The 286334-nt window shown below is 44.0% G+C and overlaps 8 protein-coding genes and 3 long non-coding RNA genes across 35 annotated transcripts in view; 6 read left to right on the top strand and 5 right to left on the bottom strand.

The window, feature by feature from the left end:
- LOC146766023 (uncharacterized) overlaps window positions 1-3138 on the top strand; it is an 18879-nt gene extending 15741 nt beyond the window's left edge. Inside the window, exon 3 of the long non-coding RNA XR_014958612.1 lies at window positions 3002-3138. This is a non-coding gene — a long non-coding RNA (uncharacterized LOC146766023). The remainder of the gene's footprint in view (window positions 1-3001) is intronic.
- The window catches only part of ATP2A2 (ATPase sarcoplasmic/endoplasmic reticulum Ca2+ transporting 2), a 42539-nt gene extending 12540 nt beyond the window's left edge, over window positions 1-29999 (bottom strand). For 2 of the 3 annotated variants that reach the window (XR_002465638.3, XM_021532727.4), the window contains exons 1-9: window positions 29317-29999; window positions 28243-28260; window positions 28069-28151; window positions 21303-21407; window positions 17694-17832; window positions 7362-7442; window positions 5877-5962; window positions 4479-4943; window positions 2191-2279 (exon numbers count right to left, since the gene is read on the bottom strand). Coding sequence is in view for 2 of the 3 variants with exons in the window: in XM_021532727.4 (XP_021388402.1) it covers window positions 2191-2279; window positions 4479-4943; window positions 5877-5962; window positions 7362-7442; window positions 17694-17832; window positions 21303-21407; window positions 28069-28151; window positions 28243-28260; window positions 29317-29434 (1184 nt within the window). In the remaining variant the exon portion in view is untranslated. The remainder of the gene's footprint in view (window positions 1-2190; window positions 2280-4478; window positions 4944-5876; window positions 5963-7361; window positions 7443-17693; window positions 17833-21302; window positions 21408-28068; window positions 28152-28242; window positions 28261-29316) is intronic. The other variant, XM_021532729.3, reaches the window with a different exon arrangement.
- Window positions 30000-30211: 212 nt separating this feature from the next.
- On the top strand, window positions 30212-44233 carry LOC146766022 (uncharacterized). Of its 2 annotated transcripts, none has more exons than XR_014958615.1 (3): window positions 30212-30548; window positions 34338-34505; window positions 43034-43223. It is a non-coding gene; the product is annotated as an uncharacterized LOC146766022 (long non-coding RNA). The 2 variants fall into 2 exon arrangements; XR_014958616.1 differs by having other exon boundaries at window positions 30418-30548; window positions 43118-44233.
- Window positions 44234-57747: 13514 nt separating this feature from the next.
- On the top strand, window positions 57748-68605 carry LOC146766021 (uncharacterized). The gene is made up of 3 exons (XR_014958613.1): window positions 57748-58621; window positions 65725-65989; window positions 67184-68605. It is a non-coding gene; the product is annotated as an uncharacterized LOC146766021 (long non-coding RNA).
- IFT81 (intraflagellar transport 81) lies at window positions 60028-97445 on the bottom strand. Its single transcript, XM_021532725.4, has 18 exons — window positions 97178-97445; window positions 96197-96300; window positions 94491-94671; window positions 91537-91626; window positions 90434-90499; window positions 90005-90115; window positions 88668-88752; window positions 82379-82542; window positions 80068-80163; window positions 78146-78292; window positions 70713-70862; window positions 69629-69757; window positions 68428-68517; window positions 67410-67496; window positions 66044-66115; window positions 65869-65954; window positions 62311-62356; window positions 60028-61405 (listed from the first exon to the last, which is right to left on the bottom strand). Exons 1-18 carry the CDS (start codon window positions 97319-97321, stop codon window positions 61223-61225), a joined length of 2031 nt encoding a protein of 676 aa, XP_021388400.3. The 5' UTR covers window positions 97322-97445; the 3' UTR covers window positions 60028-61222.
- Window positions 97446-110577: 13132 nt separating this feature from the next.
- P2RX4 (purinergic receptor P2X 4) lies at window positions 110578-117456 on the top strand. Of its 2 annotated transcripts, XM_021532724.4 has the most exons (12): window positions 110578-110741; window positions 111260-111407; window positions 112847-112918; window positions 113013-113085; window positions 113553-113649; window positions 113809-113889; window positions 113976-114117; window positions 114439-114575; window positions 115652-115745; window positions 115830-115895; window positions 115986-116081; window positions 116785-117456. In XM_021532724.4, the coding sequence occupies exons 1-12, from the start codon at window positions 110611-110613 to the stop codon at window positions 116815-116817; spliced, it is 1170 nt and encodes a 389-aa protein (XP_021388399.1). In that variant the 5' UTR covers window positions 110578-110610; the 3' UTR covers window positions 116818-117456. The 2 variants fall into 2 exon arrangements, with proteins under 2 accessions (XP_021388399.1, XP_085448915.1); XM_085592789.1 differs by lacking the exons at window positions 115652-115745; window positions 115830-115895; window positions 115986-116081; window positions 116785-117456 and adding an exon at window positions 115195-115507.
- An 841-nt stretch (window positions 117457-118297) lies between these two features.
- On the bottom strand, window positions 118298-135236 carry CAMKK2 (calcium/calmodulin dependent protein kinase kinase 2). 3 transcript variants are annotated; one of them, XM_021532723.3, is made up of 18 exons: window positions 135056-135236; window positions 130809-130919; window positions 129921-130386; window positions 129112-129159; window positions 128679-128732; window positions 128486-128537; window positions 128263-128396; window positions 127618-127654; window positions 126845-126866; window positions 126481-126569; window positions 126046-126245; window positions 125892-125945; window positions 125363-125436; window positions 124908-124995; window positions 124566-124661; window positions 123887-124015; window positions 121916-122016; window positions 118298-121562 (listed from the first exon to the last, which is right to left on the bottom strand). In XM_021532723.3, exons 3-18 carry the CDS (start codon window positions 130218-130220, stop codon window positions 121490-121492), a joined length of 1551 nt encoding a protein of 516 aa, XP_021388398.1. In that variant the 5' UTR covers window positions 130221-130386; window positions 130809-130919; window positions 135056-135236; the 3' UTR covers window positions 118298-121489. The 3 variants fall into 3 exon arrangements, 2 of the variants coding, with proteins under 2 accessions (XP_021388398.1, XP_085448914.1); XR_014958610.1 differs by having other exon boundaries at window positions 120190-121562; window positions 123887-124034; window positions 135056-135153; XM_085592788.1 differs by lacking the exon at window positions 124566-124661.
- Window positions 135237-137459: 2223 nt separating this feature from the next.
- On the bottom strand, window positions 137460-150293 carry ANAPC5 (anaphase promoting complex subunit 5). Of its 2 annotated transcripts, XM_021532722.3 has the most exons (17): window positions 150084-150293; window positions 149913-149992; window positions 149154-149263; window positions 148558-148753; window positions 147496-147562; window positions 146648-146749; window positions 145380-145570; window positions 144460-144541; window positions 143713-143802; window positions 142637-142818; window positions 142034-142169; window positions 141730-141804; window positions 140810-140931; window positions 139580-139687; window positions 138919-139066; window positions 138169-138331; window positions 137460-137817 (listed from the first exon to the last, which is right to left on the bottom strand). In XM_021532722.3, exons 1-17 carry the CDS (start codon window positions 150285-150287, stop codon window positions 137603-137605), a joined length of 2271 nt encoding a protein of 756 aa, XP_021388397.2. In that variant the 5' UTR covers window positions 150288-150293; the 3' UTR covers window positions 137460-137602. The 2 variants fall into 2 exon arrangements, with proteins under 2 accessions (XP_021388397.2, XP_085448909.1); XM_085592783.1 differs by lacking the exon at window positions 138169-138331.
- Window positions 150294-150412: 119 nt separating this feature from the next.
- RNF34 (ring finger protein 34) lies at window positions 150413-164182 on the top strand. Of its 5 annotated transcripts, none has more exons than XM_085592791.1 (7): window positions 150413-150625; window positions 151326-151402; window positions 158579-158797; window positions 160118-160501; window positions 160823-160876; window positions 161124-161325; window positions 162406-164182. In XM_085592791.1, exons 3-7 carry the CDS (start codon window positions 158594-158596, stop codon window positions 162591-162593), a joined length of 1032 nt encoding a protein of 343 aa, XP_085448917.1. In that variant the 5' UTR covers window positions 150413-150625; window positions 151326-151402; window positions 158579-158593; the 3' UTR covers window positions 162594-164182. The 5 variants fall into 5 exon arrangements, with proteins under 5 accessions (XP_085448917.1, XP_085448916.1, XP_021388392.2 ...); XM_085592790.1 differs by lacking the exons at window positions 150413-150625; window positions 151326-151402 and adding exons at window positions 155338-155373; window positions 156095-156223; XM_021532717.3 differs by lacking the exons at window positions 150413-150625; window positions 151326-151402 and adding an exon at window positions 155338-155373.
- A 178-nt stretch (window positions 164183-164360) lies between these two features.
- KDM2B (lysine demethylase 2B) lies at window positions 164361-270882 on the bottom strand. Of its 11 annotated transcripts, XM_021532709.4 has the most exons (23): window positions 270588-270721; window positions 269643-269733; window positions 269316-269460; window positions 266094-266172; window positions 261972-262018; window positions 246325-246503; window positions 244447-244553; window positions 235877-235970; window positions 234868-235021; window positions 223992-224107; window positions 217646-217772; window positions 209700-210154; window positions 202872-202958; window positions 180635-180859; window positions 177342-177485; window positions 172777-172863; window positions 171879-172148; window positions 168917-169593; window positions 167371-167534; window positions 166787-166948; window positions 166440-166541; window positions 165896-166114; window positions 164361-165621 (listed from the first exon to the last, which is right to left on the bottom strand). In XM_021532709.4, the coding sequence occupies exons 2-23, from the start codon at window positions 269649-269651 to the stop codon at window positions 165440-165442; spliced, it is 3831 nt and encodes a 1276-aa protein (XP_021388384.2). In that variant the 5' UTR covers window positions 269652-269733; window positions 270588-270721; the 3' UTR covers window positions 164361-165439. The 11 variants fall into 11 exon arrangements, with proteins under 11 accessions (XP_021388384.2, XP_085448901.1, XP_077643381.2 ...); XM_085592775.1 differs by lacking the exon at window positions 269643-269733 and having other exon boundaries at window positions 270588-270755; XM_077787255.2 differs by lacking the exon at window positions 269643-269733 and having other exon boundaries at window positions 171879-172139; window positions 270588-270754.
- On the top strand, window positions 269989-285140 carry LOC110471758 (calcium release-activated calcium channel protein 1). 4 transcript variants are annotated; one of them, XM_085592793.1, is made up of 3 exons: window positions 269989-270244; window positions 274805-274914; window positions 284530-285140. In XM_085592793.1, the coding sequence occupies exons 2-3, from the start codon at window positions 274861-274863 to the stop codon at window positions 285094-285096; spliced, it is 621 nt and encodes a 206-aa protein (XP_085448919.1). In that variant the 5' UTR covers window positions 269989-270244; window positions 274805-274860; the 3' UTR covers window positions 285097-285140. The 4 variants fall into 4 exon arrangements, with proteins under 4 accessions (XP_085448919.1, XP_085448918.1, XP_085448920.1 ...); XM_085592794.1 differs by lacking the exon at window positions 269989-270244 and adding an exon at window positions 270864-270891; XM_085592792.1 differs by lacking the exon at window positions 274805-274914 and having other exon boundaries at window positions 270009-270244.
- Window positions 285141-286334: the final 1194 nt, after the last annotated feature.

Here is a 286334-nt window from a genome sequence, read left to right as displayed (position 1 = left end):
CATCCTCTTTACTGCATTTCCATTCACTACAATGCTCATTAGTTATGGACTTGGAACCACAGAAGTTGTTGGGAAGAGCAGGATTGATAAAGGGGAGTTCTGAAGTTTGGATCAGAATCGTGAATGGAATGAGAAGCTCACTGATGACATCACTCCCTGAGTGACAAAAACTCACTTCCTCCAGTGACAGTCGCACAGCAGCCTGGAGAAGGCTCAGTGACGAGCTCAGGAAGGCACTGTTGGAGCCCCTGTTTTTGCAGGGCTTGGAGGGGAGGTCCAAGCAGGGGAGGAGTACTGCTGGATACTTGTGGAGCTCAGCTTCCTTCCTGCTGCATATTCTGCAGCTTTACTGCAATGCATGAAGTGCATGCACTGGGCAGGCATTAAAGCAGATTTGCCTCTTTAGTTTCCTAACAATTGATTTGTATTATATGTCAGCATCCTAAAGCCATGAAAAGTGAAGTTATTTCAGACTAACTCCACGAGAAAAAAAATGCTCTTTTCTACTAGTGAAACACAATAATCAATATCTCGAGGCTTCAGAGAGGGAAGGTACATTTTTCTGAAGTAAAGCACCATTTTGACATCCCAACTAAGAAGCAACTTCTCTGCTTTCACACTTGGAAACAGTGAATTTACTCCTTTTCTGGAATATTCCCAGACTTCTACAGCAAGCACAAGAGAACCAAGACAGTGCTCAATACTGTTGTTTTCCCCTAGCAAAATTACCAAGGCTGAGCTAATATAGAATATCTTTTATTAAAGCTCTGAAGGACTGGGGGAAAAAGGTCTGATGGTGGAAAGATGTGGATCATTACTCTAAGAATTCACAACACAGACGATGACATGTCCCATTATGTAAGCTTTTGTTCAGTTGTGGTACTGCAAACAAATTCCAGTGTTGTGTAACACAGCACGAAAACAAAATGAATCTTAAGGAAACAAGTAAGTTTTTAATGTTGCATTTGGCATATAATCCCACAGCCATAAGCTGTGGCTTTGAAGTCCAGCTCTCACCTCATCCATCCCACCCAAAACTTCCTGTTTTCACCTGTTCTGAAGTCAAAGAACACCAGCATATTAGTGCAAGAACACTTAAAGGTTATGAAACTGAATAGGCTGTGGAAGCCAACAGTATCTGAAGTACCAAGTACCTGTTAGAAATGCTTCATATCTGGAGCAGGTCCTGCTCTGGGCCAGTGCAATGGATTAATTGCCTCTTAACCCCCCCAAACTCCTTTTTCAGTGACAGTCTGCAATCCAAGGTGAAGTCACTTTTAAGTAAGGTGACTGACTTCAAAGCCACAGCTTTAAAAGCTGTCCATAAATGCAGATATAAACCAGGCCCAAGGGCTGGAGTTGAGCTGAGTTTCCCTATGCTCCAGTAAGAGCCTTTCTGTGGCAATTTCCCTCTCTCAGAATCCTTTGTATCCCCGAATGCAGTGAGTTTAACACACTTGTTCACATTCCCTTAACTTCAGTAAGTGAAAACAGCACATTAACAAACATTGCTGTCTGTCTCATTATCCCTCACATCTGTCACCACACTATTTTATTATTTTGTTTATCTGGAGCTCTTGTAAGCCCAGCTAAAGTGCAATAGCTGGGAGTTTTTCAAGGTCTGGAGTCACCTTGTCTAAGCAAATGCTGCCTCCTGAAATGAAAGCATAAGCTTTTGACAGCAATTAGCTTTGAAACAAAAAAGAACTGGGGAATTAAGATTTCCAGCTGCTGGGAACACCAGGGTCTTAACTGCCATGGAAATTAAACAGAGATAATCATTATTGAGATGGGCAAGGAGTCAGAGGCACACGAGTGAAACCGCACAAGGCTGAGATGTTTACAATAACTGAAATTAAATTCTACATCATCCACAGCAGAGTTCTACTCTGCATGTAAAACTGAACTGATAAGGTTATAAAACACATGCAGGACTGATCAAGTAAAAGGAGCTGTAAAAACCCAGTAAAAAGAGGCTTTTCTTCAAGAAGCAGAGTCCTAAAAATTTCTGGTCTTCAGGATGAACCACTTACCTCACTAGTAGAGACTTACAGCTGATGCGTGCATTCTCACTGGCTGACCTTTCACTCATTAACTATCACTATTGAATATAACATATACCCCTTTTCTAGACTAAAGTAATAGTGAATGCATGAACAGACAAATATTTAACCTAAACAAGACACTTACACTTCTCCCATGGGAGCATATGTTGAGCCAGTTACAGTAAATTCATTCAGGGAGCAGCTGTCTCCTTCTACTCTGTCCAGGATAAACATCTGAAATGAGAGAGTTAGAAGTGTTACTACCTTTGAACAATGATTAAAGCAAGAGATTTAAACAGGCCTTAGGCAAGCAGGTACAAGAGGCAAGTTCAGTCTGAATAAACAAACCAGACAAGACCTGATTCTGTGCACTTGGATCCCACATGTGTTTGAATAGCTCCATACACTGAAGCACAAAGTACAGGGAACAGCTCTTCTGCCTACAGAGCTCTTTGGAAAGCAGAGCTGAAAACCACAGGAACTGTGTTACTTCAGCTGGGAAGCCCATTCACACACCACCTGACAAGCCTCACTAGAGCCAAGCTGTTCCTAAACTTCACACCTGTGAATTAATTCTCATGTAACACAAATCATGAATTAGTTCTCTGCTTTGGAATAGTCAAACACAGCTCAGCTGGACACTGTCAATTTCTTCCAAAATCATAATAAAAGCATCTACAAATAGGAGACGCTGAGATCTAAGGGGTGAGGTTTTAGCAAGAGCCAGACTATGGCCACTTTCTCCCAATACCAGCCTTAAATGAAAGTGTTTCCTGTCCTGGTTTCCAGTTATAAGTCACTTTACCACATGGGATACTGGGAGTTTAAACCAATCAGCCAATTCAAGTGCTCTTCTAGCACTGGTGAAAATGGTATTTTCAAATTCAGACACCAATCTGAAGGATTCAGTTCTCTAAGAGATCTGCAAATCAGTCTTTCCTTCGTTTCCTTTCCAGGAGAGCTGCAGGCAGAATCACATGTGAGAGGATAGAGATAAAAACCACAGTGCCTGAAGCTGTCTTACTCTCCGTTGGAGTAGCACTAGAGAAGATAATTTCTCACTAATTGATGGTGTATCCTAATGGAACTTCTGATCCACTGGTTAGCACAAGCCATTTTGTCACATCACATTTTAGCAATATCCTCCTCTCCCCTCACTGTGTGCCCTACATTTTAGACAAGCATCTTCACAAAACACAGCCCAATAAAATAAACTCATTGTTATAGGTATTAAAATTTTGCTATGTATTTGCAAACTTCAATTCACGTTCTTTTGCAGCCCTCAGAGGCTAACAAGGAACCAAGCTCTGCTGGAGAAGATCTAAAACATTTAGCCCTCTAAATAAGGAGCAGAGCATTTTGAGCTTTTAAATAAACACAACTTAAATGATGAGTTAACCAGGGAAGCCTCCTGCTTTTGGCATCTGCAGGATGAAAAAATCCCTGCAAAGACTAGGGCAGTTATGCAACTCTACTGCAAGTAACCTCCTCTGGAATACTGATGAGCAGCTGCTTTGTGTCTCTTAGGTATAAATACTATGATACTTAAGGAAGTACAACAAGTCAACCACCAATTAGGAAGAAAAAGCCATCAATCACATGAGAACAAAGTGCTTAGGGCTTACAAACTTTCACCACTGGTGTGCAGAGCCCAACATGCACACATTTGGAATTCTAACCCAATGTAATGAGGCTCTGGACATTGCATGCTGGAGTTGCTGTGCCACTGAGCATCTAAAGTTATTAAACAGAAGAATTCAGTGTATGGGGGGGAAGGGAGAGGCACAGAACTCCTGCTTACCTAAAAATACACCAACATTGACAATGACCCTGGCAATGCTGGTGACAGGGTCAACTGCACCTCAAGCTGCCAGATTAGTCATTGTTGCACACTGAAAACACTGCAGTGATCCCCATCAGACCAGCAAAGCCACTGAAGGCAAGATAACCAAATAAAGGTGGAATCACCCAGGAGTGAAAACACCTTTGACTACCTAAGTTACTGCAGTAAATCTCCTTTTCTTATACTAAGTTTCTCCACTATTGTTATCTTTCTCAACTGAAGTCAAGTGTTTGACACTTACACACAGCCCGTTCTACAGTGTAACTTTCTAATAAAAGGCATAAATCACACCAAAGAATTGGCAGTAACCTGAAAGGCTCACACGAAAGTCAATGGAAAGCTGCTTACAAACAGTCTTCTGCTCTGTGAGTGTGAGTACAGCTGTTTTTGGCCATGACTAAGTAAGGAAAGAGACAAAAGCCTTCCAGACTACACAGTGGAAAACCAAATTCAAAGTGGAGGCTTATCTCAGGAAAATAAGAGCAGGATTTTGACGAAATGAGAACGCAAAAGAGCTGGGATCAGGAGAATTTGAGCAGTGCTGACTCCCGAGAGTGGCTGAGGAGAACAGGAGCAGCAGTGTGACGTACCCTGCACACGGACATCTGGTTGGTGGTCAGCGTCCCCGTCTTGTCGGAACAGATCACCGAGGTGCAGCCCAGGGTCTCCACGGAGGGGAGGCTCCTCACGATGGCGTTCTTCTTGGCCATCCTGCGTGTCCCCAGCGCCAGGCAGGTGGTGATGACAGCGGGCAGGCCCTCGGGGATGGCGGCCACGGCCAGGGCCACGGCGATTTTGAAGTAGTAGATGGCGCCGCGGATCCAGGAGCCGCCGTGCACGGGGTCGTTGAAGTGGCCAATGTTGATGATCCACACGGCGATGCAGATCAGGGAGATGACTTTGGACAGCTGCTCCCCAAACTCGTCCAGCTTCTGCTGCAGGGGGGTTCTCTCCTGCTCAGTTGCCACCATCTCGTCACGGATTTTCCCGATTTCAGTGTTTACCCCTGTTGCAATAACCACCCCCATGGCCTTACCAGCAGCAATGTTGGTACCCTGAGGTAAAGGAAGAGCAAGGAAAACTTGGAGTCAATCTACAAACAGGTTTTGTGGGCGAGTTTCTTTTGTTTGGTTTTAATTTAACCAAAAAACAAAACAAACAAAAAAAAAAACACCCCTCAAACCAAACCACATCATACAAGTTCAGACTGTGCTTCAGCCAGGATATGGAAAAGAGTGAAGAGGAAGAGGATGACACTGCCTGTGTCTGTAAAGGAACACTCCAGGGTGGAATTTCTGCTCCCAGAACAGGCTCAAAACAAGTCAGTATTGATCTCTCACAAGCACCACAGCCAAACCCAGATGCTGAGCAAGCAGTATGTATTTCAACTGGAATACTGAATGTGTTTTACCTCTCTTTTTCTAATCCAAGTTCTATTTTGTCAGATTTAATGTTACTTGCTATGAGTAACAGATGAGTTCTTTAGGGCTCCCTGTGTGAACATATTTAACATGGAAATTAACAGTAAAATTAAGCTACCTGCCAGCAAAAAATTATTTTCTTATCTGAAATATATTTAATCCTTCCCTTCAAATAAACTTGAACAAACTATTTCATTCCTATACAGAAAGCCAGTTCTCAATTTTAGCTGCACAACACCACAATTTGTGTGGCCTCTTATCACACTGAAGAACTATTACTTTAGAAAATTACAGCAGAAACACTAAAAGTGTGTGTGCTCCACCCTCCAAGATTTCCTTGTGAAGGACAAAAATAATTTTCCTGATAGACTGGTTTCATCTTCCCCTGAGGACAGCTTTTATTAAAAGTTAATTTAGTTCAATGTGTATGGAGACACACATAGATATATACAGAGAACATAGCAAAGTCATGCAGTTTTTGGGGGAAGACCTGAAGTTTTGCACATTTTTTATCAGCTTCAGTGTTATTTTATAAATATTTTGAAAACGTCACAGTAAATTACTTACAGAAAAGAGCATGTTCTTCTTGTCTTGATTTACAGCACGAGGATCAGGCACAGGGTCCGTGTGCTTAATAACAGACACAGATTCACCTAAAATAAAGATTATAGTCTTAAGAAAAGATTTTGTATCTGGAGTCCTGAGGGAATCAAAAAGTTATAATCTTCAGCTCTGAAATTTTTAGGATGTCAAAATTCTTTCCTCAAATGATGTTAATTTAATTGCCTAAGTGAAACAGGAAATATTTCAGTTGGCCAAGAAAACCAAATGTCTGGCTTTCAGCAAAAACTCTGTATCAGTTTCTACAAGCATGTCACATAGGTACAGAAAGGCTCATTTTCTTTAAAAGCAGATGTTCATTGCTACACCAGATTTCACAAGGTGGTGCTCTCAGCTTCAGTCACTGAGCTACAGTACTTTGTGTAAGCTCAAGAGAGTCAAAGTTTCCTCCCTTTAAAAGGATTTTGTTGAGCAGCATCTCAGACTTCAGTCCTGTTTAATCTGACAGGAGACTTAAGCATCAACTTGGGTGAAAACAGCAAAGGCTTCCTTTAAAACAAGAATTCTGTTCCTTAAATAAATAGTCCTTTTTTACAGAATTCTGATGTGCTATTTCTACTTATTCCAGCAGCTTTACAGGCATGGAATGCATCCATTTTCCTATGCTAAACATAAGTAAAGCTTGATCAGTCCTGTGCTATTCAGGAACTGTGGTGAAAAACTCTGAAGCCTGTTTCAAGACAGATTCAAGGATGAAAAATAGGCTTCCTATGAATACTTTACTGTTTTAAAATTCAAAGCTAGTTAACAACAATTTATGCTACCAAAACAGGCAGACAGATCTCCATGTTCCAGTTGAAAGAAAACTGTTGTAGCATGCTTGGTTGATTCCCAGTTTTTTTCCTATATTCAGAAGTGCTGCTACTTTGTTTTGTTTTCAACAAATCTGAAAAGGGCTCTAAAAATAGCTCCTGCATTTGAGGGCTGGTACCAGAAAACACACAAATGTGTGTGCATAGAATTTGAGCAAATAAGGCTTGAGTGCACTGAGTCTTTAGTGGCAGCAGCTTAAAAGCTGCCAGCATTGCAAAAATTGTTCTCTCCTGTTGCAGAAGACATTTAGTAAGATTTACATACTTTCATATTGGAGTGGTGACACGATGTTCAAACCTAGAAGACTCCGTGAACTAGAAGAGAAATCCATATTTTACAAAAAAAAACTTAATTTCCCACAGATTGCTTGTGTCTGTTGGGGAAAGAGGAAGGCCAAAAAAGCATTACAAGACTCAGTAAGAATGTTCATCCCACTAAAGGGAAAACAAAGCCAATGATGAAGCAACACATTCAGCCACTCTACAAGTTACCAGATCTGAAATTTACTGCACTTGAATGCAGAGAACTTCAATAGCTGCAGGCTTGTTTCTAATAACAAATGGTGAAAATGCACTTTCAATTATGCACATAATTACATGAAAGTCACAGAAACTGTACCTGTGAGAATTGACTGGTCTACCCTTAGAGTTGTAGATTTGATAGAAGTAATTCTTATATCAGCAGGAACCTTGTCTCCAACTACAAAGAAATGAGAAGACAAAGTCAGAATTTTGCTATTTGAGACATGACTGACCAAGTGTCCCTTCCCTCCATCAGCCAGAAAAATGACTTTCCAGTAACTGCACAGATGACTGAGATCACCAGCAGCTTATTGCTGCTTTTGTGACTTGCAGTACTCCCACTTTCTGAGTATCCAATACACCTTGGCAATTTAGACTTGCCCCTACCTAACCTCCAAGAAAGAAGCTGTAAATCACTGAATTGTTTTTTTAACCACATAGCCACTTGAAAGCAAAGGGAAAACATTCTCAAGAGCAAGATATCAATTTCAGGAGACATATTTATAAACAATCAAAACCCGTAGCTAAGGTGAATCGAGTTCCCTTTTCAGAACAACGAGTCCTGCAGAGTCTTTTAGCTGTTTTCTCTATGCCCAAAGTGAGTCCTCTGCTCTCCAAAGATCACATTATCCACATCTATTTATTTAGAAAACTAAAAGAAGTTGTATTTTCCTTTTCTTTGGCACCAATTGTGAGAATAACGTGCTTCTGCAAATATGCTCTTGTAATGCAACACTTTGAATTCTGCCAGATGTTTTAGAGTTGGAAGTTAACCTCAGATCAACACAGTAGCTTTATTTTCCAGTAATGCTGCTCTATTAAATAACCACAATCCCTATCCCAGTTACAATTTTCACAGATCTCTGTTGTGTTTATCTTGTCATGCACATTTCTACTTTGCAAAAGAGAATACTGAAGAAAAAAAAATAACCCACAAACAACAAAACATCCATTAACAAGTGCTTGAGACACCCAGGCAGATGATAAAAGTTAACACCACAATCCTAAAAATGGCAGAGTGATAAATCCAGTTGTCAGTTGAGCTCCAGCATCCCTAACACCTCAACATTATCTTCTCCCTTCCTACGTCCTCTTACCCAGCTTTTCTCAGTTTTTAAGAAAAAAACTAAAGTTCTACCATTTTGTGACTACTGCAAATAAATGGCTTCATGCAAATTAACTTGCTAAAGCATATTAATGAGGCACATTTCTGATTCACATGGAGGGGTTCTACATTCTGCATGTCAATATTCCTAATTAACACATGATTGAACACTCCTAATGTAATTTAACACCGCAAGCATTCAAGTGTCAGCTATTTTATTATAAAATAATGCAAAGAAATAAAGAAGGGAGAATAACTAACAAAAGACAATTGATCCTTTCAGTAGGTGGAATCTGTGTCCCCGCAGTGAAATTAAAATAAGCTGCAATTCCTGCAGGAACTGCTTATGCAATCAGCAGCAATAATGCACATTAAGAAATAATATCACAAAAAGCTCTACAGTGGTGACACAGCCTTGTCTCATCCAACCCCTCACACCCTGGAGTGGAAAACTGTGGAACAAAACCCTGAAGAGGAGAATGAAGTGCTACTTCAAACGTTAGGAAAACTTGCACCATGTGACTTCCTGTAAATTCAGAGTAACTCCAACCACTAAAACCAGCACACGTTTGTATAGTTTTGCCTGTGTGTCTTTGTGAGCATGTACATGAAGGGACAAAAATCCAGCTACAAATGTGTCATTATACCATGTGAATACTAATTTAAGCCACAATGCCCTTGAGCAGCAAGAGAAAATAGCCTTAGACAAACGGTGACCTAGGCCAAAAAAGGCAAAACGATTCCATTTGCTCTCCTGGTGTCCTGAGGAGGGTTATTTGCAGACACACAGTAGCAGCTGTTTGCAGATATGGCTGGACAGGCCAAGCCCTCAGAGCAATGTGCTGAGAGCTCTGGCAACCTGCACAAACATCTGCAGAGCACTGCAGAACTACAGGCAGCCACAGCCACCACGTCTGGCAACACTGGTGGAGATGAAGAACATAAAAAGGAGCTGTTAAAAAAACAATCTTAACAGTAAAGTTCACAAGTCTAACCTACTTCTGAACTTCTCCAAGTTGGTCAAACTTAATATTCACAAGATTTAAAATACTTGGAGTGACCCCACTAACAGACTGTTGATATTAACATCAGTATTTCCATGAAAACTACTACTGTTGTTATCAATTGCCTGAATCACCAGAACTGAAATGTTAAATTTAGTATGACAGTGCAGCTTCATAAATTTATCTCAACAATTTAAGATAAGACTCATTATCCACTCACCCTCTCTGACTGGGAAGGCTGTAGTAAAATATTCAAGGCATTTCCAATAGGCAGGAAAGCTGTATTACAGAAACATTTTAAACAGCTCTTTGCAAAATAACAACTACTATGAGACTAAGTCATTTACAGTCTTTAATATACTTTCAAGAGCACAAGTGAAACTGAATTTAAATAGGAAGCTATCCTATGACAGAGATGAACCACAGGAAATTTTCAGTGAGCAGTGTACTACAGATCTCATCTACAAAGAGAAGGCTCTTTTAACACATACTTTAAAACAGGAAAAAAATGGGAGGTTGTTGTTGTTTATTGGGAGGCTTTTTAAAATTCATGTAATTCAGTCCACAGAACCAATGGAAGTAATACCCAAAGCTTGAGAGAAATGAGAAAGTGATTATGTGTTTGTGTTGCTCAGCACAGAGCTGCTACAGTAAACAATATAATTCCATAGTCTGACATCTAAAATAAAAAATCAGTTGCAGAAGTATTTTCATCCATTATTTCAACCCAAGTTTTTAATCCTAAATAGTCCCTTGATTTCCACAACAGCTCTGAAGAAATAAAATAAGCTGCTTTCCAAAGTGCCCAGGTATGTGCTCTGAAACATAATGTAGCCAAATACATAACTACTGATTAAAACAGCCCCACCAGCTACAGCACTGACTGCTGTCTGGAGGAGTGAGAAGGGTTTGGTTTGAACCATTACAGCTTTACCCACAGAATCCTTTTATTCCCACACAGAATTTTAGAACTTTCATGCTGAGCTTCAGCACACAATAAATGAATCTGTGTAAGAACAACTTGGTCGTGACAAGGGGTTAAGAAAGATAAACATCCATTTTATTTAACTGTGCATGAGTCGACACTGAAACAGACAATTTACAATTTCTACTCCTTGGCAGAAACTTTGTTGCAATATGAATTTAAAGTTTATGTCAGTTGCTTTTTCACTGTAAACAGGGATAATTTAGTACTTTCAGATACTGGGTTCTTCAGCCATCTAACCAGCAATGCTACTTTTCAAAGTTCCCACTGATTACACCCAACAGTCCAGCCTTTCTTCTCAAGCTCCCAGCGCTGTGGCAGTGTTATGGGTCAAGTTCCCTCCATGTGGACAATCACTGACAGAGATATTTGATTTTTACACAGTCCAACCCTGCTTCTCCACAGACTTGTCCCAAATTGACTTCAAGTACAGAATGTACTATTAAGCAACCCGAGTCCCAATTTTATCCTTGGCACTGGCCAAGTCCTACAGTGAAGTTATCAACTCATTACCTGGGTGTTTCATTTGAGCACTGATATCCCTTTTAATACTTCACCAGTTTCCAGCATAGCAATAAAATTAAATATTTCATTTCAGAATTCTGTCAGACAATTGTTTGAGGCACTCCCTGGGAGACCTCTACAGCTAAAATACAATATTAATTTTGCAGGCTACGGCAATCTGTGCTTCAAGCAGCCCAGGAAGATGGGCAGAATTGATGGGATGTATATTCTATGAAAAATGAAGGTGGAGGGAACATAACTATTAAAGCTGAGTGGATTTCAGTCCCTTGTATTTTTAGTTACTTCTGGGTACTAACAAAGAACCTTAGACTACAACAAAACCATACTCCTCTTTCAAGTCTCAAATTATTAGACCAGATCTAAATATAGTCTATTGGGATCCATATTCCAGATCTTCTTGTCAAAACTGCTGGTGGCAGAGGGCTCAGGAAGCAATTAACTGTACCCCAAAAGCCAGTATGCTATAGAACAGTCCTCAGAACAAAACTGAGGCTTGAAATGTGTACTTTGAACACCAATATCAGCTCTGTTAACTCTGGCCCCTCACACCCCTGCAGACTTGCTCAGGTTTACAGGCAGGTACATTATAAAAAATTTTGCTTCTTTTTTATGTTAATGTGTTATAATTCCTCTTCTATGCAAAGAAAGCGATCTGTTTGCAGCAAGTCCCTTTTCGTGATCACAGCAAATCAAAGATAATCTCCCTGTAGATATCAGAGGAGCTGTTCATATACAACACGTACCTCACACTTTATTTGTGTTTATCATTAACTAAAGCCAGTGTCACCCTGGATCTGCTATCAGTACACTGAAGGTTGGAACTGGACTTTTGTAATAAAGATTATCAGGACAGCTCCAATTATTCTATAGTTCCTGAAACTGAGTTAAAGCATCCCCAAACCAATGCCAAAACCCACCAAATCTTAAGAATTGAAACAAATAGATTTAAAATAACACATAAGGGATGCTACACGCTTCAATCAACAGAACTGAGAATTTTCTGAGTGTTGAATTGAGTATTTCTGGGGACAATAATATTTAAAGCTCACACCTGAACAGAATGGTTTGCTTTTATTTACAGGTAGAGCTGCTCCAGCAGAACTGTTTTTTTTATTAAACTTCCTTGACACAAGCTCAGCTTAGCTCCTCTTCCCCCCTTGTAGAGAGACAATCCCATCTTCTTATTGTGCTTGATTTCCTTAGACCATCAGAAACGTAATTTTTCTTCTGCAGTAACAGATTTTAAGTAATTAACACTTCCTGAACAGGGCATAATAAAATGGTACCAAAAATCAGCAGCTCTACGAAACAGGAACATAATTGAGTCCATCTATGCTTTCATACAAGGCCAAGAATGTCAAAGTGCCAAAATTAGAAGAGAGATTATGAACCAAATTTTAAGTCTGAGTTTCCACTCCAAACCAGGAAGGTAAAATTTATTTTCCATCGAGACAGAGTACACCAGCAAAAGTCCAACAGTTGTAACCATAGCAGTAAAACAGTACTTGCTTTAACTAACAAGGTGACAGAACAATACATTTAAATTCATTCTTTGCATTAGACAATGTGCATGAAACAGCCTCTATCATTCACTTTCTGCATTCTGGGTAGACAGAAAATATCCCCACAGCTTAGTGTGCAGTGCATGCAAGGTGTGAGTATCCTAACCCAGGAACTGTTCAAGGTAGAGGTTAAAGAAAATTTAAACAACACATAGATATTGCTTTCTTATAAAGGGAAGCCAAAAGGACAGAAGAAGCCTTACTTTCTGGGAGCAAAGTATTTCCAAGTCAAAACTGAGGGTTGAGAGACATGGAGATACTGTGTTAAACAGTACATAAGACTCAAGTTTTTCTTAAACTTCTTTTTTTTCATTCTCTAAAAACAGACTTGTCATTCTCTCTGAAGAGGGCACCAGAACATTAGATAAGATGTGCTGATGGACAGGGACCCTGCTTCCAAGTCTGCACTCATTTCTAAACCACATTTGTCTAGTTTTAGCTTTTAATTAGTGGATCTATTTATACCACTGCCTACTAGATGGAAAACTCTTGTGATCAGCCTACAAAAATATCTAATAGCAGAAAGAATGCACTGGTAAGTTAAGCTTCAACTTAAGCCAGGTCAGGTAGAGAACAACAACTTCTGCACACCAAAGCTGAAGTCCTGTTTCCAAGTTATGCTGCATTTGGGTAACAGAAGGACCAAAAGTCAGAATTCTGGAAGTGTGGCAAAGTTTCAAGTGCAAATTTTCTTTAGGCTTAAAAAAACCCCAAAAAAACCCACAAAAAAGAGCTTCCTTTGCCAGGCTAATACAGCAGTAACTGAACATTATCTTGATGTCCAAGCTTTTTGTTCAGTACTATTTGTCCTTACAATAAAACCCACTCAGTATCAGCTCTGTCAGAATATCAGGTATGTTCTCAATTTTCAAGCAGCTATATCAGAATTAGTTTTGCTATTTTTACCAAACAGTTTGGTAACTCTGAAGGAAAATGCTACAAGAATTGGGGTGGACATTGGAAATGTATTTTGCAATGTTCCAATGTGTGTTAAAAGTGACACAGTTTTAGGCCATGCTCAGAGCTGAACCTCACATAACTCCAGACTCAGTGAAGTATGGAATGGAGTTTGGACTGTATCTGGTTATCCCCAAGCTGCCTCTCATGGGTTGGCCAAAATGTTCACTGAAGCTCACAGACTTATGCACTACTCGTACATGTATTTATTAACCACTGATCTTATTTTTCTCTCTTTTCTGGCTCAAAAGTAGTACTTCAGGAAAAAAAAAAAAAAGGCAAAATATATGCTTTAAAACACAGACCCAACAGTTTGCACCTGGTAAGGAAATACCCACAACATTTGCAGCAAATTCTTTTTCCCCACCAAAAGAAGCTCTCAGCAGTTTGCTTCAGGACAGCCTCCAGCAGTTCTCTGTTCTGGGTTTAAGCTTTCCCCCATCCTTTTCCTTATCTTTTCCAATCTCAAGATTTTCCCAGAAAAAGTAAACCTGCATCTCTAGAACAGAGTCTGAAAACCAAATCCTAGTTGTTAGAAAAGTAACACAGGCACAAGGACCCAGATGTCTGGGAGTAAGAGCTGCAACATCCATGTTTTCAGTGGTACCACCCAAGAGAATCTGGAGCTCTTCACAACCACGTGGGAGTGACATAACCCACATCAAGAATCTTCTTTCCTGACTTTCTTCATCCCAAAATTAAACTTGATTGTAAGGCATCCAAAAGTCTTGAAGTGCTCTGCAGTTGGAATAAAAACCTTCAAAGAAGTTCTTGCCTACTCTGTGCCAGGTATAAAACTAAATTTTCTGGAATATACACTAATTTAAAAGGCAACAGCTTCTGGCAACTCTGTGTATATTTTTAACATGTTGAGTACTTACAGATACAGAAGGAGATGACAAGCACCATCCTTCAGAAATTCAGGAAAAAGAGGAACTACTGTGGCTGCACTTTGGTCATTTACTAACTGCGACTCTTCAACTTTCTTTTATTAAATTACACAAACTCAGATACAGTGTATTTGCTCCAGAAAATTTTAGACCAGAAAATACAGTGGAAGTGAACAAAGATCATTTCTGCTCCCAAATGTGTTTCTATTAAAAAAATACATTATTTACAACCAGTTTATCCCAATTTTTCAGGCTAACTTCATACAAAACTTGTAAGAAGTAGGGCCATGCTATTCTAAATTTCTCTTTCAAATATCACTTTAACCCAGCAAACAAAAAACTAAATCAAAGTGTATCTAATCTATTAAGATAGCCCCTGGTTACAGATTTAGAGTGTACCCTGCAATTAACTCCAGCTTCTACAACAATATGATAATCCATTTAAAGGCAGGCAAACTGAAAAGCCATGTGAGGACAGCATCTGGATGTCTGTCACTTCATCAGTTCTAAGATTCTGTAGCTTAGTAACCATCACACACTACAGCTCAAGCAAATTTAAGGCACATTTTCTAAATCTGTGACCCTAAAATCCCTAAGAGCTCCTGTTCATTGTACAGGACCTTTTCCACCATCTCTGCTGAAGTAAACATGGAGGAAAGTCCTTTAACAAAATGCAGTTAAGAAATTAATATCTGCATGTATCAATAGCAACCTAACAATTCCTACAATGAAGTCATCTCTGTGTCAGACCCACACACAGCTATTTCAAATTAGCAAAGCTGTTACAGCATTAAATACAACTATTTGGCAAGGGACGACTTGTAGAAATTTGTTCACTCTTACTTATCAGCACAAGGGAGAAACCAATCACCTGGTTGTTTATGCCACAGGGTTGAAGGAGATTTGCCTGGACACACAAATGTCATTGGCACTTGGCCAGGAATTCCAGAGCCAGATATGTATCCCAGCATGAAGGGCTCTGTCACTTCCCTACATGGCCATATTTTGCAAACAACATGTCAAAGGCCATCATAGTCCTGCTGCACTTGAGGCACAGCCATGCACAGAGTCTCTCTCACCTCCAAGTCTTGACACCAGTGCTGGGACATGATGCATTTATTTGGCTCTTCTCTACTTGCTCTGTGGCTTTTCTCAGTTAAATTACAATTAAAACTCATCATTGTCTAGCTACAAGAATTTATTATTTCAATGTCAGAAGTTGTGTTACACTGAAGCACTGATTTCTCCATTAAACATCCACGTGACTTATAATCAACTGCAGCTTCAAGTGAACGTAATTTAAGTGTATTGTTTGATCCACAAATTTAAGTGAGTATTTTACCCAGAAAAGTTTCTACAATCCAGCAACAAGCCAGACCACCTATCTTAAAGGACAATCATAAAACTTGGATATTTTTGGGGTTTCTACATGAGCATACTGGCTTAAGCTTGCCCTTATCTTAAAAAAAGATAAATTCTACATAGGCTGAGCTATCATTGTTCTACAAGCAGATATTAATAATGCAATAGTAACCCTATGATAAAGAGGACACTATGCTAGTTAAAGGCAGTCTGGTGTTACAGGCACATTGGTTATTCCCAGTTTGTTTCTCTCCCTCAGACATAGGCTTTTTAAACAGGGTAATTGATTTTATTGGTACTGACAATATACAGCAGGTAAGTAAAAGCCCACACATCCCCCAGGTGTTCTCATACAGAATAAAGGCAAAGCTAAATTTGAAGATAAAAACACAATCTGTGCCCTTCTGAAATGGCAATGACTCAAGGAGAAAGTGTTCTGTGCTCTGTATACATGCCAGAGCACCAAAATCCAGCATTTCCCCTCAGTGATACACCAAACCAGTGCAAAACACACAGTCATCAAGTCCCAGTTCTACCAACTCTGCTTTAAAGTACCAAAAAACACAACCCCAGTGTATTCCCATGATGAAAACTCCTTCCAAAACCACCATTCCATTGCTGACATTTAAAAACAGGATAAGGATTTGACCCAGCCATCTACTGCAGTCTGTAACTGATAGAGTTCTGTTTGCCTCAAAAGGACAAGTCAAACGCAGCAGAAACAACCCCCCTTGCAGAGCACACAGCTCTGGCCATGCAGAGCAGGAGCAGTGAGGCAGAGCACAGTCACTGACAAGGCATCACAGTGCACCCTTCATTTCACTATCACCACTTTGGATTTGGACTTGTAGCTGAACCATCCTGTGCACAAAACAAGGGCTTGAGACAGAAAGTTTCTCAAGGAATGAAAGCTGGGCAGGCAGCCAGCACCAACTTCATTCTGAGTGCACACTCTCTTTGCCTGCTAATTAAAACAGGAGGATAGTTGAGTTTAAGGGTATATATTTATCTCCTCTTGAGACAGCTACCACCTCTAAAATCAAAGTGACACAAGTGCAAAGTAAGTTTGATGTACACCCTGCATTGTTCCCAAAGGAAAAATCACTCTGTTAACAGTCGATAATGACCTACAAAATCTGAACATGTAACACTCCTGACACTCAGCAAGAGCCACCTAGTTTTATCTGGGAAGGAACAGTCAAGCCCAGTTCAGAGAAAATTTATTACTATGGCATTATCACCAAAATTATGGAGTTTTAGCTAGAAGTATATAACCATTCTATTTTTGCACTCCTTCCAGACAAAGACACAGCTTTTAGAGCAAAACTAAGATATTACAAAGCTCTAGGCAAAAGTCCAGGCTTTTAAGACTGGCACTTCAAAAGCCTACCCAGGAGAAACAGGGCGCACTACTCTGCATAGCTTATGTATCTGAGATCTATACAGCGAATTGTCAGAAGCAGCAATAAATAATTGTGGAAGATGAGAAAAAAGTGAAGTCACATGCCAGTCACACTTGCTGAGAGGACAGAAGACATTTGTGAAGAGAAGTTCAAAGGCACTGCTACTACAAGCCCAAGAGCTGGAGAAACACATTCAGATGAAATAACAGACTGTGACCAAAAAAAAAAAAATCTCTGTGCTCCCAAACCCAAGGAAACTGCAGACATTTTAACACCAGGAACAAATATCTATTTTGTGACAGAAAAGCAGACAAACTTTCAGACACTCTTAAACCAGACACTAGAAAACAAAATTTTAAATTTGTGACAAGTGTTAAAACCACAATTCCAATTAAGATGCCTTCAGTTTCAGACCTACCAATTAAACTAAGTGGCAATTTGAAGAACAATCCCCTCCGTACAAATGCACATTTAAGGTAATTACAGATGAACAGGAGCAAGATGGTTCTTAAGAGAAGCATCTGCTTACGAGTGTTTGAAAACTCCCCCCAGGGCCTCAAATCACTAAGACAAAGCCCCACAACAATTTTACATTAATATGCTAATGCCTGTATGCACCACATAAGTGGGTCTTACCTGCCACTTCCACGATATCACCTGGGACAATGTCTCTTGCTTTAATCCTCTGGACACTTTTTCGGTCCTGTCGATACACTTTGCCCATCTCTGGCTCATATTCTTTAAGAGCCTCAATAGCATTTTCAGCATTTCTTTCCTAAAAGACAGCAAAAATATGTAATTTTGAAAGCCTCAAGGAAAATAAGCCTGTCAGATCCAATTTTCCAAAAGCATTATCATATGAATGCTACCAACTCAGCTCAGCTATATTTCTTCATACAGAACATTTTGTCCCCTCCCCTTAGGAGATTGCTGACTGGAAATTATTAGTGTAATTCAGGTGTTTTTGGGCCTTCAGAACACAGAAATTATTTATTTCAACGCTGCAGCATTATCCATCAGGAATCTCCACTGTGTTGTTGCAAGGAGGCCACACAAAGAGTTCCATGTCACATATGGATGCTTTTTGACATTAAAAAAGCACTAATCACAATTAAGATTTGTGGATGTAGGTGTTGGCTGTACTTGGACTGGAGCAGCTTACACTCAGCCTGGAGTGGACCAGCACTGTTGAATTTCATTTACTGACACAAATCAAGGATCAAGTTATGATGAAGCCAACTTATTATCAACTTTATTTCAGTAAATCAAGTCATGCTGAAGTGAAATTAAAGCATACACTAGAAACTTCCCCAGGATCTCCAAACAATTTTCAAACTCTGATTAATCCCCACACAGCAAAACCTTTTGATTTCCACCAACACATCAGCTTTCCTATCTCAGCTGCAGCCCTCTCACTGAGCTCTAGCAGAGATTGGTATCAGTATTGTGATGCCACCTGGATAAAGAACAACTGCAGAAACCAGCAGCTTATCAGTGCTCCTTCTCCAGCTCTTGGAGAAAGAACTTATTTTCCATTTCCCTGCCTATTGACAAGAACAAACGTCACTTAGCCCTGATAATTATAGATAATGGTAGAGTGCACAGAGTTTTTAGAACATCTGCCCTTCAAATATACATCAGCCTTTCCTGATAATAAAAAATTCCTCCTTGCATGTCAAAGCAGAAACAAAACCATCAGAAATTCAAAAGTTGAGGAACTCGCTAGTTCCTTGTAAAAGTGCAGCTGAAAATTACTGTTACCAAAACTACCTTAAGGAAGTAACATTTACATGGCACAACTTAGGGTCTGGCAGGGCAGACAGCAGCAGCACAGAGCCATAAAACTACAAGTAATATCAGCCCCATATTCCACCAGGTGACTTAATTCTGCTCCTCCGCACTAGAACACAAACAGTGCTTTTCTGTGGACTACGTGTCACTGTGAGGCAAAACCTTAAAGTCCCACAAAATTAAGGTTACTTCAACAGAACTTTTTCTTCAAAAAGGAGAAATAAAAATTCAATGTGAATTTTGGCCAGGTAGCCAAGAAGGCCAATGGCACAAGGCTTGGAGCAGAAATAGTGCAGCCACTAAGATCAGAGCTCAGGGGATGGGCACTGCTGAGGTATCTCCAGTTCTGGGGGCAGTTTTGGGCCCCTCTTGACAAGGACATGGAGGGGCTGGAACATGACCATGGAAGGAAACAGAGCTGGGGAAGGATCTGGAGCACCAGGAGCACCTGAGAGAGCTGGGGGGGAACTCAGCCTGGAGAAAAGGAGACTCAGGGGGGGACCTTGTCACTGTTTAGAAAAGCAACAGAACAAGAATAAACATTCAAGTTGCACCAGGAGAAATTCAGAATGGGTATTCGCAGCAATTTCTTCACAGAAATGGTTGTCAAGCATCTAAAACAGGCTGCTCAGGAAAGTGGATGAATCACCATGCCTGCAGGTATCTAAAATGTACATGTGGCCCTCAGGGACACGGTTTCATGGTGGCCTTGGCAGCGCTGGGTTAATAGTGTGACTTGATGATTTTAAAGATCTCCTCCACCCTCAACAATTCCATGATTCAGCTCATGCAGCCAACTCAGAGTGCTAGACTGAGTCTTTTTGCTGCAGTTTGCCTGAAGTTATGGTAGCCAGACTACCCTGCAGGCACTGGAGCGCTGGCAGGTGCTCCTGGGGAAAGGTGCACGTGAGAGGAAAGGCTGAGGGGGCAGAGCTGTGACTCAGTGCTCACATCTGGTACCTGTAGGAACAGATACATTCATGGGTGGAGACTGTGTACTGTGGCTGATTTTCCATGCCCATTAGATCAAGGGAATGACTCACTGCATCTGGGCAGTAACTCTCTTTCACAATGAAGTTCCATCTATATAATATACATAGAGGTATTCTTTGCATACTGCGACATCAGAAAAAAACCCTGATTATTTCCTACAACAGAGGAACAGCTACACAAGAAAAATCCTCAAACTGCACAAACAGCTTTAGCTTCCATGCTTAAAATTAGTACCTGCAGAACTGCAACTCAAGAGTTTTAAGTTAAACATTAACTCTTGCACAATTACTTTATGCAGACTTGAATATAAAATGTCATTTAAGGGGGCAGTGCTGTCACCCCTTGACCAACATTATCTCTTCCCTGCAATCCTGCTCCAGCAGGGTGGGCAGCAAGCTGAGTACTGCTAAAAACTGAATTTTGAGGTACACTCTTCAGCCAGCTCACTTGGGATAGCACAAAGCAGAGCACAGGAACGGGCAGCAATGCCACTCAAGGCCACTTCTTCCAGCAGGCAGGGTCCTCTCTAATATGTTGTAATCTATTAACAAGACTCCTCCTCTTAATTGTTGTTATTTTGACCAGTTTGATGTTTTTTAAAGCATGAAGCCTCATGCACTAAGAGAGCAAGTAATTATACCAAGCTAGCACCCTCCCTTACAAAAAATCCCAACCAAACCAACCAATCATACAAAGAACTTACCATAAAAACCCAAAAACATTTTTTATATGCAGGAAAAAAAACCTCTAACAAAACATCCACTGTCTAAAGTGATCAAATTAGCAAAGTGAAGTGATGTGAACATTTTTGTTTTGGCATCTCATGAAGTGTGATTTTATGTTATGGTACTACTGTCTATATGATTTATAAAAAGGCATCAAATTAATGTCACAGCTGACAGTGTATGAAAAGTTTTATGGTATTTAAATGTTTTCTTTAGAAACTTGTGCCTTTTGACGGACTTTAAATGTACACTTAATAGGTACTATAGTAATTGAATAGGGAGAATTAATACTGTATTAATAATTTACTAAAACACAACAGTTGTCTCAAGAGGAAACAGAAAAGAAACAAGATTACAAGTGCTCCATCCTTTGTTCCTTAGTCAGGAAAAAACCCAAGCAAACCACTCCAATTGTTCTTAGCTTTGCAAGGCCTGATTTATTGCCTGAATTCAGGGCTTTACTCTGGCCTGTCTCGTTCATGTGCTCAGCAGTGTGTGGCCAAACACACTGATGGGCATTTTGCCTTTCTGGCAACACTTCTGAAGCTTTCATTTTACCTTTAAGTCAACACTTTCTGTTGAGAAGCTTTATGGTTTGCTGACTCTCAGGAATCTGAAGTTAGCATTACATCCTACTTGCTTTGTAAGAACACCCAACACTACAGGGTACAGTGCTTCTTCCTAAAACATAAAACCCCAAAACATTTGTGATTTGATGCTGTAAAACTCTGCGTACCTGCCACACTCCCACAATTGCATTGGCTACTAATATGAGTAAAATTACAAAAGGTTCTACAAATGCTGTGATTGTTTCTTCACCTTCTTCAAACCAGGCCAGGACCTGCAAGAGAAACACAGTGATTTAAATTCCTGATTTACACAGACACCTTGCAAACTTTATGCCTGTTAAGTCTCAGCTGCTTAGACTTCAGCAGTTTTGGAAACCCCTCAGTCTACCAAGTCTGTAGCTTTGTAATTCATGAATGAGTTGGCAAAACACAATGGAAAAGGAGAAAGAATCTTTACTAAAGCAGTACAAAGTTCACTTTAGAGGCTGCTCTTCTTTTAAAGGAATAAGCTATTTATCTGGGAAACAATTGCTACTGTTGCTTCAGAAGTGAAAGCAGAAGTTGTGACAATCGTTATGACAATGAAAAAAATTACTTAATTACTGTATAAAACAGGACATAGATTAGTTTGACTGCCTAAAATGCTAAAAACTTGCCAGAATCTGAATTTTAAGCAAGTTAATTGCCTTTACCAGTAACTTAGCCACACAAATGGAAACAGCTTTACAAGTTTTCCGTGAGTAGGTACAAAAACCAATCATCTACTTATTTAAACACAAGTGGTGCCATATTGAAGCATCCAGGTGAATGGTATAGTTATATCTGAAGCTGGATTGTAAACCCAGTAGCTGATAAAACTCAAAATTGGATTTTAAAAGATAAATCAAACTTGAGGACTTGCATATAAGGCTCCACACAGATTTTGTTTTAATTAATTTCTTTTAAAAGTGCACTCCAGCGTTAGGTATCTGTCATTCATTTGAATTGAACGTGTTAGGGTCTCTGCAGAGTGCTGGAGTCACTGATGAAAAGTCAAGTTAACATGACCAGAGAGGAAGAGCATTTTCGTCTACATGTTGAGCAACAGGAAGCCTGGAAAGTGACAGTAAATAGGAACAACGTGTTGAGATAATTAGGGCTGGTAGTCAGGCAACAGCACTCTGAATCACTAGAAGACTGCAGCGAGCAAACTGTTACTAAAGCAAGCCCATGATTCCACCAACATGCTGCTCCGAGCTATTGCTCAATTGTGAGACACTCCAGGATGTCAAAAGGAAGGAGCAGCAGCATGAAAGCCTCAAGCAGAAAACAGACTGTCAAGCAAATCCAAGGCAACAAGAAATTTTTATTACAAAGGGATGAACCTGTAAGATGCGGGTTGTGATTAAAACGACTGCAACATTCCAACTGGTAACACAACACTTCGAGGGTCTGTGTAATCCCCCTGCAGAACAGATTGAGTTGGGATCTCTCCAATCCCTGGAACAGCTCCTGCTCTGTGGGGACAGTGGGACAGGCCCTGCTGTCCCTGCTCAGCCCACACACATCCCTGTGTCACGGGCAGCCTCCCCTCTGCACCAGAGCTGCTGCTGCCCGTGGAGCTACAGCAGAGGCCAAGGGGCATTTCCAGATCTCTCTGTACACAAGGTCACACGCTGCCATCAGAATCTCTTTCCTCCCTCCCGTTCTTTATTGGAATTCTGTAGAGCCCACTCTGCTTCCAAACAAAGCAAATAAATTCAATTATGTCGTGATGTGCTTATCTGAGCAGGCACCTACAAAGTTAACTGGAATAAAACATCTGCTTTACACAATGTTAAACCAGAATCTTTTCTGATTTAAGACCATGTGTGCTGTAAAATAACATTGAGAAAGGCCACAACTTCCAGATGTAAGGAAAAGGAGCTACAAGGACAGCAAGATCCAAGTATGTCAAGGAGACCCAAAATTAAGTTTTCAAGGATCCTTTCTTTCAATAAGCCATTATTTCAAAAAGAGTAGATGAACTCAAATTAGAGATCCTGAGAGTATAAAGCCTGAAGGTTTAAATCTTCACTGCTGGCTTTTTTGGTGAAACTATCAATCTGTGACAAGACTAAAGTGAACTATCTTGTTAACCCTGGAAGCCAGCAATACACATTTCTCGCTCCAGAAGTTTCTACACAATTATTATCACTGGAACAATCCAAGCTCTAGTTCTAGAACAATTTAGTAAACACAGACATAAAATAACCCAATACATTGCAACTTCTTGTTTTTGCTATAGCAGACTACAGCTATATTAACACTTCACTTAGGATATTTGTGATACACAACACATTCTGTAACAGACACCATTTATTATTTGATAGCAGCCTGAAGTAAAAAAACAAAACAAAGGCAAGAAAAACAAAGAGGAAGTAGAACAAGCAATAACAAATATTTAGCTCTGCATTTTCAGTAACAATAGACCATATGTCAAGGCCTGGTAAAGACTAGACAATTTTTGTCCAAGTCACCGAGTCCCTGTCAGAAAGTTTCCACTAGCACACTTTTAAGACCCTAGAGAGTTTTACAGTGAGAGATCTCCTTTTTTATTTCCAATTTCTACTCAGAAGGGCCCCACCATGTTTCAGCCTAATCACTTAAAACTTACATGTAGAATAGCTTCACTTCCAGGTCATTGATCTCCAATGCTCTGGTCAGGCACTACTGTCAATAGGTAAAGTCACCATGTATTTTAAGAAAGAGTAGGAAGAATAAGAAAAGAGTAAGATAATTGCTTAAGAGAAATGCAAGCCTAAAAATATAAGGGAAATAATAGCAAGACATGAAAGCCCCTTATCAACAGCTAACACAAGCAACTTAAAGGACAACTTTAATTCAGCATATCTGCTTCAGGGCTGCCAGAGCTATGGCTTGCAGAGCCTATTTTAAACAAAGCCTAATGGGGTGGACCTGCAAAACTCTGAGGCAAAAGATACACAATGACAGGCAAACAGCACTTTTATTTGTAAAAAGGGGACAGAGGTACAATGCCAAAGTCAGCCAGCAATGAGGTGAGCGCTGATGGAAGCGGCTGAAACAGCACAAGTGCCCTTGCAGCTTTTTCCATTTCTACAAGTGAAGGATCTCTATTGTCAGGGAAGTTATGGAGACAAGTTACCTCAGATGACTATGCATCATTAAGTAATAACAATTGAATTGGAGACTGGGAGTTTGGAGACAGAATTGTGTTGCCCAGCAGGCTGGACCCGCTCACCACTAACAGAGGAAAAGCAAATACTTTGTTGTCAGCAACCAAACAGGGATTTTTGTTTGGTTTTCATTTTGACAACGGAAACGTATCAACTGAGTATCAACTCCTGCTCAGAAACTCCTCTTTCAGTGATTTCTCCTTTCAGTACAAGTTAATTTAAAAGTAAGCAGATGCAAAACTATTTCAGTAGTCCTGTTCCATCCATGTCAGTTATACTGAACACCAGGTAACATTAAAGAAAAACCTCCCAATTTTAGTTTCATAATTCAGGAGAGAATTTTGTCTGCTACACAAAGAGGTCAGAGGAAAAAATCTCAAATACAAACCAACCTCTTGACCACATGTATAAGCGCAAAATTAAGAATTTTACTGAGTTCACAGATTGTAAGCACCCATCAATGTCATGCTGTATTTCTGAAAATAAATATATTATTATAGCAATAAGAGGAAAAAAAGATACCTGTCACCCACAGTTTAATTTTTGCAACATAAAATGGAATCACAATGACTTCTCACATTTTTATCACCCCTACCCTCATGCTAACGAGCAATCTAAGTTTAGCTAAAAGCATGTCAGTGTCACGTTCTTCAGCAACCCTTATCTTGTGCCACACACTCACTGCTGCTGACCTTAACAGGTAGCTTTTGGGGTGATTTCAGGGCAAAGCCTGCAACACTGCTACTGACATATCCTACTTCTCCAAGGGGACCTTTGCTCACCTTTTACCACAAGCTAGGTTGTACTCATGCTAATTCACAGGCTAGTACAATCTCTTGGCTAAAGCACAGCGTATTGTTTTAATCTAAACACAGATATCTAACACTATTAGAAAACATTCTCAGGACATTCACTTCTAAGTCAGCTTAGGAATTAAAGGAATAACCGAGGGGAGGGAATGCTCTTAGGATGCTGTACAAATACTTCAAGTTTTGGTAGTTTATAGCCTACGCTGCACCTTGTAGGAGGAAATCCACTGTGTGATGCAGAGTTAAGACTGCAGAGTTCAGCACACACCACTGCTTAAAGCAGCCACACTTCACCAAGGAATTATTCCACATCAGATGCAGTTCACATTTTGCAACCTGTCAAAATCATTTATACTGCAAAGCAAGCTGCTCTTTTCAGTAAACACTGTAGATGTGAGCACATGCTACACAAGTATCAAGAATTAAAAGCCATGAATACACTCCACAGGTTCATTTCTGCAGAGGCTTCACAGATCCAACAAAAGACCAAGACAAGTCTATGCAGAGATACATTTACTCACCATCAGAAATTATTTATACCGTTTCTCTTCAAAAGCCATACTTAAGGCTTTGACTAACCAGGCACATCCCCTGGAGCAGTTCTGACCTGGAATGTAGGACACAGGATCCACAGCCCACAAACACGCAGCATCTGACCTCGGCAATCAGCCTGGCTGACACAGATTGAGCTGCTGCTCTGAGGTATTTCACTGACACGTACCTGACAGGCAGTGTGGGAGCAGAGGGCACAAAAGGCACTCTGAACACAAGATTTTGTTCTACATCAGAGGGGATGTTTCTGCACAAAACCCAGTGCAGGTTACAGATGTGTGTTGCTGCGCAGGCAGCTCTAATGGCAAGAAACTAATATGATTTATGATTGTAACACAACCACCATAAAAACTCCCTCAACACCGGAAAACCAAAATTATCTATATACTTCGAGATCCTCTCTCTCATACCTCAATCTTAATTTTTCTAAACTGACAATGTGCAGCTGGTCAAGAACACCAGAACTTAGGTGATGTAATTACATCCTATTTTTGCAGTAATGCAATCCTTGTATCAACATATCCAGTGGTGCTTTACAGCTACTACAAAAGTCTGTATTATGCTTTCATCAAGAAAAAGTGTTAAAACCCAAGAAAAACAGATAACATGATCACCGTCTGAGCAAAGAAAACACCAGAAACAAACACAAAGGGGAAGAATTTTTAAAGTACCAAAATTATAATATATCTAGAGGGGTTTTACTTTTCACCAGAGAAACATCCTTACTTCTAACATCAATTTAGTGTGCCTCTGTAGCTCCAAAATAGAAGGCAGAAAAGGCAGGGCAGTAGCCCAAGGTCATGTACCATATCAGCTGAACAGAAGCAGAAAACCCAGATCTATCCCACAGTCCATTAGACTACAGTCTCTTCTTAATTAGATAGAAAAATTAACCATACTGAAAAAAGCAACTGAATTCAGCTACTAGTCAAGTTTTCCAAGAGGACTTAGCAGTGCATGTTCTATGACCTCTGTCAGTCTGGTCTCATACTTACTCAGACTCAGTAATCAAAGCTTGAGTTTGGGAAATCGGATTTTTCACTTACTTGTTTGTAATAAAAACAACTAATTTACTTTGGCATGGAAAGCTAACAAACTTCTGTGCTGTCATTTGTCTCATGAGATGACAGAAACACTCCTGACTTTTCAGGAACAAAAAGACATCCCCTTCTCACCCTCTGTGCGGAAAAGGGGAAAAAAGAAAAAAAAGCTTTTCAATGACTGTTTATTCAATTTTCAATAGCCAGCCTGATTCCCTCTCCAGGAAACAGAGGAGTGAGAGAAGCACATCTGCCTCCATGGTCAGGTCTGATGTCACTGAGGCACTGCTCAGCTGGTACTGGTGGATTACAGAAAGCCAGAGCCCTCTGGAAGGTGTCGGTGTGGGGAGAGCAGATCTCAGCACAGCACAAACTGCAGCACCAGGGCAACCCTTCCCCCACCACACAACAGCTCCAGAGCACATTCTCCTCTGCCCATCCTAATTAGCTTGCCCTTAGCTAAAGAGTCACCACAATTTCCACTCCCCCCAAGAGCTGCAGCATTTACTTTTTTTCAAGTAGTTAATTACAACTCCAGGGCAAAGTCTACTGTAAACTTTTACTCCCTACCTAAACAATTTAAAATTCTGCAAGCTTTTGTTTCTGTTGTCCAGCCTTCACCTTCCTTCTCTGAGTCTTCATTTTCCAGTTTTTCAGCAAGCGCATACCATTTAGACATAATGTGATTGCCTAATCATGCTTTTTTTTTAGGAAAAAAAAAGTTAAAAATGTTCTTGTTCTTTTAGTCCTGCATGCAAAGCAAGATGTCCATTTAATGACTTGACTATCCAAAGGTCAGTTACCAAATTTGGTCAACAATGGTGCCATCACAGCCGTCAACATTCTTGTCACTGTCAAAAGCAACAACTGTCACCTTGCTATTATCAGAAAAGGAAGGCAACTGGAATATTCGCCATGTAGATTCTATTTACAGTTTGCCTTGCATCCAAAAACATCTTCCAACGATTATACATCGAGCTTGATAAAGATTAACCCAAAGGCAAGAAGAATGTCCAGTTAAACGCTTACTTACTCAAGGTTAGTTTTAAAAGCCAACAGCAGCATTGGGAAATCCCACCTCAAAGAAACACACTGGATTGAATGAGAAGCACTTTTTAAAATACCTGTCTGGTGTAGTTATGTACTTATGACTCATGCAATGAAAGACTCCCCAGAATTTTTGTTGGCCAGCACACAGAAACCTCGTCACAAGGAACTAGTTTAAGAGACAGCAATCTTGCATCTATCCAGCAAAAAAGAATAAATTCAGTATGTACAGGTCATATACACTGGAATATGTCTCTCTGCCATACAGAGCCCTAGGAAATAAAAAAAAAAGAAACAAATCATACTTACAAAAGATATGCAAGCGGCCAGCAACAAAATTCTAACAAGTAAGTCTTCAAATTGTTCAATCACAAGCTCGAGTAAGGTTTTTCCTGCAATATGTAACAAAGCCATTGAGTCACGCACATTTACAGAAATGAATTATCAACAAGAATTAGCAGAAGATTTCATAATCATACTCACCTTCCTCTGCCGGCAGCTCTGTCAGTGGAAGATTTTTCCAGGAAGCATGTGAAAGAAAAGAAATCATCGAAGAAACACATTAGAGAATTATCAGGCATCCACACCAGATATTCCTAAATTGCACGCTCAGCTGGGTTGGATTTGACAGACACACTGAAATCCCCACTAAGGCTGCTCTTTTCACCAGCGGGTGTGAATGGGCCTGAGAGTTTTGTATTTTAAGACACATAAAGGTTCGCAGGAAGGTGCCAAGGGTCATAATTCAGCCAAGTCATCACTCCAGCCAGCTGTGGGACTTCTACTGCTCCTGCACACAAAGGGTCAAAGGCTCAAAACGCTCTTCAAATGCTTTCTGACAAAGCTTTTCCTCCACATTCACTTCAAAAAAAAAAAAAAATTTCAGATTCTTTCCTCCATTTTAAGGGTATGTCCTTATTTCTGCTCTCCCCTTTATGTTCCTGCAACTAGATTTAGTAACCCAAGAGTCATAAAAGCAGTGTTAAAGCTAAAAAACCACCTCCACCGTGTCATCTTCTCATAGATTTTCATCTTTACACAACGGCAAGGGAGTTCAGAAGGGACTAAGACAGCCAAGAAGTGAGGATTATAAAAAATCGACTGATTTTGGTGTCCCGACTGGAGAGACTATAAATTAAGGGGCTGAAAGGCGCTAAAAAGCTGGGGAAAATGAAGGTCAAGGCGGGGGGGGTGGGGGAAAAAGAAAAAATAAAAAAAGGCAAATCCTAAACGCCAAAGCGCTTCATTTCAGAATGGAAGAAGGTTTCCCACCGTTACGGTGAAAGGGAACGGGGGTGACACCCTCCTCCCCAGAGCAGCCCTGCGAGCTCGGGATTGAAAGAAACCCACGAGGTGGAGTTCGAGTCAGCCATCTTCTCTCCCTCGCTCCTATTCCGGGTCCTGGAAGAGATGCCGGCTTCGCCAGTGCACACGCGTTAGGCCTCGCACAGGGCCCCGGCAGGGATGAGGGAGAGCAGAGAGGGTGGGGAAGGGAGCAGAGGGGGAACAGGGCGAGCGCCGGCGGCAGCATCCCCGCGGCGGGGCCGCCTCACCTACCGTTGGAGCCCCATTTCTCCTTCAGCTTCTTCACTTGCTCGAGGCTGAGCCCGGTGCTCTCGTTGACGCCGAAATAAGCCAAAACTTCCTCCACAGTCTTTGTGTGCGCGTTCTCCATGGCTGGGGCAGGGAGCAGCAAATGGTGCCGTGCCTCGCCTCTTCCTCCTCCCTCTCCTCCTCCTCAGCGGCGGGGGCGGCGGCGAGACCCCTCCTCAGCCCTCACCACCCCCGTGCTATCACCATACACCCTCTCCCGCAGCACAGGAGCCCGAGCACACCTCTCTCTTTGCGGAGGAGGCCGGGAGGGGCAGGAAACAAATTAAAAAAAAAAAAATAAAAAAAAAAGGGAAAGCTGCCCTTAAAAAAAAAAAAAATTAAAAAATAAAGCCCCCACCCCCCTCCCACCCCTCACGCCTCCGAGGGAGCCGAGCCGCCTCTCCGGCAGGGACGTCGGGCGGGGAGAGCGCGGGCCCCCGGAGCCGCGGTCGCCTCGGCGGGTCCCTGCGGGGATGGGCCGCGTCCAGGTGGCCGAGCGGCCTCTCCGCTCGCCTCAGCGGCTCCGAGCCGCCCCCGGTAACGGAGGGCGATAACGGCGCGGGGGAGAAAAAGCCGCAGCTGCCCCGCTGCCCGCGAAGGGTCAGGATCGCCCCCTTCCTTCCTTCTCTAGCAGCTCGCTCCCCCCCGGCCGGCCCAGGCCGCTGCTGCCGTCACGGCTCGGGCTCCCTCGCGCCCGCCGCTGCCTCCGCTCGCTCCGTTCGCACAGCGGCGGCGGCGGCTCTAATGTAACTCGGGGGCCGCCCGGCGCTCTCTCGCCGCCGCGGCATGTGGACGCCGCTCATTGGCGGGCCGGGGCGCGGGGCGGGCGGGCTGGCGGCCCCGCCCGCGGGGCGGAGGCGATGGCTGCGGCGCTGCCCCTGCGCAGCGCGGTCCCGCTGCCGCCCGTGCTCCAGCCGCGGGCTCGGCGGCGGCTGCGCCTCACGGCGCGGTGGAGCCGCTCCCGCTGCGCATGGGGACAGCCCCCCCCAGTTGCGGTGGCCGCTTTCCCGCCGCTGCTGCCCCGGCGGGAACCGCCCCTGTGCCGGCCCCAGCCCGCCGTGAGGGGGACGGGGCGGCCTGAGGGGAGCTGCCCGCCATTGGGGTCTTGGCGCGGAGCTGCAGCGCGACAGGAGCGCCAGCCGGGCTGTGAGCACTGCCCTCACCCTGTGGTGATAGCAGCCTCATCCAGTGCGGGGGTGAGTGTGGGGTTGGCCCCCGCCTCAGGAGCATCATCCGGTCAAAGGGTAACTGAGGCCGGCGCGCTGTGGCGCGACAGGAGCATCATGCGGTCAGAGTGTGAGGGTGAGACTCCCTGAGGAAGGCCGTGAATTCTCCCTCTCTGGAGACATTCCAAACCCACCTGGCCGCGTTCCTGTGTCACCTTGCCTTGGCAGAGGGTTGGACTGAGTGATCTCAGGGTCCCTTCCAACCCTAAAGGCTGTGATTCTGTGGGGCTGCGCCGGCCTCTGTCGCGACAGGAGCCTCACGCGTGGCGAGTGTGCAGAGGTGAGGGCCGCGTGCCTCGGGGCTGTGGCGGGGTCACTGCCCAGCGGTCGTGCCCTGCTGGCACTGAGCAGTGTCCCCAGCTGCCGATAACGTGAGGGGAAATAACCTGCACGCTGTGGTTTCAGCGCGGCTGTGGGGTGAGGTACCAGCTTTCCTCAGCGCCGTGGCTCGGCCCTGGCACAGGCGCAGGAACTGAGAGAGAGCACAAAAATTGATCCATCCAATCTCACAGTGAACACAAAACAAAGAGAAATCGGTGCCAAGTGACATTAATACACCTGCAACATACACGCACAATGCAGCAAGCAGATCAGCATAAACACCTTTAAAACTTGGTTCCGAGTGATGTTCCTGTGTACATATGCCTGTGCAAATACCAGAGCTGATCCCTACATGTGTGCTGGCTTACATAAATGCAGATCCTACCTACAATCTGCATTTCCACCACTTACAAACCACCCACAGCACCATGCTGTAAGAAACCAATCTGGAAGGACATAGCTTACCTCTGTGCTAGAAAAGGGATGGAGAGGGGACAGCCCATGTAAAATTATGGTGTTCTAGGGTATATGTGACCCTATATCCTTTCTAACTAAAGTGTAACTGCTCAAAAATGCTCCTCTGTGAATGGCCAAGGTCCAAGGAAGGATAACTTGACAGCCTACACTTCACAGGGCAGTTCTGAATGAAAATTTCTGAGCTAGATCTGATGACCTAGTTCAGGTAAGGCAATCATTTATTCCATGCCATGCCCATATTAATTTCATCTTGCTTATCAGCAGGATTAATCAGCATGGCCAAATGTTGCATCAGTACAGTTATGTTGCTTTTCATACCTCACACTACACCTAAACAGACTTAGCCTGTTACAGAGGTGAAGAATGTCAACATGACAGGTGCATATAATTTATACAATTTACTGTAATTTTAAAACCAGTTTTAATAATTTTCTTGATATGGCATGAACCTGTGATGCCACTATCCCCAAAACATGTACATATGCATATGCAACATTAAAAATACATTATTTCCACAGTAATTCCATATGGAATAATGCCAGCTACTTGAATTAAGGTATTTCAATAACAGCTCAATATATCTTTATGAGTAGTTTCTTCCCTTCTACCACATTAATAAAACCTGGATTTTGTATAAGGTTTTTTTGTAAAAATACATTTACCAAGCATTATTTTTTCACACAAGCATATTTACTAGCCTTCATATACAAGTTCACATGTAAAAGACTTGAAAGTCCTGCTTTTCGTTTTCTTGCTATTTTAAAGTATTACAATTAAACATCTGTAACAATTCTCAAAACAAAATGATAATAGAAAGAAACCCAGGTCACATTTCATATTATGTGTTGTATTTCCTATGTCGTTCTTGGTTTCTTTTTTGTGCCTGTTTCCTAAAGGCCTTATGGAACATTATTTTAAGCATACCAGAGGCATGGCACATGCAATTAGATCTTGGCAGAGGGCAGAATAAAGTAGTTACTGTGTTCTTTCTATCCAGCTTGTTAACAGGAGGAAATGGTGCTAGGAAGGCAGAGCCTGAATTCTAGCAAATCCTGGAGAACTCCTGGCATTCTCTGGAGTTCACTAGTTCAGCTACAGTTTGACAGCTCCCATTCGTCGTTTCTCTCTCACCCATTCAGTAGAGAGAACTTGATTCTTCCCCCTTTCTTCCACCCTAGATAAAATCTGGAAAGAACCTGGAAGCACAGTCTTCTGCCTGTGTTTATTTCTGTCACGTGTTCTATTATAGCTCAGTGAATTTTGAGAGAATTACTGAATTAAGGGCTGTTCTACAGTTCTTTCTCTTCCAGGGCAGAATAACCTCTGCATTTCCTTCACAGTCCTTTCCCTGTGCTTCTCTAAAAGTGCAGAACCACTGCTGCTGCTGAGGACTCCTTTGCAGGTGATGCCTTCCAAATCCTGACAGCTACACATTTGAGAAACATTTGCAGATACAATTCATGGTCCAGACAGCACAGTGCAGAAGGAGCTACAAATACCCTTGTAGACACTGCAGCAGAAGCAGTACCTGCTAAATTTGGCATCACTTGAGATCATACCAATTTAGAATTGTGAGTTGAAATCAGTGTTGTTTCCCATCACTCTGCACGGATTCATAAAGCTTTCCATGACATTTGTCTTGTCTCTTAAAGAAGATGGTTATCTAAAGGACATGGTTAGCTAAAGGACATGGTTAGCTAAAGATGGCTATTTTGACCCAAATCAATATGACAGCACCTCAGCTCGGCCTGAAGCAAACAAGCTCATGAAAGCTTCCAGGTGGTGCCAAGAGCTTTACATTCTCAATTTTTAAGAAAGGAAATCAATTAATTTTGCTGCTGCGAAGTTGCAGTTTGTCATTAGAGTGGAACCCCTTAGAGTGGTACGTGGGAAAGAACCACAACAAAATGGGGCAGTTTTGGCCTTGCTGAGATTCCATGCACGTAATGGAAGCGTAGATTCCTACATTTGGCCTATTACCTTTTTTCACTGTAATATATTAAGAAGAAGCAGCCAACACATCAGGCAGCAGCATTAAAACAGTTCCTGTAATGCTTACTAATTGAAGTAAATGGGAATTTGGCCTGAGAGAGGACTGCAGGATGCTTTCCTTCAAATTGCAATAACATTAAGTCATCCCTACTGCTGCAAAGCAGATTCACAGCAGAGTTATTGGTCATAATGTGAATTGTCTCTTGATGTACACAAACACATATGTTTTGTAGCTCAATTTTCAAACAAGATTAATAGTTTTGAGTGGAGCTATACTCAGCATGGAAGAGCACAACATAAAATGCCAGTTGTTGAGCCAAAACACATGGATGCTGACCTGCAATAGGATCTCTTTCAGTGAATGTAGCAAAGTGAGAATATTCTGCTTAATTGTGCCAAATTATGTCATGATTTTTGCAGACTGGCTAATTGCCTAATGGGGCTTATGTTGAGACCACCAAACTCACTGCTCTCATCACCCTGGCTGATTTCAAGTACAAGTCTTCATGAGTGACAAATGGGGGCATTGTTTCTTCCTCCCACTATTTTATTCCTCTGAAATTACAGTTATTAAAATGTTTCAGCCAGTTGAAATCTACTAAGGCATATTAAAATGCTGCAAAAGTGCTGTATCAAAGTGGAAAGGTTTTAAGTCTGCAGTTCTGTCATAGGATAATGCAGTTTAAATATAGTAACTATTTTTTTCCAGTCAGCTTGCTCTTTGAATTCATGGTATTATGTCAAGGGGTTTTTTTTCCCCTCTCTCCCCCTTTAAGAAGCTTATAGCTTAAACAGCAAAATGCAAAAAATACTGAGATGAAACAGTTACACAAACCCAGCAGAGGAATAAGTGATAAAATATGAGTTTGAATGTTGATAATTAAGATAATCTGAGTTTATTCTGAATAATTTTTATTCCTTGGCAATGTGTGTTCCTGTATCAGCAGCAGGTACATTTTACTTCCACAGAGACTGAGAGACTGTGAACACAAAGGACGGGGTTGCTGCTGGGAGATTTCTGGAACTGGATCTCTGTTCCTGCACAAAGAGCTCCTTGCTGCCTTGGAAGTGTAAAGAGGCAGTGAGAGAGAGTCTGATCTCAGTGACAGTAACCATGAGAGATCACAGTTTGGCTTGGTAGGTTTCTTATTTTATTTCTATATCTTATTCATGATCATTTGGTTCCTCTCCGATGACTCCATGGGAGTATTTGCCACAAAAATCTTCATTTCCCTGCTTGGAAAAATCTGTGTATCCCATACTGGTGTCAGTAAGAGATTTTACTGTATGGGAGGGAGAAACATTTTATCAGAACCAACGTCCATCATACATATCTGAAAACATAATTTCTCCTTATTTTGATGGTGAGTCAGTTCCCTGGAAAAGAAATCAGCTGGACTGTTATTTTAAAAAATGCACAGCAACTTTAGAAATAAAGCATTGGTTGGTGCCCACATTATTTGAATTCTTATCTCATCCTGACCTGATTTTTCCATCTAATTATGGTCTAATTCTGATTAATTTGGCAGCTTGCTGCCATTTTTTTTTTTTTCTTGTGTAAATATTCCTTGTAGGCTTCTGGATCTCAGTTTTGCTCTCTGTAGATGGGGCTGGGAGCTTCTAGAGGGCTGCATGGCCAAGCACAATGTTTAGAAAATGGTAGTTTGTTGTTTGTAGGGTGTTACAGAACTGCCCTGTGTTTTCTCTCTAACAAGGTGAGGAATGTCATAGCTGTAATCATGTTGTGTAGTAGTAACCTGCAGGATTCATACTGAGAGTGCACTCAACAGAAAATTGAATTATTTTACTGGTGGTCATGGGCCACCAATACCTGAGCAAAGGAGTTACACAGGCTTTGTACAGTAAGACTGGTTTAAGTGAACCATCTGAACTACTTGGTTTTAAAACTTGATTTTTTTAATCTCTTGACCCTTTCAGAGGCATTAATCAAGGTGTTTGTACAACAATAAATATTTCCCTTTTTCCTGAGTTCTTGCATAGTGTCATGAACAGTCCCACCATGGCACAGGCTTCTGCCATTCCATGTATTTGCTGAATCACAAGGAAAAGTCACACTCTCTCTGACTTTTCAAGATTGAAAGGAAGACATGTAGGTGCACTCCATGTAGGTGAGTAGCAATAATGTAAGAGTGAACAGCTTTTCTTACTCATGGAGATGACTCCATTTTCAGGCATTGTTTGGGACTAATGGCACATGACTACCACTTTTCTCAGACTTCTGACACTTTGTGATATGACACAAGATGTAGTTTCTGTGTTTCTGGTGGAGGATTTCCTCCAAACTCATAGGTAGTTATTAGTAATACAGTGAAGTATGACACTTCAGTTTTCAGACACTGATAAAATTCTTGTATGCCATTAAACCATCTCCTCTATTGGTTATGGGGTATATTAAATAGAATTTCCAAAATTCTGTTTAATATAAAATTCATTTGAGGTATTTATTTTTTCTCTCTGTCTTCTTTTTGTCTTACGAAATAAGACAAAATGAGGGATTGAAACCAAATACTCTTTTTGGTTTACCAGTTAAAGTCTTCCAGTTTGAACCCTCAGAAGTCTGTGTAACCCACAATCCACATGGGTTTTGTTTTTTAAAAGGCAATATTTTTGTGGTAAGATTAGTGGGTACAATTACAATGTGTCTGTCACCTTTCCCTACCTTTCTAAGGTTTTCACAAATGCTTCCTAACATGGGCTATTCAGGAGGAAAAAAAACCTGCTGGACTGCCTTCATCCTCTATTAATGTGACTCTAACCAAACCTGAACATGTTTTTCTTTAGTGGAATAAATGTTATATTGATCTCCTATGCTTCCATTTCCTCACCTCATTTCTACCACTTAATACAATCTATCTAGGTATTTTACAGAAATGACAGGTTTTCAAAGGGGTTTAAGCTCCCAAATTACCTGTGGTAGGTTTTGATCACTCACAGAACAGAAATTACAGTTTATCTGCCAGAACTCAATGCTTCCAATATATGCCATCTGCTTTTTTATGCATAGATTTATTATATGTCAATGATGTTGCATGTGAACTCAAATTATCCTGACCTACAATTCTTGTTCTATTTCAAGGTTTTGGATTTCTAAAAGATTGTTTAACTCCTGGGTGGTTTTTTTTCCCCAGTTCTGTTAGAAAAAGAAAACCTCCCCTGAGTCATATTTTAAAAATACTGTTAAGCTCTTAAAGCTACTTCTGCTCCCATGTCACAAAGCATTATTGAAAATATATTCATTTTTACCACCTACAATTGCTCAGAAGGAGAACTTAAAGAAGTCTTTTCTAGTCTCATATTGAAACTCTGCTGGCAGCATTCTTGTTCCTAGAAGTGAGAGAGCTACAGTGATTTTCCTGCTCTGTGCAGGTTGTGCTTTTTGTCAGAACAATGCTAGTGAGCTTATAATTTGATATTAATGACATTAGCAAACATTATTATTATTATTAGCAATAATAATAGTAGTGCTGATACTGTTTACTGTGACTTGATTAATTATTTGCATTTGCAGCTTCTAATCAAGGGTTTCAAGCATTTTATAAACCTTAAAGAAATGAAAGTTATGTTATAAAATATCCTCGAGAGAACAGGATTGTCATCCCCATTTCACAAAAACAGGAGCTGAGGTTCAAAGTCACAGTCACACAGTCTATGGCAGAACTAGAAATAGAAATGGTCTCCTGGCTCCCAGTCCTCTTTCTTCTCCTGTCACCCTAAATAGTTTCTAGTGTGGTTTTATAAGACATTTATCACATGATTTTCAAAAATTGTGTCCTATTTGTTAAGGAAAAGTAAAAAATAATTTTTAAAAAATATAAAAAGTGATGAAAAAGAGACTATCTAATTTTTGCATGAGGTTGCTGAAACTATTTTAGCCATTTTATGGGAGATGCCATCCAAGCTTCATGAGTTAATCCTGACCATAAGTACACCTAAAATAGATATCTTTGCCTCCAGCTAATCAACAGGCTTACTGCCTAAATAATTTATGTATAACCAACTAGTGGAAACTAGATCTTCTGTGATTTCCCTAGACACATATTCTGCATGTATCATGTATATCCTTGCCTATTTCTGATATTCATTTGAAATTCAGTTGGGACATTTCAGAACACTTTCGTGCTCCAGCTGTATAGCTCTAAGAAAAAGCCAGCTGGAGACATAATACAGGATCTTTGAACTGGGCAAAATGATGTTTAGAATCCAAGTGCATAGTGAATGAAGATTATGACTTTTTCTTAACCAACAATGGATTAAAATTTTGAGAAATACAGTTCTAATTCTAACACTCATTCATGTGAGTAAGGACTTTGTGTCTCTGCCCTACTAATGTTATTTAGTAACAAAATTCAGTTGCTATATAGTGATAAATAAATACATATAAATTTGTAGAGACAAATATATCAGAGGATGATTAAATAAAATTAAAAATTAAAGAATCAAATTTTATTGCTGGAAATGTGAAGAAAATGCAGCACCACACTGTGCTTTTTGGACACATTTGTATAAAGTTGCCTTCAATGGAGTAGTGAAAAGAAGCATTATCAGACATTGTCCTGTCATATCTGACTGCAAATTCTAGAATCTATAGCTGAAATGGAAGGTACAATACAAACTGTCTATGCAGGGCTCGTAGCTTTTATCCAGAATTCCTAACTGGAAAATAAACTCCATGTCTTGTGGATGGCAAGTGCTAAAAGGGGAGCAGTTCTTGCTCCCATCTGCTCTGTGTGCCAGGAACGCTGTGGACTGTTCACTGCTCTTGTTGAGACTTGCTGCAAAACGAGGGCCACGTTGTAGCTTCAGTCAGCCGTGCAGGAGGGGGAGGAGGAGCACCAGGTACTCCAGGAATAATTTAGGTGTGGCAGCCAGAAATTTTGCAGCGCTGGGAGAACACAACCAACATTCTTGCTGCTCCACTACTAGCTGGTGCTGCCTTCACATGGGGAGCTGAGGCAGCACTGAACTGGAACAACACTTGTGGAGCTCTTTGTACCCGTGCAAAGGGAGGGAGAAGCACTGTTGTTCCAAATCACATCATTTTCCATGCACCTCTGCCTCCCCAGTCCAAAAATGCACTTTCCTTCTCACCATGCAGTGTCACCATGCTCCTCTGTCCTGGTGTTGCCTGGGACAGAGTTAATTTTCCTGCCAGTATCTGTTAAGAGTGGTGTGAGTGAGGGGCTGTGTGGTGTTTGGCTGCCTGCTGGGTTAAACCACCTCCTATTCCTGTCTTTGCATATTCCATCTCTGCACACTTGGAATTCCTTCAGGCCTGGGCCTCGGGGCAGTGTGTAGAGTTCATGTACCATTCCCAAATGTGAACTTGATTACCTTGCAGATACAAGAGTCTGCTCATTGCAAATGTCACAGAAAAAAGCTAAGAAGAAAGACAAATGAAAATCTCATTGAGAATGGTGAAGATGTGAATTGTTTCTGGCCTGTGTTCATGCAGCACCTGTTTATGACAGCTGTGGGAAGGGATAAGTGGATTTGCTAATTCATATTTGCTGTGCAGAATTCCCTGGTGCTCTGCAAAGCTGGGAGATCTCCTCTGATTAAAGTGACTTTTAAAGGCAAGCACCACTTGGAAAAAAAAAAGTCTAATCACTGAGCTGTGGGAATCTGGCAGGTTCAAAGCCTGGGGATGCTCATCTTCCATAAGAAAACTTGGACCATTCAGTATTGTGATGTATTGAGACAAATTTTGGGTGGTTTTGTGATACCTGTTAAGGCCTCAAAATACTGGAATTTGGGGCATTTCATAGCCATTTTATGCTGGATGTGCTGCAGCCATGAAGAGCTTCTGTTGTTTTTACATTTCTTTTTGTACAGACATTTTAGCTGATGGGAAAGAGATGTTTTCCATGTGGCATGGGATGTATGCAGCTCATCTCAACTCCTACTAAATGTGATGTCCTTTTTTTTTTTTTTTTTTTTTTTAATCAAACCCCTCATATCCTATCCATTAACAATTTTTGCTTGAAAAACTGTGGTTGCCACTGGAAACCATGACTTGCCAGTTAATCCTTTTGTTTGATCCTGGCTGACACAAGACTGGGTTTTGTTACTCTTTCTGTACATTTTGATTCCTTCTGAATCATCCAAACAAGAGGCCTGAAAGCCATTATACACCAAAGCAGTACCAGTAGTTTATTTTTTACTGTTTTGGCTCAAAGAAGCATCAATTCAATTATTCTGATTAGGAAAGAGGCTCAGTTAAACTCATTCTCATGTCAATTTGATGAGAGGACATTCTTCTTCTCTTAAGTGCAGTGAAATAAAAAGCAGAAATTGAAGGGGGCTTTGGGTTGGGTGTTTTTTTGTTTTTGTTTTGTTTTGAGTTGTTGTTGTTGTTGTTGTTGAAAATACTATAAAAATCTCAGGCTATAAATTCACCATGACAGTGAAAATAAGTGTCAGATTTTGGGGTGGGTTGGCTTTGTGTCAGTCACTCTCTGTACACTGGACCATGTGTTGGCTCCATGAACCTTTTTTACTTTATGCTGCCATAAGCTTTATATGTGTGTCCTCTCAGAAGCTGAATAAATGTCATGTAGGACATTCTGTCCCATCTGTCACAAGTGCTATTGTGTGTCTGGATCCATATTGGATTAGTATTGATGAGAGATCTCAGGTATTCAAAATGTGTATTAAGGAGGATGTATAGAAAGTATAGATATGAAAACAGACCACTTCTGGAAATAGCTGTGTTAAAGCAGTCTGTTCAAGCATATTTGAAGATATGTTTGAAGATAATTCCCTTATTTCAGAGATGTTTAGGAGGGGTTTGACATTTTTATTTGTAATTGTTTATTCTTTTATGTGTAAACCAGCTGTTGTGGCTTTCACATGACTAACTATGCACAGATCTGAGAGAAAAATTCCTAATAAATGCTTCCAGAAAATTCTAGAAAAAGCTGTTCCAGACATAGAAATGCCTCCAAGTCAGCTCCTCCCAGACTAAAAAGAAAGATGCAAGACAGGCAAGAGAGGAATCTCCCTTTTCTGAAGGCGTAGAGTTTCCACATTTAGCTCTGGAGTTTCATGGCCTTCCACCTGCCACTGGGCAGAGTGGTGACCATTTGTTGTCTTGCAGGGCAGTGTAATTTCAGAAAGAAATTCCACTTGAAATGGAGAAAGTGACCATTTTTGTGAGGCGTAGATTCAGTTACTTACATGACAGCTGCTTGCAGAAGTAAGCCAAGCACTTAAGAGAATCATTTTAAAGAGGCAGAAATTCTCAACAAACCACTCAGCCTTCTTTTAGCTGGATTCACACAGAAACAACAAATAATTAATTGAGGCCAAAATGCATGTCGTGCTGAGTTTGCATGAGCTGGAAGGTTTGGAAATAATTAAGAGCAAAACTGTTAATACTCCATTTAAATAGCTGCTGCCTATCTGTCCAGTCTGAAAGCCCAATCTGTTGTGCTCAATCAGCTTTCAGCTGCTACTTGCCAGCAGCCTAATTCCCCAGTCTTGTCTCTGTGCTGTGCTTGTGCATTCCACTACCTGCTAAGTTAAACCCTGCTGTCCTGGTGCTGCATGGAGATTTCCAGTGCTATTCCAACCATCCACACTGGGTCAGAATATATCCCAAACCTGGGGTCTGGGTGTCCACAGCAGCATGCCTGGTTCCAGTGGAGCACCACATGGGGAAAGGGGAGCAGCAGCTGTGTGGTTTAGCTCCCAGGATTAGGGCTGTGCTCATTCAATCCCATTCTCTGGGCATTTATGCAGTTTGGACAAGCTGTTGACCTGCAATATTTCCACCTCTTTTTTAAAGTGATCTAATGCAGAATAAGCTGCTGTTAACCACAGCCACACTGCAGGTGGATAATATTATCTCCATTTTCCTACACATCTTTGCACTTGTGTTGCACGTTCAATACTTTGGCTGATCATTTATATTGCAAGAGGATTAAAAGGAAATTAGTAATTGTACTTCTTATTGATTAGCTTGTGCAAGGTTCTGTGGAAATTGAGAGTGAGGCTACAGGGGAGTGAGTTCTAAAGCTGTGGGGGGGTGTGGAAATACAGTGCAGTGAGAGGTGTTTGCAGCTGAAGAGTCATTTTAAGCCTCAAACCTGTACCACCAGTTCTTTGCTGAGAAATGTGTATGAAAAATGACAAAGTTCATTGCACAGGCATTTGGAAGGAACTAAAGATCAATCCATTGACCTTTGCAGATTAAGTAGTGCATACTGTCATAAGGAAGTGCTATTTGAGCACCAAACAGCAAATGTACACACTTATCCTTCATTAACCCCTCCCTGGAGGCAGTCAGGATTTCCTGATCCCAACGTGGTTTGTGTTCTTGGCATCTGGGGTGTTTCCAGTGGGCACATCAGCTCCCTGCGCCTGTCAGAGGGTGCTTGGTGCTCTGCCTGCCTTTTTGTCCTCAAAGTGTCCCCAGGCAGGAAAGAGGGAAGAAGCCATGGGGTGGGTTTGCAGGTCTGTGCTCGGCTCCTGGGTCCAACAGAGGCCTCAGTGCCTGACTCCGTGTGCTTCAGTTTTCACTGAATTAAATGGGACTCAAATGTTTGCATAATACACAGAGAAACTTCCACTTGAAGGCAGCAGCAAAAAGCTGTTTTGCTGCTTTTGCAGAACATTTCTATTACAGAGAGAAGACATGAATGAAAATGAACCATGTGTATAATTCAATATTTGAGTGCAATAAAAGTTAAATATGTTCTTTTTTTATTTTATAATTTGTTAGGTCATTTATTTAATTTATGGGAAAAAAATTTATAGAAAACATTTTTTTTCCTGGAGGATGAAATACTCTTTTCAAGTAAAAATGAATATGTCATATTCTTATATGACTTGCAAGAAGATGAATTAGTGTGTCTCTTCTTCTCCAGCCTTTCTTCCACTTTTCCAGTTCTACAGGAAGATTATTATCAGATTCATTGTGTTGCTTTTTCTTTATGTGGTTTGTTACATACTGAAATAAATTTGCCACACTCTTGCTAACATAGTGTTTTTAAAACTACTTTTATTTAAAAATTCTTGGCACAACATTACACATTCTCAAAAATTAAATCAGTGAAAAAGAATAAAAATTCTGTTCATCATTCTTAGCATTTGAGCCCGTAATTGTGTGTCAGATGTGGGGAAAAAAAAACTGGAGATCTCCAGAGCCCCTGGACAAGAGAAGTCACTTTACCAGGACATTGAGATAATTTATCTGGGTGACTCAGAAAAAATGCTAGATAAGATTGAAATTTGGAGAGGCTGAGCACAGCCAGTCTCAGCCTTTGGATTATCAAGAATAAATCCAGCAACTGGCATGTGAATATGTTAATGCTGTATATTCTAGCATGGAAACAGGAAACTGTATTTATGAGGCAAAATATATCAGAGATTAATTCAGTTCTATATATAATATATACATTTTACAGATACAAAATCTTTGCCAAAATATGCATAATTTGCAAGTACACTGAAGTTAGAAAATGCCAGAATAAAGGTTGCCTTTCCATGCATATGCCCTGAAGGCATCTTTAATTACAAGATTCCTGGCTTCTTTTTCCTGTTTTTTTTCCTAACACTGAAGTCTTCTAATTTCACTGCATGCTTGATATTGAAGTCCTATTATTTTCTCTTTTAAATAAAGACTAAGGGATGCATTTCCCCAGGTTTAAAAGAAAAACAACATTGGAAAACAACAATATTTCATCCTTCTATCATCATTAGACTGCAAACTCTGTGTGTCATCCCAGGAGCCTCCTGAGTGGATTTCCCTAATGCTGGTGTGGTGCTGGAGCCTGAGCAGTGATCCTGTGTCATGTAACACAAAAATACAGGTGTCAGCAAGATGACTGCAAGGTAAGGCAGCACCTGAGCAGAGTTTTAAATTAGTTATTTATTATTTCTGTCATCATTTTCATTGTAGTCCTTATTGTGCAACCATTTCCAGCCTTGCTTGGAGCAGCCACATGAATTTTCTGTATGCACGGTCACTTCTACCCACGCAAATGAATGTAAAAAGTTGATTTCTGATCTGCTCACGTTTTAAATCTCTTTGCACTCAGTTTGTGCAGCTGTGAGGGACAGCACATAGTGCTACAGCCTGCAAATCCAGGGCCATGTGCTCAGGAGGGTCCCACTTGAAGCTGTTTTTTCCCTCGTGGCTCCTAAGTCAGAGTAGTCACGCTGACAGCACAGAAGTTGATAATGATTTATCACACATCCAGTGCACTGAATAATTATGACTTGTCTGCCTCTTTCTGCTGTGGATTGAAGAGTTTTGATCAATAGTGACAGCATGCAAAGCCTCATAAAATTTGTTCATTTCCTAGAATCTCTTTCCATGCTTTGGTATTTTGTATATATAACCAAGGGGGCAATATTTCAAATCTCTCTCTGTGCACTACAGAAAAGCCCCAAAATTAGTGCTTACCTCTGCTGCTCTGAAAAGGCTGTTCATTCCCAAGTTCCAAATTGTCATAGTCTTAAGAGGAAGGTTGGAAGACTCAGGAGCCTGACTCCAGTGAGAGAGCTTAGAGGTAGAAAAACACCCTACCTGTGAAGACCCATGGTGTGAGAGGGTTAAATACTTATTTTATATTGCTTTTTTAGTTGATTAATTTAAACCAGGACTATACACCTGGTACTGAAACTGCAAACTGAAAGTTCTCTGTGAGATCTGGAAACAGCAACAGGCTTGCTTCCATAAATAATACTGAAAGTTAAACAGTGATTTCACAAGGTCCAGGACGTAGTATAAATAAGAAAGCAGAAATATCCAGGAAATCCTTAGTTAACAAATGTTTTGTTTTAAACATTATATGCTTTTCTTGATCTCTGAAAATCATCTTACAGTAGACACTAAACTGAGAGAAGTAAAAAAGAAAAATTTTCTGACTTGAGCAAGATATTCTGTCACACTGAAAGAAGGGTTTCTTCTGAAGCTTTTCTGTGTGAATCCAAAAGCTCACAAACCTGGTGAAAAGTGAAAAAGCAATTAAATACTCTATTAATGGCACCAAGATTGTGTCAAAAAGTCTCAGATGCCGTGTGCTGACACCGAATATCACAGCATTCAGAGCTGCAGGATATTGGATTAGTGCAATGCTTGGAATTGAACCATCCCAAAGGGGTTTTTAGGCATGTTGGGTCAAATTCAAAAAGAGGGTAACTGCATAGAATTGACTGGATTTATACCCAGAGAAATTTAGTCTTTTTTGTCATGGCCAAAATGTAATGCTCAGGTTAAAACTGGGCTTCTGTATAAAAGTTATGACTCCTGTTTGTAAAGAAATATTTAAAAATGTCATCTAGTTATTTCAGGTAAGCATAGGTACTACTTCAGACCATCAATTCTGCTGTTTTCATTTTTGGCTTCTAGACCAAACTGGATTGCTGAAAAGTGAAAAGGAGGGAAATGAGAGAAGTTCTGTGAAAATTTTTCCACTTACAGTGTACATCACTTGCTGTTTCTATGTCCCCATTGTCCTTAGGCCACCCCATTCTACATTCAGGACCTGTTTCAGTCACAAGTGTTCCTGTTCTGTCTAAAGCATCATCTCTGTCTGGTATTTATTACATAGTCCAGTGGACTGAACGACCTGGGATCAGGACAGATGCCAGAGGAAAATAAGCACAGGCTGAGGCAGCCAAAAACCTGCTGACATTGAGTCATTGAGAAGCTCTGAGGGGTATTGTCCTGCTTTGGTTTGTTTATGCTTTTTTCTATCTATGTGGTTTTTGAAAATCACAAACCCTGCTCTGGAAAATACATATTTTGGCTTTGTACAGGTTTCTAAATTCTGTTCAGCCCACTCAGCAGTATATTAACTTCTGCCACATGATTTGTTTTTTCTCTTACAGCCTCCATGGGAAAAAAGGTGTTGGAACTGTAGTTCTTGTTGTCTGATGTTTAGGTTTATTATTTCTATGTTTGCATGTAAATAAGGGAAAGGGAAAAGTAGCCAAGAGCTCCTGGCAAGTTCAGGAAGCCTGGTGCTTGTATAGAGCTGATGTGAACTGTGGCAGTGGGCAACAATTCTGTATCAAAGGGAAGGATTTTCCTTATCCTGTCTCAGAGCAGTGGGGAGGCATTTCAGCAACCATTACAATAATTTCTGTATCTCAGGAGGCTCAGAGTTGCTGTAGCAACCTTTTGCTAGATAGGAATTTGGCTGGTGAAGCCCCACAGGAATCTGCTCCCACTCTTGCCTAACCTCTCACATCACCAGTCTCAGCTGCCAGGGAGAAGCCCCAGCTGTTAATCAGGCAGGGTAAGGGACCCCTTTCCACAGGTTACTCACAGAACTTTCCCCTCATTCCTGCTTTTTGACATTTTTCCGTGGAGAAGAGCTTTGCTGTGTGTGCAGAGTTCTCTGCCTGAACCTGAACTGTGAAAGTGGTCACAGTAAATTTGGTGCACACAAACAAGCCCTTATTAGTGTACTTGCAGATGTAGACAGTGAAGATGCAAAAGCAGGGAGTGCAGATCGGTGTGGGAAGTTTGACTGGGAGGCAGCAGGAGTTGTGGTGACACAAAAGAAGTATTATAAAGTCACCAAGGGGATCAGGCAGATGGAACAGACTTGAGTAGGAAGGAATACAGACAAGGTCTCCAAAGCCTGTTACTTAGATTTGGATAAAAAATGAAGTGTGAAGTTGGTCAGAGCATGAGGGGATGCATCACTCCTAAACCAGTTCCTTCAGAAGTGTGAAGTAGTTTCTGGAGTAATGAAAGACAGGTTTTTGGCCTTCCAGACTGATGTATGGTTAAAAATAATATTTGGAAGGTTTTATTTATAGATAATTTTCCCCAGTGGTTACACAGAAAAGACAGTCCATGTTTTGGACTCTTGGCTCTTACTTCTAATTCTACAGGTGATTGACATTGTCAAACCATGGGCCTGGGTGCTGCCTGCTGTTGTAACTCTTGGAGGAGGACACAGCATAACTGCTGCTTCCCTTTTATAAATGCTGTAATGGTTGTTACTTTAGAATCAGGACATGTAGGTCCAGTTCCTTCCCTTGTTTCCTGTTCCTACTCCTAGATCTGCTTCTCTAAGTCATTATTAGTCTGCTTAGATGAAAATACCAATCATGGAGCAGGTACCAAAATTAGGGCTAAGTTGAATTAATGTGCTGAGCTGGAGAACTCGGGGGCTGAGGAACCAACCCACACTCCTTTTTGCTAGCTGTGGTGCAGGGCTGCTGCCTCTGAGGAGCAAAAAGTTGAGGAGCTGCAGTGCAAGGCTGTCCAGCAAGGAGCACCAAACTCCAGGCTCTTGCTAAACCAAAGATGCACCAGCTTAACAAAAAAATCCTGAGTCTGTGAGGTTAAACCAGGTTGAATCCCTAAAACTAATGCAAGATTTAACTCTCCCAGATACTATTTTAAGTTGTCCAGGAGGTCACTAAACACAACCAGATGTGAAAAAGATACTTAAAAATATGTTTGATTTGTGTATGTGATGATTCTCACTGGTTTAAAGCTCAGGTAAAGCAAGGCGAATTCCAGGAAAAGAATCTGGTTTGTTTGGGTTTTTTTAAACCAAGTACCTTCCAGTGTGAAGCACTTTTTAATTATGCAGAGAAGGAGAAGATCCCTCCTGGCAGGTTTCTTGGGCTGCAGGGAGCTGTTGGGCCTCAGACAGAAAATGGGCCCATGTATGGTTATAGTCAGAACGTGTCGCTGAGTGGCAGCGAGGAAGGCGAGTGGGCTTTGGAGCGCTGACTGATCTCTGTGCTCTAGCAGAGGAATCAAAACTGAATATGGACTGTGCCCTAGTTAGACTGATTCTAACTACCCAAAGCTGTGTGTCACTCCATGAAATTTGGGCTGCAGCCTGGGCTCTGTTTCGGGGGTGTTGTGTGTATTTTTTTTACTGTATATTTTTAAAAGAGCACCCAGTTCTATGGAATCTATTCCCAGCTAAAGCACACAAGCACAAGAAAGGTCAGAGAGAAGCATCTCTAGCTTTGATAAATAAACAAATCTCTTCTCTGTGGCTGGGATGTTGTATTAATAGCAGTAGATTTGGTTTCGCATTGTGGAGCTCCTCCTGTTTCATTGCTATTGAAGATAAGAGAACACAAAATGTTCTGTCACCCTCCCTATGAGAAAACAAGCCAACAGGCAGAGACTATTATATTTAAAGATATTACTGAGGCAAAGACTCAGAGCACACAAACACCCGGGTTTATATTCAGTAACTACTGGATACCATCACTGGCACACCAGTAACTCAGCCTTAGTTAATGCCTCGCATGAAAGAGTTTGCAAAGACAAAGTCACTGCATGAGAAATAAACTAAAAATAAGGGTTGAGCCTTAAGCAGATGGAAAGGCATAGCCTTAATTTTTTCCCTTTTTCACTTTTCTTAGTGATTCAGTTGCAGCAAAAAATTTAACAGGTCTTTTTTCTTCTTAACCTTCTTAACCCACCAGGCTGCTGCAGTCAGGCTTACTTCAGCTGGTAACCTGGAGTTGTTCCTTCATCACAGGACACCAAAACTGAACAAATTTTTCTAAGCAATTCCTCAAAGGAAGACTTCTTGTGAAATTGTAAAACCCCCTAACTTGGCAGCAAGCATGTGTAAAATAAATTAACAGAGCTGTACCCTAGAGCTTCCCTACACAAGTTCTTTGGGAATAATTAATTCTAAAATTTCATATGTAGAATATTTTACTTGGGAATATGTACCTTCTGGGTGGAAGGCAGACTTTAGCCTAGTGGGTAAGAAGTGTGATGGGAAGAAATGAAGAATTTATCCTTAACTAGTTGACATATATGATACAAAGCATTGCTTCTCTAACACTGGTTACTGTTACATGAGTTAATCCATGCTCAGGGTGTACTTCTTGTCCTTAGTGGCACCATTGCTCCAGTTGGGCATCAGTCCAAGAAGGAGACAGCTTTCTCCTCTACAAATAAGCATCTTCTGTTGGACAGCAGATTGCTGGAGATAAGTAAAAATAAACATGAACCAAATCAGATAATTCTCCTCTCAACAGTAATTTTCCTTGTCCTTGAAATGTCCTCAGCTACAGGTTTATTTGTTTCCCTGATGCTCAGGTAGAGACTGTTCAGAGGGGAGTTATTCTGCATGCAGGAGGCGTTTTGGAAAACTGCACCTCTACATAGGATTCATAAACAAACCAAATGACTCAACAGATAGAAGTTACATGCAGTGAGATTTTTTCCTCTAGGGGTATTTTTAGAGAAAGAAAATAAAAATATTGGCAGAAGATAGACACTGAAATCACCAAAATTGTTCTCTTTCCAGTCTGACCAGTCTGGAATTTAAATTATGTGCTTGGTGTGGCCCCCTGGTAGCAGTCCACCTTTCTGTGTTGTGGCAAAAACAATCTCAGCTGGGGTTAAGATGCTGCTTACATGTATTTGTAAGTGAATATCACTTCCCATCTGCTGCACTAATTGCATTTTACATAAAAAAGGGATTAATTATTTCTTCTAGATCAGCACATATGCAAATTCCTCTAAAAAATTCAAAAGAAATTCTGGGCAGAGACAATGGACTTCTTTGACAGCTACTGATGAGTCTTTAAGATGATTATAAATGTTCAGAGAAAGTAACAATTTCTGTAGTTAGGAATAAAAAAAAAGGTAATTGTTCCATATTGTAGCTTCCTTACCATTTGAGAACAACGCCAAATTTAATTCTGCCATCACAGGAATTTCTGGCTGCGGTACATGTGAGAAAAGATTTCCATTTTGAGCATGAAATTTCTTTTAACTGTGATTTCTGATACAACATATGCGATAGAAATGAGGGGAAAAATCCCTGCAGTTTGTATGAGGGCCTTCTGATCCTTTGGAAGGATTCTGTGTGCCTCGGTGTGTTAGTGCTTGAAAGGATTTAATCCAGATGGTTTTGGAAAGGAATGAGTTTTATTTGTACCTGATACCGATCAGAATTTCTTTTTCAAACAGATTTAAGTGTCATAAGGGCTGTGCTGTGAATAAGGGATTCTGTATAAAATGAAAATCTTTGCATGGAACATTTTTCATTTAATTGCATCATAAGCTGCTAAAATGGAAATATTTATTTTTAAGTGATATCATTGTGGAATTTCAAAGCCACATCTAACCACTACATTTATGTAATGACCACTGAAAAAATAGTGCTGGAAACAGAGTGTATAAATTTGAATTATCCCAAGAATATCAAGAAGTTATTGAAAGGTAAGAGATATTAAACACCCAATATATGAGAATAATAGGGAAATTAATTATTTTATAACTTCAGTATTGATCCATTTTTTTGGCTTTCTAAAAATTAATTTGTATACAGGGTGTGCACAGCTGAACTTCTGGGTAGTGATTTTGGCAGATTGAACCTGATATGAAGGATCTTAAATCTGTTTGAACAGCCTCTGAATTTCCCTTCAAGGTGTAATAAAAGGCAGCAAGCAGCCCCCAATTGCATAAGCAATAATATAATTGCTGTTCTGCTTGGCAAGGTCATCTGATTCCTGATTATATGTTAATGGCAACAAATTAAGATACTTCAAGACAATGAATGTCCAACAACATTATTTTAGTATTCCACGTGCCTGAAAAATTTATCTTTTCTTTCAAGAATGAATCCTGTTCCCTGAAATGCAGCTGGGGAACGAGGGCAGCTCAGGCCACCCCAGGCCTCAGGAGATTGATAGTGTTGGCAGCTGAGGATCTAATTATGGATTATTTGGGTCGGACTCTTTTATCCCAGGTAGGTGTGACTTGATTGACTCAAAAGAGGTTAGTTCATCCAGTGCACAGGGGTTATACTGAGAGCAGGAGTGAATTATTCCCCTAGAAACTGTCATCCTTTTAATCTTAAGGAGAGTCTTAACAATTCCTGTAAGTAGACATCTTGATTTTATATGGCATTTTAATGCATATCTTCATGATATTGCACAAACTGCTGGCAATGAGGTATGTTATTACATTTGCATTAGTTATGTGTGTTTTTAATAAAGCTCAGGATGAAAGCATTTACTCAGAAAAATACTGTTAGGAATGTTTCCTTTACAACTTCTCTCTCAATTTGGCAAAGGCAAAGCCCAAACCAGATTGGCACAGTCTGCAGTCCTAAACTGACCATAAACAAGACACATGGCACTGTTGGGTTTATTGCATATTTTAAATTTTCATTGCTTAAGAGATTGAAAAATATTGTCTACTTTAATTACATAATAACCCACAACTGGATTTCAGTATTTTGATGTTTTCCACAGTTTCTTACATAAGCATTTTTAAAATCTCCCCGTTCTTGTATTTTACCTCATATTACCTATCAACACACAGGACATGTACAGCGTGTCTGGGAGTTATTGTAGCATTAAATAAGAGTTATGAAGTCAGTGTAAATGATGGGGTGCACTAATTAGGGCAGTCTGATTTCCCTTTGTTTGTTCCAAATTCTTGTGGAGGAGCTCAGGAGGGATCTGTCCAAGACATTACATCAGGAAAGAGGCTCAGTCTGATTTATCCATCGTGTAGGCGACACATTTCCAGAACTATATGTTCCACTTTAACAGATGCATACGTTCTCAGAGGGGAGGACAATGAGTTGATGCAGGAAAAAGCATTCCCTGAAAAATCAAAAGCCCAGGTGATCATTCTGTATCTTGGTATTTCATTTTCTGAGACTCACACAGAGGAGAGGAGCACGACCCCGCTGCCAGAGTAACCAGAAGTTATGAGTATTAATTTCCTGCCTTCCCAGCACTGATTGCCTGGTAGGCATTTTTTAAGTGATAAAATTCTGTCTTGTTTTCTGCTGTTTAACTTTGTGATCACTCAACATCCATTAGGGGAGCAGGTTTTGATGAAGGGAAGATTTCACCTTGGCTTGGGAGGTTTTTAATAAAACAGTTGTTACTCTTCTAATTTGTCTTCATACTGTCCCTGAAGCACATTGAGGACAACAGGGACTGCAGTCAGAGATGCAGCTCTGCAAAAGTTGTTTCCTTTGAGGGAGAGGATAGTTTAGGAAGCTCCAGCCCCATGTTCTTCATGTCCTTTTCTCCCAGCTCCTCACCTGCAGCTCTCCACCCCTTCAGTTGTTCTCTAAGTTGTTTTGTGGACATAAACTGTACAACTGAGTTAATAATCATCTTTCACCAAGAGATTGTGATAAGCCTGACTATGCAGCCCCACAGAGTTGTGCCAGCACCACTGAAAAAAAACACTGTCACCATAATTCCAGGCTGGTTTAGACTGAGGTGCCACAGAACACAGAACACAGAAGGGCTGTCCCACCTCTTCCCTTGGGTTTTCCTGACTGTTCCGTGGAATGTGTTGGTATGTGCCAAGGAACAGCTTCAGCTGAAAGCAGAGCTCTCACTACCATTTTACTGGAGGGATCCTTGTTTTGAGGAATCTTTGGCTGAATTTCCACACAGTCTATGCAGTACCCTGCAACTTAAGAAGCTCCATTCAATTTTTATTTTGGCTTCCTTTTAGATTCCAGGTGCGAATTATTGCTGGGGTTAATCTCCTGGAAACCCACATCCTCCTTGCAATCAGGGAGCAACCACTGTGTGTGCAATGAGAGGGCAGGCCTAACCCATGCTCTCTGAATGTTCTTTTCCTCCAGCCAATAATCACCCCCAACTTAATTAGCTAATGTTGTGTTTGGGGATTCAATATTTATGCACCAGGGAAGCCATAACATTGCAAACCTCTCTGTTGAATGCCCTTTTGTAAAAACTGGACGTACCCACGTGAATTGTTTGAAATAAAGATAAATTGCATTAGCACTGTGTGTTTGCAGGTGAAATTGGCTCTGATGCAGCTGCTATATCAAAGAAATTTCCTTTATTATTAAACTCCAGTATTCATGTCTCTCCTTGTGGAATATTATACTGAGCCTGTGATGAGGAATTCATCTGATTCGAAATGAACTTCTCAGTAATGGGCTGTACATGGTATAAGGAGAACATCTTCATCAAGCATTTTGAATTGGTTTAGATTTTTTGTATTGACTAAAGAACATGGGTTTGGTATTTTCCCCCCCACCAAAAGTCTAAATTTTCTCATGACAATTTTGACTTCGTATTCTAAAGTTGTGGGGGTTTGTTAAACAAGCCTTTATTTCCATGAAATTATATGAATATTTAATTATCTTCCTTTCTCTCCACACTGAATTTCTCATGAGGGGAAATATTTTTATTCCCCTGTTGTATATGCTTGTATCAAAAAAAGTTTTTGTTTAAGGCCAAATTTATCAGACTAAATAGGAGCTTTCACCATTGACTGGGTTATTCATTAACTAAGGTTACCCAGGAGTTGTTCTCATATGTAAAAACAAGATTTAGTGCTTAGTGATAAATCTGCTGCTCTTCTCTTTGAGGGGTAATCCAGCCAATTCCAGCACAGTGAGGAGGAGACAGACAAGCAGAAGCAGCAGTTTTGTCCAGAGCTGCCTGGGGCAATAAACCAGAAACCCAAACTCTCCCATCCCTTACCATGCTCCAAGCCAGCCAGTTTTTCTCTGGCAGCTCTTTCATATTCATGCATCTTTACAATTTTTGAAGACAACATTGAACAATATTCCAATAATATAATACAATATTAAAAATAGCTTCATTTCCTCTAATTTCCTCTAAGAAAAAATAGAATTCCCAGTTATTTCAGTGTCAGATTATATAATTAATATTTCAGCTACAGGACAAAGTATTCACTTGTTAAAAACGGAAATGTACAAAGAACAATCCCACAAATTTCAGGTTGTATTCTGGCCTCTAAGTGAGACCCAACCTTGTGTGCACACATGCACACAGGGCTTCTTCTGATCTTATCTCTCTGGCATTACAAAAAAATCTCAGGGTACAAGAAAAATCTCACATTTCATTTTGTTGACTCCATTAGCTCCATGAAGGAGTTGTGGTGCTTTTTATGTTTGAAATTCCTCGTTGCAATATAATTAAAAGCTCCTTCAGGAGTTGGCTTTATCTCTGTCTGTATCATATTTGTTTATTTTTTGTCTGTTCTGACCTTTCCATTACACTTTTCAATGAATTGTCACATCTCAAATGTCCAGAGATTTCACTCCTGAATTGCTTTTCAGGCAGTGGCAGGGTCAGCTGAGGATACTCCAAGTGAGGACACTGAGTCGTGTGCTGGGAAATTCGGTGACGTTTGAAATGTCATTCCTTTGTGCTCCAGCAATCCAAACCTCGGGCTGGATGGGGGCTTGGGGACCTGAACAACAAAATTCAGGATCAGCCTCAGGAGGTTTCACAGGGACATCAGGTTGGGAATCCTGGGTATGCCTTAGACCAGAGCCCAGAGACAGGGACTGGATTCCTACTTTTGTTTCTGTTCAGTTCCAGAGTGGGTTTTTTTAATCCAGAAAATAACATTAATGCAGCAACTTGTTGATCTGGCTATATGGCCAACAGAATTTACTATGACTTTTTTGTCAATTATTTTGAGATTCCGTGGTGGGAGTTGCTGCACCAAATAGTTCATTTTAACCTGATTTGTGGATGTGCCAATGTAGTCACATGGATTCAAAGGATCAGGGTCACTTCTCTTAAGCTGTCCACAAATACTTTACATGACAATGCCACAAAATCAGGAAACTGGATATTCTGGAGTTAGAACTTGAGCCATCAGTCAGAGTCAGAGTGTAACAGAGCTTTAAAAGCGTGCATTGACACGGAGTGTGATGGAATTAATATAAACAATATACTCCCAAGCACATGCCACTTATCCCAGAGAGAGCCCACTGGCATGTCTAGATTTAGTTTCCATGTTAATGCTTGGATTTGATCATTAGGTAACACTGGACAACATTAAAATTAAAGGGAGCAAATCTTGTACAGGATAAATGACAAGAACATTTACTCTGTCAGTTCTCCTTTTGTTTCCAGCAAGGAAACTGCATTATCATTGCCACAAACTAATCCCATTTTGTCCCCGAGTGCAGGTCTGTAGCAGAGCAATACAAATGAATTAAAATATATTGATTGTATAGAAAATTAAGTGCAAACTATTTAACACATCCTAAGTGATTAGATGCAATAAAACCTTGCAGAGACGATTGCACAGCTGGCAAACACAAGTCAGGAGAGAACAATTGGGGGAGAGAGGACCTGGCTCCAGACCTTGGCTTTTCCACTGGGAGCCTGACAAACACCCTTTGTGCTGGAGGGGACAGGTGTCAGCCCCTCCCAGCCCTTCCCACTCCCCATTTAGATTTTACATCAAGTCACTGTGAGCTCTGCCTTGAAATCCCATTTTTCTAAGCAAAGACAAAGGCAAACACCTTTTATTGGCACTGGTTCTAGAGGAGCAAAGGTGTTACATAAAGGGCTGCTGAGATTCTGGATTACACAATATTTTTAAGGGGCATGTGATACATCAGAGACTATTTATATATACATTCAAAAGTAGCTGTTGATTACCCAAACTAATTCTTATCCTAAACAGATCAACACCACCAATAAGGTACAGAAAAACAATTCTGCAGTAGCATAAAATTAAACTGTCTTGTTTGTGGGTACACGAAAGGATTAAAGAGTATAATTTTACTCTCTTAGACCAAATGAATTCCTAAATTGGAAAAGCAGCTCTGTCCAAGGTCGCCTCTGTTGTTTCCAAAAATATCTCGAAACAAACGCAAGAGGGGCACTTTGTTGAGTGTTATCTAGACATATATAGTTTCAATCAAATTCTTCAACAAGTGTCAGAATAAAAGTCAAACATTTGTCTGACACTGCCAAGTCACTGGCAAGTGAATCCCCTCAAAGGTTGAAAATAAATTTGATAGCAGAATTAAGAATTATGGAATGTTTTCTTTAAAGAAAAAGCCACGTTAATTTGGGATTGAATTGTAAACACCTTTTAGGTATTTCATGAAAGGGTTGTCTAATTCTTTCCACAACACTGGGTGAAGTGATACAAGGTTGTGTTCATGACCCCGGGAAAATATTTGTAGTGCTTTTTCCAGTGTATGAGTTCCCTCTTTCCCTCTCTTTGTGTTTTATGATCACCCTTCAATTAAACCAAGAAGCAGAAAAGAACCTTCATGGTATGAGGGTTTAAAGTGGCGCATTTCCTACAGGAATATTGAAGTGCAGCATAGTAAATAAAAACCACAAAAGGAGCAGTAACAGCACAGCAAGAGCCCACTGTGAGTGAGCCACGCTGCAGCTCGCTGTCAGAGCCTGGTCGGGAGCTGTGGGAGACATTTTCTGGAGGAGATTTAATTAATGTCAGGGTGATGCTGGCACTGCCCAATTCCTGGCACTGCCCAATTTCCCTCACTGCCCCAGCAACAGGAACTGCCTCCCTCGCTGCTCCCTGAGCCCACGTGAAGGGAAAACGAAGGAGAGAAACCCTTTTGGGGCAGGAGATGTAACATCAGTGTAAAATACTCGTGGAACAGGTTGTCTGTGGGTGACTTTCAGTGCTCTGATAGTTCTGTTTGCTTTTTAATGTGCTATAAAAACACGGCAGGCTCCAAGCACAGAACGAGCGAGATGGGGACAGTGTTTTATAAATACTTTATAAAACCTCCAAGGTTTCAATGCTGCAGTCCACAGAAAGCTGCTTTAGGGCACTGCATCATTTAAATAGCCGTTGATAAGCAAAATGTATGATTTTAAATGTTTCCATTTTTAGAATCCCGAAGTAATTAATCAGCCCTTCTTGCTCTTGGTAGTTCTTCACTAATGGCTCTAAAACTTCTATGATAACTGCAAAGAAATGCCTAAACTCTGGTTTACTCACCAGAAAATGCTGTGGTATTGTAAACCAAGTAAATTGCTGAATTATTAATTCTTTATAACCTTAAGAGTTTCAATTGCTGTTTAAAAAAGAATAATCCAAGTTTCAAAAAACCAAACATTACCCCCCACACCAAATTTTAACTGCAAAGAATCTTAATGGTTTTTAGGTTTTTATTTAGTATGAACCAGTTGCAAAATGTATAAAGAAACTGGGTGATTGGTTCCTTCATTATTTCCCTTACTTGGTCATTATTTGTATGTGATGTAAATCTTTATGGTTTTGTTGTTTTTGCTCCTAAAGAGCAAAGCATATTTCCTATTCTATTCCAGGAAAAATAAGTAGGGAGAGAGAAACAAATTTATCTTTGATAGCTGGTAAGATCCCATTTTCCATATTCCTGTCAACTGCATTTTTCATGGTATTAGCAAAAAGTGCAGGTTTTATCCTATTTCAAGAGTAGACTTAATTAAGTGCTTATTGTATAAATAAGTGGGTTTAGAACTTGCAATAAAATGTAGAAGCTTAAAAATGACATCTTATTGCGTATTAAGAGACTGAACTGAAGCAGGAAAATAGATATTGGCTTGAGTAGATCCATTTGCAGAAAAAAAACTCCAGCTCCTGGCTTTCAACAAACGCTGGATGTGTGTATCCTAATTAGCAAAAATGGAGTTTTTTCATTACTATGCAGAATGGAATGGCAAAAAAAGGGCAAAAATACATTTTTTAATAATAAATAGAAATAATGCATTTAAATGCAAGGTAAGAAGACAGTTTTAATCAAATGATAAATACTCTAAATATTTCAGCACTGGATTTGTGCAACAGCCTCTCATAAATGTCTACTAAAAATCAAACCACTTTGCTCAAGACTTGTTATTTCAATTGTTTGTGCTGAGAAAATCTTCCACAAACATTTAATTTTTGTTATAAATTAGAGCATGTCCAATGGAACATTGATTTGTGTTGGCTGAAAGGCGTTCTTTTAGATAATTACTGTTATTTTTATTTTCAGTGTGCTATAAATCTGATGATGGGCCCTTTAATTCCTGCTTGTTCTGTCAGGATGAAGAACGGAGCTAAATCCAGCAGACCTTGTTTCAGCAAAACTCCCAATGAAGTCAGGGTTTGTGAAAGTCAGGTTTGTCTCCCAGTTCCTGCTGATTATTTGGGACATTTTTGCTCCCTCTCCAAGTCCCCAGAGCTGCTCACCCAGGGTGACACCAACACGGAAATCAGGGAAATCGATGTGAAAAATGCCCTTTTCACCCACTGCCCTGGGAATAACACGGATTGCCTCGGGTATTTGGAGAGCCCGCTTTAAATTCAGAGAGAATTTAAAGAACTCTTTAAACGAGCTGGAAATAGGTCAGATTCAGATTGTTAGAAAACAACTCCCCATGTGGGTGTTGCCAGACAGGTGGGACCTTGTGATAAAGTTGTTGATTCGTGTAACACTTCCTTACTGCAACGCTGGCCCGGCCCTGGGGTGTCAGTCCCGTTACAGAGCACCGGAGCCAGGCAGCTGAAGGGTTAACGGCGTGCCCTGGGCAGGAACCTCCTGCCGGCAGTGATAACAGCGGGCACTGGGATTTGCCTTTCACATGGGCTCTGGGCAAACAGGGCCAGAGAGAAGCCAGAGCTGCCCCTGTGCCAGCCGGGGTGATGGAGAGGTGTCCCAGCCCCGCTGTGTCACAGCCTTAGCCCAAGGGCGCTCTTCAGGTGACAGCGCTCCGGTCCCCTGTCCTCTGTCAGCCACCATCTGCCTTCCTGCAGAGCCAAAGGGCTCTGCATCCATCCATGGCTCTCTGGGGACAGTCACCAGGAGTGAGCACCCAGCTGCCTCTGGGCAAACACAGAACACTGATCCTAGGTGCGGCTCCTGAACAAGATCTCATATTGATTCCATAGGTAATACAACCATGGACATCCCCAGGCACTGCTGAACACCTCTGCTGCAGCGTGTTCTGCAACTGAGAGCAGCATCACACTGCAGGGAAGTCTTGTCAAGAAACCTCTGGAAATTGGGATATTTAAACACAGTAACATTCATGACTGTGGGCACCTATATGCATGTGACATCCTCAGTAATAATCTCCATCACAGTAAAGAGATGAAAATAAGCAATCCTAGATTTGGGTAGCAAAGGAAATTTTATAGCATCCATTTTAGTTATTATAGTTCAAATGGAAGTGAGATGGTACCTCTAATATAAACCAAATTAATCTGATACCCAGATGGTAAATGGCTGCTCCCACAAAACAGTGGATGTGCTGCTTTGGATGTCTGGAACTATTTCCTCTCTCAGGTCCATGTGGATCTTGCTGTAGCTCCAAGGACAGCTGAAATCAACATCACTAAATCCCCCAAAGCTGCAGAATATTACAGTAGTTTTATAGCTGGGATGCCTCCTCATCCAGTTCTGGATAGGGATAAGGAGAAGTCTTTGGAAACAAAGTGAACTGCTGCTCATGTGACTGCTCAGAGTGGTGCTCCAGCTGGGACAAATTTGGTAAGTGCTGATGCTCCAAATTTACCTTTTTTTTTTTTTTTTTTTTTAATTTTGGCTTTTCCAATAGAAATGCAAGTATTTGGAATATTTAATATTATTAACCAGCCAGGCAATTAAAAATAACAACAAAGTAAAAAATGGAAAAGTTAGCTTTATGTTGCAAGATAGGAAGATAAAACTGTGAAATTCTAAGAATTTTGAATGCTCCTACCAAATCCTGAACTAGGTGGAAAAGCCAGTGAACAGAATCCATTAAAGCTGCATTTATTAAATGTCCACTTGTATAAAAAGCTAAAAATAGTGTTTGAGTTTTTCCAATTTTCCTTTGATAACAGTTATTATGATTTTTTGCTTCAACTCAGAAAGTAATTTTGCTGCTGCTGCTGCAGTGTATAATGTGTGCCCTTTCTTGGTGCAGCACAAATGACAGAGCACTAATCAAATCAGAACAACAATCACGTCATCTTTGAGTAACTAGCAATAAACTGTTTTTATAAGGAAGAAATATGAACTATTTTTAGGGTAACTGAACAGAAAACCAGAAAATGATTGTAATCAGTCTTACTCCACATCATTGCTGTGAATTTCTAAGGCATTGCTTTTTCCCGGGCAGCAGGCTAATCCCTGTCATGCATCTTTGTGTAAATGGCCCAGTCAAATAGGATTTCTAACGTTTGGTTTAAAGTTTTGACTTCCAGTCTATGAAATCCCCTTTCTCCCTGCCCTATCTAGTGACTCTGAACCACAGGCTGATTCCTAAGTAGCCTAAATGTCCATTTTTGGTGATTATCCCACGTTTTCAGCATGTCTCACATCTCCTTGTCTGTGTTATTTTGCTATTTGCTGTCAAGCCTTCAGCGAACGCCTCCGTTGGAAGTCCAGGAATGGGTTTGCCATGGCTCTGCAGCTCTGCAGCCCTGTGCAGGTGCTGTGTGGGAATGATGGCACAGGGCAGGAGGCACAAAGCACCCAGGTGTCTCTGGAGATGGCTGTGCCCATCGCACACAGCCTGGCCTTTCCTGAGCTTCTCCCTGCCAGAGGTTCCTTCCCTGCCTCACTGAATCCTGCAGCAATCAGCTGCTGGAGGCAGGGGGTGGTGGCACAGCTCTACCTGTGCCTGTGCCTTCCTTCCACCCTGTGCCAGGGCACCCTGCTCTTCTCCCTGGCCTGGGAGAGCAGGGTCAGTGTGCAGCTGTTGGGAAAAACTATCTCCAGCTATTTGGCAGTGTGGGAGGGCTGGCATGAGGATGTCCTGGGATCTGAGACCCACTCCTCACACTGTGAGCCCTTTGGAAGCTTCTCAAATAAACGTAATTAAAAAACTCATTTTTACTGTGGCCCAGCCACCAACAATTTCTTTCTTTCACCTAAAAATTGTAAAAAAGAAGAATACCATACAGTCAAAATGTAGTTTTGCCAGCTTTTATTTTAGTCCTGTTAACAAATATATTTAATGCAAAAGCAAACCAGGAACTCTATAATTACCATCCTCTCTGGATATAGAATCCAGCGGAAGATCTGACATAGTTAGGTATCAAAGAAAGCAAAATTACTTTTTTTATATCCTGAAAAAAGACATTCTACTTCAGGCAGGAAAAGCTATAAAAAACCCCACCAACCTATCTAGGAATCCAGTAAGCCAAAGGAGAACAGCAGGAGTTCTGGTCCCACAGAATTATCTCTGTGCTGCTGATCTGTGACGGGGACCAGGAGCTGCTCATCTGAATTGGTGACGTGTGAGGGACACTCTCAGTCCTCACCTCCATCCCTGTGCCCCAGGCTCAGCTCTGGGGCACCTCTGAGGCTGCTCAGGGCTGCACTCCAAGCCAGATGCAAGGAGCCCTGGGCCATGTCTACATCCATGGATAACCTCCAGCCCTGGGATGACCCTCTTGGTGTGTGTAATCCCTTTGGAATTGCACTGTGCAGACAAAACAGCTCAAAACTCCTCCCTGGGGAAAGCTTCAGCCGAGCTCCCTTTACATTTTTACACTCAGGAAATACAAAGGGGGTAAATGTTCAAGGAAAAAAACTTCTGTTAAAAACAACAGCAAAAGATAATGGAAAAAGCTCAGAATCCAAGTGATTGTTCTCCAGGCAATCAGCCGAGCCCAAGCATTCAAGGAAAGAATGGCCAGGAGTGCTGGGGCCAGGCCGACAGTGGCCCCGCTCCTGCTGCCACACTGGGTGGGTAAGGACAATAGGGACAACAGGGCCAAGCCAGGAGGGTCACAGTTATACAATATCAAGTCTCTCAGGCCTTGCAAAAATGTAACCTTATCGATAGAGAACGACAGGCAGAGCAATTACGTGACCCTGCAGAAGGATTTGTTTCCCTTTGATCTCCCTACAAATGCATGCCATTCCTGGCCTCATAAAACATAGATTTATGAGCAGGTTCACCCCAGTGCAGCCCTCCCAACAGCTTCCAATCATGGCACATTGTCATTCAGACACTGGAGCAAAAGATTTCAGAGGGGTTTCTTTGGTCTCTCTGTTTATGCACCAAAACCAAACCATGGACAAAAACTGTAGAATTTATGAAAGCAACAGTACTTAACAAGAGTCTTCCTAATTCATGTGGGTATCAGGAAGAAGAATTCATAACACAAGCCTATCTTTACCTCCTTCCTGAATGATCTGACCAATGGCTGCTTGATTTTGTTGTTTCAGAAAACATTCTCTCTTACATTCCATTAATTTCTCAAAGTCCTGCCACATTTTCATTTGCTTCATATTTGGCCCATGACTTTCCCGTACAATTTTCTGCTTCTCTCGTAGTTTCTGTTAAAAATACAAAAATATCAGATTTCTGCAGCAGCTTTACACCACAAAAGCTGTTACATAAGCAGCTTGGAATGACAGAGATTTTTATATGCTATGGAAATATTGGTTTGTTCATATTGATAACACTCCCTGCAAGTGCAAAAGGCATTAACACCTAGGACTTAGACCTTTCTATGGATTGACAACTATTTCCATGGTTTTTAACTGTCTAGTCTTATCTATTTGAGAACTTATGCTCAATATCTGACATCATTTCCATGCAGAGCTCTTGCAGTATCAAGGTACAATCTGCAATGGATTCATACCATGACACGCTAACACAAAATCAATGTTTTACAATTAAACCCCCTCCTGATTATTAAGAAAGGCAGCCCAGACCTGTAAAAATCACTCAGACTGACTAAGAAAAGGAAATTAATAAATGCTGTTTGGTGTGACTTGCTAAGCCCAGCCTTGTCCCTGCTGATCTGAGCTTCAGACAAGATTAAAACTGGACAACTGCTTTTGTCTGACGCTGCTGATCCCCTGGCCTTTAGCAGCAGTGATAAGGGTGACAGGCTCAGAATTTATTGTCTTCAACAGGTTGCTTTATATACAACAGAAAATCTGAGCTGGCACAGTTCATTATGCCCCTGTTTCAGGGTCTTATCCAAATGGTTTTCAGGGAATGTGCTGTCACATTGAGCTGTTTGCCTATCCCTTACAGCAGCTCATGTTATTCCCTGCAGGAAATCAAGCCCTGAGGAGGGAGCAGGATCCTTTTCCAGGGTATTAATTACCAATGCCAGCAGTGATAGAATTTTCTTTGTAGGCTGCACAATGCTTTTTATAAAAGACTGACCACAGCCCCACAAAAATACAAACTGTACAATGGCTGAGCAAGGTAAAAGCCTCATTCTTACCTTCCCAAGGTTTTCTTGTTCAAGGATTATTCGTGTATACTGTTCTCTAAAGGAAACATAAAATGATTTTATCATGATTTGGTTCTATGTAACAGGACAGAATAATGATGCAAACATGGAAAATGATGGAAGTATTGGGAGGTTCACAAATGAGACAGAAGAGAAAACACAAAGAAACCTTTTTGTTATTGGACAAAATTAATCTTTGCTATGAAGGATCAGATCTCCTTGTCTCAGCTGTGCAGCTGGAAAAAGTGATACTGGCTAAGGTCTCTTACATTTTTGAAGATGGCATGATCACTGCTCCTTCCAGCTTGAGGGCAACAGTGAGACCATACAGATGAGATCCTGATCCTTTTTGTAATTAATTTATCCTGGTGACATCCCGAGGGGAGCCACAGCCTCACTCATACAGGTGTCAGAATTTACTGACCCACAGCCCTTAACTGCTGTGAATGCAGCATTGGAATGAGTGGGAAAGTCCAGGAATGAGGGGGAATGGCATTTCAGCCCAGGCCTGACAAGGCCACTGAGTGCAGTGGCAATGCTGCATGTTCCTCTCCCAGAAAACAGCCCTCACATTTCGGGGCCTAGGCACAGGCTGAGAAGTGTTAATGCTGACATTCAGCATGGAAAGCCCTGGCTGGCCACCTCTGTCTGTACCAGGTGGCCTCATCCCTCTGCCATACCCAAAGCTGACACAACCCCTGACAGTAAAATACACAAAACACAACAGCACAGTCCACAGACAGCACAGAGACTTATATTTAGCTTTTCTGAAATGTGACAATAGAAAAAAAAAAACTTGTGCACTGAGCCACTTGGAAAAAAAGATCAATTATCTTTTGTGTGTAATTATTACATTTTTCTGGTGTGAGAGTCATCTAGTGGAATTCAAAATAACCCAGCTCATTTAAAGAACTTTCCAAAGTGCTCTATTAACTCTATAACCCTAATTGTAACCTCCAAGTACAGAAATCATAATTTCAGGAAAGAAATGTCAGCCTCCACAATGCCAGAGCCTGAAGATTTCCTGGAGTGTGAGAGCAGCTGTGTGGACCCAAAGCACTGTGTTCCCTTAATCCTTCCCCTTCTCCCAAGTACTCCAGGACTTAGACTGGAGAACTTGGGCCTGGGGCCAGCTGGTCCTGCCTCCACAGGAATGGAGCTGGATCACTTTAGGATCTCTTGCTCTTGGACAATTCCAGCCAGAACAGAGCAGAGCTGTGCTGAGGCTGCTCCAGGTGCTGTGCTGTCACACTGATCCCAGCAATCTTCACCCATCTGGAGGTGAAGCTGAAGCTGCATCTTTGTCCTGGCACACAGTACGTGTTCTCACACATTTGGCCTCCAGAACACCCCCTTTTTTTTTTTAAAGTAGAATTTTCAAAGTAATCATCAGAAGGTTTTATGTCTTTTCTAGTAAGTTTTTCTTTACTATTTATAATGATGACTGGAAAGAATGTAACTTAATAACTTTGTTAAAACTCCACAACTTTTTATTTTTAGAAAAGAAAATTAACTTTTCACATTCCTAACAAGTGACTCTACGGAACAGAGAGTTTATATTCAATAAAGAGGGTCTGAATTAAGACATTTTTTGTTCAATACGTTGTCAGGAAAGTGCAATTCTATTTATGGTTCATTTTTATTCTGTTTACATTCCAGCACTTGCTGAAAAATACATTCAGGTTCTAAAGAGATGTCCAGAGAAAAATGTCATCGTCTCATTTTATATTTTGCTAAGATCTCTCTGCTGAACTTTGCTGTAACTCGCTGAAACGAGACAGCTCTGTGACCTCTTAGCAAGGTCAGGACTGTGGCTGGTCCCTGTGGGAGGATCATTTCCACAGTGGGGAAGTGAAACGGGGACAGCACAGAGGGGTAACAGCCTGCTCACATTCCCTCCCCATACCTGGGATTGCATGGCTGGGCTCGTGCTCCATCCCAGCACTGGGCTCTGATGGCTGCTCCGTGTGAATTCCCACATCCTGCATGTCCAATTCCCAAGGATTTGAGTGGAGTGAACCAACCTGAGCTCCCACTCCCTTCTGTCTGACCCTACTGCCTCAGGTCCTCATCTTCATGAATATTCACATCATCACTAAGTTTTTATCTGTTCAGCCTTCTGCTTAATTGTGCTGTTTCATCTTTCCTTCATTAGATAAATGTTTATTTCCTACAGCCTTTCATTATTTTGTGAGATGAGCAAGAGCCCTCTTAGCCTCCATCATCTTTTCTCTCCTCGTCCTCTTCTCCCTCCCCAACGTTTGTAGTTTGGCTTCTTTGCTTACTCTTACTTTCCTACACTCTTTACTACAGTGTTTAAACACTCCCATGCCTCACATCCTTTCAGGTCTCTGTGATGGATTTTACTCTGCTCCTTCCCTTCCTGGTGATCTCTGCCTCCTGTTCTAGACCATGGAGATGCAGCTCCACTGGTACCAGCGCAAGGGGCTTCAGGAAAGGGTCTGATGGATTCTCCAGAGAGAATCCCTGGAGTTTTCTCACTGTCTGACATATTTCCCTATCAATGGCCATAAAACTGAGCAAACACGAATTTTAAAACTGTTTTGATAAATGTTTTCATGACTGGGAAATACTGTGGTGGGAAAGCAAAGACCACCTTGTAAAATTACTGACACCAACTGGATTATTTTGTTGACAACAAGGATCTAGGATTCACTTTTCTGGAAAAGAGAATTTCTATTTCATGCAATATTCTCAAACTTTGAAAAGCTAATTATGAAGAATAAGCCCTGGGTATTTTGACACTTCTACCAACTGGAAATTATTAATGTTTTGGATTTTCCTGATGCTTAATTTTGAAACAGTTTGTTGACTGTTGCCTGAATTTTGTTTCTGCTTTTATGTTGTATTAGAAGATTGAACATACACAAAATTTTCAACAGGATACTTTCACAAAAATATTTAGTTAAGTTTCACTTAGTTAAGTGTAAAAAATCTCTACAACATGGTAACGTTTAGACTTCTTAGCACAGATAATGAATCCGAAATATCTCATTCTCAGAAAACATTTCCATCTTTGGCAGGAAAAATTTCTATTTAAAATAGAAAACTACACCAAAAATAATCAGCAGCTCAATTTATAGTATTTCCTGTTTCTCTTGCTGCCAGTCAAAGGCGAGGGGTCCTGAAAAGAGTCATGGGATGAAGGAAGTGGCTTTTTACTGGAGTCAGTGAAACTGAGGGTAAGGATGGAGGTTCATGGGATGGTGCAGAACCATCCTCAGAGTGTGGGGCTGCCAGTTAAAGCCTGTCCTGGGCTGAGAAAATCCAGTGGGAAGTGCAAACCTCCTGGTATGTCTGACAGAACCTGTATGTTCACAGCAGTATAGGCTGGAATCCAAGATGCTTATTTTTAGATTATTATAGTGATTCTAAATTTATCAGGTGAACTCCTCCGGCCCAAATGCCAATGAGAAAATTCCTGACTTCAGCCTCAGTTTGTGAACCTCCTTCAAGTCACCCCAAGGGGAGAGAGCCCTGCCAAGGGGAGAGAGCCCTGCCAAGGGGAGAGAGCCCTGCCCCGCTCACCGAACCGCCCTGCGCCGCTCCTGCGGGTCTGGGGACACGTAGGCCTTCATTTCCTCCTTGGCACGCTGCAGCTGGATCTCCAGGCTCTGTGAAGAAAGGCATCATTTCAATACATATATGGGTGTGTACATTATAATTGCCATTTCATTTCACAGTGAACAGTTTGTGCTCTCACCCTTTTCATGCAGTTAATGTAACGGTAGTTGCTCTCTTCCTGGGCACACTCCTCAAGCAGCCCCTTCACTTCCTGTGGGAAGAGTAAGATTCCAAAGCACATGGTGACTGCAAGCTCCCAGGAGATGCCCTGTGTTGCCATACAAACCATGAGAGTTTATAATAACAACAATACTAATAATCCTGAACTGATAATTTCTCAAATGTTTATAAAATTTAGGTTTCTCACAAGTCTCTTTTAGAGTGAAAGACAATTGAGTGGTTTTAGATTTGCAGCTTCAGCCACAGACAGAGATGCAAAATGGCTGTTAACAGGTTTTTATTAATGCCTGACTTGTAACAGACACTTCAGCAGCGCTGCCAGGACTCTGCTCCTCAGCACATCTGAAGTGCCAGGCACAGCTGTGAACAAGTATTTCCTGGAACACATCTGCAAAGTGCATGTTAGAAGCTACAGACATGCCAATAGTATGTTAATCACCAATCAATAGTTATATGGAGGACTCTGGACTTAGTGGGTTGCTCCCATCTCTAAATGGTCCATTCCCAAAAAGCCTCATGATCCCAATGGAATTCCTGTACACATTCCAGGCTGCACAGCATTTGCAATTCCAGAGCTCTGTTACTGTGTGATTTCCAGACCATCAGCTGGAAAACTGAATTCTACAGTTCAACTCATGTCCAGCTCAGTCAGTGGATGTGATTGTCACCACGTGGTAGAAAATGACTGAGTTGTCTGCCAAGAAGAAAAGCCTTGATTGCTGTTGTAAAATAGTTCCTTTGGAAGGTTCATTTCATAGCAGGTCCATCTGGTATGAAGGACCCGACAAAGGAACTTTTAGAGCAGGAAAATAGCTGTCTATGTATCCACCCATACTTTAAACTCCCTGTTTACCTTGCAGTATATTCTTCTGAGGGAAAGGCCCTGAGAAACCAAGCCCAGTCAAAATTCACAGGAGTGATGGAGTGAGACAAAACAGGAATACAAGGCAGTCCCATTTAATCAAGTCTCCTCACCACCAGTTTCAGTCATTAATTATCCACTGAATTTGTTGCTAGTGCAGTGAAATTGCTAATGACATATAAAGATTTGTCTTGATCAATTAATCTTTATTTTATGGTCAAACTCTTCCCTATCCAGGGCATTTCTGGCAGACTCACGTCCTTGCTGATCAGAGCTGGATGAAGCACCCTGCGTCCATGTGCTGCTGCTCAGGACCTGTGTGACTGCAGCCACCCCACAGAGCAGCTTCAGGCACGACCTGTGGGTGACACTGACTGGATTTGCACTTTCCTCATGCTGAGGGAGGGCAGGGAAGCACTGCAGCCCAGCATTAATCCAGGAGCAGCAGCCAGCCCCACCTCACCTGCTCCAGCGCCGAGCGATTGGTCTCCAGCCCGGCCGCACAACTGTCATACTGGATTTTCTTCTCATCACATTCTTGAGTTAATTCCTTGGTGAAAAGGGCAAAAGGGCACATCAGTGAATTCTTCCTTTGGCTGGCATGTGACACTCAGCCCCTCACACACCAGCCCCAGCTGCTGGAGTGTGACCCTTGCTGGCACATGGCTGTGGTTACACAGGGAAGCCACCAACCCCCACATTCTGGGATCAGAAAGAAGGAAATTCCCTCTGTTCCCTGCCAGGCTAACAAGGCTGTGTTTGCAAGAAGAAAAAACAAATAATTATAAAAATAGACAGTAGGAAAGGATCAATATAAGTGCTGCCTATGAAAAGCCAGATTTCCACTTGTGCACAATCAACCTTTCTGCTGGATTTCATCTGCTGACACTTTGAATGGAACTATTAAAAGTAGGTTTTCTGGAAATTTCATTGATAGATAAATGCATCAGTTTATTGAATTCCATGGTAATGAGCCAACTTATGGCAGCTATACACCCAAAAGACTTTTTTCCCCCAGCTCTCTATAAAATTTTGAGAACAAATGGACAAATTTATCAGTGCCACAGACAAAAGCAGAAATTAAATCAATGTAGCCAACATTTGGATGAGAAGTTATCTGCAATCCACTCAAAAAGACAGCGTTGGTTGGGATCACCAGTGCTGAAATACAGAAATAGCTTTGCAACTAATCTGAAACAAACTTTGCTTTGGGTTTGAACTATGACTTTTCACATTTTCCCCTGATGTAGTAATTTTTAAAATTGCTGTAAAGGACTGAATTCTGTGCCTGCACTGTCAGCTTTTACAAATCCCAACCTTTAGCACGTTGCTTGCTGCAAACACTGTTGACAAATTCTGCTACTTCCAGCTTTCCCTCAGAGTTGATCATGTCCTTGTAGAGCACTTCGGAGATCTGTAAATTGGATTTATTTGTGGGTTTGACTGGGTGTACACAGAAAGAGAGGAGTGTTTCTACAAACCTGGCAGTTCTGACGCAGCTGCCTCAGCTCTTTGATGACAGGAGCAAGGCTTGCCTTCTTCTCTGCCACCATGGCATTCAGTTTCTTCACCTGAGAAAGGGACAAAATAATATTCGTTAACTCTATAACCCTAATTGTACATTTCTGTAATTAGGAATGTGAAAAGAAAGGGAAGTAAACCAAAATACAGAGAGAAAAAATGTGTGATGAAACCTTAATTATACAACTGAAGTTCAGGCCTAATTAAGAAAGGGGAAAAGCCCATCTGGCAGTGGGGTCATTCCCACAAATGATGCAAATTCTGCTTCCATTGTTCCAACTGAGGACATCCCAGAAAAGTCCAGGGCACTGCCCTCGTGCCAGACACCAAAGAGCTGAAGGAGCAGGGGAGATGAAGGGGGTGCACAGAGGGGGCTCAGAGAAAGGAAGAAATCCTTAAGAAAACAAATACACTTGCATAGGTTAAATAAAGCTTGAAAATGCTAAAACTGAGTCACTTTGATATACTTAGACTGAAAATTCAAATTGCATCCACCTTTCTGTTTGAGAGTAATTCTATTTTAGTTGCACCATTGTATTTGAGAAGTGCCCTAATGAGTTAAAAAGATGCTATTTTGCTTTTTGCTCTCTTATAATATTTTTAAATTAGAAATTCAAGTTCCTTCTTGCTTCTATGGCTATGTGGGCAGGTAAATTAAAACATGACAGTTTCAAGGGCAATTGAAAATCAGGCTATAAAGAAAAAGACAAGAATTTAGCTCTTTAAGCATATTAAGTATCTTTTCAACAAATGCTTAACTCCAGTGATTTACAAACATTTTAGAAAAAGACTCCATTACAGATTCAAACCATTCGTCTTTTTCAAATAATGTGTCAAATAAGAACAAATATGAAACCACTTCTGAAATGACAAAAAAAAAGTTAAAAAATCCCTAAAGTTTCTGAAGGGGAGAAAAGGATTTATTTGTAGGATTTTAAAGAAAAGAAATGCACATTTTAGTAAACTTTGTCAAGATTATCTTTGCAGATGTATTTGTTAAAAATATTTATATACATATATATATATATATATATATATATATATATAAACACAGATTACAGGAAATTTATAAATCCAAACAAAAACATTAAATTGGGTTTTATATCCCAAGGAACTTGATACTCTAAATGAGGAAATGCAGTAATTTAAGACAAAAATCACCATTTCAGACATGTTATCTAATGTCTGGCCTTTCACTTCATCCATTTCACTCTTCACTGCAGAGACTCTTTCCAGCTCCTCCTGGGTGTAGCTGTATCCAGAGATTCCTTTCTTCTCCTCAATTGCTTGCTGCAGACACAAACAATAAATGCTGGATGTGAGTCCATTAACCAAGAAACAGCAAATGCCTTCGTGGAGCCAAATATTGTGAAGAAGTGAAAAGGGTAAGTACTGTAATTAATTTATTTTATTAATCAATGAATTATAATTAATCTAGCTTCCATAAAAGTAGATTTTATCTCGTGCCTGAACAGCAGGACAATAAAAACCCTCTGTACATACAATATTTGGTCATCCAATGCTCAGTGAAGTGAACAGAGAGTTTCCACAGAGCAAAGTGGGCTGGAAGTCAGGCTCTGAAGAAGTTCAATGTGTAAAACCTGTCTGCTTGATCAGAAGATGCAGTAAATTATTTTGTAAAGTATTTTGGTAACGACAATACAGGGATTGGAAGAAAATACCACAGAGTGTTCCTGCATTTGGGATGCTTACAGTTATCCAGAGCAGAAATCCTTCTGTCTTAGGGAAGATTCATCCAGTTTTAAATTTTAACACATTTTCTTCTAAATATTGTGGGGTTAGAATGTTTCCTGCTTGCCTGGTCTTTCTTTAAATACTACTCCTATATATTTTACAGCAGTAACTTGGATCCTATTTGCTGCTGGTCATTCTCTAAGCTCTCACTACATCTATGAATACCAAAAAGTAATGTAAGCATCCAGCCTTGCCTTTAGCAGTAATTAGGAATGTGAAAAGACTGTCAGGGTAACAAGACTGTGTACTAAGTTTTGCCTTAGTCAGTCTAAAAAGAAGCTGCAAACCAGTCCTGATGAACACAAAGTACAGCAGCCTCAGAGTCAAAGCCAAAAATACCTTTTCTACCCCAAAGTCCCCTTCAGCGAGTAAACAGAAATGGAATATTTGCATATTCAATTTTCAACAGAATAAATCCCAGCAGCATCCCTGCGATCCTCGGGCTGTTCCCAGGGCAGGGAGGCGGGGGAGCAGCACAGGCTCAGGTTACCAGCTGCTGCTGGGTGGCTTCGTGGCGCTGCCGCAGGAGCTCCTCCGTCCTCTGCAGGACCCCGCACTCCGCCGTGATTTCCGCTATTTCCTGCCGCTTCTTCTTGTAAAACGTGTTCTTGCTCCGCAGCTTGCTCACGTACCGCTTGAACTGGGGAGAGAGAGCAGAGCTCACTTCACTCCTAGCAAAGCAGGGCCTTACCACAGCGTCAAATGTAATTATCCTCTTGGTCCTGCACATCCAAAATGCAGTGGTTAGAACAGAGGGTTGGAATTCAGGATTCTCAGGGTCTATTTATTTTCAGCTCTGCATTCGTTCACTGAGCGAGATCAAGGAAAACAGCTCCTCTGCTTTCTGTCCCAGCTCACTCATTTGCAGGCCTGAGATCACTCCCTGCTGCTCGCCACCATTTGACAGCTGGAAAAGTAAATATTCCTTGCAAAACGTTATGGGAGTCATGGATAATAAAAACTTAATGCAACAGTAATTAGCACTTGTAACAGAGCCCCAGCCCTGCAGACCAAAACATTGTAACAGACAGCAGCAAAATTGGAAGGGGACATGGGAAAAAATTTTTTTTTTAAATGTTCTCAGTAGTTAAAACTTGTTGTTCTCTTTCCTTGACTCCTGCAGACCAGGATGATATTGCTGGCTAAGTTTTCAAAGCCAGGAAAATAAAAGAGTCCTTGCAGAGAAACAGAGAAATGCAGTATCTATTTCATTCAACATCTAAAGCAATAGAGAATTTATATTTTTATTAAAGACTGAGTACAATGATAAAAATCCTTACAGTCTAACAGCCTTAGCTAATTTTACACCTGGACCTGTGTATGTTCAATTTGTAACACAAGCACCAGGGTTGAAACAACCAGGTAAGATTTTTCTGTGCTTTAATGTTTTCCATTTGTTGTGCAGTCTCAGCTCATATTCTTGGATTTTACATGAGAACTACAAGGTAAATGCCAGTCACAGCTCAAAAAATGCATTCAGATCCAGAGATGGAAAGCAAAATTTATAAGAGTAAATGATGTAAGAACAGGCTTCAGAATGCTCCTGGATGAGGAGGCATTCAGTGTGTGCAGGGAGCACAGACCAGGCAGCCCCAGGAGGAAAATTAATCCCACTCCCACTGATACAGGATTGAAATTCAAACATAAAATAACTTAAATTTCAAAATTTACAATAATTTTTCTTTTTGTGAAATTATCCCTCTCCCTTCTGTGGAATAAACCCAAACCCCTAATGTGAGCAAAGGCTAAGAGCCCCCAGAGTAACTGTATGTTCTATAAAAAGTGTCCTGGGCAAACTGCCCACAATGAAATCAACCCTGTTCATCTGCCATCCTGTGTAATATCTAGGCCAAAGCTGCCTCTCTCTTGCTACGCTCCAGAACTATTTTTAAAGCCAAAAGCTATAAACGTTTTTGGTGAAAGAACAAACCCACAAATTACTCAATGTGCTCTATGCAGATTGGCCTCTGTGAGGCTTTGGGATAACATCCTACATCCTGCTACTACCCAGGACAAGGATACACAAGGTCACCTGAGCCCCTGTCACATTCTCTGCTACATTACTGGCACATTTAATACAGTAGCACCAAATTCATTCCTTTTCGTAGCAAATTTAATCACATCCTCTTCTTTAATACAAAAGACTTCTTTTTTTCTTCTTTAATTGCTTTGACAATACCAAGCTTTCTGTGATTTCCAAGTGATTATAAAAGTAGAGATACAATTTCTCCAACCAGCTGAGGAAAATCTAAGGGAAGCACAGCCATCTGTCTTGATCCTTGGGACATTTCATTTGACCAGTGAAATATAATAAAGAATGAGGTAAAGGATTATATTTAATATGTGACCATACAGAGCTATCAAATCTGAATGATCTTCTGTCAGTGCATCCCAGGATGAAAAGCAAACTACAATTCTCTTCACTTTTAAGGTCTTGAAAATAGCTCAAGTGGGAGGTAGGGTATTTGCATATTCAATTTTCAAAGCATAATGTATTTTACAATGAAAGTCAAAGGATCTTGTTGATTAACGAACCAATTCCACCACTGTTCTATTATTAGCTGATTAACTTAGGACTATATAATACAAATTTCATCAAATGAACTACAAGTTGCTCACAGTGACAACTGAAATCTGTTCCTTTTATGAGGTGGATGCACAACTTCTGGTTTTTTAAAGGAAACTTAACCTTTCACACAGCTTTTATTGCAGCAAACAAGGTAAAACAGATGTAAACAACAGTAGGAAAGTGATAATCTGTGTAGAAAATCAACCAATAATGTGGCAAAATGTTCAAAAGACCTGATTTACTCCAAGGGCAGCAAAGATTAGCCCCTCAAAATCTCACTGACTGAAGGCTCCTTTAGATCTACAGCCAAGTTCTGAGCTGGAGCTCTTAGATTTGACTCTACTTAAATCAGCAGCTTGTAGGGATCTTCCAGCAAAATTAGGCTTCTTCAGCCTAAAAGCTGAGAGTCATTCCATAGGTTTCCAAAAAATAAAAGAAGTAGAAAATGCCAAAAATGTTTTCATCTGTGTGAGCATTGCTCCTGAGGCTTTATACACCTCATGTGTACATGAGAAATCAATGCCACAAAACACTGCATTTTACTGTCGTGAAATTACTGTGGTGAAATTTTCAATAATTGGAATAGTTCACAGAGAAATAACATTGTTGGGCCACATCACTGTCAAGTGAAGTAACCAAAGGAGCAGCAGCATTTTCCCACAGACCAAGGCAACTGCTCCCTGTGTCCAAACTCAGCATGGATCTGCCTGTGCAGTGATGCTCCAGTCAAGGCATGGCCACCAGAAGCTTTTCCTTCTCAAGCACTTGAACACAAGCAGTTATTTCAGCCTCTGAGATTAAATGACTGGATGAGAACCAAGTGCTGGCACTAAGGGAAGCAAACCAGCCTGGAGCCTGTGTCAGCCCAGTCAGAGCCCCTGGAGACACAAAAACCATCCAAGGGAAAGCAAGTAAATATTCTGCCTTTTAACTTGGCTATTTTTACGGGTGACTGTAGCATAACAAGCATGGAATGCAGATTATGGAACACAGTGAATGAAAACAGGACTTTGATTTCTCATATAACACAAGTATACACCATCCCTGGGCAGATTTCCTGGGTTATGCTCCATTTTTATTAGAAGAATCCAGCAATGCATCTACTTTATGCTTTTCCATTTATTAGGCTCTGGAAGAGGTTGGTATCACCAGATTCAGTCTCCCCACACTTCGTGAAGGAATTACCATAACAGTTCTAAATAAAAATCCAGTCAGGGATGTAGAAATGGCTTCTCCAGGGGCATCCAGAGCCTGGCAGGTTATCCCCCTCCAGGAAAGGACATCAGCCTGGTGACCTCTGTGGTCAGAACTAGGACCAGAGCCCAGCTCCCCTTTGCAGCCTTGGCTTTTCACTACAAGCTCCTCACCTCATCTCCATTAACCTCACATTTGCCCCAGGAGACATTTTCACAAGGTTTCTTATTCCAAGATTATAATTAAAGGAGAAAATGGATAAAGCTTGTTTTCTCCAAAGAACAAACCCCAGATAAATTGCTCAATTTGGAGTCAGATTTTTAAAATAATATTTTCTGGATTAATGCAGCAATTTGATTGTTTTATTGTAATCAAAGTATTCTTCATATGAAAATATTACAGAAAATAAAGTGTTAATTGCAAAAAAAGTGGTTTCCTACGAAACACATTACAAGGTTCCAAATAAAAAAAATTAGTTAAGAAAATTATTTGCATAAGCACAATAACTGCAGAAAATCTTGCCTGACTATATTTACTTTCATTAATAACTGAGGAACAGATGTTTTTAATTTCTAACTATACTAATTAATGGGATACAGACTGTCCAAAGTATTAAAATTCAGTTAGGAAAAGTTCCTGAACATAACAGGCTTTCCATATTTTTTTCCTTAGAGGCTCTAAATTCAAGTTAGTACAGCCAGTGTTGGACAGAGTTAATAACTCAGACATAGAAGGATGAACTTCTAAAAGATAAGAGCAGTAGAACCTCAGTCTAATAAAATGAAAGTATCCTACAGCCTGCTCATGGCACAGCTTGGCCAGGAAAACTCTTCCTTAGCATTTTCCAGGAGTGCTTGCTTCTGGTCAGGCAAGAACTATTAAGGCAGTCATAACTAATACTGTGAAACAATCTAAATATTTATAATGAAAACCCATTTTCAGTGCTCAGGGAAGATTCACAGGTCATTGAGATCCAGGATTTATCCATGGCAGGGGGTGCTGAGGGAGTGCTCAGCTCTGGGACATTTCCCTGAATCTCTGCATATTTTTAGTTCAGGTGGCAGGGAACTCCCCAGAGCAAAAATTTGCCAGATTCAGGTGGATCAACTGTTTTTGAGGAAAAGTGGCAAGATCTTTTGTCTTGTTTTCCCAGGGGCAAGTAGGCATGGATGAGCATTTGTATGGAAAAAAGATCAAACTCCTTAAGTAAATGCATGTGCAAACCTCACACACCTGTGAACAACAAAGTGAGAGGATTTCCCATGCCCTGTTCTCAAAACCAGATTAATTCCCAGTCCTGCAGCTTAGCACAGCTCTGAGACAACTCTGAATCCTTGGGAAACTCCGTGTTCTTGGGCCCTGTGCTGAACTCTGGAAAGTACAATGGGTTGTGTAAAGGGCTAAAAATATCCCAGCTTTACCTAGGATCACTTGTAATTGAACCATCCAGCATTCCAAGTGTCAACATGTGATTCCCTAATTTTCAGGATCTGACAGCTGCAGTGAGGAGCTGCCAACTGTGCCCCCTGCTCACTGCACTTTGATTGAAGTACTTAAAAAGACTTCATAACTCCCAAAGACAATTTATTCCTACATTTTTTGTGTTTGATGTAAATGAATTGGTTATTCCCTGCTGTTTCTCCTGAGTTCTATCCAGGTGTACAATCTTTCAAACCCAGTGGAATGCTTTTCATGACCGTGGAAGAAAGCAAAACACCAACACCTAAAAAACGAAGCCAGGCCTGAGCTTTTGGTGAAGAAGGGCTAAAACCACCTCAACTGGAGATCCAAATGCTGCTTTGGGAGCACGAGTTAGGAAGGTGCTGATTCTTCCATTGCCAAGTCTTGAGAGTGCCATGGGATATAATAGGACAGAGCAAAGTGAGACAAAGCAAAGATTGGAAATGCTGGGTATAGGAGAAAAAACAATGCTTTGATTTAACTGTAGCATTTTGATAGGATTAAAAAATCCATTTAAGACAGCAAAGCTATTTGTTAAAACACCCTCTTTCTGCCTTTTTAAAAATGGAGGAACTAAATGTCAAACATGTCACTGGAAGAGGAAAGTGTAAGGAAGCTCTTGGCTGTCAGTGTGAAGTGGAGGTTGGATGGACAAACTCCTCCTGTCCCATGAACTGCAGCACTGACTCACCATCACATTAATCAACACTTCCTTTGCTATTGCCTCAAAGCTGGAGCACTGAACCAGAAAATACAAATCCTACCAGAAACAAACCTGCAGCAGGAGGTTGGCTGGCAGTGAGAAACCCAGACTTTCACTGGGAGGCAGAGCCTGCTCATGCCACTTTTGCTTCATCACCTCTTCCCTGCCAGCCCTGGTTCCTCTCAGCCCTGGCTCCTCACACCCCCACTCTGAGGCAGGACTGGCTCTGTGCATTTGCCATGGACTTGGAGGAGATGCAGAATCTACAGCACCAAGGCCCTGTGCAGCAATTCTGGCTGCAGACATTTACAAAGAATTAAACATCACTGTCTCCACCTTCCAGATGAGGAAACCATGACCTTTGAAACAGAAGTGACCAAAAATCATCAAGAATTCAAATCCTTTCCTAGTCTTTCAGCACAGGAAACACCCTTTTTACTGCTTTGCACGTGTGCCTGTGAGTACCACTGCATTTCACCTGAGGAAGTAATAAACATGAACAGGACATGGATTTATATATTCACTTCCTTGCCAATACACATTTCCTTGCAGAAAATATTTTACAAACCAGGAAATGCTTCTTATGAAAAGACAAAACACTTCTGATTTTAAGCCAGTGGTTTTTTCCAAATTGCTCATTTATCCTTCTCTGTGCAAACTGAAGACTTGAAAATATTTTAAAAATCAAAAGCAGAACATATTTGAACAAAAGGAATGCAGATCATGTCCAAAACAGATCTTGTCCTTTTTCTGTCTTAAGCCACTTCCTTGTGTCAGAGTTAACTTGAGTTTTTCTTTACTAAGCCTTTTACAATGTTATGAGGCTTCCTTCCTACCCAGTTCTCAAATTTCTATGGATCAGTTTCTTGTCTTCTGAAGAATAGGCACAATTATTTCTTACCTTACAGTGCCTGTGCAGATAATGCAAAACATATGCTGCTGTCTTGGTAATACATTCTTGTTGATTAATTAAACATTTCTTTCCATCACATGTCACAAAACACAAATTGTCAGCTTTCTGCCTTAATTTTCACTTAAAAACTTGTCAAAGACTCCAGCAATGTGCCCACTGGAGCTGAAAACCTTGGAGTGGAGAGAAATCTAATGCAGTGGGTTCTTTATTATTGCTACCACGGGAAAGGGTACAGTGTGTGATGGGAAGAGAAACCAACATCTTCATTTTCCACATCTCTGTGCCATTACTCCCACCTGAACTCTTCATCTACACTTTCAGACTCCTTTAAAAGTATCTGATTTTGTGGAGCAGCCACGTCCTATGGGATTAGGAAGGGAGTTCCTTCTCAAAAGGGCGTTCCCTGTATTTAGTAGTATGTAAAAAAAAGGCACAAAAACAAGGAACAGGCAAGCAAGGAGTGTGTGCTTCTGGCTAAATGATGGCAATGCAAAGACAATACATGAGAGAACGATATTAACTCAGAGAATGATGCAGATAAAATTATCTTTAGTTTAGTGACTCTGCCTGTAAGTTCCCTTAGCAGGATTCTTCCCAACTCAAAAAAATTACAGGCTGAAGAAAAGTCAATTTATTTTACTGGCAAACCAATACCAAATTGCAGCTCCCTTATTCTTTGCAAATTTCTGAAGCAGAAAAAGCTGCTTTGAGAAGTTCAGCTGCCAATCTCACTGTGCCTGGGCCACACTGTGCCAGTCACTGTGTCACAGCTGAACCTCAGGAGAGTCTGGGAAATTTGGGTTTTAAGGAAAAATTTTTGTGGGTAATAAATACCACAGGACTAATTGCATCTCTGATAATCACTGGTATTATGCTTTATAATCATACGGACTTTTTATATTATTTATAATCATATTGACCTTTATGGTTAGTTATTCACCATCACACCACTGTGATGATACTGCCATTATTTGGCTGGAATGTTAATCCAACCCAACACTGAGTCCTTGTATAGCTTGCAATGGATTAGGCACAATGTGAATAAGAGAAATTAATCATTTGGAAATAGCTACAAATCCCTACCTCATCCTCAGTCAGGACTTCAGAGCCTCCCAGCTCGTGGGCCTGACTGTTCTTCTGCTCCACCTGCTTCTCCAAGCTGGACATCTCCTCCTTGGCAGCCTGAAGCTCTTCTGCCTTGGCTTCTTTTTTCCGGGAAATTATAGAAGCCTGCAAGATCATTAATGTAAAAATTGCCTGGTTTAATCAGGAGAAAAATGATTTTTAGATAAAATGTATAGCTTATATACAGCAGGTTAAACCACAACCTCATTGAAGTTGGCTGCAGCATCACGACTTTCTCCAGAATGGGTGAGGTTTCCAGCACAGCCTTTTTGTCCAGACTCAAGCTGATGTATTTGACATTTTAGATTTACATTTTTTTCACCTCATTTTTTCGTTTTCATTGAGGAAAAAGGCAGGCATTTTAGCTGCTCCATTTCTTCTGCTTAGTCCCTCTTGGTGAATATGTAAGATATACCAGCATGGCTTAACCGAAAAGTAATCCAAGATTTCACAAATGTCATAATACAGATTTTTATAACTCCAACCTACTCCAACCTACAGAAATATGTTACACTAAAGCAGAACTGAGCCACTAAATCTTGGCAAATAGCTACAAGATGATGAATAAAGCAATAAAGTACAGAAATAGTGTAGATTACAGATTTTTTTTTTTTCGTAGTCTAGAAGATAAAGCACTTAAAAATAATATTTTATACAAGACTGAATATTTAATAATACCTGAGTTTTGACCAGAACAGATTTGGTAATATAAGTATACATTAGTTCAAGGATAAAAATGAAAGCATTTTTCTCTTGCTAAAGTATCCTGTTGAAAAATACTCTAAAATAATACAACACATTCATTTAGATGCAGGTAGAGGAATTTGAGGCATGGCTGGTTTCTTCAAGTGAAAGGAAAAACTTACAACAAAATGAAGCCAAAACACAGCAGCCCTCTCACACTCAGCTGAGAGGACCAGCTTTCTCCCTAAATAAATCTCCAGCAGAATTGTGCTGGGGTGGGAGCTCAGCTCTCTGCTGCACGAGGTGTCTGTGGTGACAAACCAGGGGACAACAGAGATGATTATTTTGTGAAACTGAACCCAGGCCCTGGCAGAAGAAAGCAAAGAGCTCCCCAGGCTCTGAGCTTCCAGCTCCTGAGGTGGACTCTCCTTGGTCCCAGCACATTCCAGAGCAGGATTCTCTCTTAGGAAGAACATCTCTTCCAAAATAAAACGGTGTTTCACTTTGCATTTGTGACTGAACTGCAGTGCATATCTTATCCCCATTTTTTCCCTCTCACTGGTACATTTTACTTAAGCCTTTTGATTTTTCAAGCCATGACCATAAGCATCACACTGAAGATCTTCCATAAAATTAGCAGTGCTGCAAGTAGCCTGGAAAAGGAATCACTCAGGTTCCTGCTTAAGCTCCGAAAATCTCAGAATTCATAAATCCTTTTTATAACTTGGGAATTTACTAAGACTGGACCAGACAGCCTATTTTATAGCAAGATTATTTTACAGCCTCAGGATGAGAAATCAAAGAATTCATTCTTAAGAGATGCAAAGGAGAAAAATGGCATTTGGTCAGACCTAAGGAAGGGACAGAGCTGCAGCAGGCAGCCCCCATGCTGCCTTGTAAGAATCCATCCAGAGCTGGAACTTTACCAAAATAGCTCCTCCAAAATGCCCCTACCAGAACTGCTGTGCTGCAAGGACAACAGTCAAAACATTCACTGACACCACTAAAAGCAAAGTTTGACTCAGCCCTAAACATACATATGTTCAACAGCTCTTTATTCTCCTTCTCACCTCCATTATTATGTATTTCTACTGATGATGCTAGATAAATCAAAAGAAAAAATCAGCATGTAAACCAATCAGAGACTGATTTTTTTTCTCCTATTTCTGCTTAAAACACATTTTATTCCCTCTTACCTGCTGGCGATACATGGAGAATTTACTATCAGTTGGCTCATACGTGATGATCCTTTTCTCAATCAGCTGATTAATTTGTGCATTGACTTCCTCTATCTGCAAGACAGAGTGCAAAATTAAGGAAACAGAGCTTGGTGTCTTTGTCTTCTCCAAGAATTAAATGCTTTGCAATGATGATTTACAATCCAGCCAGTTCTGTTTTTTTGAAACAGAGAAACAGACCCAAAAAGCTCTGTGAGTCATTGAGTACTGGCCAGGAAGAGGCTGTTTTTGGATTTCCAGTTCTGTGCCTTCATGATAAGGCAGAACCATGACGCTGGCCCTGAAAATGAAGTAAACTGGTGCATGTGGAGAGAAAGTGCAATGAGTTGGTACAGAAAAAAAGAAATTGCCACATACTGAGTGAAAAATGTAATTTTATTGATAGGAACTAAAATTCCCTTTCATTCAACCATTTAACAGAAGTTCAAAGGGAAGCAAATAAAGGTTAAGTGATTAAAAATTTCATCAACAATTTGTAAAGTCCCAGACCATCATATTGCAGCCCTGTGGTGCCTTCTCCTCCTGCCACAAGATGCCCTTGGTTGTCTTTAGTCCCAAACTGCTGAGCTTCATTCCAGCCAAAGTTCCTGGAGCTCTCAGCCACACCAGAGTGCAGATTCCAGCCTTCTCAGTGCCACCAGCCATGGAATACACAGCCACAGCAACCTTCCTTCAATTCTCTGCTGCTGCTAAGGGAGCAGTGTAAACATGCTGCAATCCCAGGGAGTCAGACCAGAACACAGGGACAGTGCTGGGCATCACCCTGGAAGCTCTGGGAGCAGCATCCATGTGCTTGGAAAACTGAAAATCTCAAATAAATTGCTCAATAGGACTAAAAGTACTCCACCACCTGGAGGAAAAAAAACCCAACTCTCCAGTGAATTCTATTCTATAAGTAGTAGAACAGGCTTGAATTTGAAAATGGCATAAGAATTCTCTTCTGTGAATAAATTCCTGGGTTTATATTATAAAATGCATGGTGGAAACATGCTTGGTGCACTTCAGTTCCTTTTTAAGGCACTGTGATAATAAAAAGCCAACTAAAAAGGAAAAGCTGCCTAAGGCCATGCTGTGATAACAGCCAAGTGCATGACATGGTTTTATTATCTTTCAAGAAGATACTTCCAAAATATAACAAATCAAAGGTTACATCATGGAGAAAGAGGGAAAACCTTAAAGCTTTTTAAAGTATTGTGATAAACCAAACAACACTTGGAAAAGAAATGTACAAAAAACCAGGGTTCAAGCATGCCTGAAAGACATAACTGCAGCCACAAATATTGTTTTGATTAGATGAACTAATCTAAGAAAGCAGAGGCTGAATCACAGAGCTGGTTTATTATTTCAGCCCTAATCTGCCATTTATTAATGCTGTCATTCTTTAACATGGACACTCTCTTTCCTCATTATCTCTATTTCATGGCAAAGCCTAAGTTGGAAATCCTAGGGGTATTAAACACCAGCTGGTAAGAAACTACTCTTCTTCCCTCTAACACTGGTGTAAATCTTCATCATTATCATCCATAGAAATACTAATAATTAACATTCCTCTAAATTCTTCTAGGAGAATATATTTCATATTTAATCTTTTATCTAGGATTATGCAAATAGGAAAACTTCATTGAGTCAATATATAAATGTACTTGTGTGGCAACAAACCCCTCTGCATGTTCTGGATATATCTGACAAATAAGAGTTTTTCTAAGACTATTTGCTTTTAACTTATGAAAAAGCCTGGAAACATAAATCAAGATTTGATGGCCAAATTTTCTTTGTTCTTAAAAACTAAAGGAAACAATGCAGAGTTCTTCCAAACACTGAGGAGTTCTGAACCATTGCACATGGATTAAGGCATCATCTTGTGAGGATACATCCCTCAGGGAATGCTGTTCCCTCCACAAGCTCTGGATGTGTTGGGATAAACCCCCTTGATGGCAGGGAGAGTTCCAAACAAGTGAAATCTGAAGAAAAATCAGCCCTTTAGTGCTGAATTAACACAATTTCCTCAATAGCAGCTAAGGATATGTTTGGGTTTGGGGTTTGGTTTGGGGTTGGTTTATTCGTGTCTCTTTTGTGGGTATGTAAAAAACACTTTATCAGAGAGTTTGTGCTTAGTGATTGAGACCCCTTTGGTTTTACAGCCAAGGGATGCTGCTCTGGGAATGAAACATTTTCTCTGGGATATGAAGCAGGGATAAGAACATTGCAGAGTCCAGGCAGCTCAGACCATGCTACAGAACACAAATGAAGGGTGACCTTGGTCCCTCACCTCACTTTCCAGTGCAGTAAGATCAGCTTGAGTCATGGCTGGCTCTGCAACCACCTTTTGTAAGAAATACACTGAAGTCTTTTTACTTTCCATCTCTCTGGGTATTTTTTCATTTACCAGGTAGGAATTGAAATTTATCTCCTCTTCTAGTTTCTTCATTAAACCTTAAAAACAAATTAAATCAGTGAGTGTCTATAAAAGCAATGTAGCAGATAATTAAGTTTGATTTCCCCAACACATTAAAGTATTTAGCAGCTGATTACAATAACACCACCATAACATTTGAGTCTTCAGTGCTCAGAGAAAGGAGGAGTTACTTGATTTAAATTTTTAATCTGGATCTCAAACAATACAAAAGGATTTATTATTCACCTATCTTGAACATGTAACTATCAGCTCCTTGAGAGATTGTTCTCATTAATAACAAGTAAACCCCATTTCACAGGAAACTCCAGCTGAGTCAGATACAGAATTCAACACACACTGCTGATATAAACAGCCATTGAACCTTTATCTGTAGAAAAATCTTAATTTGGCCTAGCTCGTTGATAGATTTATTATATCCTTGGAGATTCATGCTTAAAATAAAGCTTTTTTTTTCTGTCTGGCATTTAGAAAGGCCTTAAAATGGGCCAAGTTTAATGTGTGCCTACTTTAAGGGTCCTTTACATTGCTGGAACACAGATTGCCTCCATGTAAAGATTTCTTCTTGAAAGAACAAACATTTAATCTCAGGACAGTTTATAGACTGAAAATGCAGAAAATAACAATCCAAAAGAAAAAAGCAACCCCATTTATAAGCTTTGCTAGAGACCAGCCTGATGCACCTACACCTTACCAGGCTCAGAAGGACTTGGCTTTTTCTAGACAGAGTAATTCAGGCTCCTTAAGAGATCATTTATAAATAAAGCCAAGATAAGAACAATTCACAGATAGAAAAATGAAACAGGATAAAAGGAAACATCTATTTAAATGACACTGCACAGTCTCCACTGACAACAGGCAGTTCAGTGCAGTAATTCCTCAGACAGCTGTGCCAAGGACTACAAGATTCAGAAGCTGCATGTCAGATGAGAGTGGGAATGAGTATTTCAGAGTATTTCTCATGATCTAGGTGATCCAGGACTCTTTTTCAATTTCAAACAACTTCTTATGGTTGGGATTTTGGTTCTCTCCATATTAGGGAGAAGATGGAATTGTGATGAAATGCCAAGGAAAACAAGAAGCTCACAATCTCCATCTCTTTCATTTACTGCACAAGCAGAGAGAAGTTGAGCACAGAGATACAAAAATGCAGCTGATGCTGCTGAAACAGAGATGGGAAAGGATGTAGATGAAAACAGCTTTTGGTTCTCAGGCTAAGAAGCCTGACTGCCAAAGGGAAAGGTCAGAACAAAGTGAAAGAGTCCAGGAAAAGGGGCCCCCGTTTTTCTGCTGCTATTTACCTCTAAATCAGTGTCCTGAGAGATCCTCCTGAGCCCTGCTCCCAGCCCACTCTGACAGGAGAGCTGCCAGAAGGGAAATAAGCCATCAGCTCTTGAGAAAACCTCAAGAACTGGGAGAAAAAACAGGCCCTGGGGAAAGCAGCGTTGCCAACGAAGTCAACACAAACCAAAAGCGAGTGGGAGTTCCTCTTTCCCAGTTTGTTGGTTTCTGTGTTTATGGAAAGCAACACTACCAGAGGACCTTTTCCCTTTTGTGGAGGGGCCATTTATCAAACCAAAGAGCCCCCAGACTGGTTCTGGAGTGGGACAGTGGAGCTCCTCTGCCTCTGGACAAGTGGCACTGCAGCTGCACCCTGGGATACACACTGGGACTTACTGGGGGAGATTTCCCACTTCCTTCCTCCAGAAGAACTGAATTCCAATTTTCCTCAGCCCATGACAAAGCTGGGCAGGAGGGACCACATTTTAATGTCTCCCTAGAAATCTCCCACCTCTGCAAATGCAGCAAAGCTGCTTCCCATGTACCCTGTGAGCTGAATTATCACCTCAGAACTGATTGGAGCACCCCTCCCAGTCTGATATTTATAACCAAGATCTTTGGTGTGGAAATCAATGTTATATCAATTACATTATTCTGATATGAAATAATAATATTTTAATTAAATCAATTTATTGAGGTTTTTAGCAGCAAAGAAATCTGCATATATAACCTACACTTCATTTCTTGTGCTACTCCAGTTTTCTGATAAAAAGGTACATGCTTAAATGATTTGTTGTAGATATGACAAGAAACTCAGCAAAGAACCACAAGAGCTTTGATAAGAACAGAGACCTTTTGACTCCGTGGAGTATAACCTTGATCACAATCTGATTTATTTCTCAAAAAACTTTGGAGCTGCTGCCAAGTCCTGTTGCCCCCTGAGTGGTTCTGTGTTGTGCTGAGTCCTCATGGAGCAACAAAACAAGTTAAAACTTGATTTCTTGGTGGGGAAAGACATGATGTCAACATCCCTCATGAGCAATATAATTTCTTTCCTGAATATATTTTTCCTCCTATACAACTCAACACATGGAGAAGTAACTATCTAAAAGCTACTTTTGCTTCTTAACAGAACCTTAAAAATCAAAACACAGGACAGCTCCTGGTCTGGGTTTTTTTTTTTTTTTTTTCAGTGAAAAGCATTCTTTTGAAATTCCCAGGCTAGAGAGGAAAAAATGCCAGCATACTTCAGGTCTTTCCATTACACATATAAATTCTGTTTTTAATGTTTCAACATTGACTTATGGTTACAAAATCTACACACGTAAGCAGCACAGAAATCTGGCTCTGTGCCCTCAGGTTATTTTAACAAGCTTCTGCCAACCACATATTTACATGTGAAGAGCTATTCAGAGCACTCCTCATGTTTTCCATTCAAATTTTTTTATTATTATTATTATTATAAAGAGAGGGATGGAAGAAAGAGTTTATTCGTGCTTGCTCAGTCATGTAGACGAGAGGCAATTTTCTCTGCACAATTCTGTTAATGGAGCTAAATCTTGATTAACTTTGTGCTCAGAAGCCCACTACAGACTGCCAACTGGGCATCCTGGACCAGAACCATTTGCAACAGGAATTCAGTTTTTAAAGGGGGGGAAAAGAGAGAGGGACACTCATTTCATAGACTCTTTGCCAACAATTTGTTTAATACCACATGGGAAGGCCATGGCCAACTCCAGAACAGACTTACAGCATCAAATCCTTCCCTCCCCTTTCTGCAGCCACACAGACAGGGCTGAAATTATTTCCTCCACAGCTTCCATGAACACTTCTACTTCCCCTCTCTTCAACAGAGGCCTGGGACATGCAGACAATGGCAGATCAATTATCCCTTCCATATATCCTGGAAAAACCAAAAGCTTCCTGAATTTGTGATTCTAAGTTCTGTTTTTTATGTTTATAATTATTATTAGAGCTCTTTGAAACCTCTCTGACCTTTCAGTGCTCTTCTTGAATGTTGAATTTGCCTTGGGCTGCAGGGCTGGATGTGCCAGAGCCAAACCCAGAGGCAAAGAAACTTTCCTGTGGCATTTTCTCCCAGAAATGAAAGCAGGGAAGGCACCTCATCTATGGCACTGGGAGCTCCAGCTCTCCCATTCCCAACCTGACCCACAAATTCTTCTCAGACACTTCTAAGGAAAGAGCCCCACATGCCATAAATACATTGCATGTACATTATTCCTGGAGGAATAGCCTGGAATTTGGCTAGTCCTTAAAATAAATACTGTTGGCACGACCTTGGCTTCCCAAGTGATTGTGGTCACTTGGAATCAAGGGTCTCCTCATTATTCAGTCATTTCCCTCTTTTTATTTCACCAGTGATCCTTTGCTATTTTCTTTCAGAAATCTGGTGTAAATACCAAACAAAAAAAAGCCAAACACCCATTCCATTTCTCTAAACCTTCCACTAAACTCCTTTTAATCCTTTTAACAGAAACCACATTGAATTTTTGCTGCCTTGTTTGTTCAAAATGGGATAGAAGAGTTAATAACCTTAAAAAAATCAACCACAGAAACACAATCAATCTCTCCAACCAGACTTGTAGTCTCATCACAGATATCAAATTATCTTAAAAGTGTTTTACCACAACCTCTTATCGATTGACAGTGGCTTTATAATAAATAAAATAATTTGAAGATGAAATAAAGTTCCACCTAAGCCACTCTCCTTTACCAAATACTTTTATAACTTTAATTGTAATGGGGTCTTGGAGGAGATAATTTAAACTTTGAATTTTAGGAAAAGATCATTGTGTGGAACAGAAAAATATTAATTTTTTATACCAAATAGAATATTTAAGTAATAGGTTCCTAAATTTCTGGTTTTCATCGAGAATGAAATAAAATAGGCATCTGTACAAAGCAATTCCTCTTTAACAAGTATCTTTGAAATTCTCAGTGTTCTAAATCTATTTCTACATATTAAATTAATGAAGTTTATAAATTACACATTTCACTGTTCATCAACAAAATCATTTTAACACATTCTTTTAATCAATATTTTCAAGCTACTCGTTCACTTCATATTTCTGCCAATAAAGTAACCAGTAATGTTCTGCAAAATGGACAGAGACCAAGAATTCAGTGATTTGATTATTTTTGTGGTTTTTTTGGTTTTTTTTTTTTTTTTTTTTTTTTTTTTTTTTTTTTTTTTTTTTTTTGTGTTTTCTGTTTGTTATCAATTTCTGTTTGTGCAGCAGAGCAAAATTATATCAGTCTGGCAGAGTAAGTGTGAGCTGGGTTGTGGTTATTCAGACCAGAGCCCAGTGTTAACAAAAATACTGTTCATATTCAATACAGCAAACACCACAAAAAACCCCTCCAGAATATAGAAATTCATGCTACTTAGTGCTACCAGCAGCAAATCCTTCTCTAGACAAACAATATCCTGAGTAGTGCTGAAGTTATCAAACAGAGCAAGACTGAAGTTAATAAAGAGGGAAGGAATGAAATTAATAAGCAGGGAAGGAGCATTCTGTGAACCAGCAGCAAATGGTTCCACTTCCAGCTCTTTTGTAGAAGTTCATAACATTTAATGATACAATAAAACGTCTTCTAAATATGATGTTTCTAAGAGTTAAAATCCTACCAACCACAAGGCATATTCTCCTGGCACAGCTCAAGAAGGCTGATGCTAATTGCATGCTAATGACACTCATGAATATGTGCTAGTTGCATTCCTTACAGAGTTCCTTTACATTTCTTTAAATATAAAATTAATTATAAAGTGAAGTAATCAAATCCATAAGACAAACAACAAAGCTTCTGCTCATTAGCAACAACTCTGAACATTTCATCTTGTTTAGGAAGTAAAAACACCTGAAGCATTAAAAATGCAAGAAGTTTCCTTTAAAGGGAAGGATCTGACTTCCAGTGAAAATCCAGCTGTTGCACTGTCAGCAGACAAGGCTGATACCAGGAGGCAGCTGAGGTACTAAACTGCAGCCAAAGGGAATCTTCAAAATGAAATAAATTGTGCTACCTTGTAGACCAACAAAGCTTTTAGAATAAATGGAACCTATTCAGTGCACTGTGGTCACCTAATTTCAATTATTAAAAAACCCCACAGTTGGCATTCAGTAATTGCTGCTACAGGCAGTGCCTTTGTATCTGGGGAAAGCAATTACAAAGCTGAGTCCTGAGGTCTTTGTTTGGGCAAAATTTCAACAAAAGTTTTCTTAAGTAATGACTTCAGGCTTTGATTGGGAACATCGAAATACTTTTTGTTTCTTCCCCGGCAAGCAGGACTTAAGATAAGGAAATTAAATATGTTAACTTTATTTTCATCTCAATGATTAAATGACATATTTACTGGCTTTTTATTATGTTACCTTTGCTTCTGTGAACTGAACCCATTGAGTTTCCATTGGCCTTAAAAAAACCCAGGAACTGAAATAGAATTGTTGACACAGCTTTGCTGTATAAACTCTCTGATAGCTACTGCAGAAAAGGAACACTTATAAAATCCAAGTCCCTGTGAGATGGTTCAGATACTCCCTTATTTCCACTTGTGGTTCAGTGGCAGATGAGAATCATTAAAAAATCGAAGTAAAATTATAAAGTAATAACAATGCTATGAGGTGGTGACTGAGGAAAGTCCTTTCAACTCAAAAGAGCTGCCAAAGCAGTTGTGTGATGCAACTGAAATAGTAAATGTTCTTGAAAGAGCAGGACAATGACTTGATTTACTAAATTTAAATTGAGAATTGGTCAGATTCTATCATTTTGCAAGTAATTTATACACCATTCTATGGCATGTCTTGCACCACACTAACCTAGGATGCAACAGAAAAGCCCTACTCACTTTCTGGTTTGGAATCTGCCACCACTTGCTGCATCTCCTTCAGCTGGACCTGGGCTCTCTGCAGCCTCTGCTCTGCATGGAACAACTTTGGAGAGACAATTGGACACACACAGGGTCATTCCTTGGAAATCCATGTGCAAACAACTTAACCAACAGAGCCCCAAAAGAGCCCCAAACACAAAACATGGCAGCTTTAATGTCTGGTGATTTTCTGTTTCACAAGGGAAATGTGCCAGACCAAATTTTCAACATTTGGCTTGGGTTTACTTGATATTCTCTCCTGTTAATTGAGAAGAGTGTTCTTATTCTCCCAAGTGATATTTTTTCTGATGGCAGAAATTCATCCAACAATTTTCAACCAAAAATATGAGTGGCTTGAGCATTACAACAACAACAAAAGGCAGCAGGAATCAGGATTGCAGCAGATAACTCTCCTTATCCTGCAATGCAGCTGAGTTGTCACAGCAATCCACTGTCCATCCACTGCATCCAAGAGCAGTCTGGAAAGCTTCCTGCCAAACAAGCCCCAGCTGATTTGCATTTCTGTGACTTAGAGAGATGTGTAGTAAGAACTGGCATTAACTGGACATCACATTCATTTCAGTCGTGATCTTACTGGGGCTCCAGCAAAGACACAACAGCTTGAGAGGCCACTGATTCCCACTGATCCTACATCCAGACAAAGGCTGCAACAGAAAGAATCTGAGGGCTTTCCTCATTTTAATAGTGTTGAAATTCAGGCTACAGAATTTGGTGAGACAGTGTAACAAAATGGCACTGGATTCTGTTGAAGTATCTTGTTTTGACAACACAGGACAGAAATAAAACCCACCCTTACACCGGGATGTCAGATGCTCCCAGGGTTTCTCAGGACATAATTTTTCCCAAATTCAGGGGCCTAAATCCCAAGGTTGCTCCTGAATACATATTGCCCTCACCCAGGAAAAAAATGAGGTACTTGCTGTGTTGCTCAGCCCCTGAAAACTCTGTGCAGATCACAGAGATAGAAATCAAACCAAGGAAACATTTGCTCACTACTATAAATATGAAGAGTTCCCTTTGGGTGCTCCAGCAGTAAGTCATGGAACATTTCCTGGGAATGCTAAAGGATGATGTCAGTGGGAGATGAGGCAGCCAAGTACCTTCAGTGTGGTGTTCAAAACTTGCAGGGTCAAGCCTCTTCCCATAAAATGTACATAGATCTTTTAAATGGGATTTAATTTTCTGAGGTTGGGAGAAACTCTCCCAACTACTGCTGTTCATGATGTATTTTTAAAATGCACAATTCCCAAACAAACATCAACGACTCTTTAACAGGTATTTTATTATGCCAGTACCTGACTTTTTTGTTCTTGTTTCTGTTGAGCCAGAGATTCTTCTCTCTCTTTCTCTAAGCGAAGCTGTCTTGCTATTTCAAGCATCCGTTGATGATTTTGTACTGTCTCCACCTACAGCAAGCAGATAAATAGTGCATGTTGCTGTCAGATAGCTGAGAAATACATTAAAGAGATCATATGTCTCACAAGCCCACTTAGCACTTCCCTTCCATACACGTTACTACTCAGAAATGACAGCAAAGTACTGGACTCAAGATTCTTAAAAGCTCTGGATCAACGCCTGGGGAGATTCCCTGTAGGTCAATTAGTTACTTGATTCCTTCCTAGACATACAGTGTGTTTATCTTAATCCTTGTTTGCATTCCAAAATCAGAGTTGCAGGCCAAGGATTATGACACTGAAATGTAGGAGTGTTACTTCTCTTATTACCCTCTTCTTAAGGCGCTCTACTCTTTTGGCCAGTTGATCTTTCTCCTCTTCCATTGCACTGATGTCCTAAAAAGCAGGAAAAACAGATAAAGAAATATTAATTTATTCCTCATGTATATTTGATTGGACTAAGTTCTCTTCAAATTAATATGAAAATCAGAATTCTTCCCTGAATAGACGGAGGCGGTTATAATTTTATTGATCTATGATCAAACATCCAGGATTCCAATCTCTCTTCTCTCTTACTTCCCCCACAGTTCCCACTCTCTTTATGCTAACATTCTTCATCTGCATCCTTGCATATTACAGTGAACATTTAAAATAAAAGCAGGTGGATTTATCTAAAATAAAAACAAACAAACAGAAACCACCAAGGAACGAATCAGTATGAATTCAACATCTGATGCAGTCTGACATATGTTCTTAATGTCGCCAGCATTACCCACTTCTTGGCAGACCAATTTGCATGAAGTTGCTTATGAGAGATGTCTGCTGCCACTTTTTGTATTAAAACTGTCTAAAAAGAACTGCTGAAACATGTATCTGATTATTATTATTCTCCTTTAGTTCTATTTTACAACAGCCGGGCTCTGCAGATTGGTAGTTATGAGAAAGGAAAATGAATTCTCCAAATGCAGACCTTAGCTCAACATTTACTTGGCTTCTCTGTGTGTCCACTATAAAGCTGTACACAAGCTCAATTATTTTGCTGAAACAGAGCAAATATCTCTACTTAACACTTGAGCCACATGGGTTCATCATTTCTGTTGACTTAAGCTCTTAATTCATTCAACACCCTCTGGAATTATTAGCTGCTATCAGGAAAGCAAAAGGCTTTGTATCAGTCTGCATTCAGAGGAAATGGAGTTTCAATATTTGGAAATCATGCTGCACAGAGTCTTGGCAGCCTCGTTCCCCAATCTGCTCCAGAAAGTTCAGCTCTAAACACGAGCGAGGACCTTGTGTTTGCCAACAGAGAGCAGTGTCAAGAGGCAGCTGCAGTGCCCACCAGCTCTGGCCTCTACATCTTTCCACAAAGCCATCAAATATGGAACTGACGTGCAAAACACCAACTAAATAAAAAAAATGAGGAGTTTGTTTACCCTTCTTATTTCTGCAGTTGATAAACCAGATATTTTGAGCTGCTCGTGCTCCTTATGTAGGTTTTTAAATGCTTCCATGAGTTCTTCATACTGTGAAATGAAATGGAAATTGTGCAGAATGAGCTCTCTGTCTAAGGATTTTCAGATCAACTGTTTTACTACTAAGACAGTAAATGTAGACATAGAAATATGGTGAGAACAAGATAAAAAGGCATTTTCTCATTGCAAAAGCCTGTCAACTTAAAAGCAGAAATAAATCACAGTGTATTATCTTCCATTTGAAGAAACAATCAGAACTGCACAATTTCCTCAGTGTTTTCACCTTTTGTAATATACAGTGTATTTGCAAAACAGGAAGATAAGATGTCACCTGAGAGGGACAAATTAACAAATTACTCTCTCTTACTATACTTCTGTGTATACCACATATATAAATCAGCCCCAGAAGGAAGTGTTTGTTCTAACACTTCTGAAGGAAGCAATGGGGCTTGAGTTTCCAGAGTGGCCCAAGAGCAGTGCTGAGTGAACACGTGAGAAATGGCTGTGCCACGTTGCATAACCCTCACAACATCCCAGAGATTGACAGATGCAGCTCAGCACTCAGAGACAAGGAGACAGTGTGCTACTTCCACACCAGTACTTTGCCCACCAGGAATCTTAAACTGAGAGGCAGTGTGAAAGTCTGTGTGGGTAGAGAAATAACAGGGGACAGCAAGAGTTTAGAAATATGGAGAGGAAATAAATTTAGATTCAACTCGGAGAAACGCGAGCTGTGGTAGAAGGAAAGATTATCTCCACAGAAACAGCCCTTCAATGAGATGGAAAAATCTAAAAGGAGAGTATCAAGTCATTTTTTACTTCCTGGAAAGAGCAGTTGATATGAAAGGTGAATACCAAATGGCAACAGCAAAGGCCAGTTCAAACAAAGGCATCAGAGCCCTGAGCAGTGAAGCAGCACCTCCATTCTATAAAATCCTGGGGAAGCAGCAGCCAGAGCACTCTGCTCGGTTCTGCTTGTTTCAGTAGCAAGCACACACTGACAAGCTGGAAGGAATTCAAAAAAATAGCAATAAAATGGCTAAGGAGAAGATAAAATCACAAAGAGCTGGATTAAGTGGGAAATAAAGGTGAGACAAAGAATGCACAGGCTGGACGAGGAAGAACAAGTTACAAAATGCAGGAGTAAAACCCAATTGGCTTCCATGATATCCCTTATGCACTCTGGAAGTCCTTTAACAAGAATGGAAATGAGCAGGTGGTCTCTGAGCAACTGCATTCTCACTGCTGGAGTCCAAGAGTCTTCCTTTGTGTGTCTCTACCTCTGTCAAAAGAGGAGTTCCATAAGATTTTTCCCCATTGGAACATGAAATTTCAAGGCCAATGGCAGGATTCAAACAAGGCAGAGCAGAGTTTGATGGATCACAACAAAAAAAGGTTCTCACTTTTCCCTTCGGGTGCTCCACATGCACCTGAAATATGGGACACACTCAAATTACCTAAAAAACACCCAGGTTCCTACATGGAAAGAGATCTCTGGCACCTGGGAGCAAGTTACTGAAGCCTGAACAATGAGATTAATACCTGAAGTTGCTTATTTCTTAAATTATATATTGCAGGCAATCCAGTGTCTAAATCACAACACAGCTGGGAAGGTGACAGGTTTGCTGAGTATCTTCTGTAAGTAATTTACAAAAGTTAATTTTAGCTGGATTCTACACACCCACAAAACTTAACTGTGTTAAAAGATGTCCGAACTCTAATTTTTGAAATCTCCCTTAAAAGACACAATTGCAAGACTGTATCTAAATAATTAAGGCTAACTGTTTAATTCATTAATATCTCAATATTTGCACTGTCATGTTATATTGCAGTAAGGCATTCTACTACCCCAGCTTCTGTTTTGAACTAATCAGCAGAGTATTAGTTTAATAAGATGGTTCTTTTACTGTAATTCCAAAAAGGAACACATCTTACGTAATGGAAATTATGGAGGTGGATATTTATACACATTAAGGCTGTGACATATTGGACAAAACATACAATCTGCATTCCTTTGTCTCTCTGCTACTTCTGCTGAGTTATTTCAAGGTATAAATCCAATATTGTTAGAGGTAACAAAAAAATAAAAGGCTTAGTCAAGTCTCAGTCAGACTGTTCAGCTTTGCTGGTGCAGAGTTAACAGATCAAGTTACCTCTCACAAACACTCAAACCCACGGTGTTTTAACAGAACAAAAGGCACAGAAAACGGGAAAAAAATAAGTAAATATGTACCTCAGATAATAAACCCAAAACTTTGGTTCACTTCAAGTTTTACGTTTCAAACCTACCCAGTCTATCTAAAATCAACATTTAATGCTCACAAAAGAAGTGGGAACATAATAAGTAGGAATGACAGCACGGAGAGAAAGAAATCTTTTCTTTATTCACAAAAAAATAAATGGTTAAAGCAAAAGTGGGGTAAGGCTCACAGATATTAGGCATCAAATCCTATCAAAGGACTATCATGACTAAAACCACAATCAATGGACAATTAGGACACATCGACTTTTGGTCATAACATTTTCTGGACTTGCTTGAAGTGGTAATTTTATAAAGTTAAAAATATCCAGGTCATATTTCATAGGAAAAAAAACCCAAAGCTGCTCAAAAATTGAGAACTAAAAGTCTGTCTAAGCCAAAATGGCTCTGAACATTATTTGGCACCCAGTGCTTAATGGGCTTAAGGCCTTTTAATTCAATGCTACTTATTAATACATAATTTCAGGGTTATTGAAAGAAAAGTGGTCAAGACATCAACTTTTTATTATGAATCTTTGCTTATCCTTGATTCCAACAAGCTTTTAACATAACTCACTTGAACATGTATGCCAGCATTAACTCCCTGATTCATTTATCCCTCCTCCCACTGGCACTTCAATTAACGTGAAATGTTGGCATTCATGAGAAATGGTACCTGTTTGTTGAAGTCAGCCACAGTATCATCCTGCAGGAACTCTGCTGGCACTTCCAGTTTCACTAAGAAACGTGCCAGGTAAGCTCTTGTCCTGAGCTCACTGGTCCTCTGAAGAAGCCAATGTAAGACAGGATGAATTACAGTTTTGCTTCCAGTAACCAGCCCTTGGCGAAAAGCACTCCTGTATGGAACAAACCAGGAGAAAATGCCAATAAACTTCCAACAAAAGGATGATGGCTTGGAACAAAAAATCTGCAATGTTTTGACATTTCTTCTCCACTTGCCTAATGATTTTCATAATGCTGTTAGAAGAGAAAATGCTCACGATGAGGCTTGGGTTTGATTAGCCTGGAAAAGAGAAGGCTGAGGGATCTGCACATCCCAGAACATGAAGGGATCACAAAATAGAGATGGAGAGGAACTTTTTACCAGGACAATGGGAATGTCCCCGTAACAGTGACAGAGGGCTTTGAATTAGGAAGCAATTCTTCCCTGTGACAGTGGTGAGGCCATGGCACACGGTGCCCAGAGAAGCTGTGGCTGCCCCATCCCTGGAAGTGTTCAAGGCCAGGTTGGAAGGAGCTCAGAGCAACCTGGGACAGTGGAAGTCAGATAAAAACCCCGTAACACACGAAAAGGATGAAGTCAGCAGTGACAGCCTTGGAGGATGCCGGCAGAGCGGGAGGAGCGCGGGATTTGGGATCACCTGGCACAGGTGAGACGGGACCGGGACCGGGACCGGGACCGGGACCGGGAATGGGCAGGGCCGGGCGGCGCCCTCTGCCGGCCGGAGCCGCCACTGCAGGCAGCGCCCACCTGGAGCCACACCTGGGACCCCAAAACATCCACAGGGACACGGGAACAGCGCCCAGCTGGGACCCCAAAACATCCACAGGGACACGGGAACAGCGCCCAGCTGGGACCCCAAAACATCCACAGGGACACGGGAACAGCGCCCAGCTGGGACCCCAAAACATCCACAGGGAACACGGGAACAGCGCCCAGCTGGGGCCTCAAAACATCCACGGGGACATGGGAACAGCGCCCACCTGGGACCCCAAAACATCCACAGGGACAGCGCCCAGCTGGGACCCCAAAACATCCACAGGGACACGGGAACAGCGCCCAGCTGGGACCCCAAAACATCCACAGGGAACACGGGAACAGCGCCCAGCTGGGACCCCAAAACATCCACGGGGACAGCGCCCAGCTGGGACCCCAAAACATCCACGGGGACACGGGAACAGCGCCCAGCTGGGACCCCAAAACATCCACAGGGAACACGGGAACGGCGCCCAGCTGGGACCCCAAAACATCCACAGGGACACGGGAACAGCGCCCAGCTGGGACCCCAAAACATCCATGGGAACAGCGCCCAGCTGGGACCCCAAAACATCCACGGGGACACGAGAACAGCACCCACCTGGGACCCCAAAACATCCACGGGAACAGCGCCCAGCTGGGACCCCAAAACATTCACGGGGACAGCGCCCAGCTGGGACCCCAAAACATCCACGGGGACATGGGAACAGCGCCCAGCTGGGACCCCAAAACATCCACGGGAACAGCGCCCACCTGTAGCCACACCTGGGATCCCATTCCAGCATCCATGGGGACATTGGACAGTGCTCACCTGAGCGAAAGGTCAGTACCATATAACCCAAAAAAGATGTTTTAACATGATTTGTAGGCAAAAAGGTACTCACAGGTCTGACACAGTCCCTGGAGGTTTGTATTTGAGGATTCCAAGGAGATTCAGCATTCTTTTAGCTGTTTGTTCTGGCAGCTCCTCTCTAATGTCGACAGAATGCTGAAGGGGTTTTATAATTAAATAAGTAAATAAGTAATTATTCTTTGTTATTATTCATATAGTAAAAAATATTGTAACTATTATAAAACAATATATTTAATAACTAATTACTAGTTTTTAGGATAACGCTATATTTTTCCTACCATCAATTATATATATATTTTTTTATAAACTTATTTGTCCAAGTGATCTTAATTATTTGGCAAGACTGCAAGAATTGACTTTATTAATTTACCAGACAATTATGAGATGCTCTGTACAGAACATCCCTTAAATCACCAAGCTTCAATTCTCTTCTAATGGATTTTCTTGTCAATTTACTCAGGAATCTCTTCTCCCTGCTCATGGGAACTCATCTGTGCAGTCACACTGGCCACATCCACCTGGGCAGTCGGATATCCTGGCACAGGTATCCACACCCCAGGTGCATGAATGGTCCCTTCTGATCTCACACACGCTTTTGGCAGCCTCCAAGGACTGGGATATAATTTCCATTGCAACAGCACAGTCGTCAGGTTCAGTTCTTGATCAGCTCCTGCCCTGGGTGCGTGCAGGACACAGCCTGACTTTGACTAAACACGACCGTCAGTATGAACTAAGATCTTTAATTTCACAGGAAAAACGTCGTCATCAGCCTCTGGGGAACAGGGATGCTGCTGCCCTGCCCCAAGAAGCATTTGCTGGTTTGCCAAGAGCACTCGGACGTACAGGCAAGAAGGATTCTTGCCAGGCACATTTATTTCCTGGAAGATTCATACAAGCTTCTTTCGGTGAGACAAACACGCCACAGGATTATACTGAGCCAGGTTTAAATAAAAGCAAATTCCGGTGTCAGGCCACCTCAGGAGGTCTGAGCACCTCAGAGTTCCCTCCTTACCTTCGGGTCAATCTCCCCCAGAACATCACTGAGCAGCTGCAGCAGCTGCAGCGGCTCCAGGGAGTCAAAGGAGATCAAATTGTACTTCTTCCTGAAGGGCTCCTGATTGAGCTTCTCAACAATGAACTGCATTTGGTCACCCATAACCGCGTCCCGGGAAAACCTCTGCAGAGAACGCACAGCAGATGCCGGGGGGGCGGTGACCGGGAGCGGGCCGGGTCCCGGCGGGGCTGCGGGAGCGGGTCCCGGGGCGGGTCCCAGCGGGGCTGCGGGAGCGGGACGGGCCGGGCCCCGGCGGGGCTGCGGGAGCGGGTCCCGGGGCGGGCCCCGGCGGGGCTGCGGGAGCGGGTCCCGGCCGGGCTGCGGGAGCGGGTCCCGGGCCGGGCTGCGGGAGCGGGTCCCGGGCCGGGCTCCGGCGGGGCTGCGGGAGCGGGTCCCGGGCCGGGCTGCGGGAGCGGGTCCTGGCCGGGCTGCGGGAGCGGGTCCCGGGGCGGGTCCCAGCGGGGCTGCGGGAGCGGGACGGGCCGGGCCCCGGCGGGGCTGCGGGAGCGGGACGGGCCGGGCCCCGGGCCGGGCCCTGGCGGGGAGGCCTCGACCGGAGCCTCGCGCGCGCGGTCGCGGGCCCGGTTGCCAGGAGACGGGCGTGGCGTCACTTCCGGCGTTGCCGAGGAGCGGCGCGAACCGGGCCGGGGCCGGAGGGGGCGTGGTCTGTGTATGAGGGGGCGTGGCCCAGTGTGGCGGGGCGGGGCGAGCTGTGAGGGGGCGTGGCCTGGCCGTGAGGGGAGCGGCACCGGCCCCGGGACAGCGGCCGGCACCGGGCTCCTCTGGCCGGTCGTGGCTCGCTGCCCTCACAGCGAGGAGCCCTCCCGCCGTCCCCACATCCCGCCCCGGTCAGTCCTTCCCCCGTCCCGTCCCCTTCCCGCCGGGAACTGCGGCTGAGGGGCGCTGGGGCGGGCACGGCACAGGGCCTCTCGTGGGGCTCCTTCGCGGAACAAGTGCGAGGAGTGGCAGAAATAGGTCCGGGATTCAGCCTCTGGAGGATAAACTTGGCTCTGCGGCTCCTTCTGAGGGAGGTTGTTGTCGCATGTGTAGGAGATGTACAAACAGATTGCTGCAGTTACCCAATTAAGATTTCTGGCAGCCTTTGATAGCACAAAGGGATGTCAAGTGTGGCTGATGTACGTGTCAGGTGAATGGTTACTTAATTCCTTCGAAATGGAAACTGAGGATCCCTGTGGAACAGGATCAGCCAGTCCTGGGCCCAGGCTTCATCTCAGGCAAATGGCAAATTTATGTCCTTGAGGCTGAACATCAGTTGTCAGCATGCCTCAAAGTAGCAATAAATATGTAGTGCATACATCTGAAATAAGGACAGCAGCTTCAAGAACACCAAACAATCCCAACCAGACCATAAATTAAAGTCAGACTTGCTCATGGAATCTCTCAGTCTGCAAGTTTATTCTCGCAGATCCTTCAAAAGCCATTCTTAGGCCTGAAATAGTTGGATTTTGGAGCCTCTCTGCTATTTCAATTAGGTTCTTTGATAGTCTTAGAATCCCATGTGAGTCCCCAGATGATGGATTAAAATATGCAGTGAGTCATGTTAAATTGGTGCCAATTGAAATGCACAGGTTGTAAATCACTGCAGAATTTGACTCAGTAAGTAGCAACCATAAATGTAATACTTTGCAATTCTAAGCACTGCGACTAACTTAGATTAGCTCCTCTTTTCCTTCTGAGAAACATAAAATGCTTCATAAAATAATTTCATAAAATGTGTTGGTCTTCACGGGAAGGCTGGGAAGTGACACTGATTGGTGTCTGAACTCTTAACTGGTTAACTGAAGTGACAAAAGCGATGGACGGGTGCCTTGAGGTTGGGCATGAGAACTGTGGTAGAGCCAGGAACATAATCCAAGTCTCCTGACTCCTGGATTTGAACTTTAAAACCAGATCATGTTTCCTTTGTGCTTTCAGTCCATATACTGACCTTTAGGAATCATATTTACCTACAAGTTCCCAGAAGAGATCACCTTTCCTTTGTCATGCTTTCCTGGTATCAGTTACTGTTTTCTCCGTTGAGTATTTCGAGTATGTAGAACACAGAGAGAGCAGATGAGAATGGTATTTCTGATGGAGGTGTCTGCAAGTTCCCCATTACTTAATCCTGGAGAAACACTGTTCTGTAAAAACTGATGCTCATCCTTTCTTCCTCAGTGCTGAGGGGAAGGCAGTTGTGGTGAGGGTGGAGAGGGATCTGGGCTGTGTGCACTGGGAGCTGCTGCTCTGAGATTTTGCTTTCTATTGAGACTATTCCAGTCCTCTCACCTTCCCAGAAGGAAAGGAACACTCCCCTCTTCTCATGTCTCTGTAATGTTAAAGTAGAGGAAGGATGAAAACTTGAGATAATGCCAAGATAAGAAGAAAAATAGATGGTGAGAGGGAAACCCATTAAATCTGATTATTCTGACTCTGGGAAAGGAGACCTCCATGATCAGGCAGTGTTAGAACTGGACTGGCTGAATTTGTTGTCATGTTTGAAAGCTCAAGTGACTGGAGGCAGGAGCAAAATCACACATTGGAGCCCAGTTTTGTGGGACTTCTCAGCTTGGGGAAAGCAAGAGAGATCCTGTGTCATCCTTAAAGTTTTATGCTATCATGATCCTTTCTTCCACCAGTTTTATGCTCTCCATACATGCAGTCCCCTGGCTGCCCCCCTGCTCCTTGGTATTTATAGTCCTCAGTGGTGTCTGAATATTCAAAATTACTGCCTGAAAGAAAACAATCAAGGCTTAGCCCAGTGCTTTGACCTCTTTATCACAAGAGAATCTTCACAGACATGAAAGAGATTATAAGCTCTCAGTGCAGCCTTGGGTAAATATTACAGGAAGCAGCTGAGATTTGTTTATGCTTAACTTGTCTTAAGTTATCTCAGTTTAGGTGATGTGCTATCTGAGTAAATTCTTACAGACTCGAGGGCCAGTGTTCCAGTATATTTGTTATATAATTCTGGGGGCATTTTCCACAGTCCCAAATTAGTTTGCATGGAGAGTGATACAGATTTTGAAGGAAGGTTTGACGTGAGAGTTGTTTATAAGAGTTCAGCTCTACAGTTGCATCCAGTTATCTGGATAGAATTTGTCTTTTATTTAGTTTGGGAAAGGCTTGTGGAAGCTTCTTATTGCAAAGACATCCTGCAGAGGTAACTTGTGGAGGACAGAGAACAGAAATAAACAATCCAGAGCTCTCTGGATCTGCAGGCACAGCTTCACTGCTCCCTCCTGACTTTCTCCTCCCTTCACAGCCACTGCTGTGCCGAGCAAAGTGACAGAGCTCAACCACAGAGAGCAGCAAATCCGAGTGGGACGAAACCTGAGCAAATGAGAATCCTGCTCCCCGGTAGAAGAGAGATCACCTTATATGGGAACACCAGGGACAAGAGCATGAACGCGTCCGGCCGTCTGCTGAGGTCAGATCCCAGCAGATGGAAGATGTTACTGTGAAAAAAAGAGCATTTAGGAAGAGGAGACAATAATTCTGCTTTGCTCAAGCAATCTGACCTCTCCTGTTTGTTTGTTTCTGTTATTATACATACTACGCTCTATGTACACATAGCTCTGACTGTGTTATATTAAGAAATTAATTTCTTTAATAGCTATTCTAGTACCTAAATGCATCCTCAGCCTACTTCTGGTTCCCACTTGCAGCTGTACTGTGGTCAGCTAAAGCCTAAGGAGTGATCACAGACGTCTTTAAAAATTAAGCCTGTTCATGCAGAATGTGGCTTGTTCCTGTGAGCTGAGGCATTTAAGACAATACCAACAGCCAAGAAGTCTGTCTGGTTCTGAATGTTTTGTCATGTCTACAGTTGTAAATGATTTAAAGTACTAAAGGATTGGAAGAAAAACAATAGTGTTGTAGGGTTTGTATATTTTGTGCCTTTATGAGAGTATTCTGTTGCATTAGAGAGGATCCTGGTCCTTTAAATCTGGGTCTAATGGATTCTTATCCAAACTTGTGTCTTTCAGACTCTGAGCCTGGGATTTACAGGTTGGACCTTGAGAGCTGTGCACATTCCCAGCCCCACCTCCTGTGTGCACAGTGTCAATGGTGGCCTCACACCTCTCCCTGCCCCCTGGACCAGATGCACACAGTTGGCTCAGAACACACAGAGCAGCTTTCTGTGACTGTGCAGCAGGAGAGGCACAGCCAAGGTATGTGCCACCAGCTGGCCCTGCTGAGAGGAGCAGTGACTTCATCACTCCTTTTTGATCCCAGCACCTGATATAAAACCAGGCTAAGACCAGGTGGAATGGTGTCCCAAGCAATAGGAGATAAGAAGCTGGAGATCTCTGTGGCCATTGATGACCCCAGAACCCCACTGCTCTCTGCTTTGCCTGGCAATGCCAGCCCTGTGGAGTGGGTGCTGTGTGTCCTGCCCAGCCCAGAAGAGCATTACACTTTCTTTGCACTGATGTGAAGTTTTGGGGATGGAAAGTCGGGCCCGGAAGAAGGTTGGCCTGATGCTGGCTTCCATCCATTTAGCCCCAGTTGTCCCAGCATTACTTCAGACTGGCAAAGTCTGGCAGTAGATGATGCCAAAGCAGCAACAAGATCAATGATGTGGTGTTAGACCACCTTGGAAGGTGGATGTGGCTGTGGATCCTCTGAGGTGGGAGTGTGGCATAGAATGTTATTTAACAAGGAGGGGTTGGTTGGGCAGAGTTAACTCAGCTTTCTCTAGAGAACACACAGTTTTGTTTCTTGCCATGTTGTTTGGTTTGTTTCTTGTCTGAAAAATCCAAAATAACTCCACTGATTAGTCTCAAGTTTACACCAGTGTTTCTGAGATTAGAGCCTGCTCTTTAGAGCCTCCTGTTCAAGGTCAGATTAAATGGCCAGTCACCCTTGCAGCAGATTCCAAGAACAATAAGATGTTTTAGGAATGTGCCATAATTGAGTGCCTCTAAAGGGCAAATTTTGCTCTGTGCTGCCAAGCAAGGGCTGTTCCCAGTGATAAGTTTGCTGAACAAAGTCTGCTGAGGTTTGTGGAGTTGGTTTCATTCTCCTGGGAGGGCAGCAGGCCAGGACATTGCGCACACTGATCCCAATCACACCAAGGATCAAGTCTGCAGGAAATCCAAGTGGCATTACTAAGGTTCTGTGCCCACCTTCTGCTACTCAGAGCTGGGTTCCCACTGCCACTTTCCAACAACACTGTTATCCCAAAGCACTGTTCTCCAGGAGGAAAAGGCTGAAATGCTGTCAAAATAGAGGATATAAATAAAGGAACATCGATCAGTTGCTTTGTATTTTTGTTCTTCAGATTCTATTTTATCTCCATCCAGAAAAGTCTGTTGTTAACCTGAATTGGTGCAAGTGCTTGTGGCTTGTTTTTCAAAGCAAGCCTTTTATATCACTTTTATGTAATGAAGAAAGTATCTTCTGAACATACAATAGTTTTTCAAACTTGACAGTGCTTTTATGAGTTAGATGAGCTGGGTGGCATTCCTGTCAGCTTTGGAACAGAGGTGTCCTTCCTCCTTAACACATTCAATTAATGAGAAGTAAAAATGTTAGGCCAAGGTTTTTGAAGCAATCAGCATGAGGCACAAAAATAGTCACTCTGAAAAATTAAAGCTTATGTTTTTTAAGCTCTTTTAAAGAAAAGCAACATGGACAAGACACTACCATTTGTGACAAAAAAAGTCAGAGTCTAGGTGCACAGCAACACAGCATGGGGGAAAGGTTTTTGATGACATCAAGGCCTGCTGCAGATAAATGCTGTTTCCCAAATGGCATCTGAAAGGTCAGGATGTCACCCCACATTGTCTGTGTCATTTAGGATGGGAAAATAGAAAATCTCTTCTCGTGTACATCAATTCAAAGCCAAAAGCTGTGAAAGTGAAACCAAGGCAGAGTTTGATCCAGCTGATGTGTCTCATTCAAAAATTCTCTCACTTACTTAAAAATGTCCATCTGATTTTCATCTTGGAGTGCGTCTTGTTCAATAATGGTACAAAGAAGCTGATATGTTTTATTCTTATGGACTTATTTGTCTTTTCTGTTTTGTCCAGTTGTCTAGCCACTTCTCACAGACTCTGACAGGAGAGAATGATGTTAACAGCTCAGTAAGTACCAGTGTGAAGGAAGTGGCTCACAACAGGATCTGGGTTACAGCAGAATACACTGTACCAATGCAGGCAAGTCTTCAGGTAATGTCAGTTCAATATTCAGAATTCAGATTTCTCCCCACTTTTACATCCTTAGTTAATTGGCTTATGTTGTTGAATTAAGCTTCTAGCTGAAACACTTGATTTCTCAATCTATCACCAGACCCAGATATGAAACTTAATATAAAATTTTGAAGGAAATTACTTCACCCTCAGCCCAAACAATGACAAACACTGTTGACCCAAGCAAAGGGCTAAATAAGGATTGATGAGGTGTGGCAGGACCATGGTTTGGGTAGTTCCTTCTGCAGCTTCCTCCTATAGAAACCTGCAACAATCTGAAATGTCAAGTTGCCTATCTTACATTTGAGGAGGACAGGTGGAAACTGTCTCTATGTGGCAAAAAACCCTTGAGTAAGAGTTTATTTCTTCACAAGAATTTAAACAGGACAATGTGTAAATTATAATGCAACTATCAAAAACCTGTAAGGTCTGGGTTCCCTGTAGAATCCATAGAAAGCCTTCCTAAGTAAGTGAAAGACATACCTACATTTTTTTTTTGTGTTGAAAGAAAGACACATTGACAACATACAAGATACATTGAACAAAATTTCATTGACATGAAATTTTAAGGTACTCCCTCTGCCTAGGCACTTATAGATCTCATGTATGTAAACCAGCTCATTCCTTCACAGCCATATTGTTAACACTCATTATAATACCCAGATAATTGACTTCTACCAAGCTGCCCTGCTGTATGATCCTGCAGTGAAGTCATAGCCTCCAGTTTGTGCCATCATGCAGCTGCCATACAAACAGATTTAGGTGTCTCAGGCTCATCTTGAATTCACTGCAGAAATTTGGCTCATTAATTCAAATGTTGAGGAAAAATGCATCAACGTAAGAGAGCTTTAATCAGGGACTGAAATAATAATAAAAAATAAAGTTTCCTAATGTGGAGTTTTCTTCTGCAAGAAAATATGGAAGTTCTCTGTGGGTTCATTTATCACATTGAAGTTCATTTCACTTCCCCGTGGGGCAGATTGGTTGTCTGTGCTTTGTGCTGTAGGCTGGTGTTTGGGGATCCCCTTCAGACCAAAGAACAATCTCTTCATCCTCCCTACACAGATCAGAAAGCCTCAATGCTGTCAATCTCATTGAGATAACACAGATGTGTGTTATCTGCTGTGACCTAGAGTAGGATGGAAGGGCCTCATAGCCATCTTTTGTTGTAATCCCATGACTGTACAATATCCAAGATAAAACTGTTTTATTTCTAGTCTGTAGCAGCCAAAGAATGAAAAAAATTTAGAAACTGAAAAAATTATTTCAACTGAAATTATGGAATTGATACTCTAAAGAAGCGAATTGTAATGAAGTTTTAGTTCCTCTCAGCCAACTTTGAAATAGATGCATAAGAAACTAGGTCAATTAGCAATTTTATTAGCTCATTTACAAGCCCATATGTATAAAATATAAGATACATATATGTTTCAACATTTAGATCTCATCTTCTCCCTAATTTGAGTGTTTCTGCAGAAAGAGAGCAGTTTTTCCACTGCCAGGTCCCCTCTAGTGCCCACAATGCCTCCTACAGCTCCTTCTGCTGAGGTTTTTCAGCACTTGAGAGCAAATCCGTTCCCTTCTCATGTGGACAGAGTTAAGGCCTGAAAAGGCTTTGTCCAACAACAGGAAGGCTGTTAATTGTTCATACAGTATCCGGGAAAGATATGCATGAGCTTCCTGAGTTAATGAAATCCTAAGGGTTTGTTATAATGTTTCAGTGACTGCCAGTCATTTTGAAATGTCACTCTGTGTAGGCTCCTGCTGGGGTATTACTGAGGTTAGTTTTGCTTTCAATTACATTGCACAGTTGACACATTCTGCTTTGTTCCCTAACCTTCCTCTAACATGCCAGGAGCTGGTCACTAGAGGCACCAAAAATAATGGATGAGAGATTTGGTCCAAACATGTGATGTGTAAAGTGCCTTCACAAGTTCCACTGGCAAGAAGAGAAAATGGAGGAATCGCTAAAAAGCAAAGCTGAGTGTTTATTTTCTACCAGAACAATACCAAGGTCAGAGCCCAGGAAGCTGTGGTTGAGATACTGAGGTAGCAATGTGGGGCTTTGGTTACACCCACAATTGTCTTCATTGATCAAATTCCTTTGGAAGGTAAATCTCATAAACTACACAGGAGGCCTCCTTTTCCTTCCTGTTAGTTATGGCAGGAGCTGAACAATTGCATGTTGGCAAGAAGGTTATTTTATTTTGGATTGTTCGTTTCTGCCTGAGGCAGGGCACTGTTGTTGGATTAGCTGGCTGAAGGACTGGTTTTTGTAGCACCTTTTTCAAAAGAGCTTTGGATCAGGTTCCAGATGCTCCCCAGTGGATGATGATAAACAGTTTCCCATTATAGGTTTAATAATTTTTAGTACTTTAAAAATTAACACACATAATTAATTGTCTTGAGTGTTATACAGTGAAACTATTCAGTGACTTTCCTGCTCAGGTAGCATCCACAAAGGTTGATTTGGTTTGCAATTAAATCTCATTCATTAACTTGGTTTAGAAGACACAAGAAGTCCCTCTGGAAGCTACACATCATCCAGCTAAGGTGCTGCTCGTCAGCACACATCTCTGGTGCAAGGCATTGCTCAAAATGCAATGGTAGGAAAAATATTTCCTGCTTAGGAGCACTGTCCTTTACAAGGATGACTGCTTGGAAGATTGGTTTTCCCTCTTGGAATGGCTGTGTTGATGGAAATTCAAATACTCCTGATCCTTACCCTTTTAGCAGCTGTGCAGCTCTGGTGTAAATGACCACATGGCTGTAGGGACCAGCAGTGAAACTGCCAATTCATGGGGCAGAAATCAGCAGCTGTCAAGTGGTGTAAATTCTCACCACTATTCTAGCAAGAATTATATCAGAAGCTGTTCATATTTTAGCTGGAGTTAGAGACTTGGTTTAGGCTTGTCCCACACAAACAAGTGCAATATAGAGAGAACAACTGATACCCAAAACTAAGAAAACCACCCATACCTTTCTTGCTCTCCTGAGCCACCTAACTCCCTGTTATTCTTAGCAACATATTCCTCCCACTGACAGCTTCCCAGGTAATAGTGTAGTGGCATAACATTAACTGATGTATTTAAGTAAAAGAAGCTAGTTAATTTGATGCTTCTTTTTGGCCTGCAATTCTGAGGCGTTCTGAAGATTTCACCATGCCAATAAGCACAATATTCACTTCCCAAAATTTAATTACACCACGTAAGTGAAAACATTCCTCAATGTTTTCTGAAGAGTAGTAGTGCTCTGAAAAAAATTGTGTAAATTTAAATTCTTTACTCAAAAAGGCTGTGCATTCAGGACTGTATCTGCCTGAGTGACAAATGGAAAGTTTCTGTAATTTTTTAGTCTTATTAATCCTCCAGGAACCAAGGGAAATAAGGAAAGCTTGGGAACACAGCCTCTCAGCAAAACTATTTTTCCCATGCACTGGTCAATAGAATTGCTTATTCAGCTATACTGGTTTATATTAGGGTAAAATCGTTATAGCACAAGAGATGTGTGATTCAAATAGAGTGAAAGGGATTGGTTTACACAGATAAAGTTTTGCTGGTGGTAATATCCAAAGAGTAAAGAATTCATCTTAATTCCCAGATCCCAGTTAGAGGCACATATATCTGGAAGCTACAAACAAAAAAACCCGTATGTTTACAAACTGAGCAGATGTAACACAGATTCTAGACAGAGATAAGACAGCTTTGAACAGGTCAGCTCTGAGCACAAAGCTGCTACAGAGAAGACTTCTTTCTATACCACCAAGAGCAGATGGGAAATAACCTCTACCCTGAGGGACAGAAAAAGCTCTGATCCTGGAAAGAGTTAGGAAGACTCAAATAAAACCTGACTGACCAGCAGGCTAAAAGCTGGCCCATTAAAAATATCTCCATTCAACCATTCAACACAGAAAAAAGGGCATTTCATGTCTGTGCAAGCAAGAAGATAGAAGAGCATGTCACAATGTGGTGTATGGAATGACTCATTGCCTTCAGAGAATACAAATCATATATTGGTGAATGGGAAGCAAATGATCGCGTGATCTCGGGAACTCTGATTAAACCACTCAGAGTCTCCCAAACTTAGCTTGCAGTGGGATGTGCAGGAGAGAGTGGAATCAAATAAAAGTTTGCTCTGCACTGGTTTGTTGGCATCAAGATGGCAAAGCAGAGCAGCAGGGACTGAACCCAAAAAAAAAGGAGGAAAATGAATTTTTCTTTAGGTGTGTCTATCTTCAGGATTCCTGGAGATGATAGCTAGCAGAAGACTGAACTGCTGGCTTTTACACCAGACATATCCTCTTAAACAGTTTCCTCTTTTGGTACTTGAACAGGCAGCCAACTGTAATAAAACAAATTTTGAATAGCAATGACAGAGGGATCTGCCACTCCTAGAACTGACCCTTCAGCTAAGAAAATTCTTATTCAAATTATTTATTTAAATGAAGGTGAACAGGGCTTAGAGATCAGTCAAGTATACCAGTCAAGAACAATACAGCACTCTGAGTCCTGACAGCATATGAGACTTCTGAGACAGAAGGCATATGGGTGTTGTTATCAGAGCTTGGATATTAGTGTCATTGTGTGGTGTAGTAGGTTTTTCTGTTTAATATAATGATTTTTGTCTGCACTGCCAGCTTTTCTTTTTCACATTGAAAGCATCACTTTCTTCCATGCTTTGTTCCAATAAGATCACATCAGATTATTGATACATAAGCTGATGTGAGCTGTGCACCAGGAAAGTCAGGGTTTTTATGGAGTAAGGAACTGGAAGTTGGTTAAGATTCCCATGGTTCTTGCCACTCTCTACTGATCAGAGAATGGAAAATGCTGATGTCCAGAATGCTGAAGTGTGCTCAGGAGTTCAGAGTTGGTCTAGAAGAACATGATTTTAAAGCTGTCAGAGCAAGGGGACTCTGTGACCAGAGGATGTATTTTCTTGAGTCAGTTAAAAGTTGCTGCTTTGCTGTGGTGGGTACGTGCCTGCGGGAGTGCGTCGGTGTTGAAACAACTCGTGAGGTGTCGATTCGGTTTCGCTGGGGTGGGTGATGGCAACACACAAAAACAATCCTCCTCCAGACCTGCTGATCCATCATCATTATCCCTATTGTGCTGTGTCAAGTGCAGAACCCAGTGGTGAGGATCCCTATTGAAAATTCTCTCGGTGGTTGGATGAAGCAGCAAATGCTGGTTTGTTTGATTTATGTTGGGAATTGTTGCAGAGCCACCCTGTGAAATTTTGTGCTGCTGGCAAGCTGCACCAGCCAGTCCAATGAGAACAATAAAAATGAAGAATATGAGCTGATGTGTACTGGTGAGTCCCATGAGAACCATCATAATGAAGAATAGGAGCTGAGGTTAACCCTTAGACAAGGCCCTCTTCCCCAGACTGCCAAAAGTGGTACTGCTGTGGCAAATGCCAACCAACTCGGAAGCACCATAGGCAGTTCTTGATGAAGGAAAAAAGGACAGCACATCACAACCTTAATTGGTTTCAGCACCTGGTGCTGTCTGATTGCACCCTGAAGAAAGCCAGAAGTCACCTTAAAGCACAACCCAGAAGGAACAAAGCCCAAAAATGCATCACCTAAAAAACTAGATGTAAAACCTAAAAAACCTAAAATATGTAAAACCTAAAACACGTGCTGAGCATTTTTCTGCCCCATCCTTGTCAGCTTTCTGCAGCCCTGGATTGCAAGGCCATTGAATGAGTTTCATAACTCCCCATTGAAGGCCTCGTGGTCCAACGAGATCAAACACACTCATTTTAGATTATTCCAGTGACACAAAGCATTTTATGAAAAGTCCATGGGTTCTCTTTGTATTGTTCTTTTTAGCTTGAACCAAGGAATTACAATGAAAAGAACTTTTACTATTTTGGTGTAATATTTTTGGGCATTTCTTTCATCTTATTGGAATTAAAATGTGAGGCTTTGCCCTCCTGTTTGCTCTTCTTCAAGCAGGCCTCTATCTCCTCTGCCTGAACTTGTGTGAGTAGCTTTGTGCTATGATGTGTAAGGCCAGAGAACATCCAAGGAGCAGCAAATTCAGGGTAAATTAATCTGTGCTCCAACACCTTTTCTGTTCTCTATTTTTATTCTATTTAGACATGTTCTATTTTTGTAGAAACAAGGTGAGAAGAATTGTAACAGGTGTGTTCTGCACTCCTTTCAACAAAGCTTTGTTCTTTCTGAGCTAACCCAGCAGTTTGCCATTTCCATTTCCCACATACGTTTTAAGATATATTGCTGGCAGATTATGCCACTTGTATTTATATCTCCAATTGAAAAATGCATTAATTGTGTTAATATTCATATGGCAGCATCTTATATATCTAGAGTGGGAAAACACTACCATAGGCATTTATGCATTTCTGTTCTAGCATATGAACCAATTCTCCTTTTGAAAGTTACACTGAATATTCACTCATATTCCTATCCTTTCCCCACTTCTTTTGGTCCTTTCTGTTTTGGCTGGTTTTGTAAATAATTAAGCATTTTACTAACATACAGATGAACTAAAGGGTCTTAATAGTTTTGTACTGCCTGAAATTCCCATTGCCACTTTGTCAGTTCACCTCTTCCTGATGATTTATCTGTTCTTATGAGGGTTATAGTGATGTTTCTACAATAAGGACTGTGTTGGGTATCTCAGAACAAGGTGGAGGGTACATGAACTTTACTTTTATAGCAAAGATTAATTCTGCAAGAGGATAAATAAAGAATTTGGTCACTGTGGATGGAAAGGTGACAGTCTTCAATATGCTCTGCTCTCTTTTGCAGGCAGTTGCTTGGTCCTTGCACTGATTTAAGCTGTGCCAGGGTAGGTTTAGGTAGACATTAGGAAGAATTAGGAAGAATTTATTCCCAGAAAGAGTGATTAAATGTTTCAACGGGCTGTGCAGGGAAGTGTTGCAATCACCGAGCCTGGAAGTGTTTAAGTAAAGACTGACGTGGTCTATTTGACAACGTGGTATTCAGTCTATTCAGTCACAAGTCGGCCTCGATGATCTCAGAGGTGCTTTCCAACCTAATCGGTTCCGTAATTCTGTGAAAACAGCCGCGGAAAGTCCGCGTCTGCCGGTGCCGCCGCCTCCGCTGGCCTCGGGCGGTTTGCGGCGGGGCTGCGGGAGCGGCCGGCGGGCGGCTCGGGGCGCTGTGGGGCCGCGGCCCGGGACGGCTCCGGCCCGGCCGCCGCCATGGCGCTGTGCGGGGCTCTGCACAGCTTCCTCTTCGAGTACGACACGCCGCGCATCGTGCTGATCCGCAGCCGCAAAGTGGGGCTCATCAACCGCGCGGTGCAGCTCGGCATCCTCGCCTACGTGATCGGGTGAGCGGGCGGCGGCGCGGCGGGAGCCCCGCGCTGAGGGCGGGAGCCGCCCCTCCCTCAGGGGCCGCGGGACCGGCTCCGTGAGGGCGGCGCGGGCCGAGGGGCCCCGGAGCGCCCCAGCGGCGACACGGACGGGGAGGCGCTGCTTAACTGGGGCTGTGCACAGAATCACAGGATATTCCGAGTTGGAAAGGACCCCACAAGGGCCGCGTCCAGTTTTTAAGTGAATGGCCCAAGAGCCCCTCAGAGTGGGACCTCTCAGGAGGTGATTGTCGTTCCCCCAGCAGAGCCTGCAAATCAGTCTGAAAGTAAAAAAATATCACCCCAAATATCAGACATGAGATTGCCAATCTTGTGAGCCTTTTGTGTGGAAAAGCTGTGAAACTGTCTGGAATGGCTCTTTCAGGTAACATGGAAAAAAGAGATAATCCAACCTGAATTTGTTTAAGGTGTTTATTGTTCCTTGCAATCGTTTTTGTGGTGTTTATCTATTGTTTCTTGCAATCCTTCTCTTTCAGGTGGGTTTTTCTGTGGGAAAAGGGCTACCAGGAAACAGACTCTGTGGTCAGTTCTGTAACCACGAAGGTGAAGGGAGTAACACTGACAAACACATCCACTTTGGGAGCCAGGGTCTGGGATGTAGCTGACTATGTCATCCCTCCTCAGGTATCAGTCACTTTCACATGCAGAAAGAGGGTTTCCTAACAAGAGGGTTTTCTAACTGCTTTGCTAAAGTCCACTAAGAGTTGGAGCAGCTTTGGCTCCAGTGTGGCCATGATGAGAATGAAGCAGCTTTGCTTTGTTGCAGATAATGCTGAGCACCCGCCCTGAGGAGGCTTGTTCCAAGAAAAGTGTGTCTGTGTGTATGCTTGTGTAGAATTATAGAATGGTTTGGGTTTGAAATCAACCAAGATAATCTTCTTTGGAATCAACCAAGATAATCTTGTTCCACCCTTCTGCTGTGGGCAGGGCCACTATCCCATGTTACTCCAAGCCCTGCCCAACCTGGCCTTGGAACACTTCTAGGGATGGGGCAGCCACAGCTTCTCTGAGCAACCCTGTGCCAGGGCCTCTCCACCCTCAGAGTGAAGAATTCCTACTATCTAATGCAAATATCTTCTCTTCTAGTGTAAACTCTTCCCCTTTACCCTATCACTATCTGCCTGTGCAAAAAGTCCCCCTCCCTCCTTTTTATAATCCCCTTTGAGTACTCAAATGGGCTCTAAGTTTTTCTTGAGCCTTTCCTTCTCTGAGGGTGCACTGATCCCACTGTCCATCGTGCCCACAAAGACTTGCAACAGAGGAGGATTTTGCAGGCGTCAGGAAGAAGCTGCAACAATAACAACCTGTCATCTTTCTTACTGCTTTCTAAAGCAAACAGCCCCAAGTTTAGTTGTTGGCAGAAGCCACAAGAACAGCTTGCAAATCACCTGATGCAGAACTGAACAGGAAGCATTGCTGTTGTTACTGATTGACTGTATCTCTGGGAATGTGTGCTGTGTGGGCCATACGTGGTGACCCTCGGGCTGGGCAGGCACAGCCAAGCTGCTGGTCATGGGTCCCTCTGCCTGCATGACATATGGTGCAGAAAAAAAAAGACAGATTTAGCCAGATTTTGGCTGAGTGGTCATATTTATTTATCAGTGGAGCAGAAGCAGATGACAGATCTGGAGTCATACAGATTTGAAAGTAGTGAAAATAATGAAAATAGTGCTCCCTGAAGAAACAGGGCCAGGCAAATTCCTAACTGATATATTGCAAAAAGAAAGAGTGGGAGTTGTGCTTGGACTTGCAGCTGGAGCTTTATTTCTGCACCTGCCCTGAGGAGCTGTGTGAGCTCTGTTTTTGTAACATGAATGAGGAACTTTGGGCCGAGTGGGAGGACAGAAGGAGATGCCAGTCCCACAGTCCTTCCTCTGGCTAAACACCACAGCACCAGGCGATACGTGCAGGAATCTGCTCCTTTAGCGCTGCACCAGCAGTGGCCAGGGCAAGTCCCCTCTGCTGGGCCACCTGGGCTCTGTCAACAAAGATGTTTGGTGCAGTGCTTGAATGTTCTTTGCAGACTGTCACTCTTAAGTTTCCTTCTTGTTTTGCATGCTCAGGGTGAGAACACTGTGTTTGTCATGACCAATGTGATACTCACACTGAACCAGAGCCAAGGCCGCTGCCCAGAGGTAGGTGCAGAAGCTGCTTTAATCTTGCCCTGTGTTGCTGGGAGTGTGGGGGAGAGGGTTCTCAGAGTTTTATGTAACTGTTGTTCCTCTCCAGCTCCCAGACGATCAAACAAAGTGCAAGGTGAAGAACAACTGTATTCCAGGATATGTCAGCACCCACAGCAGTGGTAAGAAACCTACTACAAAAGCTCCTTTCAGTCTGGGTTGTGGTGCCTCTGTGCTGTGCCTTCCCTGCTGTGAAGGAAGAACCACTTCACTTCAGTCTCCTTGTTCTCGTTCTCTCACATGTAAGAGAACTGAAGTGGAAGCTTAGATTTTTCTTCTGGTGGACTTAGACCAGATGAACCTAGACTGTGTTGGATGGATGCTGGGTAGGTGTGGGCTTTGGTGAGTTAGCAAACAGTGTGAAGCTTTTTCATGGCCTTCAGTCCCTGAAACAGTATTTCACATGGACAAAGATTTGACTCAGGAAAAGCACCTGATGCTTCTTTCTCTGAAATTAAACTTGCAATGGAAGATAGTGTGGGGTTTGGTAGTGGCATTTCACCTCTGGGAAAATTGCTTTCATCATATGGAATGTCAGGGGTCAAAACTGGTTTTGCTCAGTAGTACCTCCATGCACGTGTCTTTCCAGGCATCCAGACTGGGGAGTGTGTTCCATACAACAACAGCATTAAGACCTGTGAAGTCTTTGCGTGGTGCCCCGTGGAGGATGACTATCACATACCCAAGTGAGTGCTCTGTCTTCCTACTCCACAGTACCCCTTCTGAGAGCAGGCTCGTGGTACGCAGCTGATGCTTCTCCCACTGACATGCTCTTGGGAAAAGCTGAAGAGATGAGCACCAAGAACTCTGCAGAGTCCTGTTTGTGTTTCCCTTTTGTTTTGTAGGCCAGCATTCCTGCAAGAAGCTGAGAACTTCACCCTTCTGGTGAAGAACAACATTTGGTACCGCAAGTTCAACTTCAGCAAGTAAATAGTGAGAGGGTCATCACACTGTCTGGTCTCCTGGGCAGTAAAGGGGATGCAACAACTCTTCTCTTTCTGTCCTCCTGTAGGCGAAACATCCTCCCCACTATCACCTCCACCTACCTCAAGAACTGCATCTATGACGCCCAGACAGATCCCTTCTGCCCTATCTTCCGTTTAGGGAAAATAGTTGAAGCTGCAGGGCAGGACTTCCAGGAAATGGCTGTGGAGGTATTTGGCAGACCCTTCTCTTGGGCTTCAGCTGTTTTTTTAGAAGAGGAGTGGTAGGGGGTTGTCTCCTCTGCCTCGAGGCATGAGCCACAGAACACAGATCAGCTGCAGGATGGCCAGAGGGACTGGAGTGAATTCTATTTAACCAATAATTGGCCTTGCTTTTTTTGGGTGGGGTTATGTGCAAGGTTCTGTAGCATCAGAAAAAAGTGTTGGACTGGGATTAGAGCCAGTAAATGAGGTCCTGGTCAGCAGAGAGCCTAGTGCTGGGCTGGCCATTCACATTGGACTGCCCATCACCTCCTCTCCTCCACTTGGCAGGGTGGAGTCATGGCACTGCAGATCAACTGGGACTGCAACCTGGACAGGGCTGCTTCCCACTGTGTGCCAAAATATTCCTTCCGGCGCCTCGACAACAAGGACTCTGCCCACACCGTCTCACCTGGCTACAACTTCAGGTAATGTGGCTGTGGAGGGCACCTGGTCTCACAGCTCCATCTGCCACTGGCAGTTGTGGTACTTTGGGGATTTTGATGGGGCTTGGGTAGCAACAGAAGAAAACCTTGAGGGAAAAACTAACCTGTAAAAGTGTCTCTGTCAGATGAAAGCCATATCTACACCAGGAGTATCCTGGCAATACACCACCACATACACATTCTGGCCAGTACAGCTAGGTCCAGCTAGGTTCCAGTAGAACACCAGCACAGAGCTGGCAGCAGCTGGTCGCATCCAGACTTAGACTGTAATATTAAATACAGATTGGCCACCTTGCCAAGATCTTTGCTGGATTCCTGTTAGTGAGGAAACACGGCTCAGGGCTGTTATTTCTGGAATCACAAAATCTTGCTTAGGACAGAGGATTTTTGGGTGGAACTTGGATGAATTTGCTGAGGAGCTGTGCAGAGCACAAATGTGTGTTTGGGAGGTGCCAGGCCAGGAGGTATCGGGTTGTCTGGACCATCTGGAGGATATCACAGCTGGATCTGAAATGCTCTTGCTAATTTCAGACTCTGGTACAGCCTCTTACCAATCCTTCCTTTTCTCTTCCATCCTCTTCTCTGCTTCCTCCTGGCTTAGTCAGCCACGTGGCAGAGTAAGTCTGATCTCACTTGTTTGTTCTCATCCCTTTTCCCTCTTTTGCCAGCTGTCACCCAGTGCGGGACACGGAGCAGCCTTTGTGCTCCCGGCCCTGCCCTCTCGCGGCTGCCTGGTCCCCTGCAGCCCCTGCCTGCCTCTCTCGTGTAGCCGACTTTCTTCCTGTTAGTCCTGCTCCCCTGCTAAAGCTGCTTTCTCCCCCTCCTATGCCTTGCAAATGTCCTCATTTGATGGTGCTCACTGTTGTCTTGAATTCACCTGCTTTGGGCTTTTCTCCTATGTGAGCTTGCCAGCATGAAATCTCCATCACTCAGGGCTTGTGTCTGGAAGTACCAATGCTCAGCCCATCCACTTAGGATGGGGAACACACCTGGATGTTGCATGATCACATAAGCAACCTCACAATTTCCAGTTAAGCTCTGACCTATCTTTTCTGCAGGTTTGCAAAATACTACAGGAATAGTGATGGAACTGAATCACGGACGCTTGTCAAAGCTTATGGCATCCGCTTTGATATCATAGTGTTTGGAAAGGTAGGGTGACAGTTCCTGAAGGTCTTGTAGTGAGGCCTTTCAGAGATGCTGAAAAGCAGGCTCAGCCTTGTACCTGTCTTCTAGGCAGGAAAATTTGATGTAATTCCTACCATGATTAACATCGGCTCTGGCTTAGCACTGTTTGGTGTGGTAAGTGACACTGTCTGCACTTGGACTCAATTCTGCATTAGTGCCTCAGTTCTGAACATCCCTATCTTAAACTCTTTCAATCTCCACTAGGCAACAGTGCTGTGTGACATTGTTGTTCTATATTGCATGAAGAAGAAATACTACTATCGGGAGAAGAAATACAAATATGTGGAGGATTATGAACTGGTAAGCATCAATGAAGGCAAAGTAAAGGCAAAATTGCTTCCTCCTCTGACTCCACAGAGGTTCTGGAACAGGGTGTAGGAAATCCACATGAAATAGGGATTTTGAACCACAGTTCTAAGGAAAATTTATCTTTGTCAGAGAAGCTAATTCCTACCTCAAAGTTATTGCAGGGAAGAACACTAGAAACAAATATTGTCATGTTTCCTGGGTAACCACTCTTGGAGAGGAAAATATATGTTCAACTACTTGTCATGCTCCTACTGCACCTCCTTTTTGGGTTGCAGTCATTGGCATTTACCTCCTAAGATGTGTAGGGAACAGCCCTGTTCCCATAAAATCCTTCCTTCTTGGCTTTTGGAATTCCTATAGTTGTGAGAAAACCCATTCAATGAGTTGGTATTTTCTGAGACAAGTGTGCTGACAGCCACAGTTACAGCTCCCTCCAGGAATCAAATTATCTGTTTGGTCAGTAGGATTTTGTTGGTTGCTTGACTAGTGGTGAGGACAGAGCTCAACCCTACAGCCCTGTGCTTGGTGGGAAGTGTAGCTGCAGAGGACAGATTTCTCATTCAAAACACCTCATGCCACTGGAAAAATAGTCTGAGTAACAGGAAGTAGCTTGCCTGGACAAAGGATTTAATGTATTTAGAAGGGGTAGAAAGAAGAGTTTCTGGCAGAGAACTGTAATCTCTAATCCTTGCAGGGAGTTGGTGAGACATATGGAACAGACTCCTGAGCTCCTGGTGCTCCAGGACCAACTGCTGCTCTAAATCACTGCTGGGAACATTTCTTGACCCTGCCATGAGACCTCTTTGCTGGAAGGAAGTGGGGAACCAAACTGAGAAAGGGACAATCTTCACTACTCTTTACTAATTGGGAGCCAGTCCCAGGGAGAACAACTGGGTCTGCTCCTTGTCTGCTCTTTCCAGGTTATTTGCACTAAACACAGGGAAAATTGTACTTTATGCCAGACCTCTACACTGGGTGAACCTGGGACAGAGACAGCTCTGGCATCATAATTTTGCCAGTCCTTTTGTCCCTAAGATCACTGATAGCAAAGGGCACAGGACAATAGGCACAGATTCTTCCTTAGAGTGAACATGGCCACTGCCAGGAGGTGCTTGACCTTGGGACAGCAGCTCCTTGCTGTTGTCATTTTTCTTTCCCTGAAGGATTGTGAAAATTAGCTGAGCCTGTACCTACAATCAAATTGGGGTCTCCAAGCTGCAATGGCCACAGACCAAGATAAAGCAGAGTCTGGCTCCATTGTGCTATGATAAATGGCTTACTGGTTACAGAACTTTTTTTTTCTGTTTTGTCTAATTTTTATGCTATTACTTTAAAATTTACTTTAATAAAATAGTACTTTCTCTCAGCCCTCTTGAAGTTCTGCAAGCTGGGTTTTGATTGTTCATTTCTCCCCACATACAAAGTGTTAGTGGAGGGCCATCAAAGCCAGGGCTCTGTGGGTTTTGCCTCTTCATTCTCTCAGCAGAAGTGCTGCTGCAACTACAGCTACTCGCCTTGATTCTCCTGACATCTTGTCCATGTCTGCTGCCTTAAACCCTCTCCAAGGGAAAAGACTTGTAAGTCAGAGGCCAAGATCTTAGGGTCTTTATCTGAGTTCTGGTACCAACTGCTTGGCAGAACAGATCTGTTATTCCATGGCACACCTCCTGTGCTTCTCACCACACCAACCCTGTGTCTGGGCTGCTGCATTTAATGCAGTTTACACAATCTGATTGAAGTGAATTTGTTGGCTTTTATATTCACATGGCCTTTAGCACCTCTAGTGATCATATTGTCTCACAAAGTCCAGGTCTTCTCTTCTCTAAACCTTTTCTGGTGTTACTGAGCCCTAGGATCTATTCCTCCAGCATCCTGGCTGCCTTTCTCCAGCAGCACAGTGTGTAAAACACAGCATTATTATTTTGTTTTGTTCTTTATGTGCCTGCTGCTGTTGAGCACTAAATTGTGTCCCAGCTCAAAGAGTGCCTTCCAAGGGCACTCCAGTCTGTGCATGTGAATGCTCAGTTTGGATTATAGAGTGCTCGAGCTGCTGTGGTCCCATCCTAGCCCAAGGTCCCCAGTAATGGTAGAGCACCAGACTTCACTAACAGAGCAGACTGCTTTCAGATTCCTCTTCCAACAACCAAACTCTCACAGCTTGATAAAGACCACTCAAACGAAATAATGGTTCCACTTGATCCACTAACTCTGGGTTTGGTTGCATATCATTTATTTCAACTTGTACAGTGAAGCTCGAATACCTGTGTGGAAAAACACTTAGTTGTTGGTTTATTCTTTCTTCTTAGGTAATATAATTTAAAAGTGGTAAATACACAGTATTTAAACTTGATACACCTGATAAAGATAAATGCATAATAAAGGAGTAGGAGTGAAACACAAGCCTTAGTCATTAAACAAACAGTATAAAAAACAGGAATAGTTCAGGACCTTAGAAAAGAAACAGATCAATTGCCTGATAGGTAAGAGGGGACCACCATGGAAAACTACTCAGATAAGAGGCCTGGTTTCCCCTTAGCACTTTCCTGTGTGCTTTCAGAGCCAAAAAGGCTTAGTACCCAGCAATAAGCCCACAGTCAGCACTGGGCTTGCTTGGAAGGAAGGGGAGTTGGGGAAATCAAGCTATAGCCCAGTTCCAAGGCACAAGCAAAATGTTCACTTCACTATAAGGAGAAAGCCAGCATTACTACTAAGGAACAGCAGCTGGGGAACAGAGCAGGTTTATGTACACAGTACAGCTTCTCTAACAGGTCATGCATTTAGAGAGATCTCCCTCACACGGCCATGCTTTATGCTTTCAGCAGAGCCGACCAGTCAGAAAAATCCACATTGCGTTTCTTTCCGAAATGTGCATTCGGCTGCAGCCCCACCAGAGCCTGCACTGAGGGACACTCAGTTTGGAGAGCACCTTGGGGAAGTGAATTTAGCATCCTTTAGAACGAAGCCCGTGCAGGCAGTCAGACACTGATCAGTGGGAGTATCTGAGGCCCAGAGACTGGCTGGGCATCGGGGAGCTGGTACAGCTGTTGAGAAGCTGCATTACACCTGGCAGACCTGTTGGGTCAATGTAAACTGTCTTACCTGACAAATCACAACCAGGGATGGGCAGCACAGAAATCTCTACAACATACCTCTAGCAAACACACCACACACACTACTATGCACTACCTACAAAGAATTGGATCCCCTAGCTTTTTACTTTTTTTTTTTGGCAGATCAAGTCCATTTGCAGGGTTAGAGAACCAGGCTGCCCACTCACACACATTTCCACAATGAAAAGTCCTGTGTAGGGGGAGCAGGCAGCTGCAGTAGTGCTGGCCCCCAAGTTACCTGTTTGGTTTTCCCATAGCTGAAGCTGCAGGGCTTTGGCATAGCCTCGGACTAAAATGGGAGGAAAACAGTGCATGTCTTATGGCTCCAAACTCCATAGTATTGCTCCTAAACCACCAACTGTCCTCACTGGCTTTGGAGAGAGGCCAGCAGCACAATGCTTCCATAATAAATTGCAGTTTAGGGGGAACATCAAGTGATCAAAAGATGTAAGGGACAGTTTGGGTAAGCATCTGCACCCTTGCTAATGCTGTCCTGGCTATAAGAAAAGCCAGTCTTTACTGGGAATTACCAGGCCAGATCTGACTGCAGTGGGGCCAAGGACCTTGGCACACTGCTGCTTGTGCTGTCCAGGATAAAATAAAGGAAGACAAGGGAACAGTCACTTCCTAAAGGCAGGGCATCCATGGCCAGGGTTAACAGGCAGAGACCTTACCATTAATCAAGACACTTGGCAGTCTCCTAGTGCCTTCTTCCTGAGGGCAAAGAATTACACCTTATAAGTCCCTCACAAGCTTGGGAGACTCAAATCCTCCTTCTCTGTCAGGTACCTCAAATGCCCCATTCAAGGTCACACAACGACATCAGACTGAGAAAGGAAAGAAATTAAACCTTTTTCCCCCTTGTCCCATGCTCCAGCCACAGAACAACTGTACTTACCATGACCCCTTTCCTCAGGCAAACCTGGCTCCTCATTCTCCAGCTTTGTCCGAGCACAGAGAACTTGGGAAAGTGAGTCTGGACACCAGAGTCTCTTCCACCACATGGCAGATTATTATTTTGTACAAGCACCACAAATAATCAGAGTAATCTGACTGAAGGTGAAAGAGCTCTTCATAAGAAAAAATCCATTAACTACATATACACTTAATTTACTAACAAGCCTCTGATCCACAGGCATTCACAAATTACTGGTAACAAACTTGCAAAAAATACATAGCATTGGCCCCAGAACCCAGATTAAGAGTTTGGAAAACAATTGTTTCTTTGAAAATTACTAGCTAATCATTAAGATCTTAAATTCTAAGCAAGCCCTAAGTCTATACTTAAAAACCAGCATAAGTTGTATTATTTTTAATTGTAGTAAACCATGTAATGTACATGGAAGTGAAGGATTTTACCCTGAATTTTATATTTTATAGTATATCTACCTAGATCAAGTAAAATATTTAGAGACAAACTTTTAGTGCTTCTTCTGTTGTTTAAACATTCTAAACACCACCTCTCACTCATATGTCTGCAGCAAAAATAGTTCAAACTGAACTTAAGCCCTTAAATACCTTTTCCTTTCATACACTGAATACCTAACTTACCAAGTCCTGGTCACACCAAGGCCTCTGGAAAGGTGTTAATTACCTGAGGAGGTAATTAACCTCACTTTTTGAACGTCCTGAAGATGCTGTTTCATACAACTTGGCTCACAAAGGTAGGCATTCTTTGAAAAGCTGAACAGGTGGGTTTTTGCTTTGTTCCCATGCAGTTAAAAAGGTGTCAATTAAAAACAAACCAGAACGACAAGAAATAGATGCAACAACATTCCTGGTAGGTCGTGAACTCTCAAAGTGCACACGTGTGGTTGGTTTTACTGCTGCGCATGCCACTTGGCAAAAGCTTCACCCTTCTGCACGTGCCCACAGCCACGTCATGGGCATCATGCCCCTGGGACGCTGGCGTCAGTCACTGCAAATTATTTGGCATTAAAACCAGCTAAAAACAGTTCCAAATACATTTTCCTTTGGCTGCTCTGGGTTTTGTTTTGCAAAGCCCTGTTGCTGCTCACCACCACCGCTCACCTTTCTGCTGTCAGCCAGCGCCTCTCCCACCAGAAGTCAGCAGTCCAAGTGGTCAGAGATGCTCCATGTTTATGGCAAATAATCAGATGTCGGATAAGGTGTGATAACATGCTGCTATGTGAGCTCTACATCCAGCATTGTACTGAGATAGCGCCATGTCATGCTGTGTTTGCTCTGGGCTCTGGTCACCTCGTCCCCAGCGCACGCTTGGTGACGTGCCCTGGATTGAGCTGCTCAACAGAACCATAAAGTCCAGGTTCAAGAAAGAAGTTCCTCCTCTCCCACATTGGGCAAGTCATTGCATTTCAGGTTATCTTCACTGCCTTGTTTCCTGTTTTCAAAGGAAATAAAACAGCTGCTGAGTGACTCAGAAAAAGGGAAAGAAGACACCAGTTTTTAACCCTTCCCTGGCATGGGATCTTTGGGATGTTGAGCATGCATCATCTCTCACCATGTAACAGGCTGGAAGTGCCATAAAAAGATATTTTTCATCTCATCAGAACAGCAGGATATTCCATGTCACGAACATCCCATAAAACAGTTACAGATCAGACAGGTGGGGTGTGAATGTTGTAGTCATGGACCCCATGAAAGTTTCACAACCAAACTATTTAATTTCTCCTCCAGAGCATCAGAAAAAGCTGCAAATGTCTTTTGGGTCCAAGCTGAGGTAATGACACTTACGGCAGCAGGTTCCCAGAGGAAGACAATGACCGCTCCTCCCTCTTGCTCCCCTCAAACGGATTCCCAAAGGATCGCTTCCGGATCATCGTTTTAACCAAGATCTGCAAAACCAGAATGCAGTTCATTGGGGTGCTTTTCCTTCATTCAAGAGCAATAGGAACATCCAACTTGCATGCCCAAGTAATTAAAAAAAAAACTAATGAAAACAGGTCGAAGTTCTCTATTAATAGACATCAGAAGGAAGCATCTTTGCAAGTCTCCAGCTGCTTAATACAGGAGCTGTGTCCTCATCTGAATCCCTTGCAGGTGACAGCCACACTAGGTGTAAGAGGCTGGAAAGGAACACAAAGCCAAGTCTGGGAGGTTTCTTTCCTCTCCAGAAGTAGGTTTTACTGATTACTGCATCCAGTACCTGCAAATTCCTAGTCCTCCATGATTACCTGGCAAAATAATTCACTGAAAAGGGAGAGGGGAAGGAACTGGCACCATTTTACCTTAATGTTCATCTGAAACCCAACTGAAAGCTGGCCTTTTGTCCAGCTTTGGCTGTAAAACACAAAGTCACCAATCAGAGACTGGTGGGAACAGAGATGTGTCAGGATTCTTCTCTGGCATCCCCCAGCTTGTTTTGCTGGTGGGAGCAGACATCAAGGTGAGCAGCACTGGAGCCTGCCTCAGCAGGGACATCCCTGAGAGCCCCTGACTCCATTTGATGTTGCTTCTCACCCCTCTGTGCCTCATGTATCTGCTCACCAGGGCACACAAAGAGCCATTTTGTGTCTGAAGGCGAGAGTGTTTTAAGAGTCAAAGCCACGTGAGTGAATCTCATACTGGAGTGTCAATGCCTGCACTTGGCTGCACAAAGATCAGGCACCAGAGGGTAATTTTGAAGATCAAATGCAAATGTGAAAATACCACATTTGCCTGGAGGCAGTATGTTATCTAACAGTCAAAGAGGTGCAGTAAAATCTGACTTGCCTTGAACTGTACTGAACACACCTGGATTTCAACAGAGCTGAGAGCGCTGATGAAGTCCCCTCTGAACAGGAAAAAGGGGGTAAACCCTTCATCAATGGTGATGCTTTTAGAGCAACATTTGCTTTTTCAGCCTGAGCAGCACAAGGTGCATTTGCATGTTCACACATTTGTAGTCAGTGAGGTTTCTGCAGGGCATCCAAAAGGGAAAGAGCTCCAGAAATTAGGCCAGATGTGGGCACAGCTATGAGATGGAAAAGTGGCTTCAAAGAGAAACCTGTTCTTCAAATAAATCACAGCCTGGGTGCCTACAGGCAGATAACGCCAGGCCAGGGAACTGTGAATGGTCGCTCGCTGCTTCTCCTAACACAAGGGCTGGTGGCACCCAAAGAAATCATTAACTCAAAACCACAAAGGATTTCACTTTCTACACAGGACAGGGTTACAATGTGGTTCTCACCACCACAGTGTATTGCAGAGAATAAAAATATGAGCTTGAAAAGAGATGAGATGAAGTCACCAAGAATAGCTCCAGGCGGGGGCTGATGCACGTCGTGGCCCAGATAAAATCTCCATCCCGGGAACCTCCCACAGCCCCTCCGGCTGGACAGGGCAGGACTCCTTGTGCCTGGCCAAAATACCTGCTTCTGACCACGGGCAGGTTCTGGACCAGATGCTCTTTTGCCTTGAGCAAATACAGTGATACTTAAGCAGCCAACCCAAGTGTGAAGACCATCAACCCAATGACATTTACCTTTGAAACTGCTCTAAAATATTCCCCTGCACTGCAGAGTACGACCATGTCCAGTGAGCTGCTGAGACTCTGAGACACCCAAGTGTCTTGCAGCACTTGTTTCCAAGAGAGGGAAGGTCTTTGCTCTAATCCTGCCCAATGCTTTTGCCCTTCAGCAGTGAACTCCAGCTGCTCAGGGCCACCCCAGCAGGCAGCGTGGACCCCACCATGCATCCACAGGCCATCAACTCCTTTGTACTCACCACTGTGGCCAGGCTGGGGATGTGCTTGACTGAATTCTCCACTTCCTCCTCTGTCACCTCGACGAGGGTGCAGTTCTCATCCTCCGTAGGCAGCAGCTCCGCTCCATTCTTGGTGACCCAAGGGTGCAACTTCAATTAATAACACAGCCTGTCAGGAACGATTCCTCTTTTTCATAACTCAAACAACACAAGCCTGGCAAACGCATCTCCTTGTCCAAGCTATGGCCCCTACGTGCTCCTGAAATGCCAGGGAGCAGGGCAGGGCTGTGCCATGTCACTGGTGAGCCAGCTCACCTGGGTGCCAGCAGGCACTGCACAGCCTGGAGCAGAAAATGTCGTGGTGTGGCTCATCCAGAGCCAGCGCTGGCCCCAGCTACACAACCAAGCCATAACCATGGTGACCTACAGCACTGGGCATCTCTGAGCTTTAGGGAAGGAGACCTTATCTTCTCTCTCATCTTATGGATGAGACAGCACCAGGAGGCAGGAGAGATTTATTCCAGTCGACACATATGAGCAGCAGTGATGGGGAGACCCACTGAGCCCTCGTCCTGGACCTGGTTTAATCCATGACTGAAGGCAGAACCCCTGTTTCTCCTTGCCCACACACACCTGGTGACTTGGTCGGCTGCAGGAGCACAAAAGGTTCCGCAATTCCCCCGCAATCCCTTCCCCCTACCTTGCTCTCCATTCTCTCAGCTTCTCGCCCCTTCCAGGCTCCCGCAGGGGCGAAGGACCAGAAATCTCCTGCGAAAGGCTGTTGCACAGTACTTTCCTGGTAGCAGAGGAAATACTGTACTCAGGGGATTTCCTTTTGCCTGCGACTTCTATAGGCACCAAAGGTCCCAAAGCTGAGCAGGTCCCGGAGCAGGGGAAGGAGCTGGGACTTACCTACCCAGGGACCCTGGGCACAGGGGGAGGACCTAGCCTGGCGCGATCAAACTGACTCCCAAAAAAAGCCGAGCAAGGAGAACCCAACAGAAGTGAAGCCACAGCCAGCACCAGGAAAATGAGTCAGTACCTTGATTTCTGGGACCGAAATCCTAGATTCAGGATTTTTATCCAACATCCGTGTAATCAAATCCTTCAAGAAGTCTGTAATTTCTGGCCTGTGGAAAGAAAAAGGGAGAAATGAGATGGAGAAAGAGATGGGTGCTGCCTCTGTTCTTCACCTCAGTGCCAGCTACTATGAGCCTTCTGGGCAGAGGGGCTGGACTCCAGCCCCAACAGGGAGGCAGCTCTGGGTTCTTGTACACCTCCTCCTCTCCAAACTCCCAGAAAAAGCAAAATATTCCCTTCTGAGGCAATGTGAAGTGTGAGCCCACATTTACAGGGCAGGGAGAGACCAACTCAAAGCCTGAATTTTGCAAAACCACAGAAGAGCAGGACCAGCCCTACCCAGGCAGTGCTTGAGAAACAACTCAAATGAGCTGTAAAATAGGGATTGATGGGTTGTTTTTGGTTTTGAGTACTTACTGGTCTGGGAACTCCAACGTTTGGGTCTTGATTTTATTGTGTAAACTCAAGATCCTTTCATCCATAAAAGGGCACTACCACAAAGAAAAAGAGCAATGAGAAAAGCAATAATTTTTGTTAAGAGGCAGCAGTGAGGCAGCCAGAGGAGCATCAGGGTCTCATAGGGTATGAAAGAGAGCAAAGATCCAGTTACAGGGAAATTCCAGAAGATTTCCTATTATATCAATGTCTACTTTTAAACTCAATGAAAAAAACATTTAACAAAAAATTACCAATTACTAAAAGAACTCCTTTCCTAAAAAATCTATCCAAAACCAAATTTTTTTCCACTGGGGAAGAAGAGAAGCCCAGCCCTTTCGGTTGCACCCATCCCAGGGACAGGCAAAGGTTTCCCATTTCCATCCACAAATCCTCATCTCCACTCAACTCAACAGGGACACAAGGTGCCAGTCCCACTGCTTACCTGGAACATGGGAGGCACAAACAAACCCCCCAGACACCAACAGCACTGAAAAATTAATCTCATTACCTGCCCAAACACGAAGCAGTACAGTGTGATCCCCATGGCCCAGACATCCAAAGCCTGCAGAGTGAAGAAAGCGCAGTTAAATCTACAACAAGATTTCTGTTTGTGCCAAGGTTAGTCCTTGCACAAACAAACCATTCAAATTGCTATTAAATACCTTTCCAGAGAAGATTTTCCTGGTTTCTGAGAGGGTCTCTGGGGCCATGAAGGCAGGAGTGCCCACTGTGTTGGTTAAGAGGGCATCAGCTCCCTTGAACTCGTTGCTCACTCCGAAGTCGGCGATCTTGACGTGCCCATCTTCCCCCACGAGGAGGTTGGAAGGTTTAATATCCCGATGGATTATCTTCTGATAGTGCACTGCAGCCAGAGGGACAATGAGTGGTGCAGCAGCAGCACTGGTTTGCAGCAAAGGAGCCACCAGGGCTCCATGTGGCTCTTTCTGCTAACACCACAACCAGCCCATTTTAAAAGCCCCTGTGCAGCATGAGCCACCAGAAATGGCACCGTACATAAGCAGAAAGGCCAGCTGCAGGTGCTTAGGGAAAAAAAAAACCAAAAAGAAGGAAGCCCATCCTTTTTCAGAGACACTTACAGTATTCAATGCCCTTGATCAGATCCTGGAAGTAGAACCGAGCCTGGTCCTCACTGAGAGGTTTCAAGGTTGGGATTTCCATCACAGGGCTGTGAAGGCAACAGAGAACAGAGTTCATTCCCCACCTGGATGTGCTGAAACAGGGACCGAAGGCTTTGTCAAGAACACACAACCCCAAACACAGGCACAAAGTACACAGGGTGTACTCAACTGTAACCAGGCCAGGGAAATGCTACTCAAACCTCAAACCCCAACCATGAAATTCCTCATCACCTCTGCAACCCATTCCCACATTGGGTGGCCACCCACAAACCCATCTCTTATTCAATTGTTAGCAGGATTAAATCTGGAATTCAGTACTCACCCCTGCTTCACCAGCTCAAACACTGCAACACAAAAGAGAAGGTGATTACACATTGCTTACAGGGTATGGCTCCTGCGAGCATAGCCTCAACACAAAAGCAATTATTTTAATGACAAAAATTCTAAAAATAATATGTTATTTTTTAAAAAGAGATGCTGTCTTATGCAAGGCACGTGGCATTTGGGTTGCTCCCATTTTCAGTTAAGAGGATGCTGCCAACTATCTTCTCAGCGTTGCAGCTTTAGCAACATGAAGTGTCCTCCATGGCACAAAAAACCCCTTAGTTTTGTTTGCCACCAAAAAGGCTGAGCCCACACCCTGAGCAAACCTCAGTACTTGGCCATGAAGGCATCACATGCTCTCCACTAGTACAAGCTGAACATAAATGATAGAAAAAAACCTTCTTCAAAAGTTGTGTATTACCAACAACTGCAGTCTGCCAGACAGGTTGGGATGTGGCTCTTAACTTGTGCCTTTTTCCCAAAGCCAGAGAAATAAAACTGCTTTCTATCATTCCAGCTTCAAAGCTGAGAACATCAATGCTGGTGCCTCTCATGGCAAAGCATGCCCTGGTGTCAAATTAACGCCAATAGAGTGCTATAAAGCACTCCTATCTCTGTTCACAACCCAGACTGCATCTCATTTGCTCCTCTAGCACATCAGGCTATACCCACGGTGGAGGAGAGACCCAGCCCTGTGCACAGAGCTGCTCCAAAACACAGTGGGAACCTTTTTCCCCATCCCTCTGACACCCCAGGGCAGTGGGCAGTTACCCATGTACAGGTGATCCTCACTGGGGTCATCCAGGACCTGCCAAAACAAGCAAAAAGCAATTAAACAGTGCCAAGAAAGCCTTGCAAATTAAGCACTGTGATATTTTGTTTAGCAGCCATCTCAGTTCTGCACCATCTGCACCATCAGCATGGTCTGCTCATCTCTGAGCTTCTACCCACTAGAGTAGGGAAAAAAAGAGGACAGAGATGTAGCTGTACTTCAAGGAAGCAAATATTTAAAACACACAGGAAGCATCATCTGACTCATGAGCCAAATAAACTCCAGCCTGCACATCCTTAATTCTTGATTTTTGGACTGTTTCATAGAGGCGGTGGGTGGAGGGCAAGGCAGCTACACTGTTGAACTCACAGAAACACCAGTTCTTCCCCAAAACCTGTCTCAGCACTTGTTTCCTCCACTGAAGAAACATTTTTCTGCATTTTCCTTTCTGAGCAGGGAAGAAAAAAATCTTTTGGGAGGTGAGAATAAAAAAACCTTCTAAACTAAGGAAAACACAAAATTCTCCCAAAGGCAGGACCTGCCCGTTCTCCCTTCTTGGGTCACTCCCCTTCACCCAAGCCCATCCCTGCAGCATTCAGGCTCCATCACACTCAAGGATAAGTTTTGGAAAGGCCAGCCCTTACCTCCACCAGCTTCACCACGTTGGGGTGGTCCAGCTTCTTCAGGATGGCAATCTCCTGGTAGACCTGTTCGATGGGCCCTCTGGGCTGCAGGCAGCCCTCGGAAGCAGCTTTGGCCCCGCGGGGCGGCGGGCGGCCTGTGGGAAAGGCAAAGATATGTCCAGGTGGGAACAATCCCCCAGGATTCCCAAAATATCCCCCACCCAAAAGACTTTCTGCTACTTACGGGGGAAGCCCGCCTGTCTCATCAGCTTCTTTTTTGAGAGAACCTTCATTGCCTGCAAGAGGGGAACAAACGTGGAATTTGGGGCAAGTCAAGGATAAAATGTGGCTGATGGGATGGGGCAGGGAGTCAGCAGAGGGGATCCATCCCCCTCCCACCTGCTCCACTGCAGGTTCTGGGGCTGTGTGCTACTCACATAGTAGGTGTTATCATCCTCGTTGTAGGCCAGCTTCACCACCCCATAGGAGCCCTGGAGAGGGGCACAGCCATGGAGTACAAGTTAGGGACCATCCAGAAAACCCACATCACCAAACCAGGCTCTGGGTTCCTCCTCAAACCCACCCCACAGGGATCACAGAGCTGGTGGGCGATGCTGGGATGAGCAGGGGGGTGTACAGTCTGACATCACACTGACAGCAAAGAAAAGCTTCAAATGCCCCATTGTGTGGGAGGGAGGGGGAAGGGGGGAAGGGGGAAAATTAGTAATAATTTTAAAAATATATAATTCAATTGGCACCACTCAGAACAGAACAGCAAGTAACAAAGAGCTGCTGCGGTGAGTGGCTGGACTTGCTCCACACACCCTCCCAACCCAAAACCCTTCATCCCACCCCAAACCCAATATTCACCTTCCCAATCTCATCCTTCAGCTTGTACTGGTTGAGCTGCACACAGTCCTGTGGGGAGAGAGCAGGGAGAGTTGGCATGAGCCACAAAACTGCTCACATTTATTCTTCTCCTTTTCAATCTCCTGCAAAACTTTCTCTGCAAACTCACACCTCATCCTGCTCTGCCCAAGCACCTGCGTGGGCTGGGCACCTTTGATTCATGAGCCACAAAACCACCCACCAAGCCACACATTTGTGTGTTTATAGAGGGCTAATTGCAAATGTTAACGGCTGGGCAGGCGATCCTGTCCTGTCCACTCATGTGGAACGAGAGTGGCAGACAGGGAGAGCCCTGAGGGGTTTAATGCTGGCAACCTGGTGCCGAGTAATTTTATTTCTTCTGGGCAAAGTAGCCACTTGCTGCCTGTTTTCTGTCAGGCTGGGGGCAGGCAGGCCTGTTTTCTCTTTAGATCTCAATGAAATTCTCTGGTTGTTTTTATTTTTCAGGAGTAAAGAAAGAACCTTGTGCTACACTCCTGGCTTCCGTCAAACACAGCCGTGAGAGCTAATGGCATCAGCAAAGGCACAAAAACCAGTGAGTTGGGGGTCTCACCTCCTTGAGGGCTCTCCCCATGGCCCAGGATGTCCCAGGGCCCCTTGCCACATACCTGCAGACACACTGTGGGGACGTATCCCAAAAAAAACAAGCGAGAAGAAATGCCGTGGTGGAAAAATCCAGGCAGATGGGGGCAGGAGAACTGCAGCAGCAGTGTTCATCCCCCTCACCTGTAACATTAATTCCCCTCACCTGTAACGTTCATCCCCCTCACCTGCAATCCTGTGATGGACACACGGTTGGACTCCACCGTCGGCCGCCGCGGCAGCCGTGGGGAGGAGTGTGGGGACGTCACGGGGGAGTAGGGGAGGGAGGGGTAGATGAAGCGTTGGTTGGCACCGTCGCCGTGCCCGGGCGAGCGGGCAGGCTGCGGCCGCTCCTGCAGGGACAGCTTGCGGCCGGAGAGGTGCAGCTTCCGGCCGTCCCCAAAGCCCTCAGTGCCGGGCACGTCCATCTCCTCCTCGCTGGCGCTCCCCGCGGCGTCGTGCTCGGTCACCACGATGAGCGAGGCCATGCTGGTGGGGCTCAGCGCCGGGGGGTCCCGCAGTGCCGTGGGGGCTCGGCGGCCGCAGCCTCCGGCGCAGCAGAGGGGCTGTGGGGTGAGCCGGCTGCTGGGGACACGTGGCGGCGTGGAGGGACCAACGGCTTCATCCTGGCCATGCTGTGGTGTGGAGATGTGCCTGAAAACACAGAGTGGGTCAGCCAGGCTCTCTGGAAAGCAGGATTTCCTGCTGGCCATTGTGCTACGGGTTGATTTATTCATTCCATAAGGAATGGTGAAGCCAAGGGAGGAAGTGCAGTATGGCATCAGGATGCACAATCAACTCTGCCATGGGACAGACCCCAGGACAGAGCCAGCCTCAACCCCAGGGCTGCCACCACTGCTTCTTCCACCCTTTTTATTCAAACACCTCCAGGGAATAACAACTCTATCATCTCCACTATGGAAATACTACAAGGGGTTATTTTAAAGGGGCAGGATAAAGAATTGCGATATATCGGCATAAATACCACTGAGTTCCCTGCTTTACTGCTCAAAGTGGGCACATCTCTGCCAAGTCCACCCAAACAATGCAGTTCAAGGACACAGGGGCCAACCTACCAAGCATGGGGTGCAGGACCAGCCCCCTGGCTCACTGCTTCGTCCCCATCATTGCCAGTGATTTCTCTTCCTTGTCCTGTGGCCTTTTGTGCAAAACTCAGGTACCCAAACCTTGAGATAAATGAGAAAACTGTTAGCAACAAAAAATTTTTTAAAAAATCAAATAATTATGTGATAATTAAAAAATAGGAGAAAATTATGTTAATTCACACATGCTAGGCATTCCACAGCACCTGAGGCTGTTCAGTGGTTGGCTGGCTGTAAACCATCACTCTTCCCTGCCCCAGCACTGGTGCTGTTTTTAATTTCTAGGTTAACAAGTTGCCACAGAAGGAAGTGAAAAAAAATATCCTGAAACAACCAGCCCAGAAGCAGGAACAGGGTTTGAGGCGTTTTTCTGCCTGGTTCCCACACCTCAACGAGGCGGCCGGTTAAAATTAGCTTCACTCATCTCCATTGAAGTTTCCATGCTGCACCCGCAGCACAACCACTCTGAATCAGCCCAGCAGAAATTATGGGTCAAGTACAGAAATCAAATCGTCTCCCCCATCCTCGAAGCTTCACAATGGCCTAATTGCTGTTTTCAACACTGATCTATAAACCAGAGCTTTTGTGCCCAAGTGGGATCGGCCTGGAGCTGAAGCCAATGCGGCACCGCTCTCTGCTCCGAGGCATGGAGAAGCACAGGGATGGGGAGGCTATAAATAAGCCAATGAACAGCAACAAGGACAAACTATTCCAGAAACGCCGAGTTTCATGGGGCTGAATCCACTCCTGGACAGGGCTTTGCTGGATGAGAGAGCCAGGAGCCACCAGCCAAGTCAAATTCCCCCTGCAATGCTGCTGGCAGCCCACAGCAGCGTGTTTTAATGCACTCCCAGATGGATTAAAACAAACAGGCAGCCCCCCCCCATTCATCCTGAATTCACAGGGATGCATCTTGAGGCCATTTGCCTGGCCTGTTTTGGGCACCCCTCCAGTGGGCACATATAAATAGCTGCCCTGAAGCCGGAGCCGATCCGGAATGCTGTGCCCTCTACCCTCACCGTGCTCTGCAGCCACACCAAAAAAGGCAGCTCATCGGGGCAGCCTTGGGTTGAAACCACCCCAGGAACATCACTGGCAGCAGCACCAGTCCCCAGTGGTGCCACAGCATGGCTGGGCATCCCATCCTGCCCCCAGAGCATTGCCTACATCTCCATTTCCAAGGGTTCCTGATAAACTTCGCCAGGCTTGAGCAAAATTGAGTTATGAAGCCTCAGTCACACTTGAGAGCTGAGCGCATCCTGGCTGGCGGGAGTTAATTGGCTTGACCAGGATAAACATATCAAGTCTGATTAATTCAAGCAGGATTCCCCAGGCTCTATAAACTAAAAGTCATCTAAGTCCCATCATAATATCATCTGAGGTGAGAAATCAGAGGGGTTTTCCCTCTGCGTGTGGGCAAAGGGTCAGAGGATGGGGGTTTTAAGAAATTGCTGAGATGACACCCCATCTGAGTGAAACCCAAAAGTGCGGTCACACTGTTGAACACAGTCCTGTTATCCTTAATAAGCACACGAGGAGTAGGAGGAGGAGAACAGTTGTATTCCCAGCCAGAGAGAAAAGTAAAATAGCTGAAATGAGGGCAGTAATCCCAAAGAGAGAAAATACAGCCTGGGGGCTTTGGCTTCACCAACCCATCCTGGCCCTTGCCTGCAGAAAAGCAGCACATTCTAGTATGAACTCCAGCAGATCCTTACGTAAAAGGGAGCAGCACATGCCCACAAAATCCTCAGGAAATATAACAGCCTGGTGTATAGGAATGATTTATCGGCACAGCTTTTGGCTGCAATCCATATATAACCCATAGCGGCTGCAGCAGGATTATCGAAGCAATCAGTCTCGCATCTAATTCAGCAAGGAGAGGGATATTAAAATGAAAAGAGGTCTGTGAAACCCTGGCAGCAGCTCTCCCTCTCGCTCAGCGTCCACGTGGCTTGAGCGGAAGCGAGTGGGAGTGGAATCAGCCCCCTCGAGGTGAGGGATTTTCACAGCCCCTCGTCCGCCCCAGCTCTCTGAGAGCGCGTGGGCCCTGCCTGGGCCCTGCTGGATGCGGCCACCTCCGCAGGGAACACGCTGACCGATTCCAGGGAGTGCAGAGGGTGACACCTTGCAGCCAGCACTGGCTGCAGGGATTTCAATCAGAGCGTAAGGATGCATCTGCCTGCCCTTCCCTCCCCTGTTTCTCTACCCAGATGCAGGGGTTGCACACTCGCCTGCCCCACACCTGTCTCACTGTGGCAAGGCCAGACACAGATCAGTCCTTCCCAAGGGAGTGAGACTTGGTGGCAGCTCGGCAGTGACCCCTCCATCCATCCTTCCATGGGGGTCAGCTCACAAATCGCAACTTCAGCTGTTTATAACAAAACTGAGCTCAAACCACCAAAACCAGGGCTGATTTTACTTGCACAGATCCTCCCCTGCTACTGCTCGAGTTTGGTTAAAAGCCAAGCAGGGCCAGCCTGGGGCAGTTATTGGTCTCCCTGGGCACAGTCCAGTGGCTATTTTGCTCTCCCCGGTCACGGTCAGCGGTGGAAGTGCCCATGCCAAGAGTGGTGTCATCTGCAGCAATGGGGGCATTGATCACAGTTTCCCTTCCTACGGGTGAGCACAGACCTTGCCAGAAATATATTAGTCACTGCAGTATACAAAGACCATATGCATGCCCCAACAGAGTTTTAATGGGAAAAAAAATCTCTCAGCAGCTTCTCTAGAAGTCAGAGGACACCCAAATTTATGAGAAACAGGCACTCATCTAGGCTCCGTCTAGGACAGGTCCCTGTGCCAAAGCAGAGAAGCTTTTCATCATTCCCAGGGCAAATGGAAGAGCCTCCTGCACTGCCTGGCCCAGCCAACACAGAGTGGAAAGAATTGGGGGGAAAAAATGCAAAGCCAGGCTGGTAACATTGTAATGTCACAACATCCAGCAGCAGGTTTCAATACGAGTCACAAAAACATCTCTAGCAAGGTTTTTTTTATAATTTTGAGGATACTGAAGCAATATATAATGAGCATTCCAAAAGAGCATCAACTTCAGAGATGATGTTGAGCATGGGCCAGGATAAGCTCAGGACACCTCCATCACCTTGTCCAGCATTGCCAAGCAACTCCCAGCTTTCCTGGAAACATCAGCTCCAGTCCACAATGCCCACAAGAGAGGAAACCAGAGCAGCTCTCCACTTTGTGAACACCACTTAGAAGACATTAGGGCAGAGTTGAAAGCAAAGGCTCCAAGGCTTCTCCAAATTACCTCCCTGGAACAGCGCTGGTCCATCAGACACCCCTCACAGCACACTCAGGTATGTGCTTTGGAGGTTTGTTGGCTGTTTTTCCCTAGAGAAAGTGCTCATGGAGAGCCAGGACAAGGACAGGGCTCCTTCTCCCAGGAGAGGGGCAGTCTCTGTGGGTGTGGGCCATGAAGGCAGCTCTGGTGCCCACAGCTGCCACACATCTCTCCATCCTCTCTCCTGTCTCCCTGGCCCTGAGGACAACCTGGTCCTGTTCCCAGGGGTGGTTTCTGCCCCTGCAGCATTGCAGTCAGCCCACAGCTCCATCACAGCATCTTCCCGTGGTCATCTCACTTTGCTCTTGGTCTCGACTGGTACCTTCATGCTCCTGATGCTCTGTGCCGTGCACGTGGCTGCAGGGCTGCATCCCACCTCCTAACCGCGCTGTCACTCGCAGCAACCCAACCTGTGGCTTCTGATGAGCCCCATCCCCTGTACACAGTCCTCCACCAGCTCCATCCCCATTCTCACTTGTCCCTTGACCTTAAAAAACCCTCCTTTCCCCAACCCCGTGGCCTATCTTTCCCGGGACCCCTGATCCCGGCCCTCAACCCCCGGACGGGAGCCCCGGGGGTCTGTGGGACACGCGGTGCGCCCACCCGGTCCCATCGCCGCGCCCGCGGTGCCGCCGCCCGCCGGCACCGGGCACGTGTGGGGGCCGGCGGCAGCGGGATGTCCGCGGGGCCCGGGCGGCCACGGGAACGGGGAAACGCGGGGGTGTCCGCACAGGCCGCCCGCGAGAGAGCCCCGTCCGGAGGCGATGCCGTTCGCCCGCAGGGCAGCCCCAGCCCCGGCTCCATCCCCGGCTCGGCCGCCCCCGCCCGCCCGCTCCCTCCGGGCGCGGCTTTGTCTCCGCCACCGCGGGCGCATCCCCCGCCGGGCCCGCCCGGCCTCCCCGCCCGTTCCCGCAGCACCGACCTGGCGGGGAGCGACCCCGGGACCCCGCAGCCCCCGCAGCCCCCGCCGCGCTGGGCCGGAGCGCCGCTGCCCGGCGCCGCCTTCGCTTTCGGTTCCGCTCCGGCGGCGGCAGCGAGGGAAGGAGGGAGGGAAGGAGGGAGGGAGCGATGGAAGGAGGGAGGGAGAGAGGGAGGCCCCGCTCCGCCCCGGGGAAGGGGCAGGTTTCCCCCCGGGCAGCCGCATCCTGCCCGCCCTCCCCCTGTAAGCCGCTGTTGCGGTGTGTTTTGTTCTTTTGTTTATTTACAATTTTTTCCCTCAGTGTTTTATTCCTCCCCGGGCCGCATGGCCCCGCGTCACCGCCCCGCGGGATGCAGCGCGGAGCCCCGGCCGGTCCCGCTGCCGCCGACCCCACTGAGGCTCCCCGCGTCCGCCTCGGAGGGACGCGAACCCGGCGTCCCCCGGCGCCGCTGCCGCCCCCTGCCCCCGTGCGAACACCGGGCTTCCAGCGCCAGGTCGGCTGGCGGCAAACCGGGTGACCTGCGCCAGTTCCCCCGCACGGAGCGATTGCCCAAATCATCACCTAAAGGGGAGGTTTGGAAAACAGTTGTTTGGAAATGCCGCAGACCACTACCAAAGAGTTCCCGCTCAAGTTGCAGCTCTGCAGTGTTGAGACAGAGCTCACGGGCACGGCCTTTAACACCCCGGCTGACACCAGCCCTCGGCAAACATACCCCTTGCTTTGTCCGGTATTTGGGGTTTGTTTTTATTTCCATCCAGCACCATTTCTGCACCAAGCTCACCCCCGGTTTTCTTTTCATGAAGCAACAGCTTCAGCCTTTAGCAATGCAAATGCCACAGCTGACCAAACCCTCTTCCTCATTTTGCTTCAAGGCTCGTTCGTGGGCACCACTTTGACACTGTAGAGCTCCCCAGAGTAGAGCCAGCTTTGCTCCTCCATGCCAGATTTGTCGATAAACACTGTCTTTCTGACCAGACTCTTGAAAGCCACTCTAAAAATCAGGTTTATGCACTTACCGGAACACAGTAGGTGCTCCGAACATGTTAGGGATTAAACTCCTCGATGTTGGTTAAAACACAGCAGAGAGGGAATGAGCCCTCACCAGCGTTCCACAAAGCTGGGTTCCCCTTTGCTGTTGGAAACCTCCTTTTAAAATCAAGGCCCTGAAAATCTGCCAACAGTCCCGATGCAGCACTAATTAATGGAATGTGTAAACTACCACCGGACTATCCTTGTCTCAGCCACACCTTAGTACTTCTCTCTTCCTCCTTACCTGACCCAGCTCCAGCAGAACCAGGTTTAGGTCTGGTCTGGCAATGCCACAGTTAAATCTGCTGCTTCAAGCAGGGTAGCTCCTGGGGTTTAATGATGCTCAGCTTTTCTACAGTCACCAGGTGACTGGCACCCACAAAAGGAGTGCAATTCCATCTGCCCTCAAATCCACACTACATCCAAAATGAAATTTTCTTCCAAAATGAGGATCTTATTGCTGGCAGTCAATGCCAGCACATCACATACTCAGTTATAGAATAGTTTGGGATGGAAGGGATCTCAAAGTCCACCCATGGGCAGGGACATCTTCTACTATCCCAGGTTGCTCCAAGCCCTGTCCAGTCTGGGACCTTGGACACTTCCAGGGGTGAGACAACCACAGCTTCTCTGGGTACCCTGTGCCAGGGCCTCCCTCACGGGGGAGAATTTCTCCCAGTATCCCATCTAACCCTGCCCTCTGCCAGTGGGAAGCCATTCCCCATGTTCTGTCACTCCAGGCCCTTGTCTAAAGTCCCTCTCCAGATTTCTTGGAGATTTCTTGGCCCCTCCAGATACTTCAGTCAGTTGTGGTCTCCATTTATTCACCCATAAAAGCAGAGCAGGTGAATGACACAGAGTGCTGAGGGGAGAACACATACAATGAAAACATTTCAGCTGAGCTGGGGCTGTTGTTTCCCACTCTTCATGCTCCTCATCCCTGCTCTGCACAACGACACATGAAACAAGTGCCTTTGGACTTTGCACTGTTACACCTCTCGACTGAACCCTGTTTTTTCCCCTTCTGCCAGCACCATCTGTTTCTGCAGCATAAACAGCAACTGCAGACAGGTTAAAAGCAAGGACACCTTCTAAATGAGACTCCCCCTTCCATACCAGTTAAAAAGAGCACAAAGGAGCTTTGCCTACATTTCCCACTATTTTTTATACCCCTGTGTTCATAAAGCCTGCATTGATTAGGGAAATGTCACTACTAAGAACAGAACACTACTTCTTCGTGACTGCATTGCTCCCCTCAGTGTGTTTATAACACAGTCGAGAGGATATTTTTTCTTTTTTCTCCACTAATTTCTTAGTTTCAAGTACAGAATAAAAGTTAAATGGGTGGAAAATGACATTTGTGTTACAAAACACAAGTTTGTTCAAGAGCAGACCATGATTTATTGGCACTTATTCTGAAGCATGGATGACTGAATACAAGAAAAAAGATGTTTGTAAAAAAAGAAAACAAACAAATGAAGCCAAAACAGGAAAACAAACAAATCTCATCTTTAAATGCATCACTTGAAGGCATTGATTAAGGGGACACCGTGTGCTGGCAGCTCCTGGTGCAGCTGACGGAACAACATGGCACATTTGTTCCTTTCCTGGGTCCTGCCGAGGGTGTGGAACAGCCGGGCTTGGAAGTAGAGAACGTCTCTGAGCTGCTCTTTGCAGTCCACTTTGGCAAAGTAAGCCTTGGCTTCATTTAGATTGGAGATAGCAGATTCCAAAGCTGTGGGAAAATGGAGGACATTCATATTTAAGAAAATATCACAGTAACAACTCCAAGCAAGGCAGCTCAAGTCTAAGGAGGCCAATTACAAATTCCTCAGCTTTATAAAACCATTTGTGTCTTAGCAACATGGTCTCTCAACTAGCTTCTATTATTCAGCCTTTGCTGCAAAATATGTGTGTGAAAGTATGCAGATAAACAATGTTCCATTATAAACATCTGTGCAACAACTAATTCCAAATGAATTCTGTATACAATAACCAGGTAGCACACGCTGGTGTGGCAGGACTCCAGTACAGAGACTGGTTTGCACTTCTGAGCAGTTTCAGAGAGAATTACTCTTCACACTACCTTCAATCTTCTTTTGTGGAGTGTAGGAATCTGCAGAAGCCACCTGACATTTGGCCACCAAGAACATGGCACAACCTTTGTCCAGGATGGCTCCGTGGGCCAAGATCGGTTCTATTGCCATGTGCAGGATATTCAGGGCTTGTTCAGGAATGCCAAGGATCAGCTGAAAGATAAATGTTGGTCTCATACTGGAATCCACTGATATTAGCAGCTTCTTCAGGGAACACCAACAGAAGCCATATCTGTTTCTAATAACATGATGTAACACACACCTTTTTTTTTTTTTTCAGCTTTTTCCCCACAATCTTCTTTTAAATCAAAACTTGTGAGTAGAAATGAGCTGCTCTCTGAAATGACCAGGAAAGGCTTCTCCACTCAGGTAGTGCTGACAACCATGCCTCTCAGAATAAATAATATAACTGAACTCATCGCCAGCATTATTTTTAATATACAAGTCAACCTGTGCTGCTAGAAAGCCAGAATACCAGCATAAAAAATAACTGAAGACATTAAGACGGGAAATTTATGCTGCTTAATTATATACAATAACTATACATTTCAGTAATACACGCAAAACTCAACTTTTATTAACTTCCTCGAAAGCTTTTACATTCAGAGTTTGCTTCTTCACAATCAATAATTTACTTCCTGCAAGGTTGTGTTCTTAAATCTCACAGGAGTAAAAACAGTATCCAGATTCCCAGAATAAATGTTGCCCTGCAGCCCTGTGAAAACACAAATCAGACCTACCTGGGAGAAAGCCAAGTTGAGCACGGTTTCAGAAGCCAAGTACTGCAGGCTGTACTCCCGAGCGAGGGCCAGAGCCTGGAGCAGCACCGGCAGCGCGATGGTGTGACACGAGGATCTCCAGTACAGCTCTGCTATGGACAGCAGCACCCTGACCAAACAGGGACAAGCACTTACAAACCTTTACTCTGGATGAAAAATGTCCTCTTGTTCCTCAGGGAATTATTCCATCCACAATGGTATTGGTATTATTATGAATTACGCCGCTGCATATACAATAAATTTAAATTACACCCTTAAGAGGAGATGCCACAGGCATACAAAAGATTAAGTAACTCTGTAGCTCTCTCAAGATTTACACCAAGGTAAAACCACACATACATTCCCTATTTATTTCAGATGCAGTGTTTCCTTCTTCCATTAATCTTCATGGAACTTTTAAGTTTACCACCTTTTAGTCTACATATTAAAAATAACTAGGTTAAAATGACACAATATTTTGAGGATTCTTCCATACTGTGATTAATAATTGAAATGACTCTGTAATCTCAGAATCACAGCAGGTAATCTGAAGACTAGTGAAGTCTGAACACAGACAAATTGAAATGGCTGATTCTAATCACTGCAAAGTGGCTTTAATACTTTGAAAATGAAACATTCTTACCTAATCACCATCTCGGTGTTCTTGATTTTCTGGCAGTGGATCAACAATTTCTGCAGAAGTTTGTGTGCCTCTGTCATTTGATTTTGGGCTTTCAATACAATGGCTTTTCTGTCGTGGTAGAAAGAAAACATCACTACTTTTGTATTTCATATAGAATTCTGCTCTTCAGAACACAGTAAAACAGGTCTCTATGTTGTGACCTGTGTTTCTTGTAACTGCAGACTGGCACCCTGACAAAGTGTACACATGCTGCACACACAGACAAGAGGAAAAACAGATCTCCCTGGTGCCAACTGGACAACTCCCAGGCAGAAAGGATCAAACTCATAAAACAGCTTTAGATAGAAACCAGGGATTGCCAAAACCAAAGGCCAAACAGGCAGCAGAAGTGGGAGGACATGCAAGCTAGACAACATAAGTAATTATCTGTGAGAAAAACAGGTGTGAGGTAAAGCAGCTATAATTGGCCTCAACTAACAAAGGATACAGAGCAACAGGGAAATGGAGAGCAGGGAAGTCAGGACCAAATGCACAACAGCAGGGGATGGGTACAAACACCCTGAATCAGACACTGAAGAGAATATTTAAAGATCAGGGAACTCATGATCAGTCCAATTCCAGAAGGACAAGCATCAGGTCCCACAGCTTGAATACTGCTCTTCTGGCTGACTGGCACTGGCTGCTTTTAGGTGTTTTGCCTCATTGAAAACCAGTAAGAAATTCTTTCAATACTAAGTTGGTTTTCATATTCACCAAACACCAAATCTTAACTGTAACTATTTTTAACATGTCATTCCCATTTAGGAACAAGACCCCATTAAGGTGAGTGAAAAAAAAAATCACATTGTTCCATTTTGAAGATGTAGAACCCAGGCCACAGAGGAATTCACTCAAGGCCTGAGCTCCCTCCCCAGCTATTTGACATAAAAATCTGCTTTGTGCTCAGGTTTGAGTATAGTAGATTTTGAAGACCTTACCACGACAGATTTACAGCTCTAGAATAACACCAACTTCAGCTATTCCAGTTCTTAAGATGCCCAGATAAACAACTACAAATTATTATTGCAGGAGCTGCTCTAAGGGAATAGCCCTATCGGTTAGATAACATGACCAATGTTCTGGAAAGAGGAAAATATGTAAGCACTGTGACTGCCAGTGATCATTTTGCTAAATTTTTCATTATCTTCATGGAACACACCTGCAAGTGCATGAAGACCCACAATTTCTTACCTGTATACACCTTCAATGCTATTAAGTGCTGTAATTCCTGCTACAAGAGAATCTGCTACATGGTATTTGCCATCATTCATGGCTCGCTCAAACTGTATTTTCTGATCAAACAGCATCCAAAGCTAAACAAAGAACATCCAGAAACAAGTTTTAGAAGTTGTGCCTGCTCATTTGCTAATCCCAAATTAGAATTTACTTTTTATTTTCCCCTGGGGGTATTTATCTCTAGACATACTAACTCCACTGTCCAATTATTGGATTTACTGAATTACTGTCCTCAACAGAAATGCTCAGGGCTGGATTAATGTTTCAATATTGAAGCTCACCTACTTGACTGCATTTTATGTGAAAAGGCTCTTTTAAATCATTACTAATGATTTGAGACTTGTAGACAAGTAGATTTGCTCTGTTGTGAAGAGAAGGCTCACACTATATCTAATGGGATCTTGAACACTTCAACGTAAATACTATCTTATAGACTCCTGTGGCAATGTTTCCCAGAGTCACACAAAAATCAGGTTATTAGCCTATTATCTCAGTTATTTCTGGATTGTAATATATCAAAATAAGCAGCACTAATTAAACAGAACTTTGAAGCTTCAAATCGATGCAGAGCATTTAATTGCTCTATGTGCTCATGAAGCTGATGTATATTCCTCTGTTAATGAAATTTCTATTTGAACAGCTTCATCTTAGGAGCTTGTGGTGAGAGAGATGTCTCACCAGTCTGAAAACAACACAGGCAGCTTTTCCTGCTTTTGTAAAAAAGCTCATGCTGCACAGCTTCCCATGAGGATGAGCCAAGGGAAATGAGAAAATGTATAGCCCAAGGCATCCAGAGGAAAATTCAGGAGCAGTGGGATTCAGATCCTACTGTATAATAGTTACATAACTGACAGGCTGAATGCTAAGTATTCTACCTGTGCATGCTGACTGTTGGGAGGGAATCTCTCCTTCAGGTGTTTCAGTATTTCAGAAGCAGCTGCAAAGTAGCCCTGGAACACAGAAGGACACTGATTAATGCACGGGGCAGGCCCTGCTCCCCTCCCTTTCTGCACAACCCTCAGGGAAGGGATTTGCCAAGCAAACACCCTGCATTGTCTCTGTCCCCAGAGTAGGCATTAAAGGCAGAAAAAACCACAAGTCAAGTCTTGCACCCTCTGTCAGTAACACCCACACTCCTCTCAGCAAAAGGCACTTTGTGCAAGCAGCCCCAGAGCTCACCTGCTCGGCGTGCAGCTCTGCCAGGTGACACAACACCACGGCAAAGGACTCGGTGTTGTTCTGCTGAACGCCCACGTTCACAGCTTCCAGACTGTTCATGCTCAGCAAGGTCTGGGCTTGCTGAAGTGCCATGGTGCTTGTGCAAGAGAAATATCTTTTAGTTTTCAAGCAGCAAACAACAACAATTTTTAATCTATGGTCTTGTTATGACAATAGTCTACATTGTCTGGTTAAGTCAAGGGCCTGGGGAGAAGGAAAACTTGTAAAATAACTGCTGTCCAGGGACCCTGGACTGTGCAGGCACAGCAAGTTCTACAGACTGAAAGCTGCACACAGCCAAAGCACAGAGATGCTGAAAGTGAGGGCACAGGAACAATTTATTATCTATTTGCCACTACTAAATGGAAACTCTATCTCTTCTTCAGTATGAGTTTTCAAGGAACACAAGAGAATGGAAATAATTGCACTCAGCCCACACTGAATCAGTCTGATTGCTTTATTTTAGTGCACTGGAGAGACACAGTCACTTGTTACACCTATATAAATGCATTACGTGCTAACAAGTGCAGCAGCTAATCCAGGAGTTGCAAAGAAAGCAAATACCTGCGGCCATATAATCTCCAAATGGCTGTTTTCTGTGCTATGCTGATGTCTATGAGCTCTGACAGGCTGTGCTTCCAATGCAACAGATCAGAATCTTTTAAGGCATCCATTAGTTTGTTGGCAGCCTTTCCTGCAAAAGCTCTTTGCTGAACCAAGGACTGTATTCCCAAGGAAGCAAGATACTGAGAAGAAGGAAAAAAACATACCTACAGTGTTAGAAGACAACAGAGTACCCCAGGCTTGCAAATTACACTGGAGCAGAGTTCTAAACTACTAAAAAAGAATCCTAAAAACACAGCACAGACAAAGGAATACTGCTCCAGGCATTTCTTTAAATACTCACTTATGCACACCCACACATATGTGAATGTCATTTTGTTGGATGTGGAAGGTAATTTCCACTCCCCCACACAGAAATCTTATGGAGGAGGACAGGACCAGTACCTGGATTTCTCCAGAACTGCTGTGAAAACAGAGCCTTTGCTTTCCTTCCCTTCCCCACAGAGGCCATGTCTGCTCCTATCTCCCAACAACACCAGTTTAGTCCATTTTAGAACAATTCTCTTAACAAAGGAATTGCGGATTTTGGGAAGACAGAACTAAACATTAACAGACAACAGATCTACCAGGGAATGAAGTACCAAAGGGTAGGGCTGCCCTGCAAGATTTCACAGATCTGTACAAGTAAATGTGTTCAAAGCCCTGCCAGAGGCATCAGCACTGAGCTTCAGGGAAGGTGGAGGCCTAAGAACCTCCCCTGAGCACCAGATTGTAACAAAATGGTGCCTGGGCCAGTAGCCAGAGTTTTTCTGCCTGAAAATCAAGCTTAGAAGGCAAACCAGTGAGCCTTGCAATAATGCTGTGGCATTAAAGCAACTCAACTCTGGCTTGTTAATATGAAGGATATAAAAGTCATAGAAACAGCTAGATTTTGGAGTGTTAAAATATGTTTGTTTAAATCCAGTCACATATTTTGAACAGACAAGCCATAAAACCCCAAACTCTGATCGCACACACACCCATCGCCACGTGGATTTGTCCCAGAATAAAGTTAAGGATTGATGAAATGGACTCACTGGCAATCCAAAATGTAAGGATTTGTTCACAGAGTGCTCCAGCAGAACACAGCTATCAAAGATCTTCTGTTCCAGGATGTACAACCAACTCTAGCAAGGAAAAATATCGAAATCTCATTGCAAATAACTGATGGCTGCAGCACTTAACTTGGCTTGCTGTTACAGAATGCACCAAAACTCACTGGAAATGCAAACCACTTGAGGATTGATTCTAAGGAAACTTCTATGAAATGCTGCACAAAAGATATCAGAAGTGCATCTAGGCTGGGATGCTGGTGTGGCACCAGCCAACGCTGGAGGTTCAGTGATGTACAAAAATACAGGGAACTGTGGAATGCAGCACCTCTGATACCTTTGATGTCAACTCATCATAATGTTAATTACAGGGGAAAAAATAGAGAGAAATCCAAGTCCTTCCCTCCCACTTTGCTTGCTCTAAAGGTGGCTGCTTCCTCTGAGAATTCAACAGAAAAGGAAGGAGGAAGCTTCTGAAATACTTCTTTTTACAACATCTAAGACTCAGCTTTGAGCTTACTACTGAGATCTCTGGGATAACAATTCCTGCTCAAGAAATTAACCCTAAGCTGCAACATCCCATGATCCTGCAGCTTGTTGCCCTGTGTGCCAGGAGTGATGTCACCCCACTGCTGGGCAGTCAAATGCTCTGGGGGAGATGCTGCTGTGAGAGAAGTTCTGCAGCAGTTCCCTGAGCAGAACGACCCAAGCCCATTTGGACAGAGCTCTTACCAGGCAGTGCTGCAGGCAGACGTGGTCATTGGACTCCTGGGCAATCCTGATGGCTTCCTGAAGTGCCAGCTCAGCCTGCTGGCTATGAGCAGACAGAGGGAGAACAATTAGTATTCCTATAGTGCTTAAGATACAGCATCCTGATCAAGAGGAATATTGATCTGAATTATGCATATTGCACTCAGATCTCTGATTTAACAGCCTGTGTTTTCCTCCCAGCACTCAGCACTACATTCTGATTTTCAGGACAGTAAGTCTGACAGCATCTGCAAACCAAAATGCAGCTGTAACCTCTAGATGGGCTTTCAAACTCTACATGCCACAGTGCCAAGTTATTGTTTGAACAGGGACAACATTTACAATCTCCCTGTGTAGAAATTGCTGCTCTCAACTTTGCAATGTCCTTCCCCTCTCCAGTCCTTTCACATCATGCCTCCAGGCAGCAATCAATAAAGGCAAACCATAAATGAAGATGGGTAGGCCAGCTTTATCAACAAAATAAATCCCAACCCGTATGGCATTTTAAATTTTAAAAGCTCGGACGGCTTTTTGGTTTAATTATTCTTTTGCCAGATCATCAGCTCTATGCTGACTTGCAGAAAACTAACCCCACTTTCTTGAAAATATGGATGGAAATAGGCATTCATACCCACTGACCCTTCTGAGGTCATGGAAATGTAATTGAACACTTATAATATACCCAGAACACAGACAAATATCAACTCTTAGATGGCTCAGTTATTATGGAAACCAAATAAACATCAAAACCAAAACGGACCCAAACAAACCAAGATCGCAAGAGGATCCCAACCCAACCGCAGCTGCTGTGGAGTGAGAGAAAGCCCCTGCAGGGATTCTCAGAAGGAAGGGGAGGTGTGTGTCAGCACTTCGCCATGCCCCAGGGCGGGTGAGCTCCTTACTAGTGGCCGAAGCGGCAGTGCAGGGCCGCCAGGTTGAGCGCGGCGTAGCGCAGGCTCCGCCCGTAGCCTTCGTCCCCGTTGCTTTTGCTCTCTGCCCCCGAGAGGATCAGCCGGTCGAAGTAGTGCAGGAGGCTGTGTGTGGAACTGAAGACATCTTGCACCCTGAGGCTGTTTAAGTAGCTTAAATAATGCTGGAAAGGGAAACAAAATCAGCTTTAATTGTACAGGTACTAAACCAGAGTTTTTGTTTATAATTACTAGGTGTTTCTGTCCAAAACACCTAACTGTGAAATACTGATCGGAAGTTGCAATACTGATACTGCCTAGGCAGAATTTCCAAGTAAAATTGGATAATTTCTTGGACGATATTGGCTGTCTGCCCTAACAGGGCCTGCCAAATGGTGAAGATTATGAGATCTGGCTGTCAGAATGATCCCAGAGAGTCTGAGCTCTCTGCATACACCTGTGCTTATGTGAGATTGGGAATGGAGGCAGGACTCCCACAGTGTCTGCACTCAAGAAGATACTAAGAAACACCAGCACTGCTTCCAAATGCTGTGCAGATAGAAAGGAGATGCTAAAATTATGTCTTTTCTTTTTGGCATTGAGACCTGGGCAGGATAATCCTTTATGTTGTGAAGTCCAGCCAGGGACTACGGCAGCCCTTTCAAGGATACCCTTCCAAACAGCAGCAAGGAAAATCCTGTCTGCTCAGCCCAGGGCTGCTGGGAGAAAGAGGTAGAAAGCAAGGCAGGAAGGAGTTGAACTGATGGAAGTTGCTCAAGAAGAAGCTGTTGAGGAACAGAACAAGAGCTCACAGGTCTGGAAACACCTCTCAGCATGAGTTGTCTGTGGCTTTCAGTATAAATTGCTATTAATGACCAGAAGCAAAGTGAACAACTGCCAGCAAAATTAACAGATATTGCACTTCATACTGATTTTTAAACTGCAGGAGAATGAGGCCTGAAATTGCTTAGGAAAATGTGGGTAAAAGATGTAAAGTTTTAGATTTAGTTGAACAAGAATGCACTCAGTCACACCAAAATTAAGAGGTTTATATCTGTGCATGAAGGAGAAGTACTCTGCTTAATTAAGGTTTTTGTACCTTCAAGAGTTTTAGTCTGAATTACTAAACATTTACATGCAACTTGCTCACAGTTTTATCATCTACTTATATTTCAATAGAGAATAAATTACTTCCAAATAATCCTATCCTTGAGATAAGAAATCCTTTTACAACCATTCTGGATGAAGACAAAGATACTTACTGCTTCAGCAAAGTCGGGATTAAATTTTAACAAGTTGTTCAATTCCTTTTGTAAAGATGCTGGAGCAAGAGCCTTTGTCTCATCATTCTTTAGTAAAGAAGCCTGGAATAAAATTTGAACAGTACATGTAAGATATGTAACTCCATAAGGAGGGTTATAAAAATATATTGTGGTGCAGGATTGTCAGATTGTTATCTGCTTGGAGAGGACATTAAAGAAGATTTTGTAGCAGCTCTGTCTATTATGACAGTGGCAGTTCTATACTACATTACAGTGTTCAATTTCCAGAGCTTACAGAGCTTACATTTAAAGACTGTTTAAAGGCACTTAAAGAATTCTGGTTAAGCTTCTCTCTGAAGAACTACTGCCACACATTGCTCACTGGCATTACATGTATCTTCTCATACAAAAAAAAAAAAAAAAGCCTCAGGAAAACAAATTTATAAATTTAGTTTGCTTTGGCAAGCAGTTAGATTAATTAGAAAAATCACAAAAACGTAGTTACTATAATTAGCATTAGTGACTATTGAATTACTGACATTTGTGTCCATGTGTATTTCTGTTCCCTTTTTTATTTACCAGCTGGAATAACCAACAAAACTGCACATTTCACAGAAATGTGAGGCAAGCAGAGCAGAAGGACCTTCTGAGAACCAAATATCAGCATATGGTGACATGTCTGGATAAAACACTCATAGCCCCAAGTGCTCACTCTGAGCAACAACAGGCAAGATATCAACAAGCCTCTACCAGACCAGAGGAAACATCTCAGCTGACACTGTGGGTAAAATTCAAGGTGAAATTTGTGTTATGGAACATTTCCTCCACTTTAATGAGAATTAACATACCTGCTGAGAAAGAAAATACTCTGCTTGTTTCTGGGAAAGAGGCCCACTGCAGGCTATCTCTTCTTCCCTGGTAAGAAACACTGATTAGAAACAGGGGCAAGGAAAGACAACACACAAACACGTTTCATCAGACACCCCACACTTCTGCTTTATAAAGTTTTCTGAGATATTACAGCTCAAAGCATGAAAGAACACTGAGAAAACTTAATAAAGAACAAAAGAACAAAATCTACTCCATCAAAGTCAGCAATCTAAATGATTTCACACCGTTTAGTTTCAACCTACAAACACCATAGTTGAGAACAACATCACCCTAAATATACCCCTAAAAAACCCTAAAGAAATCGAGCAGAGAGGAGATTTGGGGCTGACATATTCAAATGGCTCTGCTCTGTTTTTCTGTCTTCTGAAGATAGTCCCAAGGAGATGAACTGGCACTTTGGCCACATCCATCACTGCTGGAAACAGCTGTTCTGCAAGACATTTACTCTGTGGAAAGCCAGTGAGTCCAGCCCACAGCAAGACCCCAAAAGCTGCTGTTGACCCATGAGGCAGCAACTCCTGCACAAGTTTACACAAACACAGCTTGCAAAGTACATTTTAAATATATGGACACATCAAATACTTTCAGGATTATTCTTAAAATGGAGCACCTCTTCAGCAAGTGAAAACTCTCAGTATTTGCTTCTCCTTTTTGAGGAAAACAGACATGAGTTCTTTTATTTGGAGAACAGTGAAAAGCAAAACAAAACCATTCAGCTTAACTTCTTCTTATTGAGCAATCTTTCCTTGCTGGAAGCAGAAGTGACCTCTCCAACAGTTTTAGCATGTGACAACCAGAGGAATCACTCAGCAGCGGGAAATTGTGGGCAGCAACTGCCTTTGGGCTGTGGTTCCCTCGGGGAGGATGAGGATGGGCAGTGCCACCTTCCCGAGCCACTGACAAATGCTACCACACGGTGGCACCAAGGAAACGAGCGGCCACAGAGCTCAGCCCGGCTGTAGGAGAGTTTAAACAAATAAAAGATTAATTTCCTTAAGAGGTGGAAAAGCCTTTATCACCTTAAAGGCCCATCAAGTTCTTCTTTCTCCATTTTGCCATCCAGCTCCTCAGGATTTGTCAGCTCCATCTCATTCTCGTCAGCTCCATCCTTTGTCTCATCCTTCTGGAAGTACTGCTGGAGTGCTGTGTAAAGTTTATAGACCTGGCTGAAGGAAAGTTTGTTGTATGCCAGGATCATGTGGCGCAGGAACAGACCTGGAGAGGGAAATGCCAGATGTGAGCACGGGCTGCTGCAGACAGGAGACCAAAATCATGGCCAGCAGCTTCAACAAGATCATTTAGCTCCTCATTAAGCAGAAATGATTGAGAAATTAAATAGAAATTACTGAGTCTCATCTCAGTGCTACAACTCAGTGTTGCAGGGTGTAAATCTGGTCTTAAATTAGGTAAATCTCACTAAAGATAAGTGATAAATTGTTAAAGTCAGTAACAACCTCATAATATGCAAAACTATCAGTTAATATGCAACATCCTAGCAAGAGAAAATGACATTCTGCAATTTCACACCTCCCCAAAAAACAGAGCTGTGTCCTGAGGGAATGATATCGATGACAGATATCACAACAAAAACAGCTTATGGATAACAATTATTTACCTACTACACTTGTTTTATGAACTTCTGGCTCTGTCCCTGAGAATGAATCTGAAAGATCATCAAAAAATTGTTCCATATCTTTCAGTTCTCCTTCTGCCATAAGTTTTAACCTAAACAGGGGAAGAAAATGTCATTTTTAGGGTATTAATACAGACAACAGAGAAAAAAATTACATGTTTTAGGATATTAATATAGACATCAAATAAAACATTCCCCTGGATAAATGAGTAAATACAAACAAGTAATAACTAATTTCTTGGACCCCAGGAGGTTTTTCTACTGAGATAAATAAGATAATATTAAATAATGGTAAGCCAAATAATAATAATAATAATCATCATCATCAGGTTTGGGCTTTTTTTTCTTTTTAAATAGGTCTTTATTAAGAGAATAATTAGATTAGATGGTTATTCTTAAAACAAATAGGAATCCTTTCCCCCCCCCCCCCCTTTTTTTTTTCAATTTAAAAAATGTTACAATTTTAAATTTTTAGTACTGCTTGCATTTTTGGAACTGTTGCTGTTGAGTGAGTTATCTGACATGACAACAGATCTTCTGCCCCACAGAAACTTTAAATCTGATGACTTCCGTGTTGGTGCCTTTCAGAATTTAGTTACGACAAGTACGAAGTCTATCGCGGTAGAGTTTTGGCCCAAAGGTTCTCTTTCAGAACGGGACATTTCCAGTGCCAGAGCGCTCAGAGCGGACACGGAGAGCTCGGAGCTTTCCCCGGCGGCGCTTCCCCGCCCGGCCCCGCACCTGATGTGGACGGAGGCGGCCAGGTGCGGGCAGCACCCCTCGATGGCCTTGCGCAGCCGCGACAGCGCCATATCCGGACCCTGCGGGCGACAGCGACATGTCGCGACAGGCCGCGACACAACGGGGCCCCCCTTCCCCCCGAGCCCAGCCCGGCCCGGCCCGGCCCCCGACCTGCAGCAGCGGCAGCAGCAGCCGGTTGAGCCGGCGGCGCTCCAGCAGGCCGAGCTGCGCGCCGGCGCGGCCCAGCTCGCTGAGCAGCACCAGCAGGGCCATCTTGTGCGGGGTGACCCAGTCGCGGACGCCGAACACGTTCGCGTGCACGACGCCGTTCGTCAGCATCGGGTTGAAGTACAGGCTCTCGTGCACGCTCGCCATGGCGGCGCCCAGGGCCGCGCGTCGCCCGGGAAACCGCGCGCGCCCCCCGCGCCGGCCAATCACCGCCCCCGCGCGCCGCGCCGCAGCCAATCACGGAAGGGGCTGTGCGCCGACACGGCGGGGCCGTCGCGACGGGACGGGTGCGAAAGAGACGTTCCGGGGAGGGAAGGGTCCGCGCGGTGGCCAGGCTGCTGCCCGAAGTGCCCCGCAGAGCAGCCAGGCCGCAAACTGCGAGGTCGTGGGCTGCGCCTGGGCCTCTGCAGCCCTGAGGTGGGCTAGATAAGGGAACAGAGGTTTTCTCTCTGTGCTGGCACTGCTGAGGCGCCGCCAACCCTGGGGTCAGTTCTGGGCCCCTCACGCCAAGCAAGACCTGGAGGGCTGGAGCGTGTCCAGGGCAGGGAATGGAGCTGGGAAGGGGCTGAGGGAGCTGGGAAGGGGCTCAACCTGGAGAAAAGGAGGCTCAGAGGGAACTTCTGGCTCAGCACAACTCCTGACAGGACAGCTGGGGATTCGGGCTCTGCTCCAGGGAACAGGGATGGGAGGAGAGGGAACGGCTCAGGCTGGGGCAGGGCTAACATCAGGACAAATTTCTGCACTGAAAGAGTGGTGAAGCATTGGAAGGGTCTGACCAGGGAAGCAGTGGAGTCATCATGCATGAAAGTGTGCCAAAACCAGGCAGACATGGCTCTTTGCACTAGGGTTTGGTGATTGGTCACAGGTTGGACTTGATGGTCTTGGAAGTCTTTTCTGACTTTAATGATCCTGTGACTAATGGAGCTGGCCACACTTGTTCCTGGTGAGGTACAGGTGACCACGGGCAGTGGCTTGGTGGGGTTACTGATTTTGGGAGCTCTCTAAACAGGCAGAGTCTGGTTTGAAATGAGGTGTTTATTCTGCACAAGCTGCAAGGTGGAGGTTTCCACAAGTCAAGCAGCTCAAGGGGTAAAAAGTTACATCTTTTATACAGTAAAATTGAGACAAACCCACATATCTAATGCATTTTCTCTGTGCTCTGACACAAGCATTCCCATGTTACAGAGAACACCACAGAGTGAATTCACTCCCCTCTGGATTTCCTGCAAGTTAATTGTGATGCCATAAAGGTGTTTCCACAGGTAAGTTTTTATTTTCTCAATAACTTGTTAAAGTACTTCATTAAGGCATCATATTCCCAAAGAAAATACTCCAATTATTATAACAGTTTTCATTTTTGTAAGTGAGAGCAAAACAAAACTCAATATTATTATACATCTGCATGTCCCTAGGGATCTCCATCGCGCTGCTCCTGATTCATGCCTGGGGGTGGTGAGAGGAGGAGGAGGAGGCAAATCAAGCAGGGGGTAATTTTCTAGGATACATTTACATTTAAGAAACTTAACCTTGTAGCTTGCTGCTGCTGCTGCTGGCGTAATTAATGATCCTTTCCTCGCCCTCAATGAACTCATTGAGCTGTGTCTGAGTACTGAGCCCAGGAAGTAACAGCAGCTATTATGTTTTAAAGGTCAATTTGCTGACATTTCCTGAAAATAAAGCCTGGTGGCCTGGGTGGAAACGCGGAGCTGGTGGCGTGGCAGGGCAGGGAAGGGAGGGGATGAGATAAAAGCCGGGCTGTGCAAGGGCTGGGAGGGAAGAGGAAATGACAACATCTGGTTCTGCTGTTTCTGTGCAACGCTCTGGAGCCAAAGTGTGAACTCTGCTGACAATCCTTCAGCCCGTGGTGCAGAGAGAACATTTAGATTACACTTCTGAAGTGTGTTTAAATCAGCTCTCAGCCTGAAACCCAGCAGTGAGAGATGACTTTGATTGTATTACATCCAAGATTAGGCAATGCAGTTGAAGAAGTCATCTTTTATCTCACCTAAAATAGGCTGTGCCCAGCAGCGAGGCCAGAGGGGCACCAGGATGATCTGAGGGATGGAGCATCCTGTGAGGAAAGGCTGAGAGAATTGGGGTCGTGCAGCCTGGAAAAGAGAAGTTTTGGGGTCACCTAATTGTGGCTTTTCAGTGCCTGAAGGGGCTGACAAGAAAGAGAGAGGCTGTTCACAAGGGCCTGGAGCGACAGGACACTGGGAATGGCTTCCCACTGGCAGAGGGCAGGGTTAGATGGGATTTTGGGAAGAAATTCCTCCCTATGAGGGAGGTGAGGCCCTGGCACAAGGTTCCCAGAGAAGCTGTGGCTGCCCTTGGATCCCTGGAAGTGTCCAAGGCCAGGTTGGACATTGGGGCTTGGAATAATCTGGGATAGGGGAAGGTGTCCCTGCCAATGGCAGGGGATTGGAAATAAATGATCTTTAGGCCTTCCAACCCAAACCATTCTAATTCTGTGATTCCCTGATCCTTCCCACAGCCATTACTATCCAACCTGAAATCCCCAGATAAAGCCCAGCAATCAAATTTGTCTTTTTTAACTTTACTATTAAACTTTGAAGATTGTTAAATTAAAACCAAATTCACATTCCTGGCAAGAATCCCTTCCCTCCCTCTGGCTCTGGTGCTGTGTGAAACCTTGGGGGATTACAGAGCTGCAGCGAGTTGTTGTCACCTGTTATTTGGTGGCAGAAGGAAATGGGACATCTCACAGTAATAGATTTAAATCTTTTAATGCTGCTTTGGCACAGTCCAGGAGGCTCAGCAAGGGCAAGGCTTTTATTAATAGAACCTCTTGAAATGCTCCTTTTCACCCACGGAGGAGCTGGCACAGTTTAAAGAGCCTCGTTTAAAACCCTCAGCGTGGTTACAGTCTGGGCACGCTGATGCAGTAAAAGTCATCTCCAATCACATGTTAAGGACATGATTCATCCAGATCTGCCCAAATTAAGGCAGGAGTGGCAAGTGCAGCTGCCAGCACTGTCACCAGATCTCAGCTCTGTCAGGCCCACGTTACTCCCTAAAACATCTGTGTTTGGGAGGATTTCTTGTTAGCAAATCCTTAACACAGAAAAAGGGAAAATGTTTGGTTTTGCTTGATTTGGGACAGCTTTTCCCCATTACAGTGACTGCATGGAGAGATCTCATCTTTTAATGCAGTATTATTAACAAAAATATGCGTATAACTTGATATTTCAATGGTGACACTGAGTTGACAGAGATGACAGAGAACTTCTTAAAAACCAAACTGTACCTATATTTTAAGGTGTCATAAAGCAATCCCTTTCATGAGAAATGTGAGGAATGTGCCATTGCAAGCTCCAGTGTTGTGTTCACAAGGCTCTCCTTTTCTGTCACTTTGACTAAAATAGCAAGCTATTATTGGGGGGAAAATGAAGTTTTTTTATTAAGTTATATACAAGTTCAGAGCATATCTAAAGCTTGTCAAGGAGCATGAACATTTCTGAAAAAAGGTGACCTGATTTTGAATTAAAATATGGTGTCAATGAAATCCAGAAGCTGGGCTGTGTGCACTATCTGCTCTTACTTCTGAAGCTGCCAGGACTGTGCCATTCACGTGGCAATTACACACCTTTTTTTTTTTTCTTTTTTACCCACTTCTTCTATCTCATTTGCTCCAAAATTAGATCCTTCCTGCAGAAATTAGCAGATTGCATCCAACCCTTTGTAAGGGTAAATTTTATTTGTGCTCTGCGTTTATTTTCAGCCACTTTTGTCTGTTCCTCTTTTTGGCAAAGCCCTGCCTGGTTCTTGGCCCTGTGTGCTCTTACATAAAGCTTTCCTGAAGCCTTGGTCAGGTTTGTACTGCTGGGTTTTCTTCAATGTAATCTTCTGGTTAAAAGCTTTCAGTTCTTGCAATCTGTGATTATTATTTTATATATCTAGATCTAGATCTAGATCTAGATAGATATATATCCCACTCATAGCTTAGAGAAAATAATAATGGCATCTAGGAGCTCACTAGAAGTGGATTTTAAAATATTAAATGTTTTCTCAAAGGCTTTGGTAGAATAAAACTGAAAGAGGTTGGATTTGGGTTAGGTGTTAGGGGGAAATTCTTTACTCATAGGTGGGCAGGCCCTGGCACAGGGTGCCCAGAGCAGCTGTGGCTGCCCCCGGATCCCTGGCAGTGCCCAAGGCCAGGCTGGAGGGGCTTGGAACAGCCTGGGACAGAGGAAGGCGTCCCTGGCATGGCAGGGGTGGCACTGGAGGGAGAATCCACGGCCTCCCTGGGCAGTTCCAGAGTTCTGCCACTCTCCATGGAAAGCAGCTCCTCCTCATGTTGAGGTGAAACTTCTTGTGGTTTTGTGTACGGCCATCCCTCTTCATCCTGGCACTGGGCACCACCAACAAGAGCCTGGCACCATCCCCCTGGCACCCCTTGGAGATGTTGGTATGGGCTGATGAGATCCCCTCTCAGTCTCCTCTGCTGCACACAGCTCCCACAGCCTCTCCTGAGAGATGCTCCGGAGCGTCCCTGCGGCCGTGCCTTCCCTGGGCTCTGTCCGGGTGCCACCCTGGGTGTCCCACCGGTGCCGCCGTGGGTGTCCCACCGGTGCCACCCTCGGTGTCCCACCGGTGCCACCCTGGGTGTCCCACCGGTGCCACCCTCGGTGTCCCACCGGTGTCACCCTGGGTGTCCCACCGGTGCCACCCTCGGTGTCCCACCGGTGCCGCCGTGGGTGTCCCACCGGTGTCACCCTCGGTGTCCCACCGGTGTCGCCCTGGGTGTCCCACCGGTGCCGCCCTGGGTGTCCCACCGGTGTCACCCTGGGTGTCCCACCGGTGCCGCCGTGGGTGTCCCACCGGTGCCGCCGTGGGTGTCCCACCGGTGCCGCCCTGGGTGTCCCACCGGTGCCGCCCTGGGTGTCCCACCGGTGTCACCCTCGGTGTCCCACCGGTGCCGCCGTGGGTGTCCCACCGGTGTCACCCTGGGTGTCCCACGGGTGCCGCCGTGGGTGTCCCACCGGTGTCACCCTGGGTGTCCCACGGGTGCCGCCGCGGGTGCCCCCGCGTGTCCCGGCCCCGCTCGGGGCGTTTCCGCGCCCCCCGGCCCCGCCGTGTCCTCTGCTCCCATTGGTCGCTCCCTCTCGCCGCGGGGCGCGGCAGCCAATGGCGCGCGGCGCGGCGGCAGGGCCCGCCCTCCGAGCCGCGGCCCGGCGGGGGCGGCGCGGGAGCGGCGGGAGCGGCCATGAAGGTGAGGGGGAGCCGGGAGCGGGAGGCGGCCGGGAGAGCGCCTCGCCCTCTGCGGGGAAGGAAGGAAGGAGCAGGGGGCGAAGCGGGGAGGGTGACGGCGCCGGCAGCCCGGCGGCATGGCGGGGCCGGGCCGCCCCTCACGGCTCCCCTCAGGCCGCGGCCGCCGTCCCGCCGCGCTCTGAGGGGAGCCCGGGGCGGCGGCGCCCGAGCCGAGGGCCCCGCGCTGAGTCAGCGGCGGGCACGGCCCGTGAGGGAATCGGGCCGTGAGGGGCTCGGGCCGTGAGGGGCTCGGGCCGGGAGGGGCTCGGCCCGGGAGGGGCTCGGGCCGTGAGGGGCTCGGGCCGTGAGGGGCTCGGCCCGGGAGGGGCTCGGGCCGTGAGGGGCTCGGGCCGGGAGGGGCTCGGCCCGGGAGGGGCTCGGGCCGGGAGGGGCTCGGGCCGTGAGGGGCTCGGCCCGTGAGGGGATCGGCCCGGGAGGGGATCGGGCCGGGAGGGGCTCGGCCCGGGAGGGGCTCGGCCCGGGAGGGGATCGGCCCGGGAGGGGCTCGGGCCCGGCGGCGGCTCCCGCGGCCGGACAGCCGCGGTGGTTCCCCTGAGGCGCCGCTGGGCCGTCCCGGAAAGGCTCAGCTCGGTCCAAAGGTGGGTGTAAAGAGGAAGTTTCAGTTCAAATGATTAAAAATAAATCCCTCCCACCGCTCTCCTGTCGTTCTGCGGCTTTGGTAGCACACCCAGCTTGCACAGGTGTGTCAGGAGCAGCAGGTGAAATCCTCCTCAGCTAACTAAACACCCTTAAAGCTGAAAACAACAGAGAAGTTGGAATGCAGGATTTTGCTCCTTTGAGATGCCCATAAGGTATGGAGAGGGACGATACCGATGGCAGCTTGTCCATGGAAGTGGAGGCTGAAATTGGGAATGTTTTGATTAATTCTCAATGGACGGATTTTTTGGTTTAGCCTGTTTAATTCGTGTGTTATGTTGGTGCTTTTCAGCACTGTGCCGTTTCTTTTACAGAGCAATGTGGAGAGTCTAGACTCTGTAATTCAATTATCAGTTAATGACCTGAGGGCACAGAAGGAATCCACAGGTGATGTGGGTTAAGGAGAAAATTAATGCCCACGTAGCCCTGCCTTTCACCTTAAGTGGGTGGTTGGCAACAAGATAAAGGAGATTTTCTGTTTGATACCAACAACTTCGGTGTGTCCAAAATGGGTGATGAAAAATTCCTAAAAATATATGTTTGGTGTTGACAGTGATGTCTGAACAGTTGTTACAGTCTCTGGAATAAAATAAGTCAGAGAAGCAGGTGTTAAACTCTCAGGCGGGGCTGTGGTATCAAATGTCTCGTGTCCCTTTAATCATTGTGTGTCCTGCTGCTGCTGTGACCCCCTGAGGCCATAGTTGTGTAAAAAAGGAAGTTGAATTTTGACAGATCCTTTTGGTTCGTTATTTTATTTTTCTGTTATTTAAATGTGGCTGCTTTGAAATATTTTAGATATATAATTAGTTCCTCAGTTTTGAAGAAGTGATGAATGAGAGGAATGGTTGTGTTACAGTTTTCCCTTAAGTATTTTTCAGAACTTCCAAGTTTTAAAACTCAGAGCTCTCCTGAGCTGTCATTGGTATTCAGGATGTATTTCTGGAAAGTTACTTCCTGTTGCCTAATAAACCAGCATAATTATGTTTTATCCAGGGAAAGCTAATATGAATGCATTTCCACGGTGCTTATATAATGGAGAAGTATAAAACAAGCTTTAGTTTGAGGCTGGGATGGGAGCTCCAGGCTGGAGGGAGCTGTGTGAGCTCCCTGGAGGTCAGGGAAGGGCTGCTGGAGTTCATCCCCTGGAGGAAGCTGAGGAAGATCTTCTGTGCCCGGGGTACCCAGGGCACGGAGGGTTCTTGCTTCACCAGGATGAATTCTGCTGTTGAAATATCCATAATGATGAGTGGATGTAACAGATGAGAGGATTTAATTAGAATGTATATTTGATGTTGTAACTGAAGCTCTTGTTGTTACCTTTTGTGCTCTGTGGTTTGAAGGGAGATGTTCTGGCCCATCCCCAGTTATTCTGGCATTAAGTGCCCACAAATGTCAGAGGACTGTGTTCAGTTCAGGGCAAATGTGCAAATTCACCTAGAAACTAGTGTAGTTACAGGAATTAAAGCAGCACGTTACAGAGCTGAAGTGTGTGTTCTGGCTGGTTGGGGTTTTACAGCAAGATTTAAACGTCTCAAAAGCAATTATTTTCTGTCTTGGTGCTTTGGAGAAAAAAAAAAAAGATCCTGCCCTGGAATGAAAAAGAGAACAGCTGTTAAAGGAAAAAACATGAAAAAGTAATTGTGTTTAAAGGACGTTGTACCCCTCAGTTTCCTTTCAGGGAGAACCTGATGTGATTCTGTTTGCCCCTCATGTTTTTTCTAGCAGGTCTCAGGGAGCACCTGACAGTGATTACACTTGTGACCTGCCCAACTTGGAGTCCAAATTCCACCTTTAAGTAGAATGTGAGCTTTTGATAGAGAATCAATCCAGTGCTGAAGACTTCCAGGGATAAAAAGTAGCACTTTGTTTATGTGTTCAGAATTTCCAATGTTTTAAGATTATGTGACTCAAAACTGAAATAAAATCAGTAGAAAATAAGTTTATTTAGATTTATTTTAACTTTTATTAGACATTCGGTAAGGCAACAAAGCAAGGAGAGATCTTGAAAAATGTTCCCTTCTTAGTGAAACCAGACTGCAATTACCTTCTAATGAAGGTTGGTTTTCAAGTTTGAAAGGCAGGAATGTTATTTTAGAGAGAGTTTTGTTGTGAGTCATGGGAGAGCTGGGTGAGCTGTGGAGCAGATCCTGCAGGGACAGCTCTGCATTCATTAATCATGGGAAGTTGCTCTTGCTGCCTGTCACCGTTGGGGGTTTGGCCCTCACCTACAGTGGGCTGTCAGTCACTCCTTCCTTGCTCTGCTGTTGCATCACTCCTCAAACTCCCGACTCTCTTGGTGGGAATTCTCCAGGAGAGGAATTGTGAGTGTAGCTCCCCTCGGAGGCAAATCCTGCACAGCCCTGAGATCCCGGGATCTCCGAGCTCCGGGAGGCGGCACCCCGTGCTCCTGGGGTGTGACAGATGGAGTGAAGCAGCTCCTCAGCAGCAAGTCCCATCTGATGTGGGTTTCCAGATCCTGATTTTCTGCCTTTGCTCTGTGATGTTTTCAGGCGGGAGCTACTTCCATGTGGGCTTCCTGCTGCGGGTTGCTGAATGAAGTCATGGGCACGGGGGCAGTGCGTGGCCAGCAGGCTGGCTTTGGGGGAGGTGCAGGCCCCTTCAGGTTTACACCAAGCACAGGCTTCTCAGCATATCCAGCTCCTGCTGCAGCCAGCACCAACATCGTCTGCAAAGCCTGTGGACTTTCCTTCTCAGTTTTCAGGAAAAAAGTGAGTATATTTCCTATTGCGCTGGATTTTTATCCCTCTGAACTCATCTGTGGCATACTGGGAGATGAGTGTTTTCCTCAGAAACCTGAGGCAGATAGAGGCCTCAGGGAGGGAGGGAGTGCCTTATTCTGAGGTCACAGGAAATTATTCTCAACTAGGATTAGAAGTTAGTAAGTCTGATGTTCATTAGTGACACATTGGATCTGGGCTGGCCTGGAAATTAATGGGCTCTGATTTGTAAGATACATGTGTTAGCTTCAGAATCTTGAACAGTAAGGCAAATCTGGTTTTGAAGGTGGCTCCAAACAGTGGTTGAGTACTGGAGAGAACAAACTGGGTGATGGAAAAGTTAAAACCTCACAATACAGTATTAGTTTCTTTCTGGCAGTTCTCATGCAGTTCTGGTTGTTCCCTGACCAGCGTTACTTCTGCTTAAGGCTGTTGTGCTCCAACAGCCTCTTCCTTCTTTGGGAGGCAGGTTGGTGGGTTAATGCAGATAAATAAAACTGAGCTAATTAATTTACTATTTCTGTGTATCACAACTGTCCAGGATTGTTATTTTGTCCCCTCAGTGACCTAATTCTCTGCAGTTCTTTCAGGTATCGTGAAGCCTCTTCCCTCAGTTTGTGTGTTGTTTTCCCCTTATGTGTCCTGTTCACATGGCAAGGCTTTGTTGAATGAAGCATTGTGTAGGGACATTTCTGAAGCCAATATTAATTTACTATAATCCTGAAAACTTTGAGGAGTTTGGGTTTGTTCACAGCAGCTGGAAGCTGACAGTCTTGCCTATTCCAGCTTTTGTGTATTGTGAGTTCTTTGAACAAAGCTCTCTTCAGAAGTGACATCTGGGATTTTGGGAGTATTTCCCTCCCGTCTGATTCATCTCATGCGAGGCCTGCTTTGAGTTCTTGCAGTCAGTAGAGGAAGCAGTAGGTTCTCTAAAGTTTGGGGTTATACTGTTGTTTCACACACATGAAAGCAGCAGTGACAGTATGTTCAGAAGTATTTTAACAGACCATAAAATTTGTTTTAGTTTCGCTTGTCTAAACTACAACTTGAGCACTTTATTAATTTGTTTATTCATAATACTTTTCACTGAAACCTCAAATCAGCTTCAGTAATGCCAGAAGAACAAGGGACTCCCTTGGAACACTTGCAGAATTGACAGGGCGGTTTTCTGTATTTAAATCTTAAAAATTGTCTGTTACAACTGACAATGGAAGAGCTGATGGTAAATTCTGTAGCCTGGAGAAGCAGAGAGCAGGGCTTGGATTTGTTTCCTGTGACCCGGAGCTGAATGGTTCCCTCCTTTCCCCTCAGCACGTGTGTTGTGACTGCAAAAAGGATTTTTGCTCAGTTTGTTCAGTCCTACAAGAGAATCTCAGAAGATGCTCCACTTGTCACTTGCTGCAAGAAACGGCCTTCCAGCGCCCTCAGCTAATGAGATTGAAGGTGAAGGATCTGCGTCAGTACCTGATCCTCAGGAACATCCCCACGGACACCTGCAGGGAGAAGGAAGACCTGGTGGAGCTGGTGCTGTGCCACCATGGCCTGGGGGCAGAGGACATGGACGCTGGCAGCCTGCGCTCCTCACGGTCACAGAGCTCGGGCTTTGCCCATCCCTTCTCCACGTCTGTGTCCACGTCAAACCCAGGAGAACTTGCCAACAGAAGGGGAAGCACGGGAAGTGGAACACCTTCACGGGTACAGTGATTAACATGCTTTATACAATAACATTGCTTTATTTTTTTTTTTTTTTAATATTATGTGTCAATTTAAAACACCAATTGATACAGTTTGGAGGGACAGGAAAAATACCTTTTGTACCCTGCATCTGAAAGCTAGAGATAATCAGCAAAGATTCCCAGTTCATGTCAGAAGTGACTTAAATCTGGAATGATTAATAGCAGTTGGAACTTCAAAATGTCATTTCATTGTCACCTGAGATCACCTTGGTAGGAAGGAAGGTGTTGTATAAGGGAATAACATGTTTTTTTATCCTGATAAATTTCATTTTGTACACAGGGACAAACTGAAACATCTGTAAATAATGAAGAAGAAGAAAGTGCAGAAGAGCAGGTGAGATATGAATTACCCAAAGAAAAGATTTTTGGCATGTGACACCATAAAGTGTTTTATATCTCTGCCAACATTTGGCCTCGTGCTCTGGTTCTTCCAGAGTTTGCTGTGTCTAGCAATGAATGTCTGCACACACTGGCTTCAAAAAGAATTAAACTTTAGCCAAGCTGCTGCCGCTTCACGTGCTCCAGCTCTGGTGCTCTGAAGTAACCAGGGCAGTTAAAAGCACACAACTGATGTGTTTCAGACCCCGGGGCTGGCCAGGAAGAGAGCGAGGGCCTCCCTGTCCGACATTTCCAGTCTGGAAGACATCGAAGGGTTGAGTGTTCGGCAGCTGAAGGAAATCCTCGCCTGCAATTTTGTCAACTACTCAGGATGCTGTGAAAAATGGGAACTTGTGGAAAAAGTGAGCAGGCTATACAGAGAGAGTGAGGAGAACCACAAGACACGTAGGTTTATACTTTATTTCTGCTTTCTTAAGACCACTGAATTTCTGGTTTCCAGTTTCTGGTTTGGTTCTGCCAGTGGAAGAACTTGGTATCTGACCTCTGTCTGCTGGAGCACCTGGAAAATGTGTTTTAACAATGCAGGGTGCCCCTAGAGTAGCTGAACGTGGCTGTAATGATTAAACAAAGCTTTCCAGGATTGTGCTGGTTTTTTGAGACTTTCTTTGGAGGCTTGGAGAGCTCATCTTTCACGGTGAAGGTAAAATTGCACAACTGAGAACTGGTTCCTCAGAGAACTGGAACTTGGCACCTCCCTGTGCTTTGCTGGGTTTCACAGGGCATTGGCCAGAGCTCCTCTGTTGCTGTGCAGATCAGGCACTTTAGGTCTGTTACTGCAGAATTAAAATCTACAGTGAGAAAAGTCCAAGTGCTTTGGTCTCAGTCCACATTTTCATAAGGTTGTTCTGTGGCTGCAGCTCAATGGCTGCTGTTCTACCCTCTCCCCCACACAGCATTTGGAGTCTTACCTTTCACTTGTGTAATTTCTCCTCTGACCAGTTCTTGCTTACACAAAACTTGGGGGGAAAAAAGTGAATTTAAGGTTTATTTTTTTTCACCATTATCTGATAGAATATTCAGTTACTGATGGCAATGGTGACTATATGCCATGAAACTTTAAAGGTTTTGTTCACTTCTGCCACCTTTATGGCCTACTTAAGGCTTCTATTTCTTAGACTGCTTTATTATTATTGTGTTTAATCTTCTGAGGAGAGTGTTCTGCCAAACAGTGAGCTCCAACATGGAAACCCAACACGCTCTGAATTTTAATCCAGCACGTTATTTCGCAGTCATTACATTCTGAATTGAAAACAGTTTCTTGAGTTTAAAGAATGAAGCCAAATATTGGATGTTCACTTGAGGTGCTTTTTAGTTCTTATTTCTTTGCTTATTTTTGGAGGAATATAGATAAATTCATAGCTGGGGGTTAAGGAAGTTCATGTGAGGGGATGGAGCGTGGCTGGGCTGGAGCTGCCCTGGCTGTGCAGGGCCCAGAGGGTGACCTCCCTCTCTGTTGGTTTGCAGAGGGGGAGAGGATGCAGCTGAACGAGGACGACGACAGCCTGTGCCGGATCTGCATGGACGCCGTGATCGACTGCGTGCTGCTGGAGTGCGGCCACATGGTCACCTGCACCAAGTGCGGCAAGAGGATGAGCGAGTGCCCCATCTGCCGCCAGTACGTCGTGCGGGCCGTGCACGTCTTCAAATCCTAACCCAGCCCTGCCCCAGTGCCCCGGGCGGGATTCCTGTGGGCGGGATTCCTGTGGCCAGGAGTGCTGGGTCCTGGGGCACGCAGCAGCGTTGTCGTTTTGGTTAAACTCGGCCTTTTCAACGTCAAGATGCAGAAGTTGGTGGAAGGTTTTTCAAGCAGCTCCTGCAGCGCAGGGCTGGGCAGGCCCAGGTGCTGCCCCACTGACCTTACAGCCCCACAGATTGTTGGAGTCAAACTGTTTACAGCAGTTCTTGCTCTCTTCTGAAGAATCTCACCTGTCCTTACGCATTCAGCACTCGGCAAGTGGTCAGCAAACACCTCTGCTTGAGCCCGTTAGCCTGCGGTGTTCTCTAGTGCATTAGAAGCAATGACTATCTCAGTTGATTATTCAGCTTTTCCCTAATGATGGAATGTATCTGTCCCCACAGCCTGGCCGCAGTGCTGGTGTCGGACAGGGCTTAGGAAGCACTGCCATGAACTGTTCCCGCACAGAAGCCCTTAAGCAATCTTGCTTTATGCCGATTGCTCCCTCTGAATGTCTGTCATGACACATGTGCTGTCTTGGCTGTTCTCTGTCAGTGTACAAAACACTCCATCACTCTGCAGGGCTCAGGGGCTGCACTGGGCTCTGCCTCGTGGGCTCCAAAAACCAGTTCCTAAGTGGTTTTTAGTTTAGGAATAAATATTTTTTTAAGAAGGGGTACTATAGTAAACCATGTTAGCGTGGTCCTTAATCCGCTCATGCCTGTTGTAACTATTAATCTGTGATGATTGTACTCCATGTGCCGACAGCCTGATGTTACTGTGAGTCCTGATCAGGGGCACCACCTCCTTGCTGCTAACGTGGAATGTACGGTGTTACTAACCTTAACCGGGGAGGGAGGGGGCAGGAGCAGTTTTTGGTTTTGGTTAAAATCTCCTGTTCACAGACTTTCACCCAAAGCAGCTTCCAGGGGCTGCTGAGGGCCCTGTATTGCTGCCAGCCCTTGGCCCAGGGTCAGGCTCCAGGTCCACTGGAGCAGGAATTTTGAGGGTCCCTGCAGGATGTGTGTGAGCAGTGACCTGGGGACGGGAGCAGCAAGAGGAGCTCGTGCTGGGAGTGAGAACAGGGTGCCTGTGACCAAGCATGGGATTGGTGAAGCTCACTGTAAAAAGAGGTGAGGAAGAACCATGTGTGTCCAGTTATTCTTTAAGCTGAGTTGGTTAAAAAATGTATAGTTTCTCCTTTGGTTTCCCATGTGGCAGCAAAGTTCCAGAGCCAAGGCTGTGCCTGGCTGAGGGTGCAGGACTGGAGAACTGGACCTGTGCTGCACTGGCACCTGCTCTTATTTTTGTGACTCCTTAAGCTGGCTTGGAAGAGATAAAGCAGCTCCTCCTCACACAGAACACAGCTCCAAGCTCTACTGGGCATTTTTCAGAAGGGAGCAAACCTCTCAATGGCTTTATTTTTTAGAAGTAACTTTTTAAAGTACTTAATTCCTGGAGTCTGTCCAGAGGGGAGGCTAATGAAGAAAGACATGCCCTCGGTGTTATTTCCATGCTGCTCATTAGCCACTCAAACTCAATAAAGATGGGTGATGGGCTCTCTCAGCCTCTGTCTCTTTTCTTACCCAGCCCTGGCAGTGCTGAGGGTTACTGAGCTCCAGTTCTAATGTTCTCAGGTTGTCAGTGCTCCTGGAGCCTGACCTGGGCAGCTCCCTGGATGTAACAAAGCCCTGGAAAATGCAGCCACCCCCCCTGCCCCAACAGAAACGTGCAGAGCCAGCGCCTGTTTTTGTACAATTGTTTATACAAATTCAACAAAGGTAAAACTGCATCAGGAAGGTCTACGAAAACAACACCATACAACAATGGCACTTATGAATGCAGAATTTTACAATCAGGAAATAACCATGTTATAAACCTTAAATGAGAACTCAACTCACACTTCAAAGAAAGAGAGACTACGTTTGACCATTTATTCTACTGCTGGACTCACTGTATAAATTAATTTCATATTGAGTACAAGAGCTCATGCTACAGAGTGAAACCCTCCTATGTGCAAAAGCTGAAATTGGAATTTTTTTAAAATTTTGAGAAAAAGGTGATTTCTATACAGATAAAAGTGTTTTACTTCAACTATAATTTACACCTTATTTCCACAACATGCTTATGTCACTTCTGAAGTATACAAAGCAGGATATAAACTTCCATTAAAACATGCTTTAAGTTGAAAGTATGAACCTACTTTTTCCTGACCTGGGCACGTTTGTAGATAGATACTGCCTACGAAGTATAGGTTAAGTTCTCGCCTACCATAAGTAAAGATAAAAATTGGCAATCAAAACCGAAACACTGGTAATGCATTCAAACATTGCATAAATAATTTTTAAACAATTTTTGTACAAAAATAGTTCTGCATAATGTAAGATGTAACAAAACAAAACGTGTTAAGAAGGCAGAAATGCAGTGCGTGGTCCACTTAAATGACACCAACTTTTTTTTTTCTTGTTTTAAGAAATGAAAAGCAGAAATCAAATTTACACTACCAAGCACATGCTGTGGTACTTTAAATAACAGTATTTCTTGGAGCTCAGTCCTCTTCCAGGGTGTGAACAATTATCATCGGTAACAGTCGCCTTATGAATTTGCATAAGAGCCAGTGCAGGTCATCCCAGGTGGACTGAATTAGTGGCACAAGTTGAAATTCTTAACATGGGTAGTTTCACGTTGTTCTCTCCTCAACAAGAGTTGTAAAATCCAATCGCGGCATTTTCTGATATTCCAAGTTCCCAATTGAAAATAAAATCCCTACATGTTCTTAGTCCCTTCCCCCCCCTCACCCCAGTATTTACACGAGTCCTTTAACTAACTCAGTTTTTGCAGAAGTTTTTCTTCCACCTGCCCGAACTGGACGCTCACGGACATTTCCGCTATGAACTGCTCACAGCCCTCCTTCGTCACTTGCTTGCAGTACCTCAGGTCGATCTGGCAGATGTTCCCACAACGTTTGAAGTAAGACAGGCACTGGTCAGTGACCTTATTGCAGTCTGGGGAGAGCAGAGGGGAGAAACTCTGATTTTTTCCTCCAGCGTGAGGAATCCCCACCAGCTCTGTCCCCATCCCCAGCAGAGCAATCCCTGCCAGCTCCATGGCCCATCCCCAGCCCCCAGCTGTTGATCCATGGGGATCAAGCCAGGCAGCCCAGATGTGCAGAAAATTCCACCAGCAGCTGCTGCCAGGGAGTTACACCAGGAGCAGGCAGGGGCTGGGCCAAAGCCCCCTCAGGGCTGCAGTGCCCGGGCAGTTCCCCACGACCCTTACCTGATAAATTAATTTCCGTTAACGAATCCCGCGTGGTGGTCCCGACGGCGGTCAGCAGGTTAATAGACTGATCTGTCACGTGGTTACAGTAACTGAGATTGAGTTTGGAGAGCAGGGGCATGTGCCTGATGATCAGCCGCAGCGAGGCATCCGTGATGTCCAGCCCGGCCAGGCGCAGCTCCACAATGTTCCGAAGCTTGCTCCGGTTGTCGATCTGACCTGCGGAGCAGAGGCAGCGGGTCACTCCCACGAGCCCCGCCCCGTGCCGCCAACATCTGCAGGCCTCTATGAAATGCACCGGGACACACAACACTGCTGCCCTGGGTCAACTTCAGACGCTTTTGCCTGTCTGGAGCTTTGGAGGGAACATCAGCAGGAACACTTGTCTATTTTTGGAACAGGCATGTGGACAAAGCCACCTCCTGATTTCAAAACAAAAGGGATGAAAGTAACTGCAGGGGCCCAGCGGAATTACAAGTCGGGAATAAGCAGTAGGCTGTGCAGTGCATGCCAGAAAGCAGATCTGATTTGCTCAAAATTTCACCTGAGCTGAAATCCGGGCGAATGTGGCATGACCCACAGAACTGCTCCTTCCCTGAACTGGGAGAAAGTGTTTCCATACTCTCTAAAGTACACCCGTTGCAGCCTGAAGAGAAGAAAGTCAGACAGAAAACCAGCACAGTGGCTCAGATGATGCCACAGAACATCCCTGTCACCCCAGGGCTCCAGCCAGGAGTGTTGCAAGCCGCTACCTCGAACTCCCCAGGGGCAGCAGGGCCCCAGCCCCGCCAGGCTCGGCTGTGGGGGCTCCTGCCCGTTTGCTCCGAGGGGGACTAAGCACAGAACGGGCCCCGGGCTGGGACGGGGCTCCCGGGCTCCTCCCGCCCTTACCTGGCCGGTTGTCCGTGGGCGGGGACAGGAGGTCTCTCATTTGTGCGTCTTTCAGTCCTTCCGCCCACTGCACGTCCAGAGTTCGCAGCAAGGGACAGCTGGAGCTACAAAGTGCCGACACTGCTATCCATGAGCACCCTGATAACAGCAGGTCCCGCAGACCTGCGGACACAGAACGGGTTGGAGCACTGGGACCTCCCAGGCACATCCCAGAGGCCTCCACGGGCACCCCCAGGCTGCTCTGACCACAGTCCCCTCCTCCTGCCCAGCTCTCCATCTGTCCCACCACTGGGAACCTCACTCCTTCCCCCAGCCCCTTCCACAGCAGCATTCATGACTTGCTGGGCAAAACCTGCCTCGAATAATTTTAACTGAACATGTCAAATAGTCAGAAAAAATATTTTTGGCTCATTTTAACCCACTGATACTTCATTGTTGCACATCTCCAGCCATCCTAGTAGAGTTTCCTCCTCTTCTAGGTCACCCCAGTCCCTGGAGACTTTCCCCAGAGGTTGCAGTTTAGATACAGACTGGTTTGTTACGCAAACTGGTTGGTGATTTGGTGATGAAAACACATCACTTACCTGGTAGTCTGTTGATAAGCCAACTCAGCTGCTTTTTAGATATATTTGTCCAGCTAAGATCAAGGGTTACAGGCTGTCTCCTAATAATGCCACTAAGCATAAGTGGAGTGATGGATTTACAATGGTTTAAATCTATTTTGGTCCATAATCTTTTGTCACAGCACCTACCCAAAAAGAAAAAAAGCCAACAGCACTTAATTTGGCACCTGTTTGGGTTTTGGTAAGGCTTTAAAAGGTGTCATTAAACAGTAGGAAAAACTACAGCATTTAACTGAAAATTGCAAAAATAAGGCCAAGTATTGCAAAGATAAACACAACCCCACACAATGTTACATAAGTTTTAAGTCCCTCCATCAAATATATCCTGCAATGAAGCATGGAATTTTTTCCACAGAATTACAAGAGCCAACAACTTTGGGTCCCATTTTAAGTCATCCCAGCACTTACTAAAATCCGTTTTATAGCCTGAAGACAAGTCACCACTCCTTCCTTATATTTTGACTATGAAGTGTGATTTAAATAATATCCCCATTTCCTCTGTGTTTTCCTTAAAATTAGTAGATTTGAGAAAACAGATGCTCCCTCTCCTGTTGTGTGTTTGTGTTTTCCCTGTCTATGTGGATTATGTGTCCTTTTGCTCTTTATGGGTCTCTAAGAGCAACAACACCAAGTCCTGACGAGTGTGCAGGAATCTGCATTTTCTTTTTTTTTTTTTTTAATTAGCCAATACTGTATTTAAATAGAGAATGCATTTGGCAGGTTTCAGTGACATCAAGCCCATGGAGAACACACTACACACATCACCCCACACTGAATTACCAGCCTCTCCACTTTGTGCACGATCTGTTAGCAGGCTGTGCTGGAGAGGAGCCTGCTCCAGTCTGTCTGTCCTCGTGCACAGCAGCAGCCCGGGACAGGAGTCACCAGAGCCACAAGGCCTCACTGAGGGGTCATGAAACCTGTACATCTGCACTCAAGCTTCTGCTGCTCTGTGCAGCCACAGCTGTGTCAGGGCCACACAGTACCCAAGCACAAGGGACATGCTGGGAGCAAACGCCATCAACAAAGGATTCCTGCAGAACGTGCTCTGCTGGCACAGGGAACAGGCTGGCTCTCCACAGGGAGACAATCAGCACAGCCCTGTGAGGAGCACACGGTGGGATCCTCACTATCTCAGTAGGTATTTAATAACTGAACTGCGCAAACGCTGGCAGTCAGGAAGTCCTGGGGCAGAATGACACCAAGACCGAGCCAGCCTGGCTGTTCCAGCAGCAGGAACACTGCGGTGTCTGACTCCAGCACAGGCTGCTCCAGAGCCTGGCAGGCTGACACCGAGTCTGACACACGCAGCTCCACCAGAAGTGCTGGGAACGGCCGTTTCTGAGAAAGCAACACGAGATCTGCCGCTTCTGCTGGTCACCTCTTCTGCCTGGGCTCACCAGAGCTCCAGGGACAGCCACAGCCCTCCCCAGGACACACCGCTGCCTCCACCACCCGCTGTCCTTCCGTGCCCATCCCACCACACCTCGTGTCCCGCCCTCCTTACCATCTGTTCCAGGTCTTGCAAACTCTCATACAGATGCACAAGTCTCTATGACTGAGGTAGCTAAAGACAGCCATCCAGACTTCCCTCTGCATCACGTGGGCTGCCCCGTCATCCAGGGGCAGCGAGTCCGGAGGGGGGCTGATGGGAGGTGGCCGGATAACGTGCCGCTCCATCTGGATGCACTTGGGGGGCGACAGCGAGGGCGGGGGCCGGGCTATTCCCCGGGGGGTGCTGCGCAGGCTGGGCATGAGCTGGTGGTGCCTCAGCTCCCGGGGAGTCCCGTTCAACCCTTTGCTGAACCTATGGAGTCTCTCGCTGTTGTTCAACGCACGCTTGGGTTCCTCGTTCTCGCTCTCCGGTTCAGATTTGATGGGTTGGTGGTTCTCATTGGCAAGGCTGTTCTCGGTTTTTTGGATCTCCTGGTTAAGCTCTTTGCTGAGCTCCTTGCTCAGTTCCTTATTGGGAAGCCGCCTTTTCCTCCTCATCTTGAACTTCTTCTTGTCCCTGGGCTCGGCGCCCTCCGTGCTGGGCCCTGCTGTGGGCGAGCTGGACCGAGACTGGTCGCTGTCCTTGGACCTGGGGGGTGCTTCTGGCAGCTCGTCCTCGGGCTCCTGCTTGAGGCGCCGCAGGGGTTTGATCATGGCAGTTCGGTCATCCGGGGCCTTCCACGATCGCCGCTGGAACGAAGAGACAAGGGCTGACTGTGGAGCTCGGCAGCGCTTCCAGCAGCGCTTCCCATGCGGATGCTCCGCGCCGGAGCCCTGCCCGGGGCCGGGCCCCACCCATCCCAGCCCCATCCCAGCACCAGCCAAAGGTATCGAGTTCAAGAGCCAGCAGGGATGAGGAGTCCAGCTCTTGGCTCACTGGACTCCAGGAGTGACAAATGTACTGATTCACCGTGCAGATTCCTGCACATTCCAGGGCCTTGCCCATCTCCGACTGGATCATTTTCACACACAAGATCAGCAGCACACCGTGGACAGCTTTGTTCCAGCAGGCTACAAGAACCCAGGCATGGGCCACATCCACTGTGCACCACATCAAACACTGCCCCAGTGCCCTCACACCATGGTCAAAAGGGCCATTCCCAAAACCTCTGGGATCACAGCTGCCATCCCGACTCCTGCACACCCACAGCCTCCTTTAGGTGCTCCTTTACCCCAACCAAACCTTGGCCATCCCCTCCAATCCCTGCAGAACAGGGAATGTGACACTCCAGGACTGCTGAGCCCTCACAGGGCTGGGCCAGCACCTTCCTCCTGCCCCAGTCCCTGCTCCCAGCACGCTGCTCTGCACTCTTCCCCACTCATCCTCCCTCTCCCATTCACCAGACTGTGTCAGAGACACAAACAGAGGCCCGGGAAGGCTTCAAGCCTAATCTGATCACCACAAGCAAGAAAGAAGTCACCAGTTGTTAAAATGAAATGGCTCTAATAAGGAGATCTGGGCTGGCAAGGAGAGGGAACTGCTGTGAGCACACTTGTTGTGGCAGAGGGCTCCTGCTTTCGCTTTCCCAATAATTGGATCAAGGCAGTGGCTGTGTTCCCAAGTTTCAGCCCGCGGCGCACGGTGGAGAAAACTGATCACCCTGCCTTTAAATTAACATATTATAAAGGGAGAAGTCACAATAAGTTAATGACAGGTTAGAATAAAACATTACTACACCAGGCCAGTGCAGCTCCCAGCACTGATGGGTGCTCTGCTTACAGGCACTGGAATTCTGTGATCATGCCAGGCTGTGAGGGCAGCAGTGCCAGGACATCCCTGGCTCCTGGGGGGAGCAGGACTCCAGGATGTGCTGTGGCACAGCCTGTGCAGGGGCTGTGTGACTGGGGCAACGTTCACCCACACAGGGAGGACCAAACATCAGTACAGGAGCAGATTTCTATTCCTTGGGCCATCAAAACACAACTGGCTGCTGTATTTTAATACAGAACAGCAGAAGAGAAAATATAAACCCAGACGGTGCAGCTGAACTATCTGGAGTTAAAGGCTTCCTTAAGAGAGAGATTCTGTAATTTCAAGATGTAAACAGGGTAATGATTTCTTTTCCAACAAGAAAGTAAAAAACCCAAACACATCTGTTGTGTTGTGTGGTAATGTGGTGACCCACAGTGCCTTTCTCACTGAGGGGAGTCCAAAGGGATGGGAAAAGGAAAGCCTGGCCAGCAAGCAGCTATGCATGAACTGCTACTGTGAATTTTGCTCTCTCTCCACCAAAGCAGCCCATCCTGCATCTGCCATCCTGCAGCATTCCCACTGTCCAGCCTCGCAGGACTGACTGACTCCCACCCCTGGGAGCTTCATAGGCAATACCAGTCCAGCCACTGATTCTGATCTTACAGCCATCAGCCACTTTAGTCATGAGACACTGTAAATTGGAGCCCTCATTTCTGCCTCTGCAAACCAGCATTTCTGCAGATCCCAGGTGGCACATTTTGGAATCTACATGAAAATTCAGTGTTCCTGCCTGGCCTGAGAGTCCCGACTGTCACGTCCAGGGCCAAGTTGTCTGCCCAGCTGCTGGGAGCAGCTCCTGCTCCCTGCAGGCTCCCCAGGTGTCCTTTCCAGAGGATTCCGGGTGGTGCCACAGCCCCACATCAGCCCGGATCAGCTGCCAGGCGCCACCACGTGGAGAGACCTGAAAAGGCTTCCATGAAATTTTCACCTTGCTCCTACTCTGAGCACCTTGTAAAGACTTTTCAGTTAAAGTGGATTTTCCAGCACCTTGAATGAAACAAGAGCCATAGGCCAGTGTTTTCGGCCTCTGCACACCAACCTGAGTGTCCCTGTTCAAGCCACTGGCCTGTCAGACCAGCAGCTTTTAGCGGAATGGTAAAAACTCCCAGTTCCTCTGGGAGCAATCTGGGACCTGGGGGTGAGCTCTGAGCCAGGAGAGCAGAGCCAGCAGCCCCTGGCAGCCCAGGCTCTGTGCAGAGCAGCAGCAGGGGCTGTGCCTTACCCGCTTTCTCATCGTGGGCTCCTGGGACTTCTCGAATTTCCGCTTCCTCCACAGATGCACCTCGTCAGACTTTCTCCTCAGGATTGAGTCAACCGGAGCCTTTTTGGAATGTTCCTCTGATTTCCGCCTGGGAGTCTCCTCGCAGTCCCCTTTCCGTTTGGCAGCATCTGGCACTTCCTTGTTGTCTCTGTTCATTTTCTGCTCCTTCAGCAACGAGCCCGGGAGATTTGACGCGTATTTAAATCCTGGTCCGCGCTTTTGCTTGTACGCCAGAGACACACAAAACACAAACCAACTTTATACCTTATGCATCTCCCAGCTCTTCACGTTGCCACTAGTACTCCAACACTGCTGGGTTGGTCACTTTTTAACTCACAAAATGATTAGTAAGGAGTTAAAAGTTTTAATTTTCCTGAGGTTATTTTTCTAACTACACACTTGCAAGTGTCTGTCTCGGTCTGCAAAGAAATAGTGTTTCACTAATTCCAACAGACACTCCAGGTTTTGCATAATTGCCTGTGAATTTTTAATTTCAGGAATTTTCATTGTCAAAATTAACATGCAGCAGTGCAGAGAACTAACCAAATATTCCTCAGGTGCTGGGTGAAGTGTTGGTACAGGCATACAGAAATTACTGAAGAATAGAAAGCTGTGAGCTTGTCTCCTTCCACTCACAGAATCACCATGGAATGAACCACATGACCCTGGAATGGCTGGGGTTGGTAGGGACCCTAAAGATCACTTCAATCCAACCTCCCACCATGGGTAATTAAGAAAAAAAAAAAGAAATAAGCAAAAAACCAAAAGTTGGTATTGGACTGAAGTCTATCTATAGGCCAGAGGGAACACTTAAGATTTTGTATCTCATTCCAGCACCACTTATTCCCATTAAACTCACTTTTCCAGTTTTCCCTGCGTGGTTGCACTTTGGACACTCCCAGCAGTTCGGCAGCTCATCGTTAACCACACCATCCGATTCCTTCACCTGTGGGAGACACAACCACTCACAGCTGTGCTGCACCAGCCTGCAAGGAGGTGATCATTGCAAGGCACACTGTGCAGCTCCTTGTTTTCTGGGCTGGACTCCTCCCCGGGGGGCAGAGGCACCGTGCTGCCGGCGCTGAGCAAGCCCTGGGTGCTGCACAGCCACCCCCCGACGATGCGGGAGGAAGGGATGCTGGCCAAACACATCTGCCAAAGGGCTCGGCTCTGGGCTTTCCATAAGTGACAATCCCAATCCACACTCGGCTCTTGGAACAGCAGAGAACACCCCGAGAGCCCAAGCAAGCCCCCAGACCCAGGGCTGCACCATCTCCAAATGCCCTCCCACACCTCGGGTTTGCAGAGCCCAGCCCTGTGTCCCCTGGAGAGGCACAGCCCGATCCCTCCCCAGGCAGGGCTCTCACATGCATTAATCCCATGGGCATTTTTAGCAGCACAGCACCCTGCACTGTAATCAAGTGTTCCTTAAAATACTTTTCTTTCAGGATCAGAACTAGCAGTCCCAGGCTGCAGTCCTCCATCCCCTGTGCCAGTGGGATGGTGGCTGCCAAGGCAGCTCAGAACAGGCACATTTATTCACAGGCTGGAGCTTGTTCACACACTGGACACACAGAGCATTTCCAGGCCTTCTCACACCCTCAGATCCTCAGGCAGGGAAAGGGAGAGGAGGCTGATGACTTCACTACCTCCAACACTGACATTTTTCTGTCTGAAAGAAATTTATGCTTAATGTTGTTACACTCCAGCAAAAGCACAATCCTGCCCTACACAGCTGGAATGTTCCTCATGTCTGGATTTTCACACAGGAGCCTGGAGCGCTTTCCAAACAGGGAACAGGCATTTCAGAAAAGACATTTCTGTGAATGAAAAGCAGAGCTAAGATACACCCTCCACACACACACTCTCTCTCACTGATGGCACATTCCCACTTAAGGGTTTCATTACATACTCAGAAATAAGTAACTTGGGAGAAAAAAAAGAAAAATATTGATTTATTACTACTGTAGACAACAAAAACATGCTGCTGTCCAGACTAACAGCTGGGCACTGGCAGCAACAGTGTGGCTGCAGGAGACAGGAACAAGCACGGGCAGGGATCTGCAGATTTTTCATATTTCTGAAACATTTCCTCCTCTCCTCCCAGTGCAGGGAAAAGCAACTGGCTGTGCAGGAGCAAGCCCTTGGATTTAGGAACTGCTTCCTCAAGTCCCTGAGCCAGAGCAGCCATTCTAGTTTCACCATCCAGCGAGAGTGATGACACGTCAGTCTCTCAGCAAGACTCCTGGAGTTAATAAATAAGTAAATGAAGTGGGCAGAATTTAAATACTGGTTTTATCACAACTGTGTGCCTTTGAACCTTCTTTCCCATGGTAGGTGTAAGATACTCCAGGAGTTGTTGTATACATCTCTGCCTCAGGGGAACAATTCCTGGCCCAAGCCCAAGTTTGGAACAAGTTATTTCCCGCACTGAATATAGAACAAGTGCTGCTGAAGGGAAAGCATTACAGCTCTGTCCCTTCTGTGAAGTTTAAGGAACTGAACAGATGTGTGGAACTGTAAGCAAACTAATTAGACACACACAAACCTGCCACTGAATGTGTCCCAAGCCTTTCAGGCTGGGTGGGAGCCAGTTCTGAGTGTTTGCTGCACACAGCAGGTGGGTGTCTGAGGCACAGCATGAGGCATCACAGAAACCTACCTGCAGCACGAGGTCAGCAACTCAGATCTGAGCACGAGGCCTCGTGCTGGGAACTCCACTTGGTAGGGATATGGAGACCCCAGGATGCTGATCTGGCATCCCTGAGGAAAAGCCACGAATTCTGGCAGTGCCCAGACTGAAACAGGCAGTGAGACACACCTGGGCTGAAGCTGTGCTGGAAAAGCTTTTGTATCCCTCCCTCCCTGCTGCTCTGACAAGGCACCTCAATATTCACTTCCACTGTTATCACTACATTCAGCTGAGATGGAAAAGAACAGGCTCCTAGTGAAGAAAGAAACCCCTTCTCCCTAAGGAAACAGCATCAGATGCTGCACTCAAGACATGCTAGCTAGCAATGCCAGCAATTTGAGATGAAGCAAGAAAAATTCACCACTCTTGGTTCAACTCAAACACTGTGGAACAATGAAAGGCAGTGTTCATCCCAAAATCTCATGAGCTCCCTCTGGAAGCAGTGCTGCGCTTGCGAAACTCTCACCAAGATCATTTTCATAAGAAACCCGTTCAGCAAAACAAGCATTTGTGTTGGTGTGGTATTTTCAAGGAAAGAAGGGTGTCAGGAAGCTCCTGTGACACTTCTGAGCACATGGAACATCTGCTGTCCCAGCACAGCCCCAACACCAGCACTGCAGGGGCTCTGCTGCCCGGGGTCCCCATGAAGCCCCTCAAGGCTCAGTGTGCCAGGGCACAGGCACCCCTGAGCCACCCTTGATTTAACTCCTCAGAGAGGTCATCTGGCACTGCTGTTTCATGGAGAAAAAAAACCCAGAACATGAACAGCCTCATAAGGGAGCTGGAAGAAGATGGACTTCAAACCACAACCAACCTGCCCTGGAGAATAAATCACCCCCTGCATGCACCAAACTACTCCACAAGCTCTGGAGATGCATCTTGGAGGGAATTCACTCCACATGGGAATAAGCCAGGAAAGGACATCTGCACTGATCCAGTTTATTCCAGTCTCCCCCAGTAGTACATTTGCCAGACACTAAGCTGGAGATGACCAGCAGTTCACATGGTGCTATTTCCCAAGTGGGACAGGAAGGCAGCTGCCCTGGGGCTGGGGCTGCATCAAAGGCTACTTATGGGCTCCATCCTCAGGGCTCAAGGGCTCCAGCAACATGTAAACACAGCTAGAGATTTCTGTCTTGGAACCTGGGAATAAAGAGCAAGGAAGGATCTAAGGAAGAGGCTCCATTTTTCTTTTGCTGTTCTCCTGAGCAGTCTCATCTCACCTTCCAAGATGATTCTGAATTCTACCAGTTCTCCTTTGCCTCAGGAAATAAACAGCACCAGTTACCCACCATTTCAGCTCAGCAGAAGCACTGAGAAATCAAAATAAAAGACACACAAGGCACACAGTAGATCTCCCAGTGCTTAACTGTCAGGAACACCCAAAGCAATGCTGTTCCTAGCTACCAAAAGAACACTCAGAACATCACACACGTGTAAGACAACAAACAGCACTTGCCTGACTTCACAGACCTGACCCACATCCTGTACTAGTCCCAAATGTAGTTTGGGGAGAGGAAGTCATACCTGAGCTGCCACTAGACAGCAACTGTCCTCTGACCTCAGCCCTGAGGCACCCCTGACACTGCAAAGGCAGAGATGGGGGTGCACAGGGCACTTCCAGCAAGGGTTGGAACAGCAAAGCAGACAAAATTAAGGTACCTCTGAAAATGAGCAGCTCCTTCCTCTGCTTCATCAGCCCTCAAAGTTTTGTTTTAAGCAGAGCCAAACAAGCAAAGCTCCTTTTCAGAGCCCATCTGTGGCAGCAACTGAGCACCAGCTCCATGAATCAGGGAGAAGGCACAGCTCTGGTTTGCCAGCTCCCCACATTCTGCTCTAATAAATGACAGCACAGAGCTTGCTGCAGCACCACGTAGAGCTCAGGAGAGCTGTACCCCGGGCCTGCCGAGGGAACACACACACCTCTCCTCCCAGACATCCCAGAAGGGCCCAAACGCTGCTTTCTGGGGCACGGTGTGTCAGAACACATTTGCTTTGGCAAATCACTTTAACCATAAACAAATCAGCAACAGGAAATGGCTGATCAGCTGAAAGAAACCAGCTCTGGAGAGAGGCAGCTTCTAAATGCTAATGCAGGAAGATATGCCCCAAATGACACTTTTGTTAGCAGCAAAGAATACAGCTGCTCACAGGACTCAAGTCAGCCAAGGGTGAGCACTCCTGCAGCCTGACACTCGCTCAGGCTGCTTCCAGAGCTGCACTCCTGCTCCAACAGTTGCTCCTAACATCTTTGGAGCCAGCTGCCACCCTAAGGCACATCTGTGCCTGGACCTACGTGAGCAGCCAGTTGTTCATCTGTACTTCGTGGGACTCGGGAAGAAGCTACTGACATGGATTTGTGGATATCTCACCCTGAGGTACAGGCAGATTGCTCTGCCTTCCCCATCCCGACTGAAACACCTCAGTTCCTTAAACAAGGGGCAAAAAGAAAGAAATTCATCAGCAAGATCTTCACACACTCAGAGCATGTCCAAAGCAGGGTCCCTGCTCCCAGGGAATGCTGTTACACCAAGGACCCTGCCTGCTGGTCAGGGCAGTGCGTGCCACAGATCTCACCCAGTGCTGTGCTCCTCACACCAGCTCTCTGCTCACTTCTCATCTCTCCAAAGATGAAAACCTAAAAGCTTCCCAATTTCTGTGCACCACTTTTACATTAAGGTGATAACTAATTCAGCTTTTGTTTCCAACATGTATCACATCCTTGTACTCACCTTAAGGCATCCTGGGTGTATGATTTCATTACAAATGGAGCATTCCATTAGCATGAGATTAAACTTGCTCTCCTCCTCTTCCACAGTGTCCTCTTTCCCAGCCTCTCCACACACCAGACACACGGCAGTATGAGGCAGCACCGGCTGTTTATGTATCAGAAAGAACTGATCAAGATATGGCAGACATGGAAACACAAGAGTTCAATGTGTATTTACTCAAACAGGAGATTAATAGGGATTAATTGTGCAAACTGACATGAAGGAGAGAAAAAAAAAAAAAAAAAAGGTAACAAATTAGAGCTGGGTACCAGACCAAGCTCCATAAGACACATTTTGCCCTGTAGCAATACAGGCTCAGGAAGCATTACTGGGATGGATGAAAATGCATTTTTGGTGGGTTCCTTGAAGCTGTGAGCTGACACAACATTGGCATGCAAGTCACTTCACCAGTGTACAATGGGAGGGGAAAGAATCACCCTAGAACATCACTATTCACATCCATTAGGTTTCACAATCCGAGCAGCAATTTGGCAGCTCCCGTATTTTACAGGCAGGGCAGACAGATGTTATGGGACCTGATCCAGGTCTCACAGCAAGCCCACAGCAGAACCAAGAACAGCCCTTTTCCTGACTGGCAGTCCATTATCCAGGGCCCTGCTCCCAACCTGAGCACTGCAAAAAGCTCTGCTCACTTAGAAAGAGGATTCTCTCCTGCAAGTGTCACAAGTGAGATCACACAGATTTTCTTCTTCCGTTGAGGCAGAAAGGGAACTGCAGCATCTCACATACCTGTCACCCATGTCAAAGCACTGAATGTCACTCTAATTAAAAAGCCACCATTTTGCTAATGATTAACAAAATTCTGGTCTGCAGCAATAAAGTATAAACCTCATTAGAAAAAAGAAAAGGAAGAACCTAAGCTGCTCACAAAGGGAAGTACAATTGATTAGGCTGCCAGTCCTTTTACACAGCCAGAAGCAGAGATGGGGCTTTTCCCAGCAAGGATCTCTTGTGGATGGAGTGAATAAATCCCTAAGAGAATACCTGCACACCAACCCAAATTTCAGCATCAACAGTGCATCCTTTAGCAAGTTTCAGGCAGGGGGAAGCCCAGCTGTAGCGAGCCATTAGAGCACAGAACATTTTGCAAACAGCAGTACAACTTTTCTTGCTGGGAGCAAGGATGTCCAGGCAATCTCCTCTGTGCCACCACTGCCTGTGTCCCACTGATGGGCTGGAACTGCAGCTGTGCTGTCACCTTGTCCTCCCAGCCCCATTCCATGGCATTCCTGCTGCCCTTCCTGATGGAACTGGTGATGCAGAGGAGGTTCCTGCTCTCTGAACAGCAGTACCATGGGCTCTCTGAAGGCTTCTGAGCTTAATGAAAGTCTGTCTAGTTAATATTGTCAGTGTTATTAACCAAGGCAAGCACAATTCCAGAACTGTAGGGATCATTACTTCCATACAGCTTCAGCATCTTGCAGGGTCTTTTTGGCTGGAAGCTGCTGGATAGGTACCACAATATTATTACTGCTGAATTGTTAGAGAACAAGAGCAAAGCCAACAGGATTGCTTAGAGAAATGTAAAGCACCTTGAAAGGTACAACACCTCAATTCCTTAATTTTCTGGGCCTTTGCTGCCTTAAGAATTTGTAATAATCTCCCTGATACTTGCACCAACCTAGAAAGTGCAGAGAAGCCACTGTCAGGGCATGTGAAGGGGGGACAAGTAATCAGAGACCCCTGGCTACCTCTGTCCTAACTGAATTAAAACTCTAGGCACCAAGAAGAGAAATAAATCTTCACTGGAAGACAGAGGATGACTACACTCAGCTAGAAGAGAACCCAGATCATCTCCAAAAGGCTCAGCCTGTGTTACCCAGAGTGAAACAGCTTAGTATGAAAGTTTCCTTCATCAGTGAGGATGAGAAAGCACACTGCAGCCCTAATTTAATCCTGCCACTAAAAAGGCAGCATGATTTCACTATTTCTTGCCCCTGGAGAATAATAAATTCTTCATCCATGCTGTTCAATTCATGCTACACTCCAGGAAATCAAGTGTTCAAAGAAAAGACACTTGAGCTGCAAAAGCACTCTGCAGAAAGGTGGATATTCTGTGTACTTTACTGAAAGATCCAGCAGCGCTGAACCCAATCCTCTGTGTCAGGAACAGTGCAGAGCCTGGCACAGAACATGGAGTGAGCTACCAGGAGCAACTACTGGAAACCTTAAGTGCTTATCAGTTTTTTATCACTGTTAGGTGAAGCCATTTAATCCCTCCACTTTGGTCATCTCCGAAGAATAAAAAGAAAAACCCCCAAATACTAAGTGAAGGGAACTGTAATGAGAGAAATCAGTATAGATAGGGTGATATTTCAGTTATGAATAAACAACATTCCTTTCCTTACAAAAACAACAACAAAAGAAAACCAAACCCATAACAACAGCATAAACAAGGCCTTCTAAAGAATTAAAGTAAAAACTAAAGCTGCTTTTTAGCCTTGAACAGAGACACAGCAGACATGAGACCGGAGAAGAAGCTCCACAAGTCAGCATGGCAGCTACAGATTCAAAAGCTGCTTGAACAACTTAATGGAAGATTAATCTGTCAATATTTGTTAAATAGAAAGCTATCGCTTGTGACTCAAGAAGCTCCCAAGTAATGTACCACAGGAGCCCAGGAAACTGCCTGCTTGCCCTGTTCTGATGCTCTTTCCCTGACAGCCATTTCCAGTCCCTGAGGAAGACGTGACCCTGGACTGATGGCTCTCTGCTCATCCACATCAGACCCTCTGCTCCATGCCTAAGGAACAGGAAACAAACAAATTCAGATCTCTGGGAGCCTGGGGTCATCAACACCAACATTGTGGAGGCTGTCAGTCAAGGATTTCTCTCATCCTGATTTTTGTGGATAACGTGGCAAAGATGATTGCAGGGCAGCTTTTCTCAGGAAATTCCAACATCCAAACCAAATACACCTCTTCATCCTTTGAATCAGAACTTCCTACTCTTCCCCTTTTCCCTCACAACCCGGAGTTTGAGGGTCATTGAGCGCTGATTTTTGATGTAATGACAATCTCCACTTCTATACTGCTAAAAGGAAAGCTGTCCTGTTACGTTTTAGTAGCATTCTGGTTTAGGATTTGGGGAGGATGAGAAACACTGGGAAAAAAAGAGATCTGATCTGGGAGGGCACAGATTACACACTTTTGTCCAATGCATTTCAGAGACTTCTGAGAACAGAGCTCCCACACCTGGAGACACGGCGGGAGGGAAGGGCTCAGCAGACTTACAGCTATGCACTGCCTCATGATGCAGGACTGCTTCATCCTGCCGGGCCCCCCGAACTTCTTCATGTCCTTGCAGAAGTGGCACTCGCCGCACTCGGTCCGCAGACACGCCTCGCACTTGCGGCATCGCGTCCTCCGCCGCCGCGCGCCCGCCGTGCTCCGGTTGGCCGCGAGCTTCACCGCCGAGGCAGCGCCCGGCTTCCCCTTGGGCCGCCCGACCGCCCTGTTCTGCAAGAGACACACACACACACACGGGGTCAGCTGCACAGCCCACCTGCCCAGAGCCCCGCGGAGCCCACCGCTGTCGGCGGAACCGCGCGCGGGGAACGCGCCGCGCGCCCGGACGATCGCTCTCGGACATAAAGGAGCTCCAGCGCTTTGCCGAGAAAGGGTGGGCTGTAAATGAGAGACCCCAAAGCCAGAGCAAACCCATTTCAACAGGATGGCAGGGAAAAGACATTTAGGCACAGCTCAGCACAAGATCAAGTTACCAAGTGATGTGCTTGGCTTAGATCAACAGATGATCTGTGCCAGAGCTGAGCTCTGGGCTAGAGATATCATAGATTTGTTCTCAGGTTAAGCCAGAAGGACTTCTTCTGCTGAATCCAATGAGCAGCAAAAGTGGTTTGGTGGTTAGGCACAACAGAGAAACACCCAGCCAATGGCTCAAACTCCCAGTCGTATCCCTAAAAAATCAGGAGAGTATGAACTACTGCCAAGCAATAAAGTACAAAATAAAACACAAATGCTACAAAAAGCCTTCCAAGGTAGCTCCTATCCAACACCAGCAAGTGCTCAAAAATAGAACACAACTGATGATGTGCAAAGGCTAAAAAGGGCATCCGAGGTCTAGATTTCAATGACCTTTAAGACAGAAACTAAAGGAGCATGAAAAGATTTGAAATTATTAGGTGAACTGCAACATATTCACTGTGGACATCAAAATTTCATGTCCTCATCAGAAACTCCCTGTTATACACAAGAACTTACAGCTCAAGCCAGACATCACTAAATACCATGTAATTGTATGGAGCTAATTATGCAAGAATTGGCTTGGCTCATACTGACCCCTGACAGCTTTTTCCATAAAGATGATAATAACAGCACTGCATAGTTCATTTGGTTTAGCATTCATACAACTCTTCCATTTTCTGCACACCTCAGCATATGACCAACAGACCACCCAGTTTCACTTTCTGTTCCTGTTGAATTCTGGGCAATCACAAAGGTAGGGGCACAGTATGGCTGTTAGGAGCCATGCAGAAATTCCACCAGTTTTTAGAAGAGATGTGCAGACATGGCACTTGCTTGTACAAAAGCTTCCCCAAGTCCTGCTGTACAACTCTAAAGAGAAGCCACATTGCAGTGTATTTGATCTTCCTCCCAGCTGACTTAGCAAAGCTCCAGTGACTTTCTCTAATCAGAGAAGTGCTGATATTTTAACAGCCTCCATCCCAGGAACATCAGTGCTGGGAGAGCGAAGAAGTCAGGAGCTAGACCCCTAAGTTTTCTCTCCTACAGACTATCATGAGGTGGGAGAAAACACTCCTTAGTCCATGAGGTTGCAGAGATTTCTGCAAAGTTTTAAATTCCACTCCTCCAGAACAGATTTTGTTCCGTGTGCAGGCTGAACCTCACCATGCTGCGTGAACACGGATGAGCACATCTTCCTTCCCATCGGCAACCGCAGCAGCCGCCTGGATTTCAGATCAATGTCAGACACTCTAAAGAATAAATATTTACCTTCTAGACCAACTTTCCAGCCTCTCAAGGATAAAGTCGGCTCTGGCAGGACTGGCTTAGAGGCAACCTAGATAAGAGATAATTTTCTTCCTCAGCATGAATCACTCCTCCATTCTATTAGAGTCTACTTCAGCTAGGAAGGGAGGCGAGACACGAACCGAAGGCTGGATAGCAGCGGGAACAAGTTAAACCAAAACACACAAAACAACCTTGGCAGCTCCCCTTGGACAACAGCACATGGAAGATTCTGTGTGAGCACCTGACTCCTTCCTATTAGGAAGCAACATGATTAAGTTTGGGGTAAACAACAGCTATGACACCGTGAGAATGCTGTTTTTAAATGCTTTCAAGGAAAAATCAAACTCTGTACTTTTCCAGCTGAAGGACAACTCCTGCTTCTGCCACAGTGATATGAGCCAAGTCCTAATTCTGAGGACAACAGTTTAAGTGCCAGGACACTGCAAAGACACAAGTGATAAAAGGCATCGCTTGGACACAGAATTTGAGAATCCTAAAAATCCCACAAAAGCAGGAAGGTGAAAGTACAAGAACAAACCTGAAATCAGACTACACCACACAACTCTGATTTTCTTCCAGACACCACCAGAACACAGCAGAGGTGCAGACCTCCATCTCACTGTATTTTCTCACTGTACATTTCTTACCTACCCAAACCTCTTCACTGCTCATTAACAAATTGTACTAGCTGGGTTTGTACTAATTTACCAACCAATCCTCAATCCAAGCCACGTTTTCACTTCAGGATGTCGCAGCCAGCAAGGCTGGAGAGGCCTTGCAGGAATTCCCATTTGTATCTAGTTTCAAGGGGCTCCGAAAGTGGTCGCTTAAAAACCTCCACAGCAGAAAATCTGGCCTGGGATTCAAGGGGGTAGAAGGAGCCTCCATCATGGCTTGGGGTTTATTTAGCACATGGCAGGCAGCCAGATAAATTCCAGGTCGATGTTAGTGAGGAGATGCTGCAGGATTTCCAGCTCAGACTGCAGTTTTACAACATACCAGGCCAGATAATGAGACTGGGTAAATCTCCTTCACAGCTCCTGTCCCCATCTCTGTATTGCCACTTGCCACCCTCCTGGCACAACTTGGATTTGTCTTGCAAATAACGAGCACATGGTAGGGGACAGCAGCACTCCTTATGCTGGTGCCCAGCAAACAGCAGCTCCATGGCCGGAGGCTCAGGACTGGGTGTCACACCAGTTTGCATGACACAATCTCACTCCTGTGGAGGGGACTCCACCATCTCCTTTCCAAGGAAATGCAACCCTCAAGAGCAGCCTGGACCTAATGACTCTGTAGTCCCCCACAGCTGTCTCTCAGAACTGTCAAGGAAACAAAGATTATACCAAACTTGAAGATTTTCCCCCCGCCTTACAACAGAAGCCTGGGAGGTGAGACAGAGCCTGCCTGGAATACCATCACCAGCCACCATGTTCTCCAACATCTCCACAAAACTGTGCTCCTAACTTCTGCAGCAAATCTTCAAAAGAGAGGCAGAGGGATGCTGAAGTGGTGACAGCCACTACCAAGCTCTCAACAAAGGCAGAGCAAGCAGCTGCTGAAATGTATTAGGATTAATACCTTAAATCCATATCTCTATTACACTGAAACCTAGGAAGCTGATGGACTCACACAAGACACCATGCTCAGTAGTTTGTTTTGTTTGGGTGGTTTTTTGTGTTTCTCTTGTGCCATTTTTTTGGTGCTCTCCATATTACTGCTATGACACACAAAGGTAACTTTCTCCTGTTCCCAAAGCAGACACAACACCTGGGCACTGGGGTGAACGTGGCTCATCACAAGCACTATCCTATGCACTACAAAACCATTTACAAGTCACGAAGTTGGGCTCACACCACAGCGCTTAAACATGCCCACCCCTCCAACAAGAAATGGATTGCAGCAATTTTCTGAAGTGCTGGCCTCATACAGACTCCATCAAATTCAACACAGTCCTGTTGGACAGCATTAGGGGAGACTAGGTGGGGTGGTCACAAGTAATTAAGGAGTCTCTCTACAGGCTTGTGCAGATCGGGGAATAAGCTCAGGTACAACACTCATAATTCTAAACCAACCCTAGGAAATCAGCTACCTGGAAGCCTGTGCTTGGAACATGAGTTTATTCTGGTTATGGACAAACATGTGGCTGCTGGGCAGTTTTCACTGCCTACTTACAGGTACCTCAGGACACTTTCACATGTCCCAGCCCTGCCAAGCTATCACTAAAAAACACCAACCAGGCTCAGAAGGACCAGAGGCATTAAGGAATGGCCTCTGCCCTGAGCACAACCCTTACTGCAACAGAAACATAACCCTGATATTTACAGCAGCAAATTTCTAACCTTCACAATTACAAAGAACAACTCAAAAGACCTCGGGCAAACAAATAGTACCATGAACATCAAGCTTTGGAGAAAACACTGCAAGAACCATCAGCCATTAAATGCATCATTAAATAGGTGCTGATGTTCCCCAGCTGCTGTCCCAACACCAACTGGGATCTGCCAGAGATGTCACCAGGCAACTTCACATACAAACTCCTCCACCCTAGAGAGGAAGATCAGCTGACCCTGTGACCAAGTCCAGAAGGAGGGAGGTCCTGGTTCTCAAAGCAAGGGTGACTAAGTCTGCAGCATAGAAACAAGCTCTTTTGCAAGTAGCCTTTACCTGGGCACAGCTCCTATTCCACCACTCAGCTTCAGTGACCTGCTTTAAACTGCTGCCAGCAGCACCAAACCATTATTTCAGACTCCACAAAAACCCCCAGAGACGTGTGGGGCTTTTCTGAAGGGCTTCTCAGGGGACAGGTCAGTGAGATCCTGAAGCGCTTCACTTCAACCAAGTACAATGTGAACAGCTCGGAGTATCCACTGTGTACATCTCCCCTAGGCAAGATCTCGTGTATGTGCAGTGTTCACTGCTTCAACGTGCTGTGCCACACAAATATATCCCTTGCATTTGCAAGGCAGTGGTGATTTCCTTCTGCAACACATGGACAAATTCTGATTATTCGCATTTACTGCAGTTTGACCACATCCACACAACCACAACAGCACCCAAAGATGAGAATCCAGGACATGCCAGGTGCCAGTCCTGAGCTTAGAGCTTTATGTGGCACTGCATCCTAATGCAATTGTATTAACAGAATTAGGATAGCCAAATCTAACTACCACTTGTTTCTTTAGAAGGTCTGATAAATAAACATTAGGGGAAAAACATTTTTTACAGAAGCTGCATACATTAACCCACAATTTGTAACTGCTGTCACCTAAAACACCACCCTAAAGGAGCTGGGTCATGGGCAACACCGGGCACTGGAGACACCCACAGGGTGGCACAGCAAAGGCTTCTGGTCAGTCAGGTCTCTATCCTTTCCCATTGCACCTGAGGAGCATTTTTCCATCCAAACAGGGTGCAAGTTCTGGAGGACAAGACTACTGTGTGCTGCCCAGGGCAGTGAGCAGCACTGTCCCTTCCTGCTCCATGCCACATCCCTCTCCCAGCCTCCTTATGCAGGGAGTTCTGGCATTCCCACTAGAAACCCAAACTGACAATTCCCAGCCATGGTGCAGACCAGGTAACCCTATATTCACCCCAAAATGTGGGTACTGGCCTTGGCTGCCTGGCAGGGTCAGCCTGTTACACTCACACTGCCAGGCACTGCACAATCACAGAACTGTTAAGGCTAAAGACCTCAAAGATCTTTGAGTCCAACCATTAACACAGCACTGCCACGTTCACCACAAAACCACGGCCCCAAGCGCCACATCCACACGTATTTTTAACTCTTCCATAGACCATGATTCCACCACTTCCCTGAGGACCCTGGGAATAATCACAAGCAAGTCAACAGTTCTTCTGTATTAAACCCTTATGTCTGTTTAGCAATTAACAGAAACCCTTCTCAAAGGAAGAACTCAGAGGAAGAAGGAAGGACAGGATGATGTAACTGCAGGAATGTGGTGGGGCCAAGGAAAAAGCCAGAGTAAGAGAGCAAAAAACCCTACTGATGCCAATAACATCCTTAAAAGTTGTATTAACCAAAGAGCACGTGCCAACACCATGGACCATATCTGGCTAAAGCCTATCTACTCAAAACTGCACATGCAAACTCCAGGAGAGCTGTTTTCCTCTCACAGTTGAGTGTTTACAGTTATATCACCCTCCTTCAGAATACACTCCTGCTGGGGTGGAGGTGTCCTTCAAGTCCAAGGTCCCTCATTAAACAGCAGCATCAAAGGCAAAGGGAAGGCACTGGAACTTTTTCAATCCCAGCCATCCCAAACCAGCATTAATCTTCTCCAGATGTTTACTGCCACCATCTCCTCCACTTCATACCTACAAAATCCCCTTTTACCACAACCAAAGAAGCTCCTAGTGACGCTTCCAGGTGACCACACAGAGCTTCACTACTGAATCAGACTAATTTTCCGCAAGAAAATAGAAAGAAAATAAAAGTTTATACTTTGCAGGTTCATCTGAGTGTTAATGACACTCCAGCAGCTTTTCTGCCAATATAGCAATGTTGTTTAGGGTGTGATAAACTGGCACATCATTGCCAATGTCAGTGCCCCTGTTTATTTTCCTCTGGTGGTGAGGAGGCAGAAGTTAGGCCTGGAGGGTGGAATAAGATATATTGGCAAAAATACGCTTTGGGAGATAAGCTTCATCCAAAGTAGGAGCTCTTAAAACAAAGATCCTAATAAGTTCCACAGTCTCTGGGCACAACACAGCTTTTTTTCCTGCTGCTTTGGGACAAATCTCCCCACACCAACCACGTGCAGTTTTCTCTGTTTACACACAGTCAGAAATCGAATTTCTTCACACCAGGAGTAACACAGCAACCTGGTGGGCTGGGGCAGGTGCTGCCCAGGATACAGCCCCAGCACCCACACACTTCCAAACCCCCAGCACTGCTGGCAGCTATCACAAGTGCAGTAAATCCTGTGTGCTCTGTGCTGCAAAACCTCACAGTCCTTCTGCCTTCTTAGTTTAGACACAGACCAGGGAAAGTCAGTACAAGAAGTGATAAAACCTGTGGCTTCTACCTGAGCATTGAAATTGTGCTGTTCAACTGCACCCTTGGAGGTGAAGCACCTGTTACATACAAGGGCTGTCGCAGTACAAAAAGCAACATAATATTGATTTGACATGTCCTGTGTAGAAAAAGAGGATAAGCAGGCATTAAAGCAGGCCTGTATGAAAATACAGCTGGAGCTACATGAGGTGTTTTACCACTGGAACAGTTCTGAACAGAAAGGAAAACATTCCACAGGTCTTTGGTACATAGGTCACTGCGTTATAGTTTAGGATCAGACCAAGTTTCTTAAGAAACTCCAAAAGAAAGATTTTCCCTGTCTTGCATTAATTTTTGTTTTAAACTTCTAAGATACAAAAATGCTATGAAAGCCTCAGGTTTTAGAAGAGTTGAAGAATCCCAGAACATAACCAACTTTCCAGATTCATCCAGCAAGAACCAGCACCTCCAAGCAACAATTTTGCAGCTGGTACAATACAGCTGAGACCAATCTGCTCTCCCAACCATTAGCTCTTTTTAAAAAGTGTGCAGTGATTGCACCAAGACACAGACACAAATGGAAAAGGCCTGGCATGAGAAAAAATTTAAGAAAAGAGGACTGGGACATTTTAACAACTATGTTTGGGAGCACAGCAGTGAACTCAGAAGCAGCACAGGCCTGCACATTCAAAAATCCTCAGAATTAGGTAAAGGCTTAATAAAGTTACTCATCCAAACCTCAGCTTAGGTTCTTGGACTGACACTGCGCCAGGCCAGCACAGCACATCGTGCCCCCCAAGGTTTCTGCACCAGATCTGCCATCCCGGGGGAGCACCCAAGGCACACCACCACCCCAAACTCTTTTTCGGTCCTGTCTTCTATGCGCATTTCTGAACCAAAACAAGGTAAACTTGTTCAAAACAAGATGAGCTTTGGAAGATAGTCTCGACACCTGGACTATGGAGAAACTTGTCCCCAAAAACAAAATATCAGGCTATTTTAAAGAGCGAAACACCTCGAGTTAAGAACAAAACTATCAAGTTTATGTTTAAATTACATACACATGTTTAATACTATTCCTGGTGCATTTTTAATTGCTTAGGCAGTTCTTAGAGAGTAAAATACGCAATCTAGAACATATGTTCTGGATTATTTTTCACAGATTACTTCATAAATTTAAGAAGTTTATTCTCCTTCCCCCACGAAAAAGAAAAAAAAAAAAAAAAGCCTTCAGAGAATAAACCCTGCAAGTATTAATAAAAGTTCTCTTTTCATTCCGGCACACATCCTTCTCTTTCTTCTACATCCCTCGTCCCTGGGAATGGAAAGGAGGCTTTGGCTATAAATCAAACGAAGACAAGGTAGCCAGGCTCAGCATCAGACTCTCCCCCAAGTCCCGCAGCCCTCTCAGCTATTTGAGGAATCTTAATAGGAAAAAAAATAACAATTCTGCCGCGGACAGGGCAGCCCCCGAGAGGCAACAGCCAGCCGCTCGCGGCGCGTTGGGGCCCTGGGAGGTGCCGAAGTCGCGGTGCCCGGGGCGCCCGCGGCGGGCGAGGCCGAGCGCCCCGGGCCGGCCCCGCGGAGGCTCCGCGGCCCCGCCCGGCGCGGTCCCTCGGCGGGCGGCGCTGCCCCGGGGCCGCTCCCGACCCCACATTGTTCCCGTCCCCGCGGCCGGCGCGGCGCTGCCCGGCCCGGCCTCCTCCCCTCCCTTCCCGCTGCAAACTTCGCCGCCCGCCCCGGACCTGCTCCGGCCCCAGCTCGGGCCCCGGCCCCGGCTCGGGCTCCGGCTCCGACTCGTAGTCCTCCTCGTCGGCGCTCGCAGACATGGCCATGGCTCATGGTGGGCCCAGGCGGAGCCGAGCTGACATGGCTGGAGCGGCGCTGCTGGCGGAGCCCCGCTCCCCGCACACACACACACACATGCAGGAGGAGGAGGAGGAGGAAGGGGGGCCGTGCATATTCATGCCAGGCAGCCAGGAAGGGGCTGGCCCTGCCGGCACGGCCAATCGCGGGCCGCTTCCACACCGCCGGCCTGCGGGGACAGCGGGCACCGCGCGGCCGGGGCACCGCGGCCGCCCCCCGCACACGGCGCGGCCGGGGCCGGGGGGCTCGGCAGCCCGGCCGGCAATTAGTCCCCCGCCGGTAATGAGCCCCGCGACGTGCCGAGGGCCGGCGGGGGCGGGCCGAGGCTCGGGTGTGCCGAGCGGCGCTGGGCGGGGAGGATGCGCGGCCGCCCGCGGGGCGCTCGGCGCTGCTCGGGCTGCTCAGACAAAGGAGACGCGCTCAGACACACACACACACACACACCCTGCACCGCGCTACCTGCCCGCTCCGCCCCGGCAGCGGGGAGCCTCCATCCCTCGGCGGGAGGAAGGCGCCGAGCAAACTTCGAGATTGCAAGCGGCAGAACCAGCGCTGGGATAAGACGAAGCGACCCGGCTGGTGGAGCTGCTCGCGTCTGGCCTCACGCTGCTCCTTGTGCAGGCACCCCCTCTTTGACTTGCTCCCAAGGAACCATTTCTAGCCGTGCTCTGATCATCCTGCCCCGCTGCTGGGCTTTCACAACGAAATGCCCTCCCCGCGGTGGGACATGCTGCACGTCGGTCAGCTGGGGACCTGTTCTGGATCCAGAGGTCCCGGGGCCAGCACCTCCACATAGACACTGCCTTTGCCCTCCACAACTTGAGGGTCACAGGCCTGTATTTGAGTGCCCGAGATTTAAATTTCCCATTGGATTTATGGGCCTGCTTTCAGGGGAAATCCCGATTTCACTCAAGTTGTTAGGATTTTGCCTCCGGCTCCTACGCCCACAACACAGAATTAAACATGAGATTAAATATTTGCATGTGCTGAGCAACCAAGAAGCCATAAAGAAGCACATCTAATGGTCCTTGCATCAGGATTTTTGCCAAACTAGTTTCAGCTCGGTTCCCTGGTCTGAATTACCACACAGCACAACCACTTTGGGTAGTTCAGAAGAGGCAGCAACAGGCAAGAGCTGGCATGGGATCAAGCAGCAACACAACCTTTGTGACACCAGGATGCACACCGAGCCTGGCTCCTCAAATTTAAGTAACAAAACACAGTCAAACTTTAAACATATTTACAGGCAACTGCTGATAAAGCCACGTGAATTGCGTAATTATGCCCCTTCCTTATTTTCAGTACATTAAATATCCATTGAGTGCTGTACTCCTGTCCTCTTGCCAACTCAAACTCAAATGATGGGTAGGTGATGGTGTTCTCCCCATCCTGCTCATCCACCATGCTGGGAGCACAGCATTTACTCACAACACATGGTGGGGCTCCCAGAAGGTGATGGGATGTGCTCAACCTGTCTCCTCAGGTTTCTCTCTTCCCCCACTGTGTTCCTACACAACCGTGAGCGGGAGCAGACGAAAGTTGAGGCACGAAAGGCATGTGCCTAAGGCCTTGGCTTTCAGAATCACAAGGTAATATCAGAATCCAATGTTTTCTGGAGGAGAGAGGAAGGGGGGATGCATCTCATGACAGGCCTACAATGTTTTAAGGCACGAGCAAGGCCGTGGCTACAGCCGTGTTTGTGGTGCTGTAATACACCTGGCCTGCAGCAGCAGCAGGACGACAGATGACATCCTGAAGGAGAATGCCTGGGACCACACCTGCCCGTGGACAGACCAAGTCTCCACTAGCCCAGTTCCCTGTAACCTGGCTCACATTTGTCTGTCCCTCCGGCCTTTTGGCTCTGTAATCCAGATGGGAGAAAACACTAACTTGTGACACCCCCCAAGGACAATCCACCAGTCACACCACAGCAAAATGTCATTCACAGCAAATTAAATCATGACAGAGATCATCCTACTCCTCTATCTGCAATGCATTCCAGCACTCCTGATGTTGGCATTGGCCTCTCCTGGCTGCAGCAGGTTCCTTCCCAATGTAACCCAGAGCACCCTGACCCCAGAGCCAGCCCTGCCACCCGAAAGCATCACCACACTGCCCTTGCAACAGCACCACAAGTGACAAGTGAGCTCTAATTACAGAGCACAAGGCTCACACATGCCAAGATCTTGGAATGATTTCCAAACGCTAGGTAAACTTTGCTGAGATGGTGTTTATAAAAGAGGGATAGGGTATGATATAAAATAGCAAATTGGGAATCAGCAAGGGGGAAACAACACAATAAAATAATTGTTTCTGATTATAATTGTTCTCAAAAAAATTTATCCTGTACAAGAGCAGCTAACCGTTCAAAGGAATATTTAATACACAGAAGGAACTATTAAGAGAGCATTTTCCAGCTCAATTCTTTCAGCTTGTCTGCACTAGAGAATACTAAATTACAACAAATAGTGAGCAACCCTTGAGTGAACAGCATCTAGTTGCCCAGCCTGGTGGAGTTCACAACAGTTAGAACACAAAATAAGCAGCAGTGACCCCAGTCCTGCCTGCAGTGGCAGAACTGTGTTCATACTTCAGCTTACTGTGGTACAGTTCAGTAATAAATAACATCCTTAATTATGCTGCTGAATGAGCCATAGTGAAAACTGCACGAAAACAGACAGCACCTTCTATTTTGAACTGTTGCTTTGATTGCACCTCACCTGAAGTCATATATAAGTCTCATCAATATCATAATCTTCTCCACAGAAACCAATTATGTTGTCACAAACTGAGACAATAACCTCAAGCGAAGAATAAACAGCAGGAGCAGATGAGTGCCAAAGAACCAGATTTTATTCTCATGCAAATATCCTTAAGTAGTAAAACCAAGCTGGGGGAGGAGGACTACAACCCCTGTGCTATACTCACTCACTCCTGAGTATCTCCTGCACCAACAGATTGCAGCTGCTGCTGCCAGCCTGAACAGGATCCCTGTTTTCCTATTACACACTAGAGTTTATGATGCTCAATAATGAAGTAAAATAAAGTTTTTTATGTGTCACAAACATACTTTTGATCTAACCTTCCCTTGAAACTTTTTATGCACCTTTAGTATTATATTTAACTGGTATTAGAAAAAAATATTTACAGAGAAACAATTAAATCTCAAGTTGGTTGATATGCAAGTCCTTGAAAAAAGATGCTGTGATTTGAGCTGCTGCTGCTTTCTGTAGGCCAGCACATATGTTTTTGAAAAGGAAACCCACAGAGATGTTTATGAATCACAATTATTGACCTGTATCAGAATAAGAGAGTTACCTAGTAGCTTTCTAAGGTTCATTGTTTTGGTGTAAGTGTCCATTCACAAGAAATACGATCTTAACTGTTGGGCCTGGGCAAATTTCATGACGCTTTTCCCAAGAGTTTTAACCAATATTTCAGTTGTATTCTTAACACTAGCAGTGACAGTCTGACAGCCTAAATATCCACAATCTTACTACTTCCCATCTACTTCATCTGAACTATGACATAAGAGTTGTCATCAGATGCACTGAGTATCTGTCACAATCTTTTCAACAGAGTCTGACTGATCAACTTTAGATCAAATAAAGTAAAGCAAGATGAAATAATATTGATTGCTCTCTCCATGCAGTGCTACTGCTCATACTTCCCTAACCAGTGTCCAGCACTGTTCCAGGAGAACCAAAGGCAGCAAGGGCTGTACAAACACCTCCTGGAGGACACTGCCTGGGCTATTGCAGCAGAGGAGCAGCACCCAAACAGGAGCCCAGACAAACCCTCCTGACAGCAATTCCTCACTCACAAGCCTTAAAACCCAAACAATCCTCCCCAAACCCCAACACCCTGTCATCTTAAAAAAGTTGTAAGTAAGACTGCAGAATGGTGAAACATGGACTTCATCTACCACACAAAACAGACCCTTCTTTGCAGGAAGAGCCATGACATGTCTGGGACTATCTACTAGGAAATGAGGGAAATCCTGCCATGCTTCCTTCTTCCACAGAGCCTTATGGCACAAAGCATTTGCACAGCACAGTTTGTGTCTCCAAGAGCCATGTTCTGTCAGTAAATGCAAAAAAACTAGTGAAGGAGGTTCCTAAGAAGATAAGCAGTGACTGCCATGCTATGGAGGAACATGCAAATAGATGTGAAAGAGTGGATTAACCGGAATAGGAAACCTGCTTTCCTGCAAGAGGCTCAGTGTGCTCTGACACACTGCACAGAACGCTGGGAGACAGTCAGCTGTGTCCAATGTGTGGGCAGCAGCCTGAAAATCCAGAGACCAAACCCAAACACATGGTAAGTAAAGGAAAAGCTCAAGTGCAGCTTGCTTATGAGGGCTCATTGCTCATTGTTCTCACCTACGAACTTGGATTTGTGGGGTAACATCCAGGACTAACAACTAAACCACACCAGGCTAAGACTCGCAGCTGCTTTGCTTTTATTGGAATGTACCCTTTTATTTTATTGGAATGTACCCATATATTTTGTTGTATTTGTTATTTTTAAAAAGGAGGGCATTGCTGTCCCTCTTCTATCTGGTCCACTGGTGCCTGCAGGAAAGTCATGAAGTTGAAACAAGCCCTCATTTATATTCTCAGCAGACTTTAATTTCAATGTGCTGTGGAACTAAGAGGAAGCCATCTTCTTGGGGACAGAACATACAATTCAATTGTGTTCTGAAAAGTGCACACAGGATTAATGTCCATAATTGCATGGCCTGTACTGTGGAATGACAAACGCCTTTCCCGCTGCTCTGCCAATGTGCTTCGATCCAGAACTAAACTATTAACTTTCACATACATACTCAAAGCTTGAATTGTTTTGATGCTGAGATAGTGGAGAGCAAAAATTGGAAGTCTTAAACCAGGTTCAAACCTTAGCCTCTGCTGGCCAGCTCAGCAATAAACATAGGCCAGGCTCCCAGTGATAAAATCTGAGATCTGTCAACTCATTTCATATAAACTATCTAAGGAAAAGGTCTTAAAACTACAGTAGTTTTCATCAGCACTTATACTGTCATGAAATAAAGAGAAAGCTTCTGTCATGAATAATGGTAGTCACGGCATAGTTGGGAAAAATTCATATTACTGAATATTCCTGTCTATGGTAGAAGAATGACAATGGGGAAGAATACATAAATCTTCTTGTATGATATCTGGAGCACAACAGTTGGAAAACAGAGATGTCTGTTCTTTTTTTTTTTCCTCAATCCATTTAGATTTCTAGTCAGAGTCAAAGTGGCTCTAATTTACCTGTTTGATGTATTAATCACATAAAGGCATTGGTCAGATTTCAAAGCAAGTGGCTGAGAGTTGATAAGAAGTGAAAATATTAAGTCAAAGATGGAAGATTAAGAAGGTGCTCATTCAAGTCCTTGCTATTTATAATTACTCCCTGAAGGGACACAATATTTCAAGTACAGCCTCTTGAGGTGAGAAATAATCTGTCAAGTCACCAGGCAAAGGTGTTAGAAAAATACTGAGGCACTAGGCAGTGAAGCTCTTTTGTAGAGTCACGGAGTGGAGTGGGTTGGAAGGGACCTTCCAGACCATCTTGTTCAGCCTGGCACGTTAGGCAGGGTCCACATCCACCAGACCCTGGAACTCCTCGGGTCTGCACCGAGTTACTGCACAAATGAATTTGTCTGGAGGACTAATGTGTGTAGAAGACTGAAACAGCACTCAGAAAAATAAACAGGTCAGGCAAGGAGCTGCTTTGCTGGGCAGCACTGCCCTGGGAAAGCAGAGGCTTGACAGGAACTCCCAGTAGCTTCAACAGCTCTCACTCCTCTGCACTGGACCCCGAGAAACCTTTGGTTCTGGTGCATCAGGTTTTTTTCCTGCCTCCAAGTGTACTTAGCAGGGGAAGGCCTTAGTTTTGAATGTGTACAGCTACTGTGGAAAGTCCCCTAAAAAAAATATCCCCCAAACCTCAACTATGTGGTTTTGTGTCTTAATAGATTTGTCAGGAGCCAGAACTGGGGTATTTTTCTTGAATACATTTCAGCTCTCTCCTACCACATGACATCTACTACCCTAAAGTGTAAAAGAACACAAATTATTCAAAATTATTTAAATCACTGATTCCAATCACAATTTAAATCAGTAAAGAGAAAAACAAATTTAAATTGATTTAAATCCTCATTTTCTTTTGTACTTGTGTTATTTTCTGTGAGAAAAGTAATTATTAGCATCTGATAACTATGAAGAAATGCCTGATTTGCAGTAGATTATGAACTTTATAATCAAGACTTTTTATCAACAAAAAGGATTCACAATACACACATATTTGTATATGCAAATCTCCTTGCAGACTACTGGCATTTAAAATTGTTGTTGACACCAAACAGAGTTCAGGCTCTGCTGTGTGGGATCATTTCAAACACCTTTAAGCTGGTGCCTGGCAAGAATGAAATGTGACAGTTTAAATCTCCTTTTTGCTCCTGCACCACTTGGAATGACTGATGGAAAGCCAGAAAAATACACCATACAACAACTTACCCAGAATCTCAAACAGAAAATACATCATACAACAATTTACACAGGATTGTTTTGCTCTCTTATCTATCTTTATCTTTTTTATCCAAGTTTTTTTAACACCAAATAAGACTCTATTTGTACTTTAATTCTTAAGTGCTTGTTTTTAATTGTCAGTATGTGCTTTCTAATACATTTGTATTCCCACAGGAAGTTCCCTGAGTGGATCTCCATGGAACTGGCCTGTCTTAGGGAATCTGGCAGAGTTTTCCCACTGCTGCTTCATGGAATGCTGCTTTCCTGGTGGTAGCCCCGGGCAGGCTCCTGAAGCTGATGCTGGTTTGATGTTGTGCCATTTCTACGTGCTCAGATCTGTTTCAGACACCACTCTGGTTAAAACACTAATTGCTCTAACGAGTCCTTCACTGCTCCTGCTTCTCTGGGTGGAGCTAGCCCAACAATAGCTATGGCAGGAATTCTTAGTAAGCAAGCAAGTAAAAACTGGAAGCACTTATTCAAAGGTTTTCAGGAATGTTCTTTGTCCACCTCACACCTCTCCCCCTCAACTGAAAGAAAACCTGATATAAAACAATGCTCAACACTTCTGAAAAATCACATTGGTTTCAAGTTAATCAAAACCCTCCATTTTACGCTTTACCCTCTAATTTTTGCATATAATCAAATTTATTGTGTCCAGTGATTCTTAGTCAATTTACTTACTATTCCTTAGTTTTGATCCAATGCATAATGTCACATAAAATTGAATCCATAAATAAAGGAGTTCTGATATTAAAAACTAGTAGATTTTTTTTTCTCTTCCCAGCACTTTTAAGAGGAAACACCAAAAAGAGGGAAGAAGTTTCCTTGCTGAAAATGGTGGCAGTCATATGAAAGTACATAGGGACATCTGTGGGGTCCAGATCTGGAGATGCTAGGTAATCCTGCCAAATTTTATTATTTAAAATACAGGTTAATTCTAAAAATCTACCACCCTTTTCACCACAACTGTCCACTGTTCTTCTTGTCTACTCTTTGGTTGAGACTGTTAACAATGATCTGAAATCTTATTTCCAGCCTAAATCTATTTATAGTATGTTTATATTCACTTCTTCCCATGCCAACATTGTCCATTAGCTTAAATAACTCTTTTCCTGCCCCAATGATTTTATTCCCTGAGGTCCTTACACAACAATTGTCTCCCCCTTCAACTCTCCTGGGCCATGCTGAACCAGGCATGTCCTGCCAGTCTCTGCTCTCCAACATCACATCTTGAATATATGTGGCTGTGGAGTCCCACATTCACCCTCACCTCAAAACTACCTATAATGGAACTAGAATACAGTAAAAAAAAAAAAAAAAAAAAAAAAAAAAAGTTTAAATGTATGGGTTAAGTACCAGAAAAGACTGAACTGACTTGTGATTTTCAGCTTGGGAATAGGGGAAAAAATACTGAAACACAGTAATGGGGCATTAAAAAATCCTTGACAGCACAGAGATGAACAGAGACCACATTCAAATTTCTCAGAATACATGATACCGAGGGCATGAAGTGTATTTATGATATTAAAGGACAGATCTGAAACAACATAAGGAAGTACTTATCTACACAGAGCTTTATTAAACCGCAGGGGACACTGGCACAGGATGCTGAGCGGATCAAAAAGATCAACAGGTTCCACAAATTATTAGGTAAATTCAGAGAGAAAAAAATTCTACCAGGGAAAACTAAGCAGAAAAGATGAAGATATAATCTTCCATCTTAACAGGGAAGATAAGCAAAGGAGTCTCTGTATTTCTGCTTTGTTCCTATGACTCCTTTAACAGTGGTGATGGCACCACTGGGAACAGGACAGTGCTACAAGGACTGTGGGCTGGTGGAACATAACTTTCCTCAGCCTCAGGAATCAGCCTTTTGCTCTGCCTCTCACAAAACTCATAGTTCATATGAGTTAATCCTTCTTTTTCAGATCCATGGATGTGTCTGTAGAATTCTGCAAAAAGACTTCTAGTAAAAATAATGGGGTACAAACTGAACTGCTGTAGGAGAGAACATATTAATGACAGAAATCAGTTGCTGCCATCCCAGAAGGCCCCTTTCAATGTGATGCCCACCTGTGACCACCCCAATCCAAAAAAAAAACCAGCCTGAGAGATTCCTTCCTTTTTTTTTTTTCAATGATCACTTTTTCTTCCTGGTTCTCATGCCTTGATGCAGAGCTATGAACATTATTTGCAATACCAATTGCAGGGAAACTGGTGTTTAAAAAAACCAATAATCCAATCAAAGTTTCAGTTTGTGGCCTTTACTAATTAAAAGTATTCCATTAAATAGGAATATTACCATTTCCTTATTAGATTTCTAAGTTATCTTCTTTTAAAATCAGCAGGTAAAAATTACATGGAGAAAGACTATGAACAGGCATCAGAGAAACAGCCACATATTGCAGCACTGTTAACCAGCTCCTGAAAATTACAGCTCCATCTCCTGCTTACAGCCAGACCTAAATATATTTGGACACTCGCTCTCATTGCAAATGCAGTGGCTTTAGTTTTGTGCCAGGTAAGAGAGATGAGAATCCAGCTCCCAGTCTGCATTTCTAACTCTTCACAGCACAGGAGAGTCCAAACATATTTTAGTTCTTTATAGCTGCTCTTCATAGACAAGTAAAGATCTTTATCACGATAAAAACAGAAGGCACTGCCACAGAGTGTAATTACATGCTGCTGGAGTTGACTATTTTCTTCCAGAAATAGGAAATGGATTGAAAAATGTGGTTTCTGCTTAAGCCATATTCTGAGTTCCTTAAATAAAATACTATCTCTAATTCCTGTGCAGATAAGTGGGAACTCAGGTACTGCAGGGCTGAGTAACTCATAGGAAAAGGTTTTGAGACTGGGCTTGGCAGGCACCAGCTTCCTGCACTGGTGACCAGCTGTGAGTTGTCACAGTGGAAAATCAGGTTTAGGCTCTGTTCACACCACCCAGAAGTTCATGTCCCAGGGATGGGGTAGAAGTTAGTTGGGATGATTCCTTGCTCCTCCTCTTTAGCTGCTGAAGAACCCAGCACTTGAAGGCAGCGTGCCCTATGGAGCTCTGCCCTTCGGACAGCATGGCACAGCAGGACTTGGACAAAGGGTGGACTTGATGATTCTGGGGGTTTTTGCAACCTTAATGATCCGTGACTGCAACCCCCCCAGATAACACTAAGCCCTGCACCAAGTGAGGACAAGCCAGAGCTGCACAGCCCCCGGCACAGGAACAGGATGGGGGCTGCACATCCACAGCTGCATCCGTGCTGGCAGCCACTAGGAAATGTCCAGCCTGAAGGTACACGAACTGTCAGTCAGCCAGCAGGACAAGCAGGTTTCAAATATCCACTCAGTCCCACATTCCTGATTCCTTCAACAGGCCTAAAGTGGGATTGTTGTACATATCCTGAGACCACTGGCACTGGACTGTTGTTTCTTACTGTACAGCTAAAAGAAAAAGACAGCTTCTTGCTTCTTCTAAAATAGAGTTTCCAAAGGGGTGTGGGGGGGAAGGTGCCTAAAGGAGAGTAATTGTTGTGCTAAATAATTATCAATAAATTATAAGAAGTACAAGCAACTCAAAATAGCTCCATAAAGATGAGTAAATATGTTCTGAAGAGGTGTCTATGAATCACACTCTATCTCTCTTATTACCACAAAACAGTAATGGTTCCTACATTTTACTACAGAACTTTTCACTGACGATGCAAGAGATCTTTATAACCATTAATTTCACCTCCCAGCCTCCCAGCTGGGAAGCCCCATCTCCACCAGGAAAAGCTCAGGGAGCAAGAATGTGCCATTCACCTCACACGACACAAGGTGCTGCAGCAGAGCTGGGAACAGGCGCAGACCCCGGCCTCCCATTTTGTGCATTACCCACAAGATCATCAAATCTCACCCACTTATTCCATCCACTCACGAAACCATTGCTGATCATGACTTCTGTTTCTTTTCCCAGAGAACCATTCTCTTTGTCAGGGAGCTGCAGTGTGACTGGCAGCCCCACGTTTTTGGAGAAGGTGGACAGAGCGAGGCACCACTGCAGGACCACAACACAAGGATGGCTCTTCCCTGTACTTGGTTCAATGTCCTGCCCATTACACCTCAAGCTCTCTGAAGTGGGATCTGAGGTGAATGAACAAGTTTCTTCCTTAAACCCCAGCATGTCACAGGCTTCAAGAGCCGTTCTGCAGCTCCGTGCACGCTGCTCTCGTCACACTCACAACACATGAAAGAAACTGATTCTGTTTTAAAGGGAAATATTACTTGCTGCTCTGAAAAACATTCAGGTTAACAAAGGCACAGTCTTTCAAAACAAGTCAGTGTAACCAAGCTAGACCTTTCCCAACTTGGGTTACTTACATAGACACACTCTGTCCCTATTCCAGGGGTCTCTGACTTTAGTCAGGGTTCTCTCCCTCTGCTCTTCGCCTTTCCCACTCCAACCCTTTTCAGTGCTTGCTTCTCTCCCAATCCTGCTCTCTTGCCATTTCTAGTCTCTTCCCCTTCTTTCTTTACAGTAATTTCCATTTTCTTTGAAATGTTTTGGCATTTAATGCTGGCTTTATTCTTCCTTCTCCATCTGCTGTTCTTGTCTTTCTAAATCTCTTCTGGAGCCTTCTCTTGGGAGAAAGCAACAGAGATGTACTTTTTTCCATGTACTGCTTTATTTTTCTGGATTTCAGTTCCCTTATTTTCCTTCATGGCTTGGAATCAGTCAATCCTCCTGTCCCTGGAAGCTGATACCAACTAAAATGTCTCCTTGCAGCCCCACATTAGCAGGTACTGTGCTGTACTGGATCTCCTTCTCTCTCTGAACACAAAGATCTCAGGAAAGCACTGGGAAATATCTGCCATTTCTTCTATAAATACTACAAGACTGCAGAAAGCAGAATTACTTGTAGATTTTACTCCTCTACCTTGTACTCAACATTTGTGGGATCTTCTGGCCATAGAGACTTGTTCCACCAGCTACAATCTATTTTCCAAGGGAGTTTCCCCCTCCCTAAGGGTTTTTCTTCTCTGTAAAATCTTCTATTTCATTATCGGGGCTTACAGGGAACAAAGGAGAAATAACCAAGCTTAACTACTAAAACTGCTTTTAGACAAATCTCCCCTATATTGTCTTTCCCACAGATTTTAATTTGGAACTCAAAGACTCAGCTCTAAGATGTCTCTTCTCAGCGTGTTCACTTGGCCTCTGCTCCCAGGAAGGGAAATAGCTGGAACATGGAAGATGACAAGGACATTTGCCAATTAGAAGCACCACAACAAATTTCTCTTGGGAAATGTGCAGCCCTATCTGCAAGTGTACCTTTGAGCTAAAACATAAGATATAACACAAGCTGATCACAGATTAAGCAAAGCAAATACAAAGAAAATGGTGAGAGGACTTTTTCTGCTATCAGTTTTTGTTTATTTCCAAACTTCAACCTCAAATCTAACTTTCTGTGAAAGATTTCCTTGTATTTGTTATTAACTGGTATGGTTGATATTGTCATACCAGTGGGAATGATGCCTCCTGAATGTTTTTGCTTTCTAGAAAGGCAGAAGGAAAATAAACACCTGGGAAAAAACCCTTGCAGCCAGCAAGTTGGATTTTGCAAAAAAAGGTAAGTTTTAAGTCACAAAAATTACAAATCCATTACAGTTGCAGTTACACTGCCAATACACAGAAATAAAAGAGAAGAAATGAAGCATTTATCAAGGATCCAAAATAAAGTGAACAAGAACATTAACAAATGCCAAAGCTTATAAAAGCCTCAAAGCACTCAGATCCTCCCTTCTCTCACAAGCTCAAAAGGGAGTCAATCGTTCCTTGGTTTTATCTTACATGTTTCCCACACCACCTTTTCTCTGGTCAAGAGATTTTGCTTTATTCAATGCCCAAAATATACCTGACCATGGAATGAGCAGCAGCCATAAAACCAGAGGAGTGGAGAATCCCACAACTATTTCTCAAGGTTTTCCACTGTTGTTTCTAAACCAGTGTTTTAAAAACAGAGCATATTCTCATGGATTTATTACAAGCTAAAAGGGAAATAAGTCTTTAACAAGACACAATTCCTCTGAAATGTGCTGAGCTAAAACCCAAAAAGAGACCAAGAAGGAATGTGGTGTGCTCATCCTGCCCCACTCTCCTCTGGCAGTTCCATGTTTATGGTCTCCCACTTCCCACCTGCGAACAGCAAAATCTCATGGCTATATGTGCCACAATAAGTTCACCAGCAGAAAAAGAGAGAACTGAGTGAATTGTCTTCCCTGATAATTATTTGAAAGCTATCTACAGGGGTAACAACGACAGATTTTCAGATCGAAGCCTGATTTAAGCTGACCGACCCCTTCAGCATTTCTAAAGAAATAATGGATTATAAAACTAATTCAGTGAAAAATGAAAGTAAAAATAGAAGCGATGAGACATCTTCTAAATAAGCAAAGCTGCTTTTACAGCGTGCTGAATAACTGCAGTGTGGTAAACATACCACTGTTATAAATAACAACCAGCCTTTTAACATTGTTCTTTCGTTAATTATTTCAAATTCTTTATCAGCCTTAATGAAGCAAACCTCATGGTTCTCCTGCAAAGTGAAAATAATTACTCCCATGTATAGGAGGAAAAATTAGAATACAAGGACAGAAAACAATGCTTCAAAGTTAAAGTGGCACATGTACACAGCAGTCAGTGTAAGAGAAAAACCATCCTCAGACAAGAGTGTTCCCTAAGTGACTGATTTGTAGCATCTACACATCATTTAATTTTACACAAAATGCATCAATTTTTTTAGATTTAACCATAATTAGTAAACTATCAAGACATTTCGAAGTTTTATACTGGTAAGTAAGGCTCAAACAAATTCTTTTTAAATGGAAACTCTAATTTCTCCCTGCTAAGGCACTTTCTTGTTTTGCTTCAAGTCTTAATCATAAAACCATTAAAAGTAACATTTTGTGTTAAAAATGCTAGCAGCTGCCAACAGATAATACACAGCACTTTGTCAGATTATAGACAAATAAACACCAGAGCAGGCACAAGAATGGTTAGTAAGTAAGTGTGTCTCATTACCTTTGTGGTCTTCTTGGGCCAGCTGACCACAGGGACACCCGAAATGGCAAGATTTTGGTCATCATCAGCATGTTCCTTTAGTATGTTCTGTTGCAAATGAAAAGGCCTTTATTAACCAGAGAAACATTTCTCCAACTCAAGAGTGCAGAGATCTCTGCTCTCATGGCAGAGTGACAAGATCTCTGCAAGTTACTTTTGCTTCCAAACTTCCAATTCCCACTGAAACTCTACCACCTATCATTAACATCCAAGACGTCAAACTTCTTGCAAAACAGGCAGAAAAATCAGCCATCAATCACCTCAAATGTTACAGAATTCTGTAATATTGGTGTGTCCAAGACCAGTGTCTTACCACTATCATCCCTCTCCTTCAAAGTCCAGGCTGTTAAATCCCAACTGACCCTACCTGTGACCCCTGCTCTCCTACTCAAGGCTACAGAAGGCCTGAGAAGCAGGGAGGCTCTGCCCTGTTATTTCAGCCATCACAGGGCATCAGGTGTGTGGTCTGGATCAATCCTCAGATGACTGATCATTCAGGTAAGCCAAGAATAAAAATGTACTCTGGAACCTCTCATCTTTTTGCACTTGGCAGTCCAAGAGCACCGTCATTCCCACTGCCCTTCCTTCCCCCACGATGGGCAGGACAGAGCTGCTGGAATCCAGCTCACTTTATGTGACCAGCTGAGGCATTCAGGTTCCTGAGTGTTCACCAGGAAAGGATCTGACTATGGACAGCACTAAGGGAAAAAAGATTGGCCTCCCCTCCCTTCCACCCCCACCAAACCCTTTTCTTTGATGCACTGTTCTAGAAATTTTGTGAGTGGGTTGCACAGGCTGACACAGCTTCCACCACTGTGAATCACTCCCATGACCAGTAACTCAACACAGAGGTGGTAAAACACTCCGTGGTGCAGCTGGGAATAGTCCACGCTCGCCTCCCGTGACTCCCTACATGCTCACTAATTTAGCTACAAAGTTCTTCGTTTTGGAGTTCAGGTGGCTGAAAAGGAAGAAATGAAAACAAATAAAAGGGAGTCAGAAGGAGGACTCTGCTGTGCTGCTGAAAACTGAAGGCCAAAACAGTACCAACAGGTTAAACACCAAAAAAAAAAAAGCTCCAGTAAAACAAATGAGAACTGCAGGTTGGAAATTACTGCAACAGAATATTTAGGAGATGACTCCAGACAATGAAGTTCAGCAGTGCTGTTCCCAAGTATATGAAAAAAAGCTTAATTAGCCAACAACAGGCAGCAGGCTCTGTCAGTCCCCAGTGCAGCACTCTAGTAATTAGTAATTTCACACACTATACAAAAAGAGCTTAAAATACAGTAATTGTTTTAATAGGGAGTGCACTTGGAATTCATCTGTAATCATCCAACTAAAGCCCAGAGTGTGATGGCATGTTCCAGGCCCCAGGAGCCTGAGTTTGGATGAGTGTCCCTGGGGCTGACTTTCTCCCTGGAGCTCAGACAACCTGCCACACTCAGCCCAATTCCCCAGCCTGTGCTTAAATGAGAGCTCTGTTACCACCAGACAGCACAGCCCCAGCACAGAGCTGCTCCTGCATTCAGCAGCACCCCAGCAAGGCTGGTGGTGATACTGGTTAGGCTGAAGGCAGCACCAGTGACCAAAATAAGCGATACCAGTACAAGCCCAGTTTCATCAGCCGGTGCTGTGGCTGCACTCAGGGGTTTGCCAAGGTGAGGAGTAAAACCCAGCCTGCCCCAGTCTGGCTGTGATGCAGAGTCTGTACTGTACCTGTTCTTCCAGTGCAACCCCCAACTTTTACGCAGGGACTAATCACTGGCAAATTAACTCTTGGGCAAGCTGAGGTGAAGCGAGCACCTCTTTTCTCATGTGCTTTTTATTAGGAGAGAGATGACTGCATTAACTGAGCTGTAAACACATTCTGAAAGTTCAATCCTAAAACTGAGAGCTCTTTTGTATTCTCATTGCAAAGCCAAAATTCTCCAGAACAAGGAGGCAGCTTGAGAGCCATAAACAAAGGACAAATTAATCCCTTTTTACTTTGCTACTCTTAGGTTTGAAAGCCTGTAAGACAGAAAACCTTAACATTTCCACGAACGACTGTCAGAGACTCGGAGTTCAATGGAAAGCACTGTATATTCCAAGAACTTGGCAAGGTAATGAAGGTTTCTTGTTATCGTATGTATCACGTGAAAATATTATCCAAGGAGAAATGCAAAACGATGGCAGCTTATCATCCGAGGCAGCTGAAAACAACGGCTGTCTGCACAGAGCACAGCACAGCACGGCCACGGCTGCGCTGACTGGAGCGTCAAGTGTCAGCTCACAACAGGCTGGGGGAGGCAGGGTTTTGTTCACCTGCTTAAAAACAAGAAAAAAGAAGATAAAGAAAAGCCATGGGGCTCCAGTTAGAGGAACAACGTGATGCTCTTCCAGCACAAGGTGGCTCGATTCATTACACTTGAGGGCTGTGGTGACAACAGCAGGTATGAAGGGAAGAAGCTGATTAACTGTATAAGAATTCAGCTTAGCCATTAGTTTCAAAAGCACAGCAAGGAATGATTCCCCTGAAATGTGTTCAGCAGAGGGAGGTTTTTTTCTGTCATCAGAATGGGAAGGGGGTAAGATTTCTTGGCAAGAAAAAGTAAGAACATATTTCAGTAGATATCATCTGTCTTGCACAAGAATCTTCTCCTGCTGCCAAGGAGTTGCAGATATTTGACAACCTCTGTTCTTCAAACCAAGTTTCTTCTGCCCTAATGGACTTCCACAGGCCCTTCTGAAGAAGGGCAGTGGTTTTGCTTTGAAGTGGGCAAGGTCTGTGGCATTAGTAAGAGGCAGATCTCACAATCCTGTTCCCCAACAGCAGCAGAGGAATTACCATCCTCTGGTAACACACAGAAATGTTTCACGCAGAAATCAGAGGCTGCACACAGGTGAGAATCCCTGGCAGTGGGTTTAATGTTTGGGCTGCACTGCCACAATCCAAGGTCTGCTCAGCTTTACCTGTCCTGTGACGTGGAGTGCATACTACACCAAGGAGTACAATGGTGACCTCTTCTTCATGCATAAGCCCACCCCAGCACTGCTGCAACCACCAGGGGTTTAATTCCCTGTTTGGGCTGAGGAAAGAACTGACCTGCTCTCCAAGGGAGGCCTGTTCCACTCTGCAAATAAGCCTCCCTTGTGCTGCTGCACTCCATCGATCACGGTGATAAATGGGTGCTCAATCTGCAGAGGCAGCAGTTGGCACTTCGGGATTGCTGTGTCCCCACCAGACAGGCACACTTAGTTTGGAGCTCAGATGATGTGTAAGGAATTTACACAGGCTTAGTTTAGTTTTCAGTCTCCCTTCTGGTAAGGAAAATAAATTACTTTACTTCAGAAAATCTCACCTACTTGACATTAAATAGCTGTGGTTGTGTTTACTACTAAGAGCAGTAATCCAGTCACCCATCCTTTACTGTGCTCTTGCTCAGCTGGGAATGCAAGGATTCTTTGTGAGCTACCCCGATTAGTTCTGTGAAACTTCACATCACTGAATAAAATGGTTTCTTTTCTCCAGTTTAACTATCCATATCCTGTTTTCTGAAAACATTAATTATCTTCCTAAAGCACAAAGACAGACTTGAATGTCATACAAAAAAAGTTCCTGAGTGTATTTCATTAAGAAATAAAAGTGCTAGAATAAACACTGATTTATTTGCTTCAGGAAGAAACTTGTTTAAGACTTTCCCAGCAGAGCAAGAGCTTTCAGACTTTGTCAGAGCATGTTCTTGCTATGCATTTGTTAAAAATAGCTCTCAAATGAGTGCACTAAAAGGGTACTTCGAATAGGAAGCATTATTAATACATCACATGCCTGAAAGTTGGGTTGCCCATGAAATAAACCTTGTTAATACAGCCAAATACAGTTACAGCATGGGTCATTTACACAGTTCCTGCAGGATTCCTGTCTCCATTCAGTCACACAGCTGACTGGTGCTCTGGGTGTTCAGCAGGGTGAGGTAAAGGGGCCAGGCCTCTACTCACTCCACTGCTGATGCTATCAGCAAACCCCCCACATTATTATCTGTACAGGTTGGAAAACTAGTAGCAAAGTAAGAGACAACATGATTCAGTAGTCAAGGAGATAAACAGCATTCTGGAAAATGGACTGTATTTCTTCCTCTGCCATTATGTCTTTATGTGGTACCAGGGCAAATCTTTTAAGTGAAGTTTCCACAGAGTGTCATGACTTGTGTGCTCCTGCTCTTCCTCACGCCTGGCTTGGGACCTGGATGCTAAAGATCAGAACTCCTGCTCTGCAGAAATGTTAAGCCACTACTGTTTCAATATAATTAAAATCATCTTTTGCACATATCATTGTTAAATACACCAACTGTCGTGGGGCACATAAGGCCAGCACCCAAAATTACTTTTATCTTAATCTCTTTGCACCCCAGTTGCCTGTGATAACAACAGCTCATCCATTATGTGGGAGCAGAGGGTGGGGATCCCTGGGAACCCCAAGGGACCATTCATTCACCCTGTCCAGCTATGGGGCTGAACATCAGCACCCCATGGAACAGCAAGGGTGGAACAGCTGCATCCTCACCCCAAGGAACCCTGGATCCTGCACGGACCATTACACTGGAGCATGCTCAGAGGACTAAAATCTGTCACTTGGCAACTCCTCCCTCAGCACTCTCCAGCCTTTGAAGGTAAAAGCTCTAAACACACTCACACACTTGGGTTTGACTTTTTTTTTTTTTTTAAGTGAATAGATTGAATAAAACAAACCTCATGCTCAGAGCAGACTGGATGCTTTGGCTCCACTGCACTGCTCTCTACATCAACGAGCACAGTGGCAGAAAGGAGGGATGGCTGTAGCACCCAGGCTCCCAGACGTAGGTGGGAATGGGTCACACCTTGTCAGTGGCTGCCTGTGACAATCTGATGATGAGCAAAGAGAAGGCCTTGCTGGGAATCCTAGACTCTCCCCTGACCTTGGAGGCAATGTACTCAACTGCCCCAAACTGCCCCCATTCCTTCAGAGCACCTGGGAAGTGGATTGTGCAACCACAGGGAGCTAAGGAGGAAGCTGACTGCAAGGGCTTTAATTAATTTACTCTGCCATAGTGGCTCCCACTCTCTGAAGACTGAGGTCTGGCTTATATGTGGGTCAATACTGTAAAAAAGATGGGTGAGAAAGTTCTTTAGCAGTTCTTTAAACACTGTTCAAGATGTTTGAGTTTACATGGTTTTGAAAATGTCTCACTCTGACTAATCAGTCACAGACAGCCAAACATCCAGAGGTGATGCCAGGGGAAACAATCCTGCAACATGTCTGATGTTTAGATGTGGTCGTGGGCTCTTCAACCAGCAGGGAACCATCAGTATCCAGATGCTGGGTTACATCCTGATGGTTACAGCATGTGCTGCCACAGACAGAAAGTTTAGAAGCAGGCAGTTATCAAAGGAGATGGAACATCAAGCTGTACACAATAAACTGGCAGGTGCTCACTTAATACCAGTTACAGCACAGTATCACCAAAAAGGTGATATTGGCCTTTTTTTAAACAGTCCATTTGTAGTTCTCCATCTCTGTAATCAGTGAATCCACTGCTCTGGAGAGGAATAGGAAAACAGATACTCCCACACGGAGCTTTAAGCCAGATTCACATATGGTACCTTGCTGTGTTCTAAGGAGATGTCTCACAGCACTCTGGAGTCTGTCATCCAAAGAGGGAGCAGGATCCCACTTGGAACATCTGCAGCAGCCATTATATGTTGCACCACTTTCTGGATTTTTACGTGAAAATTATCCTGTGCATCAAGCTTGGAGAAGTAACATGACCATTCTTTCTGCTTCACCACAAATTCTACTTCTTTTGATTTCTGATTAAAAGATGACTGATCCCAGAGCAAGCTCGTGAATCTACATCCACAACTTTGAGCAGGTGTGTCCACTTTCATGTTCAAAGTGGCTGATTTTGCAAGAAGAGAATTTCAGAGCTCTTGTGGTTTACCAGAATGAGAGCAGTGTATCACACTTCCAAGCTCCAAGATCAGGGAATATGGTTCCACTGCACACTGCACATGTTCAGCCTTTTCTAATGGCTTTGAAGCCTTTCTAAGCAGCTGTTACACCACTTGCACTAAAATAGTACAGGCTCCCTCCCCATTTACCACGTAAACATGTATATTTCCCCTTAGATTGTGCCTTACAGAGCTTTTGTATATAGAAAATATGTAACTGAATACCCATACTGTTCACAGACTGAAAATCTACAGACAAGTTGTGTCACTAGTACGCACTCGCTCCTCATACCAGCTCCAAAACCAATATATTGTATCAGTGGAGAATAATTATCAACCTATAGAGGGCAATGGAGGAAAGGAAAATGAAAAAGGTGAAAGAAAAAAAAAAAGCTGGAAGTGTTAGACAATCTATCTTCTGAGCTGCAATCAAGTATTTACATTTTGTATGTGTCAGCTAATGAGGTGTACACCAGGGAGATACGAGACCAAAAAGGACTGATTAAGACTATAAATATAAACAGACTTTTTGAGGTATAATATTTACATGTGGAACATAAGAAGTGCTGAATTATGAGAGGATATAAACTTTTGGGCACTATTGTGACAGTCAGAAAGGACTGCATCACTTAAATCTGGCTGCAAACAGGAGCCAGAGACAGCTTTGGTTCAAGGAATCATTTCCCTGTCTGTGGCAGAGCAGCCTGACGTGAGCTGGTCACCACACACAAGCTGCCACCTCTGCAGAAGAACTCTGCATTCTGCTCCCTGCTGTGCCCACAGAGCAGTTGGTGTGGATCAGCAAGTTATCACACCCACCTTCATGTCCTCCAGGAGAGCCTGAGGGTCTTCAATGCCTTCTGGGACACACTTCTTGTTCTCTGGGAGAGATTCAAGCTTTTCCACCAGGGCTTTTAAACCCTTCAGTTCAAATTCTGTGAGGTGAGTCCATTTGGTTGAAACTTCTGTAGCTGGAGACCCCGTGGGTGTTTTGGGATAGTCCGTCGGGGTCGTTGATTTTATGCTGTCATCTGACTCATTAGACAAAGTTCTTTTCAGGTACCTCATTACTGTGGCTTTCTGTTTCCTCCCTGCAGCCTCCTTCCCTTCTGAGTGTGTGCTGTTGGGTGAGGAGGAGCCATCCACCAAGGATTTGGAGTTCTTATCCAAGCTGTCATCCTTCTCCTCCTGGAGATGGGCATCACAAGATTCTTCATCCATGTCTAACCACGAATCTGATGAGTAGCTGTCTGTGCTGCGTTTTCTTTTTGCATCTGAAAGTTAGAAAAAGAATGCTGAATTTTTAGCCAGTGTAACCTCATGGCTGAAGCACTTCTGTACCACTGGGGCCAGGTGCTGCCTATTTCAAAGGGCACTGGAGAATGCTTTGGTGAGTATGTGACAGAAATGGGCTTTATTCAGCTGATTTTTAATTTTTTTTTTCTTTGAGGGGGCGCTTGTTTGTCTGTTTTAATGCTGGTTTTCATTAACATCTACTCAGTTCAAATGACTGGGAAACATTTAGGGAAAAATTATGCTTTCTTCAAAGCTTCAGTCCTCTATGCCTTCAATTAGGAGTAGGCAGAGCTCTTAAGTCACACACAATTAATTTTCCCACAAATCCGAAAAAGACCAGATTCGGCAGCTTTACAGCTTTAAGAGGAGAGTTAGCACAGAAGGAGGAGGGGGAAATGATGGGAGAAAGCATGTTAAAATGCTGTACATCATCATTCTTCCAGGAACCCTGCACAGCACAAAATCAACTCCTCACTACTTTTCCTCTCTGCAAGCGACAAACTGTTGATAAAACAAGAACCCCCAGTTGTTAGTGCATGAATACTCATTGCTCTTCTGAGACAGAGGATTTCAACTGTGCTTATTTTATGACAACAAGACAAAACACACTGAGAAATACAGGGACTGTCACAGCTACATGCTACTGGTTTTCCTAATGCCATTCCCAATACATATTAGGTACTTCTCAGGAAAATTTAAAGGCAGGTTTCTGAGTCTAAAGAACTATTAATCTTCATTTTCCCCTAAGAGCCCCAATTGTTACCCAACTCTGTGCAATCAAGCAGTGAAAGCAATGTAGGAAACCAGTGGCCATGGTTCCCTCAAGCACACATATTTTCTTATTTATTAGACACAATTTCCCTTACTAAGTGAGCAACACTGAATGCAGGCTAGCAACAGCAGGAATTTCTGTGGAAAATACAGTTAACACTGGCAACACCCAGTTAAATCAATGTGAATTTTATTACTGGCTGAAGTGGGAATGAGATCAAGCTGCAAACAACACCACACTGCGAAGGAAACAGAAGTAACACAGAAAAAGTGAGAGAACAATTAATGAAAAGTTCCTTTCCCAGCTTCCATGCGTTGCAGTGCAGTAGCTTTAGGATTAGGACAGTGTGAACCATGCTTAAGGAAGGATTAAATGGACATTAATGAGAAAGCTCAGCATCTGGTTGTTTAACAGTGAGGTTCAAAACCACCGCTGGAACCCAGTTCCAGGCTGGGGAATTCCTCCTGATACAGAGACACTCCTTGACTGTGCTCAGTCTGCACCATCTGGTCACAAACACACTGGTCAGAGATGCCACAGGCAGTGGCAGTGTCTGAGGGCAGCTTGCTCAGCCTGCCTGGCTGCTCAGCCCTGCAGTTCCCAAAAAAACCCCCTGCAAGGCCAGCTCAGCTCTGTGTGTTACTGCCCCAGAGAGATGAGCTGGTCACCTCACACTTCAGGGTAAGTGTGCTGCTGCTACAGGGTGTGCAAAAATCCAGCATCTCCCTCCAGTCTACTTCTTCAGACAGGCTTGTATTTTTCCTTAAAACCAAAATGGCCAAAAATGACTCCTGAAAGGCAAGTTTAAGCTGAAATGCCTGTGAAAAGATGGCAGGCACAGAAAACACCAGCTATCAGCAAGGCAGAGTGCAGCCAAATCCAGCTCCATCCATGGGGCAGGGTAACTTCCTCCCTGCAACCCTCCAAAAAAGCCTCACAGATTATTTTGTGTGCTGAGGTGGTGGTATCAGCACTCCAAAGCAGCTCCTCCTCTCTGCTCTGTGCTAATACACCCCCATGCTTCTCTTAGAAAAATAAACAGGATTAGAAAATATCTTAACTAGAACATTTAAAACCCACTCAGTTATCCAACTTTTATTTCACACTGTTTTTTCCTTTGTCCACAGTAGCAAGCACACATACCCACCTCAAAGGCTACATAATCAGCTTATGTCATTCTCCCATTTTACAACTGAGGAAACAGATGCTTGGGAGAAAGCACGATTTGCTCATTGTCACACATCAAATCTAGGGAAAAACCAGGAATCAGAATCCAGGCTGTCGGATCCAGGGCTGGAGCCCCCTTTTCTGAGCCACACAGCCTCAGTGAGCTGTTTTACAACTGACTCAAGCACAAAGCCCAGCCTCAAAGGGAAAAATGTCAGTGAACTGGCCTCAAACAGGAGAGGGTGGAAGCAGATCCACATCCCTACGCTGCCAGGACGGTGTCATTAACAGAAAGTGGTGTAAATCTGCACAAAGAAAATCGTGTTTCTGTCCTCCTATGCTGTAGTTCTGCTGAACAGGAACTAATGGCTGTAACTGGGGCAAAGCACAAGTGTAAATAAGGCCTAAAGAAAACGAGGGAGATCACATTATGGAGGTGTGAATAATTTACTCCAAGTAATGCCCTGGTGCGAGGAGAAAAAGCTTCCAAGAGAGATCTCCACTTTTTGTCTCTTGCTCTAATCTATGGAACAAAAGGCAGGAGAGGAGTGGAGCACCAGAGCATACTGGGGGCCTGTTCCCAGGAGAAGGCAGCACACGGAGGGGGGCCGGCAATTCCGTTCTGCCAGCTGCCACCGCGTCCCTGCCACCGGCTGTCCCTGCTGTGCCAGCCACACCTGGGCACGGACAGGCAAAAACAGCTCCCATCTAACCCCAAACAAACCACCACCACAGCACTGCCCTGTTCTCTGCATGCCTGGCAGTACTTCATGCCTTGCCTAATTTTCCCCATGGGCACAGGGCTTGCTGCTAACCTGGAGTGTACCAGGCTATTCTGGAGCACCAGGGGATTACAGCGCCGGTGCACCACCGGATTAAGAGCAGGCTGCTCTCAAAACACAACTGTCTGCTACTGCTGCTAATCTAAAAAAAAAAAAAGCACTGAGGGAATCAATAATGGAAGGATAACTTCAAGGTGAGGGAGATTCAATTTTGTGTTTTCAAGTGTTTTGTTGTAATGCAACATGCCACGATTTTTATTTATTCGTTTCAATGAAAACGCTGTCTGACAGAGTTACTGTGCTGTGAGCTGAGGCCCTTCATAAGCATAATCTGCATTTACTTTGTTGAGAAGTGCATTTTAAGCACTGTATTACCAGGGCTCCACTGACTTGGAGGCTTCTAGTTTATTAAGTCTCTCTGTGGGAAACAGCACCTGCTCAGCTCAACAGTTCAACAGTTTCTTCTCCTGAGTCCATGCCCCAGCGAGTCCCAGGTCTGAACCCCAGTTTCAGAGGGGTTATCCAGTCTGAGCTCTCATACAACTTACTGCAAAAATACCTTTACCCCCCTCATCTCAAAGCAAATAAAAGCAGCTCATACAGACCAGTCTGTGATCTAGTCCAGCACAGACTTGACCACAGGACAGAGCATTAGAAATCTTTTCTATAGCAGTTCACTTCCCTGTGGTTCTGGGCAGACCACTTAACTTTCCTCACAGTTATCCACTTGTACAAGAATAATTATACACAGTTTCTTTCCTTGCTGAAAAACAACTTACTGTACTACAGAACTTAAAAGAAAGGGATGGGGTCAGGCATAATTATGAAACCTTTCTGAACTATTTAGAACAGTCCAGTGTGTGGTGTCTACCTTGCCATTCCCAGCTCCAAACCATGCCACTGTGACTTGGAAGCAGCAGTTGCTATCAGTCTGCTAAAGACAGCAATGACATTTTCATTAGCAGAAAAACCCTGAGCATACTGGAAATGTATCCTATTGCTCCACTGCATGGAGCACCCCATACAGGAACCACTCTATATACTCAGGTACCTGTCTGTCATAAGCAAATCTATTCTATCCCCTGAGGAAGGGGGGGAAAAAAGAGACATGGCTCTTCACTGTGCCAGAGGGCATATTTTCTATATCCATCAGGCTTAACATACAGTTAGAGCCATCCTGTTAAAATTTTAGCAATGGGAATCTTCAAAGCTGCAGGCTACAGAGAAAGCACGTCTCTGATAGCCCAGGATCTTCTCCCAATTACTCTTTGTCAGCTCACTCTCAACATCCATATCTCACTGAAGGTCAACTGTGGTTGAAAACATCCAGTACAGACTCATTCATGATAAGAGTAAAAATAATGAAGACATATCCACCCTGAAAAGCAGCACACATTCAAATCTAGTAGGAAACCCAAATAGGCTCCCTTCTGATTTCACCTGGTAGGACAAATGTCCCAGTTGAGAGAGACAAGCAAAAGAAAAGAGAAAAAGAGATTGTGTGCCTTTACAGCAGCCTGTGATTGCTGTCATGTTGTCATCCCCCTGAGTGCTTGCCCTCCTGGGAGAGATCTGAGGAAGAACAGCCTCACACACTGCCTGGGAGGACACAGCCTGGAAATTCATCCTGGGCCTGAGGAATGGGGGAGGAAGGCACGGCCATCATCTTCCACCTCATTTAGAGCTGCACTCACGTTTTTATTTGGGGAGTGGGAAGACTCCAGGTTTCAGCCATGCCTTCACAGAGGTGGGTTTTTTTCCTGTCTGAAGTTTTGTGAGTGGAGACATTTAGAAAACAGAAATACAAAGAACAATATAAATTGCTACAGCAGCATACAAGCATCAGTACAGAGGTATCACAACACAATCACACAAATACACTTTCATGAACAGACAATGTCTTGAAAGTCACTCTAAATTTAACAACCTTCATGTCAAAGCAAATAAATACTATGTTATAAAAACACAGATTGAAAAGTCTAAAGATATCCTTAAAATCCAACTGCTGATTAACTCAGTTTTTTGTGTTCTCCAACAAGGTTCACTATCAAGATAGTAATTTTTTTTTCTTTACACAGGAGAACAGAATCTCCACAAATTTTATGAAAACTACTCCCTTGTGAATCCCAGAGACTGGGGCAGTGTCCTGCACTCTCTCTGGTCAGTGTCCTGCTCAACTGATAATCACTTTCTTAACTTCAGAGATCCACTACAACCACTGTACCAGAAGCTACGTAAGGAAATAAAGCAGCACAACTGGAGGGTGAAAAAGAGTCAGTTCTAGCACCCAAAAGGATAGGCAGAAAGCAGACATTTATAACAAATTTAGAACAAATTTCCAGTCAAGGAAATAATTTTTTAAAAGTAAGAGAAACATTTAGATTTTTCAAGATAAATTTCTGAAAATGAATACAAGGATATAAAGATTTTCTTAAACCAAGAAGGACAGAAGACAATTAAATCTACTGAGGGGTTTGAGGAGAAGTTAAGTACTTTGCTTCATTACTCTTTAAGGAGAATAATGGGAAATTCTTTGTCAAGGGATACTTCCACATGGGAAATCAAGAAATTGCTTGCAGATAGAGAAGTCCCTAAGGAAGAGACAATTTAAGGACTTTGCAGCTCTGAAGAAAAGCTTAAAAACAAAGAGGTAGGGTTTGGAACACTGATGTCTTTAGGGATATCCCATCCCTCAGCAAGTGAACTACATCAAGAGACAGGCTCCACAGAACAAACCAGTTTTAACACAAAGATTACAGTTCATTGAGATTTGAGGTGAGAGGCTGCACACAGACCAGTTAAAAGAAAAGCAAAGCAAGTATTTGAAACAGTATCACTAACACAGAACAAAGCAATGCAGCTTCGTAAAGGTAAATAATGTACCTTTACTTCTTTAAATATGGCAAATGCCAAAGTGAAAGATCCAGCAGTATAGAAGACCTGGTCTTTTGAACCACAGCTCCCACTAAAATAATTATTTTCAGGTAAAGTTTCTGCCAAGAAATAAAAACAAAACCCCAAGTTTCTAACAAAACAAAAGTATATATCTCTCTCTGCCAGCAACTGCAGCCACCACAGGTCACAAAATCTTGACCAAGTCACCACCAAACCCTTTTCCAACTAGTCAGGCTCCTCTTCCTGAAGCCTTTGGAGCTGGCAGTCTTTGGTCATGCAAAACAATCCTGTTCCCTCTGGACAGTGGACATCTATGGATCCCAGTGAGCTTTTATATGACTGGAATATCTCCCAGCTAACTGGACTGAGGCACATTTTGTGGGGATCACCAAACTATTATCCAGTAATTATGGAGCTGGTCTGGAATTCACACTGGTGATTTAGCTGGAAAAGGTCCCATCTCAGTATCCTGAACCACCCACTCTCCACAGCTAATTTGTTCTGAAATTACACATTGCTGATCTGGCACCTCTGCCCTGCCTGCAGGACCAGCCTCTTTCCATGCCAGTGGTTTAGGCAACAGGAGATTATTCCTTATTTTCCAAAGAATGCAGTTATCAGTTTTGTCACTGCTTTCTGAAGAGCTGATCCAAAGAGCTAATTAATCCTTTCCTCCTCTAGGATGATCTTATGAGAAAAATTCCTCTGGACACAGAATTTCTGCTTAACTAACCTTTCTGACCAGGGTCTCAGGGCTAAAATGTGAAGTACCCAAATGCCCAGTGACCCCAAGAATTCCCCCTAGCCTAGCTACATAGATTATTAGCTCCCTTAAATTATTCTTGGTCAGTAAAACTCACTGGAGAGTGACACCTGCCCATAACTTCTTCAATCCCTTCTACTAAGAACTGTTCCCATAGGTGAATGTTTCCCTTCTCTGTCCAGAGCCTGGGGCAGTGCCAGCCATGCCAGGTTCACTCCAAGTGGCACCTCAGGGAGCAGGAGGCACAGAAATGCTTTAGTCCTCCCCCACATTTAACACATATCAGTTAAGATTTAGCTGGTGCTTGTGCTATTTTCAGCTATTCTGTGTTTAAAAGCAGAGAGAACATGGCCCACCACCATCTTCCATCAAAAAGAGGATAAAAAGGGCAGTTCAGCACAGCAACAATTGGATTGGCACACATTGATGCAAAGCTCACACCAGTGCCAAGGTAATGCCTCAGGCACATCTGTCTGTCTCTCCTCTGGTCCATTTTCAGCTCTTGTAAAGGTTTCCTTGACCTCCCTGTAACTGGGTTACAGATCATGGAGATTTGTGTAGGTGTTTTCTTGGGTTTGCTTTTCTGCAGCACTAGAACCCAGTCACCAGAGACTTACAGGAGAATTTAAAGAAAAGAGAAGAAAAAGAAGGCAGGTTTAGTGACCACAATGTGTTCTGTACAGGAGCTGCTCTACAAAAGGACAAAATATCCACCCCACCAGAGCACATCTGCAATATACACATTTTCAGCTACTGAGTACTGCGCTGAACATGGCAGTAAATCCTCAACTGTTTGGCAGATCATCCCAACACAAACATTACTGAAACCAACAAACAAACACATCCGAAAATTATTTTCTGGTATCCACTTGCTAAAGGAATGTTCAATAAATATAATTCAAAGTAGGCTGGTACTTCATGGAAACACTTAAGAGTCAAAAATCTTCCCCACCCCAAAATAAAGAAACAGGTCATTAGAATTTCTCCAGTTCTCCAGTTCCATTTATAATCTGCTTTGCAGAAACCAAAGCAGCAGCTAGCCTGAGGTGCCAGCATCAGTTCTGAATCTGCACTCAAAGGATTCACTCACCAATTAACATTGATTCTTTCTGGTACTCTTTGCTGAGGTGGCAGCGCTGGGTCACACAGGACACGTATCTCTCCAGAACATACCAGCACATCTCATAGTAGAAAGGATAGCGGAATTTGGCGTGCACCTGGAAACAAATCAACACTGTCAGTCCACGGGGAAGGCAGAGAAGTTTGCAGCACAAGGGCCAGTCATCATTCCCATCGTGTTATCAAGAGCACAAACAGTGTGAGGAGGGGGAGGGGAGAGGGTGGGAGCAGGGAGCTGAATGCCTCCAGCATACGGAATGAGGAGCCAGCCTGCCTGCCACGGCAGCATCATTTCTTGGTTCACTAATTTGTATCCTCTTGGGGTGGTGGGAGAGGAGAGGGTTTGTGTTCTTGTGAAATCATGAAACTGATGGATGGCCCCTACAGAATTATTTACCTGCTGTATAAACATAGGGTGGTCACATACAGATGTTAGTCACTAAAACTTAAAATAAAGGTGTGGGTTTTCATCTACTAAACACTATCACAGGATTTTTATCAAAATGGCAACATTACCTAAAATGAGTCAAGCAGGAAATTAATCTTTTTCATTTGTGGTTGTCTCAACAATTTGATTAAAGAAATTACCACACAAATTCTCGATAACTGCACATTAAAGTAAAAATCCCTTATCCCAAAGGTTTACCCTTTGGTAGCAAGTTAGCCTTTGCCACAAACAGAGTAAGAATAGAAGAGCAAGCAGGATTTTGACAAAAGATCCTGTCAAGCTGTGTACTTTTTCTTACATCTCAGACCTGTTGTTCTCACACAAAAAGCTGAATTCTCCAACACTAGTTATTTGTACGAGTATTTCAGATACAAAAGAAAACAAAGAGTGTTTCCTTCCTTTCCAACACAGTTTTCTATCTGTAGAAGGTCACTGTACCACAGAAGGATCTGGGAAGCTCCTACAATGCAGGAAGATATGTGTATTTGTTGTGATTTGTTAAAAATGGATGCCATGCATCTTGCATGCACTTGTACTTACACTGTACACCTCTTTCTCCTGGTGGCACAGAAATCTGCATTTTGCAGGCTCACATGCACTGCACTGGGGTTACAGGAGCTGCTTTAAAATATTCTCTGCATATTCACTGCTCCCTAAGCCCAGCACCCACCCTTAGTGTAAAGCTGAACTGCACCAGAAAGGAGCATTAGCTCAGAAATAAAACCAAAAACACCACCCACCACAGATCAGCCAAAGGCCCCACGTCTGAACAGAGCCACTAACCCAGCACCTGCAAACTCAGCCTCAGCTCTGCAAAGCAGGCACTGTCCAAACACCTGCCTGGTGATCAAAGCATCCACTTGAGCAGATCAGTGACTCACTGGAATGCCCAGATTTGAAACCTGTCCCCCAGGTGGACAGCCAAAGAACTTGCCTCTGTTTCCAGGGCACAGGAAATGCAAACACTCTTAGCAGTAAAACAAAATGCAACAAAGGCAAAATATACTGTATTGTCACACTAGATGCATCACAGTGTAGGATTAAATACTCCATGGCAATTCCCAGAAGTTAAAGTCCCTTAAATTCAACACAAATACAGCTGACAAATCTGAACTGCTTGTTGCTACAGGTCATGCAGCCAGCACTGCTACACCTTCCCAAATGTTTCCCTGTGTGGTTTGTTACAAAGCACACATGCGAAAAATGAAGGGAAAAAAGAAAAGGGAGATAAAAACAACCAGCCAAACAACAACACCCTAAATGTGAGAACATTTAACCCCAGGGCCTTTTTGCATTGAAGAAAATTTTTCCCTTAGTTTAGTTATTTGCCATAGAGAAGAGATCAAGTCACTTATGACTATTAGGGAACACAGGGGAAATTATCCATGCTAAAATATATGCTAATAAAGGAACTCAAATTTTTCCAAGAGAGCACTGCAGGAAACAAAATTTGCAAAGAATTGACTTACAAACAGGAAGCCGCCTTCCACCCCTCAGCCTTCAAAAGGTTTTCAGCCACATGCCTGGGAATATTAAAGACATCATTGCTCAACATTTGTTGACAGATTCTGAGCTTCACCAAATTTAGTTGTTACCAATGTTAATTCAATGTGAAAGACAAGGCAGTAATGCATGCAGTGCTCCCATTATGTATATCAATCTTTAATATTCAATTTGAGTTCCTAATTGCCTCGCTATCAATGTTCCAACCCACAGCAAATCCCTCCATGCCTCTGTAATCCACTGTTTGCCCAAGAAGGCTTTGCTTTTACAAACCTTCAGAAGGAAGAGCTCTCTACACCATCTGTAGACAGAGATACTGTGCAGAGATCTACAGGGCCCTCTGCCAGTAAAGAGACTCCAACAGTGCTTTAAAAACTTTTAAAGTTTGCCTTATGGAAAAGTATAGAGGAATATGCTCTTTGTGATATCCCTGAACATTTATTAATTATAATGGATGTGAACTGCATTATGGCATGTCCATACTCTTTCCATTGTACACTCATAGGCAAATGAACTCTTAAGGGCAGGGGAGGAGGAATAAGGGAAAGAAGGAAAAAAATTAAAAATATTCTGTGATGAGTTTGAAGTGTAATATCTGAGCCAGACACTGCCAGAGGACTGAATTCCCCACCAGCAGGGAAATACACTGGATCATCTAATAGGCATTTCCAGCTCTAACTTCTGTGATTAATAATTTACAATCCACTGAAAAAAAATTTAATTATTCCTGTACAGCAAGGAAAAAATCCTCTCTGGAATATGATCCATTTCTTCAGTTCAAAGTGAGATTATTTTAGAGCTTTATATACCCCTCCAAAAACAAAACAAAAACCCTAAGCAAGACACACATTTTCCTGAAAAAAGTCATAATCTCTTCCATAATGCTCATTAAAGTCATTACAAACTCCACTTGTGTTTAATCAATCTAATCACACTATTGAAAAGCAATTTATGATTATTTACAAAATAATTAAGCTATCCACTTAATATGTTATTTTACATTCCAGAAAACCAAGGGAATAGCAAACACCATCATCTGTGAGTGACCACCTTACGTATATATTCAGAGTGCCCTTGTTCCCACCATGTTCCAATATGTTAAAGTAATTAAATTTAGATTAATTGGGGCTAAGTTTGACACATTCTTCCTCTTCAATACTAGAGAGCTGTATCACCCCTGTGCCAAATGATGAATCCCTGCATGGCATCCTGCTCTGCAGCTCCTCAAGCTGGGCTTGCAGAGAGCTAAACAGCTTGGCCTGTTTGACTGGCTGTTAATTGGCCTCCAGGAAAGCCAGGCTGCAAAATGAGAGTCTCTACGAACTGTAAGGCTGGAGAATATTTGTTTACCTCAATTGCACATTAGGAGCTGTTTCCAACAATAGACATGTTTTTTATTACTCCTTAAAACTATTTTTAAATAGCTACAACCCTCTTAAAAAGTCTCCCAGGGGTATGAGGAATTAAGCTAGAATAAGCATGACAAGTATATAAACTAGGCAATTTTATCAGGCTGTAAATCAGCATTACCATTTCAACCCTGTATTTATTCTTGTCTGAGCTAAGACAATAACAACTACACCTAGCATAAAAATGACTTTGAATATCAGCAATCAAAGATGATTAAACATTACATAGCAGGTTTAAACACAGTGAAACCTCCATAAAATTGCTCTGTGCAAAATGAAGAGGAGAAGCACACCTGTATTACACTTTGATTTGAGTGTGGCAAATTACTTTGTCAATCACATCATGTAATTTACTTCTGTGCCATACACAATGGAAAGATCAATACTGATGAGAAACTCATTTGCAGTAGGCTCACACTGGCAAATTTGGGTGAACTACACTGCACGGAGTCTGCCACACCAGCCAGTGTATGAATGGAATTATTTCAACAAATAAATGACAAAATTTGATTGACAAAGCAAATAATGTAGTACACACCAGAATCCTGTTTCGAAACCATTTCCCCTTCAAGATTCCTGCACGATATTTTTAGCTGGGGATGGGGAGGGGGGGAGTGTTATTATTTCTAAATCACAGTATTGATTTTTTCTGCCTTTTATCAAACTTCTGTATGCCTTAGCTGCAGAGCTTCTATTTTGTTTCTGTGCAGAAATTCTTGCTATTCTTCAACTGTTCACACAGTCCTGATTTTATACATCTGCCCACGAGCACAAGTTTGTGAGCACAGGTACAGCCTGTGCGTAACACGTTGCCAGCACACAGCAACATCCAAGTCTGAAATTGCTTCTGTGAAGTCCTGAATATTCTGAGCTGTTGGATTTCATTGGGTTTTTTTCAAGCACTCCACTATTTTTGCAAGGAAAATGATAAAGAAATACACAGACTTCAAAGAAAGTTTAAACAAAAAATGACAAGAACAAAGGTCTGATTTGGGATTTCCAAATGTTGCAGTACCCCTTTCCCAATTAATGGTGACAGAACATTTTTCAAGATGCAGATACCCAACTCCCACAACCTCCTCACAGGATCAGTGTGCCAGTAAATTTTAAAAGGCATTTTAGTGTAACTTCCTGGTTAATTCATAGAAGTTACCGAAATATTTAACTGTTATAAGGAGTTTTGCCTTCTAGCATAAAAAGCTTAGAAAATCAAAGCTGCACCCAGCTTCCCAAGGAGAGGAGCCTGGAAGCACAACTGAGCAGCTACAACCCAAGTTGTGTGATCCTGGGTAGCCCAAGTCCTGTGTGAATTAAATGTCCATTTTTATACAATTTAAAGGAAAAAGAGCATTTCCTGCCCATCTTCCCCAAAGACTTCAATGGAAATCACTCATTTCTGGCATTGATTCTCCCTCCCAGTCTCCCCTTTTCCATTCTCCAAGTGCAAACATCCTTCCCAGCAACAACACACCCTCCCCTGCACACCTGCAGGGTAATCCCAGCATGTATTGCTGGTTCTTATTTACAGTCACACTGGAAACCTTCCTGTGCCCAGTACCTCTGCCAGGTGAGCCCCTTCCTGCTCCTGTCACCGTAACTTTCCTGTCCAAGTCCCTCTGCACTTTCTCAAGACACTTGACCCTCTCACCTGTTCAAAGCCACGCTGAATCCACTCTGGTCTCTACCTCCACTTCTGCTCTCTGCCACACTCCTCTGCTCTAATTCCCCCTAAATTTCAACTTTTGTCTTCATCTCTCTTCCTCTAAGAATTAATTTTTCTGCTTTTCTTCCTTAAAGTCACTCCAGGAAACCCACTGCTCCCACCACTGTTTGGCAATGTGAAGATTACCAGGCCTTGTACCCACTGGGAAGCCAGGGAGGCTGGGGAGAGGACACCTCACTCCCACTGAGTCAGAGATGCACTTCAAAACAATCTGTATTTGCATCAGGCCTATGCACTCTCACTGCAAAGCAATTTGGGGTAAAAGCCAACTCAGAGCAAGATTTGTGCCCTCTTGTAGGGGTGAACAACAGTGACATGCACTGATGTCCACAACACACTATTTTAAGACTTCTCAGTGAAGAAGAATTGCTATTTCCTGCCATTTTGCCAGCCCAAATCTCCACTAAGAGCTGGCACCTGTGTCAGTGGTTTATCAGCACTGGCTCAAAGTGAGGTCTCCAAAATAGTCCCCATCTGGATTGCACATTCCTCTGGTCCATTTTTATACCAGGGCCTTGCACAGGTTATTTAACAGCCTACTAAACCAGAGTCACTTCCTTCAGATCCTGCTGCTTTTTGAAACTCAATGGATAAGATGAGTAGGTGCCCTCTTTATTAACCAAAGCTAAAATTGTCACCCTCAACAAAGAGGTGGCACAGTAATCTCCCCCAGCCCTTCCCTTAGGTAGGTGCTACAGCCAGATGAACATCACAACCTTCAGATCAAGGTCCCACCCCAGCCTCTCCATTCCAATAAATTCTTGCATGGTATCAAGTCACTGTAGTGGCTGCCAACTACAGATGTCATTTCATACACAACTTCTGCACAGCTGTGGGCAGCAGAACCAGTCCAGTATCATCAATTTTCCAGGATCAGGCATCCACCCCAGGTATGCACAGAGAAGTGATAAGCAGAGGGTTACCAGAAATGCCAGTAACAAAGGTCTGTAAAGTGCAATATGGTTTTGTGCAAAAGGGAAGGTGTTTTATGGAAGTTTAACAGGCAGACAAAAGACACAGAAAGGACACATCTGTGGGAAGCAGATGAGTAAATCCCACTAAAAATAACCAACATTTGAAAGTCTCATTGCTTCATGTTTACCTCTTGTTTCAACGACTCTGACACGGAGATCCCGTCAGTTGTTGTTTGTCAGAAGGGAATAGGAGGGAGAGACTATGACAGATCATAGTCACAAAGAACTGCTCAGTTAAAAAGAGAATGAAGTATCCTTACCCTTGTTCTGTCCTCAATTTCATAGATGCGAAGCTGCATGGGAACATTAAAGCTATGCAGGATATTTCCACCAAACACCAGAGAATCTACTGGAGTATAAACAGCGTGTATCCACCCTAGAGAGGGAAAGCAAAGAACTGAGAATGCCTCGTGCTATGTAGCATTACAGAGCAATTTAAAATAAAATTTTAACAACCCTCTGAATCCCACTGTGCTGGGGATGAGAGGTTAAAGCAGTGAAAGGTTAAATGGGATGCTCACAGCCACACTTCAGGACCAGTCACAGCAGAAGGGCACCTTGTGACGTGCAGTCTTACAACCCTCTGTAAATCAGTTCTATTTATTCACCCAACACTTACAGTGTTTACTGAGCACACGCAAGTTTATGACTCAACCACATCCATGACTAAGAAGTAAATTCAGTCTGTTCCATACACTTGGCTCTCAGACTGGCACCTCCAGAATGGCTGCAAACCATGTCAGCAGTGCTGGTGGGCCAATGGTTGTGGAACTGGCCTGAGCCACACCAAACTTCCTTCACACTAGCACCAGAATACACCTTCAGAGGTAAAAGATTTTAAATAATTACCAGCCCTCCTTCAGGGGTGAAAGTTTCATCACCTACAATCAACTTCCTGAAGTAACCAAGAAATCATTTTCACTGCAAGCCTCAAGTTAAGGGATTTAACATTTCTGGTACTGGAGCTGATGAGACTGTTCTGACCCAATGCTACAAGGGACTGAATTAATTTCACAGGCTCCAAAGAATCTTCTATCACAGTGAAAATCCAGGCACAGCAATTCAGACAGCCACACACCAGCTCTTCTGCCTCTGCATTGTTTGCTTGGTCTGTCAGGAGCTGAAGCTCTGGCTATGCAAGACTGTAGCCTCTGATCTCTGCAGTGAAAAAGGAATTGATCCTGCTAATGATCTGGGACCCACAGAGACCTGACACTTTTTTCCTCTTCTTTTTAATGAAAAGCATTACAATTTATAAACCAGCAGACAGCAAAGCAACATGGGGGGCAGTCAATTTTCTCCTGACTGTGCAGTACTTTCCATTAAAGCTGTGGCAGCTTTCCCTCACTTCCAGATCAGTGAGGGAGCAGGAAAATGCCATTCAGCCTAGAGGGTTTTCCAGCCAGCAGCCACAAAAGTGCTCCTCCACAACAATTTTTCAACCATAAAGGCCTGCAAAGCTCTATCTGGGAAGTCCTTGAGCCCCAGCAGATGGCAGGGCTGGGGCTTTCATTTAAGGGCATGTTGGTAGGACAGTGATAGGAAGGAAAAGAAATCAGCACTAGAATTTTCTCCCTGGAAACACAAGCACTCTGGATACATTTTTCTGAATTTTAGAGTCACAGAATGGTAGAGGCTGGAAGGGACCTCTGGAGGTCCAACCCCCATGACCACCTAGAGCCAGCTGCACAGAACTATGTCCAGATGGCTTCATGGTATCTCCTGGGATAAAGACTCCACAGCCCCTCTGGACAGCCTGTTCCATGTTTCAGTCAATTTACAGGTCTGACTCCACACACTAAATGTGATGCATATAAAACCAGCAGGTGGCTCGTGGCCCAGGCAGCTCTCGGAATTATTCCATCCTTCCTTCTCTGGTCAGCATAATTTCAGTGACAGAGATCCAGCCTGTTTGTTACTTCCAAATCAAGAGCAATCAACTAGAGAGGATTTTTTTTTTCATGTAAGGGTAGGGTGGCAACTACACATATCAACACTATAAATATTTCACAGCTGAAGTAATTCAGCACCTCACATGAAATACATCAGTCTGTACTAAGAGCAAACTACTACAAAAATACATTATCTTCATCCTAGTCTTTGGGAAGGAAAATAGATCCAAGGTCAAGGAAGTTGGGGTTACTGCTTCCATGGGGTAAACAAAGATTTCTGTGGTTGGGGGAAAGGATGGAAACCATGTGCTGAGGCAAACCTGGGTGCTGAAACACAGGGTTGGTTTGCGTGACAATCCACCTTAATTGTCAGGTTTAGAGATGAACAAACTGAAATTTGAAAAAGTGAAATGACTTGCATGGCCCCACAAGCGAGTGGTGGCAGAAGACAGCTCAGAACCAGGCAGTTCCCAGCAGAACACTGAGGAGTCCTCAGCACCACTTCCCACAGCAGTTCTCTCAGCACAGGTGTCAATGTCCAACCTTAGTGCAGCTGTTATTTTAGTGAAATTATCAACATCGTTCAAAACACAATTTGTTATCAAATATTTACAACTTGATTAAAAGGAGTAACTCAGCTAATTCTTGTCTTATTTGAAATTTTAAAAGAAGTTAGCCCTTCATTTAATAATCAATAAAATTAAATCACATCAATGCAGTTCTTTGAGTGGGTGCTTCCACTGAAGCCACAGAGTAGCCTTGTCCTACAAATTTTATTTCCTCAGTGAACATTTCACACTGGAGTGCAGCTGGTTTCATTGTTTCCTGCTCTTTGGGTCTCTCAACACACTTTCCTTGACTTTGCAGTGCCACCCCCACGAGATGCCAAGGGTCTTTGTGTTAATAGCTCCTAGACTTTCTTGGTAGTAGTCCCAATACTTTTGGGAGAAATGTGGAAGTATCTATCACTGGCTTGAGCCAATGCTCCAACAAATAGTGTTACAGACATAACAAACCCTGCACAAAAGAATAATGAACACAAATATCAAGCATCTATTTCAAGCATCTATTCTTTGTACTTGGTACAGCACAAACTGAAAATCTTCTGTAAAGTATCTGAAACAACCTCTGGTTCTGTGGAGGTCTTTAATTCCCTACTTGCATTTATAATCCAGGACTAAACATCTTACAAGCAATTAGTACCTTCAGCTCCCAGCTGATGAATTAACTGAACACTAGGTCCTTCAAGATGCAAGTATTTCTAATAACAAGACTGAAAATATTGCTGTTAATGACACAGTTGTCAGTAGTAAAACTCTTTAATAACACAGCTCTAAAATCCATCAGGATTAGGAAAGGAAAAATAAACGAGAAACCAAGCAACAAAGTTATCATATAAGTCCTGGGAAGTCAAATTCCTACCCCTGCCAAGGCAGGGATGATTTCCAGGCATGGCTGTGACACAGGCACAGATGATGCCTGTGGGTACCATCCCCACACTGCTGAAGTGCTGAGCTGGGCACACAGCTCAGTGCTGGGGAATCCCAGATTTCCTGCAGTCCATGTGCTCCCATAGGCAGCATCCAGCTCAGCCCCTCTGCAGGACACAGCCCTGTCAGAGGAGTCACCTGTGCATAAAATAGATTTTGGTCACTCAGCTGTGCAGCATTTCAGTCACACTGCATCCCAGAATAGCTTCCACTTGCCTGAGGAACGTACGTGCATAATTGAAACTGCAGAGACATGAGCACCAAGAGGTGGATTCCAGGGACAGAGGACAGACGGGCAAGGTTAGACAAAAAAGATGGGAAAACTGACAAGGTACAAAATCCCAGCAAGATTGGCACAGATGTTACAGAGGAAAAAAACCCAACATGAAAATCTCTTGTTCTAATAACCAGGCTGTGTATGGAGACAAACTGGAGGTCAGCACCAGAAAAGTAGAAGTAGAAGGAAAGAGAGATGAGCAGAAAACAGGAAACAGTTTCCATCAGGGTAATGTATTGTGGAAATGAGCTTTGAGGAAAGAGAAGCTTGGATGGCACATTCAATCCATTCCCACAGCTTAGCTACAGCACGACTCAGAAATAAACCGAGGAGGATGAATGTTCATTGTGACCATTTGCAAACAAAGACACCCATTTCATCAGCTCCCCAACTACCACGGTTTTTAAAGGGGAAGACAAACCTCCAGAGCAGGAGGTGCTGTACATATGGTGAAGACAAAAAGACAGCCAAGGGATTTTCTTTAATGTCATCCACCACACCCCTGCTTCACCTTCACCTGTGCTGTTACATTTTGCTGGATGCATGGAAGGTCTGTTGACATTTTTTAGAGCATGTCACCTGTACTGAGCAGCCTGTCATGTCTTCTGCTGTCTGTGTCTGACTTCCAGCTCTCAGCACAAACTTGTCACACAGCCTCCGATACCGACACGTCTGAGGTGAGTTCATCAGTTCTCTGCTCAGTGACTGCTCTGTGCTGCTCACACAAACCCTGCTACTGCTGCACAACCCTCTGTGTTTCATGGCTTCGTGCTAGTCAGGAGATAACACCTCACCTCTTGGTAATTGTCTCAAAAACGGAGAAAAATGCAAAAATTTTAATTTTATCCTTAATGCTAAAATAAAACCATTGGAATAATATCAGAACAACTGGAATAAGGACGGAAAAAGTCAAAAGTCAGCGGAACAAGAAATGGTTAGTTTTTGTCTGAAAGCCACAATCAAAAGCACCTGCTAAATATTACCTAAAGCTACAATTAAATGCTACAGATGAGAGGAGGACATTGACTGTGTGGTTTTGAGGACCAGTCATGAACCAGGAAGCTCCTTGCCCGTGGGTGACCATTTGCCCAGCAGCAGTGACAAGCAGGAGGAACCAGCCTGGCCCCGGGGCAGCTCCAGCAGCCACTGCCCAGTCCTGCCCACCGCAGGCTCAGCCACGTGGGATAAACGGATTTGGGAGCACGGACACTGCAGTCACTGCTCACAGCTCTCGTGTCAAGCCTCAAGAAGAAGACCATCCACTCAGCCACTTAAGGTTTTTCCGAAGTTGGTGGTTTTTATTTCAGCTCCTGGCGATCAGTAAGTGCTTTTTCCTTCCCAAAACAATCCTAGTGTATGAAGCCAAGCCAGCACTGAGCAGGAATTCTCTTCAGGAGACTCAGAAATGCTCTCAGCTGATTTACAGTTATGAATTATTCCACCACTCCTAAGAAACACTTGAATATTTAGATGTTATCATCTCTACTAAATCAAAAAGGTAAAATTAACAGTAACAAACACTTTTTCTGAACAGTTAAAAGAAAGATATGATCTCATTATCTTTTGAATTTTATAAAACAAGTATTATTAAACATTGCAAACTTGTTAGAAGATTTCAGTGGGCTGCAAATTCCTACTCAAGGATGCAATCATCCATCTGAGAATAATGAAAAAGAATATTAACTTATAAAGCTATGGGGCAAACAGCCTACAAGCTCCCAGCCAAAACCATGCTGCATCTGTTTCCATTAGTAACTGAACTGATATTTTGCCTTGTGATGTAGAAGTTGCCACACATTTTCTTGCAATTCTGTAGCAACTTGGGGTGGAACAGATGAAATATATATGTCTCAAAAATAAAAAGTGACTAAAGAGAACCTGAGAGTGGGCACTGCCAGCAAATCTCAAAAGAAGAATGACTCCATCATAACAGTACCCGCAACCAAATCTATCAAGGAAAGATCATGTTTACATTTTTAAAGTTAAGTATTCACTAATTCTGCCTGAGTAGTACAAGTAATACAGCAACTCTCAATCTTAAATTGTGTTTAAGAATGAGGCAGAGCTTGGCATTAGATACAGAATCAAAAATCCAGCATCGTGTTGTCACATTCCATCTAAAAGCAGACACTCAAAGCAAAAAGCCTCTCCTCTTTGATCCTCTCCACCAATCTTCTTCATGTGGCCCCTGAGGTTCCAGGGATAGAGATTCCATTAATGTCAGAATGGGAAAAGCTAAACAGCAACCAAAACCAGCCAGGCAGTTCTGCAGCCCTAGCACAACACCCTGCAAAAAATATACCAGCCAGACTTTAATAGCCTGTCATTCTCCCTGCTGTAAGGGCTCTGTGCCACCTTCTGGCCCCATCACACAATAATCCATCAAACTCTCACTGGCACAGCAGAGGTGACCTAGGACCACACACTCCTAATAGGCAAAATGCCACCGATAACCACTGAGACAGCATCTGAAACACTTTGAATCCCTGCAAATAGCTGCCTGCAGTTCACACAGAACATCTCTTTCTGTCCACTCTCTTTCCCAAAAACATTCATCTGAGAAAGGTCATTATTCCTGCATTTGACTGGAGACAAGAACTCTGGAGCACTCTCAGGTTACCACAATAATTAAGAGACACTCTAACAGCACATTTCCATGCCAAAGGCCCTGAAGTGCAGTACAGAGAACATAAGAAAAATAAAGTAAAACAAACTGCTTACTCCTCAGTGGAACACTGCCAGCTCCCAGGTGAAACACAACTGTTATGAAATTGCATGCAGCAACATGAGAAGTTTGAAGAAGAACCAGAAAGGACCATCATCCAGTTGACAGGAGGTCACCCTGTCTGGATTCTGATCATACCATCGGAATGTTGAATAAATCAGCACCTGCAGAAGTCTTCTGCCATATCTAATGGCAGCCCAATATCTCACCTCTTCCATGGACTCATGTTGAAGATACAGATTTGAAGAGCCTACAGTAAGATCAGAAGACCCAACCCAAGTCCACGGCTGCTCATGAGCCCACTGCCTCTGCCCAGTGACAGAGGCTCAGAAAAAGGCTGTAAGAATAAGAGGATGATAGAGCAACCCTCGGCAGCATCAGCCATCTCCTCCCAAAGGAACTAAAAGCAGGATGTTTGCAAATTTTCTGAGACCAATCCCACTGCAAACCCTGAAATCAACTTATATCCACAACAAATGTGGCAACTACCTCGGAGGTCAGCAAAAGTGGTCTTAACAAAAAAAAAAAAAAAAGAAAAACCAAGTTTACCCATATTCTGGCAGATAACATCAGTGACAATCCAGAACTGGCTGGAGTTCACCTTTTCAAGACACTGAGTGCTCTCTGACTTCACAATATTAGCAGGCAAAACCACTGCAAGACACATTTTCCACAAGATACCACAAGCTGGCTGCTTTTGTCTGCACCAATTTTACATGTGCAAACTCCCCAGAATTTGAAGTGCAAGTGTCTGCACCAGACATACATACACAAAAAGTGTATATATGTCTGGTGCAGACACTTGCACTTCAAAAGTAATTTTTTGAAAGAGAGGCCTACCAAAAAACTGAGAGAAAAGCAAACAAGTTTAACATATTTCAAATTATGGCAAAAATCCTGTTTGTAGAGGACAACAAGCAGGAGGAGAAAGACAATATCCATGTCAGAGGTCCACCACTCACAATCAAAATTACATATTCAGCAAGGCTTAAAAGAGCAAGTGGGTTGAAAAAAAAAGATGAATTTTTGTGTACACTTAGTTTTGAGCTTGGGTTTAGGAAACGACAATGATGTTTAGGAGGACATGAGAAGAACTAATATGGTGTCCAGAGACCAAGAGAGAGGGAAATCAATGAATGCACCACTTGAGAAAACAAGTGCAAGGAGAGAAGTGAAAGACAGTTTACAGAGAATAAAGACTGGAGTGGAGGGTGAAGGGCAAGCGAAGGAGGGAGAAAGGTTCCAGTGAAGTTATGCAGTGATGAAAAAGGAGGAAATACTTATGGGAGAAGCCCTGAAGATAAAAAAACCTGGTTGACTGGCATTAGCTTAGTGAGCAGTATTTCAAAAAGGCTGCAGAGGAACAGTCAGGATGTAGCAGAGCAATTGGCGTGTAGAAGCCAAAAACACATCCACAGAAATCCTGAGCTGTAGAAATCTGAGGGATGCTGCCCAAACACTGATTCTGTGTCCCAGCACAGTGATGGGAATACCTTAATTACTACTCCATTAGCACCACTACAACAGACTCCAAACACTTCACACATCCCCCCTGAAAAATCATCACATGGTGCAGAAGAAAACTACACCAAAAACAGTACTGGACAAGCTCTAGATTTGACTGTGACTGGACTGTTGTTTCCCTACTGAGACAATAACTGAGCACTGAAATTATGCTTTTTCTCTTCTGAATCACCACAGTTTCCACCTGAACACACTTTATAAAGAATTTCCCTTTTATTTGGATGTGAGTCAGATAGGCAGCATCCCCTGTCCACTACTCCAGAGTGATATGTGTTATCTTGACCAGATTTCAGCTGTGGTGAATGCTTACCATATGAAAACTTTACATACTAAACTCTGCCCATGGTAACATACACAGTTTAAACATCCTGGGGCTGCAGCACTTTTCCTGTATAAGGAAAAGTTTGCTCCCGTCCTGGGGAAACAACAGTTTGAGTTCTACAGAAAAAGATTTAAAAGTCATTCCCTGACACTGGCAGCAGTTATGGCCTCCTCCCCTCCTAACCTTCAGCTGGTCCAGCATCTTGCATCTAATCTGGTCATAAACCTCAGAATGGCACAGTGTGTGTATTTCTCAATCAACAATTACACTGACACCAGTTGCATTAATGGAAAAGGCCAGGTTCCTAGTTGATTTTATCACTTTACCACTGACTTTAGAAGAGTTATCATCCTTGACTCACCAGTAGGAATCAGTGAAGTGGGAGATGAGAACATGTAACAGTGCATGGCTCATGTGGAGCAGACCTATGGGGCTACCAGGGTACAGCTGGACTCCTGCAAGAACATCCCTCAGAATCCCAGCTTGCCCTCCCCCTCCCCATATTTAGGAGGAACTCCTAACATGCTGAAAAATGCACCTTGGCCCATAACAATTCACTGTGCTGATGACATTGGGCTCAATTCCTCCTTGATACCACAGCTGAGATTGAGCTCTCAGTGCTCTGCAGTGTTACAAACACCAGGAGAAATCTACTAGTTTAAACTTAATCCTGAAAGGATGATGGCAGTGATGGAGAGGAAAATACCCTGAGGCCCTAGTGAGCACTATAATTATGCCTTCCCCAAGAATGATCCCCATCCTTGTCCAAGTGTTTGTACTTTTGGGGATTTACTGGATCTACTGCTGATCCCAGATTCTCAGACAAACCTTCCATTTCCCAGCACATTGTGATTTCACTCCCTCGCTTGTCCTCTTACAGTCTTCTCTACATACCTCACTCTCGCAGTGCTATGGTGTAACAGCATTTCTAAGACTACTCCCAAAAATTACTTGAAAGCAGAAGCAGAGCAGGGTATTTTATGGGAAAGGTCCCTTGCTGAAATGTTCCCCATTCACAGCCCGGCTGAGCGCTAATTCCTCTACACTTTCTGTGACCAAACCTGTAATTAGAAGGTATTTCCTCATGGATGAGTTGAGGCTGGTCAAGGGTTTATCAGGCTCAATTGAAACTACAGGACACGCTGGTTTTACAGACATCTATAAACAAAATCTAAACACTAAGAACACTTCTAAAGCACATAAAAACCACTTTCAAACATTAACTAACATGATATGTGCACAAACCAGAGCAAAGAGGTCACAGGAATTGACCTGTTTTACACAGCTGTGCTCAATTCACTGACCTGGAACAGCCTTTAATTAGGCATTTCCATACTCTTAAAACAAAGGCAGAAATAATGCCCTTTCACACAAATAAGAGATTTGCAAATAAGTTTTCCAAACAACATAGAGCAGAGCAAAAATCCTTGAATCTATGAGGTGCTTACAGAGAAATTATTCATAAATGCCTTTCAAATCTGGCATGGGGCCAAAAATGTCTGAGGTATTGGCATTTCTGTACTTGGGGCTTTCCTAAGAAAACAGAAATGACAGTCAAAAACCCATTTGGAATCACTTTGTGTCTTTGTGTCAGCCACCATGTTACAGCTGTGTCCTGTCCAAGCTCGCACAACCTGCAGTTTTCCAGCTGCTGAACATGACTAAACTGACATACAGAAAGTCTAACTTGTAGGAGGCTTTTCACAGGAGGATGGAGATAAATAGAAGATGCAGTAATGGGATCTAAGCAAACAGCACAGCCACATTCAAACACCCAGTTTGAACAGTAATGGCACATTGTGACCTGTTTCAAGGCAAGATCTAATTCCTCTAACAGATTAACTCCTTCACCCTCAAAGTCATTTTTCCTGTCATCTCCCAGGCTGATTCTTACCAAATACTTACAAATGTGCACATTTGTGGCCTTCAATTGATCCTAACTCCCCAGATGAGAAGAACATTGTCCCTGTCTCTACATGGCCTGCATTCTCACTGCTTCTAGGGTTAAAAAATAATAATCCTATATCCACAGAGTAATTAATTCCACAGCTGAAAATCTACCAGCCTACCTTTCTGTCATGTAGAAAGTCTACCTATATGTATTTCCCCAGTAAGATCCAATTGACAGAGGCAAGGTGTTAAATTATTATAAACAAACTTATGATCCCATAATAGTCACAGAAAGCAAAGTCTGATATCATCTTAAAGGAGGGCTGCTACACATTCCACCATCCTTAATCCAATTTAGGCAGGAGCAGAAAGGGCTGAAGCATCAGCCTTCAAAGCAACAACTATCTGGTGGCTTTGCAAGATGAGCCTGGATCATGCAACACAGCTACTGAGGTGGGCAGCAGTGTAAAACTGAGTGTGGCTGGGCTGCTGGAAGATGTCCAGATTCAGCACCATCTGAACAGTTATAACAATGAAGCTGTTTCCCCAAGAAGCAACCTGAGGGAACACAGCACCTGCTCTCCCATGGACTGGAATCTCTCTTGAGTTCCACCAAGACCCATGTCTGGCTACAGATAGAGGCAAAGAAGCAAGTTACTGAATTGCAGGTGAAACCTGCCAGAAAAGATCACAAAAAGAGAAAACTGTCTTTCTCAGAAAGCTAACAGCAGCAGTCAGTACAGCTCTGATGAGAAGTGGTGAACTGACAGCTCCAGAGGCCCAACTCCTCTCTCCTTTCTCCCAGTACACACACATGATCACTCACACACTTCCTCACAGTACATTTTCCATCAGTCCTAATTTCTGGAAAATTAAGCACATTTAGTCCCTGGCCTTTCTTTTACCACAGCAAATAAAGAGGTCAGTATAGGGTTTAGGTGTGAAGAATTGTTTTACACAGAACTGATAGTAAAACACAATCCCAATCATTCCAGAAGGTTAGTTAACAGGGATACCTGAAGGAATGAAGAAAGTGTAGCCTTGTTTCAGCTCAATTCTTTGGCATCGTTCCACCCTGTCTCCCAGAAAGATATCACTTTGCTTTCCTGAGAGAACCCATTCTTCATAAAGTTCTAGATTCTGCAGGGTAGGTGGAATCAGCCAGAAGATCTAAAAACAAAATGAAGATTTCATTATTACCAACAGTCAACAAAAAGAAACAGCTGAGGAACTCCACCAAGGCTACAGTGTGTTAGGCAAATGAGCTGCTTTCTGCATGAAACACTTGTTTTCCAGGTGTTGTACACAGAGGCACACACAGACAGCAGCAGCAATTAGCCCACGTGCTGGAAGTGGCTGGGTAACTGTCACTTGTCATCTCTCTTCCAGAAATATCTTACTCAGAAGCTGCCTGTGGTTTACCTGCAGTTCAGAACAGCGTGTTGGTAGAGAGAGGAACAGGAGCTGTTCCACTGACTTCAGTTCCCACTGTACACTGTCCACACTACAACTGGGAAAAACATCCTAAACCAGGAAAGATGGCAATGCAGCTGTACATGCTGTGTATTTTAAGGCTTCTGTATCCTTTAATGTTTCAGTTCTGGTTTATTGTGCTGTACACACCAAAGAAAGGTGGAATCTCTAAAAGGAACAGAAGCTTTAGCTACAGGAGACTTGTGAGGGCAGTCTGACCCAATAAGGGTACAGAGAGCCACATCTTGCTGCAAGATACTTCTGGACCACACAGCAACAGCAAGCCTAAAAGCACCACCACCAGCAAATAACACATTTGGTATTTCAAATAAATCACTTGTTTGTTTCATAACGGTGACTGGTGTCCTTCTAGTTCAGTAAACTCTGCGTGTATCAACAAAGCTGCTGAAGCAGTCTGATCACTGGCTGATCCCCTCAAGGGAAAAAAAAGAGAGAGAAAGAAAGGAAAAAAAAAAAAGGAAATAAAACAACCCCTCCCCTCTGCAAGAGGTGCAAAGAAATAAAACCAAATATCAAAAAAGGTTCACCTACCTTCCCCCCACGGAAAACGTGATACCACACTGAAGTGCCACCAAAATCAATATGAAAATCAGTGAAGCATCCTTTCACACTCATCAAACAGTACCTGCAGGTAGAGTGAAGGACAAAAATGAATCAATCTGAAACAGTATTTTTCACATCTTAATTTGCAGAGGTTAACTGCCTGTGCAATGCTGCTTCCACCAATTAAGTTTCTGCATTTACAGTACAGGAATTTATCTCACGAAGGTAACAAGGTTTCTGCTGAAAAACCCTCTCTCCATGCCTGAGTTTGCTCTTCATACAAGAGGAATTAAAGCTTCCAGAGTTAAGGAATAGAAAAACATTAGAAGTTAGGCTGTTCAGAAATATTTCTTACGGCACTGCCAGTCTCTGGGGTGATCTGTTTAATGCTCTCCTTCATCACTTCAGAGACACAACCTTCACCAAAAGTTGTACGCAGATTGCTTCAAAGTTTTGAAAAATCTAATTTGCTTATAAATCCTCCTGAATGTTCTTCACCTACTTGCCACTTATGCCATTTTTGCAAGGATTAGGGGACAGAAACCTCATTTGGCAAACTAACTCCTTTTTGTTCACATTTCTAGGCATTCTGCATCAAAACACATAAAGGACCCAGCTGGCAGCCACACTAACTATCAAATCCACTATTTTTTACGCCGTCTTGATACAGGATTTGAGCAGTTTCAAGTCTGCATTGCTGGAAAAGACACAAGAGCTGTGGTCTGGCTGCAGGAATCTCCAGCCTGCAGCCACCATCTGTAACTAATGGCCGAATCACAGCCGCCCTCCTCACTGTAGGCACCTTTGCAAACGCAGGAAACACACACCACTTAACCCACTAACCTCTTTTCCTTGTTCCGGTCTCCGTTTCATGGCTTTTTTTTTTTTTTTTTTTTTTTTGGGTTTGGTTTGGTTTTTAAGGGGAGTTATGGAAACACTACCGGAAGGGGATTTGTTAATTTTTTTTTTTTTTTTAAATAGAGGGGAAAAAAAAAAAAAAAAAAAAAGGTTTGATTTAAGTGTGCCTTTTTCTGCTCACATTCAGGTAGGAGAAGCTCAGCAGTATGCAGCCGGCGTGCAGAAGTCCCTGTAGATGATAGGCTGGGAAGGACCTTACCATGTGTCTGCAGAAGGCTGGCAAATCAGAGCCACTCTGGGTCCATAAGAGCCGCTGCCTAGCAACCACATCCCGAGCCGGAGTTGACAGAATGATACGCAATGCTGTCATGAAGACAGTCAATTTGTGGGCTTCAAAAAAGGTCCTGTGCCTTCATCTCACAATTAAAACCTCTCCTTGTGCAATTACACGTCTCTCCTCTTGCCCACTCTGGAATTTTTTTAATTTTTTTTTTTTTTAATCCTTCAGAAGCAGGAAGAAGCTTTTGCTGCCCCTGGGGTATTTCAGATGCTTCAAAAATCACAGCTAGCCAAGAAGCTGTCTACACTCTCAATATGCTCCATTTCAAAATATGAGTCCTTCCCTCCCAAACACTTTTTTTTAAAAAAATCTCCTTTTATGTTTTCTCTACCAAGATGTTGTTGATTACAAGTCAGATAGAATTTAAAAACAATAAAAGAAGCCCAGAAAGGAAGTTGCTTTTCTTCCAGCCAAACTGCAAAAAGTCACAGATTGAATAATTATTGCTCATTAGGAAAAAGAAATCAGCATAGAAATTCTCAGCTTGTAAGCAGTGCCGAGTATTAGAGGTTTGTGTTGTTTTAAAGTAAAAAAATTCAAATCCTTATGGAGTCAATTATTTTCAGTTTCCAGAATGCCAGATATAAAATACTTCACACTAACAACAAAAATTTTCTAGACAGTGCTACCTATCAACAATCACTTCCTGAATTAAGTTATTCTGGAAGAGCAAACACGGCCTGGGCATTAGCTGTTTTTAGCTATTTCTCAGTAGTCAATAACCTAAACCTGAAGCATTCAAACTGTTTATGTTCAGAGAGGTAATAACAGGATTGAATCCTGTCAAATCAAAGCACTTTAAATTTAGTTTTGTGAGAAAACACCAAAGCAGGTATAACTGTGAACACAGAACTATTTCTTTTCCTTGTTTTTCCCCATTTCCCCCTCTGTTTTCTTGAAACTCCTCTAAACACAATTTCCACTTCAATAAAGGCGGTTTTAGTGGAAGAGTCACTTATGGCGATTAGTAAGAACCTGCAAAGCATTTGGAAAATAAAGTGTTTTTCTTTCCATCCACAAACAAGCCATGCCTTAATTTATGCTGTTAATCTCCCAGGCCTGCTTTTGTCCAAGCCCAACAGCTCCCAGGCGGCTCAGGAGCCTGCGGGAGGATCTTCCGCCATCCAGCTCTCTCCCTGTTTGCCAGAGTCTGGCACAATGCCTTTGCATTGACCTCTACAGCTTCCTCTTCCAATGTACACCGCAGTCACATGGTCCCGGCACACTCCATGGCACTGCTAATCTCAGGCACCGCTCGGCTTCTCATCACCAACAGCTGCTGATTTGGGGAACCACTCAACTTTTCAGGGTTTTCCATAATAACAGTGGAAAAAAAAAAAAAAAAAAGGGTAAAAGGGGGGAAAGCCTTAACATAGCATCCACGTTGAAAGAAATTCAGGAAATACATCCCACTGTGTGCTGTGACCACAGCGCTCTGGGCCAGGGCAGGTACAGTGGCTCCAGGAACACAATCCCCCGTCAGGCTTGGGGACACAACCTGACTAGAGTTACACCCTGAAAACACAAGCGACCCAGAAGATGCCCCAAGCTGAATATTTTCACAACTGCTACCACATCCAACCCCTGCACACTCCACTTTATCTCCCTGCACAGCCTCAGACAGGGTTTTAAAACATGCAGCTGCTTGTAATCTGTTGGGGGGGAGCTTCCCTTCCAGACTGAAGAGTTTGGTTTGTGTTCTCCACAAGCCTGAAATTTGTCCAGTTAATGTATTGTTATTAATGTATTGGAGGAAGGATTTGTGATGTGGAAAAAAGGGGAACTTCCCCCTCCCACCCCTTCCCCCACCCCCCCAAAAAAAAAGAGGGAAAAAAAAAAACATAAAACCCCACAAACATCTGGGAAAATTTCTTAGAAAAATGATGCGAAGAAATATGGAGAAACCTGCAAACTCACGAGGAAGAACAAACACGGAGATACAAAAAAAAAAAAAAAAAAAAAAAAAAAAAAAAAAAAGAGTGGGAGATGACACAAATGAAGCTAAACCACTAAGCAAACACAGCGAGCTGGGAACACAGGAACAACACAGACACCGCTCCATAAACCAGCGCAGAGCCCACACTCCCAGGCAAACCCACAATGCACTCGCCACGCATCGCTACAAACCCGCAAGCAAACAGAGAAACAAAGACAGCGAGAGCCGCGCCGGGATGCGAAGGCAGCGCCGGGCAGGGCAGGCAGCGGCAGCGTTCATGCACATGGGCCCGGGAGACGCGAGCGGACGCACGGGCAGCAGCATTACCCTGAGCTCAGCTCCTTCTCTCCCGCAATAGGCACCGCGCACCATACGGCTCTATTCCCTCTGGCATTGCGAGGGCTCCCCTGCCACTGAGCTCAGCCCATAAACCACTCCCAAACCCCAGCAGAGGCTTCTGTTTTTTGTTCGGGCCAATGAGAAAAGTATAGCTCACTCTTCCTTCCTCCCAGGAGCAGCGCCGGCTGGTTGAAATCCCTGAGCCTGAAACCGAATACCACAGAGCCATGAGCCAACTGCAAGTGCCAGCGGCGGGGAAAGGCGCGGGCCTCGCTCGCCATCCCCGGGCGGCAGCGGCGCTCCGGTGTCGGGGCAGAGCGGCCCCCGGCAGCATCCCGGCCCCGCGGGGGCCCTTCTGCCGGGCCTGCCAGGGGCTGGCAGCAGGCAGCGGGAACAAAGGCTACCTCGGGGCGCCTCGGCCCGCACCGACAGCGCTCCCACACTGGGGCCCTGCAACTGGAAGCCACGAATTGCGCCGCAAGACAAAAGAAACCATTGTCACCCGGGAGGCACCGGCCCGGCTGCCGCCCCCACCCCCGCCTCCCCGGGCTCCGCCGCTGCGGGGATGAGCCCCAGCATCACCTCACGGAGGGGTGAGCCCTGGCTGCTCCAGCGGGGATGAGCCCGGCTCCCCCGTTAGGGATGAGGAACCCCGGCTGGCCGTGCTCCGCAGGACCCCCAGTACCGGGCCAGCCCTGCCCGTGGGAGGCCGCTCGGGGCCGGCCCTGTGCCCGTGCGGGACCAACCTTCGCCCCGTGCCCCGCCTGGGAGCGGCACCGAGCGCTGCCAGCCCGAGGGAACGAACCGAATCCTCACACACCGCGGCCGCCGCAGCCCGCGCACTTCAAACGCACATGAAAGGCCCGGCTCCTGCCCTGAGGGGTTACGGTCCGAGTCGGGCACACACAGGAACAACGCCCCAGACAAGAGAAGCCACTTCTCTGCCGTGCACCGGAGAGTTTGTGAAGTGCCTGCAAATCACACTCTCAGACCACACGGGCACCAAAGCAAGCGACAACACTTCCCTCGTCGCCCCCTTGCCCGGTCCCAGCCCCGGTGGAACAGCAAGGGTGTGCGGGGTGGATTTTTAATTTTTTTTTTCCCCACACAACTCGCTGCGAGCCAGGCCTGTCTGCCCCTGAAACAGCAGTTTGGTGTCTGTGAGAGCACAGCTCATTTCTTCATCCTGTGACAAGGCTGTTCAGCTCCAGGGCCACCACAAACTGTTGTAAACACTGGTGGTTATTTGAGTTACACGTGTGATGCTGCTCCTCCAAGTTCTACCTGAAGGAGGATTTGAGACTCGTGCACTGATATGAAGACATCACATTTTATTTACTTTGCTAGCTTAGAAAGTCTTAACGAACACGCACTTATTGGTGTAATTTTTTTTTTCTGAATTATATTTATAGATGTTTTGTATCAAAAGCAATCCATAAATGGCATACAAAGTGCAGACAAGTCTCTCACATGTATAAACCAGTGCCAGGTTGCCTTGTGGGACCTGCGAAATCCCTCGATTCCCTGTCTCCAGAGGCACCCTCAGCTTCTAATTAGACCACAGCTCAGCAGAGCATTTTAGCATCTGTTTAAATCCATCCCTACTTAGTAAAGGAATGAATAGAAAGGAACGGATGGCTGAACAACAGCCTGAGAGAGGGAGAATAGGGCTGAGGACATGCTAACAGAGCAGCGTTCCTTTGTGAACAGGTAGATGTTCCACACAACATACTCCATCCTTAACTGAAGGCCGGCATCATTATAGAGACCTATTACAGCAGTGCTTAGATATTTAAAGTAATAGAAAGAATTTTGAAGGTAAAAGGATGTTGCAGTGACTAAAGCTTTCGTTTTCATTTGTTCCACAGCACAGATATTACCAAGTTCTTAGAAATTCCTTGTACTGTTTCATGTCCTGAACTGTAGCTATTCACTGCTACTGCATTGCAAATAATCTTGCATGGCTACAAACACAAAAACTAATAAAGAGGATAATAATTTCAGCAGGGCTATCTCTTTTGATAAATGAAAAATCAAATTAGTACTTTTTTTTGAGGGGGGAGTTGACTCAGCTATAATCCAGATTGCTTCAGTACTAAAGTAATTTAAACAGAAAAACAAATCCCAGCTTGTTTTGAGCTACCTGAAAATGGTGTTGGTGATATAACAAACTTCTGCCCCTAAAAGCTGATTTAAGGTATCATTGCCTTTTTCTGCTGGCTCTTGGTTACACAACATCTTCCCACTCTCATCCAGGATCTCATGTCTGCAGGACTTTTCTCGAGAACTTGCACCCTGGGAGGTGAAAGAGGGGACATAAACTATTGCCCCACTTAATTTGCTCCTCTAAGGCTCCCGTGAGGTAAGCAGCCATTTACCTACAGGCAGAAAAATAAGTTCATTACCCAGAATTTTTGGAAGAAGTTAATGGTGCAAGTCCAAGCGCAGGGCAGGGTGGGCTCCAGCGCGCGCGGTGCTCTGGTAACCGAAGCAGCAGATGGAGCGTTCTCTAACTTCACTCCCAGCACGGAACTCGACGTGCAGGAGCCAAGACAGACATTTGTGTCTGGTAATGCCATCTGTGTCTGCGAAACTGCAGCGCTCTCGCTGGAGTGCTTTTTGTTTGTAGGGAACACGTTAATGGTGGGGATGGCATACTGCAAACTCTCAGAATGATGGGAATGCTCAGAACAAGAAAAGAATGAATCGATCTCATTTCTGAGCAACAACAGTCATTAATAAAGCATATGAATATAGATGATTGACATAAAAGAATGGGCAGTGTGAAGGAAGTAATAGCACTGAACTTGTGGCTCCACAACTGAACATTATTTCCTTAATAAGGGCTCAAACCCTCTGGATACTCACAGCAGTATCTGGTACCAGTATCTTTACATTAAAGGGACAAGGTAAATTCCCAAAGATGGAGAAAGCCAATCTCTTGAGGAGTTCATCTTTAAACCAGTCAAGCTCATGGAAGAGCAATCTCTTTGAGAGTCACTGAGCACAAAGAAACCACTTATACCTCAGGACAGCCCCTGCCTGGACTGCAGACAGTCAAAGTTCAGAAGGTAATTTTTAAGAGCGGCATCATTTTATGCTCACGCCATTCTTACACTCCTGCCAGGGCATCAATGCCAGCATCTGACAGATTACTGAGAGCCACAGATCTTCGTCCTGATCTGGTACAGCTTCTCTTGTGCTCACAGACTGTCAGTGTTTGTTACTGGTTTTATCTTTGTGGCTTCTTCAGACTGATGAGGGGTTTGTGCCAACAGTGCTGTAAATCATCCTTCTCTAGTCTTTCTGTGAGATGACACTCAGTAGCAACATCCTCATCACTCCAGCTGCAGCACCCTCGCCTTTAACACTCATGCCTGGTAACTCCTTTTCCCAACATCAAACTCTATTGTCACATTTCAAGCGTTCACAGTCTTTCAGTGTTTAGCTTCCCTGTACCTATCACATCTACTAGTTTATCAAGCTGTCAACCTCCACCTTCCCTTTGCCAGTGACAGCAACCTCCACGGCTCCATGTCTGCTTCTTCATCAGGCATCTCCTGCCTTTCTACCAGGCCACCCTCCACAAATGGGAAAAACTCCATGTCAAAATCTGTTGATTTGGTACGTCTCTAAAATCCCTTTGAAACCTACCATCTGGCATTCTGTGATGCAAGTAGTGAACTGCAAGCATATACTCTGCTTTTTCTGCTAAATTCTGTTAGTCATGTTGCTACCTTATCCTTCAAACCATCTCTGCCTTGCTCTGTTTACTTGCTACATCTTTTTCAGCATCTGGAGTGTGCCTGCTGTAGGAGAGGAATAGTTTCCTTTACTTCTTACCTTGTACCATCCATGAATCCTTAGGCCCTGAATCATGATTTAGTTTCTCAGCTCTGGCAAATTATAAATAATGTTATTTAGCTGACTGACCACTTGAGAAGCAAGTGCTGCACTGCTGCTGGTTTATTGTGTGACCTCAGGCAAGTCACTTAGGACATTTCCAAATGCATGGAGACTCCAATCCAACATCGAGTTACCCTAATGAACAGTTTGATCTTTTCAAAATGTAGGAGTATCTTTAACTTCCACTGAAATCAGTGGTGCTGAGCATAATCCCCAATGCTTGTCACAGAGTCTCTTCTTTTATAGAGACCTTTACCTTCCAAAATGTTTATTTTTACAGAACAAGAGTAAATGCTACATATCACTTCCTGACTGCACACTCCTTTGTATCTGTTGGTACCAATCTATTTTACAGTTTGGAAGGAGTTCTGAGTGATTTGCAGAACATCAGAGGTCGGTTCAACAGCAGAGCCTGGGATGCTGCCAGCATTCAGTCTGGCCAATAAAACAGAAACAGCAGTGAAGGGCTCCCAGGATTACCTGGTGTTCATCAGCCATACAGGTCATTACATCATTAAAGGAACCCCTGTCTCAGCTGTACTCATTCCCATGAAACTTGCAGTGCACATTATGAGGCTCCCAAATAGTTCCTTTTTCCAATCCCACATAAAAAGATTCAAGGAAGACATTAAAGCAGAAGAAAAAGCAAGGTGAGCCTATGCTTGCCCAAAACCTAGAGCTGAGATAGGCAGAACCAGGACAAACTGATCTTGTGTTCAGTCTCAAACCTGCCCTGAGTGGGTCCTGAGCCTGGATAGTCAGTCCAATCTTTGACCTTGCTCTTGAAAAAGTGAATGGAAAAGCAAACTGGCAGGAAGGGCAGTGACAGAGTTTCTAGGAAGTCACACACACCCATTAAAAATGGACTTCAAGCTCATTTCACAAAACATTTCTCAGCTAATAATGTCTGTCATTAGCAGTTTAGAACCTGGGCAGGATCTAAGCCCGGCCTACAGCAGGACTCTGACTATGCTGTGTGACATATGCTGTGTGATGTGATTTCTTTGGACAGCACTTTCAGAGAATTTACTACTTAAGATCAGTCTGCCACTTTTAAAACAGAGTTGCTCAAAACTGAAAAATAAAAATGCACTTTCCCAAGAGACTTGATTAAAGACTGTATTCCACAAAGTTAAAATTATTTAAGAGAGTCAAGATCAGAGCTTTTTAAAGACTTACTTTTTCACTTTGGGGTATTTCATCTCTGAAATAGCATTGGTAGCATCTGTCTGTCTCTCCTTCAAGTGCTGTGGCCACATATTATCCACCCAGTCGACTAAGTCCACCTGAAAGGCCACCAAAATCAGCTGTTAGCTCCCAGACACATAGTAGTACATATTCTTGTCAGCTAAAACTCCTCCAGAGCAGCAGATGCTCACAGACAGGTGAATCTTGCTGTTCAGCAAAAGTCCTGTGCACCACACTTTAAGGTGCAGCATTTCATCACCACAACTCAACCCCTTAAAACACAGGGGAAGGAGAGTTTTACAGTTTACCTGAGTGCACATTCTGTCTTATGGGCACCTGTGAGCACCTTCTCTTGTACTGTCTGTGGCATTTTTGTAGCCAACAGCCTAGAAATTGCATTTATGAACATTAAAATGCAAACATAAAAGGGATTATACAATGCTATTATCTTCCATTTCAAGGAGGAAATAGGACTGATTCCATCAATATCACAGCTCTATGTGGAAACAAAACTTGCTTACTGCCCTGATTCTGAAATAATTCCCACATTCTGATATTGCAACCCAGAATTTACACAGAAGGTAAAGTAAATCATGTATTTCTGCCTTACATGGGCTCAAAACTCTGCAGGACTCAAGGGAAGATCTTATACAAGTATATGGGAGCTGACTTTAGGTACCGGACCTCCACAACACCCTCTCTTCTACTCCCATGGGAATGCAAATCTCTCTTTCAGTGATATCTAAATATTCCTGGTTTTACAAACAACTGTGCACTCAGGCTATTTTAAACAGCTATGAAATAACCATTTACACGTGATAACAGGTACCTAACTGTGTATTTAATTTCTAAGCACCCAGGAAATTTGCACAGATGTTTTAAAAGCTCGCTGAGCACAATGTGTTTGGGAAAACCGGGATCAATTGAACACAAGAAATTCCCCAGAGCACCTTCAAATTGCCCGCTAAGTGTCTGAATGACAGCAAAAAATCTGAATGAACTTCTAAATATGTGTTTAATATTCAAATTTGTGATCTGCGTGTAAAAGAACAAAGGAGTCTAGTTAAGAATTACTTCTACAAACCAGCAATTAGAGTTGCCATCTATTTGTGACCTGTTCAGACAGAAGTGTGGTGTTTATATTGTCTTGGGTAAGAGATGTCCCCAGCAGAAAAAAACTGCTGCTGTAACTAGAAAAAGACTTAGAAATCAGGTAAAAAGTGTCTGAAAAGAAAACATAGAGCTGTAGTTTTACACCCAGCTACATGCTAGTGTAGCATACATGGCTACATTTCAGAGATAAATGAAATAATCTTTAGGTCACAGTTTCATGCCAGTGACTCCATCGGGAATAAAATCACAAAAGTCCTCTATCTTTAAAAAGTATGTAAAAATCTACCCCCTTCCACTACTGCCAATTCTGACCTAGCAGTGATTACACTGATTTAATTATGTAAACACTTCTACATTTAACAATTGTGTTTCCAACTTTTTTGCTTTGGGAGCCCCCTGAACATTTTTTAGGTAAAAGGAGTGTTCATATATAATGAATCCAAGCTTCCTGATAGTTTAAACTTCTTTAGAGGAGGAAAAATACTAGATGGGTATTTAATTTTGGATGTATTTCCCCTAAATGCCTTGAGAGGAACTGTGTATCAGTGCAAATTGCATGATTAGCAGCTCATCAGGTACCTAATTCCTGTAAATTAAGTTCCACTGTCAAGGAAACCAGCTTTCTATTTGGCTAAAAATGAGATCCTGACACTAAATGAGCAGGAGTTCCGGGCACTTCCCATCACCTTGTTTAAATTCCCTGATTTATTTCTGGGAAGAAGCTGCAATAAAGCCCATCACCAGGGGCTCCCTTACCACGTTGGGGCGCTTGACAATGTTCTCCAGCTTGGTGTGACTGAACTCCAGGCTGATGACGTTGTAGAGCTTCTCCCGCTGGGCCTCTGGGGTCTCGTAGTACCTCACAAACTGAGACATGCTCATCTCAACTCCCCTCTGTGTGTTCACATCCATCACATCCACGATCCGGCGGCTTCCTGCAAACACAGCAGCAACCTCAAAACAGCTGCCTTGCCTTCATTGATGTATATATACATACATGGATCTATGTTATTTTATATATCTATCTATATATATCAGTTCTCAGGGACTGCAGGGAAACTGCAGGAAGAGAGGATGAGACCAGTACCAGCCCTTCCATGGCTCCTAAGAAGCTCAAACAGGGAGCAAGGAACTAACTTGGAACTAGACTCTTTGCCCAATATGACACTGAACAAGTCACCTGGTTCTTCACAGAGATGGAGGGAGCAGTTTCCTGCTTTATGTGAATTGATGTGAGCAGAAGTACATTAAAAACTATGAAGAAGTAATAGAATATGGTAGCAGGGGGCAGGCAAGACAAATTGCTCTCCAAATCATACTGCAATTTTCTAAACTTCCATATGTCTCTCAAGATGCTTTTACTCATGTACAAAAACTATCCACAAAGAGCAAACTGCCTTGCATCCCTGGATACTGTAAACTGCTGAACATTCCCAATTCCAGTGGATGAAAGCACTAAATGCCATAGAGGAGTGAGCCCCCACTTTGGATCTCTCAACAAAAACTACAAGCCTTACTTTCAGCTCCTCAGTGGCAGACATACAAGTCTCATTAGCACCAGAATGTTGAGCAGCAGTTTTAGTCGAGCCTTCAGCTTTACACAGATTAATCCACAATCTTCTCTTCGGCCAACTGGAAGGTTTCACCTCTCCCAGCAATTTCATCATCCTAATTAGCAGTTCATTTGTGTGTGAGTGAACAGGAGCCCATGAGAGACATGCCTCATTTCCAGGAGAGGATTCCAGCAAACAAACTCGCAAAGCTTCCAAAAAATCTCTCCAAAACAATTTTCACCGCCAAAGAAATAACTCAGAATAAATTGCATTAATACAAAATGTAGGGCTGTGATGCACCATCAGAGGGAATTATTAATAATTACAGCACCTGGTCTATCGTGTGCTTGGGAGCAGTATTTCAGCAAGACTAATAGCTTGGATTGCTGCTCTCCATTACAAACATCCTTAGCCCCTGATACAGTGACAGTGACAGATGTGATAATGACTCTGCAAAGGAACTCAAGATCATAATGCTTTGAAATCAAAAAGAAAAATTTATATAGTGTAAATCTGGAGTAGTCCCACCAGCCCGTCAGTCAAACTCCTCATTCCAAGGCCAAGGAACAGGAGTCCATCCTTGGGCTGGGCTTGGGACTGTCTGGAGTGTTGCCACCTTGAGGCAGGATGGGGAGAGTTTAGTTATGTGTGAAAAAGCACAAGAATCCTTAAATTTGACATCTGCATGTTTGAAACAACATACATAAAATCTAGTTACGGGCTGGAAGGTCTTGTGGGTTTTTTTAACCATAAGCTTTACTATCTAAGGGAATGGTCTTTTTTCAATTCCACAGGTTAGCAGCTTGGGGTGGAGTCCTGTTAAACAAGCTCCTAATGAAAGCCATCCTGCTCTCTGCTTCCAGAGCCTGGGATCAAAGCAATGGCTACAGCCCAGGGGGGTTGAGGAACAGATACTGAAAGATTATCCCATTTGAAGGGCTGCCTGGCTGAGCCTGGGTTCTGCAATATTTTAGTCTAGGTCTGATCTCAGCTTTGGTGGAAGCAACCTTGTAGAGCCTCTCAATTATCCTTTCCAAACGAAAAATCAGCAGTTACCTGATAAATTAAGAGTATGAGGAGCAGTTCAATAGCAGGTTTGTTAAATGAACACGATTATCAATTACAGGCAGAAGAGCTTAAGATTTGAATTGATAATCTCTTGACTTCCAAATTAAAGAGTAATTTGAGGGGATGTTTTTCTCTTAAGCCACAGTACTGTCAAACAAGCCCATACATAATGATTCTTGGAGTACTGCTCACGAATTTGAGATGTATAATTACAGGTTCACATCCTGGTGTTCACTGCCCACTGCACAGCAGCCCTGGCTCACTGCCAGCTTTGTCTCTTCTGTCCTGAAAAGATTCAGCTCTTCTATCTCCTGTTCCTAGTACAAGGTGAAAAATATAATCTAGGAGAGTAAAGAGCAAGGGGAAGAAGCACAGAGAGGCTCCAAAAAGTGATGGCAGGCTGAGAGATCTCAGGTCAAGCTGGATTTCTGAGCAGCTCCACACACATTTTATCAAGATCCATTTCTGTTAACCAATTCCTAGGCATCCCCTTATCACACTCTCACTGTGTTCTCAAAGAAGGGACCCCACACAAGCAAACCTGGGGCAGCTCAGCAGGTCCCAGCAGGACCTCAGTGACCCTGGCAGCCTCTCATCCTCTTTCCCACCTGTCCCTCACTTCAGCTCATCACCCACTGGACATGGATTAACAGACACCTGGAGTCCTGGCAAAGTCCCTCACTGCTGACAGGGGAAGCTTCAGTGCGCTGTGAACCACTTCACCCTTGACTTCCCTGGATGTTTTTCCAATAGAGCTCTGGACTGGGCAATGTGGGATTAAGAGGCTCTGCTTCATCTCTGGCAGCAGATGTGACTCAGAGGCAGAGTGGTGATGCTGGGGGATTTTACAGCCTAAAGAAACATCTTCCTCTCCTGCTGCTTGCTCATGGAGCACAAGTGAATCCCCAAAGGATGACAAAGACAGTAACTAAGAAACAAGCTAGTGCCATCTCTGACAAGAAGAACAGACAACAGCAAGAAGGAGACAAGAAGAATCAATTGCAGGGATGTAAGTTGGAAAAAAAAATCCATCAGGATGAGCTGCAGAAGAACTATGCTTTGCTTAAAACCTTAAAAACACATCGAGTTACTCCAGCCCATATATTAGTAAAATCCCCATTAAGTGGACAATAGCACTTAATGGGGATTGAAGTGAGACAAGACACTGTAAAGATTCTAAAAGATTTAATTGTGCAACATTTTTATATGCTGTAATGTATTTTTTTTTTTCACATAGAAATGAACATCTGGAGGAAAAATTACTTGTGCAGGGTCCCTGCCTCCCATTGCCCACCCTGGACTAGTTGGTTTGGTACAGAGAGAGTGGGTCTTCTGGGCTTCTTGGTAAAATAAGAGCAACAAGGAAGCAAACCTTGTTCCCTTGTCAGAGAGAGGACTGTCCTCGAGGAATGCAGGCTACACAGGCATCTTCCCTGCACCAGCAAATGATTTCCCAAATCACAGCTCACCAAGCCCACCCCAGACACTTTGGGAATTATGGGCTCAAGCTCTGAAGTCATTCAGCAAAGCACTTGTTGATCTCCCCTGCAGAGTTTGCACCCACACTTCCCATCATGTATAAAATATTTAAAAGATTTTCCAGAGAGGGAACAGAGAATGAGAAATGCTGGGACTATAATGATATCTTCTGTTGTCAAACAACTGCCATTTTTTATTTCCAACAAGCGAAGCACTGTATTCCCCTGCCTGAGTTTCAGGTTATCCAAGCTGCCAGACTCCAGCTTTCAGCAGGGCCCATCCTTCTCCATGATGTGGATTTAGCATGGATTTTTGGAGCAGTGGAAGCAATGCAAACATGAACCACACAGCAGAGTATGAGAAATGCACAGGAGGTGTGAATCAGAGCTGCAAATGACACCAGAGTTTTCTAGGCTGTGGTCTCTTCTCCAGCACAGCACCAGCAGGAAAAGGTGCAACTCCCCCACAGCAGAGGAAAGAGGAAATGTCCTTTCTGTAAGAATGATTATCAAGCCTGTCCATTAAGAGGATAAAGCTACCTTGGGGAATTATTTTAACCCTCTGTGGCTGAATTGAGATCTGTGCTGAAGGTACAATATAGTACTGACAACCAGAAACCAACCTCCAACGCCGAGGGACCGGCCCACTGGTCCTGCCTAATCTTTATGCTTCTTATGAGGGAAAAAATCCTTGGTTTGTAAAGCAGGATTTTTGGCAGAGCCTCAGGAAATCTGCCAGCCTCGCTAGCGGGTTAATTGTACCTAAAGACTGAGGCTTTGACTCGCATCCCAGTTAATCCCCCCGGAGCTCCCGGAGCTGGAAGCACGTATTCTTCTGCTGCCCATGGGAGGCTATTATGATATCCCCCGCTAACAGGGAGGGATGTGAATCCGAGCAGAAAGTCCTTGCTCAAGTGGAGCTATTCCCGACATTCCCTGCATTTCGGAGCGAGGGTACGAACAAATGAAGAGGGGCGTCCCGATCCCATCGCTCTCAGTGCCACCAGAGGGCACAGAAGAACAAAGGGAAGCGAGCCCGGACGTCGCACACAGCTCTCCCCACCGCTCCCGGCCCGGCAGCGTCCGCAGCACCGCTGGGCGCCAGCGCATCCCCTCGGGAGCTCTGCCCCAGCACCTCCTGCTCACGGAGGGGTAAAACTGCCACCAACCTTCCCCTCCGGCCCCTCTGCAGCTCTCGTTTGCTGTCGAAGCGCCGAACTGCGATGAGCCGCGGGAGGAGCTGTTTGCACGCCCCAAAATGTGTGCAGGGCATGGCCACAGGAGCAGCCTGTGCAGCCCCTTCAGCCGTAATGCTACAGGACTGGGCTGGAGAAAGGGGCTCAGGCACGTCATGTGTTTTAGTGGCATTATATGGAATTAATCAGTATCCTTGCACCTACCCAAGCCATCATTTTTTGCGATTCTTAGAAGCTTCAGACAGTGAAAAGCTCATAGAAAAAAAATTCCTTATTACAAAGAAGCATTTTACTTCTAATTTTTTACACAGTATCCCAATGCATTGACCAGTAGTACAAGCATACTAGGTGGCTGAAAACTTAGAGCACGCAAATAACAATTATAGAAAGAAAAATAATGCAAGATCCAAGAGAAGTGGGACAGAATATAACTTTGGTTGAAATCTTATGGTTTATTTATCTATCAGATTTCTTTTAAGACCATTAATCATTTCCTAAATGTCTCAGAATAAAACATCTCTAACAGTAACAATATAGAAAAATGTTATAAAAATTATATCCTTTCAGCCCTCTGAAACCTTATCATCAGCCCATATTGAGGAAAACTTGACAACCTTCATATTTTGCAAGTCCTGCAGCTCCCCTCTGGTCTAGAAGGGTACCTGAAAGCATCAAAGGTTTGCAACACCCCCACACTTATGAGAACATCTGAAGAAATATATCACTGTGATTACATCAAACCTCCAAAACATGCTGGTATTAATATATATTTTTAGGTAAAGGCACAACACTTGAAGGTAGTTTTGAACTAAGTTATATTATTATGTAAAAGCATATCAACTACCATAAAATATTTAGGATTTTGGGTGGGATCACTCCAAAATAAGACAGCTCACTTCTAGTTTGGATGAGCTAAAGCAGAGGATGCTTATTGCAGAAACACAGTGTGACTCTGGGGAGTTATTCTAAAACTGCTGTTCTGCTTGATTTTTCCACATGGACAATTCATCTTTGAATCCACCTGTAGACAGAGGCTTTGAGATGCCCATGACCACACCAACACATCACTTCAATTTCACTTTCATGTCCTGACATCATGGAAATACATTCTCTTGGAGTTGTACTTTTGTTGCAATGTTCATTCAAAGCAGATTTATTGCTGTTTATATCTGGACATGAACATGACTGTTTTTAGCAAAACTGTCCCAGTTTAACTAAGACTTTTTTTTAAAAGACTTTGCCTGTGTTTGGCAAAGGACAAACTTAAAGAGAGCTCAAACAGGAAGTTCAGCTCTAAAAATAGAACTGGTTCTACTTCCAAAATGGCAAGTCAGCAGACGTGCTAAACATAGGCAAGTGAGTGTTATAATATTTCATTTTTACTTCTAGGAGGAAAAAAAAAGTATAATGAGAGTGCATCAAATGCCTTCTTTTTATTTATTTTATTACACAGAAACCCTAATCATGGCTCAAAGCTCACTCACCTGGCACTTCTGATGCACAGAGCACCAGTGGAAACTTATGACAGAGGTGGAAGGCTACATCCATCACAGCTTAGCCCTGGTTAGTGCTGAGAGCTAAACAAGCACCAAAAAAATATAAAAATAATAAATGTGTATATGTATCTTCCTCCACCTTTCTACAAGGGAGAAAGATAGTGTGAGTTTTGTGCTGGTTCAACTTCCTGAACCATGGAAAAGAGGAAAGCCTGTGCCAGCACACAGGAGGGGATGGGAGAGCAATGCCAGAAGTGAGGAGAGAAGGAAGAGAATGAGCAGGACGCCAGTTTAGAGTTGTTTAATTGGTATGGCAAAAAAAGCAAATTGTTGGATGCAATAGGGGGCACAAGGAACAGAGACACTTCCCCTGATCACATAACAGGCAGCAGCAGCAAAGCTAGAGGACAGTTTAGATGACAAAGAGATGGTCTGGCACCAGAGCCTGGTATTGGCATTAGAGGGAAAAGTTTCTATTTCCAGGCTCTCAGGAACACTGGGTAAGTTTTAACCTCTGTCTGCCCTAGGTCCTGGTTTCATGATACAAACTGTTCACCAATACTCAAGAAACCGATGAGGCTTAAATAATTTTTTTTAAGTGGGGTCAGCTCCCTGCCTACTTCCCAGCACAGTTCCACAAAGATCAGGAGAAGGATGTGCAGCCAGCACCGGCGCTGGGGGAAATCCCACGGTGACACCAACCACAGCCCCAGCTCCCTCCTGCTACTACAGACTGCAGCTTTTCTTCTTAAACAATAAGCTGTTTAAGAGGCACAAAACCAGTGAGTGTTAAGAGAAACAACGTCCTCTGAAAGTCTGCAATACAACACTTTAATTGACAGAGATTTCCACTTTATTTATTCACTTCTCCACCTTAACACTGGTGGATGCCCAAGTCCCAAAGGGTTCCTTCAGAGCTGCTACAAACCACTTCAATTTTCAACACATTAGAGCCCTCAGACTGCAAGAAAATCACTAATGGAACCTTCACCTGAGAAAAAAAACAAAAACATTCAGAAACTTTGCTGTCTAGTTACTAATTTTAATTCTGCCCAGGAGAGAACACAGTGCAGCTCCACAATTTTGTAATTCTTCTTAGCCCTGGGTTAATGTGGAGGAGGTCAGAAATCACATTAGGCTGTCTGATTGACATATGGGACTGCTGGTGTCCCACAAAGAAGGAATAGATTCCATGGGAAACCAAAAAACCCCACCTGTCAAGTCCTACTGGTCCTGTTTACAGCAAAGTGTGCTGCTCTCTCTATCAGTATTGGTTTATGGCTGGAAAGAGTACCCTAAGAACACTTGCTTGAGTCTGGAAGGATTTACCTTTACTTCCTTATAAAATTCCATGGAATTAGGGGGTAAAATGAGTTCTGTACAGTACAGCAGCCTCGTCAAGGAAAGAGGGATACAGAGAAAACAGGAGAGGTCGCTCAAGGGAAAAGAAAGAAAAAAGTACAAAGACAAAAGGATGAGCAAATAAACTTCCAGTGTTGTACTTTGGAAAGAGAAACCTGATAGACAGAATTGGAATCAATCATTTCAAAGAAATAGCACATTATATTTTATTTTATTTTACTTTTATTGTCCAGATGTTTCCTCTTTGCAGTACTCAAATTTAAAAATAAATGCAGCAGCTAGGAGTCTGTGCAGTTCATACCAACAGTACTTATAAACCCCTTTGTTGACAGACCATTGGTTTGACTCCATCTGAGCTTACAGACACTGGGAAATTATAATTTTCAGTGGTAATATTTATTTGCTGATTGTAGGCCTGACTTAGCACATTTCCCAGTTTAGAGCGTGAAGCATGTTGACAGGCCCAACAGCATGACTGTGAGCAATTTGGAACTTGACTTTAAAAACAGAGCACTTTTTAAAAATACTGCAAGTTTTTAAAACAAGCTTTGGTCACAAAACAACATGATGGACGAAACAATTTATTTTTATGGACTGGTTCTCAAACACATGTTTCTGAATAACATCTGAGACAAATCAGTGGGGCCCTGATGAAAGCTGCTTTCTGATGCTCCATTTTTCCCTTTGGAAAGTTTGTAGGCAGGTATATAACCCAGCTCCCTGAAAACACAGCTTTTGGGTTTGTAGCCTCAGATCAATGGGAATAGCAGTGACATGTAATTATTTTACAGTCACTTGTGAGGAACATCCAAGTTCAGCCTCCTCCTGCAGGGAGCCATCCTTATCTCCTGCTTCAAGGTGCTCTTGGATCTCCTGCTCCTCTCAGCTGTCAGACACACATAGGTCTCCTGTGGATTGAGTCCCTTAATGAACTCAGGGTGTGACCTGCAGGGTCCAGAGGCTGAGGTACCCTCAGTCAGAATTCTCACAGCCTGAGGAACACATTCACAAGTTGGTATAAGACTACACAGACAATGGCCTTCCAAACTATGGATGTTTCTTTAACTCAGTTTTCTTAATATTCCAACAGTCTCACTTACATGAAAAGCAAAAACATAACTCAGAGAGCAGGCCAGGCACAGATCACCCAGTGAGGCACAAAACCCCGTGAGAAATAAGAGGAGAAATCTTACAATGAATGGAAATATTTCATCCAAGTACCACCCCTCCCATGAGATCAGTGATAACTCCTCTCCCCTAGAAGAGCCTGGCCCAGTGTGTTTTGAAGAATGCATTATTTGGGTCCCAGGAGCAGAGCACAGACCTCACTGCTTACTCCTTGTCCCTCCACACAAGACTCCTGGAGACACGGCAGTTAATGACTCCTGACTCAGCTCTTCTGCTCTTCCCAACCTGGCATTCCCATTCACAGGACAAATCCCCACACCAGGGGAGAACCATACATCTTAATCAAGACTTAGATGCAAGTCTGGGGGCAGACTTTTGCACTTCCTTTGAGCAGCCAGTTTAATTTTGGGAAGTGCTCCTTACAACAGAGCCTCTCTAATGAGCCTCCCTCCTAACTCCTCTCGGTCTCCAATTTCACAACTTCCTTGAAACAAATGGAGCGTTGCTCTATAGAAAAAGCAACACTGGGTCCCTATTCAGCAGAAATGATGGAAAGTTTTCTGAGCTGCAGTGTGTGGCTGCTTTGTCCTCCTTTTGTATCTACATGGCTAATTTTCTTTCACAGGATGGAGAACTGTACATTGATTAAGACAAAATTTCCCCTACTTGCCTGTGGACCACACTACGAGCCTCTCGACTTGCTTTGTAGTTGGATGTGAATTCAACCATGATACAATTTTGAGAACAGATCAATTTGAGAGGAGCAGCAAACACGCAGGAGGAATGAACCAAAAAATCACTAGGAAGCAGCTACTCAGGGACACTTCTCTGATTTGCTTTAAGCTTTTTTGAGTAGCTGCTAACAAAAAGCTGAGGGTTTGCACAGCCAGCTGGGGGACCATTGTGCTGACACACCACAAGAAATGCGTGCTGATGTAAAAGGAGTATTTTACACCGTCTCTGCCCTCCCTCCTGCCTTTACCCACCTGACCTGCACCAGCACAATTTTCTCTTCCATGGAAACACTGCTCATGATTCTTGATTCAGTACTGAATGAAATTTATACATGTGTATGTGTATACATCTATAAATGTGTGTATGGATTTTAATAGGTATATAAAACATTTTATAAAGCCAGAATAATTATTACCTACAATGTTTATATCTCTTTCTATTCCTTTTTCAATATCACTTGCTTCCAGAAGCATGGATTAGGGGGGCTCTTTTCTCTCTGTAAAGTACCTGGTATGCATATTCCCATTTTAACTGGAATTCCTGGGGACTACAGCAGTGTGTGTATTTCAGAGAACAAAAATGGCTGGATGAAAGATGCAGAGCCTCACATAGCTTATGGCTGTTAGGTACATTTGATGGGCAGTAATCCTTTCTGTCCCAACTGAATTTAAATTATTTACATCAGCCTGCTGACATTAACTAGTCAGGGAACTTGTTCCTCCCACCACAGTCCCTGCACAGAGGCCATGGCTTCCTACATTCACTACATCATTTACAGTTTACAGGAAAACTAGCAACTGAGAATCCCCATATTCTGATTTTAGCAGATCATTTCACTTTTCTGCCTGATTCACACCTGGGAAAACAAAGCCATACTTTTTACTGTGCACCATCACACTGCAGAATTGCAGTTCCTCCTAGAGTGAGGAAAATGTTGCAATAGCAAACTTCACAAACCTTGCTAAGGGCTCTCCCCTGTGGGGGAAAAAAATCTAAACAGCAGGGAAATACTCTTTTGCAGGTCTGATTTTATCCACTGATGTTAATGAAAGTTCAGATCTTCACTTCAGTGCACTATGATGCACTCAGTGAATAAATCATGAGCAGATGTGTAACAGCACACAGGATCTCCTCCAGAAATTGTCAGCAGGATGAGGGAAGGCTGACCTGCACTTGCAGTGCCAAGTCCCCCCTACTTATAGGACTTTTCCTTTGAAAATATCAGGGATTTAATGATGTAACTTATTCTATTATCTTGCTCCACTGCCACCATGATTATAAACTCATAGTTGAGGCAGAGCTCTTCACACATATTTCTTTAAACAGTCAATTTGCAACTGAAATTTTTGGCTCAGCTCCTGTTCTTTTGGTGTTTCTAATGAGAAGGCAAATCCTAGCAATAATCAAGTATTTCTTCAGCTACTCCCACCAAAGAAAGCAACAGGATATGTAGAGCCTTGGTTTTCCTTTCACCCTTTGTCATGAGATCAAAGCCTGCTGCCAGGTCTTTAGGGATTTGACAGAACCACAGGAATCAACTATTGAAATTATCTATTAGGTCACATCTTGTGCATCATCTTCTTGGGCAGATGAAAATTGGTCTTTGCAACAGTTACTGGAGCTTGCTTATATTTGCTCTTTTCTGCCATACCCCAATGCACAAATTGTATGACAATTAAAAGCTTTCTGCTTTCAAATTTTCTTGGATTCTTTATACACCAAAGTCTTTCAATGCAGTTTGTGAACACAGCAACCAAACATTTCCTGTGCTTATGAGCATCAGGGCCCAGTCCAGTCTACAGCACCAGATTTTAATAGCAAATTGCATGACTGATGACACATCCTCTGCTGCTCCTACACTTTTTTTTTTTAATTCTATAAATAAACCCATAGTGAGTAAGTTAAATAAAATCAATCAGTGAGTTGATGTCAGTTGTTAGACCACCCCATGAATAGTCTAAGTCCTGTACTTGCACTGTTCCCACTGATACAATGCCTGGCTGGGCACGGTGAATTCCATAGGACAATGCTGCTGATCCTACAGAAGTGACCGCTGTGGTCACAACTTTAACCTCTTCAGCCCAGAGATCACAATAACCCAAAGTCTCTTTTCTTTCTTACAATCCTCAGCATGTTTGAAATCTCCCCTTTTGCCACCTGCTGGGATTGCAAGTTCCACTTTGGGGGTGCACAGCAAACACCTACCCTGGCACACAAAGCTACACCAGCCCAGAGAGAGAAGAGGTGATGCACGTCACAGACCCAGCACCACTTCCATTCATTTCGGTTTTTAGTTACTTTATTTAGGTGTGAGTGTAAAAACTGGGATTCAATACCCCTGGGCTGCGGGCCTGTGTCAATCAAACTGAAAACAGGTCAGCTAAAAATTAGAAATAAATGCAAATACATCCAGACTGGCAACTACTAGAGAGAGACACTGTGCTCGTGCAGGGCCTGCACCCCTACCCACAGAGCTCCTGGGCAGACTGGAACAACCCAGGGAGACAAAGGCAGTGCAGTCACAGGGAGAGGCACTGCAGATGCCACAGAAAAGCAGATACTCTCTAAATTCAACCCATGGTGACCCAAAAAATCTCTAAAAAACCCCAATAAAAAGAAATAATCAGAGAAAGAGCAAGGAGTTCAGAGTGATAGACTGAGGCACACATCCATGAGCACTTCCTCTTTCTCTCTCCCTTACATGGTTCACAGCTTCCAAAAGTATTCAGGGCTGCCAGCTTCAGATTGTGTGATGTCCATCAAGGACAATATAAAGACAAAATTCAAACAAATGACAAAATGGAATGCTTTGGTTTTCTGACATCAAAGACTGAAACAAATGACTGCATTCAGTCCTTGAATTCAGGAGTGGCAAAGGCTGGAGAGGGTCCACAGTGACCAGAGAAGCCCTGGCTTTCAGCAGCTCACTGAGCAAGGCAGTCACCTTTCTCCTCACTCAGCCCCAGGCAAGCTGTTCCCCTTGTTCTGCAGAGCACTTGGCATAAAACTCACACAGGTACTTCATGTGCAAAGGGTGGAGCTGACAATCTGGGAAAATTCACTTTTGCTTTTCTGCCCATCTATGACAGGCACCCCTGCAGAAATGACACCATAGTTTTTGTGCAGATGTGGCAGATGTTTGAGGACACTCTAAAAGGGCCAATGACCCTCAATCAAATTTTAAATCAACTTATGAAGAGATGACAGTGACATTCTGGCCTTCAGAATTAGCAATCAAATCTACCTTATGCAATGAAATTACAAAGCTTAAGAGTTATTAAATTACACCAGAGCTTTACATCTTTCAAGAGTTGTCTCAAGTTCCTGAGCAGGCCAGGAATTCCTTTCCACTTCTCCATTTGCATTCTTGGCTCACAGCCATTTCCGAGACGAGACATTTCCAACTGCTGAAATTAATCCATCAGCTCAGGTTTTACAGAGCACCCAGGATGTGATTTGTTGGAGGTGGGAGTCTGGCTCTGGAAAGTAAAGCTACTGTAGGGCAGAGTGTTTGATGCACACACATTGCACATGAGTGCACAATCAGGCACTCGTGTCAGAAACAGGAGCTTATGAACATCACCAAACTGAATTACAGATGGTTACTACATTTTTTAAGCCAGAAAAACAGAAAAATCCATCAAGCAATGTCAATGGTTCTTTGGAAGTCTGACAAAAGACTAAGAAATAAACACCTAAGATCAAGTAAACAAAAACAGCAATCAACACATCCTTTTTTAATTCTCCTTATTATTGCCACAGAGCAGAGTTTTCAATTTCCCTGTGACTTTTAGGTTCTCCCCTATGAAGATGGTACAACAGTCACATTAGAAATAGAAAGTAAGATTTCAGCAGAGTTTAGGAGTAAAGGCTCATTAACTTCCTATGGAATTTATGTGCTTTGGAAAAAGCCAGCACCATGTCCTTAAAGGGTTCTGTAACAAATGTGCTTCCCCTGATTCAAAGAAGAAAAGAGAAGAAATGAAAGGTTTAAAAAGCAGCAGCAAACTATGATGATGAGCATTTAAAAAGCCAACAAGCTTACACAGAACACATTTTTCAGACTGTGTTCTCTCTCTATTGACTCCCACACACAATCAGATGCAGAGTTTTGATCATTCCATTTCACATTCACCAAACATCCTTCCCTGCCCAGGTTCAGCAAAGGATTGAATAAGTTTTGAGAATACCACACATTGGAAATGCAGACCTGGAAGTTCAAGAAGATCTGAGGGATCTGCTAAAATGTGGGGACAACAACATATCAACATCTCCAGTGTCAGGAAATGTTAATAAAACATGACTTTTTATGTCCTTTATTTGAACATTAGATAGTGATTGTAGCACAAGTAACCTAAAACTAGGAAAAAATATCAGCAATTATATGCTATAGGAAGATGTTCACTAGTGTTTCCAGAAATAATGAGTATATAATTTTAAAATTTGGCATGGAGACAGGAATTCCCCCATGTGCTCTCAGTGTCAATGTGGCTGTTCCACCCAGCACAAATTCCACAGCAAGAAAAATGATTTGCCACAAGAACTGTGATTTTTTCAGGTACAACTCACAGTCCATTTCCCAAATATTTTAGATCTTTTGAATAAAAGTTTCCACCTATGATGCCAAAAGTCATCAGCTGTATTATAAAAAGGGTAGGTGACAATGTTCTGGACCACATTATGGACTCAGCACAATGACTCCAAAGGGAGTTTGCCCAAACATGATATAAAAGAAGCCATGATGTGATATCTGGCCAAGAGCAGGTACAGGGATTGCTGATCCAGCTGTGAGCAGGTACACTCTTACATTCAACTTACTGTCAAAGTTAATTACAAATGTTATTTCTGCTCCATTGTTTCATAAATGCAATTTTATTTATAAATATCCTCCCGCTTTGCTGGCCATGTACACAGGAATCTCCACCCCCTAATACTTCAAAGGACATCAATCTTGAGGAAATGCAACTCCCACACTTTGACTGTTACACAGGAAAAACACTGTTGTTATGCAACTCTACGCTGTTCCAAAACATCTCAACGTCAGACCCTCAGCTCCAGCAGCCTCAGAGACAGAAATTACAGTTTATCAGCGATGGAATAAGTTCAGAAAACTGCAGCAGGGTCCAGATAATTACAGGGTTTGTGCACAAGGCTCCTCCACAGCAAAAAGTTGGTGTTTTTTTTCTGCAAATGTGCACATACAGGTATTTAGGAAATCCATAAAATTTAGGAGTTCATTTTCTAATTTAATGAAGATTGACCACCAAATAGCACTTCCCATAGCACTTCCAAAACATTTTCTGCCAGATATTTGGGCTTTTTTCCCTGAGCTTATAAATGGTCGTAAATTAAGCAACATTGCTGAGTTGTTTGTGAAGGAAGGTTATCAGAGATAACCCCTCTCTCACTGATAACCCCAAGTGAGCAGAAATGAGGCACAAGTTCCTCTCCTTTGTTTTTCTTAGCTACATCTTTTCCAGGCTTGATATTCCTATTGACTATTAAACTCAAAGAGTAATTTTTTAAAAAACTTGTCTTTCAGAATGCAGCATTTGAGCTAATTTTAAAGATAAACTGCTTCCACAAGACAGGTAAATAAACTGAGTAAATTCTAACTAGGAGGAATACAGCTAAAAATCTCCAAGAAGGACTGCAGCAAACACATCCAACATCCAGCTTGCTCCACAGCGACAACTTCATGGAGTGCAGGATTGCTATTCAGTAACAATTTCAGATAACAATAAATAACAAACCCATCTGCAGTAAAAACAGATTTCAAAGAAACATACAGTATAATCTCCCACTAAAGATTTGGCTTTTCTTAGAGTTAAAAAACATTAATTTTGTAAAGATTGCTAGGAAACATTTGATGACAGTCACCACTTCTCTGGTTTGTGTCTCATCAAAAGCCAGGCAGTTTGCAAGGCTTTGTGCTCAGCCTCTCTTTACAGCCTTCCCTCAAAGCACCAACCTGGCCTGACACTGATAAATACTGTGGGGAGAACACAGGCAAAAGGTGATACAGCTCCAGTCACACCTTTTATAAACAGATGCTCTGCAACAGATTTAAAAATTAAAAAAAAAAAATGGGAACTCAATCAATAGAGCTGCTGGTTTGCAGGATCACAAAAGTGTTTGTAGGACACCTGTTAAGAGCAAAAGCATTCCCTCCCTTCCAAATGGCCAATTATCCAGCATGAGATCGGAGTCCAGTCAGCACAACTACTAATTAGGGTTCTCCCAGCCTTTTTAATTTACAAATTGCTTCTCCATGCCTTCTTCCAGATTCTGAGAGTTATCACAAATGTCTACAAACACAACTGGACAAGTATTTAAAAGCAATTCTGTTCTGTATAGAGTTAATCCAGTGCATTCAAAATAACTCACCCACTAATAGCTTCACATCTCTAACGGTGAAATCCGGGTCAGGCATTCTGTAATTAGCAAAGAAAGCAAAGTTAAATACTGTCAAGATAAGTATGGGTACACTCTCTTTACCATAATAAAGGAGAAATAAATGTATGGTGCTCTTTGTCCATAGTGCAGGAGGTGGAATCAAGCAAGGCCTCTCTGAAGTGTGGACAGTGCAAGTTTTAATGACACACATGACATCTTTGCATTGGCAAGTGTACAACAGTTTTTCTACTCACAATGAATGAGAAGAGGTGTCTTTTTGAGCACCTTTTATCAGCACCAGAGTGGGAGAGAAGGGAAGGGGTTGGGAGTGCTTTCAATAAAATCCTAAATCTTTATAGCTTGTTAAGCAACTCGTGTGCCCCATGTCTGTTCCCCAAGGTGAGCATTATCACACTTGCCAAACTGAGGCACAGAGCAGTAAAACAACCTGCTCAAAGCCACATCACCACAGGTTGGAACCATGGCTTGGAAATAAAATATATTAAAATAAAATTTAAGTCCCTTTGTTTTAATGACTGTTCCAAACCTCCTCATCTGGCCGAAGACATCCCAGCTGTATTTGGTGGGTTGGGAAATGGTTCAATTCAATTTGGCCTAATTCAGAGCTAAATTAAATGGTAGCATAATTGTTTCAGGGATGTTGATGCATTTACAGGATTACTTCTAACACAGGCAGTGTTTTAGGGAATAATGTAATTAGAGAGTAGCCTGGTCCAGCAAGTGAGTTCTGCATATCAGGCAGAGAGTAAAAGTCTGCAGCATAAAAACTGGATGGGAAAAAAAACCCAAAATCAGTAGTGAGGTTTTAAGGGTGGTTGACTTCATTTTACTGACAATATTTCACACTTCACATTGCACAAAAGCTGACTAAGGAATTGTAATGAGAAACAGCCCAGTGAGACGTGCCAGCTCAGTGCCCCACATGTACTGCCCTACGTTTTCTTCAGGACTTTTGACATTATTTAGTTGAAAATTAGAACAATCTAACCCATGGGCAAACATGCAGATCAATATTTTTTACTACTAGGAAAACACTGAAAGGTAAAATTTAAAACTGCATTTACTGGCATCCAGATATCTTGAGAACTATTTGCCAAATTCTCTTTGTCCACTTTCTTTTACCCTTATCACCTTCCTCTGGTGGGATGCAGAGGCTGGACAGTATCTTTTGTTAGTTCTCTGCCAACCCTCACATCTTTGCATTTGGCTGTGAGGGCCTCACAGCTTTGGAATTCACTCCCTCTCTGGAATGAAACAGCCTGAATCTACTGACCTTCAGGGTTCACTCAGAGCTCATCTTTTCTTTCCAAGCACTAGAAAGTCAGAAGTAAGAGAAACAGGAACCATTTGTGGGCAATAAGAACATGTCAGGCTTGTCTGCAAATGACACTGCTTGCTTGTTTTTGGTGTCAGAAACGTTCAACAATTAGATAGGCAATCTTTTTCATATTTGTATAAATCAAAATAAAAATCAACCACAGAGATGGAGAACAAACTTAGCCCAGATGGATATGAGCAATTCTGTTATTTCTGAGAGCTTCAGCAGCAGTCAGAAATAAACATTACTGAAACTTGAAGAATACAATCCTTTCAAACAAATAAATATGTTTATCTCTTTGGAGAGTACACCTGGCAGATTCTTTTCCTCTGCAGTCTAAGGATGTGTGCTACATTAAAAAAAAAAAAAAAAAAAGGAATACACTAAGTGAAAAAAAATCGGGCCTGAAAAAACCAAGTCTCAAGAACTCATTTTGTAGTTGGGTAGTCTTGGCGGGTCTGGCTTTAATTCCCAACCCATTCTGCTACCAGAGATACTTGTACTTCTTCAGCTCCGGCCCCACCAGCAGAACTGCCACACTCCCTCTTACAAAATTAGGGCTGGTTTGCTACAAATCTATGATAGCAAAAATCCCAAAACCGACTGTGTTCTTGAATCTCACCAGTCATTTGGTTTTCTGTTTCCAGAACAGCAGCAGTGCAAGAACTGCGTGGAAATGCTTTTCCCTTGATGTTATGCAATTTTCAGACAAATGCGTCTTGCATAAAACAACCATGAATGCTCCTAAAGATTTCAAATATCATAAAAGGTGGTGAAGACTATTACAACAGGGTAACTTAACTCCAAAGTACGACAGACTTAAGTTGGAGATGTTCAGCAGTCTGTAATAAACAAATTGTGTTGCTAATTTCCTCAGCCAGAAGAGAAATGCAAACACCTCAGTCTGCACTGGGTGCATTTTTGCAAATGTTTAAAGATTTGCTAGAGAACCTATTCAAATCCTAATGAGGATGAGCTCTGGCCAGCACAGGTATCTGATTAACTACAAAACAATGCAATGCAAGATGACTGCTGTTCAGATAAGAGATAACACCTCTCCAAAGAGCATTCTCTCCCTGAGTTACAATCTTGGAAACAGCCCTCCAAGAAAAACAGCTTCTCCTCTGCTAAGAGATCACAGCGGGGCTTTCCTGCTTTCAGATGTACAAGTAGCTGCTCATGATGGTCAGAAGCACAGAGGAAAGTAATTTTCAGTTTCATTGTAAGGATTTTTCCTCATTCCTCTCATTCCTTCTCATTTCAGAGTAGCTCCAAGCACAGTAACCAAACTATTCAGCTCTCTACATCTGCCAGGCACAGGCATGCAGGCTGACTGCTCAGCACAATCAGAAGTGGAAGCTTGTATCATCAGATATTCAAAATGTCAGAAGTAAAAAAATCATCTTATATCACGTATTTTGTGGATCATTGTATCTCAAAAGTCACCCTATACATATCTGGATCGCCCAATCCACCACATCATGATGTTTACAGCCTCCTGTGACCTGAAGCCTAGGAATGTTTGTGTCTGCAGGATGAGCTCTCATTTCCACACTTCTTCACTCTGGAGCACAAGCTGAACTGGTACGGTTGGCACAGCAGCAGGAGCTGAAACAACTTCCCAGTTTTCTTCTTGAACTGAGGGGAATTTCGTGTGACCTTCCTCAAACACAGGAGGAAGATCTGGCTGCTGGGAGGGTGCTGCAGTAGCTCTGGCTCCTAAACACTCCCCAGCCTCACTCAACAGCTCATGGCTTCTTCAGGAAGAAATTCTTGAAGCATTTACCACTTGCCCCTTAGGAGCAGCAGTTTAAAACCAATGCTTACAGAGAGAGCCTACTGAGCACTTCTTGTTCAGAGTTCAACATATAAAACTATTTTACCACATCACCAGAAGCATCACAGCAGCTCCTGTTTGCTCTTATAGTAAAAGGACACACGGTTGTCAAATACCCCAAACTCTTCTTCGTCTCTTTCTCTCTTTAAATTATATGGGGGTGGCTTGATTCCTTTTAATTAACCACTGCGACTCCTTGGTCCCCTAAACTGGGAGGCATTCCACAGCTGGAAACTAAGGTGAAACTGAGCAAAGTAATGATGCTTTCAAAAACTTATTTTTCTTTCAGCAATAGTCAGTTACATGATCCTAATTTCCAAAAGTATCAAGGAATATTCATCTAAACTATGGATGAAATACTGATAATGGTAATGCTTTTAATACTTCTCTTTTAGACACTGTCACTTTCACAAAGTTGCAGGGTTCTCTTATTAAAATACCAAATCTTTTATACTGGATATTAACAAAATGCAATCTCAAAAAGGCTCCAGTAATCCCATATTTAACTAGACATTATTAAATATTTACAAAGCTGTAACATTCTGAAGAGACATAATTATAATGGAAAACGACAGGCATCATTAGAATTCCACCTGCAATGAACGAAAGAATTGAGAAGTCAAAAATTGAAGGGAGTTTGTTCTGTAATTACAGCATGGATTGGGTGCAAAAACCTTTGGATTTCATTCCTAACTTTCACTGCTGACTTATTTTTTTTACTGTGTAGTACCATGCTGTATGCACTTAACTTTTATAGACTTTATTATCTGCTTGTTTATAAGTGGAAAATAATCATTCCTCCTCTCAAGGGTGCTGACAGTCTTACTAATTGCAATCCATTTTGAGATCATCAAAAGAAATATCAGATACAAGTAGAAAGTATAATTGTTATTTTATAAAAGCATTCGTTAATCACCAAAATTTGGTTGTAACTTACTTAATTCCCAGTCCATCCTTATTTCTGAAGATGAGGGGAACTCGGAGAGCTTCTCTTTGAACATACTCAAAAGTAAAATCTGTGGAAATGAATAAGAACAACATCCAAAAGCAATTACAATGGTGTTGGCACCTCACAGTTACTTTTTCTCAGACTCTCCCCATTTCCTTTTTCTCACCAAAGAACTCCCTATCACCTAAAGAGAAATAGAAAGAGAATGCATATTTTAGATCTGAACCGGAAACCCAGTGACAGACAATGCTGTCCCAGCTGCTCCCTATTTTTCCTGTTCACTGATGCACATAAAATAGAAGCCAGTCAGTTTGTCAATTAAGGTCTGTGTTGAAACACCCAGGCTGTAATGAAATACCAAATTAACAGTTAAAGGATAATCCAGACCAAATACTGCAAATCAGTCTGGTATTTTTTGGGCAAATGTGTAGTTTAAAATATATGTGTAAGTTTAGATATTCTAAGTTACACATTTCTACTTAGATAAATATGTTTTCTTGTGAGCATGATCTGGTTCTAGCAGAGAGCTCTGATTCTATGAACACATATTCTTTTTATGTGGAGGTTACTGTTGGTTTCAACAGAACAACTTTTCTTTTAATTAATCAGCAATGTAAGTCCAGGAGCTGATAGTCAGATTTCATATAGCTCCTAGCACTTAGGAAGTCTGGGAAAAATGAATTGTGGGGTGTCACAGTGTAATACGCATTCAAAGTAAAAATTAAACAAATTTGTCATGTTAACACTGGCCAGAATTACCTTGTTGCTCCTCTCTGAGGATTACACAGGACTGGCCTTTCCTGGGGATTTCTCTATGCACAGTCTGACACAATAGCAGTGATTTGGGGATTAGAGAGGAAGTTACAAGGCAGCGATTTGGGTGAGCCATGGCTACAAAACCCCACACTCATTTTGGAGCCTTCTGCCACAGAGAGCAGAGGAATTCCTGCAGCAGCCATGGACTGTTTCTATGGCTCTGCTATTCCCCCATTTTTACAGGAAAAAATTACTTTTATAAAGTCCACACACTGCCTTGAAATGGAAAGCATTGCTTGACTGTTCAGCACTACAAAATGTCCTGCACTGCCAAACCCAGAGCACACTCCCTGCAGTTTATTCAGGTACACACGAGCAGTTTAACTCCAAGATTCTTCCAGCTGTTCACACTCCTGGGCCAGCACAAGCACCTCAGCCTGAGCTTCTATTCCTGATGTTTCTCTGCTCTCAAACCTACACTAAAAGTAAAAGAGGAGCCAGAGGCCAAACTCCCATGCCTGCACATGTACTGCCCTCTATTTTTACTTTTTCTTTGCTGTATTCAGTTAGTAATTATGACAAGTAGGGATGTAATGTTCCTACTTAAGAGTTAGCAAATCAGAGCAGTGTAATTATCCATTTACAGAAACATTAAAACTACAGAAACTTTATTGCCACTAGTGTCAAAGTAAGCGTAATGAACACTCAACTAAGGTTACCAAGTAAATATTTCTGTGCTAAATAAGTCATCCTTCCTCATAGGCATCCCCATTACAGCTACTGCCTTTTGGTAAGCAAATAATAAACCGCAGAGACTTTTTACAGACACTGATCCAAGTCAGAAAGTCAACAAACATCAGGAGTAACATTGGTGGAAGAAGCAGAGGCAGCTATGTAGCCTTGCAGACTAAAGAACAAGTAGTTATGACAAACTGCATTCAAGCCAAAAATCACACCACTTCATGATGAGTTATCATTAAAAATAAAAACAAGGACATGGGAAAGACGAAAAAATAAATATTGCTCAACTAATTCCATGTGTTCATAGAAATTGTTTTATTCTTACATACTACTGTCATTGTTTCAACCAGATTCAATCCAACTCTTAGGTTTATAGAGGAAAAAAGTAAACCAAAAGTAAAAATAAAACCAGAGCAAATAGCAAGGCAGATCCTTTCTTCCTAATGCCCCAACAAAGCATTTAAATCCCTTGTGGGGTAGAACAAAGCCGACACAGACCACAACAAAATAACAAAAGACACTCATTTATTTTCAAGTTCCCTAGAAAGGCAAGAGCTGCCCAGAGATTTTGGAGCTGCCAAGCCAGGGAAGATGTGGATTGTACTATCCCTAGCATGGAGCAGTGGCAACCACTGGAGTGTTTGGAAGCTGAAGGTAGAATGCAATCATTTTCTGGAAAATTAATTAACATTTTCCAGCTAAAAAATAGTTGCTTGTGTTTTGTTTGGAGGAAGAGGGGTCAGGGTTGAGCTTATCTCCTAAACAAATACCTTCCTAAGTAAAATAGGTATTTAATTTCTCTACCACATCAACTTTTCTAAAAGGATCTTAAAATGCTCATGCAAAACTAAGCCAAGGGGAGAAAAGGAAACTTTCTAAACTCGATTAATGTCTCCACGCAGCTAGAACGATTTCAGGAGGATTCCAGCCAAAACTTCTCTTTCCTTAGAAAGCCATCCTAAACAAGCTCCTCAGTCAGGCCGAGTTTTGGTGATAGCCATCTGGGATTAGGGATCCGTGTCAGCAGCACAGCGGTAAATAAAGGTGACCTGCAACCCCCCGGCCCGTTTGATTCCCGGGCAAACCTCTCCCGTTTCCCTTCCTGCCAGGCGTGCGGCAGAGCTGGGCTGTCTGGCTCTGCTTACCGCTCCGGAATTGGAGTCACCTAAGCAAAGCAAGTAACTTTGGGGAGGGGAGCGATGTAATTTAATATATGATAGACTCACAAAGAAGTTATTGACTTTAAAGTCTCCGAGCCTGGCGAACAGGCTCATCAATCGCACTCTTTCTCAAAAGTGGTCCTGGGTTCAAGGGGAGGCGGAGGAGGAGCAGGAATCACCTCTGGCTAAGTGGGGGCTGGGGTTTCGGCCTCTCCCGTGCCAGGACCTGATTCCTGACCAGCCCGGTGCTGCGCTGGGGTCACGGTGGCGGGGCAGGGCGGGGGAGGCGCTGGGCACTTGCCACGGATCACCGCGCTCATCCCAGCACCGCTCTGGGGCAACAGCCGCCCTCCGGGTGCAGGGGGACGGGCCGGGGCAGCCCCACCGGGACGGGCCGGGCCGCAGGGCCCCAGCAGCAGCCGCCCCCCGGCTCCCCTCGGGCCGGCAGCGTCACCGGATCCCCGGGCAGGGGCGCGGGCGCGAAATCCGAAGCCGGAGCGGAGCCGCACGTGGAGGCGGCGGCGAGCGCGGCCGGACAGCCCGGCGGTGTTACCTTTGCCGTCCATGGCATGCACGAAATCCCCGTGGTACATTTTGCTCTTTAATTTCTCTTCCAAATTGAAACTCCTGATGCTGACAATTTCCTCCACGTCCGAGAGGTCCTCGTTCTCATCGTACCGCCTTCGGCCGATGCAGCGCTAGAAAAGACACAAAAAACCAAAATAAAATACATTGTCCGGAAAAGAAAAAAAAATCGAGAAAAGCACATGGACCGTGCACAACGGTTTGATAAACACATTCTGGGGGAAATAATTAAGATGGCAAAGCACAAACTGAACAAAACCCGAACCCAAACAAGATCCAACCCCGCTGCATGCACCTTTTCCATCCCGTGATATGGAACTCGGCGGGAATAACAGGTGCTTGGCTTCAGGAAAACTCAAACTTGGGCTGCTGAGCAGGGGCTGGTGCTGGAAGGAGAGCGGGGGACACGTAACTCGCCGGCAATTCACAAGCTACAGCACCGAAGCGTTTTGCAATCCCGTAAAAGCCCTTGAACGGCGGTAAATGCTCGTTAACGACCGGATCATTCTTTTAATTATTATTATTATTATTGTACGTGAACACGAGCTAATTCCCCGGTGAAGGGAAGGGGGGCGAATCTTCGCATCTGATGCCCAGCATCCAGGTTTCGGTATTTACATAATCCGAGTGTTTCCATAGTCACACCGGAAGCGGCGATTTAAAAACCAGATCGCTTTATGTAACGCCGCGATGGATGCGCAGCCCCCGCGCGCTCCCCCCGCCGCCCCGCACGCTCGACAGCGCCGAAAGCGCGGGGGTCCGCGGCCGAGGGCCAGCGACGAGTTCAATGCGGGGGGATGTAGGGTAGGCCCGGCGGAGGCCGGTGACGCTGCCCCGGGGAAGCTGCGGCGGGCGCGGAGACGGGGCTGGAGGCGGCGGGGACCGGCCGCGCACAAGGTAGGTCCCCGGAGAAGCGGGGGGAGCCCGGTGCACCGGTTGCCGCCGGCGGCTCTGCTCGTCTCCCGGCAGCTCTCGCCCTGCGAACCCGCCCCGCAGCCCCGCGGACACGCGCGGTGGATCAGCGCAAACCCGCACGCACCGGAAAAAATAATGATCCGTGATCGTCCCACCCTGCCCGTCCCTCGGTTCCATTCCGCCCCTTCCCCGCTGCCTCAGCCGCGCTCTTGCAAACTAAGTCGCTCCGCTGCCTACGTCCCACATGCATTTATCCCTTTGCAAAAAATTAAGCAAAATCAATTAAAAGGCACGAATAGGAAAGAGACCGAAGCCAGCTACACACCAATCTTCTTCCAGAGTCTTTCTTTGCCTCCATTTTTTTTGAGAGTTTCATCACTTATTTGTCAACAGTTCCTGTCCTGCATATTTGGCCCAAATGGGGAGGAGGCAAAACAAAAGCCATCCAGGGCTCGCTAAAGTTTTGCAATTTTGCACCAGGACTTTTTTTTTTTTTTTTTTTTTTTTTGGGGGGGGGGAAGGGGGAGGGAAGGGGAGGGGGGCGGCGGCGATGCCTTTTGCAAAGTCCTAAGGAACCATGTTCAGGCGCTGCGTGTGGAGCGGGGCGCAGGCGTCGCAGTGCCCGGAACGTAAACAGCGGCGGGGCCGGGGGGATGGCGGGGGGGCGGACCGGGGACACGGCGCGGTACCGGCTGGGCTGGCCGGGGCGGGCGGGGTTGATGTCCGGGGGTACGGTACAGGACCGGCGCCGGGCTGGCCAGGATGGGGGGAATGCCCGCGGTACCGAGGCGGTACCGGCGCTGGGCTGGCCGGGATGGGGGGGCTGGGTGGGATACGGGGGCGATACCGGCGCTCTGCTGGCCGGGGTACCGGGGCGGTACCGGCGCTGGGCTGGCCGGGATGGGGGGCTGGGTGGGATACGGGGGCGATACCGGCGCTCTGCTGGCCGGGGTACCGGGGCGGTACCGGCGCTGGGCTGGCCGCCGGCCCCGCCGTGCGGTGTTCGGTCACGAGTGCGCGGCACGCAGGCGCTGAGCGGCAGCGGGGGGACGGGGACGGGGCCCCACAAAGGCGCGGACGGTCCCTGCGTTGGTACCGCCGCCCCCGGGATGTGCCCGAAGAGTTGAGCGGTTTTGCTTAACCGGGAGTAATTTGAGCTCCGCGAGTGTGTCCGACCCCAACGGCGTAAAACCGGGATGAGGAGTGGCGAATTAATGCAGCAAACACTTGAAAATAATCTTATAATATACAGACTTTGGGTTAATTGTGGTGGTGGCTTCGCTCCGTGCCTCTGGCACACGTGCGGTGCAGCTCGGCGCGGAACGCGCACCCCGGCTGGTGCCGGCACCGCTCCCGGCACTGCACCCACGTGCCCTATGAAAACCGGTCATAAAATCCAGAATGTATTGTAAATAGTGTTAAGCAGGTGTTAAATAAACCAAAATTGCTTTTGCAATACGCATGTACAACAGGTAGTTAGAAATCGCATGAAATATAAGAAGAAAATGCTGTAAAGTAGCTGCTGATACAAAAAGTCTGCAGGATGGAGATCCTGCAGTTCCAAAAACTTTCGGCGGGTCTCATTTCTACAACACCCCCTAACATCTACTCTAAATTGATGCTGAGCAAGTATTGGGACCATCTGATTGCAATAGCAGGGTCAGAGTGCAGGTTTTGAACAGCCCCCAGGTTCCACAGCGTGGCTCCTCTCTGAAGTGACATCCCTTACTTCCCCTCCACATCCCCCAAGAAAGGGAACATCAAAGGATACCCAAATCAGGGTCGGGGCTGATGGCTTTGGCAGTGTTCCTCTGGTTTGCTTTGTGCAATCAGTTAAGCATCCTAGGTATTATATGAAATATATTAAGTGTTAATGCAAAATTTAAAACACATTAAAATTCAACTTTGCAGGCCTTGCCATTGATCTCTTTGGAACAATTCCTATTTTAATGATCCATGGATAAAGGCAGGAGAGGGCGGAGTTCTAACAGGATTTAAGGCAGTGAGCTTCTCTTTCTGATTCTGCCCAGGACTGTTTGCACAATCTTGAAAAATCATGTAATCTTTCTCTAACATCTCCCTGTTTGCAGATGATTGAACTTTATTATGGTATGGAAGTGTTTTATAGGCTATATATTGAAGTGTGGATTCCAGATGTCTGTTGGAGCAAGTGCATTATTAATCCATAATCCTGAGGAGATATATACATATCTCAACCTTTCAGCCAAGATTACTCAATCTTAAAATTAAATACATGTGTACATCTGTAGAATTGAGGTCAGGATACAAGATAAATGGATGTTACTAGAGAATCATCAGACAAAAAACATATCATCCATCCATGCTGCAAAAGTCTACCAAAAGAGACAGAACAGAGACATAAAAGAAAATCAACTCATTTTTCTAAATATTTTTTTGGACATGGACAATCTGAGACTCTTGGTGTATCAAGCAAACCCACCAAAGCTGTATCCATCACATACACCTGGAAACATCAGAGCGCATTATAGAAGTGTGGAAATAAATGTTTCAGAAACAACACAGTTTCTATCTATAGATCTCCAAAAATAGAAAACACTTTTTAAAACTTGTTTTAAGACAGAAATGATACCTATTCAACTACAGTTCATTATACCATGAAAATAATCTGTGTCAATAACAAAAAACCTATCCCAAACTTAAAAGAACTGGGGAAGGAAAAGGAGAGGTGGAATGTGTAGGTTGTGGATGATGAGAATATCCATATCCACAGCTATGTTAGACAGGATAAAAACATTCAGAAGCAATATTAAATTCCTATGCTTAGTGCTGGCTGATGAGGGTTGGGGCTGGTTTTCCCCCTGAGCAGATCATGGCACAGTTTTCCAACAGTGCCCAGAGCTGGGCTCCATCAGGCAGTGCTTGGATGGGACATCCCAGGGCTGACAAAAGACTTGGCCTTCTTTACAGTCAAAGAAGGAAAACACATCATTTTGACATTCTATCACAGAACATTGTGATACAATAGGCTGCGCTGAACTCTGAAAAAAACACTAACACTTTATTTTGCTGGATGTTAATGTAGCTTAAATTATTTAAGATCTAATCATGCCAAGGCGCGGGATCCTGACCTCGTTAGCTTGGAACTGGGAGCTGTCATTTAATTAATGTTGTACTGCAAGGCTCATGCTGAAACCAGAGCTGAACTTCTCTGCTGGGGAAGGCTCTATGAAGACATGGGATCATTTCACCCCACTGAGCTCTAAAACAGTTAGTTCCCATTGCACAGAATGGGCCAGACTAATCTTAAAACACTTTTAAAAATACTGTCTATCCTGTAAGATCTACCATTCTATACTTTCTTTACCTTGGGTTAGGATAGAAGATTAGATATTTAAGTATTTCTCTGTTTTATGAAGGAAGCTGAAATACAACTTTTTTAGACATGGTAGATAAAAATCTTTCCCCTGCAGAAATTCCATCAACTAAATGTTAAGTTCTGCTTCAGATGAGATTTGCAAAGGATGTTTTCCTTAACCTCCCTGGGACTGCTGGCAAACCTGTATTTGCCTTTTGCAAGTTCAAATATGTTGTTTTTAATGCAGATCTACCATGACTTCCACTTTGTGGTGGCTTGATTCGGGTTGGGTGCAGTAACAGGAACAAATGGAAGTGCTGATTTGCATATGAAGCTGGAGATCTGTTTTAGCAGAGCTGCTCTGCCAAGGGCAGCACCTCGGTGTGCTCAGCACCGGATCACATTAATCACAGGGTACTCAGCCAACCTATTCAGCCTCCTACAGAAAATACAGAAGTACATTTTTAGCAGAAAAAAAGAACTGTGAGTATCCTTGTGACAGTGTACAGATTTCTCAGGGCTTTCTGGAAAGAAACTTGGACTTCTGCCACCTGCTCCAATTGTGTTCATGCATAAATGATCCAGAGAACGGGTTGACATTACCTCTAATTAGGGGTAATAACAGGCTGCTACTGAAAGGGCCCGTTCCCTTTCCTCTTGCATGTACGTCCCTCACTTTTCCTGCATTAGGTCTCGTGTTGGTGCAGCCACGGGGCGAGTCAGTTCAGTGACCCGATCCCGCAGAAAAATTAGCCATTAAGAAAAAAAATATATATTTATTTCATTAGGTCAATCCACTGAAGCTCTGCAGCCATTTGATCGGTGCGATTCACAGGCTGGAGAGGGCTGAGATGAAGGGAGAGGGCAGGATACACCCTTTTGGTGGCCTTCGGCAATTGCAGGGGTCACAGGTGACAGCAAACCCCGGCCCTGAGCCCCAGCATGACTTCAGAAGAACTCCCTGAAGCATTTCTAAGAGTTAATTAAGCAAGGCTGACTCTTTTAGTTTCAGCTCACTCTAGAGTGGCAGTGTAGAGGTGTGTCATAATGAGTAATAGAGTTGGAAATAATTTATCCTGTTTAGTTTGTACCTCAGATGGAGCTGTAAAATGGGACAGAAAGGGAAAAGGGTGCACAAAGCCTCATGTTGAACCTTACTGTATTTTTTCTGTTTAACAAACTGAGTTTTCTTTTCTTTCTTACAGGAAAGGAATGTTTATTTCAAAGTTACAACACTGAGGCTGGAATCTCAAAATGACACATGGGTCTGGTTTGGAAAAGGGCATCAGATGAAATGCCTTTGCTGATTCCGCAGGTCCTTTTTCATACTTTTTCTCTGAATGAAATACAAACTCAGCAGAACCTCAGTGTTTAATGTTGTATCTTTCAAAGCCCTTTCCAATAAACAGGAATAAGAGTGATGGACAGGAAAATAGAGGAACAGTGAGTTCAAGGAGTCTATTTAAATACAATTATTTAGAAAGACACTTGAAGTCCTCGTCGGATGTATGTCTCTTGCAGATGGTTCTTTTATTTAGAGAAATCTGATTTTAGGGAACAGGTCAAGACCTAGTACAGTAGTACTCCCTCATGATGTTACAGTTTAACCATAATTTTGCACAGAAACAAGAAGAAATAGTGAACAATCCACCATGGTTATGTACATGTACATAAACATTTGTCATAGCTTATAAGCAGCAATGCAAAATATTTTTAATTATATAATTCCACGGGACAGAGACTTGAATGTTTTTCTGAGATGTGAAGAAAGTTCTAGTTATTGTTTTTGATGGTTATCATATCTCCCAAGGAAAAAAGAGATAAATCACAATTGGTTAGCCTCAGGCACCAGTGGGAGACAGAGAATGTTGATTGTGGGGTGGTCTTCTGGGTTTTTTTGAGGGGGCTTAATAATTAAAGCACACCAAAAAAAGAGTAATGTTTTATAATCACAGACTCATTTAAGTTACATAAAATCTTTAGAATGATCAAGTCTAACTACAAACCTAACACTGCCAAATCCACCTCTAAATTTTATCTTTTGCTGGACTTCAACTCAAATTAATCCTGCACAGCGGTACTGTCACCCAGAAAAGAGAATGATTGTGGCCAAAATTCCGTGGAGTCAGTGATAGAACAGCAGAGGCTTTTATGGAAAGACTAAGTCAAACTCATTCTTCTACTGAGGTGTTTTAATGCCCCTGTAGATAAAAATCTCACCCGAAGTTGTTTATAACAAGAGGACTGTGTTTATTTCCTGAGAAGGGAATGAGATCAAATCTACATGGTACAGGGAATGCCTCTGAAGACTTCAAATCCTTAAGATTATTTTTCTTGGATGTTTTCACTACATCTTTTTAAAAAGAATGCCTTGTACATGAAAAGCATCAAGTGACCTTGTTGGTATAGATTGTCGTTCCCATTGTTGTGCTTAAGGAAGTGAAGGATCTTGCAAATCAGAAAGGTGTGAAGAACAAAGCAAAAATGTTAAAGACAATCTGCCGTGATTTTCCTACTTGTAAATAAGGTGGGACATGTCAAAACAATACAAACTAACGATGCTTTTGATTTTAAATGAAACTAGCAAGGATTCATCTCCTAGGTGACCATCCATGTGCCTGTTAATAGTAAAAGTATCCTTGTCGAGTATTATTTGTATTGTTAACATCCTATTTTTCTTAACTACAAATTGATAGCAGCAGGCTTGTTTCTTACGCATCCCTTAATTCTCCTGATGCACAAATTTGATGTGGCACAAGCAGTGTGTTACCTCACCTTTTCAGAAATCACCTTCAGAACTCTGCCAAGTATTCACTAGGGAGCTCTGCTCTACGCCTCACTTTTCTCTCTGTAAAACACAGAAAAAATGAATTATGGTTTAAAGGGTGTATGTGAACCTGGTAATAAAAAAATCTTTCAACACTGGCATGTGTAGATGTTGAAATGTGCTGCTTAATCAACCTTATCAAGTGCTTGCTGATAAAGGCGGGTTTATCAAGAGCTCTGGGCCTACCAAATGTGAAAAAACTGAATTACGTGACAATGGGTTAGCTGGGTCAGTTTTAATTAGAAGAGAGGGTGTTTGTTCTATCTGGTCTGGATCCACATGTTCTGTGTGCTCTGCACAGGTGTAGATTAGACGTTTAAGCATTTTAGGATGGGGGACGACAGAAGGAAGAGGCCGAGGCACGGCTTTGTGCTTGTTCTGAGGGACGTGTTGCAGGGGGACACCCCATCCTGTCCGCCCTGGGGAGCGCGCAGGGGCTCCCGCACTGGGCTGAGGGGCACAAACCCACCGGAAACTACAGATTCCCGTCAGCTGCACTCCGGTGAGCTGCTCACCCGGGGAGCGCGGCGGGGGCTCGGTGCGGGGCTCGGTGCGGGGCTCGGTGCGGGGCTCGGTGCGGGCTCGGTGCGGGGCTCGGTGCGGGCTCGGCCCCACAGCCCCGCGGGCCCTCAGCGCCCTCACGGAGCGCGGCTCGCCCGGCGTGGCGCCCCCTGGCGGCGCCGGGGCACAGCGCCCGCCCGCGCGGAGGCGCGAGGCTGCCGGGAAGCGGCGGGGCGTGGCCGTGGGCGGGGCCTGGGTGCCGGGAGCCAATGGGGCGCGGCGGGGCGGGGCGCGCGGGGCGCGCGGCGGGCGCGGCCCCGGGGCGGCAGAGCCGCGCTGCCGCCATGGGGTGTTAGCGCGGCCGGGCCCGCTCCGCCGGAAAGAGCCGCCACCGCCCGCCGGCCCCGCTCCGCCTCGCCTCGCTCCGCTCCTCCGCCCCGAGCCCATGAGCCTGAACGAGCACTCGATGCAGGCGCTGTCCTGGCGGAAGCTCTACCTGAGCCGAGCCAAGCTGAAAGCCTCCAGCCGCACCTCCGCGCTGCTCTCCGGCTTCGCCATGGTGAGCGCCCGGCCTGGCCCGGCGGGCGGGGGGTGGCACCGGGCGGGGAGCGCAGCCGCCGCTTCTGCTTCTCCCTCCGGAGCCTGCTGCGGTGAGGACGGGGGGGCCGGGCCCGGCGCGGCGTGCGGCACCTGGGGCGGCGGCGAGCGGGGCGGGCGCTGCCGCCGCCGCCGCCCCGGAGCGCCCGGCCCGCTCCGGGCAGCGCTCCCGGCTGCTCGCTTCGGTAGCTGGTTTGTTTTGGAGCGCTTCCTGGCACGAGCTCAGAGCTGCTTTATTTCCGCCTGATAGTGCAAGATTTGTGTGATTGTTACATACGTTCCGCGTGGAGGATGCTCAGGAGCACAGAAGGCGCGGTGTGTGCCGTGGGCAGCTCCGCTGGCTGCGGGGGCACCGTGGCGTGTTCCGGGTGTCGGGAGCCAAGGGGCCGCGCCCGGAGCCCCGCAGCGCTGCCCGGGATGCGGCGTTTCCATCGCGCTCCTCCCTCAGACCGCACGCGTGGCTCAGCGAGGGCAGGGGCAGCTGTTGCGCTGCAGCTGCTTTTAGATAAACCAAGAAACACAACCCATTAAAGTTTGTGGTGCCGCTCAGACTCATCCATCATCAGTGCTTTGCAGTTGCGAGGTTTCTAGTTTTTATTTAAGGAAAACTTGAATGTTACTTGGAGTTTTATGCGTGGTTTAGAAGCGTTTTCTTTCGAGTTTGATGTGAAGCGCAGTCTAGTTACCCGAATTATGTCATGTATGAAAGTTCCATATAATTTGAAATAAAGTAACTCACTTCCTCATCTGCCTAGACATCTGACATGCAAAGCTGCAAACGCTGCCTTTATGCAGCTGTTAAAAATGCTTCACGGATTATAAATTCGCAATTTCACTCCTCTGACTTGCTTTATTTTGATTTTCTTTTTCCCTGCTTTTAACAAACTGAGTATTTTCAGCCGTTGAATCTGCTACTTTCCAGAGCCATTGTTCCAATGATGCTGTTGGAAAACACAGCAGCCTCCTGACGGTCAGATAAATGTCAGTGTCCTCCTCCAAGGGCTAAAAACAGAGCACAACTCTTCGGGAGGTGCTGGAGTGCTGCCCGGGTGACTGACAGGCGGCTGTGTTCCTGCCTTTCACTCGCTTCTCCTTGGGTAACGCTGGTGCTCACACGCCGCTTCTGATCATGAGTTCTCCTTGTTGAATTCCTGTTCTGCCATCCCTGAGCGGTTTGTGCCTGCTTGAGTCAGGCCTTTGCCTTGAGAGACAACGTGAGGAAAAATGTAGTTTGTTGGAGATTATAAATTTTCTAGGGGAAGTTGCATCTCAATGTACATGGTGTTGTTTTAAGGTCATACTTAACATCTTGAATTCCTTGGTTTTTCTCTAAATGTATGGCACGTGGACTCAAAATCCGTGGATGTATGAGGTGAGGCTTCTACTTGTTTCTTAATTCTTCTAGAATTCTAGGGGTTTAGTCTCCTGCTGTTGAAAACTGCTACTTTTGAATTTGTTATTTCAGGAAAAAGCCACTTCATTCCAATTAAGAAAATCTCTAATTGCCAGTAATGTTATATGTGAACAGTCATATTTAAGTTTTTCCAAAGAAAAAAATCCATTTTTTTTTCCTTCCTTTAACAAGTTCAGCATGGAAATCCACCCGTAGTCTCTTTGCTTTTGCACTGACAGACCTACTCCTAGTCCTATGGCTAAGTCAGAACCTAATCTTGGTTCAGAAGAGCTGAGTTAACTTTCAAGTATTTTTAGATGCCTTTTAAAAACTTTGCTGATCTTTTTAGAGTTGTCCCTCTGCCTTGAAAAGCTGGGCTGTTCTGTCACGCCTGTGCATTGTTTACTGACTGCAGTTCTTTGGCACCTGGTACTTTAATAAAATGCTGCTGAAGTACATTCTAGTCTTGCATCAAAGCTGGCAACAGCACTGAAGGGTCATTGTTCCTCTCTTTTCCTTATCAGGCAAGGAAGAAAGAGCTTAAGTGACACATCCAGGATCACCCAGTGAATTGATGGGAATTGTCAGGAGTGGACCCTGCTGGTTTCCATGCCAGTCTTTGATTAGAGTGCTTGCATCCTCTAGTAGAAGCTAAGTTTATCCCCGTTGAACTGCTCCCTTTTCATGGAGTATTTCTATGTGTAGCTGCAGCCATTTTGCAAAGTTGATTCCCTCAGGATTGGTGATGTACCCTGGTGGAATGAGGCATGCCAAAGGCAATGCATTGCTCGGGTCAGTGAGGTGGAATATGAAACGCTCAGCCAGGTTTCAAACCCTGAATTGTTTTAAGATTAAAAACCTGGTTTACAATTAGTTTTGTTTCAGAGCTCCACATCAGGATTTGCTACTATGTGTAAGCTTCACAAACAGTTGCAAGGGCTGGTGATGGCAACTGGCGTGAGAGCTGAGCTCGCCCCAGTAAACCTGAGCATTTCCTTCACTCAGGTTTCTGTGGATGCTATCATCTAGTGCAGTATGTCTGAGTGAAAATCCATGAAGTTCATAACCTCATTTAGCACACTTTTCCAATTAATGGAGCCAGCTAATAGTATCAGTCCCCCAAATTGTTAGAGGTAGAGAAAGAAATTATAGGTTGTAGGGGATGTGTAGTTCATTAAAGAATGGAGGATTCATTCCATACACTGATGGGGGCATCAGATATTTCTCACTTCTGTATTATAGCCCAGATGTTGTTGCATGATTTTCCCCCTCATGTTTGATTTATCTATTTTTATATTTCACAGTGAATAGGCTGCTGGCAGGTTATTTTTGTTTGAACAATTATTCTGACTTGTTTGCATTATTTTGTCACCAGGGACACATAACACAGTAGCATGACAATTTTAAAATACAGGAGTCAGAAACCATAGGAAAGTTGTTAAATGCCACTAGTTATGAAACCAGAAGACTCAACAGCTCCTCCTGCCACCAATTACCAGCTTTGTGAAAATAATTGAGTCAGAACTATGGGTCTGAATTATACACTGTGGTTGGCTTCCTTATATGTAGGATTCAGAGGTTGATATTTACCAGGCAGCAGATTTATTTAAATACCTCTAGTGCTCCAAGCTGGCTGGGCTTTGTCTAGATGGGATATATATGCTTCAAATATTGAATATTATCAAAGAACTGTCAACTCTTGCCTTTGAAATATGGCCAGTATGGTCTCTTGAAGACAGCTTCATGTTCTGCAGAAGACTGGCAGCATTGTTGGATAATCTGAATTTGTACTTGCTGAATGGATTTGCTGTAAGTTACACTGTGTAGAGGGGTATTACCTCCTCAAGATGCATTTGCTCCAATCACACGGGTATTGCCTTTTCATATTTGCTAGCAAAATAAAATGAGATCCTGTATTTGTATTCCAGTGTCAGCAAATATTAATGTGTTTTGCCATTCTGCAGCATACAATAATCTGCAGAGTCAAGATCCTGGACTAATGGATGAATGATGCTTAGTTTCCCTTGTGTATGAAACCAGTAAATAAGATCATTATTTTGACTTATCTGTTTTTAATTTCCGGTGAGTTCATCTGGCTCGTGCAGAGCCTCTGTATGAGTTGTTTATAACTCTTTATGAATGGTGCAGACAGTCTGTGAGAGCCTGGCTCTGCGCCTCTGTCTCTGGAGTGAATTGTACTGTCAGGAAAATGGGGAGCCAGCCAGAGGAGCTGATTCCCAGTGATGCTCTGACACTCGGCTCATTATTGAGTTTCCTCTGTGGTCCCATAGACAAGAGTGATGGATGGGCCCTCAAAAATGCAGTTGTGATGTTTGATCAACACAGCTTTCTTTTTAGGCATTCCTGACATGCTAGACTGTATAAAATACAGTCCCAGTACAGGGTTATATTCCCACCAACCTGAGCTCAGAGGCATCTTTGTGGGGAAGGGGAGGAAGTAATTAATAAATATTATCTCGTAGATTATACGGATTTACTTGAGATGAGGCATTTTATTTCCTTTTCTCTACAGCACTGTCTACTGATCTGAAAAAATATGTAAGCCTGTGATTTTAATTTAAAAGCAGGGGCTTTATTTAAGTCACTCTGGTCTAATAAGACATGGGAGCCTTGTGAATAAGTAAGTGAAATTAATTTGGTCAGTATATTGAACTTAAAAAGAAGTTGAAGTGCAGATTTTTCTAGAGGGCAAGTTGTTAAATTTCCTGTAATATGGTAGTAATCTGGCTGCTGTGACTCTGAAATCCAGGACTGTTGAAGGCTTGACACAGTTATGTGCCAAAATTCAGTTATCTTCTAAAAACATCTGAGTGCCCACCATTTTTAGGCTTATGAGAGCTTCAGTCTTTTGTCCTGATGTCATGAGTCCTTTAGTTTTGTCAAGAAGCTGTACTTCAGATGTACAGCTTTGTCAAGAGCCGTAGTAAATCTGTCAGTCATATCTGTAGGATGATCTGAAGTTAAAGTTAGCTCTTCTTTGAACCAGGGATTAGCCCAGATGACCTCTTGAGGTGTCTTCCAGCCCGAGTTACACTGTGATCACACAGCAAGGCAGGGCACTTGCAGCACAGCAGCTGCACAGTCAAATCATGCAGCAAATGTTCAGAGAAGCTTTGAAAGTGGTGAAGGATAAGATGCTAAAAGTGTTGTATTGGAAATTGTGCAGCTACTGACAACAGTTCCTGCCCTGAGCAGCTCTTCTGAACAAGTAGAGCAGGAATATATCCTGCCTGGAACATTGGTGTGTACCTGGGAGTTCAGGCTTTGTATGAATTTGGATCATATCAGGTGACCTCATCAGGGCGCTGTTCTTGCAGGTATTACTTTACAAGAGCAGTTGTGATCTGTTTATTTTGAAATTGTAGCATGAGCAAAGGAGGGAAGAACTTTTGACACTTTGCATCACTGTTAGAAAACAGGCACAGGCCCTCGTGGTGAAAAATGAAGGTTTTGTTTTAGGTGCCTGACTCAAGCCTGGCCCAGGAAGTAAACTCAGAGCTGAAAAGAGTTGGCAGTTTTTCTGTTAGTTTACACTGAAAGAGTTCCCAAATTAGCTTTGCTGAGAGTTTGACGAGACAGCAAACATGAACTGATTTTTCACTTATGGGTCAGGTTGGGGTTACTCTGCCAGACATGAGCGCAAGGAGCTCAAAATCAGATGCTTGATATCATTAGTATGGAGGTGTTGATAAATGGAAATATAAAATGTCTTCAATGTTTGGCAAACTAAATACAATCAGTTCTTAAAAGAAAATAAAGTCTTCATCTCATTAAGCTCTTTAATGCCATGTTTATATTATCATACTAAGAACTAGGATAAAGGATTCAAGTGTCTTGTCATGCTGCATGGCTTTGAGTCTAGGCACAGCAGAAGACTTACAAGAAAAATCTTTAAGTATGAAAATTAATCCTCAGTGGTGAAGGATTGCAATTGTTCTGTGAAAAATACAGGAAGCCCAACATCCCACGAGTACATAGCGACTTAGGCAATCCTGCAGAAGAGAAACCTGACAAGCAAATGTTTATCCTCTCAATCATGAAGTTTCCCACAGCTGAAAAATGGTATTTTTAAATCCTCCAGCAAGGACTGTATATGCGTTAATATAATTTCTCGTTGAGTTTGTCAGAACACTTGGAAACTGCTTGCTAGTTGGCTGGGTTGTTAGGCTTATGACAATAAAAGCTTTCAATAAAGGAATTAAACAATTGGCAAATGGCCTCGAATGCCTGTTGAAACATGTCTGAGCAAAACCCTGGGTTGCCTTAATATATTGGGTGCATTAGTGATTAAGAGTTCTGGTGTCCTGGAACATGCATAAGAAGATGGGATCCAGGGCTAGGTTAGCTTGGCTCAGCCCCTGCAAAATAGTGAGGTTTGAATGTTCCTGCTGCTTTTGCAGCTGTCTCAGCCCTGGTTTCCATGCCTCCCTGCATCCATGTTACCCATGAATCTTTCTTCCTATCAGCTTGATGTGCTTATATTTCAGATTACTGTCAGGTTTTTTGCCTCTGCATTTTACCTGTATTTTGTCTGTTAAATGAGTTCCTTTGAGAAAGAGCATTGAACGTAGAGACCTTGGTGCATTATTCCCTCTTTGGAACTGTGTGTTGTCTGAAAGGCAAATGTATGAGGAAAGATAATTTCTGGAGAGCTGTTGGGATTAATGTCACTGATCAACTGCACATATGCACAAAACCAGCTGGCAGTTTTAAAACCAGCTAAAAGGCCTTCTGATTCATTTTATTTGTCAGAAATATCCCAGTTGGTTTTACTAGTTTCCTAGCGCTGTTACTTAATGCTGATTTTTTACTCCTTAGGCACAGGCATGCATGGAGATCTAAGGTTACAAGAAGGTCATGGCTGCATGTGGTAGTGGAGGGCTGGAACATCTTCATGAGTAGCCTCATCTTTGGGGGAGCAGTGATGCTTGGGAGCACTGTGTCATCTTTTCTGGAGATACTGTCTTTCCTCCAGCCTTCAGCAGGCTTGCTTGGCTGCCATTGGCATTGTGGAAACTCAGATTTTGAATCTGTGTTCCAGACAGTCTGTTTAAATACTTGATTGAAAGAATATAGCTGAGAGCCCCATGGAAAGGTGATCTTTCTCATGAAAGGTTTCTGTACTTTAGAACTTAAACCCAAATATCCATGGGGAAAGGACCACTGAAGTTGTTTCAGGTAGTCCCCTGCCTTCACAGCCTTTCACGGATACTTCAAAAGACTTCATAAGTAAAGATCAAAATCTGCATCTTCAATATAACACAAAAGAAGAAATATTTCACTTAAAGAGTCCAAGTATGCTGTTCATAAGGGTCAGCTGTTTTGCTGGCATGAGCTGGAGGTGGCAAGGTGGTTGTGGGTTTGCTCTACAACAGAACAATAAGTGTGAAAACAGTGGCCTTTGCTTGAGAGCTCAGACCTAAATTTGCACCTAATGAAGAGGATGCAGATTGACATGAAGAGAAATGTAAATACAGACTTACTTTGTTTGGATCAGATGATCTTCCAGAAACATGGTGTAAACTTTGAGAACCTATAGTCAAATAATGTAAGATATAGGTAACTGCATCTTTCTCCCCTTTCCTTTTCAGGTGGCTATGGTGGAAGTTCAGCTTGACCCAGACCACGACTATCCTCAGGGGCTCTTGATAGCCTTCAGTGCCTGCACTACTGTGCTTGTTGCAGTTCACCTTTTTGCACTCATGATAAGTACCTGCATCCTTCCAAACATAGAGGCTGTTAGCAACGTGCATAACCTCAACTCTGTCAAGGAATCTCCTCACGAGCGCATGCACCGGCACATTGAGCTCGCATGGGCATTTTCCACTGTCATTGGGACTTTGCTCTTTCTTGCAGAAGTGGTGTTACTATGCTGGGTGAAGTTCCTTCCTTTAAAGAAGAAAACTGACAACACCCCACAGAGCAACAGTTCTACCATCACATCAGGACAGGCAGCAGCCATTGCATCGACGTCCATTATGGTGCCCTTTGGATTGATTTTCATTGTGTTTGCAGTCCACTTCTACAGGTCACTGGTGAGCCACAAAACAGACAGGCAGTTTCAGGAACTCAATGAACTTGCTGAATTTGCACGGCTCCAGGATCAGCTGGATCACAGAGGTGATGCTGTCACCTCAGCCGTCACCAATTTTGTGTAAACCTGTGCTTAAGAAAATAAATCCACTATTCTGCTTCTGCCTTATGGTGACTCCCTGTGGATGAACTGGTTGAACTGCTGATTATTGTTTATAAATATTATAAATATTGTTCTAACTCTTTAGAGAGGGAAAAGATGTTCCTTTCATACAAGTTTTGCTATCTGAAGGAATGGATGGTGGGTTGTGGCTGCACTGTGCGTGCAGCCCTCCTCCTGTGAACACTGTCTCGCATCTTTCTTGTTAATGCTGAGTGTTGGCTGTATAAATACATGGAAAATAACATTGTACATTTGGGTATTTGTTAGGAATGGATAGAGAAGTTGTGGATTTTTTTTTTCTCTGTTTATCTGATGTTGGCATTTACTAGAAGATACTGCTTGTCCTATCCATATTGCATGGCATGATACAAATTACTTGGGACATGCAGCAATTAGCGCTCGGTTTCGGTGCTAGCGCTGCTCTCCCTGGAAAGCTTGACAGATGGTAGGAGTGAAAGCTTTCCCAGCACTTTCCCCAATATGTTTTGCTGCCAAGTAATCATTACTTTGCTGATTTCTCCAGTGCCTTTTTCCCGTGGCACTTACACATTTTGTAACTTGCTAAACACCCAGGACTAGACTTACTGCGATGTGGTGTGGCCACACGAGTAGGAATGAGACTCAACTCTTCCATGGAAGAAAATAAAAGCAATAAATGTTTTAAAGTTCTCATGAGCTGGCACATATTATCTGGAGAGATAGATTTGCCTGTTTCTCTTTTAAGAATCCTTTTTCGAAAAGAAGGAACTAGATGGAAATTATCACTGGATAATTTTTTTTGCTTGAAAATCAGAACCACTGCTGGTTTTTTTCCAAGCCAAAGTAGTAATTATTTTATACTTTTATATTTAAAATATATTTTTAATAAATCCTCAGAAGCAAGCAGCAAAAGGTGCTTTTTCTGTGTTGGATTCCCAAGTAATTAGATATGCCTTGGTCTTCCTTGTTTAGAAAAGTATTCTCCTTGCTGAAGTCTTGTATTTAATAACTCATACATATTTGCTTCCAAAGGATCTGGAAGACAACTTTTCTTGATGTATATTTATTTATGAAAGTAGGTTATTTGTAATTAATACTGCTGCTTTCTTTCATACACCTCTGTGACAGCAAAGCTACTGTGTTGTTCATTTCCTCTAAGCAAAAACCCCCCCATTTGGTCTCCTAGATAAGAGGTTTGGCCAAGAAAGGTTCCAGCAGTTG

The sequence above is a fragment of the Lonchura striata genome, chromosome 15 (assembly GCF_050655825.1).
Source record: "Lonchura striata isolate lonStrDom1 chromosome 15, ASM5065582v1, whole genome shotgun sequence".
Taxonomy (NCBI): Eukaryota; Metazoa; Chordata; class Aves; order Passeriformes; family Estrildidae; genus Lonchura; species Lonchura striata.
Note: the sequence above shows the minus strand (reverse complement) of the source record. Positions and strands in the feature narration are given on the sequence as shown.

Coding starts and splice junctions, on each gene's coding strand:
- IFT81 (XM_021532725.4), bottom strand. CDS start 97,321: ATGGGTGACCAAATGCAGTTCATTGTTGAGAAGCTCAATCAGGAGCCC. Junction 94,672..96,196: donor CCAGGGACTGTGTCAGACCT/GTGAGTACCTTT, acceptor TGTTCCATACAG/GAGTGCTTTTCGCCAAGGGC. Junction 91,627..94,490: donor TGGCTGACTTCAACAAACAG/GTACCATTTCTC, acceptor TTCATTTCACAG/TATGAAGAACTCATGGAAGC.
- P2RX4 (XM_021532724.4), top strand. CDS start 110,611: ATGGCGCTGTGCGGGGCTCTGCACAGCTTCCTCTTCGAGTACGACACG. Junction 111,408..112,846: donor ACTATGTCATCCCTCCTCAG/GTATCAGTCACT, acceptor TTGCATGCTCAG/GGTGAGAACACTGTGTTTGT. Junction 113,086..113,552: donor TGTCAGCACCCACAGCAGTG/GTAAGAAACCTA, acceptor GTGTCTTTCCAG/GCATCCAGACTGGGGAGTGT.
- CAMKK2 (XM_021532723.3), bottom strand. CDS start 130,220: ATGGCCTCGCTCATCGTGGTGACCGAGCACGACGCCGCGGGGAGCGCC. Junction 128,733..129,111: donor TGAAGGATGAGATTGGGAAG/GTGAATATTGGG, acceptor GCCCCTCTCCAG/GGCTCCTATGGGGTGGTGAA. Junction 124,662..124,907: donor TTTCGGTCCCAGAAATCAAG/GTACTGACTCAT, acceptor CTCTGCTACCAG/GAAAGTACTGTGCAACAGCC.
- ANAPC5 (XM_021532722.3), bottom strand. CDS start 150,287: ATGGCGAGCGTGCACGAGAGCCTGTACTTCAACCCGATGCTGACGAAC. Junction 145,571..146,647: donor ATCCCGACTTTGCTGAAGCA/GTAAGTATCTTT, acceptor TTCCCTTTCCAG/CATTATTTAAGCTACTTAAA. Junction 138,332..138,918: donor TCAACTTGGCTTTCTCCCAG/GTAGGTCTGATT, acceptor TTTATCTTTCAG/CTGATCCTTGGCATTCCTGA.
- RNF34 (XM_021532717.3), top strand. Junction 160,502..160,822: donor GAAGTGGAACACCTTCACGG/GTACAGTGATTA, acceptor TTTTGTACACAG/GGACAAACTGAAACATCTGT. Junction 160,877..161,123: donor AAGAAAGTGCAGAAGAGCAG/GTGAGATATGAA, acceptor GATGTGTTTCAG/ACCCCGGGGCTGGCCAGGAA.
- LOC110471758 (XM_085592792.1), top strand. CDS start 270,038: ATGGATGCGCAGCCCCCGCGCGCTCCCCCCGCCGCCCCGCACGCTCGA. Junction 270,245..284,529: donor GGGGACCGGCCGCGCACAAG/GTAGGTCCCCGG, acceptor TTTCCTTTTCAG/GTGGCTATGGTGGAAGTTCA.
- KDM2B (XM_085592773.1), bottom strand. CDS start 270,512: ATGCATGTGGGACGTAGGCAGCGGAGCGACTTAGTTTGCAAGAGCGCG. Junction 169,594..171,878: donor AGCCCACGATGAGAAAGCGG/GTAAGGCACAGC, acceptor TCTTCGTTCCAG/CGGCGATCGTGGAAGGCCCC. Junction 166,115..166,439: donor TCGCCCGGATTTCAGCTCAG/GTGAAATTTTGA, acceptor TCTGCTCCGCAG/GTCAGATCGACAACCGGAGC.